The sequence below is a fragment of the Lycorma delicatula genome, chromosome 4, assembly GCF_047948215.1.
Source record: "Lycorma delicatula isolate Av1 chromosome 4, ASM4794821v1, whole genome shotgun sequence".
In the NCBI taxonomy this organism is placed as follows: domain Eukaryota; kingdom Metazoa; phylum Arthropoda; class Insecta; order Hemiptera; family Fulgoridae; genus Lycorma; species Lycorma delicatula.
The window spans coordinates 85,556,546-85,844,903 of record NC_134458.1 but is presented as its reverse complement, the minus strand read 5'-3'; the positions used below and the strand labels follow the sequence as shown (position 1 = coordinate 85,844,903).

The following is a 288,358-nucleotide window of genomic DNA, read 5'->3' as shown; positions in this document are numbered from 1 at the left end:
ATATACTTCCTATGGGACATGTATTAATCATGTCGTACCATTTTGACAACCTCTTTTTAAAGCTTCTTTATTCGAACTTCCAAAAATCTTTTCTGTCCTTGAAGAAGTGGCCAACCACCTTACATCTCTCCATCGTGAAAGGTCTGATCTTAGCCTGGGAAGAAAACATTTAAAATCTTTTATCAAGTGGTCTGAGACTCTGAGTATTTTGTTAGACTGTATTATGTTTACCATGTAGCCATCGATAAAAATACATCAAGTTCCAACCAATTCTTCTTTTCTCAAGCTTGATTAAATTGAATAATTTTGAAGATCTTCTCTTGTAACTCCCAGGGTGGGGATGGTCAAAATTTATGGTGAAACCAATTCAAGAACTTTTCTTAGATGCATTAAGTTAGATTAGATGTGTATTGCCTGTTGTGATTTCCAGATAACAGTGGAATATTCTAAGTGACCTCTAACTACAGATTTGTAAAGCAAGGTGCAAGTATTAATGCTTATGAAATCCCGAACGATTTACTTTAACTTAAATTTTGAAATATATTGAATGAAAGTTAAGTCATGACAAAAGATGAACCTTCTAATAATAGAAAATAAAGATAACATTAATAAACAATATAAGAAAACAATTCAACAATTGAAAAAATAATAATATTGATTGGTCACAGGAATCTCAAGAGCAAAGAAGGTAAATTAGAAGCATATGTTTATATATCTCTCTTAGAAAATAAATAAGAAATAAAACTAATATCATGTCTATACAACAATACTACACAAATTATCAGCCAAATTCAAATTGGAATCGTCAGCATTTTTATCTAAGTTAGAAATGTTATTAATAAAATTATTGTTATTGTGTTCAGAATTTACTGTTTGCATAATTTGCTTTTTCGTTTTGCCTTTAACTTTACTTTTTACATTAGGCGTGTTAATAGGATTTACAGCTATTTCCACATCTCTTATTGGAATTCAATGCCTGCTTTAATTCATGAAGAAGCTTGATTTTATCTTTGATACAAGACAGTTCATAACAAAGAGTACAAATAACTTGATGAAAACCTTCAGTAATAAGATGAAGCAGATCTTGTTATTGATTTGTATCTTAAGAAAAACACTCACTCTTCTTATCAGCCCTTGCATCAGCAGACTTGTTTACAGGTGCAGAATCCTCATCCTCACTGACAGTTCCAGTATTTCTCTCTTTATTAAAATTGAAGGTATTCTTTACTGGAGGGTTGTCATCAATCAGAAATCTTTTAGACAAGCAAGTGTTACATTTAAAGTCTTTACTAATCTTATAAATAGCAATTTCATTGTCATTCAGCATGAGTTCTTACCATACATTTCATGCACAAAAGGGATTTTTGCTTGCAAAACAAACTAGTTTTACAAATGGGACATTTATCATTGTTGCCTACCATTATGACCACCTATCAACAAGAGACTAAGGGAGAATTACTGTTAAAATTGAATAAGAAGTGTAGTAACTAGAATAGAAAGAGCTACCTCCTTGACTACGAAGGAAAGCAGTTGATCACCACTTGACCCTACCACAAGATCAAGGACAAAAGTCTTGTAACTTACCCAGATGGAAAAGCACAAGAACCAAAAATAGATGGAAAAGGTGGGGCTTCCATAGCTTTTAGCTGAATTCACGCCCTACTATATATACAACCATTAGGGGCTAGCTGACTCATAGCGTGTTTTCGTTTCAGTGCCTGATGCCAGTACATCACAAGGAACCCCTGCATTGCAGTGGGTGTGTAACCATACCGCACTCCGCCAAGACAAGCTCCTGTGGTTCAAGAAGTTAATGGCATAAACATTTACTGCTGAAAAAACTTGCAAAAAGAGCAGTAAGAGATCACAGGAAAGATGAAATAATGCTGTATGAGACTAAATTACAGTATCGAACAAGAGGCCGAGAAGCAATAATATATTTAATATTAAAAAAACTTGAGTATGATATAAACACATTTCTTTACTCCTTCAAAGAATAAATATTTTCCTACTATAACTAAATAGTTATAAAAATCTTTTCACAAAAACACTATTTGGATGAAAATTTGTATCTTTTGAACAAAATCAGTTTGATAATGAAATATTTACACGTGTGACTATTTATTTTAAGTATAGGTATATTTATTAATTATTGTTTTTTATTGTATTAATAAATATTGTTAATTTTTGTAGAATCCAATATGACTGACTGGTGTAAAGAAACCATTTACAGCTTTTTTTTTTGTCTTCAGTCATTTGACTGGTTTGATGCAGCTCTCCAAGATTCCCTACCTAGTGCTAGTCGTTTCATTTCAGTATATCCTCTACTTTCTACATCCCTAACAATTTGTTTTACATATTCCAAACGTGGTCTGCCTACACAATCTTTTCCTTCTACCTGTCCTTCCAATATTAAAGCGACTATTCCAGGATGCCTTAGTATGTGGCCTATAAGTCTATCTCTTCTTTTAACTATAATTTTCCAAATGCTTCTTTTATTCATCTATTTGCCGCAATACCTCTTCTTTTGTCACTTTATCCATCCATCTGATTTTTAACATTCTCCTATAGCACCGCATTTCAAAAGTTTCTAATCTTTTCTTCTCAGATAATCCGATTGTCCAAGTTTCACTTCCATATAAAGCGACACTCCAAACATATACTTTCAAAAATCTTTTCCTGACATTTAAATTAACTTTTGATGTAAACAAATTATATTTCTTACTGAAGGCTTGTTTCGCTTGTGCTATTCGGCATTTTATATCGCTCCTGCTTCGTCCATCTTTAGTAATTCTAATTCCCAAATAACAAAATTCTTCTACCTCCATAATCTTTTCTCCTCCTATTTTCACATTCAGTGGTCCATCTTTGTTATTTCTACTACATTTCATTACTTTTGTTTTGTTCTTGTTTATTTTCATGCGATAGTTCTTGCGTAGGACTTCATCTATGCCGTTCATTGTTTCTTCTAAATCCTTTTTACTCCCGGCTAGAATTACTATATCATCAGCAAATCGTAGCATCTTTATCTTTTCACCTTGTACTATTACTCCGAATCTAAATTGTTCTTTAACATCATTAACTGCTAGTTCCATGTAAAGATTAAAAAGTAACGGAGATAGGGAACATCCTTGTCGGACTCCCTTTCTTATTACGACTTCTTTCTTATGTTCTTCAATTGTTACTGTTGCTGTTTGGTTCCTATACATGTTAGCAATTGTTCTTCTATCTCTGTATTTGAACCCTAATTTTTTTAAAATGCTGAACATTTTATTCCAGTCTACGTTATCGAATGCCTTTTCTAGGTCTATAAACGCCAAGTATGTTGGTTTGTTTTTCTTTAATCTTCCTTCTACTATTAATCTGAGGCCTAAAATTGCTTCCCTTGTCCCTATACTTTTCCTGAAACCAAATTGGTCTTCTCCTAACACTTCTTCCACTGTCCTCTCAATTCTTCTGTGTAGAATTCTAGTTAAGATTTTTGATGTATGACTAGTTAAACTAATTGTTCTGTATTCTTCACATTTATCTGCCCCTGCTTTCTTTGGTATCATGACTATAACACTTTTTTTTGAAGTCTGACGGAAATTCCCCTTTTTCATAAATATTACACACCAGTTTGTATAATCTATCAATTGCTTCCTCACCTGCACTGTGCAGTAATTCTACAGGTATTCTGTCTATTCCAGGAGCCTTTCTGCCATTTAAATCTTTTAATGCTCTCTTAAATTCAGATCTCAGTATTGTTTCTCCCATTTCATCCTCCTCAACTTCCTCTTCTTCCTCTATAACACCATTTTCTAATTCATTTCCTCCGTATAACTCTTCAATATATTCCACCCATCTATCGACTTTACCTTTCGTATTATATATTGGTGTACCATCTTTGTTTAACACATTATTAGATTTTAATTTATGTATCCCAAAATTTTCCTTTACTTTCCCGTATACTCCGTCTATTTTACCAATGTTCATTTCTCTTTCCATTTCTGAACACTTTTCTTTAATCCACTCTTCTTTCGCCAGTTTCCACTTCCTGTTTATAGCATTTCTTAATTGCCGATAGTTCATTTTACTTTCTTCATCACTAGCATTCTTATATTTTCTACGTTCATCCATCAGCTACAATATATCGTCTGAAACCCAAGGTTTTCTACCAGTTCTCTTTGTTCCGCCTAAGTTTGCTTCTGCTGATTTAAGAATTTCCTTTTTAACATTCTCCCATTCTTCTTCTACATTTACTACCTTATCTTTTTTACTCAGACCTCTTGCGATGTCCTCCTCAAAAATCTTCTTTACCACCTCTTCCTCAAGCTTCTCTAAAATCCACCGATTCATCTGACACCTTTTCTTCAGGTTTTTAAACCCCAATCTACATTTCATTATCACCAAATTATGGTCACTATCAATGTCTGCTCCAGGGTAAGTTTTGCAGTCAACGAGTTGATTTCTAAATCTTTGCTTAACCATGATATAATCTATCTGATACCTTGCAGTATCGCCTGGCTTTTTCCAAGTTTATATTCTTCTATTATGATTTTTAAATTGGGTGTTGGCAATTACTAAATTATACTTCGTGCAAAACTCTTCCTTTTGCCCAGCCCGTATTCACCCACTATATTTCCTTCCTTGCCTTTTCCAATGCTTGCATTCCAATCTCCAACTATTATTAAATTTCCATCTCCTTTTACGTGTTTAATTGCTTCATCAATCTCGTCGTATACACACTCTACCTCATCATCATCATGGGCGCTTGCAGGCATATAGATGTTAACAATCGTTGTCGGTTTAGGTTTTGATTTTATCCTTATTACAATGATTCTATCTCTATGCGCCTTGAAATACTCCACTCTCCTCCCTATCTTCTTGTTCATCACGAAACCTACTCCTGCCTGCCCATTATTTGACGCTGAGTTAATTACACTAAAATTACCTGTCCAAAAGTCGCCTTCCTCTTCCCACCGAACCTCACTAATTCCTACTATATCCACCTTCATCCTACCCATTTCCCTTTTTAAATTTTTTAGCCTACCAACCTTTTTCAAGCTTCTAACATTCCACGCTCCGACTCGTAGAATGTTATTTTTTAGTTTTCTGGTAACCCCTTCCTTAGTAGTCCCCACCCGGAGATCCGAACGGGGGACTATTTTACCTCCGGAATATTTTACCAAGGAAGGCGCCTCCATTATTGTTGTGTGAAAATGCAGAGACCCACATTTTCTTGGAAAAAAAAAACAGCTGTAGTTTTCCATTGCTTTCAGCTGCGCAGTACTCAGAGGACTGAGTGATGTTGATATGGCCGTTTAAGTCATTGTGACTCACGCCCCTAACAACTACTGAAAGAGCTGCTGCCCTCTTTCAGGAATCATTCCTTAGTCTGGCTCTCAACAGATACCTCTCCGATATGGTTGCACCTTCGGTCCAGCTACTCTGTATCCCTGAGCAATTAAGCCCCCTCACCAACGGCAAGGTCTCATGATTCATAGAGGGGGCCATTTACATCACGGATAAATTTTTTTAAATGTTACATTTCTGATAGATTTTCATTGAAGAGGTTTTAATTTTAAATACAAAACAGATCTGTATGATTGGTGATTAAATAGTAAATAGTATAAGCAGTTTTCCATATAAATTTTTAAAAGTATTAATTTTTAATATACTTTTTTTATTATAATAATTTATTGTTAAAATTAATTTATATTTTCAGAAACATTTTGAGTATATGATTTAAGATGACACTTTATAAAAATATTTTATTGTTTATCATTAAAATTATTTAGAACTTAAAAACATGAAGTTTAATAGCTTAACAATTAAAGATTTACTCATTAAAATTATATTGAAATTAATAAAAAGTTATGTAAAGTTACTGACATACATAGTGAATACTAAAAAATAAAAATAAATAATCGTGTAGAGTACAATACTATGACTAAAGAATTGAAACATTAAAAATTGCATGAAAAAACATTGAAATATTTTAAAAATATCTCTTATTATATAGCTATTGTGTATAATTTAAACCGTTAATTGATATCTAGTGGATCAACATCAAAATTTAGTGGATTAATTATGAAGTTTAATATTGATGTACTATCTTTTAATAATAGTTCCCTCGTGATGATAATATTTATGTTGAAAAAAATACATAAGTTAATATTAGGTAAATAAACCATCTGTTCTTTTTCTCTTGGTGGTTTCACTATTCTCAACATTGAATAGTTCAGTGAAGGAAGTATGATCAATAACATTTTATGAAAAGAATGGAAAAACCCCATAAACAGGTTTCTTTAACAAAATACATTAAGGCTTAAAAAAAAATTTCAACTTCTGACACAACAAATTGTAAAAAGCTTTAATAGAACACAATAGTTGAGACCAAGTAAAAAAAACAAGCACATTAATATAGGACTAGAGCTTTACAGCTATAGCCTCATCTCTTAATAACAGTTCTACAAAATTTGGCTACATAAAAAATAGTAACTTGTTTAAATTAAACGCATTTGTTTTCAAAAAAAAAACTGTTAGTTTCTTTCTGTCATATGCAGATTTTACATGATTCTATACTTTACACACTTGATAATACATTTTTGCAGCAAAAATACTCTATATTGCATTGGACTATTACATTTTATTTATGTAAGTTAATGTCTTAAATCAGGGTTGACCATTAGAATATTCTAATGCAGCTTTTATTTTATGTTTGGTACTTTTATTGTTATATTGCTGAGGGTAGAGTTTAATTTCTTGAGCTGTTCGTTGTTCTGTTCACATTCTATTTCAGTCCACTTGCCACACAAAGGCAGTAAGTGTTAGAAACCAAATTTTCTCTCTTAGAATAACAGATACCTACCCTAATTGCTAACTTATCAAGTTGACAGTCATTTACAACGTTTTACTATACCCCTTGTACAAATCACTGGTCTCAGTATGCGTTCCTCAAGGATCAGATATTCCTATCCTTATACCATCAGCTAAATAAATCAAACGATAAAACCTCATAAATTTTAATATAAATCATGGTAATATACAATAATGAAGTTATGTGACAGGATTTTGGATCCCTTGCTACAGTATCTCATTCAGAGATTTCCATTATTCTTCAAGATGGAAACAGATTTAACAACTTATTAAGAATGCTGGAATTAGAAACCTTATGAACAACTTGTACTCTAGAATTGGATTTCTTCCAAGGATTACATAAAAAGTTTCTGAGTTATGTTCAAGATGATCAGTCAGTATGTTCTGTATTGTAAAGACTGAGCTCATAAAGTTGCAGGAGCTGGGATATAACCGTTCACATAACACTCCAGAAAACATAGGTATGTTGAGTGAAGAACTGGAAGACAAATTACATCAGGTTGGAAAAGAGGCACTAAGATTAGCGAAACATCTATATGAAGGCTGACTGATGCTGGTGTTTAAAAAGAAATAAGTCTTCAAGAAAAAATTGGTATACAAAGAAAGAAGAAAGCCATTTCCCAAAGTTATATTTAATAAAAACTGGAAGGCTATATAATCTGTTTTAATGCTCAGGTTTTATATGTTATGATTTTTCCTATATTTCACTCATTTTGTTGTTTGCATGATACTGAAGGTTAATTAGAAATCATTAAATATATTTATTTCCATTTTGTAGAAGATTTTTTACATATTATGAGAGATTGGTAAACGGAATTAAATTCAGCATACAAAAATTTGGTTTAAATACTTAATTGAATTGAACCTGCAGAAAAAAATGCTATTTTGTAGGGTTGTGTAATAATCTCTTTAAATTACCTTTTTGCATTTCATGTTTTGTGTGATTAACTAGTCTTTTTTCTTTTAATGGATTTCTTGTCAGATTGTTTTATTTTCCTATTGTTAATTCAAAGTTCAAGCCCAATCCAGTCTATCTCTTTCTCTACATCTGTTTCAACTTCCAGACCCAGTACCTCTCTTATTCAGATTACACCGCTTTCTGCGTAAGTAAAATATTAAATTCTCTTTACTAAAACACGTTAATGTTACAAGTATATTTAATTAAAGTATAATTGCATTGCATTTTCCTAGCTGCACTCAACTTATAGATTTTTAATATTATGTTGCAGAATTAAATACAAGAATTTAGAAATCAACCATTTCCTATCAAATTGCCACAAGTCTAGTATGAGATAAGTAAATTGCAAAGAAATAATTTGTAAAATAATTTCTGTATATTCACAATACACAGCGAATTTGGATGTTGAAGTACAAAGAAAGAAGTAAAATGCAAAAGTCTGTGATTGAGAAAGTTAGAAGAAGAAATGGTCATTAAGTGAAGAAAGTCATGTAAATAAAAAGTATTTTTGAATTAGGTTATATATAGTGAATGACTTAACTCGATAAAGCTTGGTAAACTGGAGTGGATGAAGTAAGTAAACATATAATGCAAAATTCTTCTAGTCAGTCGATGTAAAATTAAGTTAAATTTTACATATTTAAAAACATTCTGTTTTAGTATATTGCATAAATAATATTTTAATAATTTTTATTCAAATATCTTGTTAGTTGATCTAAGCTCTACCTTCCCGTCCCAGCTCGCCGTGATTCAAGCTCCCTGGTCGGCGGGCCCAGCGTGGGAACGCTCGTAGAGAACCGTCTCGGCCGCGCCGGCAGAAGACGATCGACGCTGACCCGACACTGGGGACGCTTGGGTCCCCACCACTACAACGCTGTAGTGGGGACCCAACTGCCGCAGAGGCGAAGCTCGATCCGATTCCAATGGACGAGCCGCAACTCCCCGACTACAGCCGAGTCTACAGTTTCTGGACCCAACAGACCTTCTCAGAGCTACTTCAAGAAACGCCCTTTGCAGGATCATCACTCCAAAAACCTTGTTACAGCTCTTTTCAGGACTACCATAAGGTTTAAAAGTGCCACGTGCCGTAGAAGCCACTCAACGACAATATATAGATTTTTATGTATAATCTGTTTATTCTTGGTAGGAGATATTAAATAAATTGTGAGTGTGGTAGTGCGTGTATGTACAACACACTATTGTACGCGCCGAGCTGTTGTAACTACCGGAGTTTATTAACCAAACATCATTGTTTATCACTGACTTCAGAATAACAGCAGTATAAATTCTTTTATTCCATACTGTATATTTTAAATTATCTTTTAATTCTGTTATCTTTTAATTATCTTTTAATTAGTTCTGTGTTTCAATACTATTTTTGGTACGCGTGACTACGTGTGTATATTCGGTTATTGTGTGATTATTGTGAGATTTATTTACTGTGTGATTATTACTAATTATTATGAGATTTGATAGTGTGATTAGCTTGTATGTGTGTGTATTTGAATAGTTTATCGACATGGCTGATAATTCAGGAACGTCTTTTAATAAGCACAGAAAAAGAAAACATTTGCGAAGTGGTAAAAAAATAGTTTTAAACGCATTCAATTAACTACTGGAGAAAAGTCCTACGTTGGTTAAAAAGGAAGTAGTGAAACTTACTTCTGAATTAACTGGTGTGTCGGTTAGTAGTATTAATAGATTACGGACTGAAATAAATAGGAAAGGAAAGGTAGAAACTACTGTTAAAAATAGAAAACGTGGAAAACCTGTGCTAGGAAAATGGAATGACGGGGGTCATACATCTAAATCGGTTCGGCCGTTTAGCTACTGCGGTGAAAAAAACGTTCATACATACGTACACCCTAAAAACATTACACTCCTTTTTGGGAGTTGTGTAAAAATAATAATAGAATTACATTTACGTTAAATAAATTAAAAAAATTTCTGTTTAATAATAATGAGTTTCTCGTGGGGATTGCATGTGAGGCTAGAGTGGTGAGGTGATGCGAGCACCTCGTGGGAGGCTAGACCAATCATCACCATCAACCGGTAACAAACGGGGTACTCTTGGGGCGCTGTTTTGGGAGGTGCAGTGGGGTGCTCTTATAATATCTTCGCAACCAATCGTCCGATTTTCAAAATTGTAAATTTTGTATTATACAAATTTTTTGTATTATACAAATAATACAAAATCACGATGGAACCAAATCGCAACAAAAATTAACTGATATACTCTGAAAAATCAAGTGGCCTACGCTACGCTGAGACCAGTATGAACCCGACGAGCTCCCACAAACGGTCTTTGTAGAGTTTGATGATAGTACGATTAGAGGTAATGCTGTCGGCATAGGATTGAGGAACGACCCCACTATTGTCGAAATTGATGCTTTAGGGGGACAGGTGAAAGTGGAACGGCGTATGCTGCCACTAATATTGTGCTGGGCTGCGATGGTGTATAAACTACAGGGGACTATCCAAGATAGAGCTGGTCATAGATCTGAGCAACCGCATCTCTGCCAAGGGCCAGGCCTACGTAACACTGAGTCTCGTGAGACAATTGGAGAATTTAACTATTAGTTTTTTGGATCCCAGAAAATTGTTGTATGATCTGCACGATAAAAAGTCTCTCGAGGACTCAATCGCTTGGGAAATCTGTAAGTTTAGATTGATATACGCCAATTAAATAAATAAATTGGAGGTTTACAGTTTCTTCATTTGGCTCAGTACGTTAAATACGTTATATCCGTAAGGTTTCTAATCGTGAATGTTTCTCGATAACTTTCACACAGTAAATACATTTTTCATGTAGAAATAGCAGGCATTTAAAGTTGTCTAATGATTAAATTCTTACCACGTCTTACATTGATAAGAAAATTTTGTCCTTCAACGAAAATATTTAAATGTTGTCGGGGGCTCTGAATGTAATTTTCTATATTAAAGAAATCTGAATAGTCATTATTCTATATTAAAGAGCAAATTGAAATGTATGAAAATTGATTGGTCACCCGTTACTATATTTAATTCATTTCTGCATAACGATGTTTAGTCCTTTGTTTCCATACTTTACTTTGCTTCTTTTTTTTTTGTTTTTTTAGTTCGTTGTACTGTCGTTTTTAGTTCAATTTATTTTTTTCATTTTTTGGCAGTCGTGTTTTTTAATTTTTGTAATTGTTTTTATTATTTCACCCGTGATTTTAATAATCTTGATAAAATTTCATCCTATTATGCTGAGTTTTTATTTTTATGGACCGTTTGTTTTTAATTACTTCATTTTCGTTTGACCTGAAAGAAAATGAAGCGAAATTATCAGGAAGCAGCTATTTAAACGAAATAAATTATAATTTAATTTAAGTAAAAACAGGATTGTTGTATTGGAACCGATAAAAAATTAATTAAACTTTATAAGTTACTGCTTTCTTTTAATTAATATGAGTAATCGATCCCTTTCAGTTTTACTTTCTCGGCGTCATAGCTCTAGAGCTATAATGCAAGAAGGAAAGTATGATAATCAGTCAAAGAATTGGGTATGGGTTGTTTTGCATTCTTCGACCTTTTATGACCCAGGGACCCCCCCCCCCCTAAATAAAGGTCGAGATTAATATTTGTACATTACTTGTGTTGTCATGTTTGAAGCTTAATAATTTTTGACTGGATAAACCGACTTTGATGAAACTTTGTACAGAGATTCGTGTATGCGGGGCAATTTATTGGTAAACTTTTTGAGTCAATATCTCCCTCAAGAGATATTGACCCTAAATTGATGGGGAAATTTTTTGTGGGGATCCATCTTTTCATACTTTCGCAAACATAACCACACTTCATATTAAGCTCAGTACATGCGTGCGTGCCTATCTTACCGTTTGAAAAAAAATATTTTCCCCCAAAAATTCCCCCTTCCCCAAAATCTAAAAAAAAGATATCTTTTATTTATTGAATGATTTTTAATCAAAATTTTTTTGCAATGTCTTTCTAGGAATAGTAGTAGTGCAAGCGACCCCAGAAACAATATACTTTGGAGGCAATTTTGAGAGTGGGGGAGCCGATCAAAGTAAAAAAAATCTATCTTTTTTTAATATTTCAAAACTTTTTTGGTTTATTTAAACCTTTAAAAACAATATTACAATAAAATCTAATCGTAATTCACCCCATCCACAAAAAAGAGATTTTAGGTAATTTTTTATTGGTTCTACATTTTTTAGTGGACGTTTTTTTAATTTCTTAAATTTAACATAGTAAACGTAGAAAAATCAAACAGTTTTTTTGGAAGGTGATTTTGGAAATGGAGAAGCAGAAAAAATATCGATTTTTTTTTTTTTTAATAATTAAAAATCGTTTTGACTGAAACATATGAAAATTTTTCGAAACGTTTATTCATAAATTACCCCCCCCCAAAAAAAAAAAAATCTTAGGTAACTCTTTTCATCTATCATAATTTGTCCACTATTTAAGAATAAATAACCAGTGCCAGGAAAATATTACAACTTTTGTTGTCAGCTTTTGTTTGTGAAACGTTTTACATTTGACTTTTACCGTTACTTAACTATATTCAATGTTACTTTATTTTCATTCGCTATGATGTTATTAACTTAATATTATAGATGTGGTAGGTCTCCATATATGATTTATAACAATTTAAATGAAATGAATCGTTACTTTCGCGAACGTATGCAGCAAATAGAATAAGTTTAAGAAATCCTAATTCCAGCCGTTATCCATGACTTATTATTTCTATCTTCAATTTTATGGACGACTTTATGGAATTATAATTTGTTAATACAACATATAAAAAAGTTGTATGTATTAATAATTCATAAATAAACTAATAACACTTTTAATAAATTACGAAATTATTAGTCTCGTACATAATTTAATCGTTTGGCTCCTGGAAAAAACCTTAATTAGTAGATCGTCTCGTCAATCGTACCTCAATACATTTGCAAACTAATTTTAATGAACAATTGACCTAGATTTCGAAATTAGTTTTGTTACAGAATTAGTTATAAATAAAAAACTTAACGAATTTAATAATATTTGTGGAACGATGGGGAAAAAACAATGAGAATTTACGCATCTAGGGAAACACAATTGAAGTCGTTAAGAATTAGGATATTCATCCTCAAGCTTACACGTAATAATGAAACGTAGACATTGAATAAGACACAATCAAGGCGAATTGCAATTTTCTTCCGCTATGAAGGGCTGTTCATGTCTAGATAGAATAAATTTTTTTTTTGTCTTCAGTCATTTGACTGGTTTGATGCAGCTCTCCAAGATTCCCTATCTAGTGCTAGTCGTTTCATTTCAGTATACCCTCTACATCCTACATCCCCAACAATTTGTTTTACATACTCCAAACGTGGCCTGCCTACACAATTTTTCCCTTCTACCTGTCCTTCCAATATTAAAGCGACTATTCCAGGATGCCTTAGTATGTGGCCTATAAGTCTGTCTCTTCTTTTAGCTATATTTTTCCAAATGCTACTTACTTCACCTATTTGCCGCAGTACCTCTTCATTTGTCACTTTATCCACCCATCTGATTTTTAACATTCTCCTATAGCACCACATTTCAAAAGCTTCTAATCTTTTTTTCTCAGATACTCCGATTGTCCAAGTTTCACTTCCATATAAAGCGACACTCCAAACATACACTTTCAAAAATCTTTTCCTGACACTTAAATTCATTTTTGATGTAAACAAATTATATTTCTTACTGAAGGCTCGTTTAGCTTGTGCTATTCGGCATTTTATATCGCTCCTGCTTCGTCCATCTTTAGTAATTTTACTTCCCAAATAACAAAATTCTTCTACCTCCATAATCTTTTCTCCTCCTATTTTCACATTCAGTGGTCCATCTTTGTTATTTCTACTACATTTCATTACTTTTGTTTTGTTCTTGTTTATTTTCATGCGATAGTTTTTGCGTAGGACTTCATCTATACCGTTCATTGTTTCTTCTAAATCCTTTTTACTCTCGGCTAGAATTACTATATCATCAGCAAATCGTAGCATCTTTATCTTTTCACCTTGTACTGTTACTCCGAATCTAAATTGTTCTTTAACCTCATTAACTGCTAGTTCCATGTAAAGATTAAAAAGTAACGGCGATAGGGAACATCCTTGTCGGACTCCCTTTCTTATTAGGGCTTCTTTCTTATGTTCTTCAATTGTTATTGTTGCTATTTGGTTCCTGTACATGTTAGCAATTGTTCTTCTATCTCTGTATTTGAACCCTAATTTTTTTAAAATGCTGAACATTTTATTCCAGTCTACGTTATCGAAAGCCTTTTCTAGGTCTATAAACGCCAAGTATGTTGGTTTGTTTTTCTTTAATCTTCCTTCTACTATTAATCTGAGGCCTAAAATTGCTTCCCTTGTCCCTATACTTTTCCTGAAACCAAATTGGTCTTCTCCTAACACTTCTTCCACTCTCCCCTCAATTCTTCTGTATAAAATTCTAGTTAAGATTTTTGATGCATGACTAGTTAAACTAATTGTTCTGTATTCTTCACATTTATCTGCCCCTGCTTTCTTTGGTATCATAACTATAACACTTTTTTTGAAGTCTGATGGAAATTCCCCATTTTCATAAATATTACACACCAGTTTGTATAATCTATCAATCGCTTCCTCACCTGCACTGCGCAGTAATTCTACAGGTATTCCGTCTATTCCAGGAGCTTTTCTGCCATTTAAATCTTTTAATGCTCTCTTAAATTCAGATCTCAGTATTGTTTCTCCCATTTCATCCTCCTCAACTTCCTCTTCTTCCTCTATAACACCATTTTCTAATTCATTTCCTCCGTATAACTCTTCAATATATTCCACCCATCTATCGACTTTACCTTTCGTATTATATATTGGTGTACCATCTTTGTTTAACACATTATTAGATTTTAATTTATGTCCCCCAAAATTTTCCTTAACTTTCCTGTATGCTCCGTCTATTTTACCAATGTTCATTTCTCTTTCCACTTCTGAACACTTTTCTTTAATCCACTCTTCTTTCGCCAGTTTGCACTTCCTGTTTATAGCATTTCTTAATTGCCGATAGTTCCTTTTACTTTCTTCATCACTAGCATTCTTATATTTTCTACGTTCATCCATCAGCTGCAATATATCGTCTGAAACCCAAGGTTTTCTACCAGTTCTCTTTATTCTGCCTAAGTTTGCTTCTGCTGATTTAAGAATTTCCTTTTTAACATTCTCCCATTCTTCTTCTACATTTTCTACCTTATCTTTTTTACTCAGACCTCTTGCGATGTCCTCCTCAAAAATCTTCTTTACCTCCTCTTCCTCAAGCTTCTCTAAATTCCACCGATTCATCTGACATCTTTTCTTCAGGTTTTTAAACCCCAATCTACATTTCATTATCACCAAATTATGGTCGCTATCAATGTCTGCTCCAGGGTAAGTTTTGCAGTCAACGAGTTGATTTCTAAATCTTTGCTTAACCATGATATAATCTATCTGATACCTTGCAGTATCGCCTGGCTTTTTCCAAGTGTATATTCTTCTATTATGATTTTTAAATTGGGTGTTGGCAATTACTAAATTATACTTCGTGCAAAACTCTATAAGTCGGTCCCCTCTTTCATTCCTTTTGCCCAGCCCGTATTCACCCACTATATTTCCTTCCTTGCCTTCTCCAATGCTTGCATTCCAATCTCCAACTATTATTAAATTTTCATCTCCTTTTACGTGTTTAATTGCTTCATCAATCTCTTCGTATACACACTCTACCTCATCATCATCATGGGCGCTTGTAGGCATATAGACGTTAACAAACGTTGTCGGTTTAGGTTTTGATTTTATCCTTATTACAATGATTCTATCGCTATGCGTTTTGAAATACTCCACTCTCCTCCCTATCTTCTTGTTCATCACGAAACCTACTCCTGCCTGCCCATTATTTGACGCTGAGTTAATTACTCTAAAATCACCTGACCAAAAGTCGCCTTCCTCTTCCCACCGAACCTCACTAATTCCTACTATATCCACATTTGTCCTACCCATTTCCTTTTTTAAATTTTCTAGCCTACCAACCTTTTTTAAGCTTCTAACATTCCACGCTCCGACTCGTAGAATGTTATTTTTTAATTTTCTGGTGACCCCTTCCTTAGTAGTCCCCACCCGGAGATCCGAACGGGGGACTATTTTACCTCCGGAATATTTTACCAAGGAAGGCGCCTCCATTATTGGTATGTGAAAATGCAGAGAGCCACATTTTCTTGGAAAAAAAGCAGCTGTAGTTTTCCATTGCTTTCAGCTGCGCAGTACTCAGAGGACTGAGTGATGTTGATACGGCCATTTAAGTCGTTCTGACTCACGCCCCTAACAACTACTGAAAGAGCTGCTGCCCTCTTTCAGGAATCATTCCTTAGTCTGGCTCTCAACAGATACCTCTCCGATATGGTTGCACCTTCGGTCCAGCTACTCTGTATCCCTGAGCACTCAAGCTCCCTCACCAACGGCAAGGTCTCATGATTCATAGAGGAGGATAGAATAAATAGGAACTTAAAATGAACATTTAATATATATTAGAACATGCGTAAAGAGTTACGTTATAAATAGTGAAAATCGTTGATGTCGAAGAGAATTTTCGTAGGAACTCAGTCGAGAATTGGAGAAACGCACGTTTCAAAATTAATAAAGTAATACCAACCGTAGGGGGAGGGGTCAAGTTGAAATTAAAGTTAGATGGAATCTGTTTTAATGTCGTAATAAGACACTAAAATGATCTATTCCGTAAAGTAAAGAAAACAGAATTTTATGATAAATAATTTATAAGATAGGTGTGAAGTTATTTGTTTTCTGACTCTAAAGCTAATAACTTAATTATAATACTCTAAAAGTTGTTTCCTTTTGATTTCTACAAAGAACAATAAAAATATTTTACAATTAGGATGCTTTATGAACGCAATAGTACGGTTTGAAAAAAAGGTACGACGCATCATCACCTGAAACCAATATACTGAGCTATCAGTTACAGTGGTAGATGTTGCTTGTTTTAGTAACTTAGTCGTATCCTCTTAATGGCACTGAAGGGATTTTTAATAACAAAAGAAAATTAAGGTAACCACAATATCTTAACGAAACAAAGAACGCTTTACCGGCCATTAAAATTAATGATTCCGCTATTAGATGAACAAGTAAGTTAAAAAATAATAATTAATTTTTAATTTAAAAATTTTAATTTAATAGATTTTTTAAAAAATTAATAACTAATGCATTAATGATCCGTATATTTAACAATTTTAAACGCGTATTAATCTGCTTTTATGACGAATTTAAAGTCGTGTTTGTGTTTTATGTAGAATATAGTTTATGATAATATAGTTAAATAACAGTCTCTTGTGATCTCAAAACCGATCACCTTGTGAAAATATATATTTTAGGACTATTCTAAATTCACTTTTGGGATCCTTAGTTTTTAATTATACAGGAATAAGTTTTGAAATACAAGAGTTAATAAGATACTTCAGCCTGAAGATTGGTATACTTTATCAAGATTACCATAGGTGAAAAGATGTACTAGGCCTAGAGTACTTGACTAGAATAACAGATTCCTTTCTCTTCTTTTTAGAAATTTATATTATCAAACAAATATATTTGTTACCGCTGAAGACCGGTATCTGGCAAATGTCGATATTCTCCAGTGAATGTCGACATGTACCGAATACGTCGGTGAAAGACTGAAATATTTGCTTATTCGGACCTTCGCCGGTATATGTCGACAAACCCAGATAAGCTCCTGTGGGGGTCGAAACGATAACTAGAAATTAAAAAAAATCACCCGATACCAATATCTAAGGTAAATAGATTACGAAAAAATCTTGTAAAAAAAGGAAATTTAAAATCAAACATAACCTTCGCTCGCTAACCTCGTCTGATTAACGTTAAATATATAAATTATATAAGTTATTCTCAAATAATGGAGGCGATTAATCAAATTCGCCCCATATATAACAAAAAATTAATCAAACTTTCAGTGTTTTATAAATTGAAAGGGCCAATCAAGATGTAAGAGTATGCTAATGATACAAATAAATGGTCAGCTGTTTGCTCTTCTTAAAATTTTTATAAAAATATTTTTATTTAATTTTTACTGTCAGTGCAAGCTGAATTTGATTAATCGCCTCCAACGTTGGAGAATAATATATACAGGGCGTTTCATAATCTTAGGAGTTACAAAAATTCAGTACAAAAAAAGTATTGTACTTATCTAAATGAAAGTTGTACTAGGTGATGCAGGAACTCAAACAGTTTTTATTAAAATCTATAAATGTTCAATATGTGCTCCTCTGGTGACACGGCACACATCAACACGAAAGTCTAGCTCTTGCCAAACTCGTTCTAACATGTCATTTTCGATAGAATTGATTGCATTGATTATGCGATCCTTTAGCTCAGCGATATCGTGCGGCATTGGTGGGATAAACACCTTATCTTACACGTAACCCCAGAGAAAGAAATCACATGGCGTAAGGTCTGGTGATTTTGGTGGCCACAGCATAATGTGTTAGTCTTCTTCAGACACACGTCCTATCCAGTGCCGAGGTAATGCTGTGTTAAGGTACTGTCGAACCTCGTTATGAAAATGGGTAGGACAACCATCTTGCTGGAAAATGAAGTCGTTGAGTAGTTGAGGCATAAGCCATAATTGTAACATATCCAGGTATATCATGCCGGTTACTGTCGTTTCCATAAAAACGAACGAAGGCCCATACACTGCCTCACGAGAGATCGCACAAAAAACGTTTACTTTCGGAGAATCCCGAATATGTTCCACATAAGCGTGTGGGTTTTCAGTTCCCCAAACTCGCACGTTATGACGGTTTACTTTGCCGCTAATGTGCAAAGTAGCTTCATCGCTGAAAATTATCTTGTATAGAAAATCTTCATCTAACAACATCTTTTCCTGTAACTGTAAACAAAAATCGAGCCTACGTGTTTTATCTCCATCAGATAGACGCTTAATTGAAGATGGTACGGTTTGCATAATAAACGTTTACGGAGAACTCTCCACACTGTTGTTTTCGGAATTCCTAATTCTCTGCCAGCAGCCGCAGTCGATTTTGACGGGCTGCAAATGAAACTTGCGCGCACACGTTCGACATTGACTTCTGAGGTTGATGGACGAGCAGTTGATTTTCGCTTGGACAAGCAACCAGTTTTACTGAATTGTTTATACCATGCACGAATTGAATTGTCACTTGGTGGCTCCTTATGAAATTTCAACCGAAACGCACGTTGCACAGAAATTACTGACTTTGACAAGTGAAATTCTAACACACAGAACTTCTCGCTTCCCGTGGCAGCCATTTTCTCTACTGTCGACGCCTAGCGAGAAAATGGTTTACTAACTGCCTAGTATATGTGGAATAAAACTATTTGAAGTACTCTTTCGTACAGTACTTGTTTTATTCTTATGAAGGAAATAATTTTTTGTTAATGAATTTTCGAAACTCCGAAAAACATTATGAAACGCTCTGTATATAATTTGTATATTTAACGTTAATTAGCTGAGATTAGCGAGCGAAGGTTATGTTTGGCTTAAATTTAAATTTCTTTTTTTTAGGAGGGTTCTCGTAATCTATTTATCTTAGAGATTGGTATCGGGTGATTTTTTTTAAATTTTTAGTTATCGTTTCGACCCCTCCACCAGAGCTTATCTGTGTTTGTTGACATATACTGGCGAAGGTTGGAATAAGCAAATATTTCGGGAGGACGTATTTGGTATTTGTCGACATTCACTGGAGAATATCGACATTTGCCAGATATCGATCTTTTACGGTAACATATTTATTGCAAAACTCATGTAAAATGTATACGACAAAAAATAAGGTACATTTAAATAGTGCTTTTAATGATAAACATTTTATTTTGGCGAGAGATTTTGAAAATTAATAACTAAAAAAACATTGTTTTTGCAGCCTTAAAATTTATGAATCTCATTCTATAAAAAAAGAATTGAAAGAGCAATAAATATAAGAATTGTGCATTTTTTTCATTTTTAACGTTGTATTTTAGAAAGTATCAAAATAATAAACATAAGTAATTCTCTTTCCACTTTCTTTGTTTCAAATTAAAAAAAATAATGACAGCAGATTTTTCTCAGAAAAATAGTTATGGAAAAAAGAGGTTCAAATTTTACAGGAATGAAAATACTTCTTTAAATATTCCTCATTAAATAAATTATATCTTCCTGCATTAGGACGGGAATTATGATTTCTTGAAACGTTTATACACTTTTCAAACGGTTTAAGACGATTAAAGATCGTCTTATATCAACAGCGGAATGGGCGCACTGTTCCCTTCATAAACATGCTCTTGCCACAAAAAATATATACCGAAAAATATCAAGCAAATTATTTATACAGCTATAAAAATGGTTAATTTTATTAAATTTAACCGTTACGGAATAGGCTGTTTGCTAAACTATGTGATTAAATAGGCGAAAAGAAAAAAAATCGTTTTTTCCCCAGAGAAGTCAGATGGTTATCGCAGGGGAAAGTATTAACCCGGTTATTTCCAGAAAAATTAATAATATTTTTCCAGGATAAACAAACGCCATTTTCAATGTTTTTACACAATAATGAGCGTATGTTGCTGTTGACTTAGCTGATATATTTTCGCATTTAAAAGACTTGAATATTAATTTACGTGGACGTGATAAAAAACATTTTATTAATGACAAAGTTAATGCTATCATTAAGAAACTGGATGTCTGAATTAATCGCCTTCAAAGCAAAAATTTTCCACTCACTCCGATTATATTGAGAAAAATTTGTATGAAGAAGACATTATTCACCACAGTTTGGATGGCACAAAAATGCATTTGCGTGAGCTAAAAATTCAGTCGGCGGAGTATTTACCGGAAGATAAAAATTATTTCTCGAATAGATGGGTATTGAAGTCATTTAGTGAAAACGTTGTTGCAGCTGCTAAGTTACCGGTTGAGATTTACAACCGGTTCGTCGAAATGTCTGTCGATAAAACGTTACAACCGTAATTCACATCTGAAGCTTTAGGTACGTTTTAGCATGCTCGTTGAATTAAATATGGAAATTTAATCACAGAAGAATTGGAAATATTAATCCCTTTCGCCACGTCTTACCTCTGTGAAAAGGATTTTCGTCTGTGATTGCATTCAGAACTAAATGTAGGAATCGTCTTTTGTCACTTAAAAACAATTTGCTTTTGTGAGTTTCTAATATAGATCCACGTATGGAGAAGTTTTTAAATTAATAACAAACTCAACCATCTTATTAATTTATTTTCTTTACATGTATTTATAAATGCAAATAAAATGTTTATAATAATTTATTAATTTTTTTAATCGTAAAATGGTTTCATTATTGTTAATGTGTAATGTTGTAGGCTAAACCCCACCCCCCACCCAACCCTTTAATATCACCGTTACCCATATGGCGGTCGCGACCCCCTGGTGGAGAAACGCTGGTCTAACCTTATCGAAAAATATATATTTTTTTGTATATTATTCACTCAAGATGTATTTTAACAAAAGTTGAAAAAAAGAAAAAACAAGAACGATAACATTTTCTAAAATTTTGGTAGAAAGTACGAGAATTTAAAAAACATTTTTTGCTTTTCGAATATTAATTTTTTTTTCTGTTTTTTTTTCACAGTATGAAAAAAATCCCTTTCGGCAAGTCGAAAGGTGGAGGTAGATTTCACCGGTGCTAAGGATAAGAAAGATTTCCGCCTTAAAGTTAAGAAAAACTTAAAATTTACTCAATACGATAATGGTAGCATGTGAAAAAAGTTTCACGTTTTGCATTCGACAAGTCCCATCTTACAATTCCAGCAACATTTTGGTCATCCCTTGCCGTAAGGGTTGGTCATATCAAAAATTGTTTCAGACAAACGTTTTAGGTAATGTTTAGAGGACTAACGACCACTTTAAACCTATTCGATACTGTGTCTATTGAGGGAGGTATGATTTTTTTAATCTTCAAAACTCCACTTTTTCCCTCACCTGGACCAATGGTTGGTTATATAAAAAAAACTTTACTAAAATAAGTTTTAGGCCCTTATCCAAAGAATAGTAGGAACTTTAAACAGATTCGATATTTTACTTAATAAGAAAGCTATAGCGATATTTTGTTTTTTTTCGAAAAAGCCACCCCTATGATCCGATTTTGGCCGTTAACGAACTCGATCGAAATTTTTGGACGAGTTATTTTTAAGGAACAATTTGAAAGTGATTGGCGCAAAATTATGGTAGTTATCGTGATATATAAATGTATATATAAACTTTTGAGCTGACGGTGGTTTTGGAGTTGGGGATGTGAAACGTGATATGTCGAAATTTTCCCTAAGTCGAATCATGGTACCCATTACAATAGGTAGTTTTCTTACGAAATCTACCTAAAATCAATAAAACGATGCTATATAATATTAATCTAAAGCGATTCTTATGATTATATCATAAAATCTTACATTTATTATTTCTCTCGATCAAGACAATAAGTGTACTTATACTGAAATAACTGTACTTTATACTTATACTTTCAATAAGTGTACTTTAATGAATTCGTGTACCTTTCACTAGGACTTAGTAAAATTATAGATATTATTTTTAAGACATGTACTAATTTAATCTACTTTTAACTTATCAGTCTACTGTTTTGTGGGGTTTTCAGGGAGATGGCATATACCTAAATGAACTATGAAAAAATATATTAATTTAAACGTCTTTTACAATTTATTCGATAAAATATAATATAATATAATTCGAAATATGTAATTTTATTTATTTTTTTAGCTACATATACTCGTCAGTATACCTTTTTAAGTTTAATTAAGCAATAAACAAAAATAATTCAAAACTTTTTTAACCCTTAAAAGTAAAAAAATATAGTAAACAAGAAAATGTATTTAATGGTATTATGAGAGGTAATAAAACTGTAAACTGTCATAACTTCTAGTGCAATTAGTGTAACGGTTGATTATAACCGATCTTGGAATGAACATTTCATGTAGATTATATTTGCAATAAAATAAGCTGAGACATCTTTAAAATTATCACCCTGGTTTAATGATGATTAAAGAGAAAGCAACAAAATGGACGGATATGCTGTCATATTTAATATCTTGTTTAAGAAAATGATGTAAAAATATTTAAAAAATTAGGTAATGCTATCGATAAATGATAATTACATATATGGATTTATGATAGTTACATGATAGCAATTAGAAATGTGAAGCTTTAGCTGATATAGAGATGTTTAATTAATAACTGTTTCATAATTGTTTATTTATGAAATAGTAATTAACTCTCGAATAATACATTTCAAAGCGCATTTAAATAACCACAATACACTAAAATTGAATGAAAGTAGATTTGTGCAAGTTCATTGAACAATTTATCTGTGATAGTATCTAATAATTTTTTTAATTGAAAAACACGTTTACTTAAAAAAGTTCCTATTCCTTTCCATAAATAATTTAAGCGGTGTTGAATTTAGAAATACTACCTCGCTCGAAAATTCAAATTCATCAAGAGATAATTGCATCAGAAAAATTATACAACACTATCTTACTCCATTAAAAAAAACTTCAGCGAACCATTAATTCGAACAGGATCAATAAACACGACAAAAGAACCTACTATTTATACTAATCTTAGCGACTGCTTCTAATCTTTGATCATGGAAATGTTCTTTGTTGATTCAATTCGCCTTCCTTCTATCCGACCCCTTACGTCATTCTAACATCGCAGCATTACGTCACATAATAAAGCTGTGAAAGTACTATCGCTGTATTAAGCTGAGAAAGCTGTAAAAGTCTTCTATCCGAACGTATACTTTTTCAGAAATGGGTTAATATTAAACGAAAATGATTCAATCATTGCGTGATTTATAGAATTATATTAATCAGAGTGTCCCACGGAGAAACTTTCAGGACATGTTCTACTGGTTAAAATAATGAAAAAAGTACATAATAAACATAAGTCTGGAAACGGCTTGTTTCGAGTTACGGCTAACGAAAAATTTCGTCCGGATTTCAGCTTTTCTAGTATAGAAAAGCCCTGCTGTAATTTTCTGACCAAAATTAAGAAGTAAAGTTGGTGGTTTCTTATGTAATCTAAGCTGGGAAATAGGATAAAGCAGGTCTCAGAACTTTAATATCAGTAGCTTTTAAGATATCCGACGTAAAACACAAAATTCGGTGTCAAAAAACAAGATTTTTTCGTCTGTAATACAATAATTTTGTTAAATGGCTAATAAATGCGATAGATTTAGTAACAAAACTTGTAGAGAATTTAATTATGAGAAAATTAATGTAAATATAGCCAATAAAAAGAAAATAAAAACTTTTAAAATCGGTTTTTTATTGAAGCAAATCATACGAAAGGTAAATAGAAAATTGTATAATTCTTTCTTTAATAAACATTCTTTTTAAAGTATTCTTTTCAAATTCTTCTATCAGCATTTACGTTCACATGAACGAACAAATTCAAATGACGTCGTCATTCGAACGTTTTCGTTTTCTGTTCAACGCCATCGTGTTAATGATGAACATCGTGTAATTCAGCATATTCAACATAGACCAGGCACTAGTACAAGGTGAATTTCATAACGCATTGGTTTGTTAAAAACAAAGTGTGGCGCATCTTACGGAAAGAAAATATTTATCCTTTCTGTTTGCAGGAGGTTCAAAATTTGCGGCCTACAGTTTACTCCCCGGCGGTTAAACTTGTGTCATTGGCTTATAGACAACGCTGATAAAGTAAATTCAATTTTATTTACTAATGAAGCCAGTTTTACCAAAAAAAGAGTCTTCAATTCTAAAAATAGCCATTTATGGAGTGAAGACAGTCCACATGATACTGTGGAAACTAGTTTCCGATATAGATTTCACATAAATGTTTGGTTGGCATTGTTTATGACAAAATTTTAGGGACGTTGTTTTCAATGAAAACCTTACGGGAGATGCATACGTTCATTTCTTGAAAAATAATTTGCCGACTTTTTTGGAGGATGTAGCTTTACAAACTAGATTGAGAATGATTTTCCAGCACAATGGTGCAACACCACATTTTTCTTTTGTAGCTAGAAATAACTTGAATGCTAATTTATTATACTGGACTGGACGCGGTGGACCGATCAGTTGGCCACCACGATCGCCTGACTTAATGCGCCACTAGATTATTTCATTTGGGGCCATATGAAAACCATAGTATACCGACAAAAAGTTAATACTAAAGAAGTGTTACTCATTAAAATATGAAATGCTATTCAACTATACGAAACGATCCCCTGTGATGATACGGAAAGCCACCGGAAATAATTTACGTCGGGTCGAAGGCTGTGTACATTGTGAAGGAGGGAATTTCGAACGATTACTATACCTGAGATTTGTTAATCTGATACAGTTTATCATTTGATGTATTTTATTTCTTTGTTTTGCTATATTAAGAAAAATCTTTATTATGTAAGAAAAAAATATATGATTTTCTTTCTATTTTTCGTCTGTTTTACTGCAATAAAAACCCGATTTTTTAGTTTTTACTTACTTTTTATTGGATGTATATAAATACAGGGTGTCCCATATAAAACGCAACCCAAACTTATATTGGTAGGTATTGAAATAATATAAAGGCATGTGTAAATGTAAATGTAATTTTTATTATTACCATCCATTACTTTACATTTAGAGTAAATGTTGGAAGTAGCCGCCATCTTCTTGAATACAAGCTTCAATTCTTTTTACAGCGTTTCTTGCAACTTTTTTCAAAGTTTGTGGCTGGATATTTAATACAGTTTGTTCAATATTGACTTTCAATCGTTCAAGTGTTCGTGGTTTGTTGCTGTAGGCTTTTTCTTTGAGGTTACCCCATAGAAAAAAATCCGCCGCAGTCAGATCTGGAGATCTTGGTGGCCACAAGCCTCGATTGATAACACGATTACCAAAGAATTCCTCAACGAAATCAGAAGTTGAACCTGCGTAGTGCGATGTCGCACCGTCATGTTGTAGCCAGCAGTGTCTGTCTTCTCTTCCAAGAGTGCGATGAACAAATAAAATATCCTGATATCGTTCTGCATTAATGGTGTACTCTAAAAAAATAGGACCGATTATTTTCTTCCGCGATATCGCGCACCACACCCCAACTTCTGCCGGTGTAATTGTTTTTCGTGATAAACGTGGGGATTTTCAGCACTCCAAATTCTACTGTTTTGGCTGTTTACGTAGCCGTCCAAATGAAACCGTGCTTCATCTGTGAAAAATAACGAATTCATAACATTAATTCCCTCGCGCAGAAATCGACGGAACCGTCGACAATATTGTAGCCGTTTTTCTTTGTCGGGCTCAAGAAGTCGATGAACCGTTTGAATGCGATAAGGTCGTAATCGTAATTGTTTGGTCGCCCGATGAACAGTCGATTTAGACAAATTAATTTCAGCAGACAAACGTCTGATCGATTTATTTGGCGAGGCGAGGAATCGATCTTTGATTTCAGTGACTGTATCTGTATTCAACACTGACGCAGATCTTTTGTGTTCCTTGTTATTAACAGAACCGGTCTCTCTAAATTTTGCGACTAACCTTAATACTGATGTTTTGTTAGGAGCTGGTTTATCTGGGTACTTATTGCGAAACAAATCTTGCACTGCAACCACTGATTTCGTACTGAAGTACGACTCGACAATGAAAACACGTTCATCTAGCGAAAACACCATCTTGTCTCTAGCAATACACTGAACGTTATGATTGCATTGTTGTTACTATCGGTAGTGTTCTACTGCGTCGCCGCGATGTTCGGGTGTTGGACGAGTCCATTTCAGTAACGAGTAGGGGAGTAAGCTTGACTTTTGAAATTTCATGGATGAGTGATTGATGTGTTGCGTTTTATGTGGGACACCCTGTAGTTTTATCAAAATTAAATTCACTACAAGTTTTGTAACTAAATCTTCCGCATTTATTAGTCGTTTAACAAAACTATTGTACTACAATCCTAAAAAGCTTGTTTTTCGACATGGAATTTTGTATTTTAAGTCTGATATCTTAAAAAACTACTTGAGTTACAGTTCTGAAACCTGTTTCATCCTATTTCCCAGCTTAGATTACATAAGAAACTAACAAATTTACTTCTTAATTTGAGTCCCAGGAATTACAGTAGTGCTTCTCTACATTAGAAGAGCTGAAATCCGGGCGAAATCTTTCGCTAGCCGTAACTCAAAAACAATGTGTTTCCAGACCTATGGTTATATGTAATTTTTTCATTATTTTCACCAGTAAAACATGTCCTGAAAGTTTCTTCGTGGGAAGCCCTATGAAATATTTCATTTAAATTTCAATTGTAGTTATCTTTTTTTTTTATTAAAGTGAAATTCGGTAATAAAGTTTTTTGTACCATTTAATAAACCTTTTCTATGATATGTATCACAATTAGGAAACTTTAATGTGAATTTTTCTTTGGTATTCCTTAATTTTTTTTTTGGAAAAATTTCAGTGACGAATAATGTAATGAATTTTGGTATACAAGAGAAAACTGATTGAGGAATAAATTCAGAATTACATTTACTATGAAGCGAGTGTCTATGTTCTTCAAATTCGTCGTCAATTATGTAACGCGGCTATTGTAATAAGGGGTTCTTATATAAAATGTTAAGCTGAAACGTTTGGACCAAGATTACGAGGAAATGATAACTTTAGTAGTATAATTGTACTACTAAAAAAAAAAAAAAAAAAAAAAACAAAAAAACGCGGTGTTTGTGGTAGTTTATCTGCACAAATACCGCCAAATAAATTAACGAAAGTTTCTCCCAAAATATTGCGTACGTCTTCTTTAACAACAGACACTAGTATAAAAAAATGATCTGCATCGCATCGCACATTAAATTCATTTTTATTTTTTATTTAATTAATAAATTTAAAAAATAACAACCGTTTAACCGTTCCATTAGGTGGTTTGTACTGAGGAATCGCTTAGAATCACATTTCTTGTGATTCTAATCAAAACTTCATCTTTTGTTGCGATAACACGTGCTAGTGCGATGCCTACCCCCGTCTTGTTTAACTAACTCTGTTTAATATACATTAACAGAAATCCATCAGTATTTGCATAACGAAAGCCGAAGCTAATTACGTTATCAAAATAAGACAATTTATCTCGGAAAAAAGCTCGGAAAATATTGTACGTAGTTGAATATGTTATCCGTTATTTTCTTTAGTTATCTCGACAACACCCAACATTTTCCTGTCGTTTTTTTTGGTTTGATTGATGGAAAATTCTTCATGTAAATGATATAACATTAAAAGCACGCCAGGAACTAAACAGAAACGATGTTACAGTTATTTTTGTCTCGCATTAAATCGATTGTAAAATATTGGAAGAATTTGGAAATTTTTTTGTTTATGCTGTTAGACCTATGTTGACGCAAATTCATTGAATGTTGTGCTATTTGAGAAAAGGAACACATGGCTCTCTTTATAACTGAAATAATGCTTCTTATTTTTCCATTCTAATTTGTGAAAAACATTTGGAACCTTTTAAGTTATCAGTTATTGTAATTATTGATTATTAATCCGTTTGCATATTTTTTCTCGCGCATAAAGTTATTTTTGTCGCTCGTAAATCTTAGCTTTATTGAAGGGCCTTTCTCATAAATATAAGGAAAATTAAGCCAACTTCTTTGTTTTGTTATGTAATTAAGTTTATTTCATATGTCTCCCTACTTTTTTAAAAGGATAGCAAAAACTTGAAAAGAACTAGTTATGCATAATATAACTGTACAATTAGCTTTAATTAAATTCCTTTTAAAACATTCTTTGATGTTAATTGATAGTCCATCTGTAATTACAAACATTCATATATTAAATTACTAATGCATTTGTCATGGAATAATAAGTTAAGGAAAGTGACCTATTAATACACCTGTTATTATTAAACGAAACTAGAGAGTTTGAGTACCGGTTTAAATTAATAATAACGTTAGAAAGTTAATTATATTACTTTTGTTTGTATTTATTTAACTGTTATCAAGTATCAGTATACGTGATAATATTAAAATATTGCATAATTTCGCTCGTAAACAAAAACAAAGTTCGCTATTATATTTAAAGCCATGTATTTAACTTTTTTAAATCGGAAAACAACATTTATCATGAGGATTTTAAATGAAAATCTAATATAAAAAGTTGCGAAGAAACAGCTGCGCTTGCAAATTAATTTAAACTACATCGAATATAATTAAATGAAGTAAAAGTATCTCATCTCTGTTTACAGTATGAATCCAGAGAGCTTGGGATTGATAACTATTGATGTGAATCGGTTAAAAACAGTTTGACGACTTTATTATTAAAAATGGCTCTCTTGTCTTAATAAATCGGTTATTTTATTAAACTTAAATTTACTGTGTATTTTTTTTAGTCTTAAGTATAGGAACAGGAAAGGGAAACCGGCGTATCCAAACAATATCTGACCTAAAAATACGTCGACTTAATTAAAGTTTTATTTCATAGAAATAAAATAATGAAATATATTTAGTTATCTGCGTTAGGTTAAAATGTCCTTGAAATTTCTAGCAGTTATTTGAGGAAAAGAATTTTTTAATACAAAATATAATACTAATTTCTGGTTACATCTTTTAAAGGCATCCCCCTCTCTTATCATGTCATAAATTGATTCTGTGAAGTCATCGCGTAAGATAATTTTAACTCGTGTAAATAGGAAAGTGAAGACAAATAAATTAAATATGTTAAAACAACTATTATCACAATTAACACATTTCTCCTAATACCTTGGAATCGACATAGTTTCGCTGTTTATAATAGCACCTTTCAAAGGTCGATCGATAAATCGATCATTTCCAGCTTTCTTGAAGAGGCAATCAAGACTTAGTCTTGCGGCAATATTTTACATATGATTGTAGCATTCCTTTTTTAATAAAATCAAGTGTCTCTTGCTATTTTATCGATTCTTTCCGTGTAATCAACATTATTCTCTCTAACCTTAAATCGACGCAAGATTAAAGAAGTTTAAAAATTCAGGCGTTGTTGAAAGGATTTTTTTTTAATGATGGTGGGTGTTCCATAAAATATAAAAATGTATAGAATCCATTCATTTTTATCAAATTTTTCCTAAATAAATATTATTTAACACGATAATTTTACACGTTGCGTAAAGGTAAATAATTTATATATATATATATATATATATATATATATATATATATATATATAAATATATATGTAAATATAAATAAAAAATAGTATTCATAAATGGACTGTCAAATACAATAACTGATTGAATTCACCGAATGAAATGCATTTTCCATGAATTAGTTATCTTCAGTGTTGGTTTTTATTAATTCCTTATTACTATTAAAAGTAATAATATTTAAAGTAAAAGAAGGAAAAATGGAAAAACAAAATTGCAACTATTACAGAAACACATAGTATTAACAGTTGAGTATTTTATTTATTTCTTATTCTGTTACATTAAATACTATTATTGCTGCGTTAACAATAGTAAAACAAATTTAAAATCAAGATATTTAGTAAATAAAAATAACTAAAGTAAGAAGGCCTGTCAACAAAGTTAATTTAATTTACAACGTAGTGCTCTTCAGGCGTAAATACAATAAGAAAATCTCTTTAAATGTTTGTATTGTGACCAGAGTTGGCAATATTTACATTTTCATTAGCCAAATTGACAAATTCGCATACAATTGTAATTCAAAATTATGATCATTTATAACTAATGAATTACAAAGAAATACCTGAGAAAGAAAAAGCGGTTGATACACACACCACATGGACGCAACTGAATTTAATAAAGGAATCTGACCGAAACTAAAAATTGAGTGGGATCCAAAAAAATTACATGGTTGAGGTCCAATTTTGATTAAATAATTTCGCGGGAGCAGCCAAAAAAAATTACGAGTAATAAAGCAAATCAAGAAAATCGTGATTTAATTTGAAGTCTACAAAGTTAAAATATGACCTAAGGATCGAAAGGCATCAATTTGTTGGTAAATTCTATTGAATTGCGGAACTTGATGGCTTATTTTATTCAGTGGATAGTATATTTATATTAAAAAAAGATATTTATATATAATAGTACGAACTTTTATCCCATAACGGAAATAAATGAATAAACGAATATATTTTAAATTAATTCATATAACAATGTATAAAATACTAATGTTACACAGTCTCCTACGAAGAAACGGAAAAACTTTCAGGAAGTTCTACTGATGAAAATAATGAAAAACGTTCGTATACATAAAAAGTAAATAAAAACTTTTAAAAATAGATTTTTTATTGAAGAAAAACAGACGAAAAATAGACAGAAAATCGTATTATTCTTTCTGTACCTAATAAACATTGTTACTATAGCAAAGAAAAAAAAATGAAATGATAAATGGTAACAGAATAACAAACCTCAGTTACAGTAATCGTTTGAAATTCCCTCCTTCACAATGGACACAGCACTCTGCCTGACGTAAATTATTTCCGGCAGCTTTCCGTATCAACTCAGTATCGTTTCATATAAATGCAATAGCATTTTGCAATTTAATGAGTAACTCTTCTTTAGCATTAACTTTCTGTCAGTTACTCCTTATAAGTATGAGTATCGTTTTCATATGGCCCAGAATGAAGTAATCTAGTGGCGTTAAGTGAGGTGATCGTGGTGGCCAATCGATTAGTCTACCTCATCCAATCCAGTTTAAGAAATCAGCATTCAAGCGATTTCTATCTGCTAAAGAATAATGTGGCGTTGCGCCATCATACTGGAAAATCATTTGCAGTCTAGTTTGTAAAGGTACATCCTTCAAAAAACCCGAGAAATTATTTTTCAAGAAATGAACATATGTATCTCCCGTAATGTTTTCATTGAAAAACAAATGGTGCCAGAATTTTTTCATAAATAATGCCACACCAAACATTAATGTGAAATCACACGGTTACAGTTAAATGATGTTCGAGGTCTCACGCGCGCGTATAGCTGTAACAGACTGGCTAGTGCACATGCGCCGTTTCAAATTTCAGCGCGGTGATTGGCCGGCAGGGCGTGGCATTTTTTGCGCGTACGACTGTAACGGCGGTTAAAAATCGACGCTCAACGTTAGGCCTTGTTCATTAGCTGTTCTTCAGTCGCGCGCCAAACCTCGCACCGTAAACATCTTACTGCTCCGCTGATGCACGCATGCACAGGTTCACGCAAGCTTCGCACTAAAACGATGATATACTTACACACGCGCACGTTTGCACAAGCACAATCTCCGGATGTGGGAGTCTCTACGCGAGAGGACCTCGTCGCCCTCGACGACCACGACGACAAGGTCCATCCTCGAGGTACCCTATACTTTATTTACATATTCTTTAAGATATTTTTCTTAAGAAGTGAGTAGGAAGGTGGCTAGAAGGTGACAACGTCGGTGGATGGTGGTGGTGGTGGTGGCGGTGGGTGATCGGTAGGGATGGTAGGGGGTTGTGACGTTAAAAGATGGAAATAGGTACTAAAAGTAATTTCGCAAGACTTACGTAGAACCAATTTAACTCAGTATGTTGGGGAGCCGCTGTAGCCGATCGTTTAAGGCGTCAGTAAGTTGCGTATCCCGTAGTAAATCTGTGGTCATGAGTTTTAAACCTAGCCAGACGAGTTACTGTTTTTGCTTCAAATATTATTTATTTATTTAATTCTCCCGCTCACTGTGACGTCACACGTCATAGAAGACGTCTACAACATCTGTACGTCCAACCTTTGAAATATATAAATAAAATAAAATAAATAATTAATATTTATACTGTACAAAATAATTAGGTTGGCAATCCTGTGGAATTTCAAATCTTCCCGTCCAACAGGACGAGGGAAAAGGAAATTTCCCACAGGAGAAAACGGAAATTTCAAGATGGCGACTGGTTTCAAACTTCATGCCCAAGGTGGCGGATGCTTCACGTGACCAAAATCCTGCAACGGGATTGGCTGGTGATGGCGTCAAAAGATGGCGACTGCGACACTAGTGATTCCCTAGCGGTGACAGGGGGTACTAGTGGTGCAGTATGCGTATTTCCGAATTTCTTCTGTTGGTCGCAAATTCTGAATTCTGGATTTCTTTCCGTAGGATGTGCCACACTTTGTTTTTCTTATTGATATTAATTTTCTCAGAATTAAATTTTCTACAAGTTCTGTTACTAAATATTCTGAATTCATTAGTCATTTAACAAAGTTATTGTATTAGAAACCTAAAAAAACTTGTTTTTTGACACCGAATTTCGTGTTTTACGTCAAATATTATAAAAACTGCTGCAGCTACAGTTCTGGGACCTGTTTTACCCTATTTCCCGGCTCAACCTACATAAGAAACCATCAACTTTACTAATTTGAGGGGAAAAAATTGGAATTTTTTCCGTGAAACGTAGAACGAATTCCCAAAACTGATAGTAAACTGAACCCAAGAGTTGCTGTCCCATAATTTTTGTTTTGAAAATAAACCTGTCTAAAATACGTAAAAAAATTAACCGATAGGAACGCTTAGGATCTGAAATGTCGATAAGGAACTTTTCTGCAACATTTAAAACCCACGCTAACACCTACGGATTCCGGGTTTAACCCTCCCTTAGCCTCGTTACTCCGGAAATTTTTATGCCCGAAGGAGACTTAAGAACGAAAATTTCGTGAAAGTTTTTTTAAAATGTCTTATCTTTTGATTATGCTTCTTTTGACCGTAGCCCAAACAAGTTTTTCTGTTAAGGTCTTATGATTTCATTGAAGCATGTTAAACTAAATATATTTGATGCGGTTTGCAAATTATCATAATTTTAGTCGCGTTTTAAAGTGATAGGAGTATTTTCTGCAATCCTAACACTTGGTTAAAAATAAAAGCCGTCTAACTAGAGAATCGCACGAGATTACGTCAAATAATGTAGGATGAGCTTTAAGAGAAAATCATCAAGGCCAGAGGCTAATAAGAACTACATATTCTATAGTATACGGTACTTTCGTTGGGGTCGGTTGGCAGTAGTTTTTTACAACGTCCACACTGTGAGTGAAAGACAATTGTGCTGAAATGGTTGATACGAGTAGTTGCAGTGTCGAGGAGCAGTTAGTGACAAGAATTTGTGTTGATAACGACAACATACAAATCAAACAATGAACCTAATTGGTGATATGTTTCGGCAGTGCTTTAATAATCCGCCAGCACGAAAAGCAATAATGTTGGCTTGGGAAAAACGTGCGTTTGAATTATGTAGTGTTAAAGATAGAGCGCGGAGTGGACGAAAGTTAACGCAGTTAGAAACAAGTGCTGCTGTTGCAGTTTACATTAAACAATCCCCGATAAAATCAACTCGTAAACCGTCAGCTAAACTACGTATTCCGCAGACGACAATGCAAGACCATATGAAAAAGGACTTGGACATTAGGCCATTTCGTCCGGTGTTCATCAAACAACTGTCAGATGCAGACATCGAACGTCACGCTGCATCCTGCCGGGCTTAGAAAAATTCCCCGCTGCAGTGCACCGAGGAAAGGTGCTTTTTACTGACGAACGTATAATCTATCGCAGTTCGTGTTTCAGAAATGTGTTATTTTGGACGAAAGAAAATCCTTATTACGCGACAGAGTTGGAAAAAATCCACCGCACGTCATAGTATGGGCTGAAATGGCAGCTCGTCATTTGTTTGGTTCTTATTTTTTTCAGGGGTCAGTGAATTCACACACTTATTTAGAGACGTTGGAGGCACGGTTAATACCACAGCTTCAAGAGAAGGATCTCATGGAACGAGTATGGTTGCAGCAGGATGGAGCACCTGCACATTTGTCTTTATTAGTCCGCGCCTTTCTGAATGAAAAGTTTCCAGGACGTTGAATTGGCGCCGGTAATGCAGCGTCACCAGCTCCGATATCATGGCCAACACGAAGTCACCACATCAGACAATTTATTATTGGGAATTATCAAGGCATACGTATCTGGACATCGCTACACTACACATTAAGAACTGCGTGACGCTGTGAGGGACGCCTTCCGTAACGTAACACCAGCTCCGTCGCATGTCACAGAGGACGTGGCGACGTATAAAATTGTGCGTGCAACATGAGGACGAACACACAGATCCACCGGATCATTAAAATAATTCCTATGTATCAAGCGAGTAAATAAAATAATTCATTATTACATCGCACTTTTCATTTATAACTCACTAGCCGGTCTGGGTTCGCTTCGCTCGCCCGACCGTCTAGCCAGGGGGCTTTGCCGCCTCCTGGACCCTCGACATGTTCGTATCCTCATTTTTGAGAGAATATTAATTATTTTAATGAAATATTTTAAGAAAATAAATATTAGAGTCTCGCCGCGATGAAATTATTGCAGTTTTTTTTAGCTGCAGCTCCATTTATCGATCCGCAACTTATGGAATCAAAAGTGCATCTCAATAGACATTTTCAAGAATATTCTTCAATTTTAAAAAAAAAATCTGTACTCAATAGCGCTTGCGCAGTAAATTATCGCGGTTTACGGCCTTAGTAAAAACTTTAAAATTCCTAAAAATCGAGATTTATAATTTTCCTGAATTTCATTTTTATATGATGTTTCATTTAAAAGTTATTTTAAAAAAACAGACATTTTATAATATTTAACCGATAACTTTAAACGATTGACAACTTCTGTTTTTATTTGACATATCGATAAATAATAAAAAATTAATCTAGACTATTTCAGAAAAAAATTTTGTGTAGCCGGATTTGTGCAATTGAAATGTGCAGTTTACTGCCGCATGAACAGTCTCATCGAAACAAGAAAAATATAAAAACCACCCTTTCAATAAATAGAAACTTTTTGCCGAATTAGATTTTTTTATATACCTATGGGGTATACGTCTTGCATTTCAAAGAAATCAACTTCTTTTTTACTTCCTTGCACGAAGTAAAGGAAGTAATCTTGCAAAATTTCGGATTTCAACGGAAATATACATTTTGACCATCCCTGAATTTATTTTGACTAGTTTCGGCGTGACGTCTGTAAGTACGTATGTATTTCGCATAATTCAAAAACAATTAGCCATAGGATGTTGAAATTTCGGATTTAGGACTGTTGTAACATCTAGTTGTGCACCTCCCCGTTTGATTGCAATCGACTGGACCGAAAGTGTCCAAAATCCAAAAAATGTGAATTTTGGAGTTTTTCTTAACTGCAGTAATATGACCTCGTTCAGAGCTTTTCAACGATATATGATAAGTGGTACGTATATTCATTGGTTCCCGAGTTATAGCCAAATAAAATCTTAATTAATGAAATATTTGGATCTTACAAAGAGAAGGTATATCGATTCGAATCATACTTCATCTCCTTTCTTTTTTTAACATTTTTTTAAAAATTTAAATATATTGATTTATTAATTATTATTAACGTCTGATTGTAAAAGAAAACGTTTACAATAAATAATAATTCAATAATAACAGTAAAATAAGATATGAAAAAGTATCTGAAGTTATTAATGAAATAAAATTTTATGATACTTTTCATTTAAAAAAAAATGTGTATATGTAATTTAATAGGCGTATAGGGGGTCATGTGGTGTCCATATCAGATTTTTATACATATAAATTACAAATTTTTAGTTCTAACTTTAGGGGGTACGGTGACTTCCTGGCCACGCTATACTTGTATCTATATTCATTATAGACAGGTATGGCTACCCAGTTCACGTTCCATGGAACTTTTCGCTGGCCTTTCTTCCTGTAGTTGTAAATTAAACGAATAACTCTATCATTTTTTCTTCCATATTTCATTAATTTTACAACTGCAGAGTATTTAAAATGCATTATTTTTGTTAAAAGTAATTCAAATCGATTTTACCATTTACCTGTACATTCATAAATTTGTACGCAATGAATCCGGCAGAATAACGCTTTTCACTCTGAATACCATGCAGGTGCACTACTAGTGTATTATATATTTTTATCTTACGGATGCATCAATCATTTATTTACGTACACTTTTCTGGGATAAATTAATCGGCCGATACCCTGTAATTCTTGAGATCTGAGGAATTCTCTCTCCTTTTGTGCTGCACCTTAGGCTTTGATGCTAACAGCTGCTATAAAGTGCTAAACCAGCCTGAAGGTTGATGACTTTGTAAATAATAAAAATGTATGAAAGGTATAATATTTCTATTTTAACTATAAAAATGGTTACGACATTGAAGTACGTAATTGTGACTTCTGAAAAATTAAAAATGTTTCAGAACAAGTGTAATAATGATAATAATAATAACAAAAATTTTATCTCTATTATTATTATTATTACCGTCAGTAAAGCAGGAAGGACATCTAATAGTACAGTCGGATATAATTCTAATCTGTACTTACGTCTACGAAAAGAATAACATTTTTCTTCTTTTTTTTAATTAGCACGCTTATTTTAATCACAATTTAAAATTTTTGAACTTTATTTAAAAGAACATTAGTTCTTTGTGAGAGATGCTTGAAGAGAATTTTATACAGAAATCTTTACAATTTGTGCACTGGCGTATTAATTCGCAGTGCTGTTTTAAAACATTACTTTAGAATATCTATTATCATTACCTATTCTGAATTTCGAAATATTGCGATTAAAATTCTCTGGAAATTACAGCATGTATTGTTAATATAGCGATATAAAATAAGATGCATTCATTAAAGTTAAAATACTTTAGTAAAGTAAACGCATTTAATGCACAGTTTACCTTAACAAAAAAGAAAAGGAAAATTATACCTGCAACACGTCACATAACCTACCTCCAAAAAATTGTTGAGTAAACATATTAAGATATCCAATTATTATTTCATTACCATTTTCCTCTCAATAATTTCATTATTTAAATGACTAGGTACTCGCTTTGAAATAAACAGGTTAGTAAAGGTATAATAGGAATAAATTATTTGGATGATATGTAGGGCCAAATTTAACTCAAAACTTATTTTTCTACTTAATTATCTGTTAAAACAGAATAAAATAATTTTTGAAATCAAAGTGTTTATAAATCATAAAAAATCATTTCTCTCTAAATAAGAATAAATTCAGATTTATAAATATTAATAATTATAATATTCAATATATAATAATAATAATTATTATTATATTCAGATTTATAATTATTTATTATAATTCAATTTCTAATTCACCTCAAATCCAGTAAAATGTAAGCGGTGCATTTTTACCAGTAAGATGATTAACAAATTGAAACTAAAAAGATTGAAATCCAAATCTCCTGTAGAGGGTATTGAAAAATATCTTTTTTGAAATTAATATATTAAAAATTTAACTTAAAAGGTTTCGGATATGAAAAATATTGTTTACTTTACTACTGAAACCCCCAGGAACGTTTACTAACTGAGGGTACAAACTCCTATCGCTTTAGGGCAGGTTTAGAGTTAAAAATTTGTAAAATTCTTTTTGGAATACTATTGCAACTTTCAACAGCGTTGGCTATCGGATACATTGCCAAGAGAGTTAAGCCCCAAAACACTTCCGGTTAAATAAGGAATTTAACAAAAAATTTATATTATAACTACTGTCAGATAAAACTTCCCGTTAAAGCCCATCAGGGCTACGAACGGGGGGGGGGGCGACCGGAAGCGTTACAAGGCGGGTGTATTCCCCCTACGTGGTTGGGATGTCAGATAAAACTCATCTCGACGATGGTAGAATGAAAGTAAATGACACGCGGGACTCTGCGATGGAGCTGAGGGGGAGTAAGAGGTCTGTCCGCCTCTCCCTTGTAGACGAGACCGGAATCCGTAAATTAACCTAAATCTGGGGTATGAACTTAGTTCACTAAGGAAACTAGGACTAAATTTCGTTGTTGCGAACCCAACATATTTGGTGTATGTTGTTTAATTTGCCTCGAATTTACTAGACATTTACTAGAAATTGGCTCAGTAAAAAGTAGAACTAGGCGAGGGGTTCGCGCTTCCGCGAACTTTGTTAGCTAGTTCAGAGGACAACGATGTAGGACATTCAAGATGTCCGGACGAGGCCTACAGCGAAGGCAAAAGCTGAACTTAAAAATCACCGATGTAAATTTCTACCGAGGCATTTACATCGGGGCATCCCAAAGAGGGATGCCCCAGCCTCGTTTCCTGGGGATTTATTTATCTAATATACAGAATGTCCCAGGAAGAAACGGAGAAACTTTCAGGACATGTTCTACTGGTTCGTATAAACATAGGTCTGGAAACTCTTTGTTTTCGAGTTACAGTTAGCGAAAGATTTCGTCCGGATTTCAGCTCTTCTAATAAGAAGAAGCCGTACTGTAATTTTTGGGTCCCAAATTAATAAGTAATGTAATGCTCAAATTAATTTGAGCAGAGAAAAAGGATAAAACAGATCCCGGAACTGTAACTCCAGTAGTTTTTAAGATATCCGAAGTAGAGCACAAAATTCGGTGTCGAAAAACAAGTTTTTTTTTTAGGTATGTAGTACAGTAGGTTTGTTAAATGACTAATAATTGCGGAAGATTGATTTAAAAAACTTGTAGAGAATTTAATTCTGAAAAATACTAATGTAAATACAGCCAATATAAAGTAAATAAAAACTTTAAAAAGTCTGTCTTTTATGGAGCAAAACAGACGAAAAATAACAGAAAATCGTATTATTCTTTCTATACCTAATAAACATTCTTTTTAAAAACATAAATTCTAATCACTGAAAATAATTTTAAAATAAATATAAAATTTATAAAACAATATTTTAGCTGTGTATATTCGATAATTTACACAGGTAAAATGAAACAATTACTTAAAAAATTAAATTGAAATATATGTTACTTTAGAAATAATTTAAAAAATTTTACGGTATTGGTTGGCAATATTAACATCTGGTCAACAATGAAAATTGTGTACTTCGTTTGAATTTGTTGTCATAAATTATCATACAGATAAAGGAAGTGAAATGCGCTATTAGCGCTTTCCAGGAGGGGTGGAGGTTTAGTCGGTAGTGCGCAGGAATACATCCGCAATTAATAACATCTTGCGGAACCTGTTAGCGAGCCCGACACTACTTCGGCGCCCGTATTTGGGGGTTCTCCACCTCTTTAAAAAAATTAAAAAAGATAAAGGAAATATAATGTTATCGTATCGTAGTGTAAAAATGCCGTTTCAATTTTCTAACGAGAAATATGCGGGTATAATTTTTATTTGTGGATTATGTAATTATGAGAAATTCTGAAGCTGCTCGACGAGAATATCAGGAGAGATTTCCTGGAAGGCGGATTCCAAATACGAAAAGGTTTTCTTCGGTATATCGACATTTATGAACGAAAGGGTAATTTCCAACGTGTTCATTTTCTGTTGACAAGTAAATATCGTGTTAATGATGAACATCGGGCGATTTGGCATCCCAGGCACTAGTAGAAGGCAAATTTTATGTCGCACTGGTTTGTCAAAAATCAATGGGTGGGGCATTCTACGGAAAGAAAACCTTTATCCTTTCCGACTGCAGAATGTTCAAAATTTGCGGCCAACAGATTACCCCCAGCGGTTAAACTTGTGTCATTGGAATCTTGACAACGCTGATAATGAAAATCCAATTTTATTTGCTGATGAAGACACTTTTACGAGAAAGAGTTTTCGATTCTAAAAGTAATCATTTATGGAGCAAAGACAATTCACATGGTACTATGGAAACTAGTTTCCGACATAGATTTCACATTAATGTTTCGTGTCGCATTACTTATGACAAAATTCTGGGACCGTTTCTTTTCAATCAAAACCTTACGATGCATATGTAAATTTTTTGAAAAATAATATGCCAACTTTTTTGAGAATTTACCTTTACAAACTAGATTGTAAATGATTTTCCAGCATTTTTCTTTAGTAGCTAGAAATCGCTTAAATGCTAATTTCTTAAACTGGATTGGATGTGATGAAAAGATAGATTGGTAACCATGATCACCTGACGAACACCCCTAGATTACTTCATTTGTGGCCATGTGAAAACGATAGTATATGGAAAAAACTTTTTACTGAAGAAGAATTACTCGTTAAAATACGAAATGCTATTGAATTTACACGAAACGATTCTGAGATGATGCGGAAAGCCGCCGGATATATTTTACGTCTGGCAGAGTGCTGTGTACATTGTGAATAAGGGTGTTTCCAACAATTACTGTAACTGACGTTTGTTATTCTCTTACGGTTAATCATTTGATGTACTTTATTTTTCTGTTCTGGTATATTCAGAAAAACGTTTATTAGGTACAAAAAGAATAATACGATTTTCTGTTTATTTTTCGTCTGTTTTGTTTTAATAAGAAACCGAATTTTAAAAGTTTTTTATTTACCTTTGCTGTATTTACATTAGTGTTCTCAGAATTAAATTCTCTACAAGTTTTCTTAGCGAATCTTCCGCATGTATTAGTCATTTAACAAAGCTATTGTACTATAAACATAAAAAAAACTTGTTTTCGAAACCGAATTTGATGTTTTACGTCGAATATCATAAAAACTACTGGAGTTACAGTTTTCAAACCTGTTCTATCCTATTTCCCAGCTCAAATTACAAAAGAAACACCAACTTTATTCCTTAATTTGGTTCCCAAAAATTACAGTAGAGCTTCTTCTTATAAGGAAAGCTGAAATCCGGGCGAAATCTTTCGCTAGCCGTAACTCGAAAACAAAGCGTTTCCAGATCCACGTTTATATGAATGTTTTTCATTATTTTCACCAGTAGAACATATCCTGAAAATTTCTTTGTGGGACACTATGTATAATAGTTTTATAGAAAAAAAGGAATAAACAAGGAAAATATAAAAAATGAAAAGAAATATACATATGTATTTTTTTTTTTTTTTGTCTTCAGTCATTTGACTGGTTTGATGCAGCTCTCCAAGATTCCCTATCTAGTGCTAGTCGTTTCATTTCAGTATACCCTCTACATCCTACATCCCCAACAATTTGTTTTACATACTCCAAACGTGGCCTGCCTACACAATTTTTCCCTTCTACCTGTCCTTCCAATATTAAAGCGACTATTCCAGGATGCCTTAGTATGTGGCCTATAAGTCTGTCTCTTCTTTTAACTATATTCTTCCAAATGCTTCTTTCTTCATCTATTTGCCGCAATACCTCTTTATTTGTCACTTTATCCACCCATCTGATTTTTAACATTCTCCTATAGCACCACATTTCAAAAGCTTCTAATCTTTTCTTCTCAGATACTCCGATTGTCCAAGTTTCACTTCCATATAAAGCGACACTCCAAACATACACTTTCAAAAATCTTTTCCTGACATTTAAATTCATTTTTGATGTAAACAAATTATATTTCTTACTGAAGGCTCGTTTAGCTTGTGCTATTCGGCATTTTATATCGCTCCTGCTTCGTCCATCTTTAGTAATTTTACTTCCCAAATAACAAAATTCTTCTACCTCCATAATCTTTTCTCCTCCTATTTTCACATTCAGGGGTCCATCTTTGTTATTTCTACTACATTTCATTACTTTTGTTTTGTTCTTGTTTATTTTCATGCGATAGTTCTTGCGTAGGACTTCATCTATGCCATTCATTGTTTCTTCTAAATCCTTTTTACTCTCAGCTAGAATTACTATATCATCAGCAAATCGTAGCATCTTTATCTTTTCACCTTGTACTGTTACTCCGAATCTAAATTGTTCTTTAATATCATTAACTGCTAGTTCCATGTAAAGATTAAAAAGTAACGGAGATAGGGAACATCCTTGTCGGACTCCCTTTCTTATTAGGGCTTCTTTCTTATGTTCTTCAATTGTTATTGTTGCTGTTTGGTTCCTGTACATGTTAGCAATTGTTCTTCTATCTCTGTATTTGAACCCTAATTTTTTTAAAATGCTGAACATTTTATTCCAATCTACGTTATCGAAAGCCTTTTCTAGGTCTATAAACGCCAAGTATGTTGGTTTGTTTTTCTTTAATCTTCCTTCTACTATTAATCTGAGGCCTAAAATTGCTTCCCTTGTCCCTATACTTTTCCTGAAACCAAATTGGTCTTCTCCTAACACTTCTTCCACTCTCCTCTCAATTCTTATATGTATATATATGTATATACATATGTATATATATGTATATTTTTTCGACAATAAAGTAATGAGACTGATGTGAAAAAAAATGTTACTTACCGTTTTAGTCATGTTTAGTGTTGTCTCCTTCAAAGTAGTTCCCCTCTGATTGCACACACTTATTCCAGCGCTTCTGCCATTGATGGTAACAATTCTGGAACTCATCTTCTGTAATATCCTCCAAGACCCTCGTCACAGCTTTTTGGACATCTTATGTTGTTTGAAAATGATGTCATTTGACCGCCATTTTGACTCTTGGAAATAGAAAAAAGTCGCACGGAGCGATATCTGGTGAATAAGGTGGCTGTGATAGTACTGAAATTTGTTTTGAGGTTAAAAATTGCTGTAATGCGAGCTTTTTTTGGTCTGGGTGATCCCTTTGAGCACCATTGCAAACTTTGGCGTTTTGTCTCTGGATCGTATTGAAAAAACCAACCTTCATCACCAGTGATAACACGGCTCAACAAATCTGGATTGATTTCCGTTTGCTCTAACAGATCGGCTGCCACATTTTTCCGTGTTTCTTGCTGTTGTTGTGTGAGATTTTTGGGGACCATTTTTGCACATACCAAGATCACATACCAATTTGCACATACCAATTTTTTCTCATACCAAGATCTTCAGTTAATATTAGACGAACCGTTTCTCGATTGATGTTGAGTTCTTCTGCAATCATTTTCACGGATAATCTTCGATCAGATCGTACGATTTCACGCACCCTGGTCAAGTTGACATCTGTCCGTGAGGTTGATGGTCGTCCACTGCGGTCTTTATCTTAAACATTCGTTCTGCCTTCACTAAAAATTTTATGCCACCGAAAAACTTGAGCTCTTGACATAACCTCCTCTCCAAAAGCCTTCTGAAGCTTACCATAAGTTGTCGTCGCGTTTTCACACGATTTAACGCAAAAAAATGGCATACCGTTGCGCAATATTTTGCGGTTTCATTTCTGTCACGAGAGACACAAACACGTGTTCACTTATTACAGCACAACTCACGACTGAGCAGTTGCATCAATGTGCCGCTTGGACTAGAAGTAGCTTATAGACCAAGATCAAAGATAGTGTGCCTACGCAAGCTGCAGGGTTGCCACATCTTGCAAAGAAAGATCAGTCTCATTACTTTATTGTCGCACCTCGTATATATATATATATATATATATATATATGTATCGTATATATATATGTACATATATATATATATATATATATATATATATATCCATAAAGACAATTTTTTTTATGTAGGTTTTGATTTTGCTATTAGTTGTTTGTACAATAAACATTTATCTATTTTTTATATATATACATCAACAAATGATTTTAGATTAAATAGTTAATGTTTTGCCTTTTGAGGGCGATGAGAAACATAAACTAAGGAACCAACAGGAAACCAGATTTGTTTAGTAGTAAGGGCAGAGACAGAATATAGTTGTAGAGAAATAACGGTTGTAGTGGTAATTGGTAATTGTAGTGGTACTACGTTTTGTTAAAAATAAACTAATACAGTAATTTTCAAATACGGTTATAGCAACTTCATTATATGCTGTTTTACTTACATATAAGTTGATTTATTAATACCAAGCGCTGAAGTTTAATCTCTGACGACTTTTAGAACCCTTTGCTACATCCGATTGAGTCGATAAAGGCTAAAATTAAAATCTGTTTAAGCTTTGTCCCGATTGAAAATTAGAATTGATTAGTCAACTTAACTTTTTTATTTTATCTACCCGATATCCTTTTTCTATCCGTCGTAAATTATTTTACCTTTTTTGTTATACAAAAATTTATTGCATCCGTAAAATCCGTTTATAGGTACTACAGATTATTTATCTGATGAGACTATTAATTGAAAAAATTAATAGTTTTATTTTGGGTAAATTTATTATTTTTTTGAAAAAAATTGTTATAGTCTCTTCTTGTTTTCTGAGTAGCAACAGAAGCAAGAAATTCCATCTTAAAAAAAGAAGTAAATGGAGAATAAATAGTTCCATAATGTGTAACATTTTTTTTTTGTAGTAGACGAATTTTGTATTCTGGTCGTTGGAAAACGTTTACATATTTTAAGCCTTACTTTTTATTATTTCTTCCGCATAATTTTCGCTCTAATCTCGCCTTTTTTTTCATCTGCGTAACGTCGTTTCGTTTTTGCTATATTTAAATAATGAATGAAAACTAGTTGTCTTTTGTAGCTTCGTTTCCGAACAGAATTCTTTGTCGATCTAAAGTAACCGCTGCAAATATTCCCGGTCTGAATTTCAAAATAATTCCTCATTTCATGTGTAGGATATATGTTTATTTTTATAATGAAAATACTCTAATAATGGAAAGCGAGTTTAAAGGCTATTTTCACTTCTGAAGTATGGATTTGTATAGGTAGTTTTTAATTTGGTGTGTGTGTGAAAACGAAATACTTGTCCTAATTACGAGTATACGCATTCTGATTCTGATCATCAAGATGAACTTAAAAAGTCCTATTAAAAACTGTGATTAGGGAATTTTCGCATACTTTTTCTTCCTTTTACACTACTGCCTAAAAGGAGTAAAATGTATTTAGGGTGTATGTATGTTCCATCGTAGCAGCTCAACGACCGAACCGATTTAGATGTATGACCCCGCGTTGGAATCCCTACGTTACGGGGAGTGTCATAGGCTATATACTCGTATGTATGTGTATATATATATATATATATATATATATATACACATCCATGTATATATATATATATATATATACATGGATCCGAACAAAACTGGAGATATTCCCCACAGTTTTAAACATCGGTTTGGGATTGAGAGTGATGTTACAGAAGAACATAAACGTAAATCACGACCTGATAAACGGGGCAATGGGTGTCGTTAAAAAAATCGAGTGGCTTACGCTACGCCGAGAACAGCTTGAGCCCAGCGAGTTCCCACAAACTGTAGAGTTTGATGACAGTAAGATTAGAGGTACTGCTGTCGGCATCGGATTGAGCTCATTATCGTCGAATTTAATGCTTTAGAAGGACAGGGGAAAATGGAACGGCGTATACTGCCACTAATATTGTACTGGGCTGTGACGGTGCATAACTACAAGGGGCTACCCTAGATAGAGCTGTCGTAGATCTGAGCATTAAAAACCTTTGCCAAGGGCCAGGCCTGCATTGCACTGAATCGCGTGAGCCAGTTGGAGAGCTTAGCCATTAGTTGTGTGGATCCCAGAAAATTGCTGCATGATCCGCTCCATAAAAAGTCTCTTGAGGAACTCCATCGCTTGAGAAATCTATATGTTTAGATTGGTATATGCCAATTAAATAATAAATTGAAATTTTTGCAGTTTCCTCATTTGGCTCAGTACGTTAAATACGTAGCATCCGTAAGTCTTCGAATAGTAAATTTTTCTCGATGATCACTAAAAAATATAAAATAATAAAAACAATTATAAAAATTAAAAAATCCCTTTCGGCATGTCGGAAGGCGGAGGTAGATATCACCGGTGCGAAGTAGGGGATAAAAACGATTTCCACCGTAAAGTTAAGAAAAACTTCAAATCTACTCACTACGACAATGGTTGCATGTGAAAAGTTTCGCATGTTTAGCATCAAGTCTCATCCTCTTACAATTCCAGCAAACGTTTGATCATTCCTTGCCGTAAGGGTTGGTCATATCAAAAATTGTTTCAACAAAAGGTTTAGGTAACGTTTAGAGGACTAACGACAACTTTAAACCGATTCGATACTGCGACTATTAAGGGAGGTGATTTATTTTGTTTTCGAAACCCCATCATTTCCAACCCGCTGGGTCAATGGTTGGTGATATAAAAAATGGTTGGTGTAGTTAAATTTTAGGTCATTATCCAAAGAATAGTAGGAACTTTAAACGAAATCGATATTTTACTTAATAAGAAACTTATAGCGATATTTTGTTTTGTCGAGAAAGCCCCCCTCCATTTCCACCCCCATGGTCCGATTTTGCCCATTAACGAACTCAACCAAGATTTTGAGTCTTTATATTTTATGTATCAATTTGAAAGTGATTGACGCAAAATAACGGCAGTTATGGTGATATATATATAAACCTTTGAACTGACGGTGGTTTTGACGTCTGGGAGATGTGAAACGTGAAGATTTGTCTAAATTTTCCGGAAGTCGAATCATGGTACCCCATTACAATAGGTAGCTTTCTTGTGAAATCTACCTAAAACATTACTGCCAAAAGAAAAAAAAAGAAATAAAAGAAAAAAACGACAATAAATCGAACTAAAAGAAAGAAAACAAGTTATGGAAATAAAGGACTAAACATCGTTGTGCAGTATTTAGTTAAATAGAATAATGGGTGACCAGTCAACTTTCAGACAATTTTAATTTGTTTAAATATATTTTTCATGTTGTAGAAATAGCAGGTATTTAAATTTGTCTAATGATTAAGTTCTCACCAGATCTTACATCGATAAGAAAATTTTGTCCTTCAACAAAAAAATTTTAATGATGTAGAGGGGGGTGTTTCTGAATAGTAATCGTTCTATATTAGAGCCCTGAATAGTAATTATTCTATATTAACATGAAAAATATATTTAAACAAATTAAAACTGTCTGAAAGTTGGTCAAAAAAATAATGGTCACTCATTATTTTATTTAATTAAATGCTGCATAATGATGTTTGGTCCTTTATTTCCATATCTTATTTTCTCTTTTTTAGTTCGATTTGCTTTGGTTTGTTAGTTCAATTTATTTATTTTTTGGCAGTCGTGTTTTTTTTTTAATTTTTATAATTGTTTTTATTATGAAATAAAAATGTATTTATCCAAAAAAAGAAGATATGTTTGTAGCATTTAGTGAAGCCTTCATATTTATATCAGAATGTTTTAATAACTAATATGTAGCTATACTTTCAAGTAAGAAATATATCAATAAATTATTTTATTTCTTTCTGTGAACCGAGGAAAAGAAATTTGAGTTAACTGAAGAAATAAAATTAAATTAAAGTAACAAAAAAAAAATTAGTACAGCTACTCTCAACAACGAAAAACAGTTTGTATTATCGTCTTTACACATACGCTTGATGTATAAACATCGCGCTCATTTATTATATAAATAATTATATAATTCCCGACAATACAGTGATTATAATTTTTCCATGATTTCTCTTGATCTGTCCAGACGAATTCCGAAATAATTCCTTTTTCAATCAGTAACGTAGCACACCTATACATTTCTGATATGTATATATATATATATATATATATATATATAAGACAAGAGTATAATCGCATATTCATTAATGTATATATATATATAAGGTGAATAAAACAATATGTGCATAAAAATTAAATATCTCGATTTATAAATATGCATCTATGTTTATAGAAATGTAATTCTAACGGTTAAGTTTTAATCAATAAAGAAATTATTACTCGTATAACGAATAAATAAACTGTCAAGAACAAAAATCTGATTATACACAACGGAGCTGTCCAGTTTTGAAAATGAAAGAGCGTGTAAAAAGGGGGTTTTATCTGAATGGGATGTGTTAACAACGCGGATGTTGTTCTGAACAATATCAGACCACTCGTGGATCACAGCTAAGCATGAGGACTATCTAAAAAGAATGACTCGAGTGCCTATCATCGAATGAAAAAAAACAACATATCCGACAGTCGACTGGTCTTTGTTTTAATTTGATATTACTTGCATATACGGAATTTGTATATGTATATAATTTAAAACATGTGCAATCTTGAAGTGATTTATAACAATTTAAAAGTGTATCATTATTTTTATGATTAAAATACCCGCTCAGAGAAACTGTCCTTGACCGAGGTAAATTAGATTTCTGTAACAAAATCTATTTCTCAGTATTCTAATTTTATTTGGTATTCCTACGTAAATAACTTTCCGATTGCCGCTAGAACGTCAATAAAATTATGTAAGGTTGCTACTTCAATCCGCAGAGGAAATAACTTAGTACAGTAAGAAAAGCGACAAACAGTAATCGGTTTGGCTTCTACATTGGAAAATGTTAGATCATATCTTTTACAAATTTCATTATAGCTAAAATAACATAAAAAGGCCGGTCGTGGGCGTTACAACCTGCAGACAAACTCCAAGCCAAATGAAAAGCAAATCGATAATATATTTGAGCTAGTGAAACGATATCAATTTAAACTTGTCATTCGACCGTTTGATCTCACTCGTACCGTATTCGTCAGCCGATGTTTTCAGTATTAACTTAACACCTTGATGCAAAAGTAGAACGCTTCCAAAAGTTTGGAGTTTAATTTTAACGTGTTACATCCACCGTACTCCACCAGTAAACTAAATAAGTATTAGTACTTTTTATATTATAATGCGTTATAAAAAAACTGAAGGTTTGTCTTTAAAAATCTTGTGGAGGACGTTTTTAAAAGGACATTTATTCATCATCAAACGATTATATTCTTTTTAGTAGTAAGAATGTGCTACAACTATCGGCACGGAAGTTGGAACAAAAAACTATTAGAATTCAGCAAACATTTGGCACGGTACTAGGCCGACTGAAAACATTGTCAGTTTAATATAGAAGATATTTGTAGCTAAAAATACATACGATGCTATTTCATTAAAACAAGTATAGTATCCCAATTAATATTATTATTTTAAATACTGGCACTTTAAATAGTTATTTTTTCTACTTACTTTAGCTGTAGTTCACAAATTCCGAAGTCGCTTTTGCCGGTAGATTCTAAAGAGCTCGTGACCGATTCTGAATTCGTGTTTATCACAAAATTGTCGATGTGCACATCATATAAATGTTCATTTTCAATGTATTTTGTTTCAACGTTGACAACATGCTCGCAGACACCCCTCCACTAAGCTTCAGACACTTATGAAATTCCTCTTCAGTTGACTTAAGAACGTCCGACATATTAAAAGTTGTATTTCTTTTAGCTGTTACCCTTTCACTTGACTCCAAATCACTTCAATGGAATTTAAGTTAGGATGATAAGGTGGAAACCGTAGAACTGTGTAACCATAATTTTCGAAAACGTCATGTATTAAAAATTTCATTTGATTTTCTTTGTATAATTTTATAATATCATATAATTCAGTCTTCGTCATAGCAGCAGAACAGTTAACTCAATGTTCAGCTAACCATATTATCATATCGCTTTTTAAAGAGTTAGAATTTGGCTGCTTTTGTAGCAGAATGTCGTGATACGATACACTATCTAGTACAATGACTGACCGAGGTGGCAAGTTGGGTACACACTTCTCCCATAACCATTTAGTAGTCGCATGACTACTGTGAATGTAGGTTTCATCTGTGTATACAATTTGTCTTCCTTCTTCACGAAACAGCGAAATTTGAGGTAGAAATTTCATTTTTTGCATTTCAATGTCCTGCCGTTCTATTAGTATTTTCTGGTTTTCTTCTGTTTTTTCCCACCTAAATCTCGTTTTACGTAATATTCTTCATAAAAATCTTTCACTTCTTTTGAAATTAATTTCACTTTCACGGGCTTTTTGCATAATTCTCTTCACAGTAGGTAGATGCAAGAACCATAGAATCTCATCTAATTTACTTTGCTCTAAATCAAAATTAATCCCCTTAAAACAAATAACAGTACCAAGACTTGAACTCTGTGGTTGTCTACTTCTTAGTCGTTTAATATTAAAGGTAATTAATGTCTTAAACGTACATTTTGATGAGACAATAGCACTACATTGGATTCATGGACAACCATCTAACTAGAAAGTATTCATATGTAATAGAATTTCTGAAATTCAACAAAATACTTCAAGTACTAGTTGGCACCACGTCAAATCTTCTGAAAATCCAGATGACTTATTGTCTAGAGGTTGTCTGATACCAACTTCCATAAGACTTTCTTTTAAGTTTGCAACTTCCGTTGCGCCAAAAATATCCTTTATAATTTATTTCAACTTTTAAATTCATAAAAACTTAAGTCAGACATTTAAGCATTCTCATCTATACAAGGTATAACCTGGTCATTTATTCCTCCTTCTCCCTATTTTGGTGGTTTCTGGGAGAGCGAAATTAAGAGCTTCAAATATCACAAGTGTCGTGTAATAGGACAAACATTCCTTAATTTTGAGGAAATATATACAAATTGAAGCCTGTCTCAATTTCCATCCTATCTTTGCTATTTCAACAGTCATAGAAATCCAGAACTTTTATCCCCGAGACACTTTCTCATTGGATGTCCATTTACCTCTTTGCCTGAACCCATTACCAAAAACTTGAAATTAATCGCTTAGGCTGATGGTAACTACTCCAAAAATTTGTGCAATCTATTAGGAAACGATGGTCTAAAAGCTATCTACATTATCTTCAACAACGCAATTAGTGGCGTTTTCTTTTGTGTCAGAGATTTTGTATTAATTTTATTTTCACGAATGAAAATTTTTCACCCTTGCATTGGAAACATGGAATTGTCTCCCAGGTATATCCAGGTTCTGACAACTTAGTAAGGTTGTTGATTTAAATACTGCTAATGGTAAACTAAGAAGACCTGTGCTTAAATTATGTTTGTTACCAATCTCTAATGATTGATTTAAATAATATCTTTATTGATTTAATTATTTTTATACTATTGTTCTTGTAATTTCATTTGATTTCTATTTTCATAATATGGCTATTAATATGTTCATAAATATTGTATTACTAGTTATAACTAATTGCATATTTATATTCATTTTAAGTATGATTTCATTATATATTGTTCTTACATTCCTAAACAGTCTACAGACTAATTATTACACATTCATTCATGGATGCAACATATGCATGTGCATTATATGATTTAGTTATTATTTTATCTATTTTTTAAGATTGTATTGTTATTTATTTAACAATATGCATAATTGTTGTTATTTGAGATACTAGTTACAGGTTATCTTTATTATGAGTTTTTTAATTATGAGTACTATTAATATTATATCACAAATAAATGTAAACACCATTTCAACTAATTATAAATATTAACAATATAATTATATTATTTACTCAATGTACACAGTTAATTTTTTTTTTTTTTTTTGCTATTCTGTTAAGATACAACATTATGGATTATATTATATATTTACTCACAATTGTATGACTTTTTTGTTTAAGTCATGTATGCAATTTACTGTAATGGCAAATTAATGTTTGTTCATGTTATTGTTTGTAATAGTTCTTTTACAATATTGTAAAAGGAAAAAATCATCTGAGTTTTTGATGAGGAGTTATGTTAAGATTCATGTTTCTTTCCTATTTCTTATTTGTAAAAATAAATAAAATTATAATTGTATAGTTCTTCTTACTCATTATAAATGAAATAAAGTTGTCTATATTTGGCTGGCCTTGTTAACAGTTGATATTTTATATTACTAATGTAACCATGTGTCTAGTTCTGTATTTTTCAGTCTGATTCCACTCTTCAGAGACTCAACGTGTTCATATCATTAATGCATAACTAATTAACCTACACCAATGTCGCATACATGAAGTACAAGTTCAAAGATTACAATAAAAATAATTTGGAATATAAACTAAATAAGGACTTTTATTTATTTCAATGAACCAGCGAATAACAAAATATTTAGAATAATTAATCCAAACCAAGGTACTAAACCAAGGCGGACATTATTCGAACATAGTTTTGGGCCTCCGACTGTGGATATATGATCTGAAATTTCAAGAATCTTCATATTCAACAAACTTCACACGACCAGGTATCGCAACAATTATATCTATAACATTGTTATTGTAATATCTTTTTAATTTATTTTACATATAATTTACATTGTTTCATCATTATTGTAATATCATTTAATTTACATTAATTTAAGTTATTAATATTGTTATGGAAAATGAGCAGTTAATTAGATAAAGAGAATCATTAAAGGCTTCTATAATTAGGATTGGCACATGACTATGGTCCTACTATGTTCCTTCACAACGTAATATTCTCACCTTGCAAATTAAAATAAGGATTCTTCTTGAGTTGCGAAGCAAATATGATATCATACAATCAAAAATTGAAATGGAATTTGATGATGATGTTTTATCATCGGATTGTATACAAGTCGAGGAAGACTTGTGTATCATCGAGTCCAAATTGCAACATTTAATAAATAATAATAAAAAATCATCTACTCAAGAATTTAGTTCAAATGCAACAATTAAAAAAACACAACTACAACCCATTAATATAACTTTATTTAGAGTTAATACATTAGAGTGGCAGCACAATTTTAATATATTTATTGATTTAGTACATAGAGATGATTTAACTAATATTCAAAAATTAACATTCTTCTTTGAAGGATGAAGCCTTAGCTGTCATTAAAAATGTACTATTGACAAATGAAAATTATATTATTGCACTAGAATGGTTAAAAACACAATTTGACAACAAATATATGTTTGCATTTCAAATGCTGATCGCATTTTAAGCTTAGATTCTACAAAAAGAGAATCAGTAGACACTTTATCTAAATTCATTAATGAAATTTCATCTTATGTGAATTGACTTGATGCAATGAAACGTCCTGTTAACATATGAATCTATTGTCATCCAATTTTTAACATCAAAACTGGACTATAACACCTCAAGATTATGGAAGGAGAAATTGTCAAATCAAAGGTTTCCCACCTTTAAAGATTTCATCGAATTTCTTAATTCGAGACAACCTCTCAAAAATATTAATTCATTCACTTCAAACATGCAGGTGAAAACAGAAAACAATGCTAAAGGGCAGCATTATAACAATTCTGCCAAATTTTTTACTTAACGTTTTACCTTAAATTCTAATAAACAATATAAAGGAACTAATGTTAGTTATTATTCAAAATTTAATTCTAATAAATGTTTGTTTTGTAATTCAAACCATCATTTACCATACTGTAAGGAAATTTTTAATGTGTCCATTGAGGATCGTAAAGCCTTTTTGGGGGATAATAATTATTCTAATTGTTTATGCAAAAGTCATTCTATTAATTAATGTGATTCAAAATGTCGATGTCAGATTTGCAATAAAAAATGTAATACTCTCCTTCATATGGACAAAATTAATGATTCTAAATTAGAAGGCAATAAGTGTGAAATTAATGCCTATTGTTCATCTAAGAATCAGTCAAACGAAAATATAATTTTGTCAACAGCTATATGGAACACCAGAGATATATATTGTAATACTCATTCATGTAGAATCTTATTAGAGTCTGGTAGTCAGGAAAATTCTTACATATATAGTTTTGCCTGAAAATTAGGGCTTAAACATATTAAAAACGATTTCCCATTTTAGGCATAAAAAACTCATCACAATCTGAATAGTATTAAACTTGCATTACACTCTCGATATAAGAACTTTTCATTCAAATTGCAATGTGCTGTTTTACCAGACATAACTGATAGCCTTCCTTCATACACATTTGATATTTCACATTTCAATCTACCTTATAACATATTTCTTGCAAATCCTAATTTCAACATAGCAAATAGCGTTGACATCCTGATTGAAGCTCATTCTATTTGAATCTTATCTCATCTGGAAAATTCATTCAAAATTTCAGATATCCTATTAGCGAGAAAACTTAGTTAGGGTATATACTTACTGGTTGCCTTCCTAATAATGTCAAGGGCAATAATACTGTTGCATCATTTCTTGCTCGCAACAATCTTAAAATCTCAACTTAACAAATCTTTACTGTAATCGAAAAATTTTGGGAAGTTGAAGAAATTAAAAGTGATATGTCAGTTAATGAAAATTCAACATGTGAAAAAAATTTTCCTTCTAATACTACTTGAAATAATCAAGGCAGATTTAACGTTTGTTACCACACACAGCTAATATTATTCAACTATTTAATTCCTTTGTTAATGCTAAAAATAGATTCTAATCTTTGGAAAGAAAACTAAGCAACAATTCCAACCTTAAAAAAGATTATTCCGCTTTCATACAGGAATATTTAAATTTAGGTCAACTCAACTCCGATAATTTGTTAATTAACATATTAAATATGTGCTATTTACCTCACCATCCAGTACTTAAGTTTTATAGTCTGGCAAATAAACTACGAGTTGTTTTTAACAGCTCAGCTAAAACCACTAATGGCCTATCCCTCAGTCATACTTTGTTAGTTGGACCTGTAGTTCAACAAGATTTATTTTCCATAATGCTTAGATTCAGTATCCATAATTATGTCAATACTTTGCATATAACAAAGTTGTTTCGCCAGGTATTAGTTAAACCTAACGACTCCAATTTACAATGCATTCTTTGGGGTGATTCTCCAGATAAAGAGATAAAACACTACACATTACGAACTGTAACGTTTGGAACCGCTTGTGCACCATACTTAGCCACTAGATGTCTAATTCAAATAATAAATGAAAATGATTTTCCATTAACTTGGAAGGCCATTCAAAATGATTTTTATGTTGATGACCACATAACAGGTTCAGATAACTTAAATGAAGTTATTCAATTAAAAATTGATATTTCTAAATTATTACAATAATATGTTTTTCACTCCACACATGGTATTAAAATAATTGCATCATTTCTTCTCCTGATCACAATTCTTCTTTCAAATCAACAACAGAATATAAGTACTTTAGGAGTTCTATGGAATAATTACTCAGACACACTACTTTTCCAAATTACTCATTCTAATGATCCTAAAAAACACACTAAAAGAAATATTCTGTCCATCATAGCAGGTGTGTTTGATCCTGTAGAACTTATTGGTCCTATTGTTTTTTCACATAAACCTTTTATGCAATTGTTGTGGTAACCCAAAATTAATTGGGACGAAATATTACTCAACACATTACAAACATAATGGCCCAATTTATACAATCAATTGCATTTTTTGAGTCTGTTAAAATAAACCAGTTCGTAAAACCTAACATTGACAGGAATCAATGGAACACAATTTCATAGATAGGATTGGTAAAAACTTATCTTTCAGTTAAATAAAATTTATTTATTAAACGCCTCAAAGCATCCGTGTCAAACGAATCTAAATTGCACACAGTACTGGAGCGATTTACACGTTTTCTCGCAAAACGAACACGGATGACTTCTCAGTTTCATTTGATTTCCTTTTGCTATAATTCTTTGGATACCTTCGTTCGTTTTGATACTTTTGTCGCTTGAACAATCATATTCAGCACTTTTCCTCACCATTCTGGTTCCGGCATTGTTTTGTAAAAAGAAATTGTAAACAATGAATACAATTTCACTTTCCTGATTATGAACTACTGTACCTTTTCCTCCTAACTTGGACATATTAAAAACAGTAACTGTATTGAAATATTGAAAATTTACACGACTGAATTTATGACAAAGCCTTAAATGAAAACCACACAAGTAGTAAAAATTAATCACTAACAGCTATTCACTTCATTAAGTAGAATATACACCGCAATAAGTGTTCTATAATAATCACTACGTGATGTTATGTTATGTTCTAACACAATTACAAGCGATGTGTGACATGATATGATTCTTCACAGCGCAATTATTAGAGTAGACTAAAAATAAGTGAATGAAATTCTTAGAATGGCGTATAGTGTTTACAACAACTCATAAATAGCACATTAGTCATGTATGATTCATGAATGATTCTACTATTATTAGTTGCTATACAACAGCAAGTAGGTCTAGATCACACGTAAATATATAATTTTGAATAAAATTCAACAATTACATACGGTACAGCAAGTTTATGAAACCTGTTTTTTTATATATTACCACACCACAAAGACATACATAAAAAGACAATGTTTTTAGTTTGCTTGTAACAAAGGCCAATACATGCAGAATACTAGTATATAGGCTTTCAGTCCCTGCGCCAACATATGTGCCGGCGAGTCTAGCAATCTTTTGTGCTTTCATAGCGAATACAGGCGCAGGACTGTTAGACATGAGAAAGAGAATATCCTCATTCTCATGTCTGTGTATGGGATTTCATTTTCTCATAAACTGTGTATGAAATATAGTGAGCGGCTCATAGATCATCCAATGGTACAAAGACGGCTCTGTTTAGCGATTCTTTACATCCCGCTTACAATCCCGTCTGTAATTAACTAAAGATAGACAACGGTTTTGATCTATTCTCTGAAATATTTTATACAAACGGAAGGAAAATAGTAAAGTAAATTTTACCTCGTAACGGTAGAGGGCATTGAGAGATAATTATTTAACACTTTAAATTATCTAAAAGAGACGAGCGGTTCAGAAATTATTGAATAGAGATAATTTTTTATTATAAAAGGGGACTATAAAACAATTTCTCATATCTCAACAATCATTAGACTAATATATAGGCTTCAAACTTTAATGTAATCAGTAGGGCTAAACGGACAAGTTTTATTTAAGGATATTTTGTTAGGTCTGTAGTTTTTCAGATATCCATTAAAGGTCATTTTTATCAAAAATTTCCTTCTATTTTCCATTTATTTCGTGGTAACAAATCGAATTTTTTGAACATTTTTACTATTCAACATGTCAAACCGAACATTTTTTGATCTCTGCGCGTTCAAAAATTCGAATTTGACTGTTGATAACACTAACTAGCCTCATTCTTCAAAATCATATTAAAAAGTGAATATTTTTGTATTGGTTACGTAGATTTACCTTTCTGATCTTGCGAAAAAATACATTCCAAAAATCTAAATTTGTATAATTAAATCAGGCTGCTAGAGGCCTTGAGAGGCAAAAGGTGACAAGTTTTTTTATGACAAATTTGGGTTGGTAATTTGGATTGGCCAGATTAAAAATCTTCAAATATGGCATAAAAACTTGCATATTATTAAGACAGTGATTCTCTTATATTTTGGTGTCAGAATTTCAAAACAATGGGGAGATACTATCAAAATTCATAACTTATTACTTATTATTATTCGTAGGATTTTTTAACTATTTTAAAAGGTTAAAATTTTCTCTCGTATTTTTTTTAAATGCTTCCAAATTAAAAAAAAGAACGGTTTCAGACGAAATTTTCAAATTCTTACAGATTTGGTGGTTTTTGTTCGAATTTAGTAAACATACTTAAACGTACTGTTATAATATAATAAATAATACCTTTAAGTGTCTAATTATTATCATAATTATCTATAATTACTATCTTTTAATTTTTTAATTTGGGTCTCAATAAGATAAGTAGTTTTAGCGGTTTAAATTTTCACTATGAATATTTTTATATTTCAAACGAAGTAGTCTTGTTTCTATTTTCCTTTTTAACCTCTGGGAATTACCGTTCAGGTATTACTTCAGAGAATGAATGAGGATGATGTGTATGTGCGTAAATGAAGTGTTGTGTTGTAGCCTGAGTTCGACCGTTCCTGAGATGTGTGGTTAACTTGAATACTAGATCGTGGATACCGGTGTTCTTTGGTGGTTGGGTTTCAATTAACCACACATCTCAGGAACGGTCGAACTGAGACTGTACAAGACTACACTTCATTTACACTCGTACATATCCTCATTCATCCTCTGAAGTATTATCTGAACAGTAATTACCGGAGGCTAAACAGGAAAAAGAAAGAAAAGACAGACTGTGAAGATGGTAGAGATAAATTAATGCTAATGGTGTTACTAGTCCTACGCAAGCGTACTGTCTGCTGTGTTCACAGACCTGTTTCAGCATGTACGAAACGTTAGGTTAGTACGATCTACTTTGTAGGTATATTGTAACTTTACAGATCTAAATTGTTGCAATAAGTTTTATGATTATTTTATTTGTATTGTTTGTTTTAATGTCTGTAAAAATGAAAATTAATTTTGAAATAGTTTGTGATCAGGTAAGACATTTCAATTTTTAATTAATGTATCTTTTTTAAATATAAACGGTGTATGCGTATTCCATTCGTTTCCCCCCTATACCGATCAAAAGGTTTCAATTTCTACTATAGTCTTCAGTAATAACAGGTTCGTAAGGTGAGGTGAAAATTTAAACCCATGTAAAAAATATTTGATTATGAAAAATTTAACCCGTTGCCTGGTAGGACAGAATTAGTTTGTTAATTTTGCATTATAAAAACTTTTTTTAAATTTTTTATTTAACCTCCGGATCCACCGTTAGGCATTCTTCAGAGGATGAAGAATGCCATGATTTGTAGCGTGTGTGAAAATGCCATGCCTGATCGGGATTCGAACCCGGGACCTCCGGATGAAAGGCCGAGACGCTACCACTCGCGCCACGGAGGCCGGGTGTATTATGAAAACTTAAAATGGTACTTACGTATTAACGCCACCGAAGCTACAGCTTTATTTAAAAACAAAGTAGTCAATCGGATTTCGGTGGATTAACATTAATTGGATTTCGGTGCTATAACATTAAGGTTATATTATTAATAAGTTGTATATATTATGCGTATTTAATGTTAATTATAAGAGGTTAGCGAGCGTAGGTTATATTTAGTTAGGTTATTTTGATATACGTACGATTTGTCAGTGCACGAAGTCAACATAACCTAAACAGCAGCTGTAGCTGCGGTGGCGTTAATACGTAAGTACCCTTAAAATTTACAACTAAAACTCTGCAATTAAGACTGTGCGTAAAATGAAAAATGTATTTATTTATATTTGAAGTAATATCCAATTAATGATTATTTTTTAATTGTAATTTAATTGCAGTAGATAGGTACTATAAAAGTTTAATCGATTAATTTAGTTTCGATTATTAACATTTATGCGATCTACAACTTAAATTTTTCCCCTAAATGAGTTATTATCAGAATGGTAATATTCTCTGTGCTTATTGGTTAAAATTTAATAACTCCGCTGCTAAAGATAAGACCCTAGGAATTTTTAAAACTTTCATTTGACTGTTTTCAGTCTACAGAAGCTTACACACAGTGTATCACGAAGTTCTCCCGGGACTTTCATAACGTATTTTACTCGGGAAATGAAAATTATTCATTGTTTATAAATTGTTTTTTCTAATTATTCGCTGAATTTGGAACCTACTACCATCCGAACACAATATTATCACTTTTCCAATCGGACACTGCGAGTTCACAGTAAAACTTTCTGAACAACTTCTGTTTCATGCAGTCGTATCACCCATAACAGTGTTATTCAACAACAGTTTTATAGCGCACTGTTTATACCGCGACTATCGAAACATCACCTTAACTTCACAGAGAAACATACAATTATAGAAAATTAACAAAATGCAATCTTTCCCTTATCGTTTTCTAATTAGGTCATCCAAAAAGCAGACTTGCCGTACGAAGAAAAGTAACCCATAAACTACCTTTAAAAATTATGCTACACAGGTAACTCATACATTAACGTATTCTATACATTTAACTAATTAAAAGTAATTTAAAAATACTTCAAATAACGGAACATTATTATGCAGGTACATTAATTTTTGCGCACAGAACAATGATATACTAGCGTCGCATAGATAATATTTGTAGACGGCACGCGGATAGCGGTCTATCGGTGCACGACCTGTACGGCTTAACACGGCTGTGTTAAACCGTATTTAGCAGACACAGGTAACAATTTAAAAAAAAGAAGTTTATCTACGACATTATTTAATATGATGTTTTAAACGATGTTACATCATAAGTTTTGATAAATCGGCGGGAAATAAAAAAAAAAACTGGCTGCGGGGCGCATAACAGAAAATACCCTAGGAATTTTTAAATATTGTAACGTCTGACTGTTCTCAGTCTACAAGACCTTATACAGAGTGTATCACAAAGTTCTCCTGGAAATTTCATAACGTATTCTACTCGTGAAAATAATGTTAAAAGTTCATATATGTCCTAACATTTTTCGTTTGAGAGTTACGGCTAGTGAATAATTTCGCTCGGATTTCAGCTATCCCGGAGAATGAGGTCGTACTGAAATTGTTAGAACATTAATTAAGGGACAGAATTAGTGGTTTCTTATGGCTATTGACCTGAAAAATTGAATAAAATAGGTCCCAGAACCGTATCTGCAGTAGAGTTTGAGAAATCTGGGGTGAAAACCAATAATTTGAGGTAAAAACCCTATTTTTATGTTTGATTACAATAAATTTGTTAAATGGGCAATAAACGCATAAAACCTTTAAACAAAACTCGTATAGAATTTAATTCTGAACAAGATGGCTTAAGATAAGTTGATTTAGAAAAATATTAATTTTTTTTAGAAACAGCACATTACTACGTTTGTCAGAAAAGTACTTATGTAATGTAAACAAAAACCAAATTATTTTTTGGCGATGTGAAAAATTTGTAAAAACAATGTACTGTTAAAAATTTAAAAAAGGTGGAAATTTCACAACAGTTGTAAAATAAACATAAATAAATAAAAATTACTTGGGTAATAATTTTTTTATTAGTGACAGAAATACAATAAATTATTTGAAAAATTATTTTTTCAAAGTTGGCAATATTATAACAACAGCTGATCAACAACGCTCAATACTGTATTAGTGTTTAAATTATTCTGTAAGGTACATAAAGTATATTGGGTACTGTGAACTGTACTGTCGTTAGCGAAATTTTTCTGTCAATTTTAGTTTGAACTTGATCGGTTTGCCGTTGAAGTAATGCCGTATTTATTTATAACAGAGGAATACGCTGATATGGTATTAATTTTCTGGGTGTATAATGGTAATGCTACTGCTGCTGCAGTAAAATATGAAATGCATTTTCCGAATCACAGGATTCCAGATACCAAAATAATTAGCGCGACGTGTCTCAGTCATGGGAAAAAAGGTTCATTACCTGCTACGATCTGTCCAACACGATGTTGTTGATGAAATTATTATCGATGCAGTTCAGCGCAGTCCAGCCGTCAGTACACAACATCTTTCTAAGTGGATCAGAGTTTCGCATTCGATGGTTTGGAAAACACTTTTTTAAACAAAACAAGTCTTATCCTTATCATAAACAGCCAATTCAACATCTTTACCCAGGAGACGTTCCGCTTCGCTTGGAGTTCTGCAACTGGTTGAATAGAAATCGATAACTCTACAAGTATGTTTTGTTTACCGACGAGGCAATTTCATATTTTTTTATTGTATACAAAACAAAAATACATTCTCGTGTGGATCCATAATTATAAACTGGTACGTATATGCACTTTGATCAAGTGTACTGTTTCTACATAAAATTCGAATTTTTCTAACTTTTCTTTGTTTATTCATCTTATTTTATACCATTTTGTTCAGAATTAAATTCTCTACCAGCTTTGTTTAAATGTTTTACGTGTTTTTTACCCATTTAACATTATTGTACGCCAAATATAGAAAACAGAGTTTTAATCACAATTTAATGGTTTTCATCCCTGATTTCAAAAAAACCTACTGCAGATACGGCTCTGGGGCCTATTTTACTCGATTTTTCTGGTCAAACAATCAGAAGAAATCACTAATTTTGTCCCTAAAAATATAAGTACGACCTCATTTCACCGGCTTAGCTGAAATCCGAGCGAAATCATTCACTAGCCGTAACTCGCAAACGAAGCATTTTAGGGCATATGATTATGTCCTTTCCATTATTTTTACGATTAGAATACGTTATGAAAGTCCCAGGAGAACTTCGTGATACACTCTGTATATAGAGCAAGTAGAGGGCGAAAATATTGTCGGTAAGAAGTGGCCGTCAGTTGGCTTATCGGGAAGTTTGCAATATATATGGATAGTTGTGGCTGCCAGTTGACTGTTCAATCGAAATAACTCACGAAGGAGTTAACGTGGTTATTCTTTTAGAGTAGATTTTTTATTTTATTTTATAAATTCCTGGCGAATATTCGGAATAGTTCATAGTTTTGAAAAACTTCTAAAAGAATGTATAATCTTGTTTTTCTTCCACTTGGAAGCCTCTTTACTTCCCGCCACTTATTACGTTTCTTTTCACAGAAAATCACTTTTATACCCAAGTTATGTTAAAGAAAAGTTTCCAGCGATTACTTACAGTCGATACTTCGCTTTCTACTTTCTTTGTGTAGAAGAGACTCTGGAATGTACCAATTACACATGAAAAATTCCGATTACCGCCAGAAAAAGTTTGTCAGCTACGCATTAATTTAAATAATTAGATGCATAACAAATAACTCTTTAACAATTACTTTACTGACCTTATTACTTTACTTTAGCTTTATCAGTTTCTTTAAATTCTTGAACAACGTTGATTTTGTAAAGTTTTAATTTGAAGTGTCGTGTTGCTCTTAAAACTGTTAACTTAGAAATTCCGAGCTGAGAATATTATTTGTACGATGACCTTCGAAGACGCTGGACATTCGTTTTTTAATACCGTCAACAATTTCGACCGTTAGCACTGAAGAACGATCAGTTCTATCTTTTACTCAATTTATTCGCCCATATTAGATGTTTTTAGACAGAGGGTTTTCACTTATCGAAGGTTTTTTTCAAATAATAGCTATTCAACTCGGGTATGATCAATTTTTGAATGGCATCGTACATGCTTTATGAGAATAAGAGTTGATTGAGAAACAGGTCGTGCCATTATCAATCTTTATTTTGTTTTTTGAAGGTATTCAAGCGATTTGAATCAAGAATTATATTAAACCAGATTATAGAGTGTATAAAAATGTTCTACTACATTAAAATATATGGTGCACAAAAATCTTTAAAGGTTTCTGTCATATCAACAACTCACGTCAATCACGTTTAATTTTCTTGTTAAGTTTATTTTTAATTTAAATAAATTAATCGATTTGTTTCAAATTTTTTATTTCATATCTACTAATTTCAAAATAATAAATTAGCAGCGACTAGCCATTAATTAACATTTATATTATGATTATTTTATACTTTATACCGTTATATAAGAATGCAGTACAGAAAGAAGAAAGTACGGGTATGTTAATCGTGTCAGAAATCATCGTTCCACCTTTTTGAGTCTTTTTACACTAAGAGGTTCATGAAACAACGAGAAATGAAAAACGATAAGGTAGATTGTTTTTGTTTGTATTCATGTGTGTGTTGGCGCCTATTTGAGCTAACATATTGAATCCCAATATATTAGCTCAACCTTCGAAGATTACTAAAACTTTTTAAATTTCGTACGGTTAATATATTGGGTATCGATTCTATTGAAGTTTGGAGTCGGATCGTCGAATAAATTGGAACGTATAGTGTCGAGGTTCATGTCTCGGCCGAATGAAAATTTTACTCGTACAAGTTTTGAGTTAAAAAGATGAACATTTTGTCTTACAAAGTTTTTTGCAAAAACGACTCCAAAATTAAAAACAATGGTTTTAGGTGAGCATTTCAATTCCTTCGGATTTGTTGATAAAATATTATTATTCTGTAGTTTGTATTTATGCGTGTTTTGGCGCCTAATAAATTTAATAACTAAATATTAGCTGAACTCAAGGAGTAAAAGCGATAAGTAAAAATGTAGGTACTCTTTTGGAATTTCTCCTCTTTTGGAATTTTCTATTTTTTTTTTTGTAACAATATATTACCCATCGTACATTTATCAGCATAACCTAACCAAATATAACTTACAGTCGCTAACCTGCTCTAATTAACGTTAAATGTACAAATTATATACAACAATAATAATGCAATCTTTAATGATGGCTAATAGACTTTGCTCGATTCTTATTTATGTGAATTTCTATTGCGAAACTGACGTAAGAATGAGGAAGTTTTGTTCAATTTGATACTTCAGTATATTAGTGAGTTTCATCCCGTAGTATAATTACCGTTTAGTAAAATAAGTATTGTATTGCGATTATATTTGAAGTAATTCTTTAATTAGTATTTTATGGTGCACTTTGGTTTATATTTATTTTTATTAAATCTATTTGCAGTGTTAATTAGTGTTTATAAATAATGCTATTTTGATTTCCGGAGTTATGTTAGCGGTATGGTTGAGGATGAAAGTGTTTGCGTCGCTCTTCTATATTCTGTGTTAGATAGTAAGAAATGTTAACGTTTTTTATGCTTTTGTTTTATATTAATGAGAAGAATTTATTGTGTATTATATATCTGTGTAAAGAAAAGGTTAGTATAACAATCGTAACTTAATAATCGGTGGAAAAAGGGGAAAATTGTTTTTGTATATTAAGAAGGATTTAATTTCATTGCGAGAAATAAACCGATTTATATTTGTTATTGGCTTTTAACCTCAGTTATTAGAGAAAACGTTATATTATGACTCACTTTTTTGCAGTATTCAATACATTCTTCACATATTATCGGATAAGTTTTAACGTTTATACTAACAGCCGAGTAAGCATACGGAAAATTTATTTATCGCTTTAAATTTGTATTTTGTTTATAAATGTACGTTTAACTAGCATCTCCATCGCGGCTTCACCCGCTCTATATGGTTACTTGGGTTTCCCGTCTTGAACAATTTTTTTTATTTTATGTTTTTAGTCGAGTAACAGGAGGCAGTTGCAGCCAGTCACGTCGCACAGATAGTAACAGTGGCAACGACTGTGTTGGTTGAGCGCTCGTTATTTTCCTCAGAAAATGGAAATTCGAAAAAAAAAACCGAATTGTTTTTAGATATTTATCTGAAGAGTATTTACAAGCCCAGATCTACTTAATATCTTGTTTAGTTTAGTAGGAAATGGGGAAAATTTGCAAACATTGTTCAAAAGATTTTTACCTTTCTTTATCCCTTTCAAGGTCGAATTTCAAGAAATCTAGAAATTGGTTTTTAGATTTTTTTTTTGTCTTCAGTCATTTGACTGGTTTGATGCAGCTCTCCAAGATTCCCTATCTAGTGCTAGTCGTTTCATTTCAGTATACCCTCTACATCCTACATCCCCAACAATTTGTTTTACATACTCCAAACGTGGCCTGCCTACACAATTTTTCCCTTCTACCTGTCCTTCCAATATTAAAGCGACTATTCCAGGATGCCTTAGTATGTGGCCTATAAGTCTGTCTCTTCTTTTAACTATATTTTTCCAAATGCTTCTTTCTTCATCTATTTGCCGCAATACCTCTTCATTTGTCACTTTATCCACCCATCTGATTTTTAACATTCTCCTATAGCACCACATTTCAAAAGCTTCTAATCTTTTCTTCTCAGATACTCCGATTGTCCAAGTTTCACTTCCATATAAAGCGACACACTCCAAACATAAAATCCTTTTTATGTTTCCTTTTTAATCCTCCAAAAATCTTTTCCTGAGATTTAAATTAATTTTTGATGTAAACAAATTATATTTCTTACTGAAGGCTCGTTTAGCTTGTGCTATTCGGCATTTTATATCGCTCCTGCTTCGTCCATCTTTAGTAATTTTACTTCCTAAATAACAAAATTCTTCTACCTCCATAATCTTTTCTCCTCCTATTTTCACATTCAGTGGTCCATCTTTGTTATTTCTACTACATTTCATTACTTTTGTTTTGTTCTTGTTTATTTTCATGCGATAGTTCTTGCGTAGGACTTCATCTATGCCGTTCATTGTTTCTTCTAAATCCTTTTTACTTTCAGCTAGAATTACTATATCATCAGCAAATCGTAACATCTTTATCTTTTCACCTTGTACTATTACTCCGAATCTAAATTGTTCTTTAACATCATTAACTGCTAGTTCCATGTAAAGATTAAAAAGTAACGGAGATAGGGAACATCCTTGTCGGACTCCCTTTCTTATTCTTCTTTCTTATGTTCTTCAATTGTTATTGTTGCTGTTTGGTTCCTGTACATGTTAGCAATTGTTCTTCTATCTCTGTATTTGAACCCTAATTTTTTTAAAATGCTGAACATTTTATTCCAATCTACGTTATCGAAATCCTTTTCTAGGTCTATAAACGCCAAGTATGTTGGTTTGTTTTTCTTTAATAGGTTTTTAGATATCAACACAAAAATTACACACACAAAAAATCAAGTTGATATCTTCATATTTTACCGAGATATTAAAAAAATTATTCGGGTTTCAAAAAAAAAATTCGAAAAACAATTTCAATCTTTTAATCTCGGAATTTCAAAAAATTTAGAAATTTAATAAAATTTTATTATCCTAATTATGTAACCGTATGCAAATTTGTTAAACACTTTCTATTTTTTTTTATTTTTTACACTTTATTCACTAATGCACTTTTTCACAGTCCTTTTTCTGATCACTTAATATAAAGTGTCAGAGCTTAGATACTTTTGCTTGCGAGATCTTCAGATTTTTTCTTTTTCCTTAGGTACTTTTTTGCTTGCGGGATCTTCCGGCCGAATTTAAAAAAATGTAAAATCTTGCAATTTATCTTGCTCATACGGATCTTCTATACATATAAAGAAGAAAGTCTGTTTGTATATTTGTTTGTTTGTTTCGTAAATATCTCTACACCAGCACCACCTAGCGGGTCCATTCTTCGCAAAAATATTTCTTTTCACTCAACTAACATATATTAGCCAGATCGAATCGTAAATACAATTTTTCCAAATATCTTGACCCCAGCGCCACCTAACGGGTGGCACTTTCTTCAAAATTATCTGGGCTTACCACCTTACGGTTAACTGAATTTCCTCCAAAATGAGTTAACTGCAAGAAAGTTGTTGTCAATCGAAGAGTGGAAAGGCTGTATGATATATCTTTGACAAGTTTCATGATCTTATTTATCCCGCATTTTCATTTATCTGTTTTGTATGTTTCAATATTTTACAGTTTTTACTTTCTACGCATCCCTTTGTTACTAAATTAACTAAATCTCGATGTCGTAATATGTGGCTCACAAACGTCTTCATCTCTACTCGATAAGATTTTCCTTAATTTTTTCCTCTCTTCTCCGTCTTAAGACCTCTTCATTTTGAATTCTATCACCATCTAATTTTCAACAATCTTCTGTAACATCAACTTTCAAATGTCACGCTGTTGTTTTTTTCACTTTTGTTAAAGTGAAACGGTCCACACAAATATATTCAAGAATTTATTTCTAAATCGTGGATGTAAATTTGATGTTAGCAGACGTATTTTTTGCATGAAATCTCTTTGCACTAGTCTATCTTTTATCGTTCATCGTTTGGAATTTTTAAGCGTAGTTAGGAAAATCTTGCAACTTGTAATACAGTATATTCCAAGCAGAAGTTGCATTATTTTACTATGTTAATTCTTTTTTTCGCTTTGACTTGTATTTTGTCACATTTCATTGTGTCTTTTATACACATTTATTTTCATATTGAATTTTTTTTAAGAATGAAATCCGTGTCATTCAATTTTTTTTCTTCAATTTTATAGTTTACTTTTTGCCAAAAGAAAATATCATAACCTAATCTTAACATCTTATTTGCTCTCCATGGAACATTCACTTTATGTTACAATTGTTATCAGTTTTGGGTAGGATTGAATGATTTTAGTTTTTAAGATTTTACCAATCTTCCTCTGCCCTTTAAATTGACAAGATCTATTAAAAAAAAATAATTATATATATTCATACTACTACCAGTCGTAGTATCTCTAAGAACAGAATTTAGCATAGGCCTGCTGAACAAAATTAAATACAGGAAAACATTGTTTCTGCGCGGTCTTATCACAGTATTTCTAAGGGAATATTTATTTTTCGATATTTATCACTACAAGATAACAAATAGTTTAATTTTTTTTATGTTTGCAAAAGATGTTGAAAACCTATTATCCGACATCAGCTGACGACTAGTCAGATCCAACTAGTTTTCGGGTTAATCGTTATAAGAATACAGTAGGACAACTGTTTTGCACACTAAGTTTATCTTAGCTAAACTTCAGCGTTAGATACACTACTACATTACTGTATGCAAAAAGCTAACAGTATCTAACAAAAGAATATAAAAGAAATCTAACAGTCTTGATGAGTTTGGAAGAATCTATGTTATATGGAAGCCAGTTCACTGGATCAACGAAAGGGAAGGAAATTCGGGTAAACTAGACTATTGTTTAAGTCGTGAAAGTATAGAAAGCTCAGTAGACGCGCAGGTAGATACTGGACTGGCTTCTTGCTGTCTACAACGTCCTGTCGCGGTACGCTACCCTTCATTGTACTATCAGTATTTTCAGCACTACTTCAGAGACCTCTGGTAGAACTTCTTTGCATCTATGTGTTTACCCTTTCTTAACTTTGACAATTAATACTTTTTGTTATACTCCGTTTCACTTATTTACATTATCATCCATCCTCTAGTTATTGTGCTGTTTATTTTCGTGTTTTTTTTCATTGCCTACGTGAAGTAAAAGTTAAACCTAAAATCGATAAAATGGGACACATTTTTCGTAGTCAAAGTAGGGAACTTAATAATCTTTTTCGTTTTTTTGAAAATAAAACTAAGAACGGAATAACAACTCCATTCCACTAAATATTTAGTTGAATGGAATCTTTAACTTTACAGTTAAACATTAGGGTATATAAGTAAAAGACATTTGTAAGTATAGCTGACACAAAATTAAAAAGTAGGAATGCGTATAAATTAAGGAAGATAAATGTATCTTTCGAAACAACTCGCATAAAAAGATCAAGATAAAAAAACTAAATTTTCTGTAGACAGTTAATTTTCTTATTAATTCCAACAGTTATAAAAGTTAATGGAAACATGAAAGCATAATGAAAACTTTCTATTTCTGGTTAATAAAAGAATGAAATATCTTTTATTTTGTATCGATAACGCATTAATGCGTTATTGAGTTGAAGTAGTGTATTTAACATATTATTTCATAACAGAAAGTACCCCCTTCGTAACATTGTACCCCTGAGGTACAAAAGACACTTATCAGAATCGCTTTCTTTGGAAGTAATGATATTCAATAAACAGCAATTTCCTTTGGCGAATTGAATAAAATTGTCTCTTGTAGGGCAAAATCAGTTAAATTTTGTTGGGCTAGAATTACAAAGTTCGACTAAGTGAAGCGACAAGAAACCACTTCACTCATCACTTTCTGAAGCAAATCTCGTACGGGACGTTTGTTATTCTTGGACTTTTTCATTTTCTGGAATGACTGATGTTAAGTTACCAAAAACATTAGGGTTTTGGCACTTAATATAAATGTAATGTATTATTTATGTAATTACATTTGAATTTACATATTTAAACTTTCTGAAGAAAATAATCAGTATACTTAACCATAAATTTTTTCCATTATATATCATCATTAAAATGCATACGTTGATCGACAGTACCGAACGCAAACTCGGGACCTTAATTTTAATCCTAACTTCATTTATAAATTACAGTTTTTGATTCTGAACTGTTGGAAAATAATATATAAAAATCGTAGTACGTGAACGCAAAATTCATGGGAATAAATTTAAAAAATTTGATCACATATAAAAGAAATTAGAACATTAACTTAGATAAAATGACCTTACCTATTTAAAATACTCAACTCGGAAAGGTATTTATACAAACAAGGTCGCTGATCTAGAGAAAAAGTAGTACAGTTCACCCAATGACTTTACTTTCATTCCTTTTATATTATTTGTGAAAACACTCTATAACTTTTGACTCATTGTTTCAACCTTCGCTCCGATTCTAGTTTGGAATATTAACCGGAGGTCTTTCGAAAGCCAGGGAGTTTCACCAAAATGTGCTATCACTATCGTAATAAACTGTGCAATTTTTAAGAATATTTCTCATTAATCTGTGAAAAAGTTTTCAAAATTAGATCAATTGTTCTGATCATACGAACAACTTTCTTTGTAAATAATATTAAAATTAGCCCCTTTAATTAACACTAGTCAACCAAAATTTGTATCTAACATGTTATACAACTTTTCTCACTGTAATTTGAGTGCTGATTTCAAATACGCTACTGAAATTGAGTTATCACGTAAAGGTTTTACGTAAATCGTAAATTTGTAAAAGGTTTTTATAAAAACTCATTTTGATCAATTACTGGTTATTTTGATTGTGCACTCCGGAATCAAGATATAATCTTGGCGTCTCATGTTATTTGCATATCGAACTCAGTAACTCTGTCTAAATGGTTGAAGAGTAAACGACGAGCCATGACATTTGCTGTACCGATGGTTTGGTGTAAACTTAAAGACCGCTTCTCCGATATAACAAATATATTTGGATTTTCATTCAAAAATAGAAAGTTCATAAAATATGCAGATGTATCCTCAGCTCTAAAGCCGGTACCACACGGGGAGGAGTTACCTGTACCTGTGCCACCTTCTAATCCGACATTGATAGAAGAACAATCTGAAAATGAAGCAGATAATGTAGAGGATGTTGAAGAATTTCTACCTGTATCTGATGAGAAATCTCTTCATTTAATTCAACAAAATGAACTTAATGATTTAGTTCGTGATTTAAGGTTATCAAAGCAGCAAGCTGAATGTCTGGGGTCTAGACTGCAACAGTGGAATCCTTCAGCGGAAAAAAACAAAAATTACTACGTTTAGAACACGAAATAAAACTTTTTTAAATTATTTTACTATGAAAAGTTTATTCTGCATTTGTACTGATGACGACGGCCTAATGAAAGAGTTTGCAATTCAGCATATTCCTGAAGAATGGAGGCTCTTTATTGATTCTTCTAAAGTTAGCACGAAAGCAATTTTATTACATAACGGTAACAAACAGCCATCCATTCAATTAGCTCATGCAGGCGACATGAAAGAAACGTTTGAGACTACGGCATCAGTATTAGAAGCAATGAAATATAAAGAGAATATCTGGCAAGTCTGCAGTTATCTGAAAATTGTTGCGTTACTTCTTGGTTTATATTGTGGGTTTACGAAATATTGTTGTTTTCTTTATCTTTCGTATAGTCGTGATAAAAAAGTCATTATCAAGTAAAGAACTGGCCACTGCGGCAGAACTGTGTGGCCGATGAAAAAAATGTAAAGCAGTTATCGTTAATTGAGAGTGATAAAATCATACTGCCGCCACTTTACATAAAACTCAGACTCAAGAAAATTTTTTTAAAGGCACCAGATAAAGATGGACCAGAACTTAATCATTTAATAATAAGTTTTCCAAAATTAAGTGATGCTAAGCTGAAGGATGGCATATTTATCGGTTCGCAAATCAAGAAACTGTATAAGGACTCAACTTTTGACGATAAACTCAGTAAATATGAACTAGCTGCATGGAAGTCCTTCAAAGGCGTTGTTGGTGTTTTTTTAGGTAACAGAAAATATGAAAACTATGTTTTTTGTTAGAAAACTACAAACGTTCAGAATGTAGGATGCCATTAAAAATTTATTTCCTACACTTTTTTCCCGGAAGTTTGTGCTCTGTCGGCGATGAGCAAGGAGAGCGTTTCTATCAGGATATTCTGACCATGGAGCATCGGTACCAAGGAAGATGGGATCCTGGAATGGTGGGTGACTACTGTTGGTTTTATTTAGAGAAACTGAACTATCGTGCAAGTAAAAAGGTTTGTCATCGTATTTTAAAAATTGAAGGTAATACAATTCCAACGATTTAAAAACTGTTATTTTAAAGAAATTTCCAATGATTTAGACTTTTATAAACTGTTATTTTAAAATTATATTATCGTATTTCAATTTATTTGTGTTAATTTAATTGATTTAAACAAATTTTAAATGAATACAAATAATTTATAATTTTTTGTTTAAATATTAATTTCACATGATTATGCATTTATTGGAAAATAAATAGTATGTCTAAATCACATGTATCTAAAAAAACGTGATGTATTACAAAAATTCTGATAACTGTTTTGAATTCAGCACCACAAAATTAGTTAAAATCACCATGTTCTACTCCAGAGACACGAACAATTTTTTTTTTTTGACTTGTGTTATTTAATAGAAGTATACTAAAATTAAATATATACAGTTTTATATTCAATAAACATCATAACTTTATTTAAATTTGTTTATTTTTAATCCTTATATACAATATATAAATGTTGAAAAAGAAAATCAATTACAGGAAACGTTTCAAATAAATTAAAACATTTACGTAAAGATGAAAAATGGAACAGATGAACATTTAAGAGGAAGAACAAACAGTTAATGCGCAGTAAAATTAAATAAAAGGTAAAAAAAAATCTTTTGATAACTATACATGTTTGGATAGGAATGAATTACTTTACATAAAAAAAAGATGAAAGAATAAAAAAAAATAATAGTGAAACAAGATATGTGGGAAGAAGAATAGGGAAGATGCATTGAATTAGAAAAAAAAGAAAAGATAATGAAATGACATTAATAACGGGGAATGAAAAGAAAGGCATAATTACATAAAATTAAAAATAGAAAAAAATGAAAAAGTTAGGATGGATTACATCCCATCATGCCATGAGAGGACAGAGTCGTAGTTATTATAATTTGAACGCAGGGGTCAGTTGGGGGGAAAAGAAAAGGAGTGGGTCAGTAAAAATTATATTTAAAAAGAATTGTATAAATTATTGGGAAAATAAAGAAACTGCAAGTAAAAGGAAGAAAATAATTTTGCTGATACGAGACCTGCCAAAGGGAACAATATTTTTTTTTCTTATCATAATGTAAATATTCAAATTAAATAGGATAGAATAACATAGACTATGTTTGTTTCGAAATTTCTTATTAAAAATAATTATACAGCTATAGTAGAGATATGTTTTATTTATGCTAATTACATTTGGAAAAATTATAAGATTTACATAATTCAAAATATATTTGCGTATCTTAAAAAGTAATTAATTAAAATTTTTTTCTTTCTTTTAATAACGTCATAAAGCATTTTTTTAAACATTAATTACAGAATTAACAAACATATTTTAATTAAAAAATTCTTTAAATATCGATATTTTTAATAATAAAATTAATTAAACAATTGAATAGATATACTTGGTAAGTTAACTATATGAAAACGTTATTAATTTTAAATTCTTATAGTTTTATGTATCACGAATAATAATTACTTAAAAATGGACAATTTTCCACCGTGGTATTTTGTGGTTACATAAGACGCAAGTAGATTCTAATGAGATTTTACTACTATTTTTCTCACTTTGTGTGTTATAATATTTATTATTCGATAACATAAATTTATATTTGAGATTATATCCTTGAGAAAAATATTAACTTTTGTATCTGAAAGAAAAAATAAAATCGTATTTTCGTACAATATTAGGTAATGCTTTATTAAGATTTTTAGCTCATTTCTGAATATTTTGATGTCGCGTCTGCTTTTTTAATAGAATACTAATTAAAAAATAAGTAAGCTCAAATCACTGTTTAGAAATCAAATATAAATTATATTTTTGGCTGTAATTAAACAAGATAAATTAAAATTTTTAAATTGTGCTTATCTAAAATACGAACATTTATTTGGTAACAGGCATGTTTACATAAATTTAACGTAACATAACTTAACGTTTTATAAAAAGAGAAAAATTTTCATTATGACAGTTTTTTAATAGTACTTAAAGAAGTAACAATATTGAAACTTTTAGGTATTATCGAGATAAAGGTAATTAATTGTTAAGCTTATATTGGAACATATACATTACATTCATGCGAGTAATTATTAGACGTAATTCCTCGTAATAAATAAGTTAAGCAACAACAGTATATTTATATATTACTGAATATTTAGGATTAATAACTTGAATAACAAAAATACCAGAAGAGATTTATATAAATTAAGTTCTGCTGATAACTATCTGTACAGATTTTTTAATACATATATATTCTTGCACTCAGTTATTGGCAGATTCTTGTACCGCACCTTCTGCCTCTGGAGGTCTTTCTTTGCTGAAAAATAAAAAGAAATCGATAATTAATTTTCAAAAAATAAATAAATAAAAAAATGTATATTTATTTCTAATAAAAAGTCATTCGGTATAAAAGTAAACTTCGATGTATAATAGGAAAGCTAGACCTAGAGGAGAACATTTATCGTGTATTTTTTTATAATTTGTTACCGCTAGAGTTAGCGTAACGGTAACGTGTGTAACTATGCAAATATCAGATATTGTAACGGGCGGACTGAAAACATTTCACACTAATGCGTGCCAAACGGCGATCAAATTTATGCGGAAGGTTAGAAGCGATTTGTCCTAAAAACCGAACTGTCTTTTTCCGTAACGAAATGCTAAACGTTATATCAGGTTAATAATAAAGTTTAACATATTTATTTTTGATGGTGTTTGAATCGCATAATTTTCATTACTTGCATCGCTACAAAAATTTCAGCCGTCATATTGATATCAGTATAGATTTCCGATATGAAAAAATTGTAAAAATCAAACGAAAAAATCGATTTTGAAAATAATTTTTATAAATAACACCACTAAGATATTTTCCCAGATGTCCCGATGTAAAATATAATTCCAAAAATTCTAAACGTTGTTAAAAAATCCAGGTTTTTTTTTTTTTAATGTTCCCATAGTTCGTATTTCTAATTTTTATCTTATCATTCCTAGGATGGTAGTTCTGCGATTGCGGTATTATTCAAACAGATTTTCTTCTGTTATCGGGATTATTAAAATGTTATCCTTCATATAAAATGTAATTTTTTTTTACAGTAGCTAATACCTAATTTCCCTCTTTTCGCTTTTAGTTGTTTTAGAGGTGCGGTAGAAATACAATGTCCTCATTTGAATTTACCGAGAAAGATAACTCGAAAAAGAATGCGGTACGATATTTTCAGCTATGCGGAATTCTACATCGGGAAAAGGAAGTGATGTCACAAGCATTCCACTGTCCACACTGGAATGCTTGTGACATCACTTCACACGTTGTAAGAACTGCAGTACTACACGCATAATCTCGCTTCATACTCGCTTTTAAAAAATGATCTTAACTCGTCTATCCTGGAGGATTTATAATCCCTCTTGACCTGCAGAACCAGATCCTAGTTGAAGCGTGAGAATGATCGTCAACGATCTTACATTTTCCCATAAATTACTACTCTGGTCCGGAAATTCTTCTGATTGAACTACATCTGTTGAGATGTTTCAGGGGCAATATTACAAAAAAACGATTGTTAAATCGTTTTTAAATCCTAAGGCTGACATGTCTTTTTCTAAGACATGTCAGCCTTAGAAAAAGGATCCCCTTCTGAATTCCATCCATTAGTGTATTTTCTACTACTTTCTTCTTAATTGGCAGGGATCCGTTACTCAGATCCGTTATACTGGTCCTGCTATAATATATTATCTTTAGTTACCCATGTTATTGTAGCCTCACTGCTTACAAGAAAGTTTTGGTAACATTGTTAAAATTAATTTTTGCCCCGATTTCCTTAGTTTTTTAACAAAATTTAGTACTTTCTAGAGAATTCTGCTTCTTCAGAACGTATTTTTATAAGGTTTGATTTAAAACCTAGTTTAAAATATCGAAATTATTGAGTCGTACCGTCTCGGTCACAGAGTCACTGATATATAATTTTTATGTAATTTTATTCTATGTCTGTAATTAAAGAATAAAATACGTTCTTATGAAGCTATGAGCTCTCCGAAAGTAGTAAAAGTGGAAGAAAAAAAAGCTGCGGGTTCTAGAGATTAGTTTTATAACTAATTATGTTCTGCTACTAAGATGGAATTTCTCTAAAAAAAACATCTGTTAACGATAGTATAAAATAATTTTATAATTTTTATTACCTGTTGATGCAACGGTATAAGTTGATTACTCCTGTGTACTGGCAGGATAATTGTTCATTCAAGTCATTTTCTACTCCTGGAAAAAATATTTCAATTATTATAATTTAAATTAACTTTTTGTATCGGTTATTATTTATTAATTACACAAAAATTTAATCGGCCGATCGGTATGACTATTAATGTTGTGATGTACGCGATTCATTTTGATGATCCCAAATGAACAAAATCCCATTATGGACAAATGATTAAATCGTAGTTACCTTGTATAACGTGGGGAATTTTAACAGCATATATTAACATGGGATTATTAATATATTATTCATTCGGTTAAAAATAAAGAATTTTATTCTTAAAATGTTTTTACCTACCAAATATATTAATTTGTTAGAACTTCTTTCGTTTTTTTAAAAATAATTTATTGTTTTATATAAATTTCAAATTTATAATATTTTGTTTTTGCTAAACAAATTATTAATAACCGGTCGGTTATTAGAAAAGCATGTAATGAATAATCTTAATTAATTTTTTGGAAAATAATTTTTATTATCATTATTTTATAAGAGTTCACGTTTCAATATCCGTTTTTTTCGAACTGTAATAAACTTTTTCTTTGAAAAAGGGACACCATTTTTACACTTTCTGAATCGTGGTCTACCATCTGTATACTTTTGTATATATATATTTTTTTTCTACATATCCTGGAGTCCCTGTTTCAAGCAAATGTTTAATTATGACGTGATTAGGAATACTGGAAAGCTTCGCTCACAACATTGCCTGGTTCTACTGACGGGATCGTTGCCAGAACTTTTTTGGTACCGCCTTATTTTTTTCTTTTTCTGTTTAGCCTCTGGAAGCACCGTCAGGTATTCAGAGGATGAATGAGGATGATGTGTATGAATGTAAATGTAGTGTAGTCTTGTACAGTCTCAGGTCGACCGTTTCTGAGATGTGTGGTTAATTGAAACCCAACCACCAAAGAACACCGGTATCCACGATCTAGTATTCAAATCCGTATAAAAGTAACTGCCTTTACTAGAATTTGAACCTTAGAACTCTCGACTTCCAAATCAGCTGATTTGCGGAGACGCGTTCACCACTGGCTCAACCCGGTACGTTATTTGGTATTGCCTGCCAGAACTTATTTGACAGCGTTATACATAGTGCCCCAGATTTGGTGTCCGGTGGAAAACATCATTATCGCAATAAGGATGATTTTAAGAAAAGAAAATTGTAAACTTGAAAAAACATGAATGATTTAATAAAATATGAACTTAAGTTATTTTGAATTAATCTTAAAAGAAGAATATTCTTTGATCACCTTCATGACTTGATGAGTTATCACCATACGACTGATAAAGGAGCTGTAAAGAAGCTCCGAAAAGATCTTCTTGAAAAAATTTCACGTATTACGAAAGTAAATTATTTTTAATGGAATAATTGCAATCATTATTTTAATTATCACCTTTTTTTAATATCACAACAAATTTGTACCTAAGTTTACATAATTTATTTTAAGCAAATAAAAATAATTCAAGATTTATTTAGATATATATATTGTAAAAATTACAAACAAGTTTTTTTTAATTTAAATCAAAAGAGTCAGGTTTGGTTATTTCGGGCGTGTAATGGAAAGCTATTTCAACCGTATGCATTGTAATAATGCGCCTTTTAAATGTCAATATGAATTACACTGGGCTCTACTAGGCAGTAATTCCCGATGTCAAAAATAAATGGAAATTTCTTTTTTCTTTGCTGTTGACCAAAGCTACATTTTCGTTCCTTAAATTTAAATTACATTTGTCGCATTATATTTTTGCCTATTAGTTTGAAGCTGGACTAATAATCAGTTTGCTTTATAATCAAGGTAGATCATTTCAAGAGCGATATTATTTTATTATAAAATCATATTTATGCTAATCTATACGATTGCATTTCATTATTTTCTTGAAAATACTAAAGAAAAGCTAAGGAAAATTACTCTTTTTTTTACAAAATCTAACACTCCAGTAACTATATTTTCTCATTTGAGAAAAGGTTATCTAGTCTTCACCCAATTTAAGTGTTCTTGAAGAGTAGTTTTCCAATTTTAGGTCATTTTTCATGTAATAGTTATTGCAGTCAGAAATAATAATAATTTTTTTTTTTAATAAAAAAAAGTTTATGAAAGTTTTAATACGTTGAATAAAAAGATGTGTGAAACATTTACAATAATAATCATCATTAGGTCGTTACAAACCGAATTATTAAGCTTCAGAGTTATCGGAACTGATGTAACATGACTAATATTATAACTATGTGAAATTTTTGTTCATTTTGTAATTCAAACTGCTTGTCATAAATGAGCCTATGTGTTATGTAAATTATATTTCATATTTTGTATTAGTTACAACAACATTTATTTCAGCTAAATAAATTAAGTAAATTTCTAATTTACGTTTGAAGCGCAATTCGTACAAGTACTTCAATTTTAACGAAAAATTATTTTAAATAATCCTGTAAAATAAAAAAATAATAGTTCTAGAGTATTTTTGATATTTGACCATTGAGGTCACGGCTATGAGCTGTTACGTTATCAGTAACGTTGACCTATCTATATTAGTTACTTAAGAGTTAATAATGCTCCCAATCACATTCTGACCCCCAATTGTAAATCCCGTTATTTATTTATTTATAGGAGATGAATTTTGAAAAAATTCAAGTCTGACCTGGCGTCAAACAAGAGCATCTTGGATGAAAAGCAGAGACACTACCAACGGTGACCTCCATTTACTTTACCAGAACTATAAGTTTCATTAGAGGGTATCGTAAATTGTTGTTAAATCGAGAAATATTGAGTTGTGCGTTTAACTGTATCTTTAATTACCCTATATTGGATTTTCAACCGATCGCGATGCAGTATTTTCTCCCACCACGTGTTTCCTACAATAAATCAGAATATAACGTTTTCGCGGTTTTTATTCGAACGTGTCATTTTATGCTGGATGATCATTGTAACGGTCGTTTCAAATGTATAGTATTATGTGAACGGTCATGGCTTGATTTTTTTGCTATTCAGCATTACCAACCGTCAGATTTGAAATTATCAAACCGTTGACAAAATAAAAAATGTTTATAACAAAATTCGTTCGGTTTGAATCTAAAATAAAATAACATCGAAATCAGTTCGATTATTCTTGAGGTGGCAAGCTTAAAAACAGGATAATTTTTTTAATTATATTTTTTTTTATCTCTACAGTCGCTGAAATGACTGAAAAAAAAACTTCAACACGAATTCGTTAACGTACAACCGCGGAGCCGTTTAAATAATTGAAATTAGTAAATCAGTTCTCGAGATAAATAGAAGAAAAAGGTAAGAAAGAAGGAAAATTATTTCTAAGAAAAAGTGAAAAAGAAAGTACTATATCGATTAGATCACGTGATAAAAAGAAAGGAATTATGTAGAGTCGTAAAGGAAGGATTAATGGATAAGGAAAGGAAAATATCAGAAGAAAATTACAGGTTCGAGGAAACAAACGAGAAGCAAAAAATAAAAGGGAACTGAGATGGGCTTTTTTTTAAATCCACTTTCAAACTGAACATATCTTTCGATGAAGTGACTAAGTTACTTTAAATTAAGAGTAAAATTTATCATAAATGTTTGTAGCTAAGATGAGTTTGTGTCAAAATAAAAATAAAAAAAACGCGAGCGTTTGACATACGGAATAGTTTAGAAGATAGAATCTACTCTAAAAATGTTTTTACCACTAAAGCCACAATTTTAGGACTTGCACCTAACCTAAAAAACGAGAAGTTGCTTTCTGTAGATCCCCGTTTCTACAGATCAGGAAACAGATTGCGATGAGTTAGGTTTATTTTGAGTTTTAACTTGTGTAAAATTCCGTTTAATGTTGCCGGTGCAGAAAATGCTCTTCTGAAATACCATCGCGGCGAATATAAATTCAGTTTTAAATATGTATAATATTTAAAACGCCTATATTTAAAAATATAGGTATATTTAAATAAGTTTTAATTTTAATATGAATGTTTCTACAATTTTTTTGTTAAGTAAGACATGTCATTTTATTTTTTTTTTAAATAACGCTTGACAGATGGCCATCAAAACGATCTGCGCACTCTTGTAATCTTAATCGAAAATTTTCCTTAACTTTTCGTAACGTGGCAGATGTAATGAATGCAACTTCTTGAATTTTTTATTTTAGTTCTGCTAACCTTTGCGATTGAACAGCTTGCTCTTGAGTAAACCCCAAAAAAAACTTCGCATACGGACAAATCAAAAAATCTAACAGGCCAAACAATGATCTCATTTCTAGATATGATATAGTTCGGAAGGAGTTTTCTTGAAGCAGAAATAGACACTCAAACAGTATAACTTACAGCACCTTATGCTAGAATCAGGTAATTTGTTGATATCGAACAAATTCTCGCATTAAAAATGTTGTGACCATGTTTGTGTTAACGAGCTGCAGTAACAATTGTATCGTTAATGATGTCACATGACGAAAGCGCACACACACTGTGACCTTCAGACTACGCAACGGTTTCTCATGTAACCGAATGGGTTTTCAGCTCTCTAATATCGACTATTCTGTTACGCAGCCATTCAAGTGAAAATGAGCTTTAGTTGATGTAAATATATGGTGGGTTAAATCTTCATCACCATCCAAACGCTGCTACATTTCTTGATAAAAATTCATGCCGCAAATAAATCAGCATTTTTTGATTACTGAACAATTTGAATCTTTTAGGGAGTCCTTATGTAAGATTCGTCGAATCGATATTTCATTGATATTCAGTGCTATTACATGTTTAACGACAGAACCTTTGGACTACATGTTACGGCAGTTCCACCTCTATCAATGTTTTCTGGTGTTCTAACACTTTTTGCTGAACCTTTATGTTTTAAATTTAATATAGACCCGGTTTTCTCAAACTTTTTAACTCGTAAGTTAATCGCAAGACTCGACGGTACCCGCCCGTGACGCGGAATATTAAACCTATTGCGAAATAATCTTCGTACAGTTGTCATGGAATCATAATTCTTATAAAACGATTTAATACAAAAAGATCGACGCGCATCTGACCGTTCTTCCATGTTTACTAATTGGTATTAAATGATTGACAATATATCATCATGTTCAGCCCTTCATCCAAAGATCAAAAGAATTACATAGCTTTTAATTCTTCTCACTTCACTCAGTAGCGAGAAGAATATTGAGCGACAACTATATCGGCGCTCAAAATTTAGCGGCCAAAACATCTATTTATTTGTATCTGTATGGTCTGCTAGCCATACTTATGACCATTTCGGAGATGATGTTTCTTGATCGGCTGCTTAAAATTCTTTAACTGCTAGTCGAATTACTCTCGATCATTGCCGCGATTAATAATTCTTCCCGGTTTGCAAATAATCCCAAACAATAGACTATAAAATCGTGAACGATGAAAATTTCTTTTTGCGCAAAGTTGGAATTAATTTGTTTGCAAGTGCGTAATTCAATGAGTGCAATGTATTTTTTTTTTTTTAATTCAAAGAATTCACATTTATCAATCAATACTACTTTATTATACTGTAATGAAAATTTAGTTTCGTCAAAAGGAAATTTATTAGATCAAAATCAAAAGATAATTAAGTCCTATTAGAAAGATAAGATGGTTTACTTTAAGTAAATTTGTAAGTACTTTCAGATTATAAAATATATTACAGGAAACAGTTCTTGAATTTATGGCAGTCGTATATTGTTTTTATTGTTACACATAATTATAAATACGTCTGTAAATACTTGAGTAAAATCATGTAGGCCGAATCTATAATTTTTCTTGAGGGAAACATTATTATGTTTCCTTCTATATTTTTATTTCTTAAACATAACTAATAACTGTGCATCAGTTACTTATAATGTTGGCAACGTTCCCGCATTTTGGTAGAATTATCTCGTATTTCAAACCAATGTCTCTCTTCTTTCTAGCCAGGAAGGCTGAACACTAAATGTCCCATATTTCTTAAAAGTGTTCAGAAAATGCAGTACGTTTTCCATAAGATATACATGTGTACAACTGCAAAAAAAAATGAATGTCAGATATGATTTAGTAACAAGTAAATAATGCCAGACGAAAAATTCACGGTGACGTTATAAAAATGAAAATAAACACATTCATCAAAGAAAGGAGATGAGCGTAATAAAATATTAATACTATAGAAAAATTAAATTTTCATAATATTTTATTATTAGTACGAATACCAGCACCGAAATTTTACTGTTGTTATGTACTAAGAGCTTTTTTTTGTTCATTCTTAAAACGAATTTATTTTGGCCGTATTGTGCCACACCGGAATAATTGAAATACAATCTTTGTGGCTACAAACTAGTTGTAACTTACAGCGTTATTTTGCCGACTACGCATCAGATGTTTAGCTAAAGAAACGTTTAAAATACATAACTTATAGCGACTAAAACTGGTTCTATATATGATTTTATTCTACGTAAAAGGATGTAAAACAATATTAATATTACTATTCTAAATTGGCAGTTATAATACGGAACGAGTTACAGTAAAATCCATATAAATAAAAATGCAAATGTTCGTTTGTTCAAAATCTTAAATCTCCGAAAGTTCTTCACCGATTGCTTTGAAATTTTGTTACAAGTTGCATTCGAATACGAGCGTGTTTTTATATACCTACTATTTATATATCTAAGATCTCACATCTGTGATAGGTAAAAACATGTTTTTTTTTTTTAAAAACAGCCTTATTTGTTGTACGTAAAAGCAATACACTCTATACTAAATATTTTACGGTTCCATTTCAAATGTTTCCGATATGTATGTCCGATATAAACTAAAAAACTACTGGCCGATTTACGCGCGGGAAAAAGGGAGAAAGGGAAAAATCGAAAAGGAAAGAACGGGAAATTGAAAAAAGAGAAAAGGTGAAAACGGGAAAAGGAGAAAAAAGAAAAGGGAAAGGGAAATAAGGGGAAAATAAATTGATGAATGAAAGGGAAAGGGAAGGAACTGGGGAAAAGGGAATATCGTAACAATGAAAGTGGGAAAATGGGGAAAGGGTAAAAGAGAAAGGTAAATTTTGTGAAGTTTCGTAATGTTCATTTTGTTATCCTTTTATCAAACTTTCAATTGTGTTCATTTAATCTACATATACTCTTAAATCTAGCAATAGCGAAGCATTGCCTGGTCTGCTAATAACATAATATTTATTCACTTTTTTCGATAGCAAACTATTATAAAAACATCAGTATAAAACCCGTTTTAATATTAGAGACGGGTAAAGTAATTCGTACGTTCACTTAAAGTTTTTGATAGTTAATTCTGTATTTAAACAAAGTTCGGCGTCGCAAAAGCATAATACGTACATGATGACCGATAAAATATTAAAACAATAATTTATGGAGTATTTTTACATGATATAGGAGTTCAAAGGCCTATGTCATATAGTCCTTTACATGATATAGGGGTTTATGTTAAGAAGTTTTTTAACAATACTTTTTGGAAAAGTTCTAGGATGCCAAAAGATACAATTAATCCTGCAGTGTATCTGGAAACGAAAAGCAGCTGTTGTATTTTCCGAACATTTATACAAACTATATTTTAAGTGTTAAATTTTCTGACAATCAATTGCCAAAATATATAGAAAAATTGGTTTTAACTAGGAAATTCAGTTTACAAAACTAAAATTTTTATGTTGTTCCGATTTTGCTTCATTTACAAGGAAAATGTTCGTAAGTATCTGTTTGCGATTTAGTTCTATTAAAACGTTAAGAATTCTTACATCCTTCGAGCAAGTCGGTCCCTTTTTTTGAGTGTGGATGGTATTTGCTGTTTTTAGTGACTTCGTGTTATTCTTTCAAGCTCATCCGTGTCCGCTTCATAACTCCAAATGAGAATATAATCGACGGTTACGAAGAATGTATGTCTCTAGTGAGTGTACGTAAGTTTTGAATATCGTTTTAATTTTTTGTTTAGAAATTGCGAACTTAATTTGTTTATGCTCATTGAGATTTTCTCTACGTGTAAGGTTTTGTGTATATCCGTATATCCATTTATTCAGATCAAACTGTATGCATACGTCATACGATAATACCGATCAACCATCTTCGTTGAGAGTACTATATGTTTAATATATTTACTAAGTATATATGTATAAAGATAAGTGTGAAGAATACAGAACAATTAGTTTAACTAGTCATGCATCAAAAATCTTAACTAGAATTTTATACAGAAGAATTGAGAGGAGAGTGGAAGAAGTGTTAGGAGAAGACCAATTTGGTTTCAGGAAAAGTATAGGGACAAGGGAAGCAATTTTAGGCCTCAGATTAATAGTAGAAGGAAGATTAAAGAAAAACAAACCAACATACTTGGCGTTTATAGACCTAGAAAAGGCTTTCGATAACGTAGACTGGAATAAAATGTTCAGCATTTTAAAAAAATTAGGGTTCAAATACAGAGATAGAAGAACAATTGCTAACATGTACAGGAACCAAACAGCAACAATAACAATTGAAGAACATAAGAAAGAAGCCCTAATAAGAAAGGGAGTCCGACAAGGATGTTCCCTATCGCCGTTACTTTTTAATCTTTACATGGAACTAGCAGTTAATGATGTTAAAGAACAATTTAGATTCGGAGTAACAGTACAAGGTGAAAAGATAAAGATGCTACGATTTGCTGATGATATAGTAATTCTAGCCGAGAGTAAAAAGGATTTAGAAGAAACAATGAACGGCATAGATGAAGTCCTACGCAAGAACTATCGCATGAAAATAAACAAGAACAAAACAGAAGTAATGAAATGTAGTAGAAATAACAAAGATGGACCACTTAATGTGAAAATAGGAGGAGAAAAGATTATGGAGGTAGAAGAATTTTGTTATTTGGGAAGTAAAATTACTAAAGATGGACGAAGCAGGAGCGATATAAAATGCCGAATAGCACAAGCTAAACGAGCCTTCAGTAAGAAATATAATTTGTTTACATCAAAAATGAATTTAAATGTCAGGAAAAGATTTTTGAAAGTGTATGTTTGGAGTGTCGCTTTATATGGAAGTGAAACTTGGACAATCGGAGTATCTGAGAAGAAAAGATTAGAAGCTTTTGAAATGTGGTGCTATAGGAGAATGTTAAAAATCAGATGGGTGGATAAAGTGACAAATGAAGAGGTATTGCGGCAAATAGATGAAGAAAGTAGCATTTGGAAAAATATAGTTAAAAGAAGAGACAGACTTATAGGCCACATACTAAGGCATCCTGGAATAGTCGCTTTAATATTGGAAGGACAGGTAGAATGGAAAAATTGTGTAGGCAGGCCACGTTTGGTGTATGTAAAACAAATTGTTGGGGATGTAGGATGTAGAGGGTATACTGAAATGAAACGACTAGCACTAGATAGGGAATCTTGGAGAGCTGCATCAAACCAGTCAAATGACTGAAGACAAAACAAAATATGTATAAAAAAGGAGTCCGTTTCCAAAAGCGAGTTTGCATTTTAAATCAAAAATGTGTTCCCTCCGATCTACGTGAAAAGATTAGAATAGAGAGTAAAAGTCTATAAAACAAATTATAATCTTTTTAAAAGATATTTTATTAGAAAAGACCCGTCGTTCGTATAATTTTTCAATTTAAACTTTATATATATATATATATATATATATATATATATATATATATATATATAGACAACAAATATTTTATTTTATAAATTTTCAAGTAACACAAACATTTTATAATATTACAATATTATCATATAAAAAACAAAATACCGAAACGTCGTGCTATTATTTTTTGAGTTTATTTTTTTCTTTTATATAATAATATTGTAATATTAAAAAAATGGTCGTGTTACCTGAAGATTTATAAAGTAAAATATTTGTGGACTATTACAACAAACCAAGAAGTTTTCATTTATGATTATGATATATAAATGTATAGGGTGGAGCAGAGGAAACGCATGTTTTTCACTACTGAATAAATTCGGTTGTTTTAATTACTCAAAAAAAAAAGTTGTACATGAAATAATAATATCTATATTGCATGTTTGAAATCAACATACCTTGATTAGGTTCGGAAAATAATGTCAGTAAGATGACGTCCTTCTTGTCGGACGCAAATTAGGTGCCACTCCTCAAAGCTCTGCACGGCTTTCTCCAACATTTCATTCGACACAGCTTCAATTTCTTGACGAATGGAAATTTTCAGGTCTTCGATCGTGTGTCGCTTGTTCACGTACACTCTTGATTTCAGATAACCCCACAAAAAGAAGTCACAAATCGATAGATCGGGACAAAATGGGGGCCATGAAACATCGCCGAATCATGAAATGACATGTCCAGGAAACTTTGTCGAACCGCTTCAATCGATGCTATGAGCTGTGGCAGTATCCTGTTGGAACTACATTTTTCTCGTGTTCACCCGATGCCTTTCCAGTTCTGGACGCAGGAAGTTGTTTAATATGTCGATGTAGCGCGCTGATGTCACTGTAACTGTGGTTCCCACACCTCTTCAAAAAAGTAAGGACCAACAATCCGTTTTTTTTTTTTTTTTTTACCTCCGGGTCCGCACTCAAGCATTTCATTCCGCAGAGGATGATATGAATGATCAATGAACAATCCGTATCTTGGAGACACCGCACCACACTGTTAATTTTGAGTTGTGGAGAGGTTTTTGATATAGTTCACACGGGTTCTCCGACGTCCAATACCGACAGTTCTGTACATTAACATAGTTATCCAGATGGAAATGGGCTTCGTCACTCATCTTTATTAGGGCGTTTGTATCTTCCGTAAGAATAGCGTTCATTATGCCACAAAATTCTTTGAATTGCACAAATACCCTTTTAGTTAGTTGCAGGACGATCGTTATTTTGGATGGGTGAAATTTGAGATCACCGTGTAAGATGCGATGAAGCGAACGACCCAGCGCTACAGTCTGTCGCTTAGCAGATCGTTTCGGACTAGCTAAAACTACCCTTCTCATTCTGTTTACGTTTTCCGGAGTTCGGACGGAACGGAGTCGTTTATGGAAGGAAGACCATCTACATGGTACTGTGGAGACTAGTTTCCAACATAGATTTCATATTAATTTTTGGTGTGACATTATTTATGAATGAAGTCTGGACAATTTGTTTTCAATGAAAACCTTACGATGCATATGTTTTATTTCTTGAAAAATAATTTTCTGGCTCTTTTGAAGGATGTGGTTTCACAGACTAGAATGCAAATGATTTTCCAGCACGATTGTGCAACGCCACATTTTTCTTTAGTAGCTAGACATCACTTGAATGCTAATTTCTTAAACCGAATTGGACGTGATGGACCAATCGATCGACCACCGCGATTACCTTGACATAACGCCACTAGATTACATCATTTGGGGCCATATGAAAACGATAGTATACGAACAAAAAGTTAATAATAAAGATGTGTTACTCATTAAAATACGAAATTCTACTGAATTTTTACGAAACAATCCTGAGATGATACGGAAAGCTTACGGAAATATTTTACGTCGGGTAAAGTGCTCTGTACATTGTGACGGAAGGAATTTCGAACGATTACTGTAACTGAGTTTGCTATTCTGTTACCATTTATCGTTTGATGCATTTTATTTATTTGTTTTGATATAGCAACAGTGTTTATTAGATACAGAAAGAATAATACGATTTTCTGTCCATTTTTCGTCTGTTTCGCTTCAATAAAAGACCGATTTTTAAGTTTTTATTTCGTTTTTTTGGCTGTATTTACATTTGTTTTCTCAGAATTAAATTCTCTACAAGTTTTTTTAACTAAATCTTCTGCATTTATTAGTCCTTTGACAAAGCCAAAGCTATTGTATTACAAACCTTAAAAAAAATACTTGTTTTACGACACTGAATTTTGTGTTTTACGTCATATATCTTAAAAGCTACTGGAGTTACAGTCCTGAGACCTGTTTTATTGTATTTTCCTGCTCAAATTACATATGAACCCACCAACTTTGCTGCTAATTTGGGGCCCAAAAATTACAGTAGGGCTTCTTTTTATTAGAAGAGCTGAAATCGGGGTGAAAGTTTTCGCTAGCCGTAACTCGAAAACAAGGCGTTTCTAGACCTACGTTTAAATGCGTATTTTTCATCATTTTCACTAGCAGAACATGTCCTGAGAGTTTATCCGTTTCTTCGTGGGATACTTTGTGTATAAATTCAATAGCCTTCATTCAACACTGACTCTTCATTCCTGAATACTAGGGAAGGTAAAGTTATGTGCATAGTCATTTATTACAACCTTAACAGAAAAATTAATCATAAATTACCCTGATTATTAAGCTTTAAGTATTTGGTAAGGAGTGAAAACCCGAATAACGACAGTATTTATTTTTTTTTATTTTTGAAGACTTGGCCGTTTGAAATTTTTCGTTTTATCTCTTTAGAGATGAAAAAATAATTATTGAATAAATTATTGATTATTAACGAACTTCAAGGAGCTGGAGAGGAATTTAAAAATAATTATTTAATTATTTATTGATAGAAAAAATACCGGAACAGTTTTCAGAATTTTGTTAAATAACAGTTGATGGTTTATCATACTGTCAGTTTCGTGTTAGTATTTCACATATTATGTATTTATTAATAATTTTATATTAATAAGTTTTGGCTGTAATACTATTACGTTTCAACCAATAAATATTATTTCTGAATTTGAGATATTAAATTTAAAAAAAAGCAATATTAAATATCCTATATTTAAAATCTTTACCAAAGTATGAGCATTTTACAGTTTTTATTTATTTTTTTTATAAGAGATTACTAATCTACTTTTGAAATAAAATTTAAAAAATACGCGATTCGATGAAAATATCTTTCTATAAAAACAAGTTTTTTTTAAAAAAAACGAAACTTAAATTAATATATCGATGATCGCTAAATTATATAATATTTTTAATAGCATTTTTGTCATATATGAAATTTGAGTGAATTTGTAGTCGAGACGTTATTATTTGTCTAACTTGGTTCTGCTACTTATATCTTGCGGTTGAAAATACTATCGACAGTTCTCTTCCTGTCACATCTTATATTATTTGCTCTCTGGACGAGGAATTGTTTTAGAAGAATAAAATAACATTTTAAACCTTCCCCCTTCCCATCGATTTACTCCAACAGAAAATACCGTTTATTTCAATTTTCTTTATAAGCCGACTATAATATTTTCTTTATAAAAAAATATATAAAATATAAGTGCAATTATATTTATACTAATATTACGATTATAATTAATCGGATTATAACAATTTTAATTTCATATAATCCAATTTTATAGCGTAGGGCAGATAAAAAAATTAATTTTCTGATCTTAAAATTAAATCATCACCTGATAAGTGATAGTGCTTAAGTTTAAATGTTATTAGTTTTCATTGATGTAATAAATAATTATTATGATTTAAGAAAATATGTCATCTTTCTTTTTTATTAGCTTATGTTTAATTCATATAACTCGGCTTCAACCAGAACATGTCTCGTTATGCCTAAAAGAGATAAGTACATTTCCGTTAAATATTTCTTATTAAATGCATTCAATTGAAAGACCGGTCTGTATTAATCGCATTTAACTTCTTTTTTTCGAATATTTTTTCGAGTTACTAAGACTTCAATTCAGTAGTAAAATTCAGAAAAACATTCGTTAGGATAGAAAATAGCCATGTTCTATTATTAATCTACATCCTTAATGGTAAATCAATATTGTAATAACCAAGTTATAATTTATAACAAAAGTGTTAGGAGAAAATTTTTGAATAATGGAATTTAAATACATGTCTAAATTAATAAATAGTTCCATCGAACAGCACGTAATCTTACTGATTATTTTATGGGACAATGGAAAACGATGATACATTTTCAAAGATGTAATTTTAAATAACACTTTTCCTGATTTTTCTTTTCCTATTTTACAAAGTATCTTGTTTTAAAGTAAATAAAAAAACTAATAATTGTTGTGTCAATTCATAATTAATACATTAATGACAGGAATCCGGCCAAACATTTAAAATTACGCTTTTTATAATTTATTAATTTAATTTTCGGGAGAATGTACTATGTAAAAGATCTCAGATTCGAATCTGTTTCCATTTACTTTAAATTATAATTACTTCCCTTTTCTCCTTAGTCACATTTAATATTTTTAATTAAAGCTTTCCATACAAAGCTTTTATTTTAAAAATATATTCTAAGATTTCATGTGATACGTTCAGCAGTAAATTAAACTACCGCAGTTTAAAGATATGATTTATTTTTTACGATAATTATTTTATTGATATCAATGTCAATGTCTGAACAACTTGTGTAGTTGGGTTGGATACATGACACTAATTCCGAAAATGGATTAACGTTTTCACGAGTCGATATCGATTGATCAGTTAATGTGTTGCTTACATCCCGGTACAAACCCTCCGTTCTCTCAAAGAATCTAGCGAGATACGCGCCAATTACCTGTTAGATCCTGGAAGCTATTCTCTATAAGGGGTTTTCTTCTGTCTAACGCTGCTGTCCTTTTATAGGTAGATCGTCCTTTCTGATCGACTACTAATTTCCTTATTTTTGATTCCTTCTTCCCGCATTTTCAATAAATATAAGATAGATCTTGCTAGGTGTGTCCTGAGCATGAAGGATTTGAACAACCATTCAAATGAATTGTGTGTTGGTTAAACTGCTTGTGGATTCGTCTCCAATCTCTTGATCTGAGACTACACAATAAGCCTAACGGCTAAAGTACTTTTCGGTTATTGTCAGACTTTCTAATTCTTTTGAAAAGGGCCGACTGATTGTTGCAGCAATTAGTAATTAGAGTGCTGGTAGCTAGATCGAAACGTTTGTTTCTAACATTCGATATCATTTCCATTACTCACAAGTTATAGCTTAACCGTAATTTTGAGTACAAGATTCTGATGTTTTTAACGTGCAGTTACATTCACATTATTTTCATATATAGTATAGATGTATAAAAAAATATATTGATATAACAGACTGCAGGCTACAACGAATCTGTTTAGATTTAGCATATCACCTAAAATTTGGTTTGGTGGAATAGAAGTTCATACATTTTAGGCTTATGAATCTGGTTGGAAGCACATTTTATTTCGTTGAAAATGCTGTGCTATCGTAAAATTTATGTACTTATTTATATTGCGACTAAAAAACTGATTCTACATTATTAGTCTGTGATCTTGTTCTTTATTCCTTGTTAAGCGAGTTTTTATGGTACTTAGTTGTTCCCAGTTTACGTGTCCACCAACATTTATTATAATATTTATGTCCTGCTTCTGAAGTGTTGTCTGCATTTATCTGTGTTTTGTTGTGAGTTACTGAATTAATCATAACTACGGTATGAGATATAACAATTCTTGTCGTTCCAGAAAACCGTATAATTATTAAAAATAACAATCGTCATACCCCAGCCGTATTAAAAAAAAGTAAAAAGTTGCTTCTTTCAATGAACAGAATATAATATCGTATATCAGCACGACTATTACTGAAACACTGGGTATATTCAGCTCGAATAGTTATTAGTCCGTTCACTACCAAGAGGAGGACAAGGAGAGGTCGGTTGAGGGCGGCGATGGTCACCAGACTTCCGGGGGGGGGGGTGTGGGCTGGCGGGGTCGCCTCGGCATTGTCGTCACCAATGGCTCCTGCGGGACGCGTTCCTGTTGTCTGAGGCCGACATAGTTATAGTGTATATATTCCGAGCTGTATGATATTAATTCTGAGCTGTATATATTATTAATTGTAAATATTGAGTGTAAATAGTGTCTGAATGTGTTATGTAAATATTGATGTGAATGAGAAGTGTGCCTGTGACGCGGGGTGGTGCTGATGTTATGCCTTTACGTCAATTTCTTCACCACCTTACGTGAGGGAGTGGGTTTTTAGTGGGTCCCACCGCATAGGCGGTGAACCCCTTACACCCAGTATGTGCGGCCTGCTGGGCGTTTGGTTCAGCCAAATTTTCCCACTTCCTACGGAAAACAAAAAAAAGTCCGTTCACTACATGAACTGTTGAATAGTAATTATCATCATCATTACTTTCAGAAAAGCAATATCAACTGGTATTTATTGTACTTCCTATTACTTATATGCTTCACACACATTATGGGTCTAGAATGTTTGTGTAAATATTGCGTTTTTTATCCAAAAATTTAGTTTCTGCAATTTTTCTAGCAATTACGAACCATATTTAAGCGTAAACGTTATTTCAGTAATACGTGAACATTTTATTTAATTGAAGCATGTATATTTAATAGCGTTTTGTTATCCGGTGACATTTTACCAGTTACATATGCAAAATAATAATTATTATTATGATAGTGTGAAAAAGAATTACAAAGTAATTCCATACTCCAAGTGATTTTGATGATTGGCACGACAGGAGTGTGGAAAAAATCAATTACTTTTTTATCGTCGTAACAGCTAGTAAAAATTGAAAAATGATGAATTAGTTTAAAATACCTTTTTTTTTAATCGATCGTAATCTATTGATCTATATTAATCGTGTACATAATAGTCTGTGAACTTTATACTTCTTACTTATTATTCGTAGATATCGATTTATGCACTATAAATTCAAACGCTCAACTCAAACTTTTCGCTTACAAGCAAGTAGGTATTTTTATTCAAAATACCATCATTATGTTTATTACTCGTTTGATCTAGGTAAATGAAAATGTTTGTCCTAGTATTTTAAGAATATTTTTTTTTTTTTTTTGTTGCAACTTTGGAAATGGTACACACGTATTTTCACAAAAAAAAAGTGAAATGATAGGTGAAAAAATTCTAGTCCCTTATAGGAAATCGAACCCGAGACCATCAGATACCGAAGCCAGTATGCTATCTGCTATACCGACTGGCCGGCATGTCTTAATTAAAATATAATATTAGATTAATATTATTAATAAGAATAAATAATATTCAATAATTAATTCACCATTAATTAATGAATGGTGAATTAATTAATGGTGAAAATAATTAATTCACATTAGAAAGAAGCCGTAATAAGAAAGGGAGTCCGACAAGGATGTTCCCTATCTCCGTTACTTTTTAATCTTTACATGGAACTAGCAGTTAATGATGTTAAAGAACAATTTAGATTCGGAGCAACAGTACAAGGTGAAAAGATAAAGATGCTACGATTTGCTGATGATATAGTAATTCTAGCCGAGAGTAAAAAGGATTTAGAAGAAACAATGAACGGCATAGATGAAGTCCTACGCAACAACTATCGCATGAAAATAAACAAGAACAAAACAAAAGTAATGAAATGTAGTAGAAATAACAAAGATGGACCCCTGAATGTGAAAATAGGAGGAGAAAAGATTATGGAGGTAGAAGAATTTTGTTATTTGGAAATTAGAATTACTAAAGATGGACGAAGCAGGAGCGATATAAAATGCCGAATAGCACAAGCGAAACGAGCCTTCAGTAGGAAATATAATTTGTTTACATCAAAAGTTAATTTAAATGTTAGGAAAAGATTTTTGAAAGTGTATGGAAGTGAAACTTGGACAATCGGATTATCTGAGAAGAAAATATTAGAAACTTTTGAAATGCGGTGCTATAGGAGAATGTTAAAAATCAGATGGATGGATAAAGTGACAAAAGAAGAGGTATTGCAGCAAACAGATGAAGAAAGAAGCATTTGGAAAAATATAGTTAAAAGAAGAGATAGACTTATAGGCCACATACTAAGGCATCCTGGAATAGTCGCTTTAATATTGGAAGGACAGGTAGAAGGAAAAGATTGTGTAGGCAGACCAAGTTTGGAATATGTAAAACAAATTGTTAGGGATGTAGAAAGTAGAGGGTATACTGAAATGAAACGACTAGCACTAGGTAGGGAATCTTGGAGAGCTGCATCAAACCAGTCAAATGACTGAAGACAAAAAAAAAAAAAAAAAATTCACCATTGATTATTTCATTTCCAGCACGTTTGCCGTATCGGCTTCCCATGAAGAATCTTTCTGCTCTTGGTGCAACTTGTTGAACATCTCCGGACCCTCTTCCACCCCACAAACGGCTCGATCTTCCTATAAAACAAATAAATAAAAAAAAATTATTTCGTTTTAATATAAATCAATTACTTATAAGTTAAAACAAAATATTATAATAAAATTCAGCGTTCTATTTAATCGATTTCAAAATAGGACGCGGGTTTATTTCTTTAAACGGCTACTCGCGTAATTATATTATACATTCATGCAAGAACCGTTGAAAAATATACTCACTTCAACAGATAAAAACTCGTAATTATTTTTTCTACTGCTGTATTATAACTTTGATTTACGCTGCTGGAACATGTATCATAACGAGGGTCATTATGTATCAGATTTTCATTATGATACAGGTGTTCAACCGATCAGAAGCGGGTATTGTTTAATGCATCAGCTGTTTTTTTTTTTACTTTGATTTTAATCCGATTTAGTAGTTAGCAAGCAGATTTTAATTTAAAAGTACACCGATAGGTAACTAAGTATCTGAATTACACTGTTTATCCTTTTGTTAATTATGTCGGATTCTGAGTAAGAAATGTCTTTAATACCGATCGATATTAAAAAAAGGTAGAACTTATGATTAATAACGTATCGCCGCAGAAATGTATTGTTTAATGTATATTTTGAAAACTGTAAAAAAAATGTCATTGATTTAAATCAGTAATCCCAACATTTCCTCAGCCGTAGAAAAAATACGGTGTGCAACTATCTACAATGGCCATTCATGCACGCTTTCAAAGTTTCACTCGCCAAGGCGCCTGTCGTAACTTACTTCGCACTCGTACTTTAAGGCTCCTTACATTGTGTATATTACTTATATCTCTTTAAATGCTTCAGGAAATGTTCATTTACACTCGTTCACCTTTTCCTTTCTTTTTCCTGTTTAGCCTCCGGTAACTACCGTTTAGATAATCTTCAGAGGATGAGTGAGGATGATATGTATGAGTGTGAATGAAGTGTAGTCTTGTACATTCTCAGTTCGACCAATCCTGAGATGTGTGGTTAATTGAAACCCAACCACCAAAGAACACCGGTATCCACGATCTAGTATTCAAGTCCGTGTAAAAATAGCTGGCTTTACTAGGATTTGAACGCTGGAACTCTCGACTTCCAAATCAGCTGATTTGGGAAGACGCGTTCACCACTAGACCAACCCGGTGGGTTACACTCGTTCAGCTGTCAACGCATAGTGTCACTATGATAAAATGTCACTTTCTATAAAATAATAGAAAGTGCAATCTACTCTGTTGAAAAAAGTTGTGCATCGAGAGTATTTGTAATACAAAAGAAATGATATGTAAAGTACATTAGCACTAAAGGTTGTATATGACCTACGATAAGCCACAAGTCACTCCCGAACACAGCAAAGACACTTTCAGGAATAAAAAGCATTCCTTAAAAGATCAACTATGAAAGGTGAGTAGTGAAGTCGCCATCTTCGCTGAATCAAATATAATGAGTATTATCACATCAATCTATAAAATATTCTGGATTATTTAGTTCTCTAAGTTTCATAACGCTGTTCTGCATACGAATTGTACTTCTCAGCGATAGAAACTCTGATTAGTTTCACTTTTAACTCAGGTCCTTTCATACATCAGAGCCATAAGAAAAATTGGGACAAATAGAATAAATCAATAATTTATATATTTTCCTCTTGTGGAAAAAACACAATGTGTACACTTTACACTATCTTCTCCCAGTACGAAAGCTAAAGTAAATAATTCAAATTATTTATAAATATATATGTAAATATCAAATATATATTTTTCTATGTACTTAAATATAAAATCGGATTTAGGGCGCTGTTAAAAATCATTAAATCGTACATATACAGATTTAAAACAAATATTTAAAAAAAGGAATATAATCATTTTCTGAACATAATCAGTTTATTGTGTATATATATATATGTTAGTTTTATTATTGTGTATTCTTTTATACAGAGTGTCCCATGAAGAAACAGAGAAACTTTCAGGACATGTTCTGCTGGTGAAAATAATGAAAAAAGTACACATACACGTAGGTCTGGAAACGCTTTGTTTTCAAGTTACGGCTAGCGAAAGATTTCGCCCCGATTATGATTATGATTATATTTTTCGTTTGTTTTGCTTCAATAAAAAACCGATTTTTAAAAGTTTTTATATACTTTTTTATTGGCTGTATTTACATAAATTTTCTCAGAATTAAATTCTGTACAAGGGTTTTATTAAATCTTCCTCATTTATTAGTCGTTTAACAAAGCTATTGTGCTACAAACAAAAAAAAAAAAAAAACGTATTTCTCAACATAGAATTTTGTGTTTTATGTCGGATATCTTAAAAATTAGTGGAGTTACGGTTCTGGAATTTATTTTATCCCATTTCCTAGCTCAAATTACATAAGCAACTACCAACTTTACTCCTTAATTTTGGTCCCAAAAATTACAGTAGAGTTTCTTTTTATATGAAGAGCTGAAATCCGGACGAAATCTTTCGCTTTCCGTAACTCGAAACCAAAGCGTTTCCAGACCTTCGTTTATATGTACTTTTTTCATTATTTTCACCAGTAGAACAAGTCCTGAATTTTTATCCGTTTCTTCGTGGGACACTGTATAAATAACACTGAGAGACAAAAAATATTTTTTTTTTATATATTCTCTGTGATACCATTTCTTGAATTGTTTTTTTTTTTTTTTTATTTATCCCTAGCTCGGCTGTCCCATTCACAAAGAAAACACATGTATTTAGTGTAGCCTAACTTCATGCCTAACAAAGTAGCTGTAACTTTCAAATCACCACATTATGTTCCAGTTATGTTCTTATAATTTATTTTTTCAAGAACGTCTTTCACCACATCGTATCTCTCTTTCAAATTAATACCATAAGCGATTGATATCGAAGGATGTTTGCTACCGTTGTGTAGTAGAACCACTTTTTAACTATACCTGGACGAATCTATGAAAAGGCGCCAGTCCTCAGGTTTATGAACTTCTTCTAAGTGCAACATAAGCTCATTATTTGTGCAATAAACCAAATTTCTTTCATCAATAAAGTACTGAGAAAGTTCTTTTTGTCGGTTTCGAAAGCCCGAAATTTTTGTATTGTTTGAAGTTCCAACTTTGCAGTCTTGATTCTAACATTTCAGCTTGATTTTTTGATAAATTTAAATCCCTAACCTAGTCATTTAATTCACCTTGAGATATAAGAGGTGGCTTATTGGAAGATAATTCAAAATTAAAATCATTCTTGTCTTCTTCAGTACAGCCTGATTCTTCATCGCTGCTTTCGAAATGTACATTCATAAGTGGCTCAGGAACTGGAATAATTTCACTGTGAGGTACAGGCCTGATTGCAGATTGCAATAAGAATATTTTACAGTATGTTTAGATTATTTAGAAATTCCAGACATACTTGTTAAACGAAAGTAACAATCGGTTACATGATTCTTTGGTTCACGCCAAACCATAGGTACACCAAATGGCAAACAAAGCCTTCCGTGTACCTTTCAGCCATCCTCTTAAATGTACAAAACTATTAGTGCATACTATATGAGGAGCACACGTCTTATCATGATCACCAATTTTGCACTGAAAGTACAAATGATATGCTTTTTTAATTAAAGGTAATGTTTTTTCTGTTTGATTTAACGGTAAACTCCACCACATACATAACAAAAGGCATTTACGCATTTTTGAGGCATTATGACGCTGCATTGTTAACAAACTTACAGCAATAAGATTGAACAAAATTAATTCATTCCTAAATCGAGTGCTTAATACAAACAACACAACTATGTTTTCAGCTACATGTTTTGACCTGCACAGACATGATTAATCTTGTCCATGAAGGCTCACTCTTCAGTATTAGATATGATGTCATAATATGTGACAATTATATGATTTAACTGTTTATCTGTTATTTATTTTTATAGCTTACAAGTTAATAAAGTTAAACAATAAAAAATGAGCTAACAAAATGCTATATAGGAGCTTATAATTCTACCTTAAAAATGAAAAAAAATCCTTTAATTAAAATTAACAATTTTTTCAAAAATGATGAAAGATAGAAAGATTTTGAGTTCATATTCTTTCTCAGCATCAAAAACAGATTAAAATCATGTATCGCATGTTAGGAAACAAAAATTATGTTTATCAGTGTAATCTTTATTTGCTGTAGCCAACTTGATTTCTGGGTCACCACTAATTGTTGTTTCAAATGGGAGTTCCTGAGGGGCTAGTGTATGCTATAATTATGTTCAAACAAAACAAGGTAAATGAACTTTATCTTACGTGCAATGTGATCTTCCTGGAATAACTGGTTGTTTTCAGAAGTTCTCTTTCCGTATCTTCCGCCAGTCGGATAAAAACCTTGCGCTGATACAGTGTAAATTACAGTTACCAGCACGAAAAGGCTGCACAAGCAAATACCTTGCTGCTTCATTCTGATCTGAAACATAATAATTTCTTGTATTATAAATATATGTCTTATACAAAATAACTATTGATATATCAAAATATTTATGCCGGAATTCGCCACTTCAAATGTAGTCCATAATCATTTTATACATAAATATCCTGTACAAAAATGTTTTTATATGACCTCTACTGGTAATTTGTTGATTGTATTTCCATTATCCGGGAGAACACAATTTTAATAACCAAAGTGAAATTTAAAAATTCTAGAATAAAAAATAAAACAGATTAAGACCCCCACTTTTGAAAATTAACGGAAATAGATATTCTTAAAAAAGAAGAAATAGATCTATACTTTTAAACTTGTAGTGAAATTACATTCCGATTGGACTTTACATCTTCAGTAATCTGCAGTTTCATTAAACTTATTTTATCTAACACATATAAGATTTACTATATTATTTTATTTATCTGTTTTTTTTTTTTTTTTTACTGTCGAGTATAGCTGGAATAACTATATTAAAGGGGAAAGTATGGTGATGATAACGAAATTGGGGTATCAAGTGTTTTACAAATCTTTACGTTTTAGGGTCCAACTAGTTCATCTAGACAAAAAAATGATAAAGATTTCGTTAAGTCATTTAATAGACTGAAATATAAATCTAATCTACTGGGTAGTAGATTATAATTTCCTTAATGAGTGTAATATGTTTATAAAATTGTTAAGGATTGTGTCCGTTTTTCGAAAAGGCTCCAAATTCAGACCATAACAACCAAAAGACACTGGTTTTCTCTCGTAGAAGAGATTCCAAAATATAAAAAAACGTTTTTACCGGGAATTTTTTTATAGTAAAGTTTTTAAGTCTTATAAAGATGTAAAATTTGGGTCGAAGGATCGTAGAAATGTATAAAAACCCTTTTACTTTTAGGCCGAGGAAATTTTGAGGGTAAAAACACATCTATAAATAATTCTGTCTAAAAATGATATTTTTTGTTGATTGCAGTGTCCATTCATAACTAAATCTGTCTGTAAGCTATAATCTGTCTTACTATACTTTTTTCTTGCCTTTTTATAATTTTACAAGAAATCTGGCAAGCCTATTTGTTACTAAGCTTATTTAAAGTTAAATTAATCTGGCTGTAAACAAACTTTATAAATTGATAGCCCAACAATACCAGAGTTATTTAGGCAATAAAATTATTTATAAAATTTGTACCGATAATTCGAAGCAGCCTTTTTCTTACAATCTTATTCGTGTTATAAAGTATTTAGTACTAATACCAATATCGACCGTTTTATTAAAGCTGAAAGCTTTAGTATTTTATGTTAAAATAATCTAAGTAACTGAGTTTTATTAAAATAACACCAAAATCATTTTGTAATAGCTATTTCGTAGGAAATTACATCTTTATATATAAAACAAATATAATCGTAAACAGGAATCTGACAGGAATTCTACGATGACAAACATTACCTTCTTTTTCTTGCGTAAGTATAGCCAGATTTGTGTATCAGTACATCTAAATTTGTGTACGTGTAAATCTGTATGCTCGTAGGTGGTGGGATGGGGGTGGATGTATTGTTTATGTTTTGACGTATGTTTTGTGTGTATGCTTTGGCATTACACATATCCATTCGCGTTCACTTTGTAATATATTTTGAACACGACGCCAGCTTTCTCATGAAAATGTGTTTATCCACAGCCTACCTTTCTGCACAGCGTAGACGTTCGTGAACAAATAAGATGTTCGTTTTAAAGCAAAATCTAAAGTAAATACAAATAAATATAGAAAGAGAGATCTAAACAAATGGAGAATGAAAGATAAAATCACGTCTGTGATGTAACAAAAGTACTAAACACGATTCTTTTTGTTTTATGATGAAATAAATTGTTTATCAGCACCTGTTGTTACCACAGGAGTTTATTATACTTAAAATAGTGAATTATTATTAAACATATACTTTTTTTGAAAAAATATCGATATCCTGTTGACAATTACATTTAACCTGACTGTCGGATCCTCGATACTTTTCCAGGACATTAATTTTTCGTAATACATCCAGGCCTGTTGATTCGTGGTAGTAACAATTTATAGGCACCCACTACACGAGTAAGCGATGAAGCTGCCTATTTACTTTGATTCACAAAACGTTTTTACATAACAAACGTTTTACGTAAAACAAATTCTAAGACTTCAAAGAAGCATAACAATAGTAAAATTTAACAGTTAACATGCAAAATCACTCCTAAAACATAATTATTTGGTTTACGTAATCAAATAATTGCGCTATGTTAAAAAACAAAGTGTGAGAGTATTTATCAATTAATTGAATTATAGCTTAAACACTCAAATGATTTCTTCAATAATGTCAGTTTTACAATCTTTTCGTCTGTTTGGAGGTTTTCATAATTTACACTCAATGTATTAGGGAGTATTTTGAAATAACTATATGTTGTTCAGTGTGATATGTTACATTATTTTTAACGTTAAAGATCTTTCAAAAATTTATATTTTATTCCGATTCAGTATATAATAGTGTTATCGGGAAAGTATAGTTATGCTACTCCACGATTATAAAAAACGAACTGTCCCCAGTATTTAGCTGGACGGATCAAGAGAATTTATGAAAATAACCTGATCAAACAGCGTCACAAAAATATTAAATTATTTAAAAAAAAAAAATCCCTTTCGCACGTCGGAAGGCGGAGGTAAATTTCACCGGTGCTAAGTAGTGGATAAAAAGGATTTCCACCTTAAAGTTAAGAAAAACTTCAAATCTACTCAATAAGACAATGGTTGTATGTGAAAACAGTTTCACATGTTTAACATACGACAAGCCAATACGACAATTCCAGCGATATTTTGGTCATCTCTTGCCGTAAGGGTTGGTCATATCAAAATTTGTTTCAGACAAAAGTTTTAGATGATGTTTAGAGAACCATTTTTAAATCGATTCGATATTGTGCTTATTAAGGGAGGTATGATTTTTTGTCTTCAAAACTCCATTTTTTCCGCCCCCTGGGCCAGTGGTTGGTGATATCAAAATACTTTACTTGGATAGGTTTTAGGTCTTTATTCAAAGAATAGTAGGAACTTTAAACGAATTCGATATTTTACTTAATAAGAAAGTTATAGCGATATATTGTTTTTTTTTAAAGCCCTCATTTCCACCCTATGGTCCGATTCTGCCCATTAACGTACTCGACCCAGATTTTGCGTATATTTTATGTATCAATTTGAAAGTGATTGGTGCAAAATTATGGTAGTTATCGTGATAAATAAATAGTTATATATATATATATAAATGTATATATAAACTTTTATAAACTGACGATGGTTTTAGGGTCTACGGGATGTGAAACGCGAAGATATGTCGAAATTTTCCGCAAGTCGAATCATGGTATCCATTACAATAAGTAGCTTTCTTATTAAATCTACCTAATATAAATAGTTAAGTTCCATTTAAATACATATAAATTATAATCTTATATGAAATAATTGTAAAGAAAATATGGGAAAATACTATTTAAATAGAATCAATATAAAAAAATTAAGAATTTAGAAAGTGTTAATAGAAGGAAGGGTTTTTTTTGTTAATTACCATTATTCAAAAAAATCATGGAAAATATAGTTTCTTTAAAATAAAATATTTTTATTTTATTTTAAACAATTTAAATTGGTGGGTTTTATGTTTGGAAATAGTGAAAGAAACATAGTCAAACTTTCTGATACATCTATGTTTATTTTGTATGGTCGGAAACAAATATTGCTTTTTTTTAGAAATACAGTAATACATTTTTAAAGTTGAAATTAGAATATTCGTAAAAATAAACTCTGGATAAATTCGAAATATCGGTTCCAAATACATGGGCGCCTATTTAAAAAAATTTTTGACACCCGTTTTTATATCTTGATATTAATATGTGTATATTTCAAATTGAAATACAAGTAAACAAAACACGTTTTATTAAGAAGATTCACTGCGAAATAGTATTATTGCCCGCCGGGCTGGTCTAGCGGTTAACTCGTCCTTACAGATCAGTTTTAACAGCTGATTTTCGAAGTCGAAAGTTTTGAGGGTACAAATTCTGAGAAAAGTTAGTTGCTTTTATACGCGTTTGAATACTTGTTAATGGATACCTGTGTATTTTGGTGGTTGGGGGTTCAATTAACCACACCTCAGGAATGGTCGGTCTGAGTCTATACAAGACTACACCTCATTCACATGTCATTCTCATCTCATTGGGCCATGGGGAGGTTGCTTATTGATCAGTAAATTGAACAGATTGCAACTTACATATTCAGAAAATAAAATTAAAAAAATAAATAGTATGACAAATACTATTTATTTTTCCGGTTTTATCATCCCACAAAAATCGATAGTAAAAAAAAAAATCACTGTGGCCGACGGAACTACAGCTAGAACTATTATTAATGGGATATTATTGACGAAATTTATGTTACGTCTATCTTAAAATCATGTTTTTTCCAATATTGATGTACTGGAATAAGATAGCAAATAGATAGTTTGAGATTTAGAGTAAGATAAAGAAAATCTGTGGCACGTTGCGTTCTGCGCCTTCAAGTGACTACCTAAATTTTATATCGGTGTTGTTTTGGAAAATGAAATTGTAATTTCCTATTTATGTTCAGTACATTTATGTACGAATATACTTGTAGTAGAACAGTCATTTAGCGTACTGATACAAAATCCTTAAAACATGATTAATTGTTTCATATTTAGGATTTAAGTTTCTGAATTAAAGAAAAAAAAAAAACAGTTAGAACTGTGTGAGACACCTCCCAAAACATTTCCATTTCAAATGGCATAATAAGACGTCGATAAACTGTTGCATATAATGCTCTATTGTTAGTATTTAATATTAATCTAATTCTAGTACGATATTCATGAATTTAGGTTAAATCTATTTGGTAGTTTGTAGTGAAAGAATGTAAAATTTTATCAGAACAAATAATTGATGTATAATCTATGTACATAACGCAACTCTGTACCGAAATATTTCTTAAATGGAATGTAAGATTGAATGTATCGACGCCTAGTTCCAATTTGTGGAACTTTCTTTTCGATAAAATATACCAATGCTGCCTATTAGATTTCCCATTTATATAAACACGCAATTCATTTACTTAGATATTATGTCGTTTTTTATTTTTTTTTCGATGACAGTCTATCGAACATAATCTTAAAAAAAAAAAACAATTAGAAAATAATGATAGAATACGGATTTGTCTTTAATAACTCATTTCGGGTTTATCATTTAATGTCTGGATACACGAAAAACTAATCTAAATTAAACTACATCCTAATTCACTGATGAGATTCAGAAATAAAATAAGATTTAAGATTGAATTGTGCGAAACGAATAATTCCATTCAAAAACTCTGAAATCTTTGTCCTAATCTCACCTTTAACATCAACATATCGTTCCATTTTATTAAAGTAAGATTCAAACTGCTCTAGGTAATTTCTGAATTATTACAGGAATTTAACAGAAATTTTCAAAACATCTATCAGTATATATCATTCTAGGATTTTTACTTTAAAGATAACGTTTTTTTCTATTTACTTCCTTAATTATATGTGTTATTTTACGTAAGAATATTAGATTTAAGTTTTTTTAAAAATTATTCCCGTATCATTGAGAAACAATTAGCTGAGCCGGGATTCACTGAACCGTAGTTGACAGACTGTGCCGTGATAACGCATCTTAAATGATAATCGGGTAGTTGTATATCAGAGAAGATTTTCTTTTGACAGGCTTCCGATACGCAGAAAAGTTCTAAAAATGCACACGGGTGACTCGGTACAGAATTAACTTAGGCTCTTAGACAACAATATTAGATTAGGGTTTAGAACCTGAACAAAAATACGTAAATCTCAGATCATTAAATGTTAGACACATGCTAATTTACAAGGGTTTGCTTCTCTAAAATATTTTTGTTTAAGTAACCTACACATGTATTTCGACATAACAGATTACCAATTTTACATATGGAAATATATGGACTGGTTATTTGGTATCTCATTATGTAATATGTTTTGTTGTTTCGTTCTTATTTACTAACAGTACGTTGTAAATTAGCCTCACCTAAAATATAAGTAGGCCTAATATTTGTTAAAGAGTGAAGTACTGGATTTTTTAATACCTAAAAGGATTGTAATTACGGCAATATTGTTATGGATCGGAGTACATTATGTTATTGGAAATAACGTAAAAAATTTAATTATAGGCCTATAACATCTGAAATGGTCATACGTTTGTCACATTGGATGGAGATTTTCAATTTAAAAAAAAATTACGACTCCATAAATGAGTTTACGAGTTTCATGGGAGTTTCCCATAAAATATCTTTCCATCATTATTTACCGTTAGTTTTTTCTGTCTTGTTTCATTTTTTTTTTTAGTGATTCTCATTTATTTAATGTACGTCTTTCTCCAATTTTTATTTATCTATTTATTTTTTTATTTTTTGGGGTCGTCACTGATCACTATAGGACGACGTTTAATAGTTAATTTCGGGTCGGTCTCTTATTATTTTTTCAACCCTCCTTCATTTTCAAGCTGTGTTTCTTTTTCTCTTCTGATAAAAATTAGACCAATGAACAAGACTTGTCCTCTTCCGTATCTCAGATTAAGTTATCATTTATATATGATCAGAATAGAAATTGTTCATCTAATTACTACACTCTTTGATTCCTTTCTAGACCCTTTCGTAGTGTTGTACCATCTTTCTGAATATGTTTCTTTTTTTCATATCTGCATATTTTATACCTAAAATTCTGAAGTTTTTTTTTAATTTTTTTAAACTATTTGACGTTATCTTTGTCTCCATTAAATTCATCAAAATTCCTCTCGGTTAGTTTGTTACGGCTCTTTCTTGTTAAATTTTACTGAAAGACTACTCTTCGTTTTCTTATAGCCTCTGTCTGTTTTGAGGTAGAGTTCATTGTTCTTCGGCATTTTCCAACCCTCATCAGTTTTCCTTGGTCAATGTATTTTTTTTTTTTTTTTTAGTGTCCTTCTTTCGCTAATTTCTATTTTGTCTATTAATCCCTGATTTAGTGATGTGTATTCTATACCGTAAAGACATCAAGCTCTTAATATTTTTTGTATCGGTTACTATTAATTAATGAGGTTCCCCTTACATGCTTATTCGTACATCGCATAAAATGATCGAGCACAAGCCGTATCTGAAGAATAAGAAAAATGATTCTTAAATTTTTGCCGACATAAGCACCGCACTCGAACGCGTTTTCACGATTTATCCTTTAATTTGTTGTTGTTATTGCTGCCAATTACAAGTATGTACTTTTGTTTAGAACGAGTCGGTTTAGATTTAGCCGGATAATTACCTAGCTTATGCAAGTAAAGATGAAATTTAGCCCAATATTCCAACTTCATCTGCTAGTTTTTATATTAAAACAAGATATAAATATTAAATAAACACGACTGCCGAAAAAAAACATTGCTGACAAACACTGCTCTTTTTTTTGTGGTTTAGTTCCATCTTCCTGGTCTGGTCTTCCCAAATCAGCTGATTTGGAAAGTCGAGAGTTACAGCGTTCAAGTCTTAGTAAAGCCAGTTATTTTTACACGGATTTGAATATTAGATCGTGGATACCGGTGTTCTTTGGTGGTTGGGTTTCGATTAACCACACATCTCAGGAATGGTCGAACTGAAAATGTACAAGACTACACTTCATTTACACTCATACATATCATCCTCTGAAGAATTATCTAAACGGTAGTTACCGGAGGCTAAACAGGAAAAAGAAAGAAAGAAAGAAAGTAGAATCATGCGCGATCAGTATCAGTAATTAGTGGATATCTCTTTCACACCATGTACTGGTAGCATCAGCTGGTAGGTCGGTGATAGGAGGGCATTTAGCCGTTAAATCTTGACAAACCTATAAAAATGTGTTGAAATATAAAGATGCAGTGTATAGAAATGAATGAGAAAGTGAAATCAGTTATTCAATTCATCGAATACGAATATTCATTAAAGCATTTACAGAGAAATTTAACTGTTACAATTTCCGTAAATGATTACCAGAATTTTATTCTTACATATAAATTTGTATTTTTTATGCATTAACATCTATAATCGATATAATTTCTTAATTATCTTTATCGTCACTTATAAAATTACATTTACGGACCCGTAAAAAGTCTTTTCATAATACCCGTATATCTGCATACTTATTTTATTAAAATTATCCGTACGTACTAGTGCAATTACATTTTAAACAGAATTTTTTATATGCTTAAATGCAGGGAATATATCAGTGAAGAAACGTTCAACAGAATGCTGATGACAATTTACGTTTTAAACATTACCTTTTGTGCTTTTATAACAAAAGAACATCACGACTTTTCAGCGGGAGTAGTTTTGATCCACACTCATATCGGTATTCTTTTTGTGTTTCCTTTTATATGAATATTCTTGCACGCTTTTCATTTTACGGTATTATATTTTAAAATTAATTTTTTAATTTCTTTTTCTTTATATCATAAGTAAATTTTTTTGATGTATAATCTCAATAATTATTTAAATAAATAATTTTAATATATGTATTGAAATTTATTTAACAAAACGCTTGTTTACAAAAAAAAAAAAAAACCAACCGTTAAACTGGTACGCAACGTTTACTATTTTTTACAGAGATACATTTCACATTATGTACATCTTATAATTATATCTATAACTTAGGCTCATTAGTAATAAGATTTCGTATCGAATTAACAAACCGCTTATTTAATTAAAAACCGAAACAACATAATCTAACAAAGATTTTTTTGTAGTATTACCAGAACCGATGACTATTTTTCCACTTATCTTGTAGAATAATGTAGCTTTTCAAAAGTTTTTTTTTAATGTGCATATCTACACATAAAAATAACATGTAACGAGTGATTCATAATCAACTAGATAAATAGATAAAAATTTGTACACGTTCTTCTTACGGTTTAAAGGCACTCATAGAAATGATTTTTTGAAATTACGAGTATAAAGGGTTAAAATGGAGTAACGATTGAATTTGTTATTTTTTTTAATTCTTCGGTAACAAATATATTCGTCATGTAAATATCTAAAAACCGATTTCTAGATTTTTTGAAATTCCCAGTTTAAAAGGTTAAATAGACTTAATAGTTTTTTTTTTGAAACCAGACTTTTTTTCTAATTTCTCGGTAACGAATGAAGATATCAACTTGACGTTTGGTGTTTTTAATCTCCATGTGACTAACTAAAAAGAAATCTCTTGATTTTTGAAATTCTGAGTTTAAAGGGTTAAAATAGATTTTTGATTTTTTGTATACCGACTATTTATTGAATTTCTCGGTAACAAATGGAGATATCGACTTCATTTTTGATGTGTGTGATCTTCATGTGAATATCTAAAATTAAAATTTATAGATTTTTCGAAATTCGACCTTCAAAGGGGTAAAAAAATGTGGTAAAAAGTTTGAACAATGATCACAGATTTTATTCATTTCCGACAATACTAAAGGAGATATTCGTAAATTTGGGCTTGCAAATACTCTTCAGATAAATATCTGAAAACCATTTTCGGATTTTTTGAATTTAGATTTTTTTTTTTGAGGGGTATAACGATCTACGGCGCGGTGGCTCAACTAACACAGCTACTGCCACCGTTACTGTATGTGCGACACAACTGGCTGCACCTGCCTCCGGTTACTTAACAAAAAATTAAAAAAGTGATCGCGAAGGGAAATATAAGTAACCTTGTAGCGTGGGCGAAGCCGCGAAAGGAATTCTGCTCTCTCTCTCTATATATATATATATATTGAATTTTTTTGATATCTATACTGATTACAATCAAAGTAGATCGGTCTATCTGTCTATTATCGTCTACATAATAGACTGTTATATCGTTCCTCGTCTGATGGTCTACATATTGTCAAGATTTAACTGATTAACTTATTTTTTTGCTGGTATTTCTGCGTATTACGTATTTGAAACAACTGCCTTTATATAGATGTAATAAATATGCTTTGGTCATCATTTTGAGGAAAAACAAAAGAAAGTAAGGCGGAACACACAGGAAAAATCTAGCAGGTGCTTTTTATTTAAATTTAGTAATTTTTAATCTTATTAAATACACAATACTGTTAATAACCTACCCTAACTCCTCTATATTAGCATTAAAGATTATATTTATGTTTTATATTATTAAAAAGGGAAAATCAATTAACATTTTTTGATTCATATTGTACTTTTTTCTGTATTTCATTTTTTAAATTTATTTGTAAGTAGTTCATCTTTTTATCGAGAATTTAAATAAATGACCTCATATAGACAGAACCTACATCCGATACAATACAGTCTAGGCTATCCGCGGGTTAATTATGTATTGTATGAGCCACCAATTTACGAGCTTTGACTGATGTCCGTAAAAACATTTACTCCGCGTTGGATAACCGCTGTTCCCAAATAAATCTCTTAAATACAGCAAATTAAAGTAACAACATTAAAATGTAATTAATTATAATAAAGAATGATCAAATATTATTTATTAAAACGTTTTTTTAAATGTTAAACGTAAATAAGTGGCTTATTCCAATCAAATATTATTTTATATTGTTTATTTTGAATAATATTATATTACACTATTGTTGAATAAGTTAGTTTGTAAACATTAGTTTACTATGTTTATATCAACAATAGTATGACGTAAATATAATTTTAACGACCTTCACCAAACGTTAATTATTAACAAAAAAACAAATAAACACGACGATAAAAGAATTAAAAGCAGAAAAAAACAAAAAACTTTGTAAGTTCTGCTAACCTAATACCAGGAAATCATAAACTGAGCTATGTATAAAAATTTTAAATGTAAATACATTAAAAATAAATTGAATGAATAAACATCGAGTATTTATAAACCTATATTTTTTTAACAAAGAAATGGAATCAAGTTACGTTAATAATTTAGATTTGATAAGTTATTAGTAATTAAACATTATTTATAAATTATTGAATTAAATGTTTAAAAACGATAATTATTATTTAATAAAAATCTTATGAATAATTAAGTAATAGAGCGATTTTGATAATTAATTCAAATAATAATAACACTGATCCAACGATTATTTTGTTAAATGAGGGTGAATAACTGTTTCTTGTAGTATTTTTCATGCTGATTTCAAATGTGAAATCAGAATTCTTCCATCAGGCTTAGTTTTTTTGCAACTACCCTTCTTATTTTCAGGTAGTGTCATGCATGAACTCCACAAGCACAGCATTTTGCGAACGTATTTTATTATATTATTTATCAATTAAATAGCTTTTGTTTATTTATAACAGTCCCTTGATTGTTGTCACATTGATTTGTTAGATATTAGTCATCATGTTTATTATTTACACACTAATTAAAATGAACAAGAATATAAATCATTCTTCCTATTTTCATCTTACTAAAGGGTCATTCACGGGAACCGGATGTTTTTGAAGTGGGTTGTACTCGGGCGTTCGTGGTGGGAGGGGCACGTGGCTGGTGTCTGACGTTTCCTTTGTTTATAGCATTTACATTTTAGTCGTTGAGATGGAGCCGTGGACGCTAGACCAACGCCTGTACGCGTATGACAGTTTTGTGCGAAATGACGAATCCGTAACTGCTGTTCAGCGAGATTTCCGCCGTCAGTTTAATATCCATCGTAATGCAAGTGTCCCTTCTCGTAACACAATATTACGATGGGTAAACACCTTCGAACAAGCGGTTCAATATTGAAGAAAAACCCACCGGGTCCCCGACGAACTGCTAGACCTCGAACGAGTAAGGGAAGCCATTATCAGAAGCCCACGCCGCTCTATTCAGAGGCATTCAGCAGCGCTTCAAATGAGCACAAGTACGGTAAGATGAATTCTGCATACAGACCTGCATTTCCATCCTTACAAGATAGCCGTCGTGTAGCAGTTAAACGAGCAAGATTTCACGCAGCGATTACAATTTTGTCGACAAATGCTTAGCATTTTCGAAGAAAATGAAAATTTGTTGTTGTTAATGAGTGACGAAGCCCATTTTCATCTGAATGGCTTCGTCAACAAACAGAATTGCCGGTATTGGGCAGAAATAAACCCACATCAGCTTCACGAGAGACCACTTCATAGCCCAAAGGTGACTGTCTAGTGTGCAATAGGAAAGGTCGGTGTTATTGAACCATATTTTTTTGAAGAAAATTACGCTGCCGTAACTGTAACAGCTGATCGTTACATTGCGATGTTGAATACGTTTTTCATCCCTGAGTTACGAAACCGGGGAATCGATTTTCAAAATGTGTTATTCCAGCAGGATGGAGCTACAGCGCACACAGCGAGGGCAACTATGGCTGTTCTCCGTAACTTGTTTCCGGGACGGATCGTTTCCAGATTCGGCGACATTCCTTGGCCCCATCGGTCCCCGACTTGAGTAGTTGTGATTTTTTTCTGTGGGGTTTCTGAAATCGCGTGTGTACGGCAATAAACCGCGTACATTGGAGGACCTAAAGATCGCAATTCGTCATCACGTCACCCAGATTGACGTAGACATGCTGCAAATAATTGAGGCCAGTTACCGTGAAAGGCTACAACAATGTATTGCCCAAAATGGACATCACTTGCCGGATGTAATTTTTCGTTCATGAGTATGCTTTGATTTAACAAGTGTTTCAGTACCAATAAAACTTTTTTAAAGTAAATATTCAATTTTTTATGATTATTTTAAAAACATCTGGTTCCCGTGAATGACTCTGTATAAGCGATGCTAAAATAAAGGAAGGTATATTTGTTGGACCACAAATAAGAAAACTAATGAGTAATCCGGCGTTTGAAAAATGTTTGAATGACTTAGAGGATGCTGCATGGAAATCATTTCAAAATGTGGAAAACAACTTATTTCCTCGGAAACCATAAGGCCAGTAACTACAGAGAACTTGTGAGTGAACTCCTTCAAAACCACAAAGAACTTAGGTGTAACATGTCAATCAAAATCTATTTCTTGCGTTCACATTTGGATTTTTCCCTAACCATCTCAGCACTGTCAGTGATGAACATGGAGAACGCTTTCACCAAGATATGTACAATGAAAACACGATACCAGGTAAAATGGAACCCAAAAATGTTAGATGACAATTGTTAGAATATAAAGAGGAATTACTGTAGCAAATTACAGCAGAAAATCCAAAAGAAATAGATTTTAGGTGAGTAAAAAGTGCATGTTTTGTATTTTCATATTACGTTCATCATACATTTTTGTGTCAAAAGAAATTTCAATTACAAAAAACTGAGTCTGGTAGCAAAAATCTATTAACATATATGAAATCAGCATAAAGAATTCTATAAAAATCAGTCATTCACTCTCATTTAACAAACAAAAAATTAAATTTTGTTGACTACTGTAATTAGCAAAAGTAACACTATTTCGCGCACGAAATTTGCACTGCATGTTTCCAGGAATATATATATATATTTTTTTTTTAAGCCGTCTGGACTACCGTTATGTATTGTTTCAGAGGATGAGATGAAATAGAAATTTTGTAGCTTATGAAAATGCCACACCGAGATACTACATACTGTCGACGTTTGAGGATAAATAACCCGAAATTATACAGAAAAATTTTTATAAATCTTGAAATTTTAAATTTCCGAGATATATATCCGCAGAAGTTATTTCAGTAAAAACGATTTTGTTTTTTGAATTGTGATTCCGAAGGTATCACTTTTTTCTTTTTTTTTTGTCTTCAGTCATTTGACTGGTTTGATGCAGCTCTCCAAGATTCCCTATCTAGTGCTAGTCGTTTCATTTCAGTATACTCTCTACATCCTACATCCCTAACAATTTGTTTTACATATTCCAAACGTGGCCTGCCTATACAATTTTTCCCATCTACCTGTCCTTCCAATATTAAGGCGACTATTCCAGGATGCCTTAGTATGTGGCCTATAAGTCTGTCTCTTCTTTTAACTATATTTTTCCAAATGCTTCTTTCTTCATCTATTTGCCGCAATACCTCTTCATTTGTCACTTTATCTAAAATCACCTGACCAAAAGTCGCCTTCCTCTTCCCACCGAACCTCACTAATTCCTACTACATCCACATTTATCCTATCCATTTCCCTTTTTAAATTTTCTAGCCTACCAACCTTTTTTAAAGTATCACTTTAGTCGTTTATAATTCACCAAACCTACTCGTATAACCAGATCAATTAAAATTTGTTAGGTTTTATTTATCAGAATGTTTTAAATGGATTTACCGAATTAAAAATCACTAGCTTCAATACTATTTTGGTTTTATTTTTATTTATTTATTTGTTTTTTTGAAGATGAAGATCTTAACTCAATTTCCTAGAAATACAGGACACAATCTGCTGGATTTGTTATCAATACACTGTTATAAATACAAAAAAAAGTAAATAGATTCTTTACAAGTATAATAATCGGCTACCCGAAAAGTATATCAATAAAAAAATCAATAAAATAAATTAATTCCTAAACAATAAATAAATGTTGTATATTCTAATATCAACGTATCAACGAATCATTTTAGATTTAAGTAAAAATTATCATTACAGATATAAGCTTCACTCATTTTGATACAAATAAAATATCTCTTAAAATTTCTAACATATTTATTGTATTAAGATAAATATAATGATAAAATTATGATGTATAATAGATGAATTTTTATAATTAATAATCATTTTTCTTTAAAAATTCACATATACACGGTTAAATTATCGCAGCTTCATTCATGTAATCATAATAAAATTCTCCAATAATTAAAGGAAAATTAATCTTAATAATATTACAAAAAGTTTTAAAAACTTGCTTTATGTTTTTTAGTCATATTTTAATCAAATTATTATCATAGATTGTATGAGTTTAATTAGTAGGATAATTTGAATTTCAAAAGATAACATCATATATTGAAATATCTAATATATTTATAAAATATCAAACAAATTTTCAATCAGACATTTACTGTACAAAGTAACGAAATAGTGAAGTTTTTGATTTTTAAATACAATTGTAAATTAACAAAACTTTTTTTGTCGCTATCGGATTTGTCATCTGCGACTCCAAAAACCACGCATAGCCATTTTGGAGGTTTAGCAATTTTTTACACCCGCACCCTTAATTTACCCCCTTCCGGCGGGATGTTTGCCGCCGTAAAGTAATGGTGGAATATTGTATTGTCACCCGACCTTAGTAATTGTGCAAAGTTTCATCAGTCGGCAATCTCAGGAATGATGTTAAATTAAGGATGCAAGATTTGAGGACAAACATGAAAAAAAATTGAAAAAACATTGTGAGTTAAAACAAAGCAAGTAAAAATAAACGAATTAATAACGGTTTAAACGTTATACTGTTTCTTACACAAATATTTATAACGTAACCATCTAAAAATTTTAATCGCTATCATTTTGAATTATGAGTAATATTTTAATATTAACGTTTATTATATAACCCAAGATTTCTAATCTTTAATTAAATACAGAGTCAAAAAGTGAATAACAAATTTTATCAAAGTCTGTTGAAGTTAAATAGTCTGATAATTCATTGCAGATCCTCCCTACGCGCGAACTGTATTTCAAAGACTCTTTCGAAGTGACGCTTGAAAAATAAGCTTTTATCTTTTCAATAAGAAATTACCCTCATATTGTTATTTTTTAAATCAAAATCTGAAATCTTCTGAGAATAAAATTTAATAGCAGTTTATTTAATTTTTTTTTTATTTTGCAGACATTTAACTTTTTAAACGTTATCAAAATTTTTTTTTATCGAATTGTTTTATTAAAAATTTGATTGATTTTCATTTCGAAATTTCAGTATGATCTAAATTAGATTGACCGAGTGCGACTCCACCCATTAGCATAGAAGCCCTAAAAGAGATTTTTCTTTAATCCTTATTTCATTTACACCTCGTTATTTGATTATGCGTAAATTTTATCTAGATAGATTAATATTATAATAATTAAAAGAGTTTTAAACCGGTTGAATAAGTTATAATGTTTTTCTAATAATAGGTTTTTTTTTATTAAGAATGTATAATAAAACAACTAAACGGCTAAACGACTATGATTCAGTAAGTACCTTATGCTCACATGTAAAACCGTTGTTATACTAAGTCGGTGTTGTAGGATTATGTGTTGTTCAAGTAAGATGCGGCTAAGATAAAATAGTGTAAATTTTAAATTTTTAAAATTGGGAGGATAAATTACTACAGGAAATACTAATAGAATTCCCTCTTTTAACTACAATCCGTTTTATAAATGCATTAAGAATTGCGTAATGGTAGAGGAATATAAAATACCGGGTTAAAAAAGAAAAAAAATTATATGTTAGTTACTTATTAATAACCCGAGCTCATTATTTAACCTCATGAGATTTAATCTCATTAATTAACGCATAAGTTGAGTCCTGAACAGAGTTTTCAGTTATGTAACATTGATCTGAATAATTTTCCGATTAACTGTCCAGCTGTACAGGTCACGAGACTGCTGTTGTTCGACTGATGAATATTGGAATATCATAAATTTATTAAAGATTAATAATTATTTAAATTTTTGAATGGAGCAATGAAATGAAGGGCATTAAGAATGTTATTTTGTTTGGATTTGTACGGATTGTATTCCACATAATATAATTATTTAATCAAGAAATTTAATTATAAATTGAATTTGGATAATTTAATTTAAGATAATAATTTTGGAAAACAATTTTTAATCTCTTTTCTTTAATTTTATTCTATTCTGTAATTAATTTTGTTTAATTTACTGTTATAAGCTCAAATGTATAGCCTATTTATATTTTTATTTGATGGAAATAGTTTTTCCTTTATTTTGTTTAAACTTTTTAAGTATAGTGCGTTCGGAAAGTTGCTGTGCACTAAAATTATGGAAGTGTAATGACGAAACTTTTTTAATTATTACTTTGTATTTTTATTTCACTGTTTTACAAAGACGGATATTACAATAATTGAAATAGTTTATAAAAGGTATTGAAAATGACCTCCTCCAATATCAATACAACAGAGCACACGTTTCAATTTCTATTCAAATATTTTAACCAACTGAAGAACTGAGATTCTCGTGCGTATGCCGTTATTGTGATTTTTAGTTCGTCAGTTGTGCGTAGTATGTTGCGATACACTGCTTGTTTCGCTTCCCTCATAGAAAGTAATTTGGGGAAGTCACATCGGGTGATCGTGCAGGCCACAAACTCCTCGAAAAGATTCGTTCACCAAAGACATATCGAAAAATGTCACTGACCTGTTAGATGTGTGCGTTGTGGCGCCGTTTTGTTGGAACCAACCGTGATTGATTTCCACTTCAGTTAACTGAATAATGAAATTTATTTAAACAGCAGAATAACGATCACTATTAATTGTATTTTAAAAAAAAAATTGGACCAACAATGCGCGTTCTACTCACACCGACTTAGACTCAAATCTTCGCTTCGTGTAAAGATTGTTTGTGTAATTCATGGGGGTTAGTTGTCGATCACAGTCGTGTATTTTGTGAATTAATATACCCTCCGCGGTGAAACCACGCTTCATCTTTAAAAAACGTATTGTCATGGATACCTAAGGAATTTTGGTCATTAAACGTTTAAACCGTTGACAATAACTTAGTATTTTGGCATTATCTGCAGGTTTCCGTTCTTGAACGCACATTATTTTGTAGGGGAAAAGTTTCACTTCTTTCTTACAGTTTTACGTGCGATAGCAAGTCCGATATCTTGCTGCTGTGTTTACTTACGGATTGACTTTGATAGACTTTCGGCCATAGCATTCGAAATATCAAGCAGCTTCTATTCGGCCACTTAGATTAGCGTCTTCAACAGAACCTGTTGCCTGAGAATTTTCTGTAAGAGTTCGAACTGTATTGCAGTGAGGAACAGGAGTATTTGGAAACTGTTTAGAAAAATTGTCACCTTCATGAAAGACTTATTCAATGAGAAAAATGCGTTCCTCCACCAAACGAACCGTTACATTTCTCGCAAGTATTGATTCCGATAAACGAAACAATATGAAACGAAGAACGTTCAACAAATCAACAGAAGTCCTGGTTTATTACTCTTTTTCTCTCTCATTTTTACTGTTTAGCCTTCTGGTTTATTACTGAGCGACGCCCAACGAACCCACAGGGTAACCAACCTAACCGAAAGAACAGAATGCACCACATAATTCTAAAACATACTGCAGAACGACTTTCCGAACGCTCTGTATCGTAATTTATCTTCGGTCTACTTTTATAAACAAAAAGCTATTAGTTTAATTTAGATTTTTATTTGATGATAATCGTGTATTTTTTAGTTTATCAAATTCCATCGCATAATTTTATACTTGTAGGCAGTTAATAAATAATCTCGACCTTTTTTATAACCACGATCCTTGTAGATTAACTTTATCTCATCGGCATGCTGAAGAACAGTATATATATTTTTTTTGTCAAAAATTTTATACCAGTTAACATACAAAATAAATAACAATAAATCTAAAATCGATTGCGAGTTACCCCAAAATTTAAATCAATTGTATATGATTTTAATATTTCATCAAAACTATTTGAAAAAAAAAACTTTTTTTTGTTAGACATTTACAATTTGAGGTGATGGAAAACACCTCAAATTTGAAACTTGATCCAACAGTGCATTCATTTCCATACAATTGAAAACTTTTACCACATTAAAAAAAGACTCCTACCATGTATTCATTATTATAAATCCCTTTAATATTTTTTTCAAAGAATTGAGCTGTGGATAACAGTCGATCTATTTTTCCTTAATTTATACTGATTTTTTAATAATATATTGTTTTTATTTATAAATATTAGCTTTCCCATCTGCTGGTTTATTTTGTTTTCTTTTCCTCTATATTTAGCACTTTCTCAGAGACCTCTGCTTCATCAGAACGTATAGATGAAAATGTAGATTAAAAAGCGTGATTTAAAAAATGTTAAATATATAAATATATGTTTACCGCCTCAGTCATATAACATTTTTATATCAGTGTCCGAGATGGTAAATATATCAATCTATATTTTAATTTTTTAAAATACCTTTCTTATTTAATATATATAGATAATTTCATATGTTCTGACGAAGAAAAAAATGTCTGTAAAAACGCTAAACGTAAAGTAAAATAAAAAATAATATATAATAAAATAGTAAATTAATTTTTTATAAATAATTGCTTGTAAGATGGAGTTTAAAAAAATATAATTCTGGAATTCTATTCCAGAATTTATAATTTACAGATTTCATAAATCGGTTAGTAATCATGGCAAAATGTAGTTTAAACAATTATTAAAAATAAAGATATTGCGTATGGTCAGGAAGATCATCGGCGGAGAAGTTAAATTATAATTCTAGAATCTTATTAACAGTGTGTCGTATTAAATACAGCACTACATATCTATATTTATTATTGTCTTTGTAATTCCTAATTCTGCGTTTGGAACAATTTAAATTCTATTTAAAAGCTTTCTTGGATCGTGTTGCTCAATTTTCGATACTTTCCTACGCATTTCATCTTATTTAATAATGTATATACATTTATATTAGAGTCATAGATCTTGTTATCTAAATTGTTGTTAAATACGTTAAAGAAGTCTTCTACTTTTGATTGTTCTATATTAATATTTTGCTGTTTTATTTCGTTTAATATTTTATTAATCTCTTTTATTCGTATTACTTAAAAATTTAATTTCGCTACAAAATCTAAGTCCATTCCGTTTAGTTATCTCAATTAAGTAGTTGTGACCTATTTTTGATTTATGCTAAAATAACTACATCAGTGAATCTTAACATTTTTTTTCTTCAATTGTTAATTCACTTTTTCATATTTACTTTTCCTACCTAATACTCGATACAAATAACATAAGTTAAAGGTATATTAAGGTAACAGTCGTTAATAGTTGATAATATTAACGATATAAATTAATTCGGTTAACTCTTCATAAATAAATAATTCACATTTGTAACCGATAATATTTTAATTCTATTTGTTAATTTAGTAGAAAAAAAAGAAAAATAAATATTAAAGGGGTATTCAACATTATAAATTTAAGATCCAACCTGATTTCGTATATATATGTTTTATAAATGTTTAAGAAATAAAAAAATAAGTAAATAGAAAAGGACTGTATTAAGTCGAACGTAAAGGTTCTCTCAACGATCGTAAACAGCAATAAGGGATGTTTGTTTTGACACAAACACTCTTAAGCTAATACTTTCCATCGGTCTGCTCGGTATCCTATAGTGAACTAACCGCAGATTTTTCAAATCAAGTAAGCCTGCGCAAAATTCTCATTTCCTGCGGTGAAAATCAGTTAAAAAAGTGTTAGAAATATGATATTGCCTGAATATAATACAACCAGTTTAGAAGTTTATATTTATATATATATTAACATGTAATAATTTTAAATTGCTATGTTTTTAATTATGACGTAATACTGTATAAATTAAATTATTAAAATAAAATTAAACCCGTAATTGTACATATATATATATTTAGTACACCTGTATAAATATATTTCTTATAAATATATTATTAATTTTTATGAACTTCATAATACCTCAAGAAGTTCAATATTGAAACCACAAAATTATGTTTTCTTGATGCAATAAGGCTGATTACCTTTAATATTAATGTAAACTCTCCATGTAATTTAGTCGATTGTAATTATTTCAATATCTTGATCGGTATGAAACAATAAAAAAAAACAATTTATTCCTAACAATTTTTGTCTAATATTCAGCACGAATATAATTTATGAAAGATTATTTTATGGAATTTATCGAAAATTCTCCTTCTAGTTTTCCTCTATTATGACCTTGTTAACAATTTTTATAATAGAAGCAGAGATAACTACTCAAATTTAGCGAGACTTTATAAATCGGCAGGCTTCATCTGAAAATGTATAATTGAAATCGGTGTTTATTGAGGAATTAGTTCTTGGGATGCGGTAAGGTACAGAAAGGAGCTCTGGACATAACTATAAATAATAGGATAAATGTACTTTTTTTATTTTGTTCCTTCACGCACGGATTGAAAATCCCGTTGAACCTCCTTAAAGATCAATTCCTTCTTTACCTGTCTTATTTTAATAAATTTCATTGCGCGTATTCGGTTACGAGCCGAGAAGTCTATTTTATTTATTTTTCTGTTTAGCCTTCGGAACCACCACAAAATATTACTTCAGAGGACGAATGAGGATGATATGTATGAATGTAAATGAAATGTAGTCTTGGGCAGTCTCAGGTTGACCGTTCCTGAGATGTGTGGTTAATCGAAACCCAACCGCAAAGAACACCGGTATCCACGATCTAATATTAAAATCCGGGTAAAAGTAACTGACTTTACTAAGAGTTGAATTTTAGAACTCTCAACTTCAAAATCAGCTGATTTGCCATGACGAGTTCACTATAAAACCAGCCCGGTAGGTTTTTGAGGAGTCTATCTACACAAGCCTATGAGGCTTAACATTAGCTTGTTAACTTAACAAATTTTAGCTTGTTTATTTTTACCTTTTTCAATTCAATTTAATATTTATAAACTATTTTATTGGATGAGTACGAAAAATGTGCCTTTTTAGCACATTTCTAACAACATTGGCGTATAGCGGTATTTTTATTGTTTATTATTAAAAAACTATCAACCAGAATTTATTGAAATTTTCACTTACTGCAGGTTAATCTGTTTATTTTACTGTCTCGAAATTTCAAATCACTATTTTCATTATTTTCTCAGCTATCATTAACTTTTTGAAAAAATGAATTGAAAATCTTTAATTTTCTGAATAAGAGAAAAGGTTTTCTTTCCTTCTGAGCGATTTACGAGCTTGCATTCTAAACAATGACGGTTAAGGGTTTATTTTGTTAACTTCATCACAAAATAAAAAAAAATTCCTGATTTTAATATTTAATTTTTGCAAAGACACAAGAGATTACGCACGGCAGGGGTGGTTTTAATATGGCTACATACCGTTATCTTTTCCTCCTTCTGGGTTATAAACAGTTTTTTTGATGAAACTAGTTATCAGTAATGATTAAAATTAATTCATTACCAAGAAAAAATTCTGATTGGAAATAAATTAAAATCAAATAATTTTTAATGAAGGTCATAGAAAGAAGAATAATGAGTCAAACATATAACTATTGTATTTTTGCTTGTACGCATGTACTACAAGGGATAAATAGGTTCAGATTAAGCTCATCGGCAGACATAGATGGATTCTGGGTGACGTGGGCTATCTTCTTTCTAAATTCTATAGTAATTGAATATTTTTTTATAAGAATTCAATGAAAATCTAGGCTTTTGTTCTGGAAAAAAAATTGTTAAACGATCTATATGACTCGGGTTGTTTGACATTGATAAATTCCGACCCAACTCAATCCTCTCCCTCACATCAGGTTCTCCTCTCACGTAAGAAGAAGTTCATTAGATAAACGACATTATATTAGCAAACATGTTGTATGCAACATGTTGTATGTCCATAACATGTTGTATGCAATAACATAAAATTGCAGTTTTCTTTGAGATCATAATTGTAAAAGTTTTTTATTGTAAAATTATACTCAATTCATCTACTAAAAAATAAACGGTATTTCAAACCGAAATCCAGGAGATGTATTCTTTTAAATAATTTTATATTTAAATTATTAAATTTATTATATTTAATTTCAAACTATTTATTATTATATTAAGATTACAATTGAGAACTTCATACTGACATGACGGACAACGTCGACATTATTTTTACATTTTGACGATCATTTGTTGAATTTATAGTTTTTGTTTTAAAAAAAAATCAAAATCCATCTAATATATTAATTTGTGAAAGAAATAATTATAATCCGTAACACATAAAGGTTCCTGATGATGGATTAATGTCGGAAAGCACTCGGACATAATAATAAAAACAGTTGGAAAGTGGAAATTATTATATAATTAATTTATATCAGCATCTACGGGCCATGAATAATAATAAAAATATTTATTATCTTCTAAAAGAATAGTTTATTTACACGAAAAAGGATATTTATTACAATTATATTTTCTCTGTTGAGATTAATGAATTACATTTTTTAAACTAGTAAAAAGTATATGAAATAGACCGACTCCATATGTCTACCGAATGTGGCCTGTGAAACGTGGCTATTGTTTCGGTAGTGTGCTATCATCCTTATCTTTCGCTCACGGTTCGAGTCTGTAGAATATGTCCGATATATTTTTTACCGATGAACAGTTCTTTTATTTTTCATTGAACATGTAAAGTTATTTTTAATTTCATTTTTTTATATTCACTTTTATGTGTATAATTCTGATGTAGCTGTATTTTGTTGCACGACTGCACAAAAAGGAGTGTAATGTATTTAGGGTGTACGTATCAATTTATGTTTGTTCCACTGTAGCAGCTCAACCGATTTAGATGTATGACCCCGCGTTGGAATTCTTACATTACCGGGAGTGTCAGAGAATATATAATATATATATATATATTTGTTTTAAAATATATTTAAACAACTTAAAACTGTTTAAAAGTTGATTGGTCACCCATTATTTTATTTAATTAAATACCGCATAACGATGTTTAATCCTTTATTTCCATACCTAGTTTTTTTTTAAGTTCGATTTATTGTCGTTTTTTTATTCGTTTTTTTTTTGGCTGTGGTGTTTTTTAATTTTTATAATTGTTTTTATTTTTAATTAATTTATAATCATATTATTTTGCGTAACACAGAGGTTAGTTTAAAGTTATTCTCGGCTATTGATTCCTTTCCTTGAATTTTTGAGATTTTTTTTTGAAATTTTTTAATAAATTTTATTAGTTATTAAAAAAAAAATCACAATTATTCGCCCACCATTGTCATTATTAATGAAAATATCAAAAGCTGTATGCTTTTGATAAAACAATTTAAAAAGTATATATACGGTTAAAATTAATTAACATATTAAGTTTCATCTTTATCCTCATCAAATCTGAAGTTTTTTCATCCATTTTTTTAGAGTGATGGTAAGCATCTTACTATTTCCCGTACTTAAAACTGGTGGGTGATGAAAAACAATTTTATTCTAAATAATAAACAAAACAAAAATTTAGTTTATCATGTTGGATATCAATAAAAGAGTTATCAATAAAACAGATTTAAACGAGATTAAATAATTCTGTGCAAAATAATTTTATATATTTCTAAAATTTTAAATAATATAATTAAATTAACGTAAATAATTCAATAGATCTCGAATACATATAGGATTTCCTGCGGTAGGATATTTTATTAATTTTGAAGTCAATTTGTTTATAATATTAATTATTTTTAAAATTATGTCCGTTGACATTTTTGCTTAAGTCTATCTTCAACGTGTGAATCTCAAATCAAGTTTCACCAAGAAGGTAGCGGAATACCTATTAAAATACTTATATTATAAATAATTCTATTGAAGGATATTTCAAAATATCAGTGTTATAATATTTTGCAAAGTTTTTATGTAGATTTAAAGATATTTTTATTAGATTGATAGTAATCAACTATACTTAAAAATGTATACAAAAGAATTGTTCTGTAACCATAGACTATTTTTCTTAAAAAATTAATAAGTTATTAAAAAAAAAACCAAGCTCTAAACTTCCCACAGAAATACCTCAAACACCCTAAAAATTTTTATCGTAGGAAAGCATCCGCTAAAATTATAAACCGTTCGGTTTGACCATCTTCTGAAGGAAAATAGATCAAAGAACATAATATATTTCAACTTGTAGAGTTCTATTATTTTAACTGTAAAATTACTAAGGATGAATGAGTAAAAAAGGAAATTAAAGAACTTGGAAAACCAACTTTTCATCCGAAAAATATGTCTACTATTATCAAATAAAAATTCAATAATTAAAAACACTCTTAAAAGTATATTTAATTAACTAATTGGTAATTATTTAACATCTTAATTTATTCCTCGTTATGACTTGCGTGAAAGATAAAACACAGATGTTACAGAAGTCGCAGTAGATATTTCTAGTGTTGTGTTTACTAATATCTTACTTAGAATGTCAAAATGTAATGTACTAAACAAATGTCTAGACTGTATGGGATTTCCTACTCTAGCAAGAGTATGTTAATTATAACAGAAGTACTAGTTTCGAGTAGGCTACAGTAAAAGTTAAAACTAGTTGAATAATTGTATCCCTGGTTTCATCAGTGAAATACACTTATCTAATGTAATAAATTGATTGCATTTACTAATTAAGATTTGCCATTTACTAATTTTTTATATTATTTTTAGCTATTGGTAACCTTTGGATGCGGCTTGGAATAAAATTAAAAAAAGAGCGATTTTAGTGTGATTTTTTTCTTTTTAAGAGAAAAAAGGAGTTTTCACAATATTATATAATGTGAAGATGAAATTTAAATTTTAAGTAGGAATTTGAAATTATAATGTCAGTAAATATATGCAGTTGTTTACAGAATTTGCATAAAAAATATTATTACTATTAAATAAGTAATATTTTATCAAGATAAATATTTTATTCAAATGATAATTTAAATTTATAGTGCCACAGTTAAAAAATAATATTGCAGACATGAGATTTCATTAAATAACTACCATTAGTAAAATATACAAATTGTTTTTATCAGCCACCCATTTCTTCTTCACATTCTTTTTATGGGCTGAAATGACTGTCTTTTGTGTCCTAATAGTACTGTACTTCAAGAAGTTCGTTCGAACTTCGCCGGTAAGAGGCCGCAGAACTGTACGGCACGGCGAAGTAAACGAAGTATGTTTACAGTTCTAAACGTGACCTAACCTAAAAGTGAAATTAAAACGGGGAAAAAATAAAAAAATAAGCATGAAAACATTATATTTCAGTTCAATTGATTTGTAATAAAGAATACTTTCAAAAAATACCTCGAATTTTGTTAGACAACGTTTTTTTCTTCCAACTGATGAACCGCGAGAGTCAAATGTGTCACTTTTTTCTCAAAAAGGCGGGTTTACGAATCGCGCCGCTAGGTAGCAGTACTTGATAGTACTAGGTAGCGTACAAAAACTTGATAATGCACTTGAAGTAAAAAATTTAAAAGAAAATATTCTACAGCTTGTTTTAATAGTAAATGCTCTTATGTAAATGAAAGTAATGAAGATGAAACAATTTTTTTAATTCCCATCACTTCATTAAGAAAAATAAAAGTATTAGTTTAAAAAAGATTATAGCTGCTAAACACAAAAAACACGAACAGTAGGAAAGTGTTGCAAATGTGGCAACAAAGATGTTACATAAAATAGAAATAAATTCGAAGAGTTCATTTAATAATATAAAAAGTGGGTCCACGGATACGATAAAAATCGAGGGTAGACTTACGAGGGTTAGACGGATTTTCGATTCGTGAAGGTAATTCACGGATTACTAGTTTTATTAAAAATGAAAAATATAGTATTAAGTGATTGATATGACTACCAACAAAAAAATTGGCCGAGAAATTCAAAAAATTATATTTGTTCAGAAAGTCAATAAATTTTAATAATAAATCCATAAGATAATAACAAGTAATTCATAAAAAAAAAAAAAAAAATCTAAAAATACGCAGTGATATCCAAAAAAAAATTACAATGAAATTGTAAACCGTACGGTAAGAATCTCGTAGATATCATTTCTTCCGCTCAAAAAACAAGAATTTCTGTAATATAAATTAAACTGTTTTTAACAAAATGGATAAGTTCGATATCAAAGAACATAACACATAAGACGCTACATTTCTATTAAAATCTGTTATTAGTTTAGAATTTTGTTTAAAAAAATACATGTTAAATAAAATTCTTACCTGCTCGATTTCATTTATTAAACAACGAATAATCGTAAGAATTGTATTATTTATGTAAATGTGATATTTATTACATATAAATGAAAGGTAAGAGTTTTATTTAATATGTATTTTTTTTTTCAACAAAATTCTAAATTAATAACAGATTTTGATAATAGAAATGTAGTCTTACTTTTTTTGATATCAGTATCATTTTGTTAGACAGTTTTATTTATATTACAAAAATTTTTGTTTTTTGAGTGGAAGAAATTATATCTGCGAGTCGCTTACCACACGGATTACAATTCCATTGTAATTTTTCTGGATATTACAAACAACGACACATAATCAAAATACCCAGTTTTAGGAACCGTGTGCTTCGTAAGGAAAATTTCATAAAAATTACAATATTTCCTACTTGCTTAATTTTTCGTCTGTCATCTTCTTCTTCTTTTTCCTGTTTAGCCTCCGGTAACTACCGTTCAGATAATACTTCAGAGGATGAATGAGGATGATATGTATGAGTGTAAATGAAGAGTAGTCTTGTACAGTTCGACCATTCCTGAGATGTGTGGATAATTGAAACCCAACCACCAAAGAACACCGGTATCCACGAGTATTTAAATCCGTGTAAAAATAACTGTCTTTACTAGGACTTGAACGCTTGAACTCTCGACTTCCAAATCAGCTGATTTGGGAAGACGCGTTCACCACTAAACCAACCCGGTGGGTTAACGTCTGTCATCTTCTAGACCAGCGTTTCTCAACCTTTTTTATGGCGGACCAGTAAAATTATAGAAAATTATGTTTTGGTTTTAATAAGTGTCGTAGCTGAGAATTCAGCTTCACACTGATAGCTGCAAAGGGAAGTAGCATTTTATTGAACTTTTTTTGTGGGCCAGTTTGTTCAGGGACCGGTAACATTATCTTGCGTACCGGTGGCTGAGAAACACTGTACTAGACTATCTCCACGTGTAAAGTTTTCAACATAAAATTTTTCTTGTGGGACTATTCTCACGTAATTTATATTATATCAGCAAAGCTTCAGCCATATAGTGAAACCAATTCAAGAGTTACAAAAGTGAAAATAATCTTCTGCTACCGAGACATTACGAGGTACTAAGAGAAATAGTTCGATTGACATTCATTTATTAATAATAAATAAATTATTATTATGTGTAAATTAGGAGATTAAAGATATTTTATTAACCTCATAAAATTTTACCAAGTAAAATTATTTGAGATAAAATTACTACTCTTCTCAATAGATAAATGTAATAAATGGAGTTCCATAGAGAACGGCAACGGGTGAATTTAGTTTTTTATAGTGAAAATATCCTCAGGTGATTTCAAGTAAGCGAATGCCATATGCCAAAAATGTCGGTTTGATAGTTTTTAATACATTTTTAAATGTATGTTCTAACGATGTTAATTTGACAGTGTAAGCTACTTCCAAATATTTCAGTAAAAAAAAGAGACTGTATGAAGAATAAGACTAAAATAATTAGTTTAAGTTCAAAATCAATACCCAATAATTTATTTCGGTGATTTCACTAGGAATTAATTTACACCAGTGACTAACTCGGTGGACTTGTACTGATACGTAGGCTATACGATTATCGTGAGATGTTTATTTAAAAAAAAGAAGATTTTTCGTATGAAACTTAAAATTAAATGGCATTCAATTACGGAGTTATTGTAGTGCTATCACAGATGCGTTTGTCCTTGAAGATAAGGTTGTTTCAAGTTATTTACATTTTTTTCGTTAGGGAGCATTGTAAACTTCTTTTTAAAGAAAGCTGAATATATTAATCTTATTGGGGGTTTATATATTAGATAAAGAAAAAAAGAATATCGGGGTTTTAATTTGTTATAATATCTCTTGGATGAGATTTAAGGCTAGAATCGAAGAGCAAAATGGACAGGATAAGTTGCGCCAATGGTCGTAGATTGATTTCCCATTTTTACGCTTGACAATTCCTTTGCGAAGATGGCTTCTAAACAGAAAGGCTTATAATAATCGATGGATGAAACCTTTACGTGATGAAAATCCATCATAATAAAAAGAAAATGCAAAGAGAATATATTTTTTGATTTTCACAAAATCTATTTAAAAATTGGCAGTTGTTTCAGTACACAGTCAGAACGAAAGGAATTGTGAATAGGGAAGGCGCTATGAATGGAAGGTACCTTCAATTCAGTAAAATGGTAAAATTATTCATTTCAATGTAAAAATCCACCTGTCATTTTTTAAATAAACTTTGTGAAAATCAAAAAACGTATTTTATTTTCGATTTCTTTTTATTAGAAAGCCTTTTGTGTTTTGCAGTTTGCTAAATGCACCTGTAGTTACAGTTCATCATGCATGCCGTAGAAAATTTAATTGTGATCCTGCTCCAAAAGATAATAACATTCGTCGATGTTGGCATAGTTTTTTTTTTTCCTGTTTAGCCTCCGGTAACTACCGTTTAGATAATTCTTCAGAGGATGAATGAGGATGATATGTATGAATGTAAATGAAGTGTAGTCTTGTACATTCTCAGTTAGACCATTTCTGAGATGTGTGGTTAATTGAAACCCAACCACCAAAGAACACCGGTATCCACGATCTAGTATTCAAATCCGTGTAAAAATAACTGGCTTTACTAGGACTTGAACGCTGTAACTCTCGACTTCCAAATCAGCTGATTTGGGAAGACGCGTTAACCACTAGACCAACCCGGTGGGTTGTTGGCATAGTCTACGACGAGATAACATAACATCTTGAATGTTATCATAAAATGATAACATAATCGGTTTGAAACGGCCGGGTGTCTATATAAAAGGAAGAGTACGTGACGTCCGAGGATTGTTTAAAAAAATATGTTAAACGTGTCAGGGAGTCTTTCCTGTGTAGTCCTAAAAAAATTTGTTAGGAAGGCCAGCCACGAATTAGCAAGCCGGTGTGGAGTATTTAAAAGAAACGCTTACATATGCGTCCACAGTTTATGGCTGTTACTGTTCTTTGAAACCTATCGAGTACGCTGTGCCTGCCGACTTCGCGATCGAAATGTTGCAGCATGAAAATGACGACTTTCTCGATCGTATTGAGTAGACTAACGAGTCAACATCTCATCTAAGTGGAAAAGTTAACGAACATAATGTCCATATCTCACTCGGTTTCTTTTTAGCCTCCAGAACGGTCGTAAGGTATTACTTCAGAGGATGAATGAAGATGATATGTCTGAATGTAAATGAAGTATAATCTTGTACAGTCTCAGTTCGACCGTTCCTGAAAAGTGTGGTTAATTGAATCCCAACCACCAAAGAAGACCGGTATTCACGATCTAGTACTCAAATCCGGATAAAACTAACTGCCTTTTTTAGGATTTGAACCTTAGAACTCTCGACTGCGAAATTAGCTGATTTGCGATGACGAGTTTACCCGTTAGACCAACCTGGCGGGTTATAATGTCCGTATCTGGAGATCAGAAAACCTCCGAAAAACTCTTATAATGTACTCCCCAAAACGAATATTTTCTGTGCTTCTCCCGACAACAAGTTTACGGGCAACTGTAGCAAGCGTAACAGGAGTTGCATATTTGGATATGCTGTGTACACAATTTTTTCCTCGATTGCATGATGGATCAGAGAATTTTATTTGGAAACAAGATGGTGTGACTCCTCACTGGAATAATTCTGTACTGGATCGGTCGATTGACGTTTTCCCAGACAGCTGGATCGGTCTGCATAGATCCGATGACAGAACTTGTTTGTGGTGGCCTCCAGGGTCAGACCTAATGTGGTTTTTCCCTTGGGGTTGTAACCCCAGAAGGAGGTATTCTCCGCTACCTAATGATTTCCCTGACTTTTTGAGGAACAGAATTGAAGCGGTTGTCGCTTCCAGTATTCAATACAGGTTGATTAATATATGGAATGAACTCTCCAGTAGATTAATGTGTGCCGCGTGATGAAGGTTCCCACATTGACCACTTGTAGGGAAAAATTGTAATAATTACTCTTTCATTTGATTTGTGATTCGTTACTGTAAGTCAAAGTTAAGAGATATTAAATAATTAAAACCCGGTATTCTTTTTTATACACCCGATATAATTATTGTAATTTGATACTCTACTAGAAATTTATTAGACATTACAATTCGGACAGATATCCAAAATTATTAAAAGTTTAATAGAAAGAAAATTTATTATTTATTTTTTAATATTATCTTACAAAAAGTAATCTTAAGATAATTTTAAATAGTAGACGTATTTAAAAATTATCTTTTACAGTGAAAAAATGTCTCAGGAAAAATTCAAAACTATTTTACACAAACCAGGTATCCTTGAAAGATTGGCCTCCTCTTTCGGTAATTTTTAAGAGCGTTGATTATAAAAGGTGTCCCAAACTGAGTTGATATTTTAATTTTTTAATAAAACGAATTTTATATTTGATAATACTTTTGGTTTATTATAAAGTAGTTACATGAAGGTTATGTGCAATATAAACATCTAACAAATGAGCGGCCCAGTTATGGCTCCATATTTTCACTCTTTTGACAAAATTTTCCAAAACATATTGACATAATTGCTATCCCAAAGAAAACAAATCCCTTTCGGCACGCCGGAAGGCGGAGGTAGATTTCACCGGTGCTAAGTAGGGAATTAAAAAGATTTTCACTTTAAAGTTAAGAAAAACTTCAAATTTACTCAGTACGACAACGGTCGCATATGAAAAAAAGTTCCACATGTTTAGCATACGACAAGCCCCATCTTCTTATAATCCCAGAAACATTTTGGTCATCCCTTGTTGTAAGGATTGGTCGTATCAAAAATCGCTTCAGACCAAATTTTAGTTAATTCTTAGAGGATTAACGGCCACTTTAAACCGATTCGATACTGTGCCTATTAAGGGGGGTATGATTTTTGTTTGTTTCCGAAACAACATTTTTTCCACCCCCTGGGCCAATGGTTGGTGATATCAAAAGACTTTACTTATATAAGTTTTAGGCCCTTATCCAAAGAATAGTAGTAACCGATTTAATAGTAGGAGTTCGATATTTTACTTGGTAAGAAAGTTACAGCGATAATTCTTTTTCGAAAAAGTCCTCCCATTTCCACCCCCACGGTCCGATTTTGCCCATTAACGAACTCGATCGAGATTTTCGGTCGTTATATTTTATTTATCAATATGAAAGTGATTTGCGTAAAATTACGGCAGTTATCATTTCCGCAAGAAAGTGAAATATATATATGTATATGTAAACTTCTGAATTGACGGTGGTTTTGGGATCTGGGGGATGTGAAAGGCGAAAATATGTCAAAATTTTCCGGAAGTCGAATCATGGTACCCATTAAAATAGGTAGATTTCATAAGAAATCTACCTAAAAGTCCAACGGTGTCAAGTCACATGATCTTGGCTGCCAATTCACATCTCCTCGCTGCAAGATAACACAACCGGCAAATATTTCTTGCAATAACTAGTTTCATCGGCAGTGTAGCGTGTTGTACCGTATTGTCGAAACCGCATTCTTTCACATCCATATCATTAATTTTAGGCCATAAAATGTTTGAAATCATCTCACTATTTCAAATTCCATTGAAGGTAACAGCACCTCCATTTTCATTTTCAAAGAAGTAAGGTCCATTCAACCTTCCAGTCTAAAATCCTCAACCGCAAACCGTCGAGAACGCATAGGAAGTTCTTCAATTTTTTTTGGATTTTCTCATCCTTAAATTCGAAAATTTTATTTATTGACAAAGCCGGTAAGAAGAAAATGTGCCTCATCGCTAAAGACGACTTTTTTTTTAATCAACTCGTTATATTGTTATTTTTACAATTTCTACGCGTTTTTCAACTGTGTTTTTTTCCATAATTTAACCTCATTGTTTACTGATAACAATGCAAATAAAAATAAAAATTTCTACTCTGGTTTTACCGCGAAAAAAATGCCGGCAAATTTAAAATATCAGTTTATTTTAAGACACCCTTTAAAATCAAATTATTATCTTGCATGTATTTATGTTAATACGTAAATAACGTTATCTGTATTAAAGTTACTTGAAATTATAATAAATTAATATTCTGTATAATTTATGTCAAATGTAATCGAATATTACTGTAAAGTAAATGAATTATAATTGTCGTTACAATTAATATTATTTTTAAATTATTATGCCGCAGTATTCACAATATGCCGCAATATTCTGAATTACAAAAACCTATGAACCCAAATTACAGAAAAAATGTATAAAAAATATTTGGCGGTAATAATCGTGCAGGTAGTTTTCTCCGTAGTTTTTAATATAATATTTAATGCGTTTACAGATTTTTTTAGTTTATTAAAGGCTGGATTTTTTTTAAATATTAACTTTCATTTATTACTAATAATGAATGACTTTTTTCTATTTTTATATACAAGTAGCATGTACATTTTATAGTACGTCAATTAGCCAATGCCGTCCAGTTATCCTAAACCAGATGTGATTACTGTTAACTGTACCGTTATCCAGTACAGTTTTGGAATTTATTTTACTTTACTGAATCCTCACTGAATACAGAGAATTAAAATACGGTTTGAATATAAAATACAAGAATTGATTCATGCATTGTATTATTAAACAAACTGGATTATCATAAGTATTGTTTTGTCGCATGATATGCACATACGACCCGTGGATGAAAGAATTATTAGATTTCTAACATGTGAATAGAAAAGCAGTTTTTTTTTAATGACTTCTGTGATAGATTATTTGTTTATATTTAGCGAACTCTGTTGGATATAAAATACGATTTACATTTCTTTCTTAAGTCTTCTTTTAAAAGCACTTAACAGTTTTAGTTCTGCTATTTCATATTTTAAAAGGGAAAAATTTTTTAACATGATTTTCTATACACTTTAATTTTTTCCAGTGATTTCGGATTAAAGCAAACAGGGAGTAAATTTTTATAAAATAAGCCAGACACCCAATAATGTGCTTAGGTTCTGAAAAATCACATGAAAAGCTTACGGTGAAAAAGGTGGTCAAAGTATCTATGTATCGGATTTTCGTTGTCGTTTAAAACCCCACGGGATGATATGTCGATATATCAGCTTTCTCCTTTTTTTTATTATTTTAGTTTCTTATTACTCCACATAACGTATTTTGAGACTTCTATATATATTTCAATATTATTATTAGTTAAAAGGTGTTATTTCGTGTTCAATTTTTTTCGTAACAGTTCAGTTAGCTGCTATTTAATCTAAATTGATACATATGAATATCTTATGCGACTAATGCAGTAAATACCGGCCAATTCTTATTAAATTTCTTTATATTGAGTAGTTCTGTAACTTGTGAAGGCAAAATGTGTCAAAATAACCTTTTTGGTATCCAACTTAAAAATACGACACAGCGTGATCTATAGAAAAAAAGTGTTTTATAATAATTATTAAATTATTTAATACTTGTGCAAATACGGAATAATGGTACCAATCGCTAATAAGTGACCGTATTACATATTAAAGTGATAATGTACGCATAGATATCTTTGCGTAGAAGTAGTGGTAGCATCTTTGTCTTTCATCCATAAAGTTTGGAAACCCGGGATTGAAAGCTTGGTCATACTTGATATATTTCCATCCCTAAGAATGTTCTATACTATATTCCCATCTAGAAACTTTACAACTCTGTGCAATTATGTAAATATCGATATAATTTCTTTAACGTGAATGTTCGATACACCGATAATAAACTCATAATATATACTCATTTACTCCTAGATACTTCAATAAAAAAAAGATTTGGTATCAGTAAAAAAAGCTGACAACACTCAATTTCAAAGATTTATTTATTAATGTTATTATAAATGGATAAATAACTATTTACATTTGCAAAGCTTTCCAGAGTTGGTCGCCTTCTTCTTCACTTTCAAGTCCATTTTCAGAGTTTTCGTCCTCTTCGTTTATCGGAGGATATCATCTTCCTACCCATTCATATTATTTGAAATTCAACGCTTTTTAAAGCTTTTAATCGCTACCTCTGAAGATATATTTTCCCATGCAATCAGTATCCATTCACAGACCAAGGAAAAAGATGGTCTTTTAATTCGTCCAGCGTGTGTAAATGAATGATCATTGTTTGCCATCCATGAAGAATAAAATAATTTCAATCTGTCTTTAAAAGGCTTATTAATGCATATATCTAACGATTGAAGGAGAAAAGTTAATCCTCCTGGAATAATTACTAATTCAGATTTATTTTTCACCTTTTCATTTAAATGTCTCTGAAAGCTATCAAAGACGAGCACAGATTTTACCTTTCGCAAGCTTTTTATTATACAAAACCACATCGGTTTCAACTATTCATCCGTTAAATGAGTATCCATTCATCTGTTTTTATTACATCGAACAATTATCTCCTTTGGGAAATTTTCTTCGGGCAAAGTCTTTCGCTCGAAAATAGCAAATGGCGGAAGATTTGTTTCATCTGCTAAAACGGCAACCATAATTTTTTCACAACCACAAGTTCGAATAGGAACATTTTTTTTACCGATCAAACTTACGATTGCATTTTCAAAGTATTCAGCCGTTTGGTCAGGGTTACCTGTGATAGTTTGAATTTAATTTTTTTGCGCAAGTCAATAACATACCGATGAAATTGTATAAGTTTTTCTTCGTATGCATCTAGTAATCTTTGATGAACAGCGGTCCGTCTTCGTGTAGTGAAACCAGATCTACACATAAATTTTTTAAACCAACCTCTACTAGCTATAAAAATTATAAATTTTATCTGATAAAGCTATTTTTTTTTCGCCTTTATAATGCACATCTCTGTAAAACTGCAAATTTTTGTTTTTTTTTTGTTTTAATAAACAAATATAATTCTTGCTCTAATTCTGGTAATTTTCCGGATTTCGATCCACGAAACGATCGTCTTGTTTTAGCGATAAATCCTTTTTTTTCGTCCATCTCGAATACACGATTCATTGATGTCATATTTTATACCAGCTATTCGGTTACCGATAATCTCAGCTTGATACAACTTTTAATTTTTCGGTAACGGTAAATGAACGAAGCTTTTTTTTGTTTGAAAATGTAACTTTTAATCAAAAGATAATTCTTAAAAAGAAGAAGAGTAATGTGTCAGAAATGTGAAACGTTCACAATTTTGAAATCAACTGAGCGCTAAAAGTAAATGAAAAGCGTGAAAGAAGTTCATTTGAAAAGAATAAAACTAAGAACTGGAATGTACCCGTTTCGTTCTACATATTTTGTTACAAAATAAAGGAACTAATAATAGAAACAAGACAGTCTTCTAGTGACAGAGCCGGTATTGTAATAAAAATCATCTTTTTTTTATGTGTCGTACCTGTTTTTGTATAACCATTCACGGTCACAGTCGTATAAAATGGCTTGTAAAATAATAATCGAATATAACAACGTTCATGTAGTAAAAAATCATTCAATCGTAACGATTCATATTTTTTAACCTATGACGGACCTCACCCCCGTAATGATTTAAATAAGACCTGCATCCAAAATTTTAAATATGAAATCATGAAAAATGCTGCGGGACATGCGAATAAATATGATACTATATCTATTTTAGGTATTTTAAATACCTAAGGTATAATACCTACTATACCATAGTAGGTATTTTCCCTGAAGTAATAGTAACGATGTTAAGTGACCAGACACGAGACGCCGTCGCTTCTGAAGATGGGACGAACATCCTTAAGAACAACAGGCTTACTAGGAAAAGGTACGGAGGTGAAGTGGTTTCCCGTTGACGTTATCACTGAGCCATATATATATATATATATATATATTACTTTATTCATTATTACGAGTCCATCGAAACGCGAATGATAATCAGCTCTACAAATAACTCCTTTAACTCCTTTACTGTTAACCGTAGATACGTAATAATTATATACCACGGCCGTATTGTGAGAATAACTATTTTTAGGATAAATAAATATCACCGTCGTTATCGCAGTGGAGTTCTAGTTCACATAAAAACAGAAGCGTAGTGATTAAGAAGACGTTAGGAGATGCCGAGAAGGTGGGTGATCCTCTCCGTCACCTTCGCTGTCATTACCGTTGTTTATTGCGATGTCGATGATAAAAGAAACCAGTTTATTATTAGCAACGCTGAAAATACACAGACGGTCTGCTTGGCTGTGATTAATCGTGCTGAATAAAATATATCCCGGAAACGGTGTCCTCGACATGCGTACACCGACAATCAAAACACAATATCCTTTAACAGCGAGACGTATTTTGTTCTTCGTAATATTTTATTAAATTTGATTATATATTATGAAATGTCTTTACTCTCAATTATATTTAGTTATATTTTATTTAATAATGAAGAAAATAAATTTTTTAAAGCCTTATTTCATTTCCTGCTTTCTGGGATGAATCATCATTTTGTGACTTCTATTATCATTACTATCTAGTTACTAAAAAAAAAAAAAAAAAAAAAAAAAAAAAAAAAAAAAAAAAAATAACATGATTAAATAAAATAATACAGAACATTAGACCTCTGATTACAGCAATATCCTAACTACCTACAGAAGTCTAAAAACAAGGTGATCATTTCTAGTAACAATGGTTAAGCAGTGGTCGGTCGATATCGACCGCAATTTCGATTTTCAATACCAATCGACTGATTTTCGACCCTAGGCCAACTGAAATAAATAAACAATTAATCCGATAAATAAATCTTTAAACGCCAAAAAACAAGGGGGTTGAATTGGACCCGTACTTAAAATATAATTTTTTTAATCTTAATGTTCCTAGATTGGAAATCCAACTACATCTAGTATTAATGTGGACAACACGGAAAGATTTTAAAAAGGCGTCCATTGGGACCCTACTTAAGAAGTTAAAAAATCTTTTTTTATCTTTTTATAATTTCTGCTGCTTAATCTGTCTTTAAAGTTTTAGCTGTTATTAAAAATTTAACAGCTATCGCTGAAGAGGATCACATGAAATATAAATTTTTTTTTTTTAATTTTAATTTTTTAACACATATTCTAAATACAGAAATTTTCTAATACATTCAAATCGGTCAAATGGTCAAATCAGATTCAATTTTTTTTTTTTGTTAAACATTTTGATTTTTGTCGCAATTTTGGGTCAAATCTTCCTGTATCCGGTCAGCCAAAACAGTAAAAACACTATTAAAAATAATAATTATAATTTAATTTTATTTAGCAATAATATTTGCGTTTTTATTTTATTTTATAAAATGATAAACTTCATGACGTTAAATATTGTTTTATTTTGTATTATTAAAAGCAGAATAATCATTACAATTTATTATTTTTTTTTTAATTTTACTTAAAAACATAATTTTATTATTTTCATTTAAAAATTTCGTTCATTATGAAGGATAGAGCTCGAAAAGTTTTGCAATGCTTTGTCGGCTTTTTGTTGTAATTTAATCATTTCGTAATGTTTATGATTGAAAGCGATTCAAATAAATGTCCTCAATTTCAGGTTCCGGAAACATTTTACTGAAAAGATTTTCGGCATTGTGAATTAGTGCGATAGAGATTCTACCCAAACGTTATTTTCGGTTTACAAACACAATTGCCTTGCTGATAAACTAACAGAATTTTTAAATAAAATGGAACATTCATATATTGTTAGGTGGAGATTGTATTTCAGCTTTATAAATGGCGGTTGTCGGTCTGGTGGAAGGAGGCTGGAAGTTGTTTATCAGCCTAATCCCCTCTACTTCCTGAGAAGGTTTCCCCTTCTCTTAAGTTATAACTTGCTCACCATCTTGTAGTTCTAAAAAACAGTTAATTTATTATAACAATCTGCGGAAAGGAGATCGGTCGACATAACCGATTTACGAAGATAAAAGTATTGGTCGTGACAATAAAGTTTAAATTTTAATTACCGGATATAGTTTCGTTTAAGGCAATACATAACAAAAATAAGACAAAAAACCTTTTACAAATTAATTTTTTAAATCTGTTTGACAATGTTCTCTTTTTTGTTTTATTTGTTTTCCCCCCAGCCGGTCAGCCATTTCTAATTCACTTATATTATCCTGTTATTTTTATTCTAAATTTTTCTGTAATCCAGAATTTCCTATAAATTGTTGTTTCTTCCCTTCTACAAATAAAAGAGAACGAGAATAAATTCATTAACTCTGTGTTAATTCTTATTACGGATAACTTGTTCAGTATTAAAATGTATTATTTAATAAAATGTCCGACAACTTTTAATTGTTCACGGTTTAATGAAATAAAAGGGAAAATATTCTTTGGCTATTTTTATAACACTGAGTGAGTAATACTTAATAGGAACTAAAACTATAAAATTCATTTGTATAAAGCATTACACACATAAAAAAATGCTCTAGTAAAATTAAATTAAATGCATAATTAACATGTATTCGGACATAAAAAAAATATGAATTTATACTTTATTTGTTATAATTCTGTTTATTCTTGCATTTAAAAAAATTAAATTAAAAGTTGCATAGCGATTAAATATTTTTTACTGTTTAATATTCAGACACTTAAGAAATTTAAAAAAAAAATAAATATATATATATATATATATATATATATATGACAGTAATTCAGATGAATAATTATTAATAACCTTAGGCAGAGAAAACTTTACGTTGAAAGGTTTTCAATCCTTTTGACTGAATATTTATGTGAATTTACCCATATCCTTTACCCATGGCAAAACACAAAAAATCTCAGAATGTTACGAAATCTTTCATTCCGCTCGGTCATTGAGTTATATTTACCCATCCTTTTTTTTAATATGCGGTATTTAAAGGTTGCTGAACGGCAGAAACTCGCTTTCTTAAAAAAAAAAATTATAGAAAGCGGAAAAACTAAGAAATAGTCAGTACTACCGCCAATCATTTGCTTGATCGAACGTTCGATTTAGAAAGTACAGATTCGAATTATGAACCCACCGGGTTGGTCTAGTGGTGAACGCGTCTTCTCAAATCAGCTGAATTGGAAGTCGAGAGTTCTAGCGTTCAAGTCCTAGTAAAGGCAGTTGCTTTTATAGGAATTTGAATACTAGATCGTGGATACCGGTGTTCTTTGGTGGTAAGGTTTTAATTAACCACACATCTCAGGAATAGTCAAACTGAGACTGTATGAAACTACACTTCATTTATTCTCATACATATCATCCTCTGAAGTAATACCTGAACGGTAATTCCCAGAGGCTAAAAAGGAAAAAGAAAGATTCGGATTATGAAATAAAGTTCTGCGTTCCAAATATATGTTCTTATGAGAATTGAAATAACCCGATTTTAAAACTTTGAGAATAGAGCGTTTAAATTACAAATGATTTTTTACTGTCGTATTTAATCACCGTTAAATCTCATAAGTAGTTCAAAATAATTAAGCTAACTGATTATTAAAATAATAATTTTTCAGTGATAATCAAAACAATCTTCAACATTTGTAAAACGAAAACCATTGTGCGCTCCTTTGTCTAATCATTTTAATTTATGTTCACGTTTTTACCTTTATGGATTCTTACAGAACACCTATTCGAATTCTTCAGTAATATTTTATGAGCGCACAAAGGTTTTCTTTTTACAAAATGAAAATTATTTTCATTACCTTATAATCACTAAAAAATTATTTTCTACTTTTTAGAGCAATTTTGTTTTAAAAGAAAACCATTGTTTATAATTTTTTTAAATTTATTTATTTTTTACTTTTTAGTCTTCCGCCCGCACTTGCTCATTCAAATGCCATCAATTCATTCACATTGGTTTATAATTTTTCCTCATTCTAAGTCTACTAGCCCTGCGTTATAGCACGGTTTTTTCCCCAGTAAGCTTCGTGTTGTCAAGTTCTTCAATCTTTAAACCGTCAAGCGAGAGAACCCGACTTGGGAAGGTGTATTTTTAAAATTGATTTTTGGTCGATGTTTAGTTCCTTACAGATATTACAATTGGTAATTTGCCGGTTTTGCTCAATTTTTTGCATGATTATAATCGACATTTTCAGTCATTAGCCGATCAGAGCGAGGTGCATCATCATAGATGTTAAAATTTCCAGATTGAAAAAACTTGAACCAGTTGTGACAATGTTTCATTTATATAAACATCACAATTTTTTTTTTTAGCAGCCTTATTCGCATTCTTCCTTTTTTTGTAGCAAACTTTCAAAATTCATTGAATTTCTTCTTTACGAAAAATGATTTTGTTAAATTAACAAAAGACTGGATGAAAAATGATTTTGTCACAGTAACGAAATTGATTTACTTACGGTAACAAATCGGTTTGTTGTAAGGAAATAAGATAACTTACAGAAAAAAATAAGTAACGATAGGTTACTACAGATCCTTTTTTTTATAGTAACAAAATCGTTTCGCTGCCACAAGAAACCCTTAGTTACCTAAACATATGATTTGTTATCCGTATGTAAACAAAGAAGTATGTTTTTACAATGTCCGCTATATTGGATTTAGAACGATATTAAATATGCTATATTATATTGCCATCAAAACCAAAGCTGTGTGCAAAATTTCAGCTGGATTGGTTAACGGGAAGTGTGTCAAGTTTCAATTCCTAAATTTGACCTATACAGGATTTTGAACATAAGAAAACCATTGAAAAATATCGAAGGAAATTTGAAGAGCCGTTAACGTGAAATTATAGCTACTTACTCGTTTATAATATCAAACGATCATCAGTAAATATTAATTATTTCATTAAAAGTAAATAAAGGAAAAAGATAATACAGTTTTAGTGTATTTTAACTAAAAATTTAATTGGAGTCAGTCCAAGATAAAAAGAAAAATTTTAGCTCAAATAATAGTCTATACAACTAAAACTCTCCGCTAGCCTCCGTTTTTGTCCCGCTGCCCTCATATAAAGTGGTCAAAAGATAAGGTTTATCTGAAGAAAATCAATAACCACCGGAAAAACTTTTGCCTTAAGTAAAATTTAGTCGTATAGATAAACTTTTAAAGTTTTATCATTTAAAAAACATAATTTTTTAACAAAATTTAAAATTGTAAACAGTATTATGTACAGGTCGTGGATGATTTTTCTAGTCTTCTGTACTTCTATACAGAAATGTTCTTTTATTCTACTTTCAATCTTTCTTTTAGTTCGGTCTGCTTATCCTAAATTTCTATATATTTTTTTAATCGATTTAACGTACGGTAAATTAAACTTAGGATTATAAGCTTTTCGAGCTTGTAAACTTCAATTTTTTTTAAAAATATTACATTTTTTTATTTAATAATATTTAACCCATGTCGGTGACTTTCTCAAATAAAACTTTCGTCGTTTTATTTTTACCTGTTTGAAATATTCCACTCTTTCATCGATCTCAGTACGATAAATCTTAATATTTTTTCAGCGGTGGAAAAAATTAAAGTCCGTAGCTCATGGACACCTCCTGTTAATAGTTTCTTTTGCGGATATATTTGATATTAAGTTCAGAGATAGTTTTCTCAACCTTTTTAAGAATGGATAGATTAAATTTTTTAATTATAACATAAGAATGAAACAATTCAGTTGAAAGATTTAGATGATATCTTTTGAAACTGTTGAAAAACATGTTATTCTCTATATCGATTCTTTTTTTTTTAAGAAGTATTAACACAAAACCGATTTTTCATTTTTATTTGAATTTGTTTATTTACTAATTAGGCAAAATAATTTGTTATAATCTTTATCTAATCTTTATGATTTGCTTAATGGATACGTTAGACTCGGTAAAATAAATTTCTTTATCCGTTTTTTCCCCGAAAAGAGTACAGAGTAACGAGTATCCAAAACCATTGGAAATAGAATGAAATCTCGTAAAATATATAATATCTCGTAGAATATAATCTCGTTAAATAAACAATTTGAGTTTAAATGCTTCCTGATTATAAATTTTATATTATTCAGACCCGTTCTTTGTCCTGTCTAAAATAAGATAAATAAAATTATTTTTACTTAACGAAAAAAGTTCGAAAAAATGTTTAGAACTACATGATGTCAGCGCTACAGAAAGATTTATTACTTTTAAAATGATTTAAAAAAATAATGTAAAACCGCAATCAAAAGTAGAATTTGTCGTAATTGTAATGGTAAGTAAACAAACATTTTGTCACCTGTGATAATGAGGGGATCCATTCTACACACATCTGCATTCTGACAAATACTAACTAGGTTTGTGTTTTACTTTTTTTGTTTTTTTAACCGTTTGACAGGTAAAAAAGTTAAAAATAAAATTTGTTCAAGATAAATTAGCTATATATGTTACTATGTGCTTTTTTGTATTTGAAATATGTAGTCGATTATGGTTTTTTGAAATAGTTTTATTACATTTTTTAATAAATTATGTTTATAGGTTTCTAACCGAAACTGTATTCTACAATGTAGTAAGTCTCGTCATTTTTGTAAAAATTTGGTTCTTTTGGGCGTAGCGGCTTAAAATGTATTAAGCTGAGAAAACCTAAAGAGTTCAGTATTTATTTTCTTATTAGGTTACCACCGTCAAATTTTCTACTTATAAAAGTTTCCATACAGAAAAATAAAAAGTCGTCTAAGATTTTATTTTATAAACAAACCATTACCGAATAAATAAAGACATTATAATAAAATTTTGTAGTTAACTCTTTAGCTTTAGAGCTACGCTTCAAGAGGAAAGTATGGTAATCAGACAAAATATGTGGTGTGGTTTTTTTTGCGTTTCTCGACGTTTCATGACCCAGAGGCCCAAAAAAAAGAAAAAAGTGGAGGATAATATTTCTACTTACGTATCTACGTGCATTGGCCTCTTTGAAGCTTCATAACTTTTGACTGGATAAACCGATTTTAATGAAATTTTGTATAGATACTCGTATATATGAAGCAGTTTGTGTAGAAATTTTGTGGTCAATACCTCTAGTGGGTGGGAGGGGGTTTTGGGTCAATTTTCTCAAAGTTTGGAAACATAACCCTTCTTTATATTAAGTTCAGTGCATGCGTGCATGCTTATCTTAACCATTAAAAAAAATTTCCCCAAAATTCTTCCTTCCCCAAAAATCGAATAACGCGACCCCAAAAAATCCTTTGGGTGTAGGTGATTAAAGTTTAAAAATACCGGTTTTTTGAATTTATTTAAATTCTTTATATTATTAAAAGTTTAAATAATAAATTTTTAGTAATAATATTACCATAAAATTTAATCATAATTCACCCCCACCACAAAAAAAGAAATCTTAGGTAACTTTTTATTGGTCGTACATTTTTTGTGACTTTTTTTTTAGTTTCTTTATTTTAACATAATAAACGTAGAAAAAAATAAATTCGTAGAAGTTGATTTTGAAATTGGGAGAACAGGAATAAAAAATAACGATTTTTTGAATTTTTCAAAGAATTTTGGTTTATTTTAACTTATCCTGATAAGTTTATAATAAAATTTCTTCACAGATTACCTCCACCCCAAGAAATCTTAGGTAATTTGTTTCTTGTATAATTATTTTTCCACCATGTTTGAATAAATAACCGATGTCAGGTAAGTATTACAACTTGTGTTGTCAGATTTTTTTAAATTAAAAATTTAGTTATGTTTCTCTGGTTCTGAGTCGATGTAATTCCTAACATTAAATCAGTGGGAGATGATAAACTCCTATATTACTTTTATGTGATAATAAACACTAAAAGGTAACCGTTTTACTCGTATCATAAACAAAAAAAAAAAAAAAAAAATATGCATTGTTGTTTCGTAGGAATTAACTATTTAGTACCAAAGAAACATATTGGTATTTACGTTCCTATGATTCTAAATAGATTACATTTTATACAAAGACATATAAATGTATTATAAAATTACGTTGATTTGCATTGAAAAGCGAAAATCGCTTTTTTGGAGACGTTCGTCTGCTTCTGATCCGGCGATTAGTTACATACCAGATTACAGTAAACAATAACACACAATATTGAATAGACCAATATAAAAATTTGTGAAAATAATTAAAAACACACTGCCAAAATAATGAATAAATATAACTAAAAATACGACAATAAATTGAACTAAAAAAAAAGAAAAGAAAACAAGGTATGGAAATAAAGGACTAAACATCGTTATGCAGTATTTTGTTAAATAAAATAATAGCTGGCCAATCAACTTTCAGGCAGTTTTAATTTGTTTAAATATATTTTTAATGTAGAAATAGCAGGTATTTAATGTTTTCTAAAGATTAAATTCGCACCAGGTCTTGCATCGATGAGAAAATTTTGTTATTTATCGAAAATTTTTAAACGCAATCGGGGCTGTTTAATGTAGAATAAGTACTACTCAGAGCTCTTTAATACAGAGCAGTTACTATTCAGAACCCCCGACTGCATTTAAATATTTTCGTCGAAGGACAAACGTTTCTTATCGATATAAGACCTGGTGAGAACTTTATCATTAGACAACATTAAATGCCTACTATTTCTACATTAAAAATATATTTAATTTAAATAAATTAAAACTGTCTGAAAGTTGATTGGTCACCCATTATTTTATTTTATTAAATTCTGTATAACGATGTTTAGTTCTATTTTCATTTTCTTAGTTCGATTTATTGTCGTTTTTTTAATTATATTTATTAATTTTTTTTGGCAGTCGTGTTTTTTAACTTTTATAACTATTTTTATTATTTAATACTTTTTAGTGATCATCGATAAAAATTCACGAATCAAAAGCTTATGGATGTAACGTATTTAACGTACTGAGCCAAATAAGAAAACTTTAAACATTTCAATTTATTATTTAATTGACGTATACTAATCTAAACTTACCGATTTTTCAAGCGGTTGAGTTTCTCGAGAGAATTTTTATCGTGCGGATCATACAGTAATTTTCTGGGATCCAAAAAACTAATGGCTAAATTCTCCAATTGTCTCACGCGATTCAGTGTAATGTAGGCCTGGCTCTTGACAAAGGTATGAATGCTCAGATCTACGATAGCTCTACCTAGGGTAGTCCCTTGTGGTTTATGCAATGTCACTGTCCAGCACAATATTATTGACAGCATACGCCATTTTTCTTTCCCCTGTGCCCCTAAACCATCAAATTTGACAATAGTGAGCTCGATTCTCAATCCGATGCCGGCAGCATTACCTCTAATCGTATTTTCACCAAACTCTACAAATATTGTTGGTGGTAGTTCACCGGAATCACGCTGGTCTCGGCGTAGCGCAGGCCATTCAATTTTTCTGAGTATATCAGTTAATTATTGTTCTGGTTTGGTTCCATCGCGATTTTGTATTATACTAGCAAATATCCCGTTGGAATTTGAAAATCGGAAGATTGTTTGCAGAGATATTATGAGCACTCCATTGAACCTCCCAAAACAGCGCCCCAGAGGCACCCGGTTTGTTACCAGTTGATGGTGATGATTAGTCTAGCGTCGCACGAGGTGCTCGCATCACCTCGTCACTCTCGCCTTACACGCAGTCCCCACGGGAAGCCAATTATTATGAAACAGAGATTTTTTAAATTTATTTAATATTATTTTATTTTATTTAACGTAAATTTAATTCTATTAGTTTTGTAGTTTTATTCATTCGATTGATTTGAATCATTCACTTCAAACCCAGCTAACACAGTGATAAAGGCGCACAGTTCACAATTCATTAATTCAATTCATTTAATTTGGTGCTTCAACCGGCAGATTACCACTCCTACAAATATTTGTATATATATTTAGACATACATATATATATATATATAGCCTATGACACTCCTGGAAACGTAAGGATTCCAACGCGGGGTTATACATCTAAATCTATTTGGCCGTTGAGCTGCTACGGTGGAACAAACATACACACGTACATACACCCTAAAAGCATTACACTCCTTTTTCGGCAGTCGTGTAATAAAATTGTAACGTTAGTATTTGACTGAAAACTATTCTCTAGCATTAATTATGCTTATCGACTAAAATAATATATAACAGATTTTCAGAAGGCTCTAGTGACATCAAATCTTAACCCTAATTTAATCTTCAGTCATAAAACGTCTGTCGTTTATTTCCCTTAAAAAAATTATACATACACATCTCTGCATTAATCGGAGAATTTTGAGAATACTACGGAGTTAGATATAAAACAAACCTCTAGTTTAATTAAAATTATTGGTACTAAAACATTTATTCTGTTTAACATATGCCGGTCTTTAATTTCACCGGCAAATAAACGCTCTAGGTAAATAATCGCAGCATTGCTTCCTCTCGATTAAATTATTAAATATTATTTTAAAACGCATCAAAACCATACTTTATTCAACCTATGTTTATGTGTATATTTTTCATTATTTTCACCAGTACAACATGTCCTGAAAGTTTCTCCGTGGGACATCCATTTTATACATATATATATATATATAACTGATGGTTGTATATGTAACCATATATATAGCGCTTGCCTTGTCGTGTGTTAGGGAGTCGGTTCGAGGCTCGACCTTACGAGTAGGAGTTATATTTTAATGATAACGTCTCATTACTGTATTCCGGCTACCATTCTAATTTTAGCTTTTTATTACTATATAGCCTTGGCAATCTCCACAGATATAATAAGGAGCAGGTATATTCACTTCACGGACAAGGGTCGCAGCCTCCTTCACGCTGGAATCTAGAATTATTCACAAAATATCTGAAGATCTCTCGAGATATAACACGAATTATACCTGTGCATATATATTTGTATAATACCTTAAAATAATGCTAAAAAAATGTATATCGGTACAATCATCATTTTTTAAATTTAATTTAAGTGTTGCCTAAGATTCTCACTTAAGGATGATAGGTGTTTTTCAAAACCTTTCTCTAATTTTTTTAATTTAAATTAATAATTTGTAGAAGTTGAAGAATATTAAATTTTTCAAAATATTTGTAAAATAAAATTATATTATTTAGTGTTAATAAATAGAATCGATTAGTTAATTTACTACTAACAATATTACTAAATACTTATGGGTAAAGAATCGAAAGCCTGATCAGCCTTAACTGATTCGGGTGGTTTTAATATTTTTTTACAGCGGGAAAACCTTTTTTTAATAAATAACCTACCTCCCCAAATTTGACTGATGTGTTTGTGAAACTTTATATGTAATTCATAATTACGAGAAACAGTGACAGTGGGTGAGTGCGTTCGTCATCTAATACAAAAATGATATGACAAGCAGTCATTATCGACAGAATCGAGTGGGTATTTCAGTAATTTTCTCGGTCTGGAACGTGTTCAATGAAAGCTCGCAGATTGAAATGGAACGTATCGTACCGTTTTATGAGCGTATAAATCTGACGTTATATTTTAGTTCTTGTTAAGTTTCCGATTGAATGTCTCGTAAATTATAGAGATAGAATTGTTTTTTCTTTAGATTGATAAAAAATTGAACCCGATACTATCAAATTCGAATCGCTTTTTCCACTTCTAAATTAATTAGTTAACGGGTTATTTAACATTACATTTTAATCTAAAGTAAGAAGTTTAATAATTGATTAATATTTCTCGTTTGTTAAAATGAAAGCGTCGATTGTATTTTAATGTAGAATCTGCGAATTAAAATAAATCTAATATTGTAATTTAATATTAGATTTTATAAGCTATTTTCTGTTCGTTTTGGAGAATAGCTTACAAAATAAAACGAACAGAAGATACCCTAAAATGATTCAGAAAAGTGAAAACTTTCGAAGTTACTGTTGTCACACTGAAAGGTGAAAATTACTTTAAATAATTATATTTAATTCTGTAACATAAATACACGTATTTAAAATGTAACCATTTTTCTTATGTATGTCTAATTAACAACTGGTAAGAGGATCATGTTTTTACTTGTGATTATCAAAAAAGGAAACTTCTTGAAATTTTTTAATTTAAAAAAAAACCGGTACAATCTTGACCTCCCTTGATATTCCATAGAAATACGAGTATATCTATGTTGTATTATCCAAGACATGGTATTGTATGATTATGAAATTTCACCGATCAATATTTAAAAAATAGCAATTAATAATAATATAAACGGCATTTTGTAAAAATGACTAATTTAATGAAAAATTGTCTGTCTTTGCTAAAACTATACGCAAAGCTTTAGTATTGGACATAATAAATACATAAAATTCTTATAAAATGTTTTTTTATAAAGTTCATTTTGAAATTTGTCAGTTATGAGAAATACAATTAAATAATTACTTTTATTAAATATTACGAGAAGGCGCTAAGATGAATCAGAATAATAATGTTTTTTTTTACAAAACGATAAACAAATTACAATTAATTTTTACTTTCATGGTGTTATAACTGTAGAGCTATGCTTCAAGAAGGAAAGTATAGTAATCAGTCAAAGCAATGGGAGTATAGATTTGCATTTAAACAACCCTAAAAAAACAACAAAAAAAAGTGGGGGGTAATGTTCATACGTATGTACGTGTGTTGGCCTGTTTGAAGCTTAGTAACTTTTAACTCGATAAACCGATTTTGGTGAAATATTTTACAGAGACTCGTATTTATTGGAAAATGTATTGGTAAACTTTTGGGATCATTATCTTTTCTGGGGCGGTTGAGGGGTCAATTTTCGCAAAATTTTACAAATATAACCCCACTTTATATTAAGCTCAGCACATGCGTGCATGCATATATTACTATATTTTTTTTAATTTTACCAGAATCTTTTTAAGGTTTTTCTATATATTTTTTATATATATTTATATTTTGTATTTTATTTTTGGGTTTATTTAAACTTTTAATACTAATAAATGTTTAAACTTTTGTTAGTATTAAAAGTTTAAATAATAAATTTTTACTTATAATATTAAGATAAAATTTTATAATACTTCACTCCCGTCCCCAAAAAAAGGAATGTAAGTTAAGTTTTCTTGGTTGAACATTTTTTTAGTGGAATTTTTTTTAGTTTCTTCCATTTGGCATAGTAATCGTAGAAAAGTTGCAAAAATATTTTGGAAATGGGGAGCAGAAAAAAATAAAAAATAGCGATTTTTTGAAGTTTTAAGACTTTTTTTAGTTTATTTAAACGTATAATGATAATTTTACAATAAAACTTCACGATAAATTATCCCCACCCCAAAAATAAAATCTCAGGTAATTTTTTCGTGTAAAATTATTATTTTCCCACTATACTAATCAATAAATAACCAACGCCAGGATAGTATTACAACTTTGTTAGAATTTTTTTAAAAGTGCATCTTGTAAACTTAGTGAAGTAGTAGACGTATATTTAATGTAAAAGTAACAACTTTCGTATTCGGCTTATTCTAATTACTTAGGTTAGAATGTTTTCAATATTCAATCGCACCAGACTTCATCAAGTGAATGCTACTCTCATTGAAGCACTGAGATTACACTTGATGTAATTAGTGGAGATCTTAACGAGTTCACAATATCAATGAATTAACTGTCAGTGAATTTTGTTATCGGTATGTATTATTCTATAATTAAATAAAAGTGTAATACACTTTTATATCAATCCGAAAATAGAGATTTATTTAAGACTGTCTTTTTTGCGTTTAAAATTTTATAAAAGAGTTAAATAAATGGAAGATTTAACACGATTACTTACATTTATTTCAATTTTGATTGAAAATAATAACGTAACTTCAAAAAAAAAAGCATAGTGATAGGATAGATAGAAATAATTTTTGACTTTTTCAGAAGAATATGTCATTCATACTATGTCAAAAGGTATTTCACACATACCTAAATAATATTGAAAATTTTCCTAAATCATTCTAAATTATGAATATCTACTTAAAAATTTTTACTTTGCTATAAATGTTATAGGGATAGAATTTTAAGTTTTTCTTATAATTTTATGCATCCGTACAAAATACTTAATTTATTTAGAATTTATCAATCTATTAACGGTAAAAATAAATGCTTTTCTGATAAATGTAAAAGAAATAATCAAGGAAGAAGGTTTCACTGTTCGTAAGACAAATAAAAGATGAACAGATATAAAATTGTATCCGTTTTAAATTTAATTTTATTATAAATCGTGAATCATAAATATCAACTTTTTTCAATTTATAATGGTTGACTGCAATACAACTTTTTAATTCCTTTGAAGCATTTTTTCCAGCATATTTTAGACCGAATAGAAATGTATTAACCTTCATAAAAAAAATTAAAAAAACTCACTGATAGAAAGTAGGTATTTTTCAGATCGAAAAAATATATAGAAATGATTTTAATATTGAACAACAGTCTGAGCATTCATATATAATGAATACAAATAAATAACTGATAGACGAAAGAGAGACGATTTAGTTGTATTAAAAACAGTTAATGCTGGAAGGCGTTTTAGGCAGATGAATTATTTAGTATTTAGTTACCTGCTAAGTTTGATTGATGATAAAAGAGATAGGGTACTTCTCCACTATTTAACATAACATTCAGTGTACCTTCTCGCTAAAACGAATTTCTGGATCCGCGAACAAGGAATCCACGACAATTAAAAGACGGTCTTTTAATTGTCTATGAAGGTATATACTTATATTGGAAATTCATGACAATTTAGTTACACAGAGGGAGCCCAGTTTACATAGTTTATCTGGCAAATTATCAGCATTAAAGTGTTATGTTCAATAACTTTCTTTTTTTACGCTTTATTTTTCCAATATTTGGTACAATTTTAAGGCCTTGTCCTTGAACATCCAAAAATCATTGTTCTGGGGAATCCTCCTTCGGTCCTTGATTTTTTTGGTTAGAAAAATTCTTTCCGGATTTGGAGAATGATACAATTAATTCTTTGTTTTTTTATAAGTGTTCCTTATTTGAGGAAAGAAACAACGGCTTCATTTAGTCACTTATTCTGATTTATCACAGCTAGTGGCAAAGAAGAATTGAATTTCAGCTGTGGAAATATTTGTCCGGCTGTGCAATTTGGCGCCAAGTTTTAGTTTTATATTTCCTGTGACAATTCTACAGGTTTAATTTTGCAGCAACATGACCTCGGGTTTTTTTGCGGCGTGAGTTGTAGCTGTGTTGTGTGTATGTGGTCGGAGTGTTGGTCAGGGTTGCTTGTTGGTTGTCGCCTGTCCCCATTGTCCCCCCCCGTGTTCAGGCCTCGGGTTAAGTCCGCGCGGGGGGTGTTGCACGTTATGCGGCACGATGCCGAGTGCGATAACAAGGCGCAGGCATGCAATGCTCGTGGGGCGGGGCTGTGCGGCGGGTGTTCGGTGCACTCTCCGGGTGAGTTGATGTGTTAGTTGTTTGTTGGGAGTGTTATTTTGTTGAGTGAGTTTGTTCTGTCATGTGTGGGTGACTGAGTTGCCTGATGTTATGCCCAAAGGCAATTCCAGGGAGCGTTGACGAGGGGGGTGGTTTAGTCGGTAGGAATCCGACACGTCCGAAAACGGGTCTCCGGCTGTCTTATGCAAGATTCATTCTATCTCCTACGTAAATGCCTGTATCGCTCCGATCCGGCGGTGGAAAATGTTTGCACGTTTTGAACTGTATATCGTAATTCCTCTTGGTGAAGCAGTTTAGCGCGATTTACATCCCTAAGATAAATTTTAGGAAAATAAATTCTAGGTGTAAAATACATTAAAATATAAACTTGTAGAAAACCTTTTTTTATTTTAACCGGGAAAAGGGGTATCTCTCCTAATAACAAACAAGAACTGATGTCTTGAAGGGCATCGAATAATTCAGCTACTCTTTTCTTTTGGTAATTTTATATTTACCAGATGAGACACGCATATTTACCAGACTATAAATTTCCAGTACATTATCGAAGATTTACCTCTATGAATTTTTTTCTGTTGGTAATTTCTAAGTAAAAGAAAGGAATGTTAATAATCTAATTGAAATACAATATATTAATTGCTTGTAAACTATGAAAATAATAGAAATCAATTCGTCTTTTAGAAAATATTTAATTACTTAATTGGTAATTATATAACTTAATTACGTATTTTATAATGATATTATCAGTTAATCGTTGTAATTTGTATTGTAACCAAAAAGAATAAAAAACAGCAGATATATTGGTAATAAAACCAACACTAAATAATTGAATAATAAATACATGAGTTTTAAATCAATTTATAAAAGTTTTACTGCGTGATTTATACACAAGATAAGACAGACTGGAGTCTGAGTAACGAATTTTTTTTTCTAAGCAATTTGATCTGTCGGCGCCGTCAGTGATAATAAAATCACAAATTACTGAAGATGCATTCTCGCCATGAAGTACACATTTTATAGTGCATAAACAAACTAAAACAGCCGTTAAAATAAAATAAGCATCTGGAAAAATAAGTTTACCGTTAAAAACCGCGTATTTCGTATATATATATATATATATATATATATATATATATATATATATTTGTGTATGTGTGTGTACCCGCGCGTGCGCGCGTGTCAATTATATATGGTGAAAATTTACTATTCAGAATAAACAGTTCGCTAAAGGATTCGGTGAAAGTGAACGCATCTATATGAAAATAATTATTTAAAGAAAAAAATTGTTGTAATAAAATAAAAAAAACACTAAAAATTTTTATATTCACCATATAAAATTCAATATTAAAAAAGACATAAAATATTCAGTGCAAAATACTTTGCATCAACACTACGTAATAATGTATTATAAGGTTTTAATTACTTATACACAGCTGAAGCTATTTTTGTCATTATAGTCCAGTCAAAAGCGATTTTGTTTGCTAGAAAAGTAGTAGAGTTTAGGAAAGTTCATGGGATTGTAGATTACGGTAAGTAAAAATTGTTTATGTGCTACTGGACAAAATTTTCGCTAACCGGACAAAATGGCGGCCATTTAGAGGTGTTGAAAATCGGGTTTTCAATTTTGTAGTCCAAGGTAAACTTCTTAGGCGAAAACATTTTGAATAAAAATGTTGGGAATTTGCAGTACCTATAATTTAAACCCTTAAACGTTGAAGTTCGTTAATTAGTTACTGCAACAAAGCCGAAAAACTGATAAAAATCACAGTTTTATGCAAAGCCGTTATTTATTGCAAAAATAGTTTTTTTTACTATTTTTATTGTTTTGAAAGTTAGCGCTTGAAATTCCAAAATTAATGAATGGTTACACAAGAGAATTTGGTTTATTCGTCGGTGAGATATTGTAATTTGTTTATAAAACGACTCTTCAAGCAACTGTAATTATTTTTGCTTTTAAGACTTTTGCATGCCCTTTTTAAGTGCTATCTCTTCTTCAATACTTGAACTTTAAAATGGAGAAGAGTTTTAGACCAAAAATTAACGTAAAACTTGTTTAAACTTCTTCGAAACAAACAGAGCTTACTCGCGCGGTAATCGTGGAGATAGAAGCGGTTCGCGGCACTCGCACGCGAATAAAACTGAATTCGTTACTTCAAATCGGCAGAGTGCGGAAAAATCGCTCTCCGCAAATTTTAGACGGATCGAGGCCATTTTTTTTTTTAACTCGGGTAGCTCGATAAAATAATCATTATCTCGCTATCAATTTTTACATATTATTTCAGATATAGTCGGTTTTCATATACTTACCACACTCTTTGTTTTTGTAGATAAAAAAAGATTGATAAATTTAAATAATAATCATGTTGTAACTCATGTATATGAGTGCATTCTATAATTATAATTATGTGTAGACAAAGTACTATTTATAAACACTGTTTGTTTTGTTTATGTAATATCCGGTCCCATTAATATATGTTGATTGGTTCCAACTGATATTACTGTTATATACGTTCATAAATTTACATAAATAAACTATTACATACTTCCGTAAATTTTGCTTCAAAAAAGTACATAAAATTTAAGGTAATTTTTAAAAAAAAGTTTTTCATAAAATGGTTTCGATCCGTCTAAAATTCGCGGAGCTAAAATTCGTAACTTCAAATCGGCGGAGTGCGAAAAAATCGCTCTATCTCCGCGAATTTTAGACGGATCTATACAATTTTTTGAATTTTTTTTAAATTTAAAAGAAATTTTAAAAATATTACCTTAAATTTAATGTACTTTTATGAAGCAAAATTTATGAACGTATATAATAGTTTATGTATATAAATTTACGAATGTATATAACAGTAATATTAATTGGAACTAATCAACATATATTAACCCACCGGGTTGGTCTAATGGTTAACGCGTCTTCCCAAATCAGCTGATTTGGAAGTCGAGAGTTACAGCGTTCAAGTCCTAGTAAAAGCCAGTTATTTTTACATGGATTTGAATACTAGATCGTGGATACCGGTGTTCTTTGGTGGTTGGGTTTCAATTAACCACACATCTCAGGAATGGTCGAACTGAGAATGTACAAGACTACACTTCATTTGCACTCATACATATCATCCTCATTCATCCTCTGAAGAATTATCTAAACGGTAGTTACCGGAGGCTAAACAGGGAAAGAAAAAAACCAACATATATTAATTGGGCCGGATATTACATAAACAAAACAAACAGTATTTATAAATAGTATTCTGGTTGTGTTTACAGAGACAGACTCATATTCATGAATTACAACATATTACAAGGATTATTATTTAAATTTATCAGTTTTTGTCATCTACCAAAACAAAGAGTATGGCAAGTATATCAAAACCGACTGACATCGCAAAAATTATTTTTTTTTTCGAATTACTCCAGTTAAAAAAAAAAATGGTCTTAACCCGTCTAAAATTGACGGAGATAGAGCGATTTTTCCGCACTCTGCCAATTTGAAGTTACGAATTAAGCTTTATTCGCGTGTGACTGCCGCGAACCGCTTCTATCTCCACGATTACCGCGCGAGTAAGCTCTATTTTTTTCGAAGAAGTTTAAACAAGTTTTACATTAATTTTTGGTCTAAAAGCTGTTCTCCATTTAAAAGTACAAATCTTGAAGAATAGATTGCACTTAAAATGGACACGCAAAAGTACTTAAAAGCCAAAGCAATTAAAATTGCCTGAAGATCTTTTTATAAACAAATTATAATATCTCACCAACGAATAAACCAAATTTTCTTGTGTAATCGCTCGTTAAATTTGGAATTTCAAGCGCTAACTTTCAAAATAATAAAAATAGTAAAAACGTTAATTTTTTCGGCTTTTTTCAGTAACTAATTAACCAAATTAAACGTTTAAAAGCTTAAATTATAGGTAAAGCAAATGCTCAAACCTTTTATTAAGAATGTTTTCGCCAAGAAAGTTTACCTAGGCCTACAAAATTGAAAAACCGGGTTTCATCACATTTGAATGGCTGCCATTTTGTCTGGTTAGGGAAAATTTAAAGTATACAATTTTCATTTTATACTTTAGTCCAATTTTGATCTTCCTTTACGGTATTTACGTGTCATTCTACTACCAAATTCATTAACCCAGCCAGAGTGTCTTAATGAACGGCCTACCAAAGTTTTCTTATACTTATAAAAATTTTACAGGAAAATAAAAATTCTACCAGATTTTTTCAGTAGAATTCTTTTTTATAAACAGAATTAAAGATCTTTTTTTTATACCGGTAGATTTTTTCTCATTAAAGTTTTCTTGAATTCTTTTAATTCACTTATTACCCAAAAATACTTCGTCCATGTTTTGAAATTTCACTACCTATATAAGTAAGTTTATAATAAAGTTATTTGTCAGATATAAAATAAATGAAACTAATTCACTTTCAAGACGCTAATTTTTTTCATATTTTAAAATATATTTATACAAAATTGTATTATTTAGCGATTTAAAAATATTATAAATCTTAAATTAATTAATTCGTTTTATAATTTTAAGGATAAATATAATCTTTAATATTTAAATTTTTCCTTTATCACAACAGTTTTGTTTTATACGTTAAAAAAAAATTATTCCAGTTATAGAAAAAAAAGGAACATATACTGATATTCAGAGATTTGGTCACTGAATAATAAATAAAGAAAAGGAATTCATACAGAAGATAGATAAAATTAATATTTACTAGTGTGTACCCATGATTAACTGTTATTTTACCAATACCGGTACCGATCGCCCTCGCGCCCGTATGCGCCGTATGCAGGGTTGAGTATCATCTGCATTTCGCTTGTCATGTCGATACGCGAAAGTACCGGCTCAGAGAAGAAACAACGAGAAACCGATTCACTTCTTGTTAAATTTTGTACGGAGATGCTAGTTATTCCTGGGAATAGCCGTTTTATTTTTTCAATGACATATTGTAATATCAGGTGTACTACAAACGTGTTGTTTACGGCATCTAACATAAATCACCTGTATACTGTATTTATGTAAAGATGACATGTTACTGAACGCAAACGGAATTTTTATGATAAATAAATACAATTACCATCAAGTTGTTTGTTAGTCGAGCGATTAGCAAGGTCGCTGAACGGCTTTTCACTAATGTAATATTGATAGGACCCGGTTCAAATCTGACTTAAAGTTACTTTTGATCGGAGCCTCATTATCGTATCGTATGAACTTCAAAGATAAGTTCCCGTACGGTCTTCTGCTGGTAATGGCTAGGCGAAAAACGGGAAGCGATTTCTTCTCCCTATCACTACTCACTCCCTTTGTATTTGTGTAAAATTAATGTTTACTTGTAAGAGCCGTTGTAATCAGTTTAGAGAGACCTAATACAAGTGTATCCCTTATAACCAGTTATTTTATTTAGACCGATTTTGTTCGTTGCGGTCCAATAAACGGTATTGTGGCTGTAACTATTAAACTCTATTTGCGCGTACGGTCTGCTAGCAATATCTTGAAAATATCTATTTATAAGGTTTACTATTTTGTAAACCCTATTAACAGTAAAGGAGTTGTTGACGTCAGGGTGGCTTTTCTCATAAAGTCGATACAATCTGTTAAATAAATGTTAGTTTAACTTTATTAAAATTATTTAATTCCATTATAAGCAGAATTAATCTAAGTACTATTTCCTAACTAGGAAACTAGTTCTAGTTTCTACTATTCTTTTCTTCCAGTAACTAATTAACTATTTATAGATTTCTGTAAATTCATCGAGCTAAACGCTACCGTAATCGTGTTTGCTGCTGTTTGTCAGCAGTATTCATTTTTTCAATACTATAAAAAATTGTTATACATTTCAAACTAAAATCGCTTTATATTTTTGGTATGTAAAAGGGCTTATCATCTAGTTTACGATAAACTCGAATGAAAGCGTACAGCTTTTTACTGATCGCTCTAACTTTTTTACAAGGTCACAAATAAAGGTCCCTAAACAATCCATCATGTGAAATATTTCCTCCTTTACGGCGTTTATGAATCAGATGAAATGCTCTAAATATTGTTGGAAACTTAATATCTTTTTTACTTCGTTGTATAAATGAATGATTTTATAAATAATTTGATACCGGCTAGCCAAAAAAAAAAAAAAATAATAATAATAAAAATGCAGGTTTAAACTATGTTAATTTTTCACGAAAAAATTATTGTAATTACATTAAAAAATTAAAATTCATGAACTAATTCTTAAACTTATTTTAATTAAAAATATATTTCGTTTCAAAATAAGTAAGCCAGTACGTTTAGCCTTTTAAGGGTTTAAAGGATTTGGAAGCGGACGTGATGCGCTCTAACCAGTCGTATGAATAACAAGAGCTGTTATAAAAATTCTAAGGTGAATAGAATTATATTAAAATTCTAGGATTGACGACAATGTACATTTTGTATGTGTGGTGATACATTATGTATGGTGGTGACGCGTATTGCAAACGACCGATACAGTACAATATTTTTATTAATTCTTATATTTTTTTGTTTCACAAGTGGAGGAATATAAACCAAATACCCGACAGCTAAGGATTAGTTACCGAAATAGATGTCTCTGAGAATTTATATAACTGATGTCATTTTTCTATCATGTGAATTATAGAATTGTAAGTGAAGCAATCGTAGAATGGAAATTGTTATGCAATCATTTATAGTTATTTAGTACAATTCTGTTCTTGTACTGTCGATGTAATCTTAAAAATATATACGTATCAGGTTGCTGAATATAAAGTAAAAAATAATTACAAACAGAAAAATGCTTTTAATGATTTATAGTATATTAGAAAATTTACAACTACAATTTTAAATGTGTATTTTTTGTATTTTAAATACTTCACAGGCCAGATGTTACAAAAATTGATTGATTTCAGTCTGTTTAAAACAACAACAAAAAATGTATAAAGTAAATCGCTTTCATAATAAAAAACATCATTGATCGAACATGAGCAAATTAATGGGACTTTATCATCGAACACGAACAAACGTGAACAAATATAAACGATGTCGAATACGAATGATCATGAAACCTTCAAGTAATAGAATACTTTTCAGTAGATAAAGAAGAATATTAGTTGCTGTCTACTAGTATGAAGAGGATATAGTTTACTTCAGTTCCTTTTAAATGTAACTGGTACTTTTACATTGTTTCATAAAACATTCGTAATCGAAACTGATTAGTTGTAGATTTCATTCGATCCTTATTTCTTACTTTCAGTATGAGCTTTAAAAATATTTAAAATGTTAATCATACTAATTACCAGATTTAAAACTTTTATTATAAATTCGTTTACACTTTCTTGCAAATGATATTTTGAACTCCTATCAATGTATTAATTATTCCATAGAATAAGCTGTCTGCTGCTTATCAAAGTTAAAAAAGTAATCTATATTTTATGGTTTTTTATTAATAAAAACTGTTAGATTTGTTCTCTATTTATCGGCGATATAATATATGGTTACCAATACACTCATTGTAGTAATTTTATATACAGGTGACCCACAAAGAAACCGACATACTTCACAGGTGAATTCCTCTCATCAAAATAATGAAAAAAGTTCACGTAAACTAAGGTCCGGAAACGTTAGTAACTTATGGCTAGGAAAGGTTTCACCCGGAATTCAGCTACCCTGATGATATGAGGTCGTACTGAAATTTTTAGGACGTTAATTGAGAGGTAAAATTACTGATTTCTTAAGTTTTTGACATGAAAAATCGATTAAAATAGATTCCAGAAATGTATCTGGAATCTATTTTAATCGTTTTCATGATATCCGAAGTAAAACTGAAAGATTTGTTATCTGAATACTGTTTTTTTTTAAACCAGTTTATTGATTTGGTTTAACAAATCAATATATTTAAATTTAAAAAAAAATAAGTTAAAAAATAGAGATGAAGTCGGATTGAACCGATGTGCCTTCCCTGGTAAGATACAAATATTTCATTAATTAAAGTTTTATTTGGCTATAACTTTGAAACCACTGAAAATAAGTACCACTTATGATATATCGTTGAAAAGCTCTCAAAGAGGGCTTATTATTGCAGTTACGAAAAAGTCCAAAATCCATTTTTTTTGGATTTTGGGCTTTTTTGGACACTTTTGGTTCAGTCAATAAAAATTACATTGTCTAGAGATGTATCCGTCTGCAATTCTTCCGTCATTTCCATACAAAACCGCAGCCGAACAACTTTGTCATCGCCTGTAATGTGTTGAACCACGGTTAGTTTGTGTGGCTTCAATTTCAATCGTTTAAGTAATACGCGCGAAACAGTCGTTTGTGGAATGTCAAGTCTTACGTGACGGACGTCGAGTTGATTTCTTCGGATCACATGTAAAGCTTTCTCTTAGTTGTTCTACAGCAGCTTCAGGGATGCGCGGGCGTCCTGATGATTTTATATAACAAGACAACCTGTCTCAACGAAGGTTTGGTGCCAAGAGTAAACTGTATGTCTTGTAGGAGGCTTCCTACCGTACGCTCTACGAAATTTACGTTGAACTGCAATCGCTGACTACAAATCGTGAAACTAAAATACACATCGAGCACGTTCCGCACCTCAACTGAATCTGTAAGTTATCTAAATAAATTTTTATATTCTTTTATAGCTGTGAAGTCCTTCTTGAATCACCCGGTACTTAGATTTTTCATATGAAGTATATATACCGGTATATAAAAAAAACCTATATACATATTATAATACTATATTTTATGTATACATAAAACCTTTCATAAAAATGCAATATAGGCCATATTCGTTCTGAGTACCGGGCCACTAGAAAAACAAAATATCAGAAACACGAGGAGGCCCAAATTGCAACTTAGATCGAAGAATGTTGTTTTGTGTTAACTTATTTTTTTTTTCTCGAGTCTAATAGAAACAAAAATAAAAATTCTCGTTTTATTATAGAATAACTGATTTTTTTAATATTTAAATGATATAAACAAGATACTTCAAATTAAAAAAATATTGAGTGTACAGTAGAAATCTCCGTTTTAAACACTCCGTGATGAATAGATTAATCAAGCTTGTTTAATGTGCCGGCCTCCGTGGCACGAATGGTAGCGTCTCGGCCTTTCATCCGGAGGTCAAGGGTTCGAATCCCGGTCAGGCATAGTATTTTCACATGCTACTTGTCATTCATCTCATCCTCTGAAGCAATACCTAACAGTGGTCCCGGAGGTAAAAAAAAAGCTTGTTTAACGTAAATTTTGTTTTAATTGCGATGCCAAGTTCGGGTTTGACACATTTAGGTTTTATTTATTTATATTTTTAATAAATTTCTTTTTTATTAAATACTTTGTGAATGATATGTGAATAATTATAAATAACTCACATATTTAGAAAAACTACAATTAAATTTTGCTGTGAGATTTTGAGAGTGTTCCTGCTTGCAGTTCATTGTATCTGTGTCGTTTCCTTATCACATTCATGATCTACGGTACTGAAAAACTATTAAAATTCCTGTCCATCCTTTCTGTCTGTATCATAGCCGTACGAAGTTAGGTTTGATGTTTGTTGTACCCTAACGTTGACAATTTTACTGGTAAGGTTCGTGATACAAGCTTGATCGAATGAAGTCTGTATTTTTTCTTCGTCATATCAGCTGGTAGAGGCCAACCCTAGTATAATAGTATAAAATTATTCTCAATCTCCCTTATAATTCCGTCAACATTTAAAAGAACCCTTCCCTAATTCTTACATAATATTCAGTTTTAGAATACATTTTTTTTTTAAATAGAAACAAGACAACATTATTTTAAAAAGAACTTAATTATTTTAAGATTATTTGAACAGTTCGTTGTTTACTATAATGTAAAGTAATACGTAGATATAATTTTTCAGTTACTTAAACTATCAAAAAAAATTTAAATAAAGTTTGATGCCGCCGTCACATTGGTTAATGCTAGTTTACTGTTGTACATATCCGGTTGCCTAGATAGCGTTTTTTGTAGAATTCTTATCATTCGTTTTTATAACTAAGTGGCAGTTATCCGGTATCGTACAGATTAAAACGTGTCATTTTAGTTACTTTCTATACTAATATGTTCCGTCAGGAGGCTTATTGGGCCTTAAATTTTACCACAAATTTTACCTGTTTAACATAACTATAAAAATAAAGTTTCTGCGTACCTTAAATGATTAAATTATTTAGTAAGAAGCTATATTTCTTAGGAGGCCTTCTGAAACGAATTATTTAAAAAATAAGTGTTCATGGAATAACCTCTTTGTTATTTAATTTCATAATTAAATAATGATTATTTAATTATGATTATTTCTATTTTAATCGAGTTCAATTTAAATAACAAATCCATGTCCTTTTGTCACATTTTTTTTTAATTTTCTAAACGTGAATTTTTTTGTTAATGCGGAATTTATTGAAATTATTTAAAAATAAAACGTTCTACCAGTATAAACCATAGGTAAAGATGTTTTTTCCTTTATCTATATAAAATAGTTTTTGTTCGTTTACTTTCTAAATAAAACGATTCTGGTATATTATCATCCTTTATCCTAATATTTAGTTCCTTACTATTTTTCTTTCTCTCGCATTTTATTAAATTTAATTTTAGTTTTATTTATTTTCAAACAAAAACTTCTATTCTAGCAATATATATATGTATGTCATTCAGTATTTCTTTTATCTCATTTTTAATTTCGACTAACAGCAATATCTTAGGAATTTTTTCCTTACATTATTACTCTGCTCTCAACTATTCCGTCACTTCCTGCTTTGCTTCTTCGATATATAAGTTGAAATCAATGAAAAAAGAATATATCCCATTCTTATTTCTTTTCTGAATTACATCTTTCTTCTTTTTTCCTACTTTTGTTTTAAATTAACAAAGTAATATCGCAAATAGGATACATACAAGTAAAGTTTTCAATTCCGAAACTATTTGAAATTCATCAGTCTTTAAATAGTCATCGTATTTTAAATTTGCATTTGTTCCTTAAAAAATTGATCGGGATTTATACTTTGTAATCCGTTTATTACATATTTTTTTAACGGTAAAGTATTGAGATGAATTTATTTTATTTTCCCAATCAATTTTTTGATACGCTATGAAATTTTATCCCGTTATTGCTAAAAAACTGAATAACAACTAACTGAATCTTTTTATGACTATTTTTAACCTAATAGAAATTCACATCCCTGTGGAACACGTAAAATAAAACCGATATACGACCTTTAACTGCTAAACTATAACCTTTCCTTGTTTTTGCTAAATTTTGGCGTTTTCCGGTAAACGGTTTTATAATTATCGGTCTTTTCCAACCAAGCAATTGCTGTTTCAGCCAGGAACTAAGAAAATCAGGAAGGGAGTTAAGATAAATATTCATCGGAAAATTATATTCCATTAAGTATAAAATTAAATGTAGATCTAGGAATTAGTATATTAGGAAATAGTTTTTATATATATATATACATAAAATAAAAATGATTGTGAAGATGATTTCTTTGTCCGGCATAAGTTTTTTCCAGGTAGGTTTGAAAAACCATTACGTTGAAAGGAAATGTAATTACCATTTGTTAGAAAACTATGATTTTAAGAAAAATTAGAAATATTTTACGCGTATGGAATCAGGTGTGATGCTAAATGCAGTGGTGTTCCTTGATAAAAGATTAAGATTCGAACTAATAAAGACCGGTCTATTCTAAACTCTGCCCGTAGACCATGTAAGCGCCTATTAATCTACGTTTTATCCTACAGGTTTGTAACTATGTACAGAAGAGACCCCGATATATTTTCTGTAACCTTCCTCGGGAGTTGTCAGAAGCATTTCGTTTCATTATCTATTTCACTCATAAAATCACATATCTACACGCTTGTACACGAGTACTTAATCGTACTGTGAGAGGGGTTACTCTTTTTTTATGAGGTCCGCTTAAAGACTGTTCTCCCCTACACGTTTCTTTTTACACGGCTACCCAAAAAGGAGTGTAATGTTTTAGAGTGTATGCATGTATGTTTATATGCTTGTATGTATGCATATATGTATATTTGTTCCACCTTAGCAGCTCAATGGCCGAACCGATTTAGATGTATGACCCCGCGTTGGAATCCTTACGTTACCGGGAGTCTCATAGACTAAACAAATGTGTATATATGTTTAATTGTAACTAAAAGGTCACAAAACTCATGTATACAATTTTAAATGGGTAATCGATAGTATTTTCAGTATCGGTTTATTTGTGTCGAAAATAGTTCTGTTTTAAGATCTGCTACGATATTGAATGAATGAATGAATGAATTACTGAAGTAAAATTTATTAATTTATTTTAAGTAGATAAAAATATAAATAAAAAAATCTACGCTTAGAAATTAAATTAAATAATCTGTAAATTAATTGACAACGGACTGCTTCTTGCGGGAGACGCTCGTAGAGATAGACGTGTGCAGCTGCCCCGGCGAACCACCACTGGACCACTTTACGCTACAATTTTATTGCTAAGTATTAAATAATAATCCCTTTCTTTTATTTAATTTTTATAACTGGTTTTATTATTTGCACCACTACCCGAAAAGAAGTGTAATGTTTTTAGGGTGTATGCATGTTTTCTCCTCTGTAGCACCTCAACGACTGAACCGCTTCAAATCAATAACCTCGCGTTGGAATCCTTATATCTCCGTAAGTATCATAGGCTATATAAATATGTATGTATATATATACTTATAAAAAAAAGTAGAAATTTGCCGGTTGAAGCACAAACTTTAATGAATTGTGAACCATGTGTAAGCCTCTGTGTAAGCCGGGTATTATCTATCAATTGAATGACTACTATTACAAAAATAATGAAAGTAAATTTACGTTAAATAAAATAAAAAAATATTAAATAAATCTAAATAATTTCTGTTTAATAATAATGGGTTCTCATGGGAACCTCATGTTACGCTAGAGTGGTGAGGTGTTGCGAGCACCTCGTGCGAGGCTAGACCAATCATCTCTATCAACTGTTAACAAACGGGGTGCCCCTGAGGTGCTGTTATGGGAGATGCAGCAACAGGGTACTCTTATAATATCTCTGCAAACAATCGTCCGATTTTCAAAATTCAAACGGGGTATTTGTTAGTAGGTAGAAGGCTAACTTTTGCATGCATCAGATACACTCTTGATGTAACAGATCACGGTTATTTGGAAATGTTGTTATATCTTCGCAACCGATCTTCCGATTTTCAAAATTCAAACGAGGTATTTGCTAGTATGATACAAAATCACGATAGAACCTAACCAGAACAAAATTTTTGTCAGCAATGTTTTTTTCGGCAGTGCTGTTTTTAATTTTTAATAGTTATCTGTTGTTTCTTTTACAAAATACATATACGTACGTAATGCGCGAAACTGTACATAATAATATGTCCTATTTACTTGAATAACAATGATTGTAATATATCTCAAATTTCAACCAGACTAAGAAAATATTTTTTTTTCATAAATTTCATTTTTTTTAAATTAGTACTTCATTAAATTTCTATGTTTATCATCTCATTTTAAGAATATTTTTTTATTTTATAAAAAAAAAGTTATATTCAGTGTTCTAACGTAGAAGTATTGCTCCAAGAAATATTATACTATTAACAAACTGGAAATTATTTTTTAATCAGTTTTGTTCGTTTAACCGAGTAGATAAAGATAAAACAGTGATAAAGTTATCATGAGATTCATGATTTAAAAATATAAAATATAAAAAAAATAAATCTTAAATCAATTAAAAACTTTGTCGTTTTGAAAATTGTAAACTTCTGTGTATTTTGATAACAAAATGAATTTCATGGTATGAAATTTAAAACTTAGAAAATGTTACGTGGTTCCTTCCTTTTTATTTCCTTTTACTGTTGAAAAATAAATTTCACTTAGCGTAAAATTATTCAAGTTTTTATATACTTAGACGTTTATAATATTTAAAATTATTTGGGCCTTTAAAAATATTAAGATGTTAAAGTTTAATAAAATTCTTTTCAAAGAAAATTTTGTCATTTTTGTATGTTTTTCTTTTTAATTTTGATTATTTAAAAAATTTATTACAGGGTAGGTAAAAATAATAATATAACTGTGGGGTTTAATAAGCAGAATTTTTAAAATTTTTATATAATTTTTGTTATAGGTAGTTTTCATTCTCCTTTTAATTTTTAGCCAATGAAAAAATAATAATAATAGTTAAAAAAGTATAAGCTTCCAGTGGAATAACTTTGTATAATCAAAATTTTTAGGATATATATATATATATATATATATATATATATATACATCTTTTATTATTTTTGTATGCGTTTTTTATAAATAGTTTTTTTTTTTTTTTTAAATAAACGAAGTAGAAGGCATGTTGTGGATGTCTGCGTAGCTCTATATAAAGTTTAATAAATGAAATCGTGTGCGTGTATTTAGATCGTTAGTGATGAAATTGAAAATAGAAGTTTAAAATTTGTGAAATTTTTAAGTATAAAACATTTATTTATTTTATAAATATTTTATTTTTATTTTAATATTTGGAATGCTGGAAAAATGTTCTGGTTAGATAATAAATCAAGCTATTTGTCCTACTGTAAAATATTTAATATAAAAAATTGTTTGGAAATATTTATTTCATTTTAGCTGAGAGTTATATTTTAGAGTAAAATATTTCATGTGCAACTCTTTGTTTTTATTATTTTTTTATTTTTTTACATATTTTACCTTTTTTAATCTTTCCATTTTGCAAAAAAATATTCAGCACAAGTCAATGGGAAATTTTTTAGCCAGGCAGATTATTTTAAAGAAAGCTGTTGTGTAGGACTTCCTCGTCGCGTGGCTAAAGCAGCGTTCTAGGAAAGTACTTAAACTGTGGATTGTTACTGATGCACGGCTTACACACACTTACACAACCTAATTTAAAATATTTATGGTTTTACTTAAATTTAATATTTTTTCGTTTGCATAATTCAATGATTCTAACTAAAGCGTGCGGGCATACCGTATTTGATTTGCGCGGGTGTAGCGGTACTAGCGGTGACGGTTGGCACTAACTAAACTAATGTAATTTCACAACTTACATAGAAAAAATTTTGCTTCCACGGTCGGGAGACCGGTGTAACAGCGACGCTTAACGCAGCTGTCGAGTCGATCGAGCGATCAAGTTCGAGACCTGGCCAAAACGAGTTACTTTTTAACACTTTAAATACTATTCATTTATTTTTTAAAATCTACCGTTCACGTGTTTCGTCTTAACATTGCAGACGACTACAACAGCATTTTCTAGGGTGGGAGTGCGATTTTGAAAAACTATTTTTTTGCAGATATTGTTATTTTTTAATCGTTAACAACTGTCTAAGAAAAATATGACCTTAATTAGGCGAAATCTCGAGATACTGAGGATGACCTTACTCTACAGCCTCACCCCCTTAACCTTTTAAGTTGAAAATGTAATGGCATCAATGCTCCATATATAGCAGTCATCTGACAAAGTTTGGTCAAAATTGATCCAGTAGTTCTGGAGATATAAGGTGATTTAGAGGCTAACACCGAATACAAGCGCATACGAACATTAACATCCGGAAAATTTCCAACCGGTTTTTTTGGGTTCCTTAGGTGTCAAACGTCAAAGTCCAGTGAAAACCGCATATGCCCAAATTGGACCGATTAACAATACTTTCCCTTCTAGAGTTATAAAACTATTTAGACAGGAAAGTAAATAGTATATATATTTATATAAAATTTTTAATTTAGTTTGTTAATAAAGAGATATATCCCAGAAATAAAAATAAAAATTTACAAAATCTCGTAAGTCAAGTCCAAAAAATTCTATTTTGTTTAATTATTTATACTTTCGATTTTAATTTTTTGAATTGCTATAAAAAGAATTCAGTTTCGTGTGATGAACAGCGTTAAGCTATCGAATCTTTTTGGTTTTATCTTTAACAGCCTATAAAAATTTTTAATACTATTTTAAAACAGCGTAAACTAATATTAAACACTATCATAAATTGCAATATTATAAATTAGTAAAATAAAGAGTTTAAGATGTGTTTCACAGAATATATAGGTCATTTAAGATGCATAAGAAAAATGTCATCTTTCTTGCTTCAACACATTTCAAAATTTATCATATAAAGTAGGTCTAGAAAATCTTTCAATGTAGGAAAACTAGATGCGTTCCTCTTAAAAACTTTTTTATCTACGTAGAAAATATTGGTTTTTCTTATTTTGGATACTATTAATTTTTTTTTTGTTTTAACTATCTTTAGGATAAATAATCAAAGACAATTTACTTGGAGAATAAACAAACGCTAAGGTTGGTGGAAAAACTAGTTGTAATTTTGGCTTTGATGAAGGAAATGCGGGATAAGCAAAGTAATGTGAAACCTTGTTGCTTTTTACTGTTCAGAGTATTTTTAGGACGTAATAAGTACATATGTTTGAATAGATCCACTTGAAATTGTTCTAGGTCTCAAACAGTTAGAGTATGAGGGGGAGGGATTTTAGTAGGTCCCTGGAAACCCTACACACCCAGTAGTACGGGCTGCTGGGCGTCTGGTTGCAGATTTTCCCTCCTCCGACGTAAAAAAAAAGTCTCAAGTAGTTTTCCTTTCCTTACGAGTGAAAAAGTTAAAAATTTGTTTCAATATTTGCTCTATTGTTTGTAAACGTTTTCATTAATTTGATTGTAGTCGATGTGTTCTCTGAACAGTTTTTAGAATGATCTCCCCGGTTTAGCTGTTGTAAAACTCGGCAGAGTTATCAAATGTGATTTTATATACGCTTATTAAGCAACTGTTTGTTAATGGAACTTATTTTACGACGTAAAGTTTTACTAGGTATTATTTAGAAATAAATAATTTATAAAGTCCAAAGTGAACTTTTTAGATAGCTTTGTATTTATTTTGAAATATTCCGTATTATACAGAAATTTAATATTAATTATGATTTTCTCAAATATCTTTGTTGTAATGATAATGCTTTGTTAAAATAACTTAAAAGCTTTTACGTTAGCTGCCACTGCTAAAACAAAGAGGCAGTTATTAAGATAGATAGTGCAGTCAACAATTCTCTGAAATTACTTATTATTTTAATTTCCCAGTTACGACATTACGTTTTTTTATTTTTTTAATAATCCCTTTTGTTGTACGAAAAGTTACGTTCGAAATCTATACTTTTGTATATTTACCATATATTTTTCTTATTTTATCTTGATAATTCCAAAATTGAACTACAGTATTAAACATCCCAGAATTTTATCTTTTATTATTTTTTTAATGCAAATAATTTTTTATTTAGCACATTTGAAGTTTTATAATAGTCTGTAACTATTGATCAGAGAATCAGAAGAAATGGTTTGAATCTAAATAATCTTTGGATTGATACATTTATACAAAAATTGGTGAACATTGTGTTGTGAGCTACACAGCAACAATAGCTAGTGCGTAGTATCGGTTGATACTCCCGATTAACCGAGGTTTAATATATTAGATTTAATTTTTATTTTTTATTTTTATTAATAGAAACGAATTTCCGATTTGAGTACCACTTCTAATAATATTTTGTTTTTCTGGCGCCAAAGAATTGTAGTATAATATGAAAAAAAAAACGTATAAGCTGGTGAGTAAATTTAGAAGATTATCATAAGCTTTTTATTGTTTTATATATATATATATATATATATTAGCCAGGGGGCACCACCCCCTGGACGCCCACGGTGTTGGTTATCCTCATAGTTGTGAGAATAATACTGACAAATAACAATTAATAGTATTCAGATTTTATAGAAACCTGAGAAAGAAACCTATGTACAAAAGACAGAATAATAGTAACATTCTATTTCCTGTTTAGCCTCCGGCAATTACCTTTCAGATAATACTTCAGAGGATGATATGTATGTGAAGTGTAGTCTTGTACAGTCTCAGTTCGACCGTCCCTGAGATGGTAATTGAACTCAACTACCAAAGAACACCGGTATCCACGATCTAGTATTCAAATCCGTGTAAAAATAACTGACTTTACTAGGACTTGAACGCTGGAACTCTCGACTTCCAAATCAGCTGATTTGGGAAGAATAATAGTAACTACGCTTATTAAAGTACACACGCGTATGATGACGAAGAATTCATAACTTATTTCTGTTGCCATAGTGACAGAAATATAATAATGAAGTGAAAGGATTAATCTTATTTTTTTAATGAAATTTTTAATTCACAACTTCATCCTCAGGGGGGCTAGGACCGCGGTCTATGGCTTAAAACCATCCGAGATAACACGAATGTATCCTGAAGATTTAAAAGCAATCAGTCGGTTGGTTCTCGCATAATGCGAGAAAAATAAACATATATATATATATATATATATATGTGTATATAAGCTTGTTTGAAAAATGCTTATAAATATATCGATTAAAAATTTTAATTTTCTAAGTATTTATGGTGTTAGAAGTATACCCATATTTTCGGGTTTAGATATAAAGAATTAGGCAGATTTTGTACGATATGTTGCCTTACATGACGCCAAATTTCTAAATGTATAAGTGGTTTAAAATTATCTGGATTAAAAAAAAAGAAAAAAGTTAATCCAGTTATAATTATTACTAAGAGAAATAACTTTAAAATTGCAACAAAAAAAAACAGCGAAATTTTTCGTAGATAAGAATATCTGTTTATTTGATCCAGTACCTTGTAAACCTTTTTGTAATATTTAACACAATATAGTTTTTATAGGAATTAATAAATAACTTTTCTTTCTTTATTGTACGATATGTATTCAGATTTTTTAAGTTTATTATAAAAATCACAAAATTAATGTAAAAATTTTTATTTTATATACAAAATATTTACATACTGACTATAAATTTTTGTAGATTAGTTCCAGATCACGTAATAGAATCTGGACATGTGACTTTTATAATATTCTCTTGCATTTGCTGTGATTGCAGGTGCAAAACATTTGTTCATTTAGACACATATCTATACAAAAAAATTTAATTCGTCACTTTTCGTATACGCCGATTTCGATTGATTTTATAATCAAAAGGATCTTATTTGTTATTGATTTGATTAGGACAAAAAAAGGTAATATATAAACCGGATTTTATTGGCATAATTTCTTATTCACAAACAGTAATAATTGTTCTGCAACAACTGTTTAAGTTCTCGTTTTTTTTCACAATAATATTTTTATTTATTACATTAATTATATAACCTTAGTTTTTATTTTTATAAAATAATTAATATTCTTCATTATAAATTTATAAAGTTACTGAATTGTTAAATATCAGGATATAAAATTGACGATGCATCCTTTATATCAGTAGTAATTCTTGTTCATTTTAAATGTATTATTATGATAGAATCTTTGAATGATGTCAATTATAAATTAATTTTTATCATACTTTTTAAGATTGGAAAGTTGATGTTAATGGACAAAAAAACTTTAATGATAAGCTTTCATACTAAAACTATCTTTTTAATATTTTCATTTTATGATTTTTTATATGTTTTCTTATTTTCTAATAGCATAAATAATATATTCTATACTATTAATAAAATTTACATATTATTATGTGAAAATTATATTTATATATTATTATATCACAAATTTATTAATTTTTAATGTTTTTTTTAATGATATTGTTAATAAATCTGACGGCCCATCTACATTATGCCTTCACGTTTCTGTCTGAAAAATCACTTCTTTTCAAACAGTCTTTAAAGGTCACATATTTTATCCATTTCTTCCGTTGAACCTGTTAAATGTTCCCGAGGCTACCCTCTTACATTAATGGTATTTTCCTTCTCTACCCACACTTTTCCTGGTATTTTTTCCTGTCCATTCGATGTTATCCCGTTAAAACCCATCAGTGCTTGTAACGGTTTGGAGGGGGGGTGGCGACCGGAATCGTCACGAGGCGGGTATCTTCCCCTACGGGGGTTGGAATGTTCGTTCGATGTAGCTGTCCCAAGCTTAACTTTGTTTTAAATCTCTACCTAATTTCCCGCCGACGTCTCCTGTTCTAATTGTATTTCATCTAGTTTTCCGTATATACTGACTAATTTCCACACCCCAGATTCATACATAAAGATAGGTAAGTAGTACATATTACAGAAAACATGCTTGTACTTTATTGGCGGTTACCTATCCTAAAAAGAACCCTTTTACATAAAATGTTGACTGACTCCTCTTTTGATTTCTTGTCCCTATACGTTTTATCAGTTATTTCATCTTCTGATATCACTGTACTTAAGTATGTAAATTCCTTAATCCGGACTATCGATTTTCCATATAGCTCCACTCTCTAATTGTTTTCGTTATTCGGACTTTGAGTCTGTAACAGTGTTTTACTTTTTTACTTAACCGGCTAAAGTTCTATTGCTGCTGTCACAGTATAACTGTAAAGGGATCGATCAAAATTTCGGGTATTTTGCAAATGTCGATGTTTCAAGACTCCCTCAGTCCAAAAACACAAAAACTCTCATACCATTTTCCGTAATATCTATGTACTTACGTATGTGTGTTGTCCTTTATTTTTATTAATATTTTCGGGCTAGCTCAAAATAAATTCTTTAAAAACTGATGAAATAATTCTTTGAAAATACCATTAATTCCCCATATATATGGGGAATATGAATATTTATCTTAAATGTTCTTTTTTTAAGTTTATTTTCCTCTTGATAGAATTAAATATAATAACAGGACATATTTTACTTAAAAGTATTATCTTTATTAGAGAATTCTCTAAGTTTCCTCAGGTGACAATACACATTCATACACACTTCATACAGAATTCTCTTGCATTCTAAGAAACTACCCATCTACCCATTCTATATAACAATATTTTGTCCCCACCCTTATTGTAATAGATCCTGTTACTCACACGTGCTGATATGCTGATAAAAGTATAAAACAGTTATCATGAACAATAAAGATTATTCAACAAAAATGGAAAATATTTTAAATGATAAAACCACATACAGAGAAATAAAAAGGAATACAACCAATAAATTACAACTAGAAAATAATAAAATAGCCAAAATTTTGTCTACACATGGGTATACAACAAAAGAAGAAGCTAAACTAATCAGTATCAATAACGCGATACCGCCAAGAAATTACGGTCTAATAAAATTACATAAAAATGATTATCCTATAAGACCTGTAGTAAGCTGCATGCAATGTCCGATACACAGACTATCCAAATTTTTGGTTAATACATTACAACAAATAATCGGAAAAAATAAATACAACATCAAAGATTCATGGGAATTCCACACATTTATTAATAAGCAAATAATATCCACACACCACAAATTAATTTCGTTGGATGTAATTTCATTATATTACCAGCATTCCGAAGAATTTAGTAATTAAAGCGATAGAAAGCAAATAGAGTGAAATTGAAAAAACAACTAAAATTAAAAAAACAAAATTTTTTGAATGTATAAATATTTGCATAGATAATATGTATTTTAAATTTTAAAATATATTATATGAACAATGCCGTGGTTTAGCGATGGGGTCACCAATCTCAGCCTGCTTAGTAAACCTAACTATGGAATATTTAGAAAATAAACTATTAAAAAAATTAAATATTAAGGTTTCATTCTATAAAAGATACGTAGATGACATTCTAATATGTGCACGGGAACAGGATATTGATTTAATGTTAAAAGAATTTAACCTATTTAATGAACATATACAATTTACAAAGGAAGTTGAGATTAACAATAGTATAAACCTTTTGGATTTAACAATAACTCATTTCGAAATGAAAATATCACCAAAATAGGATATAAACTCAACATCTTCAGGCAGATACCTAAATTTCCTATAAACACAACCAATATCACAAAAAAAATCAGTAGTCAAGAATCTTGCAGAGTAATAAAATTTTCAAATCCCGAAGATAGACCAGCATATATAAAAAAAGCAAACGACCTATTAATAAATAATAATTATATGAAAAATATCATAAATAAAATATTTAAAAATACAATTTATAAACACTGTAATAGTATATCAGCCAACCATCCTAGAAAAAATAGTAAGAGAGAATTATGTTGCACTACCATATGCCGCAGATCTGTCTGAAAAGATTAAAAATTACTACAAAAGGATTTCACAGTAGCCCATCAAATTACAACAATAGTATGTTTTCTAAATTAAAATCGCCGATAGAAAATGAAGCCAACGTAGTATACGACATTCCGTCTAAAGATTGTAACGCTGTGTACATTGGAGAAACATCTCAGTACCTTAAAAAAATAGAAGCCCATAAATATAAAAAAGGAACTGACAGCGCTCAAAAAACATACAATAGAACATAAATACTCATTTGATTTCAACAGCATCCAAATATTAGAAAAAGCTCAAAACACACATAAAGGACCACTCTAGAAATGATATACATAAAAAAATACAAACGCTGTCAACAGTAGAACGGACATAGCCGGAGATAAGCAAAATATACGTTAATTTAATTTTTTTTAAATAATAATAATATATTTATATTATAAATTTAGTTTTAAGGAAAATAATGTTTAATTTTTGTAATTTCTTATAAAAATATGTGCATTGTAGAGGTTTCAATACATAGGAATAGCAATCAGGTTATATAAAGCAATACATATAGTTATCTAAAGATGAGGCATGTATGAGTATTCTGTACAATCTAATGATCTATTACAATAAGGGAGGGGACAAAATATTGTTATCTAGGATGGGTAAATCAGTTAATTTCTTAGTATGCAAGAGAATTCTGTATGAAGTGTATGAATGTGTATTGTCGCCTGAGAAAGCTTAGAGAATTCTAAGTGAAACGTAGTGATTTTAATTTATAAGTTTGTATAGTTGATTGGTTAACCCAAGAGATTAATAAAGACAATATTTTTAAGTAAAATATGTCTTGTTATATTTAATTCTACCCAATCAAGAGGAAAATAAACTTAAATAAATTAAATTTAAGTTAATATTCATATATATATTAATTTATATTTAATATATCAACCCTAAGTACAGAATAATTGAAATAGGATGACACCTTATTTCGTTACACAAACAGAAATATTTTGTTCATGATGCGAACTTTATTCGCATCATGAGCTGCATACATTTATGTATATATCACAAAAACATCATAAACTTGCAAACCATGATAACATACTTCTTATTCACTTATAATTTTATGTTAAAAATATTTTTAAAACAATTAATTTTTATTGAAAATTTTTAAATTAAATTTAACTTCTCATACTTTAAAATCTTATATAAAAAATTGTTCTGATTTGTTAAATCTATATTTTTAATAAATGTTGAAACTTGTAATCTATTGTTAACATTTTTTATATGTCTAGACAAGGTTTAACAAAATAAATTGGTAATAAGAATAGTATATTAAAACAGTGTGCAGTAGATTCTAAACAAATTAATCACTGTAAATTTTAATGCTGATACTAAAGAATTGTAATACACAAATCTATTAAAATATACTTTATTTTTAATCTATGCTGTTATTTTATTCTTTGTCTGCGTATTCTAACAGTCATTTTTCAAATTCAGACTTGTTGGACCATCTCTATATGAGAACCAGGACGTATCTTCGCTAGTGACCAAGTTTTGGTTTACGTTTCCTTAAAAGCTTTGTTCTTTATTGTTTATTTTTTTTGGCTACGCGCCCCAGATGCATAATTCAATGGAACTGTAATTGTGATATATTTTTAATGTAATATTAATTTGTTATGTCTGAATATTATTTTTGAATAATATGGCTTTCACTGTGGTCAATTAAAAAAAAAAATGAACCTCAAATCCATTATTTAAAAAAAAAGAAGTTTTATATGAAATTTGTTAAACATTACGCGTGCCTTATATTTTGTTATAAAATTGCTTTGATAGAACGAAAAATAATCAATAACATAGCTGAAAATCGTTTTTTCACTAAGAGAAAGATGAACTCTGTTAAAAGTCGTGAACCTTTGAATGTATTGGAAAATATTTGGAAAATCTGGAGAATTAATATAACCTATCAGTCATTCTGATCTATAAACTTTCAAATAATAAAATACTTCACTTAAATCAGATAGATCAGCGGTTCTTAAGTTTATTATATAATAATAAAACACACAAAAATTGTAAAAATAGTTTAGATCATTTTTTTTTTACTAAGAAAATGTTTAAATCTATCAAAAAAATCAAAGTTTTATTTATTAAATTTTTATATATATATATTTTATAAAATAGTTATTACTGTTTATTTTATCATTATTTTATTACACTTGATTTTAACTTAATTACTTATAACACTAATGAAATTTAATTTTCTGATATAACCTGTAAATTTTACTTAAATCTTTCTTTTAAAAAAAAAAAAAAAAAAAAAAAAAAAAAAAAAAAAAAAAAAAAAAAAAAAAAACAGAGCTACATGGAATATTTGACGTAGAACTTTATTCTGAAAACTTGTGGTTTAAAAGACAGAAACTTTTCAAACTTATTTACTAGTCTCATACTGAGTAGTTGAAGAAGTGTTGACACAAAGTAACACATATAACACCTTCTTGCTTAAAGCTTGAGGTATGCTTCGTTGATTCTGCCGTACATTTAGACTGTCTTTTATCATTTTCTTGTAAAAGCAATTTTGAAATGCAATAATGTTGCATTTACGTTGTATACTGTTACAGCTACGGTTGTAACTCGGAGCTTTTATCACACTTATCATTTTATCATACATACATAATAAATGCTTATATACATATTTTGATATATTTATACACCCGCGTATGAGCTATTGTCTGTATACAAACTTTGGTGAGAAATTATTTAGACAGTTGAATATTAATAAAACATTTTAGGATAACTATCATTAGCGTGCATTTAACCGACCGTATTCAGAGGTATATATTGAATGATATATACAAAAAGCGCTATATTGAAGTATAAATACAAAAAGCGCTGAAAAGATGTTGCTGAACTTTCCCGGAATTTGAATATTTCTCATTTGATTCTTCCCAGTGACAAAGTTTAAAATTGTTATTCCCTATAAAATCTTACATTATTTTTTTTTCATTTTGTACTTATCAAAAGAAAATAATTAAAAAATGTTTTACGTTTAACCAGTAAAAGTTTTTATGATTATTATAATTATTATTATGATCATCATAAATTCAATTCTGCGGAAGGTAATCTGTCTTAAGGTAACGTATATCGTATCTAAAATACCTTAAATTATAATATTTTAAACTATGTAAATAAAAACATATTTATTAAGATGTTTTTATTAATCTTACTCGATTCAAAACACACGATGTTTCATTTAGGGAAAATATTTTTATTTATTTAATTTTTTTTTTGTAAAAAAAAAATAAATATTTATGCTAAACTGTTATTGAAATAAAATCGGATCATAAGAATACTTTTACAAAGTTTAAAAAAAATTATATTGGAGCCTTAAATGGTTTAGATGTTTTAAAGTTAAAATACGTTTCAATTGGAAAAGAACACCACTTGACTTCCTTGTACGCCTATTAAATTATATACACATTTTTTGCTGTACTTCATTTTAACTTATTTCATTTGAAAGTGAGATACGATCCTCCAATTCTTTAATAAAGTGGACAGTTACACGATTGCTGAAATATTAGTTTTTATTAACATCAAATATTTATACAATTATTAATTCAACAATCTTATGTGAAATATTAGGACAGAGTATTAGTCCCTTTATTACTCCTATTAGTAGATAAATATTATTCGTATCTTCATGAGCTGATGATTAACAAAGATTTCTGGTGTGTCGTACAAATAAAAATTAATAATAATTGAACTATTCCTTTAAGTGAACTCCTGTACACTACAAATGTTAATCTCGACCTTACGGTGTAAAATTTTCAGTTTTTATTATTGGTTTATTTGGTGAATAATCAAAAATGAAAAAGAAACAATCATACAGGAAAATGGAAGGTAACTTGAAGAAATATATCTCAAAAAAACGACAAGAAGAGGAAGAAAATGTTAAGAACAAGGGAAGAATAAAAAGATTAAGAGATGATAAATATAAAGGGAGAAGACGTTAAGACCAAGGAAAGAATAAAAAATTAAGAGAGGATGATGAATATAAACACAGAGGAAATTTGAAAAATCGAGAACGTGTACACAAATTAAGATCAGAAGAATTATGTCATACCAAAGAACAATTAAATGATTGGCAACAAAAACAAATAAAACGAAATGACGATCAACTCCGACTTAGGGAGAATATTGTCCGACAATATCAGAGGAGTAATGAACTTAAAGATAAGAATTTTTTTAAATTTATTAAAGATTGGGCATGTATGCCTAGTGTATATGTTGTTCTTGTGAGAGTCTATTTTTCAGTCACTCTGTAGTTAACTTTAATGTAGATAAAATTAAACTAGAAAATCCAAAAATAATACGATTGTAAATTATAATTTTCAATTAATATTAAATAATCAGGTGTTTCACCAAATCTATTACATATACAGATATGTAATAATGCCTATTAAATTACATATACACATTTTTAAAAGTACATAAAATTTTATTTCACTAATAACTATTGATTCTTTTCATATTTTTTATATTTTTATTGCTATTATTGAATAATTATTTATTGTATTTTTTTTTACAATTACGGGTTAATAATTATTAATAAATCAATATATTTAAATTAAAAAAGATAAAAAAAATAAATTAAAAAAAAGTTATAAAAAAGGAGATGATCGAACCGATGTGCCTTCCCTTGTAAGATACAGATATTTCATTAATTAAAATTTTACTTGGCTATAACTTTGGAACCAATGAAAATAAGTACCACTTATGACATATCGTTGAAAAGCTTTCGATAAGGGCTTATTATTGTAGTTAAAAAAAATTCAAAATTCAAATTTTTTTGGATTTTGGGCTTTTTACACTTTTGGTTCAGTCGATTGCAATCAAAAGGGGAGGGCACAACTAGATGTTACAACAATCCTGAATCCAAAATTTTAAAATCCTATGGCTAATCATCTTTGAGTTATGTGAGATACACATACATATGTACGTACAGATATTACTCCGAAACTAATCAAAATGACTTCAGGGATGGTCAAAATGGATATTTCCGTTGAAATCTGAAAACCGATATTTTTCGCGATCACAATATTTCCATTACTTCGTACAAGGAAGTAAAATATAAAATAACAGTTGTTTATATAGTTTTTCTTATTTTAGTTTTATTTTTTTACTCTTATTCTAAAAACACCCTGGCTAATAATACTAGTTTTTATAGCGTTTTGTAAGTAGACTAATGTTTATTTGTCAGTTAGTATTTATTGTTCTGAGTGCAAATACGGATTCTTTTCACGTATGTCCCAGTATACATGACCCAACGCGTTCTTAGATTGCGGATACAAGAAAGGCCTCTAAACATGGAGGGTAACTGTGAAGGTATTGAATAAACAGTCGCGGATAGCTTACTGAGTCGGAAGTGGGAGTGATGATTCCCACCACAATAACAATCAAAAAATAGAACAAAGGTTCGCAATATAGTAACATTAGTACTAATGATACCTCGAGATACTCGAGATACCTCGCATGAGATGGAGTCTTAAGGGTTTGTAGTTTCCCTATGGCCGGCTCATACAGGGTACCAGAAAAACAGGTCGAGCACTACAGGCCACCATTAGGACCGATCCTTACACTAGACAGCAGAAACAGTTAACTAACAGTAGGTAAAAGTCTCACCGGTCCTAGAATCGCCAACTGGCGTTCGGATGTCAGCCGTACTGGGTTTCTGGGGAGATTTCCCGAGGGCAGTGTAAGTCACAATAACGAGTGATTTGAAAGTTCCTGAATCTACATTAGGTTTCCAAATTCGGTATCGCTGAACGTATCGATACTTGACTTACACCTGATCCGCACACAGCGTCAACATAAATTTATATACATACAGCGTCAATTTAAATTTATTAATATTGACAGCGTAATACAGAAAATAATTTGAATGTTCTCCGACTACAAACCTCTCATATCCAGTAAGGAACGATATGGGATTTTATTCAACCGATAGGATTCGTAGTGGTAGGGATCTAAAATTTTCAACGTGAAATGATAGAAGCTTGTTCATGCTAGCAGCGTATCAACGATTAGTCAGTAGAGCCGAACAATATAGGTTAGATTTCGTTACTCAACAAAAAATCAGATGAGTAGGCGAAGATATTGAGGACAGGGAATGTACTTTGTTTGATAGAAGGACTGCTAATCATAATTTAGGCACGGGATTTTTTAGTCATAAAAAGTTGAATTAATCAATGATATTTTGTCACTATTGAAATTGGAGAGTAGATGGTACTTCATCGACGTGCACGGCTCATCTTAAGAGAAGGCAGATACGGTTAAGGATGATTTTGATGAAAAATTAGATCGGAATTTGGATAACGTTCCAAGGTACCCTATGAAAATTCTGCTAGAAGATTGCAATACGAAGATAGAAAAAGAAATTCTATCCCCCTACATCAGGGAAATTCAATTTGCTTGAAGTAAGTAACTATAATGCAGTTAGACTTAAAAATTTTGCAGTGTCAAAAAGTATAGTAATCAAGAGTATATGTTTTAATATATATAATTGAACCAGGAGATTACCAGATCGTCTTACACATAATCAAATAGACCGTGTAATGATGGACAACAAACGTCATACAGACCTAATAAGGATTGTAATCCAGATTTGTTTTAGTAACAAGTAAACATAGAACTTGTCTTATTGTCAGGAATATGAGAGATCAGGTAGGAGTACTTAAAAGATCCAATACCAAAGTATTTAAGAACAATGGCGGTAGAATTAAGAATAAAGTAGAAATCAAGTATATGTATGCGTTGTTAATAGATTCAATTAAGAAGAAGAACAAGATTCTGAGAAAGTTTAGAATAATGCTATGTATAATGTAAAGAACGCGGATAAATTAACGATTGGTCTGCGTAAGACAAAAAAAAAATAATAAATCGTGGTTCGATGATGAATGTGTCAATCTTAGCGATTTTAGAAAATTAGCACGAGTCGAACGGCTACAAAATAGTAATCAGGAAAGAATACTTTGGTATCAGGAAAGTATCTAGTACTTTCAGATAAAAAAAAAACAACAGATATTTAAAAAATAAAATTAAAAAGATAAATTTATATAGCAAAGAGAAAAATATTCGCGAATTTTCGGAGATTAATGGGTTAGGAAAAGCTTTTAGGGCACGAGTAAAAGTTGTAAAGGACAGTAGTGGGGACAGTAGGAGAACTGAGAGTACAGGCTTTAAAATTAAAACTGCTGGACCATACATCGATTGAAGAGTTACAGCAATCGGTCATGAAAATGAATAATCATAGAGTTACGAGGATAGACTAGCCGTCAGAAATAATAAAATCAAGAGGGAAAGTACTGACACAGAAGATTCATGATGAACTGAATATAATTTGGAGCAAAGAATCAATTCCAGCAGAATGGAAACTATTTATTATTATTATTCTATTTGGTAAAAAAGGAATGAGACAAATTTTAAGATTACATAGGTGTATTTCTTTGTTGGCAATGTGTTATAAAATCTTATCTAATATTTTATTTTCAAGATTAACACCTTTTGTCGATGAAATTTTCGGGATCATCGGTGTGGATTTCAAATAAATAGGTCCACGATGGATCAAATCATGATTATCAGACGCATTTTGGAAAAGAGATGCGAGTAAAATTAAGAAATTCATCAGTTATTTATAGACTTACGATTCCATTAGAAGAGATAGGATATATTAGATATTAATGCAATTTGGTTATCAACCCAGGATGATTCAAGTTTGTAGGGATGGCTATAAGGATAGAATTCGTTTGAGAAATCACCTATTTTTCCTCTTGATAGCTAATGATTTTTTTATCTTTTGCTTAATTTTCAATTGGAATATGTCATCAGAAAAATAGAACCTACTTGTTAAGAAGTTATGCGGACGATTTGAACGTGTAGGCAATAATAGAAAAATAGTTGAAAATAACTATAAAATCATTATTGACAACGGTAAAAATATTTTGTGTAAGTGAAGAGGTAAGTGGAAGAGGTAAATGGTGACGGACAGGAGGTCAAATGATGGGATTAATCTTCGCGTAAATGGGAGGTCTTTCAAAAGAATTAATGAATTGAATGGTCTAGGGACGATTATAATGAGACTTAATAAAATTGGTAGGAAGTTCAGAAAAGATTAATTTTTTTTACATTCGGGAAACGCGTACTTATATTCTGTAATTAAGCTACTGAGATCTCAGTTACTATCAAAATAGGATAAAATTAGAATATATAAAACAGTTTTACCAACAGTCTTGTATTGTTGTGAGACGAGTCGTTGAATTCAGTGCGTGAATGGAAGTTTTAGATTTTTTTGAGAACAAAATTCTGAGAAAAATATTTGGTCCTGCATTTGACAAACATAATGGACAATAGAAAAGCGTCACAATTTTAAGTTGCACAGTTTATATTCGAGTCCCGATGCAGTTAGAGAACGATTAAAATTTGTAGACTCCGCTGGGTGGGACATGTCGCGTGAATATGAAACGAAATAGTAGCTGTAAGGATTTTTGTTAGTAGATCCAATGATACGAGACCTTTGGGTAAAGAAGACGATGTTGAGAATATATTATTAGGTTTCACTTGGGAGAAGTTTGATATAGGGAGAACGATTAGGTCAGGGTAGCTTAAGATAGGAAGAATTGGCGGGTCTTTGTTAGTGCAGCTATGTACTTTCGAATTCCTGAAGTCATTGAACAAATAATTAAATATTTATTACTATTGTTCAGTTTTTTAATTCATTTATTTATTTATAAGTAAATATTTCTACATATATAATACGCTAAGGAAAGACGATAGTTGAGAACCATTTTAAGACGCCATCAACACAAACACCCATAAATGTGGTATTGCTGGATAGAAAATTAAAATTACTCCCCGAGTGTACATCAAACAGATTTAAGACGCAAAAGAAAGTGAAAAAGTGTTAAAAGTTTAAAATATTAGTTAAAGTTCCAATCTGTTTCAAAGGCCAATTGATGCGTTTAGTCGCCACCGACGTGTCACCGTCCAGTCGCTGTGAACAAGCACTTTTTGCATAAGAAATGTAGTATCGTTAATAAAATCATCAAAAATCGAAGTATCGTGTCTTAAACCTTTCTGACCAAATTTACATTGCACGTGTTCAAAAAGTGCCGGAACCTTATGGAAGAATATTTCCTTGTTTTGTTCAGATTGAATTGAGTAAAATTGAGGAATAATGAATGGGTTACACAATGCAGCAGAAAATATCCATTGTCTCCCAGTACATTAGATGTGCCAGTTATACCCAGACCTAGAATGCCTGCACAGAAAAGTGTGGATGCACCAAAGAAGTCCTCCCCAAGTAAATTCACGACAATTTCTAAGAGACAGGGAATGTGGCAGTGCAACCAAAAGTGATCGACCGAAAGTGCTAACCCAGAAAAGTTGATCGACGTGAAAGCTGCATATTCTTTTAGTCCCAAGAAGTCTGTGCGACGCCTATATAGCCAGTCTGGTCTCTTCATCGGTAGTGCCCACACGGCACTGCGCAAGCGTTCGTGTTGTTCACGAGTTGTTACCTGCAGACATTGGAAAACGTGTAGCTTTCTGTCAGTGATTTATGTCATCTGTAACGCCAAATAGGAAAGAACTCGATGACTGGTTTTGGACCACGTATCCACCTTGTTAGATATGTGAATGCGCAGAATTCACGCATTTGGTGGAAAATAATCCACACCAGCTGCACGAGTCTCTTTTGCATGGACAAAAAATGGGTGTTTGGTTTACGATGTCACGTAGGCGAATCTTCATGACGTACTTTCACGGTACAATGAACAGTGAGCGCTACATACAGACGATGCAACAATTTGCAAACACTATCTGCAGACCGGCTAGAGTACACGTTGTTACATCAGGACAATGCTTCCGCTCATACAGCCAACACTATGACTTTCTTGGATTAGTGTTTCCATGGGCAAGCGATTTCAAAGAGACTGTCTTTCTTTCAAAAAGACCTTTTCTTTAAGTTAATAGATTGGAACAGTTAAACATTTTAGAAATAAATATTTTTTAATGAGATTAGTTTTTGAAAATAAAAATATAATTTTTGGGAAGAGATTGATGCTTATATAAAATTGTTTTAATGGTGTATCTGATGATGATATTTTAAATAGACCTAAAGATTATAGCATAAATAGAATTTTCATAAAATTCTTTTCTTTTTTCGTGGTATATTGTAATTTAATTTTAATCATTACTGATTATTTTTCCAAATCGCTTGACTTTTTATTAATTCGTTTAAATAAATATTAAATGAAGTAAGAAGACCTATAATAACGGGAATTCATTCACATTTGCGTACATACAAATTTATTTTTCATCTTTTTTTTTTTACTAAAAACCTCAAAATGAAGAAAAATACAAAAGTTTGTTGGATATGTTTTTTTTTACTCATCGACAGAATAACTTTACGTTATCACATCTTATAAAATTATTGGAAAATTACTGCAGTAAATTAGGTATGGGTATTTAATTTTTTAAACATTTTCTTTATCATAAATATGGAATGTTATAAGGAGGGACATAATAATTATAGCTGTTTTTTTCAGCGATTAACTAAAGGAAAATAAAACTCGAAAAGAATTTAGCGGAAATATAGATTAAGTACTGTGCGTTATAAAAAATGAATACAAATACTTTTAATATAAATAAAATAAATAACTACGACTATCATATTTAAATGGTTACCTAAAAGATGTCTCATGCGTCCGTTTTAGCTAAATGAATTAAGAGATTTTTTAAAAATATGTATTGTTTTCTACATCGGTTTAAACTGATCGGAATTAATATTTATCGAAATCTTCTTCCTATAAAATTTGCTCTACTAGTTAATTTCTTTGAATATAAATAATTATATTTAAAGTTATTATATATAAAATTATATTTTTACTATAATTTCAAATATTATAGTCATTTCCGCCTAAACAAACATTATCTTTTTTTGTTGCAAACATCAGGAGCAACAGCTAAAAAGTCTATTTAGAAAGGACTTTGTTACGCTTCTTTTGCTGGTTTGTATAAACTGTCAAAGTATGTATTACCTTAGGACCATCTTCTTTAAGATTTAACTTAATTATATTTATAGCATTTTTTTTTGCATTATTAGGTCCTTGGTCTTTTTATTTTATTTTCTCAATAATAATAATTTTTTTTTTGTATTTATTTCATTCAGTTTACGTTTTTATAGGATCCCCTAACCTGATACAGCAGTTTGTCATGGGTTTCCATATAAGTAATAAATATAAATTTAAAACAAAAAACAGAAATAATTCTATTGAAAAATAAAATATAAAACAGAACTTATAACTTACGATTAATTAACGTAAAACAAAAAATCTCCTTATACTCATACATTAATATTCTCTCCTTCACGTTACTTAAACAGTTAAACAAAAATTAAGAATGCTTCCTTTAATTTCTTTATAGAAATGAAATTTAACATTCCTGGTGACAAATCTTTGGAACAAGATATGACAACGTACGATAGCCATACTAATGAGACCGGTGTATAAAGTAAGGTGTGTTGCGAGCTTTATTTTTCATATTTTTTAAAAATTTGATGAGAAAAGGTTATCCGCAATAATATTTTCATACAGCAGACCTCTGGGTAATAGAAGTTTGGTGACTGTATGAAAATCTTGGATATTTGCTGGAATATGTTTATTGTTATAGACTTTTAAAATAGTTTTAATTACATTTTTTTGAATCGAACGGATTACATTTAAATAATAATCCGCAGCATGTATACCTTCTTCTTTGTATCCTTAGCAATAATACCAGTTGTTAAGATTGACTGAAATAATTTGTAATATACAATTTTTAAAACATAATTAGGGAAACAAAAAAACTGTAGCTGATACATTTTACATTGCATGCTACGCAATCGAGCAGAAATAACACTAAATTGTCTAGACCAAATAAAAAATTCATCAATAATAATGCTTAAATATTCATACTTATGCTCGAATTTATAAGCTACAACAAGGAAATTGCAGGAAGGTGAAGAACTTTGCAAACACATAGAACTATGTGTTTTTAAAAATAATTTTTTTTTAATTACTGACTTTGGGCAACGGATGTGCATTACAACCGTATTTTTTCATAATTAAGCCTTTCATGAGCCCAACGTAACAGTGTATCAAGATCTTTCTGCATATGAAATACAGCTTGCTCATAAGACGCATTTGTTATGACTAGAGTAACATCAGCGAACTGATATAACCTACAAAATTTTAAAAGTTTATCAATATAGATTGCATTAATTAAATATAACAAAGGTTTCAAGATGGACCCCTGAGGGACTCAGGAATCAACTTGAACTTTATAATTCAGTTTTTTACCGACTTTTACGCAGAATGAGAAAGGTCATCAAATGCTTTAGAAAAATCTATAAAAGAAATTAAAACATGGTTTCCCTTATCCGAATTCCCATTTATATAGTTAGATAAATCTGAAAAGAGTTTATTTATACCCAGGGCCTTCAGGAAGGCCTTGATTGTAAATAAATAATTATTATAATAATATAATATAATGAATATAGAAATTAAAATTAATATAATAATAGTAATATTTAAATCAATATTGTACTAATATATAAATACATGCCTCTAGTAACGTAATCATAAAGTATAAAATAAACGTATAATTTGAAACTTAAGCGTTACTGTATTATTGGTTATAAGTAATTTAATATTACACGATAAAACTATTTCATTTACACAAACATAATGCTTTATATACAAAAAAATAAAAATGGTAGAATAAAAATTTGAAAACACATTCTTATTAATGTAATTAAAAAAAAACTTAAAAAAAAAATAAAAATGCTTTCAGTTAAAATTATTTAACTGCTTTACACTTAGCTTCATTCTTGAAATTATCAAGAAGTCTGTTAAATATCTTCCAGATGGCAAGTGATCCAGGGTTGATTCATAAAATTAGTACACTGATATCAATTCTGATGGATGCACCATTTCGCTTATTGTAGTAAGCAAAACTATGGATTTTTTGTATATTCTTAAAGAGTGATTTGCAAGATCCATAGTATAAATATCTGAGAGTATACATATTTTTTTAAGTAAATAGCCCTAAAGATATTTTTTTGGATTCGGAATTCATACAGCGCAAGCAAGGAACCGAACCAAAACACTATCCTGTAACGGCAAGATCACAACACGTACTCATAATACGCCGATTTCAAACAAATCTTACTTAAAATTGTCCAAATTACTCTTTCAGGATAAAATCGGACTTTAATTAACATTAATTAATTTTAAAATATGGTAATGCTATAAGTCGATTGATACATCCAAAAATTATATAATATTCCGTAACCGAAAGGTTCCGAATAAATAATAAACATTGAAAACGGGAAGAATAAAATTAGATTTCATAATAAAATGTGTATAAACTTACTTTTAGATGAAAGGAATGAAGCCTTTCGGTTACGTTACATAAAATGCTATTTGAATTTCGTTTTGAGTCAGTTTTGATTCATTAAATTTTCTCAGAGAATTTATTTAAAATGTTTTTATTTCAGTTAATATAGATATTAATTAAACGTGTAATCTAAATATTATTTTTAAGTAGATATATTTCTTTAAATAAATAATATTCGTATTATCTAAAATCCTTAAACTTCTTTTATAATTCTACCTAATAATTTTTACTACGATGAAAGTTTTATTCAGATAATTAAATTATCGCACAACTAACCGTTTCCAGTAATTTCTTATAATAGAATAATTAATAATGTTTAGACTACCTGCAATATAATTATGCAAACAACTGTTAAATCATTAAGGTTCTCCTATTTGAATTTAATTAAATAAAATAATATAAATATACACAAATATTTATTTATAAAAATATATATATTTATCAAATTATATATTATTTATTTATCAAATATATATATTTTTATGAAGAATTCACCTAAGAAGCTTGAAGCAACGTGGTATATAGTTATATGAAATGGATAATTTGTTGCATGAAAAAAATTGCAGGTGAAGTTTTTTCAAACATCTGAATGAAAATCTGCCATCCACCACGAGGTTGGCTAAAAATCAATTCGACAATGCTGGATGCAGAGGTAAGTAAGGGAGGTATCCCAAGAAAAACGTTACTTAAAAGTTTTCAACAGCTTTTATTATTTTCTATTTATTTTATTTGTGTGTGTGTGTGTGTGTGCGTTCGCGTGTGTGTGAACCTAATACCACAACCAAATTATTGCATGTGACTTAATATTCCAATCTATGTAACACATAACTGTTTTTTGATAATGCTATTTTGAAATTACCGCTTTTTCATGATGAAGCACCTTCTGTAATGAAAACCTTGATTTGCTAATCGATTCTACAATTTTAAAACGAAAAGAAACATTTCGATTGCAATACAACACGTAAAGAAAGAATAATTCTCTCTTTAATACAAAATGAATCTTTTTCCTAAAGGTAACAAAAATACGCTAAGTTGTTTCAGTACGGTTTAACAAGAATATGATTTATAGTATGTTTATATTAAATTAATTATTAATTTAGACTAATTTGTATAATTGAGGCCCGACTTAAGTTCCTTGCTTATAAAGGAAACTGTCTGGTCATCAGACTACTTCATAAACTTCTCATGTCGTCGTGGTGTAGATAAATTTGTACGTCAGGGAAAATAAGTTAAATAAACTTTGTTTGACAATGTTCACATCTGTTTTAAAAGCTGTGGTAAGCCTCACCATAGTTTGTTTACGTCATCTATAGGGCAGTAAGTGTTTGCACGTAGTTTTATAACCAGAAGATTTTCTCTACAGATCTACCATTTATATTTATCTAGATTACAGTTTCTTACGCACTGAGGCAGTGAAGCTAATATATTGTAATATTTTGAAGTCGAACAACGAATCTTGTTATTCTTGAGAATAATTAGCCATTTTCGGGAGTGACTGACTTTTGCCTCATATTTTATCGCCTACAATCGTTTTTGTGTGACATGATTCACTTGCAAGTTGTATTAATTTAAAAATTAACTAGGTTAACTTTCAGTAAATTGTGTAAATAGTTAGATTTATTTTTTATGAATTTTCAGTTAAGAAATCTGTATTTCATACTTTTTTTATTATTTTAATTTTAATGGTAAGCAGAGTCGATAAAAGGATTTCAATTCTTTGCTAAATGTGTTGGTAGTGACAGAATAATGTTACCAAAATACTCAAAGGATTTTTTGAAAATACATTATAATTATAACTTCCCTTCATATTCTTGCAATAAGTATTTTTTAGAAATAAATTGAGATATTTAGCGCTTTTATTTAATTTCCACAGACTGTCTTTCCAGGTCAAATCTCCAAAGAAATTTTTCACCCTCATAAACCCTTCACATAAAATTTCCTAATAATTAATACTCTAGATTTTTTAAAACTCATTGATTTATATATCTTATGTTTTTTTTTTAATGATTAATATTTCCATTACAAATTAACAATCCAGTGCACCTCCCCAAGCACCAAATCATAACTTATTTTTCAGCTCAGAACACTTTTTAAATCTTAAACACTTAAAATTTTGTTCAGATTACAAAAGTTTAATTGTTAAATATTTGAAAACTATATACTTGGCGTTAGATCAATTGATTTACTATTTTTCATGCAAGTATATTCCCGGTTACAGTGTGATTGTCATTAATTACTGATATTATTTAATTTATAATTTGTGGAATTATAATGAAATAAATGTTTATGGCGTTCACAATAGAAAAAGAAGGAACATTTAATGCATCCTATTAATTATGTTTGTTATGATTTTATCTGCTAATATAATAAAAAAATATTTAGAGAATACGTTTATTTAAAATACAACAAAGAAAAAGAAGATTAAGCCGTTGAAATAATCTTGGTTTCATGCGACTAAAATTAGAAGCGTAGACGCATTCATCGTTACGATTGGCGCCAATGGTTAACAAATGACATCGCAAAAATATGAATTCCCATAAAATTTGGTAAAAGCATTAAGTTCCTTTTTACTGTTATTTTGTTCTCTAATATATATATTAACACAAATTTAGAATTATTAGAAATTAATAAAAATGAGATAAAATTAAATATATTAGAAAAATATTACATATATAAAACAAACAGAATTTCAATTTGATAAATCATCAGACAGCGTTTGAGGGAGACAGTCTCATAAAAACTACAACAGATAGCAGCACTCGTGTAAAATTAATACGCAACTATCATTATTTAGTATTTTTATTTTTATTATGCAATAACGGAATTATTTCAATCATGACTGTGGATGCGGGAATCCACGAAAATACTTTCATAAAAAATTAAGGTAAGATATGTCTTATCTCAATATCCTGTACTAGGTTTTCTTAACAAAATTTAAATACATTTAATATATATATATATATATAAATAAAAAGTACATTTTGCCGCGTTTTTTCGCCGTTTTTACAGCGAAATGGTTATACCAGACTTCCAGCAATCTGAACAAAGAGTAAAGAACTTTTAATCCATGAGAATCCTAAATTTTACCGGTTTTATCAGCAAATTTCTTCACAAATTTTTTTTTTATATAAAGAATAATGATAGTTGTTTTATTTTGATAAATTATACAAATTAAATACCTTTTGTTTCTTTTAAATAATTTTTATTAGTCTGTGTAACAAATTGTATAATATGAAGATATTTGACATTACATAACATGTTTAAACAAAAATTTATTTTTAAAAAAGACGTGTTTTCTTTTATTACCGCTTGGAATTCTGCCGATAACATTCTTATGTTTTTTAAAAAACATTTTATGATTAATTATGTAAAAATAAAGAAAATTAAAATTTTTATGAAATTATAGTTGAAAATGTTAATCCTGTATCGAGATAACTAACTGAATTTAAAAAAAACGAATTAAATTGCACAATGAAATCATTGCCAAATTGCGAAAAGAAATTGATGAAAATATTGAAGACGATAATAATGAAAATGATTTAACAGGACTTTCAAATCTTTGAATAAAATATAACGATACTCTTAAAACTTTTAACTTGTGTGTTCATCAAAAGCAGTACTCCGTCTCACCATTTTTAATCTTTAAGCTACAAAAAATTATTAACTTTAAGAAAATATATTTTTGCTAAAAAAAATCGTATTTGACTGAAGTATGAGTTAATTACACTTCCTTTGGTAGTGCGGTTTTATTCTTTTTAATTTTATTTATCACGTAATTAAAAGATTTCAATGGCAGAAAGGCTCCTGGAATAGACGGAATACCTGTAGAATTACTGCGCAGTGCAGGTGAGGAAGCGATTGATAGATTATACAAACTAGTGTGTAATATTTATAAAAAAGGGGAATTTCCGTCAGACTTCAAAAAAAGTGTTATAGTAATGATACCAAAGAAAGCAGGGGCAGATAAATGTGAAGAATACAGAACAATTAGTTTAACTAGTCATGCATCAAAAATCTTAACTAGAATTCTATACAGAAGAATTGAGAGGAGAGTGGAGGAAGTGTTAGGAGAAGACCAATTTGGTTTCAGGAAAAGTATAGAGACAAAGGAAGCAATTTTAGGCCTCAGATTAATAGTAGAAGGAAGATTAAAGAAAAACAAATCAACATACTTGGCGTTTATAGACCTAGCAAAGGCATTCGGTAACGTAGACTGGAATAAAATGTTCAGCATTTAAAAAAAAATTAGGGTTCAAATACAGAGATAGAAGAACAATTGCTAACATGTACAGGAACCAAACAGCAACAGTAACAATTGAAGAACATAAGAAAGAACCCGTAATAAGAAAGGGAGTCCGACAAGGATGTTCCCTATCTCCGTTACTTTTTAATCTTTACATGGAACTAGCAGTTAATGATGTTAAAGAACAATTTAGATTCGGAGTAACAGTACAAGGTGAAAAGATAAAGATGCTACGATTTGCTGATGATATAGTAATTCTTGTTGAGAGTAAAAAAGGTTTAGAAGGAACAATGAACAGCATGGATGAAGTCCTATGCAAGAACTACTGCATGAAAATAAACAAGAACAAAACAAAAGTAATGAAATGTAGTAGAAATAACAAAGATGGACCACTGAACGTGAAAATAGGAGGAGAAAAGATTATGGAGGTAGAAGAATTTTGTTATTTGGGAAGTAGAATTACTAAAGATGGACGAAGCAGGAGCGATATAAAATGCCGAATAGCACAAGCGAAACGAGCCTTCAGTAAGAAATATAATTTGTTTACATCAAAAATGAATTTAAATGTCAGGAAAAGATTTTTGAAAGTGTATGTTTGGAGTGTCGCTTTATATGGAAGTGAAACTTGGACAATCGGAGTATCTGAGAAGAAAAGATTAGAAGCTTTTGAAATGTGGTGCTATAGGAGAATGTTAAAAATCAGACGGCTGGATAAAGTGACAAATGAAGAGGTATTGCGGCAAATAGATGAAGAAAGAATCATTTGGAAAAATATAGTTAAAAGAAGAGACAGACTTATAGGCCACATACTAAGGCATCCTGGAATAGTCGCTTTAATATTGGAAGGACAGGTAGAAGGGAAAAATTGTGTAGGCAGGCCACGTTTGGAATATGTAAAACAAATTGTTAGGGGTGTAGGATGTAGAGGGTATACTGAAATGAATAGACTAGCACTAGATAGGGAATCTTGGAGAGCTGCATCAAACCGGTCAAATGACTGAAGACAAAAAAAATTATCACGTAAAATATTATTCTATTAAAATATTGAAATTTCTCATCTTCCCGTTATTCGAGTATATTATCTAAAAGCATTTTCATCAAGTGTTCTGAAATAATTTCTCTAGTTGATATGAAGCTGTATCTATAACAGATTATCTTACAACAAAAAACCGGATATAAGTTTGTTATTTAATCCTATAATGTTCAAAAAGTGACCCGACTTATGGAAGAATGTTTCCTTCTTTTGTTCAGGTTTAGTTGAGGAAAAATGGATTACACAGTTCTGCAGAGAATATTCATTTGCTCCCAATACATTAGATATGCCAGTTATGCCCGGACCCAGAATACCTTCACAGAAGATTATGGTGTGGATGCATCAAACAAGTCCTCCATCAAGTTGCTGTACGACAAGTTCCAAGAGACAGAGAATGTGGCAGATGCAGCCAAACGTTTTCGACCGAAATACTAACACCAAAAAACGTTGATCGACGTGCAAGCTCCATATTCCGCAACTTACACGTCGAGAAGTCCGTGCGGTGCCTACTAGCCAGTCTGATCTCTCCGTCGGTGGTAGTGCCCACACGACACTGCGCAAGTGTTTAAAGATGCATCGTACAGAATTCGTGTTGTTCACGAGTTGTTACCTGCAGACATTGGAAACCGCGTAGATTTCTGTCGGCGGTTCGTGTCATCCGTAACGACACATGGGGAAGAGCTCTATGACTTATGACTGGTTTTGGTCTGACGAGGTATGGTTCCACCTCGATGGATACGTACGTGCATAGAATTCACGCATTTGGTGTACAGAAAATCCACATCAGCTGCACGAGTCTTCTGTACACGGACAAAAAGTGGGTGTTTGGTTTACGATATCACGTAGGCGAATCTTCACGACATACTTTTACGGCACAATGAACAGTGAACGATACATAGAGATGGTGCAACAATTTGTAAATTCTATACCTGCAGACCGGCTAGAGTACACGTGGTTTCAGCAGGACAATTCTATGGCAGATACAGTCAAGAACACTGTGACTTTATCGGATCAGTGTTTTCTTGGACAAGTGATTTCGAAGGGGTTGTGGTCCCCTCGGTCTCCTTTTTTATGTCTTCCTCGCTTTTCCTTTTGGGGATACCTTAAGGATGACACTTACAAAACTCATCCTTACACCATCGCCGAATTGCAGAGAGAAATCGAAAGATGTGTCGCTGCAATTCCTCAACAAACGTTACAAATGTTTAAGAACATGCAACGTCGTATTCGGTTAAGTGAATCTCATAATGGAGGCCGCTTTCAATTACTGTTGTAATTTACTCATTTTCCCATAAGGTTGCGTCTTGCGTCATTTTTTGAACATTCTGTATTTGCCCCGTTCTTTCTCGAGGTTGGTAACAAGATACAGCTCATCAGGTACAACAAGCACCATACAGACTTCAGCCTATTCCTACCGTAAAAAGAGAGAAGGTGCCATCAATGTGGCTAAATATCATCTGCATTTCAATGGTCATATTGATATGAGACTGTTTATTTGACCGGGTGAAGAAAGCAACGGAAAACCACTTCACTCTTAATTTTCCTCAGTACATCTGGCATGGTATATTGTTATTCTTGAACCTTACTATGCTATTTTCGGGAATGGCCTTTGACTCATTAGGTCGCCTACATCCTTCAATGTCATGGCACATAGCATACATACATAAATTATGTTTATACTTATTGATCGCTTTGTCTCATGACAGTTGAGAATTTGGTACCTGTATATCTCGGAGCTTAGTAGAACAATACCGTTTTGATGTCATTCGGTTGAATATTATTCCTTTATACTTGATGTTACAATAATTAAGGATATCTGCATTTATTTTTTTAAAGACTAGAGATTTAACCGGTTAACATACACGGTAAATGTTATTGTAAGAAGCTAATTTAATTAAAACCGTTTGAGTCTCGTAGATGTAAATGGATTTAACTTCATTTTTTAAACCCTTTGTAAATTCTTCTCAGTGCCGATTAAGATTTGAATAATATAGCTCGTATTATAATTGATATTAAAAAAAAATTAGGGCATACACGTTCACAAACAAAAACGCCCGTGCACGAACTCAAGAAATACATCGATGTAATTCTTTATTAAACATATTTTAAGATCAGATTCTGATATTTTTTTCGATATTTTTTCCCCTGTAATGACCTGGCGTAAACATATAAAGTTGAATTAAATTTAGGTCTTTCATTAAAAGAAAATTCCCAACTTATCCACAATTTGGGAATAAATATAAGACTACGTATAGCCTGTATATTAGAATTTTTTTTTTTTGTAAAATATTTCTTAGATAATACAAATTTATCATCACCAAGTAAGTGAAATACAAAAAGCCTGATGTTAAAATGTCGACCTGTTACTTTAATCCTCTAGTAATGTCAAATGTCACCAGGAACATCCGCTTATATCCTTGCTATAAAAAAAAAAAAAAAAAAACCAGGAAGAGGGGGGATGTTAAAATAATAATAATAATAATAATACAGGATTTACGGGTTACATGATCATGTAATGTTTAGTTTTCACTTTTCTTTAAAGATAGAATACTGTCGGGAAATCACTTTTGTTTTTATTCAGAGAAATATTTAATAAAATATTAATCGAAATTATTTAATAATTTTACGGATATATAAATAGCAGTCGATGTAATATTTTTTTTTTTTCAGTGGTAGAAATTAACATATTCAACAATTTATCATACGAAAAAAAAAATGCTTTGAACCTATTTTTTCGTTTTCTTTTATCACTTTTTTAAGGTAGATATATTTATGTAAAATAAACACCACATAGGTTTATTCTCTTAGCCGGTTAATTTTGTAGACTATTAATAAATCTGTGTACATTTAATGTATACAAACATTCAGGGAACATATACATCACTAATTTTACTTTAGAAGGTGCATATTATTTTACAGTTATAATTAAAATTTCTTGAAAGACTGCGACTTTTTTTTCATTTACTCTTTTTTTATATCATAAAATATCTATTTTATCGAAAAATATTAATTATTTATCAAAAAATAAATATTTGTTATACGCATAATACATGAAGAAATGTACGGCATTAAAAATGACATATAATTAGTTAAACGCTGCAGAATTAAAAACCACTGCAGAAATTTTTAATATGATATTCCTTAAGTTGACAGCACTATAATAAGTATCTCATCAATCCTAATGGAAGAATTAGCGCTTGTTTGGCATAGCTTTTCATCGTTTACTTATGTACCGTTGCCTTAAAGTGAGTGAGCTCTACCGTCCTCTCTTTATGAACATCTAAATTTGTTATTTTCCTTGTAATACAACTTTTCAAACCGCTAATCCACAAACTGGTTCAGTTATAAATAAAAAACTAGACGCATGGAAATTTCTACGGAAAAAATTCCGTACAATTATGACATTAAAAATACCTAATAATGCAGTAGTACATTTATATGATTACATGTTTTTTTCTTAAATTTTTATATTCCTTTATAAAAACGAAAAATTAGCCCAGAGATAACTTTTTCTTTTTTTTAATAATCATGAGTTTTTTCAAACTACTCCTGTTTAGTCTATAGCGTATGTAAAGAGTACAAATAAATAGAATCCGAACTGTGAGGTTTGATTATTGCACTTTTTTACTTACAAAGTAGGTGTATACAAGTAAAACATAATGTGTATCTAAAAGAACAAAAAAAACTAAATGTATTATTGAAATGATACTGTATATTTAATGATAAAATTTTATAAAAAATAAATAAACGAATTATTCATAAATTAATGAATAAGCTGGTGAAAATGTTGGAGCTGATGATGACGGGTACCCGGTCGAAGGTGAAGTTCAGGGGGTAGATATCGGAACCTTTTGACATAAAGACTGGTCTCAGGCAAGGGGACTGATTGTCACCATTACTGTTTAATTGCGCATTAGAATACATCATGCGACATCGGTACGAACAAAATCCAGAGAAAGTAAAAATTGGAAGTAAATTTAACAACGTAAGCCTTAACTGCCTTGGCTTCGCAGACGATCTAGCGTTCCTTGTAGAAACAGAGGAAGAGGCTGAACACCAGATAGAATCATTGGCCTCTATCGCAGCGAAAATTAGACTTCAGATCTGGTACGAGAAGACAGAAGCAATGTTCACTAAAAAGACACAGCGGAAACATTTGGAAATCAATGGTCACAGAATTAAAATAGTATCAAAATTTAAATATTTGGGCGAATCCATCACATGGAATCTAAACGAGAAAATAGCCTGGCAAGAAAGAGCACACAGACTAGCAATGGCACAAGTGGTCAACGAAACACTTATAACAAGAAATGCATCTCCAAACAAGCCAAGATAAGACACTATAATACGGTGATCAAACCGGTAGTAATATATGGGAGTGAAACACTGGGAAAAATCAAGATAGCATCGAGAACTGAAAAATCAACCAAAATAGAAAGAAGGATCGTAAGGACCTGTATTGGCGGGGTAAACTTGGTGGAAGAAAAGTGGAGATTACTCCCAAACCATAAAATCGATGAGGTCGTTACACCAATTACAGAAGAAATAAGAAAGAAGAGAATAAAATTCTTTGGCCACCTCTTGCTTTTGGAGGAATCAAGGAAAAGTAAACAACTGTTGGAAAGATTGCTAAAGCTAAAAACGCAACCAGTGTGGCTCACTGAGGTGCTTCAAGACATCAAAGAAGCAGGCATTGCACTGCAAGATCTCACAACAGGATCTGGAAATTATAACAACTTGCCCGGTGTTAAATTTGCAGAAAAGTCTAAAAAGAAAACGGGGACGGTTTGGACAGAGGAACGGAAAAGGGATTTTCCAGGAAAATGAAAGAGTATTGGAAGATAAGAAAGACTAAACATAAACGACTAATTGGTTCTTCCGGACCGTAACAAAAAAAAAAAATTAATGTGTTAAAAGTTATTCTCTATCAGTTAGGTTGCACCCAAGTCATCCTGGTAGAGTGATTAGTCGATAACTAATTTACAGTTTTTGTTTGGAATATTTAAAACTAATAAAATATTTTTTGTTCATACGAGATTAAAAACAAAAAAATGTAAGATTTTTAATCGGTTCAATTACAAAATACGAAGTACTGTGTTTCCAGATGTAGTAGATGGAGTTTTACAAAAAGCAAGACCAAATATTTTTGTTCTAAAATGAATATTCAAGGTTCGTGATATGAAAAAGTACAAATAGATTACGTAGTGGTTAGGCACCTATTTAGGCTCTTCAGGTTTATTTTCGGAGCAAGCGAAAAAAGTGATTGTCAAAGCAAAAAAAGGTAAACTTTAAAATAGAGATTTTATAACATTTTCTAAACTTTTACCTGCTGATCATAACATAACAAAAACCGCATATGAAAACGATTTAGATTTATTTAAAATATTTTCAACGGAATTTTCAAAATTATACTTGGAAGATAAACGAATTTACTATATTTACTTTGAAATGGAATTTCATTTTCTTTGAACTCATGTTTTATTACACATTTGGGTAATTGGATTTAGCACGTTTATATTATCAGTACCTCGTGATAATTTTCCACTTTAATTTTTTTCATTTCAAGTTCTAAATTTCTACCTAAAAATATGATAATAAAGTTATATCTCCATAAAAAAATTCAACTTTCTTTTAAAATACATATTAATTGTTTACTTGTTGGAATTGATTTATTCCTGTACATTTCTTATATTACTCTACGAACAGCCGTCTCAAAAAACTGCTGTAATTGAACAAAAAATTTTTCAAGATTACTTTGCTTCATATTTGGAATTCTTCTTTTGAAACTTCGGAAATTTATTTCCTACTGATGCCCAGCTACTCTCTCTCTCTCTCTCTCTCTCTCTCTCTCTCTCTCTCTCTCTTTCTCTCTCAGTGTTATTTAACGAAGAGGTAGAAAAGGCCTGTTGTTTGCTTTTTCTTTCTCAAAATAATCCTGAGGCGTTTAATACAAATTGGTCTTTATGATTTGTAGGTAAATCCTTGATCGATTTTTGTTTTTTTAAAACAGCGATCAGCCAGATCTGATGTAAGATTTACTATTCAATAGATACAGTATATATAATAGAACCCTCAGATCCAACCCGCCAATTTCAGGAAACTGAACAAAAATCACACGCAGATCCTCAGCTGATAGCGGCTAGCGTGAAATAATAATACTGGTTGGGGTAGCAAGTGAGAGAAGGTGTTGTACACGAGGTACGGATTTACTACGAGTATATACTGTATTTAAAATGTGGTAATCAAAGTTATTATTGTAAAATGGATAAACTATTTTCTAGTGTAAGAACAACAGAACCGTTTAGTTAGTTTTTATAATTATTTTAAGTGAGAGATCAGGATAGAATGCATGTCGCAGTTTTTGTTTAGGCCTTAGAAGGAAGGGTTTAGCCGCACGTATCGGGAGTGCGATGAAAGGGAAGAAGAACGTACTAATGAATGACTACGCTTCTGCTAATAATTAGACAGCTAAAGCTGATCTAAAATTGGCTTGAATATTTTAGGTACTCTAGTTTCTCCTGTGATTAAATAGCAGTAGCGATTTTGTTAGTGGGTCGTATTAAACCTTGTGATAAATAAACTTATTAATTGTAATAACAAACGATTTGATATCTCCTCTACCAGTTTACACAATTAGTTTTTTTAATTTATTAAACGAAGGGTGTTTCGCATATATGCTCAACAATGAAATATATATTTTTATCATTAGAAAAAACTATTAATCTTTATTAAACTAAGAACTGGAAAGAAAAAAAAGATGTCTTTTTCAGTCAGATTTCAATTATTTGATTTGCCACTCTAATATAATTGACCTTTAAAACCAATTCGTCCAGTTCAAATTAGATTTTTCCTAACGAAAAACTTAATTAGGTGGTTTTTATTAAGCAATTAAAGACACGGGAAACAAGATTTGAGTAGAAAATAACCTCACTGTTTAGAACTCGAATAAAGTGGAATACCAGGTTTATTTTTTAAATAAGATAACGCAGGATCTTCTGTTGCAATTTTTTTATAAATTTGTTATCAAATTTTTATACAGTCTATAGTTTTACAATTACTTGCTTTTTATATAAAACTTGCGAAACGGTTTTTTTTTTATTGATTATTTACAGATAAATTATGATTCTCTGATTATTTTTTTAATTTGTCTGATGCTTAAAATGAGTTAAATAAATGTAATACCTATTGCTTGATGAAAAATATAATGAACAAATAATTAGTAATGAAACTTGATTAAAGTTAATGAAAATTACGAATAAAAATTATTTTAGGAGAATATAATACACTAGAAGTTTTAGAAAGTTATTTTCAGCCTACAAAATGACAACAATCGTGGGTATTAGGAAAGATATAAAAAATATGAAGAACTATTATATAGCGTAACGATATATGTTAGAATTTAACGTAAGGATATTTATTCTAAATAAATGCAGTTATAAATGTTTTCAGTTTTCCTTGTCATGAAATTTGTTTTTTAAAGGATTCTGATCATAAGAAACTATAACTCTGATGAAACAGTCTCGCCTTAAGGATCTCAAAAAATTAGAAGGAAATTGTTATACTTTTATGATTACTTTAAATATTATTTATTATTAACACAAAAGGTCAACAGCATGCGGTCAACCATCTAAAGGGAAATACAAACAACGTTGTTGAATTTTGTTGATCTACGGAAACTAGTTAATTTAAGGTGACGTCGTGTTCTTAATTTACAGCCTTCATTTTCTAGCAGGATATTTCATAAATTAAGAAAAAAAATTTTTTAATAGGTTTATGGGTAATTAATCCAACAGATTGTAACATAATTTTATTTTCTAGGACCTGGGAAAGGGGTAATTATAAATTATGCAGATTGAATTTTTATTCTTGTGAAATAAGTGAAATGAAATGTGCGAGTCATTTTTTTTAATTTATCGAGAAAGGTCTGAAAATCCTGAAAAATTTAAAGTAAGAAATAGCGTGTATTATACAGAAAAAAAAAATTAAAAAAATAATAATAATGGAATGCGTTGGTGAAAATTACCATCAGAATGATATCTAATGATTGTCTCTAGCACGACCAGATTTCAAGGGATCCTGCGAATTTAAAATTTAAAATTTTTTTTAGCAGTATCAGTCTGTTTTTACCCATTTTATTTGTAGAAGGAGAAATAAGGTAATAGTAAAATAAAGCTGATGAATTCACTGGGAATTTAGATAAACTTCAACATGTAAAAAAAAATTGAATTTTTTTTTCTAAATATTTTGAAAGTTGGGTATTTTTATATCACAAAATTTAAATAATTTAATTGTCTAAATTCTTAATTTTTGAATAATGTACCACAACAGACAACTTCACTGAAGTTCATACCCAAAGCAAATTTAAAAATTCAAGTAAATTCAAAATGAAAAATTGCAATTTAAAAAACAAAAAAAGATTTGAAGGAGATAAAGTAAAATATTATAAAATCGTTTTTTTAAAAACATATTTTTGCTGTTACGTATAACATAAAAATTTATAAACGAACAGTTTTTCTTCAATTCATTTTAAATCATATTGACTATTTTATTCACGTTCCTAAAACGAATTTAACCTGGCTTTTTCCCACACAGATATTAGCTGTGGGCTAACTCTTCCCACACAGCATCTTGTTCACCGGATTTATATTTTTCCAGAAATTTAAGAAACATTTCATTGATTATCCACCTAACTTTCCATAATTTTACATGCATTAAAAGGTAAATTGTTAGTGCAACAAATATATTTTTGCATGCATCAGCAGAAAAATATTTGATAGAATCCCCGTTTTCTCTATTAGAGCTTTTACCAAAACCAATATCAATTCGACCCGTACAATTTTTAATATTTATCCGAGCATAATGTTTGATCAGAAGCTCCGAATTTGATGATTTTTTTTTTTTTTGAAGTTTATATGATTTGCTAGCGGTGGTCTCGTTCCTCAGCTTAATTGTATTAGATGGAAAAAGTAATGGGTAAAAAATTCCTGTTTCTTTTCCCTGTTTCAAGAGAAAGTACTTTTCTCTTACTAGCAGTCTTTTTGTTGGCCTGCACAGATTCAGCTTTGACGAAGTTACGGGACTAGAAAGAGTAAATTAAAAACTTTCATTTTTTAAATTGAAACGTCTCCAAAAAAAACTATATTAAAAAAATTGCAGTGTAAAGAAAAACTAATTTTCCACTACGCTCTCAAAAACAATATTTGAAATTTAATTTTGAAGTCGGCGCTAAATTTTAAATGAAATTTGATTACCGAGATACTAATTACGATTTTTTTTTTTAATTTGGTACCGACTTCAAAAGATAAGTTCCAAATATTGTTTCGGGTTGTAGTGGAAAAATTACGTTTTCTTTTCAATGTATTTCTTTTTTTTAAATTTAATTAAATTTTTTTTTTTGGAGTCGGTTCAGTCTTTTTAAAACGTTTCTATTAAACCTCTAAATTTATTTTATTTAGCCTACCTAATTTTCATCATTCTGCTATTACATAGCGTTTCAAAAATTGTTTTTATTTTTTCTTGTTTTCCACGTTTCGTCGACTTAAAGGCCTCCACTTCACCCAAATATTTTTAAAATCTCATCCTAATTTCTGGATGTTTATTTGATACACACTCTGTGCAAGATAGTTTTCCTTGCTATTACCGATATGCTTTTCATGTCTAAATACATTTTTGTAATTGTGTAAATTAATAACAAAATTCAATAACTTCTGGTGTTGCTTTACATAATATTTCATTTTTAATAGCCCTTTTTTCTGTTATATCTCATTAATTTTTACTTTATTTTTTTGCCTGGATTTCTTTTGAGCACTGAATCCAACCCATTTACGAATTTATTAACTTCATCTTTTCTTCTCTAAAATAATAAATTTATCTGTGAATTTTAAGATCCCCTTATCCCTTTCTCAAGATTTTTTTAATTCTCTTTTTTTTTAATTAGAATAATGATTGGATTGGTTCAGTTTTCATTTAGTTTTAGAAAATAATACGCAATAGGATTTATTTAGTTTAGATCGTATACTTAAATGAAAATAATCACTCTACATTCTTAATTAAGAGAATTGTAGCGCTAATTTTACGCGTAAATATAAAAAACCAAATCACAATGGTTTTGTTTCGCATCGTTTTGCATCGATATAAACTACTAAATTTTCAAATAGATATACTTTCTAGGATAAAACATCAAACATATCATATTAGAAAGATCTGTCGAAGAAATTTGAAGTAGACGAATTAAATCTCAAATTAGAACTGTAAATAGTAAAACCTGTTGCAAAATTTTTTTTCAATAGTGAATCAAGTAAAATGTGTAATCGAAATATTTCATGTAAAAATGCAATACAAATTAAGCTTATGGGAAGAAGTCAAACAAAAATGTAAAAAACTTATTAATTAATCGGTTAAAAATTAACGAGGTAGGCTTACTCTTAAATAATATTGTTAAAGAATATTCTCGTCAGTTTCTAACCTAATTCATTTTTCTTTATATCACATATTAAATAAACTTTGTTTTATATTTATTTTAATATAAAATACGTTTAAATGTTGTGTCTTCTTAATGATTATATTTCTGTCTTCGTCTTCGTAATTCCTCTTTCTTTTTCATAATTAAGTTAGAATAATTTAAACACGAGACAGAGCGACTTCATCTGGAATTGTTTAAACTAAAGGATTCTTAAATGTTTTTATGTTTAAATATAGTAATATCCGTACGCAACGAACGAAGAGGTCCGATGTCTGAGACGAACGTAGCAGAGGTCGTAATGAAGAAAATAAGTTAAACAGAAAGAGGGCAGACTATATCCACCTGAAATTGAAATGTAAACTAAAATTGAAGTTATTCATACGGATAAAATTATTAATTACATTCTGATTAATTATAAAGGAATATATTAAGTAACAGTTACCTTATATTATCAATCTACGCTTAGTTTTTATATAATCTGGTAAAATAAGATGATTTTATGGAATAGAATGATAAAAAGATTGCGGATTACATGTATGGTTTTTGAATTCTTACCGTTGAACCGATTAAGATAGTAGAGATAATAATGTGTCGCACCGTTATATCTTGTATAAAAGTCTGGATACGATATGATAAACCGATTTAATATTTATTAAACGATAATTGTGTCGATATTTCTCATTCAAAAGCAGTACGTGTGTATGTTTACGATCACGAGATGGAGTTATTCGCAAGGGATACACCGTGTGTCCCACGAAGAAGTATACGCTTTTGATTTTGTATCACTCGCCCATTCCGCCGCCGATTCTATTGAATCTTTACAGACATTTTAAAGAAGGTTCTAAAAATTATCTGTAAAAAGTTCAACCTTATAAAATTTATAGAAAAAAATGGTAGCTTTCAAGTAAAAACATCAATTTCAGAAAAACCACATTTTTTATTCATTACAAAACAGCTAGTAAAAATGATTAAAAACAGATGATGTATTTTTAAATAGCTGTTTAAATTGAATTTCTATTAAAAAAATAACTTAATAATTAGTCATGACTAATTTATCCATGAACATGACCATGACTAATTATCTAACTTTCAATTATTTAAGTTCTAATTATCATCTGTTTTTAATCATTTTTACCAGCTGTTTTGTAATGAATAAAAAAAGTGGTTTATCTGAAATTGATGTTTTCATTTGGAAGCCGTCTCTGTGTTTCTATAAATCCTATAAGGTTAAAATTTTCACAGATCATTTTAGAACCTTCGTTAAAAGATCTGTAAAGATTCAATAGAATCGGTGGCGAAATAGGCGAGTAATGCTAAATCAAATTGTATACCTCTTTTTGGGATACGTACGTACACACACACACACACACACACACACACACACATATATATATATATATATATCACCCGTAAAACTGCCTTAAAAATTAATAAATAAATTTTTATTTTGATTTTCAAATTTAGCAGTCTTCGATTTTGATTGGGTATTCGATGACAGTCATATTTAGACACTCTTCTTTTTTTGTTGTTAATATATCGTAAAACTCTATAATTATTGCCAATCTGATCAAACAGATAAGCCAAAAAATAAAAATAAAAAATCGCTTTTCATAAAAATTGTTAACATTGATTATTTTTCTACTAGAATAATTATCATCGATTATCTTCTACTTGTTAGATCATTTGATAATTTTATAAAAGAAGAATCTTAAATAAGTTTATAATAAGCAATACTTAAATCGAACCAAAAATCAGTTTTATATTCTAACCGATTGCGTTATTAATAAATTTTTCAAAAGATTCATTCAACCCTTTCGATATCCTTATCATATCGTTTAAGAAAACTTCAGACATCGATATTTTAAAGTTAATGATTTGTTTTGTTCGTCATGTAATCCTAGTTTAACAATCTCATTTTCATTTCCAATCTGTTTTGATTCCATATATAATTTTACACTTCCAGTGAATCTGGTAGTTTCTTTCGAAATTACACCAAACACAATGCATTATTTATCCCATCAAAACCCATATATATATATATATTACGTAATAGAACTTAACAGTATTTAATAACCTAACTGTCTACCGTCTATATAACGTACAGTTTATTGATTATGTAAAACCTCTTTCTTTTAGATTTGTTTTTTGTTTTAATTCTGGTGACAAAATTATATTAACAAAAGGAAGGAACAAATGAAAAGTTTATAAAATTCAGAAAAAAATCGAAAAAAAAAGAATCGAGACTGGAACGTTTAGAAAAATCGCAAGTTATAACGTAAATATAATGTAGTTAGTTATACTGGAAATAGGTTACAATATAAATTGTAACTTTAAAAAGTTTTTAATTTGAAAAAAAAAGTATAATTCCAATAATGTGAATTCGTTAACACCGATTTAGTTTAATAATAGAATTTAAAGTTAAATTTTGCTAATTGTTTTGATCACGTGCTTGTATTACTTTTGTGATTAATAGATCCGAAGAAAAACAGTAGCTATGTATTTTGAACTAACGAAAATAGCCTCAAATTTGTCACGACCGCTTTACTCATTTTCTCGTACGTTTTTCATATAGATACTCTAAAAACTTATTTACGTTCAAAATGACCGTTTTCAGACTAAACATTAATAAATTTAATGGCTACATAATAAATTACAATTTTTTTAACGCTGAAATTCTTTCTTTTTTTACAAATTTTTGCTCCTTTTTTGATGACTTCACAAATTACAATTTTTTAAATCTGTACATGTTTATGTAGATAAATTTATTTTCTTAAAGTTCATGATTGTTCGTCATTAATTATTTTATTGGTTTCATGCATTTCTCAATTTATCTGTTCTACGTATACAAATTTTTCCTTAGAGTTTTTACCCTCTGCAGTCCCTTTTATCATTAAATTCATATATCATAATGTAGGAAACACACAATTACACAAATCGAGTTATATTTCTTCTAACGAGATTGATTTTCTCTTAGCACATCCATCTCCAGTCAATTTTATTTATTGCTGGAAAAGCAGAGGGTGATTAAACACAGAACCGCATTGCTGATCCTGCCAACTGTAAGATGCTTGGCGTGACATTTATTTTGTAAGAGGAAGAGGACTCAATGCCAAGATCCATCGAAGATTATATAGTATTTATTTTAATATTGTTATGAGTGACAATGCTGTGAGCGATTGAAACCGAAAATTTGAAGACGCCCGAATACCTGTACGTCCCTTTCTAAATATGACGATGTTTTTTTACGAATGTTTTTAGGAATGGGATGACGTCCCATTCCTGTTTTTTTTTTTTGCGAGGTCGCAAAAATGTTTTGTATGAATATCTATGCCGACCATTACTTCTACGTCCAGAATCGGCGATGTTGACTAACATATCTTCTATATGATGACTATCCAACCTTAAGTTGGAAGAAGGGGCCCTGACGGCTATATAAAATCCTAATTTTTCAACGGTTTTGAGAATAGCTAGATGTGACCGAAAAAAATTAATCTCTAAGACCTCCTTTTACCAACAAAAAAATTTATGCAAAGACTCTTCCGTTGAGTAGGTTGTATCCCGAATTTATTAAGTTTTCTTGACAGTTTAAGGTACTGAGGAACGAAAACTTTCCTTGTAATTTTTAGCACAAAGGCTTCCAATTTTTCCATGAGAGGTCATGAGTAGATCTCCTTAATGATGTATTAGAATTTGTGTCGTCGAATGAGTGAGAGAGAGAATTTTATATTAAAATTTTTTTATTTTTATTTATACATATATATTGATCGTGATTAGTATTTACAGCGTAGTTTTACGGTTCAGAAGCGAATTGCAATTTTATTACCTTCCATTAAATATTTAATACGTGTTTATTAATCACCAGGAAGGGTGCTTGAAGGTATTAAATTATTGGATATTTGTTAATATAAAATTATGACTGTATCATATAATTTAACTCTAATACGCTATTTTTTTAAGTTAAAAAAACTTTTTTGTAGCGTAAGCGGATTTTATAGGCCGGATGATCTTCGTGATACCAGCCTACTAGAGGATGCTAATTGTAATAACTGTGAACGAATGGTTACATCCATCTAACATTTTTAATGTTTCTGAACTCCAACACTGACATAAAAATATGATTACGGGAGTGTATCGTAATACGTGTTACATCGTTACACGTGTAACTGGTCAAAATAGTTATTTCTGTTACATCCATTCAATAATGTATGTCTTATAGTATTTTTGCGCGGATTTCAAATGTGCAAACCAAAATGAAATGCACTACAGATGTTTTTGTTAACATAAATTTAAAGAAAATCTCATTTCTTTAAGGGATTACATAACATATAGCATGACATTATCTTATCTAATATCTGTTTTTCTTTAGTTTTCTCTTGTATTCATCCTCTGGAATGTTCCTTTTCACTGTCCAGCAATAATCCGCAAGCATATTCGGGCTCCATTTCTTCAACTATCGTGTCTCCATCATTAATATATCCTGGTGAAAACATTCACCGCGTTTAACACTTGGTACAATAGAGCTGCAATACTAATAAAATGACTATCATCTCTAGGTCTTCACGTATAAGCCAAGAAAACTTTTCATACTGCATCATTGTTGCTAAAGATTTCATATTGGCATACGTCTTCTTCATTTCTGCCGCATAAGCATGAGGAATTGATGATTTCTCATTTCCATTATGAAGAAGGACGGCTTTCAAACTCGTCTTAGAGAAATTTATAAATAATCCCCATTCCTTAGGATTGTGATGCTGTCTTAGAAAATTGAATAAAAATTTACATAATTTTAGTGTATTATATTGCCTTATAAGGAGAACAGGTGCTGAAATTCTTGATGTTTAGCACGGAAAAATCTATTTTTAATGCCGCTTTCGAGGATGTTTCAGCCTTTTAACCTTGAAACCAGTAACGCTGATTGCGTTCTAGACAAATTAAGATCACGAACCAAATCATTAAGTTTTATTTGAGTAATTTTGTAAGGTTCGGTGGTCCAGCTTGAAAATCTGGGTACTCTTCTTCTTCATTTCTTTCTACATCATCATAGCCTTCTTCATCGTCAGAATCTTCTTTTAAATTTCATGTTTCTGGAGGAACTGGAGTAGTTAACTCTTCATTGTATGGAATAGGTTTTATGGCTGAAGGAAGATTTTAATACGCAACAAATTTCTTGCATCTACTTGTGATGCCTTTTGATTTTTGTTATAAAATAATAACATTCTATCAACTGGTCCGTGGCTCTTTCCATGCCATAGGAACAAAAAAAGGCTTCCCACTTATCGGGCCGCTTAATAAAATGTAAAGCTTATATGAGGGGCCTAAGACTTGTCCTGATCTCCTGTTTTAGACCCAAAAGAGTTCATATGATTTTTTAACCGAAGGAAAATATTTCTGCTTTGAAATTTAAAAATTAATTCCCTTCCCCCCACACATACACACACAGCAAAAATTGTTAGGATGATTATTAAAACTACCAGCAATTTTTTTGTAAATTATTAACAATACACAAAAAAGATATGTGTTAGCACAACAAAAACGACACACTTCTGTCAAAAAACGTAGGAATAAAACAAAAATCGAACCCGCGATTGGATTCGCATGAAAGCCAGAATGAAATTGATTCTCTGGTTATTCCACGGTAAAAATAGGGATTTAAATGACTTTATCAGTTTTGATGTCATTAGTAAAGGATATCGATTAAATCATATTACTGTAATAAATTTATTTTTGTTAGAAGGATTGAGTCATATTAGTCAGTATCGATGTCATTCTATTATGTAATACCATATTAGCCACGCCGGTTACTCCTACAAATTATTCCACTCTGAGCCATTTATAAATATCGTTCATTTATAAAAATACCTTCAGACATTCATATTTCATTACTAATATATGCACTGACTTGAAACAATTTTTTTACAAGTGCTTAGTCTTATTAGAGAAAATAAATCGTTTTAAAAATTTTCATTTTTTCAAGTGATTATAAATGAAGCCCTTAGAACAAATTTTGAGGTCATATTTATATTCAGCATCAAAAAATATATAAGAATAAACTATAATTAACGGTGTAAAAAAAACTCTTGTAGACCAGCGTAATCAAAAGGCCAATATCTAACTAAATTTTTGTTATACAATTTTTTACAGTTTTCACTCTAATAATAATGAAAAACATAATATTCTTCCAATTATTCGTTCAGTATCCTTTTTTTGTTAAGTGTGACCAGTATCAGTAGATAAGAGGAAGGAGTATATTGTCTTCCCTTTATTAGAATTTTTTAATATATTGCACAATCTCAGATACCACATCTATATCTTGAAGAGAAATTATTATTTGCTTAAGAAACAAGTTTTGCCTGTTAGGTATATTTTAATTAAAGTGTACCTTTTTTCCTAATTTTTCGCTGTTAATTTGATATATTGACAATCTTACTTTGTTCATTTATGTTTGTAACTGTTTTAATGGTGCTTATTTTCCTACTCGAACGGTTTGATCTTTTCGTTCCATTCTGTTCTTTATAGATCTTTTGATTTCAAGATATCTGTTACTTCCAAAATCTTTAATTATATTCTTTGTATACTAGGAGGAAGGAAAAAGTACTTAAGTCAAAAATTTTAATTTTTCGGGAAAACATTAATTTGCTTTTCAGTGATATTTAAGTTTGTAGATGTCTCTCACTTCTCCGTATCTTAAAAAAAATACATATTACAAAATATCCGACGTTTTATTAAAGTTAACAGTTTTAAGTAATGACATACGACCTCGTAATTACTATTTACAAGTCGACTGAGAATTTTTTCCCTACCAGAGTAATAAATTTCAGTTGGACGCTTTCAGTCAACTAAGCCGTGCAAGCTTTTTTCTGTTTCAAATAACAGATAAGAGTTCGAGGTGATCTCGTACAGGAAATTTGTATAGCAAAGAGCATTTACTGATATTCCCAAAGCGTCAACCTATCCATTTGATCGATCCAAGTCATATCCTTGCTTTGCTGACAATTAAGCTAAAGTGCTTTTTAAAAAGAAGTTTCGAATCAAAAAGAGCGCCGGGGTCCTTGATAACCTTTTTCCTGCGTAAGCACTAGGTGCGTTTAAAAACACTTCTTCTTTAAATACATGGTATCTACCTGACATAATGTATACAATACTTATTAATAATTTATAATACTTATTTAATATATTGCGGAAGAATGTTCCAACAACCGTTTTGACGAGATTTAATTTTATTCTTATCGGCCCTAGCGACCAATCACTCTATCAACACAGTCTTTGTTTTTAATTGCAGTGATCATCAAGGTTATTAATTTTAGAATAAATTTTGACATCGTCTGCAAAAAACTGGCAATCACAGGTGATCGTTTCCGCAATATCATTAATAAAAATTAAAAATGGTCCAAGATTGGAATCCTGTGGAACGCTTGAGCCAATTGCAATTTTTTTACGAAATGACTCCTCTGAAACGAACATTGAATGGATCTATCCTGCTAGTAAGACTGAACCCAACAAACAGCGCTATTGCTAAAAGCAATAAAAGCGATTCACATAACGGCAAATGATGACGAATTTTATCAAAAGCCTTTTGGAAATCGAAATAAACAAGATCGACCTGGCCTTGGCTCTCAACTGTAGGCCCGGTAACATAAAGAAAACTACAAAAATCGGAAGTAGAATAACGGCCCATCATATAACTATGCTGGTGAAGCGAAATGAAAATATGAGAATAGTTGTAAAATTGCTTAAAACAATCTTTTCCATGATTTTAGGTAAAATACCCAAAACAGCGATCGGTCTGAAATTAGATATGCTGATATCACCCGTCTTAGGGACGGGAGTAACAGCAACTCGCTTCTAGACTGAAGGGGAAACACCACTGCTTAAGCTCTGATCAAAGAATGGTGTTAAGATAGGCGCTAAAACGTTAAAAAACATATTTAATAACAAACGAGGAAATACAAACCAATCCCACAAGCTGGGCTCGTCTAAATCCCTTAATACAACGTTTCTCAACCTTTCAGTATTTGCGACCCAATTTTCAATCGTAATTTTCATAGCCCCCTTTCATACAATAATAATGTATTTTGAGTATTTTGATTCTGAAGCTATACTACGATCTAATTACAAACCTTACAAAGTTCCGGTTTGTCTCGAACATTCCGGAACGTCTGCGCAAACGTGCATAAATGCTGCACCTCGTTCAATTCCAGCCAGTTTCATTCGAGTCGACCCTTCTATCGCTATCGAATCTATCGTGAATTTTTATGTTGTAATTTGCGTACTAATTCCAATTCACGGTATTAAATATTCACGGCAGTAGATTTATACAGAATCATAGATAGATTTTTAAGTGGGCGTAAGCGAGCATCAGACGGTAGTGAAGCATCAACAAGTACACTGACGAGCTTGATTTCGAAAATAGAATCAAGAAAATATTCTCAAAAACACTTAAATTTTGGGTTTACCAGTACTGAAGTAAGTGAAGAAGAGAGGCCTCTGTGTGTCATTTGCTCAAATTTTGGCGGAAGACAGCATTAAACCTAATAAACTTAAACATGTGGAAACGCTTCATAGTGAGTTCGTTAACAAACCCCCGAGAATTTTTCGAATTAAAATTAAAATTATATGAAAAGCAAACATCATTTAAAAAAAAAAGAAAAGATTTGCTGTGAATGAAAAAGCTTTACTTGCGTCTTACAAAGTTTCATATAAAATAGGCAGATGTAAAAAGCCTCATACCATTATTGAAGAGCTTATTTTGCCAGCCAGCTGCAATTGAGATTGTAGAAACTAAATTTGGAAATAATTTTGCTAAATAATTTCAGTCCATATATTGATATACCTATATCAAATGATACTGTTGCTTGTCGAATTGGTGATATAGCTGAACATATACAGCATCAACTTTTCGGGAAGTTGTGTGACAAATTGTTTTCAATTCAGCTTGATGAGGCAACATGTAGCAATATAGATGATCCTTTCATCGCCTATGTTTAATTTTGTGATGGTTTGTCAGCAGAAGAAGCATCACTCTTCTGCAAACCAACAGAACTCAAAGCAACAGCGCTCTCATTATTTGCTATCTTAAATGATTATATAAATGAGGCAAACATAGAGTAGAAAAATCGCGTTCAATGCCTGGAAGAATCCAAAGTATACAAGCACTTGTGAGACAAAAATCTCCACAGTGTGTCTGGATACATTGCATGATCCACAGAGAAGCTCTGGCTTCCAAAGAAATGAATCCTGGTCAGAATATTGAGGTAACGACGATTGTAACCGTAGTAAATTATATAAAAATGAGATCCCTAAAATCAAGAATCTTTTCTGCTCTTTGTAAAGACATGGGTGCAGTACATTCAGTGTTACTATTTTATTGCGAGGCAAGATGGTTATCGCGTGGGAAAGTTTTGCAACGTATTTATGAATTAAGAGATGAAATCGCCATTTTTCCAGAAGAGAAAAAGCAACTGGAAGCTGAGAAGTTTCGAGACGGTTTATTTGTGATGGAATTGAGCTACTTGGTCGAAATATTCGACAAATTAAATACATTGAATCTTCAACTGCAAGGAGCAAATACACATATGTTGGGTACGAGTGACAAAGTTAATGCTTTTGTAGAAAATAGGAATTGTTGAGCAGAAATTTAAAGCACAAAAACCTAGAAATGTTTACAGATGTGGATGAATGTGTTAAAACTTACAAAGCTAAAGAATAACATTTTAAAGTTGTTTTTGTAACCATTGAAAATCAATTAGCTATGCCGGCAAAGAATTTTCAAAAGTATTTTCTTGCTGATGACTACTTGGTAGCAAGTTACGAGTGGGTTAGAGATCCATTTCAAAATACTCCCGAAGGGCTCTCAATTGCCGAAGAAGAAATCTACATAGACTTCACGGCAAGTGGCGAAATTAAAGGAAATTTAGTAAAAAACCACTTTTTGAATTGTGGGCAGGGGGTTTGAATTGTGGGGGGGATGATGAGTTTTCTGCACTGAAAACAAGACCATTTCGTATACTATTATCATTTTCAACATCCTACTTCGCGAAACCGGATTTTCTGTGGTGGCTGCTTTGATGACAAAATGTAGATATCAGCTGAGTACAGAAAAAGAACTAAGAGTGTCTATTTCTAATATTAAACCTTTCTTCGAAAAATATTGCTCTGCAAGACAGGCCCAAGGAAGTCGCTAATAATTATTAAACTTGTTTTTAATTTAGTATTGATAAGTTAATTATTAAATACATTGTGCAGTACTGATACAATCCTATTTATAAGTGTATTATAAATAGGATTATTTATAATCCTATTTATTAATAAATAAGTGTATTTATAATAAATAAATAAATCCTATGTTTATAAATAAGTGTATTTTATTATTTATTATTTCAGAATGTATTTTGTTTTGCTTTCTTTCAATAAATTAATAAATATTTTTAATAATATTTTATTTTCGATATGCTCGCGCCCCCCAATTAGGGTTATCACGCTCCCTATGGGGAGCGTACCCCACAACCCTCAACACCATAAGCTGAGAAACACTGCCTTATTAACCACACAAACCTCATCGACCTTAATATAACCTAAGTTAAATTTGTCACCTCTAAGATGTCCATAAGCTATATCTGGAACATACTTGTCAACAATATCAAATTTCTGATAAATTCGAGGTATCTTTCAAAGAGGACACTAGCGGGACCTGGAACTACGTCATTACCAATAGTTAGGGCAGCAGTGTTGTAAGAATCATAATTGTATATCAACATACTTCCAAAACCGAGGAAAATGTAAAGAAAAAATACTTCTAAAGAGGATTAAAAATGGATTAAAACGTTTAGAATGATGTATCTAACTTGTAGCCGCTGAGAGCTAATCCGGATACGATGTATGATATCTGCAGCAGGCCCCATCAAGAATGGAATGGAATATTGATGTATAGATATCATCCTTCACCTCCTCCCACATTTCTGCCTGTCTAACAGGTAGAACAGATTTATTATTTGATGGGCAACGAAGAAAGTAGCTGTAGGATAGTAGGAGAACGGTCTCAAACTCTAATTTTAAAGTTAAAAATGGATTAAAACTTTTTAAAAATGATAAATCTAACGCGTAGCCGAGATCTAGACCGGATATGGTGTACGGTATTTGAAGTAGGTCCCGTCAAGAATTGAGGGGAATGTTGATGACCTGTGTGTAAACACATCTCCACCATTTCTCACTTCTTCGCCTATCTAATTGGAATAATATTCGTCTTTTTTTGAAACGGAAAATTATATGAAAAATTTTTACTTATTCCTTGTGTTATATAATAGCAAGAAACCAACGGCAAATTTTTATAAAAATCGGAGAACGTGTTTTTTCCGTTTTAAAAGTCAAGTTAAAACATAATATTTGGTTAACACTTTCAATTAAATCACTAAAATTTCAATACTATGTAACTTATGAAAATTCTTTTGTTTGTGCCCGTAAGTGGAATTTGTGTGCATACATCGATTCGTGTAGTACTTGTAAATATAAAGTCAATCCGATCAATTTTTTAAGATAACAGCTAAAGTTATAAAGCGCTTTAAAATGAAAACAAAAGAATGATTTGATTTTTTCAATAATTTTATTTAAAATTTCTCCATTTATTAAAGACATTTGTCAAATTTTAATGTGTATATTTATGCATTTTAGATGAAATTACGGAAAAGATTGTGCAGGGTCTGACATGAAATCAAGTTACTCCTATTTTGAAACTGACAGAGTCATTCCCAATAAAACAAGAATTTCATTCCAGGCTTACTAAGAAAAGTGAGGATGAAGTTGTTTTCAGTGAACCAAATATAATAGGTGATATTCAGACTTACACATGACAATAGTTCAGGGTAGACACTGCTTATTCACTCTCAGAGAAAGCAACTTTAACTAGTGTCTTAAAGATTGGGATAGATAGTGTAAAAAGAGTTAAACAACAAATTATTTTTCGGTGAGAAATAATTGATTACGTCATTGCTATACTCAGTAGGATATATTCTACTCGATAATAAATATATTAATCATAATTATCGAAAAAAATTTCAGCTATCAAAATTTAGTTTGTTATTATAAGTAAAGCTTCCACATACGTCTTAGATAGATTGCATAATTTTATTAAAAATATGAACTAATTCTATGAATTTTAAGGATGTCTTGCGGTTTTTAGACAGGAAACTGAATTTTTCGTGAGGGTAACGGATGTATATTCTTTTATTGTAATAGCAAACTTCTCCTCTTTTCGTACTAAACTTCCCCTCAATCTACGCGTTTTTAAAGACAGGCAGTTTTGTTTTTCGTTGAATGGAGGGGGTAACGGATGTTATTTTTTTATTCTACAAGCAACTAGTGATCGTGTGTTCGATAACCAATCGATCGGCTCGAATCTGATTGGCTATTGCTTGACTCACCGGATCCCGCCATCTATACCGCCCTTAGAGTTGGTAGTTACTATCTGCCAAGAGTTGTTGAGTGCATGTCGATAATTAACAATTGATAGTACATCTAGTGCTGCTTTGTGGTCTTTTTTAAACGCAAATTTAATTTTAATTTGTCATCTTCTGTAAACAGGATGAATAATGTAAGTTTTATAAATATTAAATAGGTTTTTTTATTTCATGTTTTTTATACAGATACATGTTTTTTATACCTTACTTTTTTATGTTTTTTTAGAATACTCTTTTTAAATGTAATTTTTTTTCATGACTTATTAAGCTTATAAAACTATAAATTCACGTTTTTTTTTGTCTAGTTTTGAAATATACTCAATTTATAGTTGATTTTAATTTAGTTGATTTAGTTGAATTTAGAGTTGATTACGAATATTTCGCTGAAAGGAAAAAATTAGTAAAATGTTTATTTTTATAAGGACTGGAAACATTTGTGTCGATTCCTTCAATTAGAGGTATAAAATTTTATGACAATGGAATTTTATACAGTTAAAAAAAAATTAATAGGTCAATAATTATAAAACTTTGATATATTTGCCAGACTTTCTACCAAACCTAACCTAACCTTTTTGCCCGCCATTATTCGTTTGTTTACATTTATCACTGGAAGTATCAGAATTCAGAAATTATGTAAACATTTCATTACTTTTCTTTTAGAATATTTTTTTAATGTTTTTTATGTTGAGAATATTTTTTCATGACTAAATTTATTATTTCGAAAAAATATCGCAATTGAAATAACTTTGTGACTTTTACTGAAGAAAATTATTTAGTTCTATTTTAATATTTTTTAACAGTTTCCTGAATTATTTGGCCATTAGCTTATTTATGGATCATATAATGTTGTTTTTTTGTAGTTCAGATAATTTTAGTAACAATAAATGTAATTTCAATAACATTTTTGTGGTTCATTTGTGTTTATAAAATATTATGGATCGATGTATTATATTTCGGTTTTCTTTTATTTCTTTATGAATTCATTATCAATGTTTTTTTTTTATTTGTTTATAAATTCATTATCAGTGTTTTATATTACGATTATTTTAATGTGAAATAATATACAAAATGCCAGTCTTTTTATTTCTAATCAGGCAAACATTTTTAGAGTTTATTTTCAAACTAACTTCTCTTGTTGCATAGTGTTATTGAGGCATTGTTTGAATTGTTCAATAAAAATGGTATCATATCTACAGTGCACCTGTATATAATTTCTATACGTGAAGATCAAGTAACACTAGTTTTACTTTTAAATAAAAGGTAATTTAAGTTAGTTTTGATATGTCGTATCAATACCGTTAATCATATTTTTATTTCATTTACTATCGCTCAAAAGAGAATCTTTTAACTTATTTTAAATAAATCGGTGGGTAATTGTAACCGGCTCACAATTGTAACGTTCCACAAGATTCCAATCTTAGCCAGTTAGATTATTATTAATGCCAATCTTATTATATTATTATTATCTTATAGTCAATCTTATTTTTAATAATATTGCGGAAGCGATCAACTGTTTTTCCTTTCTCCTAAAGGTATAAAAAACAAAATGTTGAAAGTAACAGATACCTCAAAATCAGAAGATTATAAAGAACAGACGGGAAGGAAAAGCGCATCAAAACGGTCATGAAAATAAACACCATTAAAACCATAGCTACCATAAGTTATAAACACTAATGAACAAAGTAAGATTGTCATATTTTAATTTTATAACGTATTAGTCATTATTCACAACTTTTATTTCATATCAAAGTAAAATATTTCTTATCCTTTATTTTTAAATCGAAATTTCTTAGAAACAAATTGTGGAATATATATTTGGAGGCAATGCAATCTAATTATTAAATTTTAACTTATCAAGGCAAATGTTTTCCTAATGGCTACATTAATGCATAAGTGTAAGCTATAATCATTTCCATATGCAAAAAATATAAAATATTATTGAAACATTTAAGATAAGCGGTACACCAAACCCGTATCACTCTTATAAAATTGGTTTTGCATTTTTATATACGTATTTCTTTTTTCTTCTTCATTAACTCTAGTTAATAGTTTCTGTTATTCCGGTTTAAGCTATAGATGTTTTTAATTTTTTTTTTTTTGGAAATTCAATACTAGTAATAATCTGCCACTATTTCGTACTTCTAATAAATGATATACAATCCAATTTAGCGATCCCAAACGGTTTTACGAATGTATCCCTTTGATAGCACATTTGTAAAAATTGTACTAATCATAATATTAATTCTGATTATTTTCTTTTCTATTACATCAATGTATTTATCGTGTCATAAAAAACGAAAATTTTAAAAATAAGAAAATTCACCCGTAAATTAAACCTTTTATTTTGCTAATAATTATAAAACTTTGATATTACAGAGGCGTGAAGTTCAGCTACCCTAAATTGGTTACCTCCGGCCACCGTGGCACGAGTGGTAGCGTCTCGGCCTTTCATCCGTAGGTCCCGGGTTCGAATCCCGGTCAGGCATGGCATTTTCACACACGCTACAAATCATTCATCTCGTCCTCAAGCAATACCTAACGGTGGTCCCGGAGGTTAAACAAAAAAAAAAAAAAATTATTTACCAGACTTTTCTTGTTTTAATCGTTAGTTCTCGATAGTTCCAACAATATTTTCGTTAGTTACGAAATTTTACCTACTTGTATTAAGGAAAACCAATAGGTAGGCAACCTCATCTACCATAGCCTTTCACAACAATCGACAGTTCAAATTGAACAGTTATATAAAAAAAATGTATATGTTTTTTCCAACAAAATGAGGTTTGCACGGAAGTATAAAGGCATTAAAATGTTACATAAATAAAAATTACAAAACGTATGCAAAATAAGTGTTAATAATCACCTTAAACTATCTTAATAATATTCTACATATGAGATCAAACAAGGAAACTTGGAATTCAATGAAAAAAAACTCGTATAACAATGTTAGTTTACGTAAAATTATATGTTATGATTTGTTTATGACAAACTGCAATTTGAGATATGTTTATAGGTAGAGAAATAAACAGGTAGTAAAAATAGTATAAACATTATAGTTCAGAAAATATTTTCAATGTTAAAATTTTAAATATGCAACAAAAACAATAAACAACCGGTGAATAAAGACAAAAAAATGTAATTTACGGAAAATATTTATAATGATTTCGTCGCTGTGTAATACGATTAATAAAATCTTTATGATTATTTATAATATAAATATGATTGAAATTTTGCTGGAGACTATTTTGAAATAAAATTATAGCACACATAATGCTAGTAAATTATATAAATTCTATATAAAACTAAAATATATATAAAACTATTAAATTAATAAATATATATATATATACATAAAACTATTTATAAGCCTAATTGATTTTTAAACAAAACAATATAAGGAGTAACTACTACGGCTATATATCTACCTCGTTATTAACTTCAGTCGGGTCTTTCAGTTATTCTTTCACCAAGTCGTTAAACAAACCCTAAGTGTTGTTCAAATTTCTGGTGTAGACAACATAGTAGCCAGGCCTACTGGTAATAATTCCTGCCGGTACAAACCGGTGTTCAAACAACTTTAGGAAAGTAAGGAACTCGTTTAGGGAATGAAATCGGTTAAAACTCTTTCTGGAACTTGAATCCCAGAAATTGTTTCATGAGCTACAGCATGTACTCATAAACTTCCTAATTCACTAATTGCAATCCCTCTTAAGGTTGTACGTTGATAACTAAATCAAACTGATTATTCCAAGCAAAACTATCACTACCATTTTTTATGTTAGTGATAATCTAATGCAGTGGCGGCTCGTAGCTAAAATTAGTCGGGGTGCTGCTCCAGAAAAGTTTTTCTGGGCCTTTTCAAGGCCATGGTTAAAGTTTTCTGTAAAATAAATAGCTGGAAGCGGGATAATAATCTAATTTTACACTTTATCACATTCAAGAATATGATACACGGTTTTTAAGCACATTGTGCTTAAAAACCAAATTCGGTTTAGTCGAATAAATAATAAAATGTCAATACAGATAATATTTTTTAGTATTATTATATAACTTAATAAAATGTCCGCTTAAAAACACTGTAGTCCAATGGTGCTTAATTTAAATTTCTATGTACACAGAAACAAATACATAATTAGTTTTTACTAATTATCTTCTTTTTCGCCCTTCCAGCGTGTTTTTAAACAGATTTAGCAATTAAAGAGCCCTTGTTTTCCGCCATCTTCTGATCACTACTGAAAAAACAACTAAACCGCTTTTATATTCCGTTCCCCGATTAAACTAGAAAAGGAACGAACAAGGAACTTCTATACAAAGGCGGAGTAATAGAAAAACAACTTTCCACCAGTACGCCAGGGTCAGCACTGCAGGAGCGACAGTACTGTCTCCCTCGCAGCCTCGCGTGCAGCTTCCTATGTGCGCATGTGCTCAAGAGCCAAACACCACGCTGCTGGAACTGTGAAGCGCACAGTTCCATACAACGATTTTTGTATCGTTTTCATAAACTGGAGAATGGCTACTGATATTAAGCTTTAGGATTATATATTGTTCAAGTATAAAGAAAGAACTAAAGAAAAAAGGACTCATTAAATTAAATGTTATCGATAATATCAAGTGGAAATAGGGGTGTTGCAGTTCCGCAGTGCCTATACGCGAGGCGCCACTGAATGGAAAATGAGGCGGATGAAATTTCTATCGGTGCAACTTATACTTTCATAGTGATGTCTGTAATATCACACGCTAGCATTCATGATAATAAGGGAGGACTGACAGTACAGATATAATCTTGATTTTTGCATTTTTAAGATTTTTCTTTTACGTACTCTTTGTACGTAAAATAAAATTGGCACGTTCAGAGAGATTTTGCTTTGTTATTTGAACCGAGCCTCGAAAACTAAGTTTTTTTAACGACACCCAGCGTAAAAAACCTGTGCTAATGAATGAAATGTACAGGGGTTTCTAAGTATTATTCAAAATTCCGAATTCATAGTAATAATCATCCGGTTCCCAAAATCTAAGTTTTACGTGAATTCCAACATTATAACTTTATTTCATTTTTTTTTTTCACTTATTTGAATCACTATATTGAATTATTACTTTTAGCTATTTATAATTTTAAAACTGAAAATATTTTCTATGTGAAATCGGTTTAGCCACTACCTAAAATGTATAATTACCAAAGCTAAGGGACATCTTCCTGGACTAACGAAAATATTGTCGGAACTATTCAAAATAGCGTTTGGAACTAAATAAAAATACTTTTCATTTTCAGTAGGCTATCATGAAGTTGGTCTATCCACTACTCAAAATTTATATTTACCTAAAACTTTGGAAAATTTTACGGAACTAACGTGATTATTGTCGGAACTATCCAGAACTAACGATAAGTCCAAAAAACCTAAGGAGAACGGGCTATAAAGACCGAAGGAAAATATTAACTATTAATTTTATTGCATGTATTTTTTAATTTCTCTTTATTCTATTTATTTATAAATATTATTATTACTGCACTGAATTCTTTATTTTCAGATTGGAGCTTCTGGTTTTGGACAGCTCGGATGTCAAGCTAGAATTGACAGTCAGGAAGGGGCCGTTGGTTATTCTTTCGCTCCAACTAAAAATACCTCATTCCTGGATTGGTATGCTCAGAATGATAACGTTTTAACTTATAAATATAAAATTAGTCTGTAACAAGTTAGTTTTATATTTTTAATAAGTACGTAATTATACGTATATTTTTATTTGATGTTAAGTTAAACATTAATATTTTAAACTAAATATTTTTAAGCATCTTATTTAAATTAAATACTTTTAAAGTAAATCTACCTTTTGATTCCCGGTAAATTTCCATAATTTTTAGGTATAACTTTTGTTATTTTATCTTGCTTGGTAAAATACGTGTTTACATTTTTTTTTTTCTGAATTTTTATGGGCATCGACTGCTAAGGTCATTAGCCCACGTCACAATCTTTAAAAGAAACTACTATCACCATCTGGATCGTCGTATGTAAGGGTGTAAAGGGCCCTTACATTTTATTTAAAAAACCCAAACTACACAAAACATTTAAGACATAAAGACAAGGACAATCACAAAACACTTATGGGGTGTAAAGGGCCCCAATATTAAAATTTGAGATAGGTTCCCAAAAGACCATTAAATTAAAATTAAAATTAAAACTTATCCTACCATATCTTTCTTTCTTTCTTCTACGAGTCTCATTTATAGTTTGTTTAAGCACCCTCGGGGCGACCAGAACCGCCGTTGAACAGCATATCAGTCGCGCCAGGGTGCCGTGGCAGTTGAATCCTTCTTATAAACAGGCTATAGGCATGCACAGCGTACACCCACAGCCTCGCGCCCTCAATCCACCCTTGAGGGTCCCCCATGCCATCATCGGACACACCCCGACTCACTGCTCTTGAATGCAGGTGAGACAAAATGGCCTAGGCAAGAGGGCTACCTCCCGTCACTATACGTGCCACGTTTCAAGACTCCCTTATGTATATATGCATACATTTAAAATTAAAATTAAACTTATCAATACCATTTTTTTTTTCTTTATATACGTATAAACTACCGCTTAGAGTTTCTTTTGTCACAGCTTTAAACTTTCATTTTTATAGACTTTTAAGAAGTCCACTGGCGTGTAAAAATACAACTATATTCTCTTCATTTCCATTATCCAGATCAGCAGTAATTATTTCTAAAACGGAACCTCTTTCTGAGGTCCTCATATATGGTACACTCTTCTATAAGATGCTTGATTGTCAGTGTTTTATTACAAACACCGCACATTGGTCTCACTTCGCCGGTTAACAAATATAAATTTGTTAATCGCGTATGACCGATTCTAAGTCTGGTCACCGCTACTTGTTCACGGCGAGTCGACTTATAGTCGCTTTTCCATTTATAAGGAGAAGATTTTACTGTGTTTAATTTTGTATTTAATCTCCTCCATTCAGCATTCCACTTGTTTTTTACTATGTTTGTTAGACGGTTTTTAACATCTGCCACTCTTACAGGAAATGCATCCAAATCATCGCAGACTATTGCCTTTCTGGCAGCTTCGTCTGCGATTTCATTACCTGTAATACCAGCATGCCCCGGAGTCCATACAAATACGCATCGCTGTCCTCGTTGTTTTAGTACGTATAAAATGGACAGGATGTTTGCAATTAGGACATCCTGCATGTTCTTGTTCCGAATTGCGACGAGTGCACTTAATGAATCGGAACATATTAGCACTCTCTCTTCGCAATAGTGTTCAGTGTAGCGAAGAGCTTGCTGAATTGCAGTGAGTTCTGCCGTGTAGACACTGGCCACATCTGGCAGTCTCCAAAAGTGGGCTTCTTCATTTACATATATCGAGCATCCAACACCATGTTCGGTTTTAGAACCGTCAGTATAAATTCTAATATGTTCTTCGTAATTACTGACGGTTGCCAAAAATTCCTGCTGGATGATCACTGCTGGTTTCTTTTTTATTTCTCCTTGAGAGAGATCCAAACTTGTATTTACCGCTGGCAAGAGCCAAGGCGGTATTTCTCTAGTAGATATTGCTAGAGTCTTTGGTATAGCAATTTCATATTTTCTTCTTAATTCGTGGTACCTAATTCCGGCTGGTCTGGAATAGGTAGCACGACGTTCGTATAATGCAGCCATGGGATGATTCGTAAACAATTTATTATTTATATGAGCAGGGAAAGCCCATATATTTGCTGCATATCTTAACAAGACGATCTCTTTTCTATAATGTAGTGGCATTATTCCGGCTTCAGACATCAGACTAGCCGCCGGACTTGTGCGGAAAGCACCTGTGGCGTATCTTATTCCGCTATTATGAACTACGTCCTACTTTCTTAAGTGCGACTTTCTAGCGGATGAATATACGATACATCCGTAGTCTAGTTTAGATTGAACCAATGCTTTATACAATCTCAATAATGTATATTTTTCTGAGCCCCAATTTAAGTTCGATAAACATTTTATAATGTTTAGGGCTCTTTTGCATCTATCACTCAAGTCCTGTATATGTAATCCCCATGTAAGGGATTTATCCAATACTAGTCCTAAATACCTTACGCTGTCTTTATATTGTATTGGATTATCATCAATTGTCAACGCAGGACTTTGATGAGGAATTCTCTTCCTACAAAAGTGTAAACAGCACGTTTTTTCTGGTGAGAATTGGAATCCATTATTCCTTGCAACTTCATTTAGAGCATTGCTCGCTCGTTGCAATTTGTACCTCACCATAGCAGTCTTGTTGCTGGCATATACGATTGCCAGATCATCAACAGAGACGCTTTTGCTGATTTCTACTGGACTGGCTAATATCAATTTATTAATGGCAATGGTGAACAAGGTACCGCTCAACGGCGAACCTTGCGGTATGCCATTTTCCAAGATTCTTTCACATGAATATTCATTGTTGACGCGTATTTGGAAGGTACGGTCATTCATGTAGTTGCTGAGCAGTATAGGCAGATTGCCACGAATGCCCCATTCATGTATCTGGAGCATTATACCATGACGCCAGGTCATATCAAAAGCCTTCTGAAGATCAAAGAAGACTCCGACACAATGTTTCCTTTTAATAAAGCTGTTATATATAATGTCCTCTAAGCTGATCATTTGATCGGTGGTAGATGGTATTGCCGAAAACCTGCTTGATACGGTGATATCAGGTTTTCTTTTTCTAAAACCCAGACGAGTCGATTATTAATAATTTTTTCCAATATTTTCCCCATAGCACACGTCAGAGAAATAGGACGGTAGCTATTGGGGTCTGTTAAATTTTTATTTTTCTTTGGTACTGGAACAACATGAGCTTTTTTCCACTGCTGCGGGTACGTTCCATCCCGCCATATTTTATTATAAAGTTCTAATAATCTACGCTTTGCAGTGGTATTCAGCTGCCGATCATATTATAGTGGATTTCATCCGGACCAGCAGCTGTGTTACCTGATTTTTCCAACGCTTTCGCGAATTCTTCCATTTTAAATGGTACATTATATGAGTAATTATACTCAGTTCTAAAATTTAGTAGACCTTCGAGTTCTTCTTTTTTGGTTCGAAAACCTTCCTCGTAGTTGGCTGTTTTGCTGGCCTTTTCGAAGTGATTGGATAACAGCTCTGCAATTTCATATGGAGTATCTTTTATTTCATCTTCATCTTGAAGGCTAGTTTTTTTTTTTTTGTCTTCAGTCATTTGACTGGTTTGATGCAGCTCTCCAAGATTCCCTATCTAGTGCTAGTCGTTTCATTTCAGTATACCCTCTACGAAGGCTAGTTATGGGAGCAAAATCATTACGCCCACAAATCGCCTTCACTTTCCTCCAAACATCTGATGCAGTAGTAGTTTTGTCGATGGATGACACGTATTGCTGCCAGGATCGTTTTTTCGAATCTATCATAAGACGTTTTGCATACGCCCTGTATTTCATAAGGCAACAAGATTTTCTATACTAGGACGCTTCTTAAAGGCGTTATACGCCCTTTTCTTTCTTTTTATAGCTTTTCTTATTTCATCGTTCCACCATGGAACGGGTTTCTTTGTAAGTTTCCCAGATGTTTTGGGAATATATCTCGATGCCGACTGAATTATTGCATTTGTTATGGCGTCGACATCGTCTCCGATAACTCCAGTTGTTTCTGGGAGTATCGTTCTAGCTGTGAAGCTCGTCCAGTCTGCCTTATCAAATAACCATGTTTTAGAGACGGGATATGTTTTTCTTGTAACATCAGTTACAATTTGCACCGGGAAATGATCGCTTCCATGCAGATCGTCTATGACATGGAAGCTGTACCTCGGTGCTATCGATCCGCTTATAAGTGCAAGATCTATACAGGACGTCGATCCATCTCTGGCATTGAAAAAGGTTCCTGATCCGTCGTTTAAAATAATAAGTTCTGAATTCATCAGGAACCCTTCTAGTTCTCTCGAGTAGTTCCCCACGGGGATCTACTCGATCTGATCCCCAAAGAGAATTATGAGCATTAAAGTCACCCACCAGTAAAACAGGTGGGGGAAGCTAGGAAATTAGTCTTGCTATGTCATCCTTATTCCAATCAAAATACGGCAAGTATATGCTGCAGACAGTGACCTGGAGCGGACGCTTCATTCTAACGGCGACCGCTTGTAGGTTTGTGTTTAGAACAACCGCTTCGGTGGTAGCTCTAGTCGATGTTAATATAGCTACTCCACCTCTAACTCTTACATTTGGCGGTTGATCTCGCCGAAATATATCGAAACCTTTTAATTTAAAATTTTCATTTCGGCGGAAATGCGTTTCTTGCAGACATATACAAATCGGGTCTACATCATGCACCAAGCGTTGGAGCTCATGGATGTTTTTCAAACATCCATTGATGTTCCATTGTACAATCGACTCGCTAATTTTTAATTAAATTATGACCTTGGTTTTCCTTTCGGCCATCCTTTTTTTATCTTCTTCTTCATATTGCGAACGGCATCATGTTCGCGGAGAACATCGTCGTCGGTGTAGCTTCCGGTCTCCGAATCGGAGACCACCGTAGCCGCCGACGACGACGGGCATGGATCGGCGCCGGTTTCAGGCGCCGATTGAGAAGCGGCAACCTGGCCGCTCCCCGACACGGGGGGCGCATCGGTCACCGCCCGTGGAAGGAGGGACACTCGTCCCCCCTGTGAAATTTTTTGTGGCCTCTGAGGCTTAGAGGCCACTTCAGTTACAGGAGGCTTGGGAGCCTCCATAACAGGCTCTGTAGCTGTCACTTTCTTATCTTCAACTAAAATCTCGCTAAGACGGACTTGGATATCAGGTTTAGTGTCCGTTTTCTTCTGTGCTGAAGCGACTTTTTGTTTTGCAGATGTGTCTTATTAATTTGCAGATGTTTACATATTAATTGTTGTACTGTCTTATAAGCTTTATATTACTGCGTACCTTATCAGTGAAAAATTCTTTAAAAATTTGATGTACGAGTCGTTTCATGTTATATTTTTCCTCTGTGTAAATTTAATAGTTTAGAATACGTTGCAGTTCATTTATTTGAGCATTTTACAGCTGTTGATAATATAAGAAAATACTCAATTTTCAGTCCGGTACGATTTTTCGAGTAGTTTGTATTTCAAACCGCATAAGTTATTTTCAACAAAAAAAATGTTCGTTAGGATTGGATATTATGGCATATATATATATATATATATATATATATATATATATATATATCTTGCTCACTCCTTGTGCGAGGCGTTTAAGAGGTTTAGTTTCTAAAAACGAAATTATTATTTCCGTCCTTGAAATATAGTGAATTAGTCGAAATTCTTTCATCCTTATGTACTCCAAAATATGAGAGTAATGAAAACTTAGACAAAACTGAAACGCATGGGAAGATTATTTATTATTGTGTGCGTTATATTTTAAAATGAGATATAAATTCTGTATTAATTTTTTTTTAATAATTAACCAAGCGTAACATAAAGCTACAAAACTAAATGGCGTTTTAGCAAATTCTTTCCTAATCATATTTTTGTTCATAAATAAATATCAAGCATTTATATGAGGTATTTAAAAGCATATTATTCTGTTGTTCACTATTTCACAGGAAAATAGACAATTCAGTTATAATTATTCGTGTATGAAATAAATAAAAACAAATTTAATAAGCTATTAAAAATAATAATTAGTTCATAACACCTGCTGCATTAATTCATCGACGCCACTTACTAACCGTTAAAAACTGACTATATAAATGCAGGATGTTAAATCTAAATGTTTACACGTCCTTAATGTGCTTACCTTTTCTAATTTAAATACCTACAAATACTTAAATTAAATAAGGTTATCTGTAATTACTAAAAGTATCGGAAATGATATACGAACTCAGTGGATTCGTCAACACAATTAGCTTCGTTCCCTCCAATTATTTTTTGTTTTCCTTTATTAGTTTCCTGGATGTTATTGATCATTTCATCAGCTCTAGGTGAATGGATTGTTATTTTAAGAAGTTTCATAAAATAAAATCAAGACTAGTAAGATCAGCGAATTTTTGGAGCTACATATTACTATAGAATTGACATTTTCATAAAAAAATATTCATGCAGCTTCTCCATAGTAAAATGAGCTCAGTGTCAAGTTGAGGTGTCCTATGGGAAACACTAGTAACGCTCATCCTCTTGCAGCAAGGCAACAAATGTTTTAATAATTTTACGGTATATTTCAGAATTGAGGTCGGTTTGAATAAACAGGGGCTCTATTATTTTTTTTTAATTTTTGTAAAGAGTATAAAAAAATATAGATTTTTAGTATCATATATTCAGTAGTTCTGATTATAAAAGTATTTTTATATATTATCACTAGTTTTGTATCTGAACTTTGATACTATTACTGTTTGGTTTAATTTTCTCAAATTGTTGTATTATAATTTCGTTATCCCACATCTATATTTAATGTAATTATTTTCCTTTGTTCATCACATATACAGGAAAAGTTGCAGTGCACTGCAATAATTGAACTCTAATGACAAAACCTTCTTAATTATTACTTTGTATTATTATTTCATTATTTTATAGGAACGGATATTGCAATAACTGGAATAGTTTATAAAAGGTATTGAAAATGCCTCCTCCAACATCAGTACAACACTGCAAATGTTTCAATTTGTTTTCACACAATTTAACCTAATGATATACTGGAATATCTCGTACGTATGCCATTATTGCGGATTTTAGTTGGTCAGTCGTACGTGGTCTGCTGTGATACACTTCTTTTTTCGCTGCCCCCCATAGAAAGTAATCTGGGAGAGTCAGATCCGGTGAATCTATAGGCCACAAACCCCTGGAAATGATTCGTTCACCAAAGACATTTCGTAGAAAAGGCATTGACCTGTTAGCTGTGTATGCTGTGGCGCCATCTTGTTGGAAGCAACCGTGATTGATTTCCTCTTCTGTTAACTGACTGACGACGTTTGTTAAAATAGCACAATAACGATAAATGTATTTTCAAAAAAGATTGGACCAACGATGCGCGTTCTACTCACACTGTCCCAGACTTCAGTCTTCGCTTCTTGTAAAGGTAGTTCTTATAATTCCTGTGTATTTTATTAATTACTATACCCTCCCAGCTGAAACCGCGCTTCATCTGTAAAAGCCATAATTTCGAGGATAACTACGGAATTTATGTCAATAAACGTTTAAACAGTTGTCAATAATTTAGTCTTTTGGCATGATCTGTAAGTTTCAGTTCTTGAACACATTACTTTATAGGGGAAAAGTTTCAGTTCTTTTCTTATAGCTTTATGTAAGGTAGCATGTCCGATATCTTCTGCTGAGCTAACTTGCGGATTGACTTTGATAGACTTTCGGCCATAGCATCCAAAATATCAAGCACCTTCTGTTCGGCCACTTTTCAACAGAACCTGTTGCCCGAAATTTTTCGATAAGAATTCGAACTGCAAAAAGCCTTTTAGAAAACTAACTTTTAGGAAACCCTTTTTTTAGAAAACTTGTGCTTCACTAAATCAGTACACTTGTCACCTTCACGAAAGACGTATTCAACGAGAAAGATGCGTTCCTACACCGAAAGAACCGTTACGTTTCTGGCAACTATTGATACCGATAAACGAAACGAAGCACGGTCGATCACAACTCAACAACTGACGTCATGGTTTAATACTGAGCAACGCCCAACGAACCCACAGGGCAACCATCCTTAGGCCGAAAGAACAGAATGCACCACATAATTCTAAACGTACTGTACCTCCTTTTTTTATCTATCGATTTCATTCTTTATAGGTCAATACAACTTTCTTCTTTCATAATTTTTTATGTGTTTATATTACCTACGTTAATCTATCAATTCTAATACATCTAACATTATCCAACGCTTTGTCACCAACTTTTATTTTTCCATCTAAAGTCTTTAAAAGCTTTAACACATCGCATTCTTTTCATTCTTTTAGTTTTACATTTAATACTGTATTTCATCATGTTCAATGCCTGTTTCTGCATCTGTCTTGCGTATTTTTTTTTCGAAATCACTGCCTACATCTTGGCTAGTATTTCTAGTCTCGCTCCTGAGTAACTTCTTCTTTTATGATTTTTATAAAAGTTATTTTACAATCATTAATTTATACTTGATGCAATATTCCAAATTCCGGGTTCTCTTTGATTTCAAACTATAAACATATTCAGCAAAATAAAGCAGTACTATTTATTTCAAGAAAAGTTTTGCCTGATTAAAATTTGTTTATGTTGTATCAATTAAAAAATCTTAAGTACTATCCGATAACCTAACTTTTCGATTTCTTAAATTTATTTTTCATTATTATCTAAAATGCAATAAAATTTCAATCTCAGCACAAAATCCAGTTCTCATTAACGTACTAAGTTAAGTTACAAGACTAATTATTCTAAACTTGTCTATTTGTTATTACAGTTTTAGTAAAATATTTATCGAGTTAAATTCTTAATTACTTGTAATTTTGTGAAATTTTTTAAAAATAAATCTTGCAGTTTGAATTCTTATGAAAAGACAGGCAGAAGAAATTATGAAATAATTTTAAAATTTGTTTTTACTCTGGAATAAAACATCAAAACCTTTAAAAACATTTTAACGTTTCAAATTTCGGTAAATTTTCTCCTAAATTACCTTTTCCACATCTTTTTTTCCATCTTAAGACATCCCTATTCATATAGCTTTATTATTTAATTATTTAATTTTATTTTACCGTTGTCATCATTGCGTTTTTCGAATGGAAGGTTTCTGTACATCCTTTAATTTTTGCGTTTTAATACTTTACACTTTCTATGCGATCTGCTTTTCTTTTAATGGTTATTTATTTATTTTTTTGTTAAAGCTTGTTATCTCTCTACTCCAATAGACTAAAAACAAGAATTAATTTCTTTTTTTTTAACATGGAACATCAAGAAAAAGAAATTATATTAAGCCAAGTAAATATTTTTAAAAAAATACTCCACAAAAAAATTTAACGCAAACTTATAGATTAATAATTAATAAAGCCCTGGAAAAATATCAAATACCAATATTAGAAAACCGATTCATTCTTCATAATGTGGTGATCTACCTTAACACAGATCACTTTCACCATGTCCATCACCACTCTCCTTTGTTCCCACCTAAAGTTTTGAGTTTAGTAAAGCTCAGTTTTAATTTTGGAATTTCATTAATTTTTTTTCTGCCTCTACTTTTTTTCACCTTTCACTGATCGCTGTAGTACTGTTAGTTTTCCTATTCTGAATCGTTTTTATTCAGCTTCTGTTCTCGATAACTCTCCTCATTATTTCATCTCGCATATTTTAATCTCTACCATACTCGTATTACAAGTGTCCCAACCTTTTTTTTATTTTTCTTAGCGCTCATGTTTCATATCCTTACAAAATTACTCTACATTCTCCAAATATAACGCTCCACAAGACGCAACAATAAGTATGACTGCATGTTATTACATAATTGTGTTTCCTTCTGTTAAATAATTCCTTAACATTGCTATTCTTGATTTTGTTTCGGTGTTACTTTTGCAATCTTCTGTTGACGTGGTACCTAAGCATCTATACTGTTTTACACGTTTAATTTTTCTTTCTTTTAAGCAGAATCTTTTATTCTCTGATTTAATACCCAGTACCCTTATTAGTTTTGTTTTTCTTAAATTTATTGCACGACATATTCTGTCAAAGAATTTTCTAATTTTGAAGTCATATTTTGTGTCATTTTAATTAATTATATATTAATTCATGCTATATTATATAGATATATTAGATGAGAATAAAATATAAAAATGGATAATGTTTAATTCAGAATGACGGATAGAAATTAAAACGTTTGGTAAAATCCTATTTCTTAACTATACACATACGAATGTTTTTATCATGTAATCTGTTTTATCATATTTAGGTATGTGATATAAAACCCTCTCCAGTATAATTCTTTCTGTACATATTCTATAAGAGCCGAGAAAGTAAAGTAAATTAAATTTATTCATCGAGTAAAGTAGTTGTGGATTTTAAAACAGTTCTATAATTCTTTTTTCGAAACAGGCCAACGAGTACCACGCAAATATAATTTCAATTATTTCTGTTCTAATTTTCCCTCTTTCTCTTCTAGAAGTCTTTCACTATGCAGTGTTCTTACAATACTATCCAAAAAGAAGTGTAATGTATTTAGGGTGTATGTATGTATGTATGTTTGCTCCACCGTAGCAGCTCAACGGCCGAACAATTTAGATGTATGACCCCGCGTTGGAATCCTTCCGTTACGGGGAGAGTCGTAGGATGTATAAATACGCATATATTTTCATTTAATTGTAACTAAAAGACCACAAAAATTCATATATATATATATATACACATTAAATGAACACAATTGAAAGTATGATAAAACATTAAAAAAATGAACATTACGGAACTTCACAAAATTTAACCTTTCACTTTATCCCTTTTCCCCTATTTCCCTTATCTATTTTTCCCTTCTTCATTTTTCTCCTATTTACCTTTTCCCTTTTTACTTTTTTCCCCTTTTCCCCCCACACAATTTACATTCCCCATTTTTCCTTATTTCCCCTTTTATTTTTTTCCCTACTTCCCTTTTTCACCTTTTTTTCCCGCGCGTAAATCGGTCCAGTAGTTTTTTAATCTATAGCGGACACACACACAAATATTGCCTTTTATATATTTATATATATATATATATAGAAGAGGAAAGTCTGTATATTTGTTTGTTTGTTTCGTAAATATCTCGACACCGGCGCCACATAGCGGATATAGTTTTTGCAAAAAATTTTCTATTCACGTAAGTAATGTATATTCTGAATATGAGCCGAATCTGTCCATCGATACAATTTTTCCAAATATCTCGACCCCAGCGCCATCTAGCGAGTTCATTTTTTGCAGACATATTTATTTTTATGTAAGTAACACATATTCTGAATATGAGAAAGATCGGATCATAAATACAATTTTTCGAACTATCTCGATCCCAGCGCCACCTAGCGGGTCCAAACTAATTCATAAACCTTCTAGAGGGGGGGAGGGGGCACAACTCACCAACATTTCATCGCAGTCGGATGAATGGTATAGGAACGCATACGGGACAAACAAACAAACATTCATTTTTATACATATATTTATAAGATAAACATTTAAGAAAAAATCCTATGATATTTTGATGGGCAGTATGTTCAAACACGTAAGCATGTTCTTTTTACAGCTAAATTTTAACTAATAGTCCCTTTATTTTACTAATAAATAATAAATAGTTAAAATACAAATACAAAATATAAATAAAAATAATGTACGCTTAGAAATGAAATAAATTTAATAATCTGTAAATTAATTGACAACGGACTGATTTTAGCGTGAGAGACTCGTGAAGGGAGTCGTGTGCAGCCGTCTATCTTGACAATATTTTATTTGTATATTTGTTTTGTTTAGGTTTTACTTTTCTTGTTTTATGTATCGGGGCGTAGTTTTATATTTCCAAAATTTATCAAAAGGCTTTTTGCTCAATCTATCTGAATCCATTCGAATCATATGTTCCACAAAATTTAATCTTCTCTTTCGGATTGTGGCTGCTAAATCTTCAGAAGTTTTATATTTTTTAATTTAATTTTGTAAATTTCTTCTGCATCCGTCTTTCGTTTTTCTTGGGCCACGGATCCTTCTAAACATTTTCCTTGCAGTTTTTAGAAGCGATTCTAGATTTACTATGTTGGAGGTTTCTATCTCATAGAGGATTACTGGTTTCAATACTGTACTATAGTATCTCGATTTTCCATTTATAGATAAATCTTTCTTTTTACACGACTGCCCAAAAAGGAGTGTAATGTTTTTAGGGTGTATTTACGTATGTATGTTTGTTCCACCGTAGCAACTTAACGGCTCAACCGATTTAGATGTATGACCCCGCGTTGGAATCCGGAATCCTTACGTTTCCGGGATATCCTTACGTTAAAGGCTATATACTGTATATATATATATATATATATACAGTATATAGCTAATAATTTAATTCTATTATTTTTGTAATTTTATTCATTCCATTGATTTGAATCATTCAGTTCAAGCCCAGCTAACACAATGAGAGGCTCACAGTTCAGAGTTCATTAATTCAATTCATTAAAATTTTTGCTTCATATATATATATATATATATATATATATATATATAGTAGTGTAGATTTGCCGGTTGAAGCAAAAATTTTAATGAATTGAATTAATGAACTCTGAACTGTGAGCCTCTCATTGTGTTAGCTGGACTTGAACTGAATGATTCAAATCAATGGAATGAATAAAATTACAAAAATAATAGAATTAAATTTATGTTAATTAAAAAAATATTGAATAAATTAAAATACATTTCTGTTTAATAATAATGGGTTTAGCGTGGGGACTGCGTATGAGTCTAGAGTGGTGAGATGTGAGCAGGTCGTGCGAGGCTAGACCGATCATCACCATCAACCGGTAACAAACGGGGTGCCTCTGCGACGCTGTTTTGGAAGGTGCAATGGGGTGCTCTTATAATATCTCTGCAAACAATCGCCCGATTTTCAAAATTCAGAAGGGGTATTTGCTAGTATAATACAAAATCACGATGAAACCAACAAAAATAGACAAATCGAGTGACCTGCGCTACGCCGAAGCTTGAACCCGGGTAACTCCCACAAACAGTCTTTGTAGAGTGTGATGACAGTACGATTAAAGGTAATGTTTTGGCATTGGACTGAGGATCTAGCTCACTATTGTCGAATTTGATGCTTTAGGGCAGGCATGGCCAACAGGTTTTGCCTCCGGGCTGAATTGGAAAGAAAACTTTTTCACGGGCCGAACAAAATATAAAAATTAAAAATTGTTAAATATAAAAACGACTCGTTTAAATGAACAAAAATTTATTATGGAATTTTTTGTACTTTTATTTAGATTAATTAAAGAAACAGTTTGTTCACAAATATAAGTTGAGCTGAAGATTACTACATATTTCTTGCCAAGTTTTTTAAATTCCCGTATTTTCCATTATTCAATTGCTTATAAAAAAAGCTAATACTGAAAAATTTTTCGTGGGCCGTATGTTGGCCATGCCTACTTTAGGGGGACAGGGCAAAGGAGAACGGCATATGCTGCCACTAATATTGTGCTGAGCTGTGACAGTGCATAATTTCAAGGGAATACCCTGATAATGCTCAGATCGCGTAGATATGAGCACTCAAACCTTTGCCAAGCGCCAGGCCTACGTAGCAGCGAGTCGCCTGAGGCGATTAGAAAATTTAGCCATTAGTTATTTGGATCCCAGAAAATTGCTTTATGATCGGCACGATAAAAAGTCTCTCGAGGAACTCAACCGCTTGAGAAATCTGTAAGTTTAAATTGTTATACACGAATTAAATTAATAAATTAAAATGTTTACAGTTTCCTTATTTAGCTCAGCACGTTAAATATTTTACATCCATAAGTTTTCGAGCAAAGAATTTTTCTCGATGATCACTTAAAAGTATTAAATAAAAAAAAAAATCAATTATAAAAGTTAAAAAGCACGACTGCCAAAAAATAAAAAAAAAATCAATTAATTGAACTAAAAAACCACAATAAATCGAACAAAAAAAGAATAAAACAAGGTATGGGGATAAAGAATTAACCATCGCTCTGAATAGTAACTGTCCATATTAAAGAGCTCTGAATTGTAATTATCCTATATTACCCCTCCTCGGTTTTTAAATATTTTTAAGCCTGCTATTTCTACGGCGTGAAAAATATATTTAAACAATTTAAAATTGTCTTAAAGTTGATTGGTCATCCATTATTTTTTTTAATTAAATACTACATAACGATTTTTTTTTTGGTTCGATTTATTGCCGTTTTTTAGTTCAAATTATTTATTTTTTGGCAGTCGTGTTTTTTTAATTCTTATAATTGTTTTTATTGTTGTACATGTTTTTTGTTAAAAATTTCAATCTTTCCAAAACTATTATTCTGCTTTCAAACGCCTTCTTATTCGAACCATTTGAAATTATTATTTCGCTAGATATTTAAATTTATCTTTGTATTTCATTTTTCTACATTCGGTTTCTATAAATTTCTTTTTTTGTTTAGAATTTGCCATTATTTTTATTTTAGAAAAGAATATTTGTAAACCGGCTTTCTTGGAAATTATTTTCAAATCCTCAACTTGAGAAATCGCCCCTTTCTAAGTTCATCAGTAAAGACAAATCACCTACGAAAACTAAACAATTTACTCTTATTTTTCTTCCCGTTCCCCGATTCCAAAAGCAGTTTTATTAATATTCCGATTGTTTTCATTATCTTATCTAATACTAGTTTAAATGTATATGGGAAAGGCCATCTCCCTGTCTTAGACCTGTTTTAATTTCGAAAGGATCGCTGATTTCGTCTAAAATTGTTATTTTTGATAGTGTGTTTATCAGAGTTAGTTTTTATTCAATTTATAGTTTTCTGATCGATTTATATTATTTATTTATTAATTATTATTCTTTTTTTATAAATGAATATAATTTTAAATAATACTTTTTCTAAAGTTTGACGTATTATAGTTTTATATCTATCTCCTAAATAAAAATAAATTTCTAAATGTACGAGTGTTTCATTTTTTAATTATGGTACCATTAAAAAAAAAAGTAATATTTTTATTAGAATATGTTTATTTAACTATGAAAAGCTTTCTATTATATGAAAAAGACAGTATTTTTGTAATCTGTAGATGAATGTATATGTTTTAATATCTATGAATAGTTAGTAATTTTTTTCGGTGGTTAGTGAAGATGTGGGGCAAAATATTCAGCAATATAAAGTAATGCTGAATGAATGAATATTCTGTAAAAAAAAAAGAAAGTTTTATGAGTTATAAAGTCATAAATAATTAATTGCAAAAGTATAAAAATGAAAATTAGTTCATATGGAAAGAGACCTCTTTCAAACTTCGCTCTTGAAAAAAAGAAAATTAATTTTAAACTTATATATATTTTGTACACGTTCTACTGTGATTTATAATTATAGACTTATTTAAAAAAAAAAACTCTCTCTTTGATCTGAGGTATTGAATAGATTTTAAGTAACAAGTAGATACTAAAAATATATTCAAGTCACCTGCTGTGTTTATTAAAAAGTATCTATAATATTACCGTAATAAATAAAAGTAAAAAAAAAAAAAAAGTATTTATATACAGTCGTAAATTATACATAATAATTTGCGATGTTCTTATTCAGGACGTTCGGCGGTGTAAATTATACAAAAATAATAATTTTTTTTATAAAAATTTAACCAAATTTACTTCATAGTAACTTTAAAACGTCTTGATATAAGTTTTAAATAAACGTTATTGTAAAGTAGGTTTACTTCGGTTTGTCATTAAAAATTAATAACATTGTATAGTTTACAACATTCCTCTTAAAGGTTGTCAAACAAGAAAAAATTTTCTATATTTCTGGAAGTTTCCAACCAGGAAGTAAAACGTAACTCAGTTAAGGTTTCATATAATTTCAGTTGATCCATCTATCTAAGTAGTTCAACAATGTAATAAACGAATACGAGCAAATGATCATGACACCCCTTCGAAGCTTTTACATTCGCTTTGGTTATAGTCTTTTGTTGCTGGGTCTTCGGTTTGATTTTTTTTTATAGCGCATAAACATATAAGAAAAACATTCAGTAGTAAAACTTCTTATATTACGATGTAACTCAACAGGGTGTACGGTAAGTTATTTTTTAACCGCTGTTATTTCTTTACCTAACTAAAGTGTTTTGTATGTATTACACACACACACACACACACACATACATATATATATATATATATATATATATATATATATATATATATATATATATATGGGGAATTAAGAGGATCTTTTCTTCTTAAAAATCAATTAATATAAATATCATTTTTGGTTTGACTGTTTAAATCAACTGTTATGGCTTTTGGGTTGTTCCAATTTGAAACTGCGTGATTTGTCAATTTGGACTGGGTCAGCGTTAAACAGAATGTGCGACCCTGTAAAAACACTCGTCACGATTTTTTTTCTAACAATCCCTTTTAAATTTTGCGGTTGCTGTTTAATATTGTATAAGTGCGCTCTGAAATGTTAACATAATCGAATCTTTCATTTTCAGGTTCTCTTTCTGTCAAAGCAAACTGATGTAATAAACTCATCAATTTGTTATCATAGGATCAGGGGAAAAAATACGAAAAAAAAAGAAGGGGAATTGATTTAACTGAAATAAATCCGGGAAACTTTAAGAGAAAGTAAATCAAACTTTCAAGCGCATATCTTACCCAAAAGAAGTTAAAAATTTTAGCAATTTTGTTTATAGCTTTTTTAGTAACTTATTGCAAATTGATTACAAATTATAAAATATTTGCATAAAAAAAAATTATGTTTAATATTGTATAAAATCTACCAAAATGGTACAAAACTGTTATAAACTTTTTATATAGTGATCTTGCTAATTATAGAATAGTGAATTTTTAATTATGTTTAGATTCTATTTCATTTTTTTTTCTTTATGTTTTTGATTTCACTTAAATAGATTTGAATGAATATGTACCTGATGTTTGAAAGGATTATTTTCAAATTGCATACTTTCGGGCTAAAAACTCTTACACTACGATCACCTTTCTACGTTGATTATTATCTCTCTAAGTATCCACAACTGTATTCTTTAATGTTAATCGCTTCTTCTTGGGATAAATAAAGAGAGAATTTATCGACCTTGAGGACTTATATGGCTTCGTTTTAATTTCCCAAGATCGGACGATTAGCTTAAATTTAAACCCGAAATCAGACTCATTTTATATCTAATGTTATCAGTGGTAAAAGTAGATGCTATTATTTCGTTTTAAGTGACATTCGCTTTATACTGTAATATTACAGGCGTGCAAAGTTTTAAAATTATTTTTAAATTAAACAAACATTTTTAATTATCCTTCCAGAGGACTTTTTTTATCGTAACTCCAGTTTTAATAAAAAAATAAAAGTAGAATCTGATGAAAGCAAGAGTTATAACATTATTAAAATTAGAGTTTTATTTTTTTGTTATATTTATTTTTAGAAAAAATAAGGTGAAATCACATTAAAATTTAAGCGATATGAAAAAAAATTATTGAACCATTTTAAGATGATTGTTTTACGACGGCAAGTGTTATAAATCGCTCTGTGAGTACATTGTTTCAGTATTCTTATTTTAATGTCAGCCAATTTGAATATGCTTTTAGTATAATAAGGAATTTGAATAGGTTTTACTAAACGAATCTCCTTCGATATAAACACATTTTTCAATATTGAAACCCCCCTTTCTATCGGAACTTACACCCATCGTCTGAGAAAATCATTAAAAAGACTTTACTCGAGTGGATGATTATGCATTAAATCTGAAAATATTTTCTACTTACTCTTGTTTATACGGTTACGTCTTTACGTGTAATTTTTTTAATCCCATTTATTTACGTTAAAAAATCAGGTAAGTTAAATTTTACTGTAAAATCGTTTTTATAATTATATGGTTAGCTTTTAGATAATAATAATATAAATATAATATATAGTTGTCCTTTTTTTCTAACACCTCATCAGGGTTATTTGATGCTGCTATAAACTATTTTTTTTATTTGTCAAAAAAAAAAAATTTGTATTCTTTATATCTATAACTTTATACATCTCTGGACGGCCAGACCAAGGTGTATTATAAATTAGGACCAAATGTCATAATAGTCGTCGAAGGACAGTGTCGAAATTCATGCTGCGTAACTTCTAGAGCGTCTTACGACAAATATGTGCAATAAAAGTCTGTCCTGACTTCATGAAATGAAGTCGATCAAAATACAATCAAACCGGAACCGAAAAATTTTGACCGTTAGCTTTTGCGCAAAAAGAATTTTCTTATTTTTGGTTGGTTTTTTTTAACTGAAGCCACTGAAATTGCTTCTCGGACGTGGTAAGCCTATATTTCAATATCGGTAAATACATTGAATCGATAAATTAATATTATCTTCTAAAAATTAAATATTGTTAAAATAAATACGTAAAGTATTGTTACAGGTATTAAATTCGTAATTTTTTATTTCAATATCAATGCGCTTTCTCTGGTCATAGGTCAAAATTACCCGAAATTCTTTTCCTCTTGTACATTCGTTCTACTGTTTTGAAATACAGAATACTATGAATTTCAATATATATCACGTTCGGAAGTTCCTAAAACATATTCCTGACCGCATTCCAGACTTTGAGACAACACCTTCTTGCTCATTTTTATAGTTCACCCGTATCGGGTAGCACTATAAGAAAAGAAAAAGACTACAGCAAACAATATAAACTTACCTATCGACCTTGACTCCCGCAGATGTACCGACTATTAAAAGGTAAATCTAATTTAAGACGAGCAACTTTCCTTACAGGAATGCAATCTTAACTTCCTTTCCTGCTTACAGGAACGCTGATCCCCTGCTCTTCCCCGACACATAATCGAGGAATAGTTCAGGAATCCCGAGGATTTCTCAAGTATTCTTGAGGATCGCTATGCTATTTTCGGTACCGACAAGTGACTCATGTTAGATCGCCCAATAAAATTACGATTTTGACACTGACAGAAGATTCAGTGAAGATTTTAACCAGATATATTTTGTATCTAAGTCGTATCGTGTATCGCCTATATATGGGTAAAAGCGATTTATCTTGGAGTTGTGCTTTAATGTAAAGAAAATAATCTATTAAAAGGTTCAAGTAAAATTATATCTTAAAATTAAAGTTAATATACAAAAAACCCTTTCCAACAATTGAATTCAAAGCGTTCAATCGCTTTCGGAATTAAATTCCACCTTCAGGAACTCTCATATTCGTCCTATTTGTAATATTAATTAAAACTTCACAGGTAAAGTTATAAAAAAATCGTGATATTTCCTTAAAACATAACAATTGGTCGTCATATGTTTTAAAATTATGTTAACGTAAACTGTCAATTTGGTGGTCTCAACTGTTGTCAAATCAACTGCTGATAATTGCTGAGACCACCAAATTGACAGGAAGTTTACGTTAACATAATTTTAAAACATATAACGACCAACTGTTATGTTTTAAGCAAATGTCACAATTTTTATAATTTTACACGTGAAGTTTTAATTTATATTATAAATAGGACGAATATGAGAGTTCCTGAAGATGGAATTCAATTCCAAAAGCGCATGAACGCTTCAAATTCAATTGTTGGTAAGCGGTTTTTTTTGTATTAACTTTAATTATATACTTATACCAACGGGCCATGCTTAACAAAATTATTATATTGTAACATGACCGGTATAGCGGACCTAAGTAACGGACTCCTACCAATTATTATGAAAGTAATAATCAGTATAATATTTGGAGGAATCCAGAAAGGGACAAAAAGGAGAACCCTTTTTATAAAGAATAGGTCCGTTTTACAATCGTCTTTTGTTATACTGCCCACTGTCACACAATGAACACCTGTTGTACGGTGAGAAGAGACCAGGTTTGAAATTCATGGGAACAAAAACCTCGATCGACTGTTATCATGCTTCGACTTGGGTCCGGTCCGGCAGGTAGAGAGGCTATCAGTATAAATAGCCTAGTGAGACCATCTAAAAAAGAATTCTATTCTGTTCTGCGAGACCTTGTTTATACGGTTAAGCGAGGAGAGGCTGCGAGTTGTGTGGGGATCGGCGGAGTTCTGCGAACCAGTCCAGCGAGACGCTACTACATTGGTCCAGCGAGGAGAGTCACAAGTGTGAGTCTGTGAGACGTCAGACCTGCGAGAAGAGTCCTGAATCCAGTTCGATACGAGTAAGGTTACGCCACGATTAAATCCGAGTATACAAGAAATACAAGTGAGTTGCAATAAAACTATAAGTGTGTAAGTGAAAGAAATATTACAATAAACTTTTACTCATAAACTGTTAAGGTAGATAGCAAAGGTATTTGCAAGTGAACCCTATACGATTGTTTGTTAATATAAGACTGGCGGTTTCTTTTGGTAATGCCTAGTTTATTATTTATCTGTCAGGAATAAATTCCGAACGATTATTTATTTTGAACTCTGTGTTGTGTGTAATCTGTATTTATTATTTACTAATGACATTTATTACTATTTGATGTGTAATATTTTAATTGTTATTCTTTGTTGATTACGCTGTTTTTATAATCATGCTTACTGTTTTTATTATGTTATGTTTTATGTCGTGTACTATGTTATGTATTGATAGTTTGATTTGTTGTTATTGACATGTAATGTTATTATGGTTAACTACTATTATCCCGATTATTATTGTGGTTTTAATTAATATATTAATATTTGTGTATTTACTACTTTTTTTTATTAATTGTTTTATTATTGTGACTAATTTTATTGTATTTATCCCCATTGTTATTATTAATTGTCTGGTTGTAATTATGAACATTTTAAACCAATAAACCGTAATTATATAAACATTCTAAATTGTCAACCTCTCAATATCCTGATCGAGTCGCGAAACACGCGAAAATGTTTTAAAAGTTTGTCTCCTCCTAATATTGTTTCCAGTGTCGCTAATATAATTATGTTTACACTATTAACTAATTGAGCTTCACGGATAAAATTATTTTCCAGTACAGGAAAATTAAAAATAGGTTTTTTATATTAACATCATAATTTTAGAAATTAAAAAAAATTTAATCCCGTCATTCTCATCGGTTATCTTTCGGGATAAAATCACACTCCGCCCAAAATTCAGCTTTTACATAACTATTTCGTCGTTTCAAAAACTTCTAAATACACTTATTGTAATCGATAGGGAAGTGCAAGCAACAATAATAGAATACGCGTATTTCATCAGTCGGTGTAGCCTTTTTTTTTTTAACTTAATAAATATGTCGATTCTGAATTCCTATTTTTTTGTTTTTTATTCCAGTTTTGAAGAAAAGAGATCTGAAGAAAATGGAAAAGATTATGAAATCGATGTTACTGATAAATCTGACGGAAATGATTCCCTGACTAACGACGCAGAGGCGAGAACATTAGACAGTACAGTCGAATCTACCGAGTCAGGAGCACTTACCTCAAGACCGCGTACATATGCGGATGCTGTTGCCAATACGGTGCCAAAACCAAGAAAAAGAAAAGTCACGCGAAGAGGACGACGGGGACGAGGAGGACATGGACGACGGGAAAATTATCTCAATTTCAGTGACAGTTGGATGAATATTCATGCTCCCGGGAGACGTCCACTTTCTCTTAATTCGATACCGTTTCCGTCCGATCCGTTTCCGTTCAATAACTTATGGTGCATAAGTAAGTAGACTGTTTTCATGATTTTATTTAGTTATAATTATTTATAGTCGTTTAGAATATGATCGGCGAACTCATACTAGTTTTTAAATTAAAGTTTTTCTTCGAATTACCACTGTCGCTCATATTATTTAGTCCCAACTGAAATATTTGTTCTTTATACATGCAATTACTGAATTTTTCAACCTTTGCTCATTCAAGCGCGAGAAAAATTTATCTTTTTTTAAATTAGCAGGCAGTTTATATAATTAAGTAAATTTGAGACAGGCACAATACGTGAATATTACTCTACACAATGATGAGTCTTTTCCTTACAATTACACTTCTATTATAGATTTGTGACAACTCTGTTAAGTTTGAATTTCGGTCAAAGTTGTCATTTTTTCACTCGCTAAAAAATTAATTTCTTATTAAAAAAAAGAAGCATTAGAGATGGTAGTTATAAAGGTGTAAGCCAGTAGCACCAGAGGTGGAATAAATAAATGTTTCTAGTACTTTGGGACTATAAACTTGAAATACAAAACCACTTCTCCTAGTTTCATTGTGTTAAGATTAAGGCTGGTTTAAAGGGAAATCCCGAAGTACATTTCCATAGAGTGTTTCACATTTTGTTTCCATCTAGTGGCTTCAGTACACCTCTGCTATCTCTTATGTACTCGATTATTACGTATTCTTATCATTGTCTTCCTTTACCCTTTTTAACCTCTACACTTCCTTTTAAAAACAAATTCACTAAGCCTGGATGTTTTAATATCACTCCAGTTCGTCTTTGAAGTCTCTTCATTTCGCATTCAACCGGACTAAATTTTATAATTTTTTTACGATAATCCATAATAAATTTTCGTAAAGTTAAATTTTCATAAAAACTCTCCTTTCTTGTAATTTATTGTTTTTAGCGTATTTCTTATTTCTACCATATTTTTAATACTACTTCTAAATAACACTGAGTCTTCTACTTCCGATGTGTTACTTGTTTATCTATCTTCACGTATTTAACACACCATTATCTCTTTTTTTCATAATTTATTACTTTTTATTTACTCTTATTTATTTTCTCGTTAGATTTCTATCAAAGAATCCTTACCAGTTAGTACATCTTTGAAAGAAGTTTAAACTTGGTTAAAGAATTATACTCTGTTACGTTAACATCCTTTTTTCTTTAAATCGATAATTCTATGTCACGTTTTCCTTTTAAATCCTTTATTGTATTTATCTATAAATAAATTGAAAGGCATGTTAAACAGATCAGATAAAACTGCAGTTGGTTTTTTCTCTAATCGTAAAAATGTTTTAAATTATGATTTTATTTAATCTTGTTGGATGGTTCAAATCATCTGAAATAATAATAAATAATTCTAACTAAAAATGTACAGCCTTCTTAAGTAAACAGACTTTTGGTTATCTAAAGTTTAAGTGTAGAATATCATCATTGTAACTGTGTTAAAGAATCCAAACTGTAATACGCTACTATTCGTAATAAGGAGAATACAAAATTTCTTCCAAGCAAATTATTGTTGTAGCTGTTAAAACAAGAAAAACTGCAAAAAAAGATAATGATCAATGTACTTAGTTTATTTTCAGATTAATTTCTGTTTTAAATGTTCTTTGCTTTTCATTACACAGTGTATCTATCATATGTAATTCAATGCATGTATAATGTTTCATACTTTTTATGGGGTTTTTCCACTGCTTTATTATTTTACTGCATGTGTTTATATGTTAACCTTCTGTTGGTGTAAATATATATATATGGTGTCGGGATGATTGTTAACAATATTTTGTGTGTAATCATGTTCATCGTAATGAAACTTCTACATTCCTATATTCAATTTCTCATATACCACTCAACAAAGCAAAGTTCATATTCGTGGAGGAACGCAGTACTGTTGTTTTGTTTTGCTATTGATAAAAGATGGAGATATAACACAACAGTACACTCTGGGCTTAATCCTACTGTCAATCCGTTCTAAACAAGAAATGCTGTCTGTTTAAAATAAATTACTTATTTTATTAGTAATAACATGTCTACAAATACGTAATGCTTATAACTACACGCCTGTTTTAAACTTTTAACCCGTAATTCTTTGATTCATCGTTGAACAAACAGTCACTGTTTGTCGTAATATCCTTACTTAAACTAAAAAAATTGATGTAAGAAATTTATACTTTATTCACTTGTATATAGTTTTTTATTACGATATATTTTTATCATTTTGTGTTTTAAAGTATATTGACTAAGAAAACGACTGCCCTTATTACAAAATAACAGGGAAAATATAAAATTCATTATTTATACAAAAATATCCGTAATTTAACAGAAGAAAAACTGATGTTTTATGATTAAATATTGAAATTTAAATGACATCGATTAATAATTAATAATGACATCGATTAATTTCATTAATATGAAATCAATAAAAATAAAGCTTAATAAATAATAATAACAATTTTATGTAACACCGTCATGATGTGTGTCTGCGTCCATATACAGACCATAATGTTTAAAACAGAAATCTAATCTGACGGCAGAAATCGAAATTACTTTACTAGTACCACTCGAACGTGACTGTACGCAGTAGTTGTTCGTAAACTCTTCGAATATGCACTTCGCTTTGTCAACTAGTACTGTGTACCACTACTGTCAGTGAGATTCAATTAACACGCATGATGTTTAGACCATGAAACAACTGTTATGAAATGAAATATACTATCAGATTTTTAAGAAAGAAATCATACTGTCTGCAGCCGCCTTGATAAATAGAAGAATTTATGCCTTTGTGATTCACAGGTTTTTCTTTTTGTTTATTTTTTAATTCTTTAAAATCTTTCCTCTTTTTCAATATATGACCTCGATTTTATATTTTATTAAAAAAACAATTTCTATTCTTCTACCGGAAAGAGTGGTCTGTAAATTAATTGTTTATTTTAGGATTTTAGTGACAAAAACCGGGATAAAATACAAAGTCTATATTCTAATGTATTGATAATTAATAAATTTCTATATAACGGATATAGAAAAATTATAGTTTATTTTAACCCATGCTTTAACTTGAGCCCTTTTTATATAATACTTAATCCTTATTTTCACTTGAGAAATTTGTTATTGTTAAAATAATTTTTAAAAAAATTAATAAAATTGTATTTAATGCTTTTATTAGAAAATTTATGATAGTAATCTTTTTAATCATTTGTTTTTTACATTATTGAATACCGCAAATAGTTATTATTTTTAGGTCCACTTTGATATTTATTTTGTAAAACCAGCCTCCGTACCGCGAGTTGTAGAAGTCACGGCCTTTCATCCGTACGTCCCGGGTTCGAATCCCGGTCAGGCACGGCATTTTTCATACGCTACAAAAATTACATTTCATATTTCTACGCACAAGCTTCGAGTTTCTGTAGTGAATTTCTTCATCGAAAAAAACGCTACTCACATTTTATAATCACCTAGCAATGTTAAAAAATCTGTTATTTTTAAATCAATCATTATTGAAACATTTACGTATGTGTTCATATTTTCGCATTCATATGTGTGCTATTATTACACTTAAACTTAATACACCAATAATAATATAAGTTTCTACTTCTTATTTTACAAATATTTTGGAATTACAAGGGAATAAATATGCTAAACCGGACGTGTAGCAACATCCTTCGTTGTCATCTGATGTTTGGCGTTGTCAGTCGTGTAATTAATCAATTTTAAAAAGCAAAACGAAATATCTTAATAGCGTATTACGATTATGATACGGATAGTAAACCTTAAACAACGCGTTCTGATTCGGTATTTTATTCTGGTTAACAAAAGACTATATCCGAGTTTAAAACATAAAACCGTCGAAAATTATACTGTACACCAAATTAGAGCTTGCTTTTTCTGCATGACTTTATTATGAACTTACTTAAAATTAATTGTGTTTATATTTTTATAAAATACAAAAAAAAATAAGATTTTTATGCCATTTTTTATAATTGAAATTTCAGCTTTGATAAAAAAAATTAACATACATTAAAAAATTATTTTTTTATCCTCATTACGAATACTTTATTACATTTTAGTACGTTTCCGTTTTAAAAAGTTGCACCACTATCCTCAGTTATCGGTGTTTTTTCCACTTTAAAATCAGTTTTATAACTTAATTTAAACATTTTTCAGTTTATAAACTTAGACAGGCTACTATGAGAGAAATAAATAAATAAATTACGAATACTTATTACTGCGAATGATTATGGTTTTTATAAAGAATAATCATTGCCATATGATGAAAATATTAGGAATTGTTTATAATTTATTTTAGGAGGATTTTTTCGCCACATTTACGTTGTCACGTTGAGAAATTTATTCTGTAATGAACAAACTTAAGAATTTTACGATTACGGTCCCTGTCTCACTTTTTTAATAAACGTGATTTTAATTTTATATCCATAAATTTTGTTTGATGTTTCTTGTAAAATTGTTTATTACTGGGCATGTTTCTATATGATTCTTGGAGACAGAGATGCCAATTTTTTTTAAAGGCATATCACACCGAAATATTAAGAACATAACGATAAATTTCATAAGGGTAAAGATAAAAATTTATCTTTTAATGTATGTTTACTGAATATTTTTTTGTAATAATTGTTTTGTAAATTTTTTGGAGAATGAAAATTTCATTTGTCAAAGAAAAGCGTAAAATATTTCACTTTATATATTTTTATAAAAATATTAACGACCTGTTATATGAGAACATTTTTGAGGAATTCGGCTTTGAAATTTTGCAATGCAGGGGTTTTACTAATCATACAAAAGTTGCAGTTTAAGCATTTGGCGTAGGCTTACTTCATCTGTATGAAGAAAGTAACATAAAACTGAATAATGAAGTGGAAAAGATTTATACGAATCTGTTATTGTTTTTTTTTTTTTAATAATTTCTAGATACTGCTACTAAGTTATCTATAGGTATAAAGAAAGGCTTATAATTTTAAAATTATCAGAATTAAAACTTTACTTTTTATTTCATATATTAATATATCAAATATTTTTTACCACTCTACTAAAAACTTGTATGTTATATTAAGAATACTAAACACTACATAAAGTATAATAAGATAACGGCAAAGAAAATTCCATACCAAAGAATACTTTCAAAGAATATCGCTTTCCAGAATTTCTCTCACCGTGGTCGTAGAATTATTATGAAATACACACTTATAATTGAAACACATACACACACACGTATATATATTTTTTATTTATTTATTTATTTTTTTACAAAAAAAATGACAATTTTTTTCATAGCGAAAATTATGAATAAAAATAAAATGAAATAAAATGTAATTATGAATAAAATAAAATGTAGTTATGAATACAGTCTTTCCAATCAGTGAATCTAAAATTACAGGGGGTTCAACTTAAAAGAGGCCCCATCACTAAGTGGTTTACACCAAATATATATTTTTGTTAAAATTCATATATCGGTGTGAAATAATATGGAAGATGTTGGTACGACTGGTGGTGGAGTGGGGAGGACTGAATATTGCCTGCACTTTTGAGTACTGCCAGTCTGTGTAGAGAATTTATTTTTGAATAAGGTTGTGTAATCGCGTGTTGTTTTTGTTAAAACGCGGTTAACTGTTGAATAACATGTATTCGTGATGGAAACTTATTTAGAAACGAGATCTCTTGTTGTGTGTCGACGAAGGTTCAGGGAGAAATTTTAAAAGGAAGCAGCAGTGAAAAGAAAAGTGTTATTCAGAAATTAATTTAAAAATTTCGTGAAACATATTCGATGTTAGACTAGACACGTGCCCGACACAGGTCATTTTTTACGGAGCAGGTCGTACAAGACAACCCACCGGGTTGGTCTAGTGATAAACTTGTCATCGTAAATCAGCTGATTTCGAAGTCGAGAGTTCTACGGTTCAAATCCTAGTAAAGGCAGTTAATTTGATACGGTTTTGAAAACTAGATCGTGGATAGCGGTGTTCTTTGGTGGTTGTATTTCAATTAACCACACACCTCAGGAACGGTCGACCTGAGACTGTATAAGACTATACTTCGTTTACATTCGTACATATCACTCTCATTCTTCCTCTGAAGTAAAACCTTACGGTGGTACCGGTGGCTAAACAGAAAAACAAGTAAAGGTCGTAGAGGACATTAAAGCGGCAGTTACAAGATCTCATAAATCTTTGCGGGGAATAAGCCGGAGAAAGAACATTTCACTAGGTTCAGACCACGCCGTAGTGAGATGAAATGTTATCCGTATCGAATGCAGTTTTTCTATGAGCTAACTACACTGATTATACCGCAAGGGTTCACTACTGTCAATGGTTCAAGAAGTTCATTAGAGGCAACATTGGCATTTTATATCAAATTTTTTTCTCAGATGAACCATATTTTCACCCCGGTGGGTATATTAATAGTCAGAACAAGAAACAAGGGTCTTGTTTAAAAGAAACAAGGGTCCTATTAAGGACCCTTGTTTCTTTTAAACATTGTGGATGCTCTCGTCTGCCGAGAAATTATCCAACAGTTCATAGCCTAACTGCAAAAGGAAGAGCATGACTGCTGGTTGCAACAGGATAGCGCCGCTTGCCATACAGCTTGATCTATCTTGGAGATGCTGCAGGTTTTTTTCGGTCGAAGAATCATTTCTAAAGTATTGTGGCCACCAAGATCTGTTGATCTAACTAATTCAGACATTGTTATAGGAGCTTTTATAGTCTTTTATATGTAAAAGAAATTGTTATAGGAGCGGTTCACATACCCTACAAGAATCGAAGACAAACATTACCGATGCCATCCAGGAAATAGACAGGGTGCAGCTAACAAGAATAGCCAGGAACATGGTCAAACTTGTTGACAAGTGCACAGAAGTGGATGGATATCATTTTTATCACCTTCGTAAATTATTATTGGCAAAATAATGAAAAGTTTAATAATGAAATAATGAATAATTTATTGGCTATTATTGGCGATAATTGAAAATAAGCGATGGAGGCATCTTTCAAGTTTAACATTCTGTGCAATCAGTAGTTTCTCGATCCGAGCTGACGATAAAATGTGAAGCGCTTTAATCTGAAAGGATAATTCTTCTCTTTTTTTAATAAACAGTTTTATACAGACTGCCTGCAACGGCTAAGAATATGAGGAAAATATTATATATCTTTCTAGTCAGTAAATATTTTTAATTTTCTCTCAAAATTTAGTTTCGAAATAAAGAACTTTTTTCAATAAATTTGAAGAAATAATAATTTGTCAACTTTTTTCAGAATTCAAAAAATATTAGTAATAGAACAGTAAAGATTTTGAAATTTTATTAAACATATTGAATATTAAAGTTTAATCTCTAAATTCGTATGAGGTAAATCAAATTTTTATACATTTTATTGTTTTGTGGGGAATTAATTTAATAAGTTGTTGACATTCAGGCAATTTTCAGAAAAAAATTATTTTTAAAAACTCAATTTTTATTTTAAAGCATTTAATATCATTGGCTGATAGTTTACACAAGTTAGCCGGAAAGACCTAATAGTGATAAGAATTTAATTTTTTATTACGAGAAAAAAATTTAATTTATGTATATCGGTATGAAAGGATTGTTCTACGATTAACGGAAAATTTACTAACTCTATGTAGTTAAATACCCGATGATATTCTGGTAACTTGAAGTTATTTTTTTTAATTTTTTTTTTTCTAGATAGTTTCACTTTTGATAATTACAATGGTTCGACGGTACTACGGTTTACGCAACTTAAAAATTACTCGTATTACATTTTAGTATTAATAATTTTTTCCTTTATGTAAAAAAAAAAAAAAATAAATAGTATAAAACAGACAATTCTACTACTACTATTAACAATAACAATTATAGTAATAATACAGATCAAAAATGTTTTACTAAGTCACACGCTTCTTTTAAAGTTAGTTATTATATTTTCTAAATCGGTTCAAAACAAATTATTCTATTTTCTATAAGTTAAAATAGAAAAGTTTTTTATTCTCTTGTACTCTTTTAAACTTAAAGTGTAAAGTTTTGTTCTTTCTGTAAGTAAATTTTGCGCACCGACTTCAAAAGTATAAGAACGAAATATCGTAATGTTAAATGTAGCTTTTAGTTTCAGTGTTATTAATTGTACGTTTCGTTAACTTACACAATAGAAATTTAGTTATATTTTAGTAATATATATATATTTCTTGTTTTGAATGATATATGTGTATTTATGTTTTATAAAAAAATTAAAGGAATTCTAGATTATAATGTTAACATTTTTTTTTTTAGTCAAACTAGCTTATTACTTATATAACTCATATGTATGGTTACTTTTTTCCAAAAATACCGAGAACAAGGGATGGCGTAGATATTATCGGTTCAGTTTTCAAAATGTTGTAACGCAGTCTCTGCATCAGTTAAGGTGTGAAAAGAAAAAACAAAGTCGTATTTATTACCCCCATAATTTTTAAGGCGATTAAAAGAAATAAATAATATTTATTGATATAAAAATAAACAAATAAAGGAATAATCTTAAACTGAAAAGGTAAGATAAAAAAATAATCATCCTCAAATAACAAAAAAATAAAACAACCACCAAAAATACAAATATATATATATATATATATATATATATATATATATGTACTATAAGAAAAATTAATATAAGAAAAAATAAATAAATTCAACTAAATCTATTAATAAAAGTTAAACCAGTCAAAAAAAACAAAAAAACTAAAGTTGGCCCTTTTTGTATTTTAAATAATTAATTTGTATCTATAGTTACTTTTTCTTTTTTTTTTTGAAGGTTGTTTTTTAAATTATTTTTTGTTTTATTTTTTATTGTGATTCTTTTAATGTGATTGATTTATATTATTTTCATTTGGATGTTTGAATTTTTTTTTCCTTTCTTGTATTTTGGCTAAATACGAAAAAGTAGTTTCCTTTAATTGAAAAAGACGTAATAAAGACTTTTTTTATCGATAACTATAATATAATTTCCTGATTTCTAAATTCATTGCCAATACGATACTAGATTTTAAAATATTATTTAAAAAAAACTTCGTATATTTCACGTAAAATATTATTTCGCATGCATTAATCATCGAAAAAACTAACTTGGTATTTAGTTATCTGATACCAGAATCAGTGCTTACTAAATGATGAAATGATTTCTGTACATGTATTGCAATTGCCACCTGTTGGACGAATCCTGTTTCACAAATGAGGCTCGTAATGCATACATATCTGCGTGAAAATTATCTGATTAGCTGTACACAATTGCTTGAAGCACTATGAAGAAATCCTGTATTTATACATTTTTCTTATATTTTTTTTAAGCTACTGCATTCCATTAATTAAAATATTTTAATTTTTAATAAATTTTTCTGTTTTATTAGGAAATTGTGACAAATTTTTGTTTAAATTCTATTCTCATTTTCATTTGGATTTATTTGCATAAATTTCTGTACTTATTAAGAGCATAATTCAATAACCGTCCAGTAATCTGTTAATCGTAGGGGGAACATAGGGTTAGATAACATTCACATGTACGTAACAGACAGTATCAAATAAAACACTTTTTATCCTTCAGGGCATAAAAGTTTAGAAAATGATGTGCAATCAAACAGCATTACATCCACTGGATTCTATTTTATCAGTAACTAATTTTATAATGAACTGCTACATTTACATTACATTACATTATTTAACATTAAATAATTTTTTCTGGTGCGTAAAATAATAATTATTATATTCAGTATTGTTATAAAATATAATTTCAACACTTACCAGTTAAAAATGATTAAAATAGATAACTAAAAAATTATTAAAAAAAGATTAGGTCTCCAGCTCATTAACGCAGTTGTAATTGTAAAAAAATTATAAATCTTAAAAAAGATATATAATTGTGATCAGTAAATACGGGAACATAAATTATATAATTATTTTATATAATTTGGTTTTGAAACCAAATTATGTACTGTAAAATCCATCCAAGAGTAGATATTAACTAAAAAAAGAGGTTAGATATTAACTAAAAAAAAGAGGATATTAACTAAAAAAAGAGGTATTAACTAAAAAGTCGACCTGAAATTAAAAAAATGATAAAAAAAGAAATGGAATGATTGTTTAACAACCGAAATGCTCACCTAGGTTTAGATTAAAATAAAATTTTTGTAAATGGTTTATAAGCGTAGTCTTTTCTTTTTCATTAATTTTCATTTTCTTTTTTTTTTGACGTAAATCAATCTTTTAGTTTGATATGTAAAATTGCCTTTTTATCCTGATACAACGTGAAAGAACGGTAATACTGGTGTTTAATAAAACTTACGAAGAAATTATATCTGATTAAAATATTAGAAAACTTAAAATATTAACTGGATGTATTTCCTTCTCTTAATAAAGATGAGTTACGTTTTAATTTATTGATCAGAATTCATTAAAATCATGACATAAAGTAAAAATTATAAAATTTTGTAAAACAAATTTTATAAGAAAAACTTATTAAATTTTGGACTGGTGAATAATTAGGTGATAACATTTGTAAGAAAAGTTAAAAGAAAAAAAATTGTTTAGAAGTAAAAAAATTGTTTTCTTCTAAACAATTTTTTTTTAAATTTTAAACAGTTTATTTGCCGTTATTATGGTGAAGTGTATTTAAGTGATTTCCACGCTCACTATACATTTTAATTTAAAATTTTATCGAAAAAATTAAATGAAAATTCATTTTATTGAAGTTGTCTTTCCCATATTCTTTTTATTTTCCCGTCTAGATAGCGCTGCGCAGAGCTATAGCTCTAGAAGGGAAAGTATCGTAATCGATCCAATTTGGGCATACGCGATTTTCACCGGATCTTGACGTTTTGACATCTAAGGAACCCAAATAACCGCATGGAAATTTTTGGTATGTTAATGTTCGTATATACTTGTGTTCGGTGTTGGCCTCTAAATCGCCTTATATATTCAGAACTACTGAACCGAATTTGACCGAACTTGGTCAGATTACTTCTACATATAGGGTATTGATGCCATAAAAAATTCAACTTAAAAGGTCAATGAGGTGAGGCTGTAGAGCAAGATCACCCTCAGTATCTCGAGATTTCACCGAACTAATGTCATATTTTTCTTAGGCGCATTTGTTAGCGATTAAAATATAACAATATTTGCAAAAAAGTTTTGCAAAATCGCATCCCCACCCCAAAAAATTCTCTAAACTACTGCTATATCAGAGGTGAGCGATAGAATTAAATTAATGAATAATATTTAAAATGTAAAAAAGTAACTCGTTCTGGCCGGGTCTCGAACTCGATTGCCTTGTTGACTCGGAACCTCGTGCGTTAAGTCTAGCGGCTACACCAGTCTGCCAACCGTACAAGCGAAATTTGTTCTATGTATGTTGTGAAATTACATTACTTTAGTTAGTGCCGACCGTCTCCGGTAGTACCGCCATACCCGCGCGAATTAAATATGGTATTCGCGCGCGTGCTTTTCTTATAATCATTCAATTAAAGAAACGAAAAAATATTACATTTAAATAAAATTATAAATATTTAAAATTAAGATGTGTGTGTAAGCCGTGCAACAGAAACAACCCACAGTTGTAGGACTTCCCGGAACGCTGCTTTAGCCACGTGATAGAAAATTCTACAACTGTGTTGTCAGCTTTTTTTTTATTCCAATAACCACTTCTTTACCAATTTATTAATTTTATTTTTAATTGTGAAATAAGAATAATGCAAGTTAAACAATTTTGTATTACAAATTTTGTAGGTTTCTTTTTTTTTGGGGGGGGGGAGGGAGGTAACGGCCAAGATGTCTTTCTGAGTAATGGATAATTACCGATACCCAGAAAAATTATGGTCTGATCGGCTAGTTGAAATATTAGGAACGCTTATTTTCTTAACTTCTCTGTTAAATGTAAACTGTTATTTTCTGACTGTACGGTCCTACTGTAATATTATAATTTTTCTCTTCATTCTTATGAAAATGACAGATTTTTTTTTAATAAATTATAAATGCATATTAAATATTATAATTTGAGTCTATTTATTTTTTTACAATTAAATCTTTCCTTCAAATGATTAAATATAAATCTTCCATCTGTTTATTACACAATTAACCGGTTTTTTATTTGTAGACAAAACTCAATATTTAAAAACAGTTGTACTTAAAAAACAATTACTTTTAAACAATTGTATTTAAAAACAATTGCTAAATTACAAGAAAAAAATTTAAAAAAATCTTTTAGCGATCATTACTAATTAATATTTTTACATTAAAAAAGAAGTTTACTGGTAAATTAGTTTCAGTAAAGATGTAAGAGCGCACTCACACTCGCATCTTTATATATAATTTCTAGAAAACTTTAAATTAGCAATATATATACATATTGCAAAATATAGAAAATAGAATAAAACCATATTTTTTTATTAGGAGAAATGTCCGTGCATAAATAAATTCAGCTGAACACTATATCAAAAAACACTCGGAATTCGTGTCTTATCGTATTTTACAATTCAGGTAACGTCAAAGAACTTGTGAGTACTGTGACACATGTTTCACAGTAAAAATAAGCTACAAAAAACTTTTCTTTTTGATCTTAGATGAGAAAAAGTCATGAAAATAATTTGATTTTTCTTTCAAAGCATCATTTATTATCTTTTATCAGAATAATTGTTTTGCAATTAATAAAAAAGAGGAACATACCGGTTCAGAAAGCCGGATTTTTATCGGCAATATTTTATGCTTATATCTAATTATTATAACTTAATAAGCCGTAATAATAATAATAATTACAACAAAATTATTAACTACAAATAAAAAAAAATCATTATATTTTGGCCTAAGATTTTTTCCTGTCGTCCAGCGACATTTTGTCGTTGATTTCATTCGCAACAATAAATTATGTACTTAATAGCTACAGTTAATTTATCTCGATTACTGTCGCCTACATAAAACGGGTTTTAGAATCTTCATAGATCTGATGAGCATAGAAAATTTATAAACAAGTTAACGAGGTCTACGATATTATAATTTGAAATTACGGAGTGCTTATAGAATGATAATATTTAACATAAGAAAATAAATGTGATATCTGTTCGGCGACCTTATTATATAAAGATTTTTCATACCATCCCGAACTTAAGTGCCCTGCCATATTTTTCTGAATTATGATGAACATGTCCCGAATTTTATCTAAGAGAAAATGTTTTATTGAAATACTGAATCGTGTCAATAATTAGATAAATCAAATTCTTATTTGTTCGTAATTTAGTTAATGCGTTCTTAACGTTTTCTTTATCTCAATAAAAACTTTAGAATACAATGTGATTCTTCCTCCCCGTATACATTACTTCTGGGCCGTGTGTCTCCGATTCCGGTCGTGTGATATTGTTCACCGTATTTTTATATCAAATTACATAATGTACTCGTATGTAATGATAAAATAAATTTTTCATAATTCACATGTAACATAATGTGTTTTGAATTATGATTTATAGGTAAAATATATGATAAGTTATAATACGTAGATGTTATTAATCATTAAGTTCGTTAGAACTTCGCCGGTAAGAGTCCGAAGAACTGGACGGCACGGCGAAGTCAACGAACTATGTTTACAGTTCTAAACATGACCTAACCTAAAAGTGAAATGAGAATGGGAAGAATTTTTAAAAAAAGAATGAAAACATTATATTTCAGTTCAATTAGATTTGTAATAAAGAATACTTCCAAAAAATACCTCGAATTTTGTTAGACAACATTATTTTCTTCCATTTGATTAACTGCGGGACTCGAATATATCACTTTTTCCTCAAAAAGGTGGGTTTACGAATCGCACCGCTAGGTAGCAGTACTTGATAGTACTAGGTAGCGTACAAAACTTGATAATGTACTTGAAATAATAAAGTTTAAAAGAAAATATACTACAGCTTGTTTTAATAGTAAATGCTCTTACGTAAGTGAGAGTACTGAATATGAAATAATTTTTTTATTTCCCATCACTTCATTAAAAAAAAAATAAAAGTATTAGTTTACAAGAGATTATAGCTGCAAATAAAACACAAAAAACACGAACAGTAGGAAAGTGTTGCAAATGTGGCAACAAAAATTTGTTACATAAAACAGAAATAAATTCGATTGGTAAAATTTTTATTCTACAATTAGAACTATTTGAACTAATTGATGGAAAAAAAAGTTCATTTAATAATTATATAAAAAGTGTGTCCACGGATACGATAAAAATCGAGGGGTACACTTACAACGTAATGAATGAGTGGACTATTACATCACGGATCTTCGATTCGTGAAGGTCATTCATTAACTAGTTTTATTAAAAAAAGGAAAAATATGGTATGAAGTGACCGATATGATTATCAACAAAAAATTGGCCAAGAAATTCAAAAAAATGTATATTTGTTCTAGAAAGACAATAAATTTTAATAAATCCATAAGATAACAATCAGTAATTCATAAAAAAATAATCTAACAAAACGCAGTGATTTTCAAAAAAATTACAATGAAATTATAAATACAAATTAATATGTAATACAAATCACATTCACAGAAATAATACAATTCTTATGATTATTCGTTGTTTAATAAATGAAATGGGACTGGTAAGAGCTTTGTAACAAATTTTTCTATTTTTTGCTTATTATATGGATTGTTTAAACATTGTTTATTATCTATTATTGTATATCTATTGTCAATTACGTTATATTTAACATGTATTTTTTTAAACAAAATTCTAAATTAGTAACAGATTTTGATAATAGAATGTAGTGTCTTTCCGTTATTGATATCAATATCATTTTATTAAAAACAATTTTATTTATATTACAGAAATTTTTGTTTTTTGAGCGGAAGAAATGATATCTGCTAGACTCTTACCGTACGGTTTACAATTTCATTGTAATATTTTTTTATTTTTATTTTAAATTTCGAAATAAAGACCACATAACTGTAAGAAACAATAAAAATGTTGATAAGTTCAATTTACTAACTATATATCGAAGATGTAACCCAGTTAAGTTTTTTTTTTTTAAATTGTGTTAATAATGATAAATATAATAAATTTAATTTTATAAATTTGGAAAAATATCTTATACTGTTTGTATATAGAGCAGAGGTGCACAATGTAATCTACGTTTCATGATGTTACAGAGATTTTCCTCTCCACAGCTGAATTTTAAAATAAATTTTTTTTTCTAGACTACTTCATCTACTAGTAATAATAGTTCATTTTTATTACTGTTTATTTATTTATTTATTCAGCTAAACAAAAAGGAACGTAGGATTTCTTTTTTTTAAATATCATCCTAACTGAAATAGTTATTACTTTCAAAGCGATTGAAAACGGGAAAATAATTCGACCAAAAATACAAAGACTGAAATATAACAATGAAATAATTATTAATTATTTCGGAGTAAATAGAACATATTTTCATATTTTTGTTTTGTGAAGCGTTTCACGTGACAGTAGACGTGTTATGCTGAAAAGTTGTCAAATAAGATTGCTTTTATTTAGCCATATCTTTAACTTTTAGAAGAAAAATTTAAATAATAAAATAAAATTCACTAGATTAATAGAAAATTTATTAGGGAATAAAATAAGATTATTCGTTATTTTTATCATTATTATGATTCAAGTTAACTTGCTTCAAACTGATCGTTAAAAAAATGAGAAAAAACTGATATGATAATAATAACATTGTATACAATAATGTTAACGTCATTTGTGGTAATTTATTTGATAATTTTAACATTATAAATACGTATTATATACGTATTTGAAATTTCATGTTTTAGAAAACGACTTTTAATCTGTACGCATTTTTGAAAACTTTGTGTGTCCTGGCATAGAAGATTTATCTGTAGACTATTTAATTTTGTTTGTTTTTTATTTAACCATGGAAGACTTTTTTTCATTATATACAGATTGATTCAGGTGGAAGGGAAATAATTTGGGTACTGATCCTAGAGCTTAAAATAAGGAAAAACATTCACAGAAAATTATGTTGAAAGCGTTTTGTTATCGATTTACGGACGAAAAACAAGAAACCATCGAGTTTACCCCTTATATAACGGCTTAAAAATTTTAGTACGACCTCGTTTCATCGGAGGAACTGAAATCCGGATAAAATTTTTGTAACTCGATAACAGAGCGTTTTCGGACATATGTTTGTATGAACATTTTTCCTTAATCGGTTCCCAAATTATTCCCGATTACTCGTGAATCACTCTATATTTTACTTTTTTAATTTTTAAAAATTTCTTTTTGCCATTATTTTTTAAGGATTTAAAAATTTCTTTAAAAATTTAAATCGTTAACTGAAATTTCATAAATTATAGTTTGTATATAAAAATAATTTAATTGAGATAACGGAGATCGACTCGTTAAAATACAAAAATAATTAGTATTTCAGGATTGTAGACGTCATGAAATATCTACAATCTATGTTGAAAACCGGAGTATCCGTTATGCTTTTTAACTATAATGGAAACTCCTACAAAAACGACGTAACATAAAATTGTTTTATTTAGGATGTAAATTTGTATTATTATATAAGTTAATAACAACATTAATGCATATTAGATTTCGCCCACCAGCCACAATAAATTGTTCACAGCATAAAACCGTTCAGCGGTAGATAACAGAACTAAATTTAACTACAAAAGTGTTATTACGCTTAAAATAATGAACAAATTAATCGCTAATTGAACTGAAAGTAATTGCTATTGTAATTCTGATATTTTGGTTAATTATTTATAATATTATTCCTTATCGTTTCAAGTTAAAATGATGAACGATTAGTAATCATTTGGAATGTTTATTATCTAAGTTTACATTTTATTTTGTCTGCTGTACTACTCTGTTTTTATTGTTTAAAAAAGAGTTAAACAATTGAATAATCAGTTGTTTCGTGTCTCTTATTACTACATCGTTTAATTTAAAATGAAATTGTGCATTATATTACGGTACGAAAATATATAACATTTTTTTAATACGCAGTACGTAACCGTATACTCGTATGAGCTAGAACAATCCCTAAAATAATAAAAACTAAATGAAAATTCTATTTACAGTACATTCAGGTAAGTAACGAATGAAGCTTATTTTTTTAATTATTTTTAAACCGTAGTTCAACGGTTCTTTCGTAAATTTGTTATTGTACTGTAATTTGATCTAAACACTTAAGTTTTCTTTATTGAAGCGTAATTTCTTGTATTATATGCTAATTATTTGTAATTATAACTTACAATATAACTTTTTTTTGTTTTTATTTATCTATTTTTCTGGTTTTTCTTTTTTTGTTTAATTTAGACAGAACTTGCAACTCTGATGGTCGCAATTGCACACACATCTTAAGGAGTTGCGATGAACATTTACACTGTTCTAGTTTTTTATATAATCAACATTGATTTTGAGCTGTGTACCTCGTAACAAACTTTTTTGGAAGTCTTCAACTAATTTTATTTATCTACTTTTTATATTACAAATCAATTACTATTTGTCGTTAAACCTAACATATAATTTTATTTTTTTATTTTTTTATAATACTAATATTTAATCAGACATATTGGAACTTTGTCAGTAATAATTTTCCAATACATGTCTGAAAATTGATTTTGTATCTATTATATTACAACTATAAAATAATTTAAAGAAATTGAATTGTTTTGGCCAATACAGTCAGGATAAACTGTAATATCAGTTTAAATATGTAATACGAGTATGTATGTGTTATTTGTGTGCATTTACACACAAATATTCAAGAATGGGGTTCTGGATTCAGTAAGTGCTTTTATAATATCGTGACACTAAAAAAATACTGGAACTCTGATTTTAAATGTATTCCAATATTTTACTTTTCTATGAATATAAAGAGTAAACTATATGTAGAACATATATAAATAACTATACGTGTATATCTGTATTTATAAGAAAATCTCTTCCCATTCCTACATAAATAATTCATATTTATAAAATGTGTGTATGTTGTATGTACGCACGTGTGTACGTGATATATATATATATATATATATACTACAATTTATTTGTAGTATATATGTATATATATATATATACAAATAAATTATTGAGAGCTTTATTGTTTCATCCATTCATCAAGTTTCAGTTATTTAAATTTAAAAAAAAATTAAATTAAAAATTATATTGTACCTTTTATTTATTGTTTGAAATAAATAATAGTGTAAAATTTAACAATAATTTGAATATGATGATAGATCATAATAGCGGGGGTGTAAAAGTAATTTTTCTTATAAAATTAAATGAATGATAGAAAACTATTTTTATTATAAATAATTTTAACAGATAAAGTGAAGTGAGGGATGATGAAAATTTTCATTGTTTTTAAATTTCAATTTCAAATTGTGCAGATAATTATTTGAGCGTTTTATGAATATTTTTTTTAATAATGTTTAATTAAAAAAATTGGTTAAAGTAATACGGTGAGAGTTTTTTCCTCTATATAAGGGTCTTGAACTACCTTTTAATGTAATAACACAAACAGTACTCGGATATTCACAGAAATAGCCTTGAATAGATCTTTCAAAAATATTTTTTATTTAACTTATCAGAAATTGAAAGAATCAATTGGAACTAACTTGGTTGGAGAGTTTTCTAGAAACATTTTTACATTTTTTTTCATAATATTTTCAACATATCGACTATTCTACATAATTTATTTTCATTGTTTTTTTAATTTTTCAATGTCTCAAGTGAAATGTACATTAAAATATTAAATAAAATTAACGATAAACAGATCTAAATAATTAATATATTTAGTAAATAAAAATTCTCTTATTTGAATTTTAACTCTTTTTCCATAATTATAACTTATATTGTGACCACATTCAAAGACACGAATGCAAAAAAAAAAACAAAGCAAATTACTTAACATTTAGTATAACCTCCATCTGTGTTAGGGTAAAATGAAGGCAGCTTGCTTTTCATTTTACCCTAGGAGAGACTGTTGAATAGTCTTTGAGAAACAACTGCGACCAAATTTTATAGATTAGATAATATTTTCTGACAACGTTTTGGATTATATTTGTTGGTTTACACTTGTTAGATGTTAAATCTAAATCGTAAATATCAAAAAACTTTCCAAATGTCTATTTTGTTTATTTTAACTAAATTGAAATGTTAATTTTTTTAATAATTATAAATAAGTTCAGTTTTAAATGGAATAAATTCGATTAAAACTAAACGTAGACAGCCTTTTTTTCACTTTGCAATTAGCAAAGAAATTTTTACCCAAGAAATTTAAAAATGAATTCTGCTACTTCGTTAATTATTATTACTTTTTCACGATGATATTGGATTTTACTGAATGTTTTACATTAAGAGAAATTAAAACGCGTGAAATTTTTTAATCTTGTAGGTTTTTGAAGGTGTTTTCTTAAGATATTATGTATAAAAACATTATAAAGAGATTAAATTCAAAAAATTTACGATATTTACGGATTTCTATTTGTTTTTTAATTAGTTGAATTATTAATTACGTAATGCAAATGAACGCAAAGATAGAAAATGACTTGTGGCTCCAGTAGTCTTCAGTTTCATGTGAACTGTGAAGGTACGGCGAGATAAATCATTAATTTTATAGTATATGTATAGATTTATAGATTTCGATAATTACTCATTTTATATATATATATATATATATATATATATATATATATATATTTTAATTGAAAAGTATTTTAGATTTTCTTCAATTTAATGAAAAGGACCGATTAGACCCTGTTAAAGTTTTACTCGTTCCCCAGTTGCATAACATTTTTGAAAGAGCAGTTTGATATCAGAATATTTTAAGTTTCTTTTTTTTAATCTTTTTAATGGAAATCCTATTGTTATACGATAGATTGTTGAAACTTTTTTTGACATTATTAATTTTTTGTGCGTCCTAAAAATAAAGTAAGTTTTGGTAAAAAAAAATGGTTTTGAATATTCAATATTTAAATCTTTTCTTAAATTAATTAACATCTCGAGATGGTCACCGGAACCATTAAATGTGTAAAACTTAGTAATAATAATTCCTTTATCAAACTTGGTTACATATCCTGGATTTTATTCGTCTTTTCATAACCTGAATAGGCGCACGAACAAACAGAAATGAGATTTAAAAGCTTGATTAGTAATAAGATCGATATAATTTACACAAACCTTTGTTCATTATAACTGTAATATTCTGTATTTATTTATGTAATCCATTTTATTTTATTTAAGACAATTAAAGTAGAAAAACATCTGAAATAGTCGAATTGTATCGAGTTTCGTTTACCTTCTCTGTAAAAAGTGGCAATACGGTATATCAATTTATAAGGTAAGATAGATCTTACATATTGATAATCGTGTATATATTAAGGAGAATATACAACAATCGGTACATAATAGTAACTGAGCGAGCGAAGTTATTTCGTGTTTTAACTACTTTTTGATATTTCATTAGTTTATATTTGTGATGACATTTACGGCCAAAGGCATTTACCAGCTTTTATGAAATTTCCAGTAAGGTTCTCTGTAATTAGACAGAATATCGTATTTATAAATGACACTTTTCATAAAATCTGTTTCAAGATTGCAGCCGATAAAACTGTTGAAAACAGCATCGACTGTTAGCCCTGATCCAACGAGCAGTTGGTCTTTGTACACTACTTTGTGGTATGTTGATTTTATGTACTTTAGTTAACATTTTTTCTTCAAAACATAAAAGAAAAGAAAAACGTGAGGATGTACTGGAAATCCACAACAGTCGCCAGACGGTAATATCCGGTGTCCGTAGAAGCACTGCTTACGATTTTTTTAAATGTAGCAAGACTTTTTGCATTGGCTAAACCTTACATAGACGATTTTGGTAGAAAACTTTATTTTAATTTTCACTCTATTCATTCAGTTTCTTTGTAGAGTTCAATTTTTTTAATTCAGATAAAATTGAGCGAGTCTCCTTTTCTCGGAACTATGAGTATTAGACGCTGAATTAAAAATGCAATGAAACACGTTTAATACTCTCTTATCTGCAACCGTTCCAGTATTCAAACATTTTTCTGGTAGATTTTTTCTTTTGCTTTTACTCTCAGTTGTCTTTTTTTTTAAATTTTGTTTCCAAATTTCTTAAAAATTACTAATATTCCTGAAATTTATGGAAAATAAATACTTCGTAAAGACAAATAAAGTACATTTTGTTTTTTTGGTTTAAACGGAAAAAGTGAAATACGTAAATAAATAATTTATTGAACGGAATATTTTACTAATCGGCAAATCTTTTATTTAATAAGTTTGATTAATTTTTATGTTAGTGTTATATTTCATTTTAATAAATAACCAACGAATTATATAATTACTGTAATGCATATTTTTTACTAATAAAAAAATTTATTTTTTATTAATGATATATATAATTGTCCTTAAGCCGATTTATTTACCTTAAAAGAAGAAATACTTAATCTCAAGAAAACTAAATTATGAACAAACAGACATAATTATAAATAAATCAATAACAATTTAAAAATAAAAAAAAACTGGAAATAATACAGTTAAATTCAAAATGGTTTAATTGAAAATGCCTATATTTGCTGGTTACATTTAATATTCCGGTCGAGTGTGAAATTTGATCATTATTAACGTTTTAATTTCATTTAAATGTTTTATAATTTAAAAAAAAAATGCTGAAATAGATAGACGTAAACAAGAAGAAATCTCATTGGATATTTCCTCACGTAGTTTTAGTTTTCATTTTAACTGTTACAATTAGCTATTTCTAAAAACTTACCCATATTTTCAGGAGTCATCTTTATGGTTTAACGTAAGATAAAATAATATTAAAAACAACAATTCATATGGTTTAAGTTTAATTTTTCATGATGATAGTCAAATTTTATCATAAACCTTTTCGTTTAGGTAATGCGATGTTTTAGATTCGAACACTTAGCGATGTATTACACATTTTTATAAATATCTCTTTTTCTTGAATTTTACACAATTTTAATTTATTTTTAAAATATCTGTCCACTTCTATCTTTTGAAAAATAATAACATATTTTCTAAACGAAATATAATTTTAATTCTTATTTTTTCCAATAGTTATTAAAATTGTATATTCCGGTTACAAAAAATGAGCATTTAGAATTTTTTTAAATATGAATTCTATTTTACAGAATTTTTTAGCTTAATCTCACCTCAGTAATTTTGAGTATGGGCCAATCAAGAGTGTAACACCGTTCAGTGCTGAGTAATTTACGAAGTCATTTGAGCTGAAAAGTGTACTTTCAGATAAAAAAATCTCGGAATATGTATTATATCATAGTTATCATTATAAAGATTATTGATATTATGAAAAAATCTTATGATATGAAAACCTTTCTGTTGCATAAAAAAAAATCGTTACAAAAAAACGTAATTGAGAACGTTTACTAAATTGTCACGCTAGAATCTTGTGTGTAATTTTTAAAATTTTTTAAACTTTAAATTTTCACTTAAATTAAAAAAAAGAAAGGAAATTTTTAATTTGATCACATTTTCTACTAAACTTAGGTTTTTGAGTACGGCATCGACATGGTTTTGTAGTTTAACATCTTTTTGATGTTAATGTTTTGTTATACCGAAGATACAAAGAATAGTGTATTGAAAAATTTCTTGTGTGTATGATCTGGGTGTCGTAATTTTCTTAAATAATAAATTACTGCTCGGGATTTTTGGAAAATATATTTGTTTTTTAGCTTAAAAAATATTGTAAATTAAATTAAAGCAATAAAAAGAAAATTACTTCTGTACACAAAATACTGGAAAAACTGCTTTAAAATATTTTTCTATAGTTATAAATAATCTGATAAAAAAATATTATGCAGTACACCTATACACATAAAAAAAAAACACGTCGTATATCTGGAAACGTTGATATAATTTTTTTATTATTTAGTAAAACTTAGGCAAATTAAAAAAAAAATAAATAAATAAAAAGTTCTGAAGCAATTAAGCAAATTACGAAACGAGTACTTATTTTTGATTTTCATTTTTAAATAATATATCTAATTTTATTCTGATCGCCTAATTGCTTGTGATTTGAAACTTTTACATCATACGCAAAATTTATTTTTTGTTTTAATTTTTTAATGGACAATGCAAATCAAAGAAATTTTTAACAGATTAATTATTCTGCTTTTTTTAATGGTTTTAATAAAATTATACAATTAATTAGAATAATCGTATTTTTTATATTCGAAAGCTTACATTTTACAGCACCATACAGGAAGTAGTTACAGGAAGTAGTAACCGCACCTATAATATTTATTAAATTTATTCGAGAGAAAAAAATTTGTATTGACCGTACGAATAAAATTTGAAGTACTCTTTTGGAATATACATATATTGATTTATAGTAATTTATGTTAATTTTAGGTAATTCAAGTTAATGGCTTTTTCAAACTATCCTATGACTTTTTTTTAACCGTTTAGTTAAATTTAAATATATATATTCGAATTAGACAGTCGAAAACTACAATATAATAACGAAAATTTTATTTTTGGAAGAAAACAAAAAATATTTACTGTGTAATCTGTAACTTTATCATTTTACTGCCGATCATCATAAACTACATTAAGAAATAAAGATTTTCAACTATCCAACTAATTTATATGAATATTCCAATTATTTACAAATTACGAAATTACTTATAAATATGAATACTTTTATTTTTTGGTATTTTACACTATATTTAAAAATAATTGTTGATCCGGTTTCTTAATTTTACGGTTTATATAATTTTTTAAAGATTCCAATAATTATTAAAAGCTACAACTTTCACAGATTTCTTTCAGAAATATCTTGAAGATAAATAATTTAGAAACCCGTTAAATATTAGTCGTAGATTTCGCTCTTACAACTCAAATTCTCGGTTAATTCTATTTGTCAATCGATTTCGTTATTAATATTATAATCGTTCCGATATTTTATCATTACCTGTTTCAAATTACGGATATAAATCATTTAAACAGAAAAAATTAATAAAAGATATTCAAAAATACTCCTAAAATAGTTATTAGAGATGTGTTCTGCTGGGTATTTTGTCGTACCGGGAGCAATATGTTCCTACTTATATGTAATATGTTTTCGTATTACGTGTTACAGTATCAGGAGTAATTATGACTTTGTTAATACATCATATTTTATTCGAATGTTACATATTTTCGTGAATAATAACTTGAAATATGAAGTTAAATAAAAATGAAGATATTTAGTTAATATAATATTTAGCTCTCCGTGTATTGTGGTTTGTGCGACACATCACTACGTGGGCGAAATTAATATTATTTTAACATTAATTATTATTGATTTTACTAAATAGTGTTTCTTTTAGAGCAATTTTGACTTTTTTTAATGGATTTTTTTTAATAAAAACTCGAACATTGCGTAAAAAAGTACATTCGATACCAAAATGGCAGTCAATATAGTGAACATTTTTTTTTCAGTAATCTTCTGAAAATTCTTATATATACATTTTAATTTTGTTTTAAAATTAATAATTGGAATATATATATATATTCCAATAATATATTGGAATATATTTCAATTTATATTTTTTATATTTCAATATGTGAAAATTGGTCTCAAATGATAAAAAATGTAACTCCAGTATTTCATACAAAAAATATTAAAGTTTTATCAACAGCTTTTTTTAAAGAATTAATTTCGAAACGTGGCTTTTTTTTAAACTTTTCAACTGTTTTTAAAAAAAAACTTTCATGGAAAAGGGAAAATGTAACATACTGAATAACAACAAAAATTTACGGTAACATAAAAATCACAATTTTTATGGAATAAAAATGCTGATAAATAGTTGCATAAAAAGAATAATTACAGATCAGATTAAAAACTATAATATGTACAAAATAAAAGCATACTGAAATAAAAATAAATCTATTATTTCTTCAACTGTGGCATAAAAATGTTGTGTTATCTTAGATGTACTTTTATATTTATATAATTATTGTTATTTAAATATTATATTTTCTAATACCACCCACTTGGATTACTTTTATAATATCTTTAAATAAAATTTACTCTAGTATGAAATTAAAACCGATAAATTTTTTTACAATAAAATTTCACTGGCAATGTTCCTTTACGCCACGACAATAATATTTATAATACTTCTTTTTTTTTCTAAAATATGACATAAACTTTCTGGAAAACCTGTTTTATTATCTATTGTTTCATTTTTTTTTTCATATGTATCATCTTTAACCAACATTTTTTGTTAATAAAATACCTAATTTACTGTTAATTTTTTCTGAAGTCGTGCACGAATGTTAACATCATTAGCGCTACTTGATTTGTTAGTTTTTTTGTCTTAAAATAAAAGATATTCTCTGACCATAAATGTTCTGTGAAATTCAAAGAATACAGAAATAATGCTTTTTAATTATTCGTACTTTTATGAGTATTTTTTATTGGGAGAATCTAAGTAATAATAGAAAATACTTTAATTTTTAATCGGTAGCTATTTTACGGAAAATTCATCTAGTCTCTATATATCGTTTTATTAAAATATCAATTTATTACTAGTAATTAATAATCTGAAAGAGTTTTTTAAGTTTTCTTCATATGAAATTATTATTGTTTGTGTATAAAAATAGAAAAAATGTACAATTAATGTAAGTTACTAAATGAGTGTTTTACTAAAATGTGTAATATTTTATAGTTTGTCTTTTAAGAGCATACGTCGATTTCAAGCTGAAAGAAGTTAAAACAAACGTAGTAGCGAAAGGGTGCGAGTTTTTGCAGTACTCACGTTTTGAGAGATCCTTTGACGGTTGCCGACGAAATGAGCGGCGTTCCCTTCTCAGTTACGCCTATATATACTCTCTACGACACCTGCGTAAAACGTTGCATCTCCCTCAAAACTTTTAATCTACAACAGTCTACCCTTAGAGAATTTTATTAAATAACTATTAATAGAACGTAATTTTATGTTTAAAAATAATCAATATTTCACAAAAAAAAGTATTTTGCTTAAAAAATTACTGTTGAAAAAAATAGTAGTTTTAACTTAATTTTCAATAAATTTATAAGAAAAAAAATGTATCACTTTCAGAATACTTTTTCTCTTAAATATGTATTTTATTTATAGTGAGGTATAGCACAAATATTTATTAAAAATTTTACTTTATTTTTAAAAATGGCAAACTCATTTTAACAAAAAATTCAGATTAATTTTATGTTAGGCAAAATCAAACGCAAGACTATTTCTTGTAAATTTTACAATGAGGACTCAATCGCTCTCTAAGAGTAAAATATCATTATTTTTATAATCTTTTATCCAGACTTTATAAAGTCAGTTATAAATCATAACAAATAACAATACAAATCTAAAATTTGTAACTTTTTTCTTTTAATTTTAAGTTGGCTTTATGTATCTTGTTGAATTTTTTAGGATTTATTTTAGAAATATGCTATCTAAAAACAAAAATAAAAAATGCCTATTCTAATCATCAGTTAAGAATTGACCTTTAGTCTGTCTATTTCAGAAAAATACTTTCTAGGTCTTACACTCTTCAACCTGATGCCTTTTGATCTCTTTCTAAATTACCAGGTATTGATATACATGTTTATATATTGCACCCTTTAGAAAAAGACCCGTACGCAAAGAGTCGACCCCAATAAAGTACATATGTCAAGGACACAGAAACTCTAAATGTTCTCAAATCCTTCGCACAGATTCAGTTTTACGCTAAATCAAAACACGCAGAACGATATGGGAAAGAAGGGATTAAACATAAAGTAAAAAGCGAAAATTAGATAATGAGAAAGGGATGATCTTCAAAAAGGAACGTAAAACGTGACAAGAAACCCAGTCGCAGTGATTCAAATCCCTTCCAAGCAGCCGATTGCCTGTCCCGCACACAATTTCTTGAATGATCTAAATGTTCTCGCTAAGAATATAAACAACACATAACTGATTGACGATTTCCCTTTGACTAACTCAGATATTTATTTCAACGAATTGCTTTTCCTCTAGATATTTATGAGCTATCTGAGAATAAGCTCAGACCTCCACGAGGAACATCCTCATCAGACTCCAGAATTATGTAGATATTCCAACTGAACCTTAAATAATTCAGTTGTTATTAATGAAATCTAATGTAATATTTTTCTGCTGTTCATGGAGGGGGTCAATTAAATTTTTGGCATGAATGGACAACAGGGTAATATGGACAGGGAGATTAAAAACTTGTATTAATAGCATCACTATTTATAGACGGCTCCTCTAAACGAAATTCAGTTGTAATTGTATGAAAGTTGTTACATAAACACGCGATTAACATTTATTTGTCGGAATTTAAGCGTGCGTATTTGTTTTTTTAACCAGTTTATTTTGCGTTAAGTTATATATAACTGGAGATTATTTAGCCACAATACCGATCGATTACTTTATCTGACCGGAAAGTGGCGTCAAATTTCAATGGAATTCTCCCGCACTTGATCGGTCAGAAAATGTTCAATACAACTACTGTGCTCTGTTAAATTAACAAATTTAATTATTTTCTTCTTAGTTGTCTTATTCATTTTCTGCATGCACGTGCCGGTTAGTAATTTATTTGTAGTGTTATTTTTTTATTTTTTTTTGCGTAGGTTACAGCTTGGTACTTTATTTTATAACAGATTTGTACTTCTTGGACAGCTTTAAACGATTAAATTACAATAAATATTTCTAAGAAGGATGTTATTGTGAACAGTATTGGAAATGCATAAATAATTGTGGAGCGGGACGAAAGAATTTAGGACTGTTAAAAGAGAGGCGATATACGAGTATAGTAGTTATATACAAGAGTACATAATTAAGGTACAAGTACTCGTACGTTAATTAATCGTTTTTAAACATTTATAAAACAAACACATTAGTAAATATAACAATTTTTTTCACAGTGTTGTCTCATAAGTATCTCGCTCACGTTTGATGATTTGACGAATTCTTCTAAAAAATATTGGAGTTATATGTAACCGGCTAGCAGCATCCCAATTTTTGTAAGATTCTACCGAAATATATTCATTTGTAAAAATTTACGTACACTAAAGTTACCGACATAGAATAAAACATTATCAATTTATATCTACCGATTGATAGGCAATTTTATTCCCATAATGTAATGAGTTGTTTCTCGTCAGAGACGCTTATTAATCGTTTGCTATCTATCCCGGTCGGTTTGACTTCGTCGCATATAACGTACAAAAGGCTTCAGTCAAAGTCGCTTTTCCGGAGAGTTATGACGTTTACTATACAGTCAATCCTTTTGAAGAAAAACGTGAATGAGTAATGTTGAACTCAACACCGGTATTTCAGTGGACTTTACATGAAGATGTGAACGTTTTGTTAAGTGAAGAGTTTACGGGAAACCCCCTTTACTCCTCACTTTCCTAAGTAGCCTGTCAAGGGATGCTTATTATTTTTAAATCACTATGTCGGCTTCGGAGTGTAACTTATTTTTGGCTTCAGCTTACCAATAACTTGGGGGGGGGGGGGGAATCGCCACAAATATACAAACAGGCAATTTTATGGACTTTTAAATGATGCTAAATTCGAAACTGTGTATGTTATCCGTCGAAAGATTCCTTCGTTTTACACTTTTAAAAATCTATGAAACTCTACTAAATTTTGTATTGTGTTTGGGAGGTATGTTTGTTGATGTGTTATGTGATTGTTATGTTTTTCGTTGATGTGTAATAGCTTATTATTTCCTGAAATTGAATAAAAAATCGTAGTTATTTAATTTAAAGCAATTGCTTTATTAAGTTGTTATAGAAACATTTCTCTTTCAGCTCAAATAGGATTTTGATTGTTTTATTAAGGATTGAACTTTATTTACTTATCTTTTATAGTTATTAAACAATCTTGTAGTCCTCCTTGATGAGAATGATGAGAATTAAAATTTTGAATATAATATATTAACATAAAATATAATACACTAACATTTTATATATATATATATATATATATATATATATATATATATATATATATATATATATATATATATATATATATGAAATAATATATTCAAACCCACTATATATATATAGTGGGTTTTTTTTTAGCTCTCGAACCAAATAAATATGTATTAGTAAAAATAAAAAAAGTTGCAAAACCCCATATCTTTTTGTAACGAGATCCGTGATGTTTAAATAAACAGATAAACAGTGAATGTAATTTCTACTTCAGTTTATTTATTAAGGATGGGTGCTTTGACCACTATGAATAAATAGAGGGTTCCTGATGTTAATCTTGGAATCACCAGAAGGAAAAATCCTTAAAACGATCAATATTTAAAAGAAGTACTCCCCTGGAATACTCTACGGAAAGTGCGTATTTAAGAACACTCGTATAACAGCTACTTTTGATTGATTTTGTTTTTTTTTTTAAACTTAACATTCAAGTCTTTTCTATCGCTGTTTATAAAACGACAGCCAGTATTGTTGATACTTTAAACTATAGAAAAATTATAATTTTTAAAATGATTTTGTAAAGATTTTCTGCGGTTGTTAAAATATATGCTGCAAATGTAGTATTCCATATTAAATATTACAAATATTGTATGAAGTTCATTAGAAATTCTATTTTAAAAATGATAATTTCTTAGAAATATAAAAAAAATAATCGCTTTCAATAATTCGGAGAAATTTTATTCCCAAGAAAAAATATATGTAAATATTTAATGTTTTATAGCAAAAATCATATTTATTATTTTTTTTAATAAATTTAGATTTGAGAACTAAATTTGTGTCCATCATGTGTTTCAGACCGGTGTATAGCATATCGCTCACTATTATCCTAGGATAATTCTTATGCAGGTCGGTTGATTGTATGGGCCATTCGACGATGCGGTTGATAAATTATTTAGTTAGTTGTTAATTATCATAACTCATAAAAAAAAATTATATGGGGTGAAATTAAAAAGAATAGGCCTAAAATATAATGTAATAAAAGAATAAATGTTCATAAACATATAAGAGTTACCAGTGAAAAGGTTCTGTACGATTATGAGCTGCTAACCTATTGTAAACTTATACCAATTGGAACATAAATTGATATTTAAACGTACCATTAGACAGGGTATAAATTAAATTCTGAAAGGTGACAAAACGAATTTTTCCCTCATCTTAAAACTTTAAGCTATTCGAGGGTTCTCTAAATTGATATTACGGTAGAATAAAACAGCATCTGCGTCTGCTAAACCCATCTCTATCTTCCACACGCTCAGTAATTCATACAAAGCTTCTGAGTAATGTGTATGTATTTTCGTCCAGAAAAATGAATATAATTTAATCTCTATTGTTAACGCGACTTTTTAACAGAAAATATATTAATTTTTATTTACGATAGTAATAGTTAAATATTTTTCTTTAAAATATTAAATACAAATAACTTAACAGCTTACCCCTCTATAAAAATAGGTTAAAAACAATTATAGATTTATTTTCTAACTACAGGAACGCAAGCAGATTTCTCTTATAAAAATTTTAATTAATTAATTTTTATTAAATTGATTTAATAGTATTTTTTTTTTTTTTAATCCGGGAGCAATGTTACTCAATTTTCCCCATATTTTTAAATAGCTTAAATTTTTTTATTATTGAAATTAAATAACTCTTACCCGTAAGATTTTTAAGAAAAAATAGGGGAATAAAAAATTTAGATTTAGATTCATTTATAGCGGTGGAATGATAAAATAACTTGAACAATTTATAGATTTCTTTTAATCTGTTATAAAATTTACTTAAAAGCAACTTAAATATTTAGAGCCATTTAATAAAAAAAGAAGTAATTAATTCTTAAAAATATTAAAAAATGTATACTGTAATTGGTGATAAAGGTCTCTTTTTAAAAAATAATAAAACAATTTTGAAGCAAAAAGGTTGAAATAGCAAAAAGTTTAAAAATACCTTCAGAATTACAATTTTTAGTTAGTAGTTTGTAGTAGGTTAGAAACGACATCTGCCTTTATACGGGCTCATTCAGAGAAAAATAATTTTTAAATTTTCTTCTCGGTAGATTGAAATATCAAAATATTGAAAGAATTTATAAAATTTCAATTTTTTAAGGGGTGGAATAGTTTTTGATTTCTTTTTCAAGAAAGTTTTAATGGTAATATTTACTTTGTCGTACCCAGAGGTACTAGTTTTTATCGTAAAATAGAAAAGACACCTTAAAATAAAAATTTTTACAAGTCCCCTTTGAGTTTAGCACTTTGTCATCTAATTATTTTTTTTTAAATATTGATAACCCTGTCAGTATCAACCTCCCATATCATTTTTAGTTGTTGCATTTTTTTTTTAAATGGTTCCTCAGGTATGAAATGTAATGGAGGGTAGCTCATATATATACATACAGAATTTTATAACCAAGATTTTAGTATTTTCCAGGAGGGATCATCTTTTTATAGGTAACTTTCATTCAATTCATTAGTTCATTGTATTAGTTTATTTTACCTCTGTTTTATATTATGACAGCCAGAGAAGTAATAGTTTTAAGTAAGAATTATAATAGGCTATGATATTTCAGTTAAACTAGTAAACTTTATGATTGAAATTTTTATTATAAAACCCATGAACATATAATGTTTAATTTCTCTGGTAAGTTGAAAATAAAATTCACCATTTACCTTTACCAAATATAAGTTGTTTTTTTTTCTCTCGATAGTTAGAGAAAACAGCATGATTTTTTTTTCAGAAATGAGGCTTGATAATGTTACAAAGAGAGAGGGGAATACAATTTTCAGGCACAAGCATTAGGAGTACCTTATAATCATGAAATCATCAAAAATAGAATTTCATTGGAAACTATTCATTTTAATTAACAAAAAAATCCTATTTTTTGGATGAGCAAAAACTCTCTTAAGTATTTTAAGGAAAATTCAAAGGTGCATGAGAATCTTTGCGTGAGAATATTTATATTTTATATCATCTCGTGCAGAAATGTTCTTCTATTTCATTGTAGTAAAATGATAGTAATAAAAACCTCTGTGGCATAAAATTATACTGTTGTTTTTTTAATTATTATTATTTTTTAATTTAAAAAAAAAAAAGATTAAAATATTTAATGATTTTTAAAGTATTTCCACTTTTGAAGCGCTGTTCAACAAATTATATTTCTTATTTATATTAATATTATATTGGCCAGAAAAACCTAGATCTGAAATAAAAAATATAAATTAATTTAGTACTGTATTCATCGTAATTAATGCACTATTTTAAACTAGATATTATTTAACAGTATTTAAGCACACCTAAGTATGATCAAAATGTGACAGGTTGTCTTTTTCATAACGATAAGTATTATTTTTTACAAATAATTATATTAAAGTAAACATTAATTTTATATTATACTCGTATTAAAACATTACCACACCAGCTAAATGTTTATATTTTTGTTGTCATATGTAATGAAAGAGTTTAAATCTAAAGGTAATGTTTACTTCATACCGATATAATAGGAACAGTATCCCCCTGATTTTGGACTCAAACTACGATTTAAAAAAATAAAATTTTCATTGAATATTTTGAAACAGTTGATTTCAAATATATATATATTAACTAAGATCAATAATCAAATTAACTAATGAAATTTACGGCATCATAGTTAAAAATATTAGTTATCATTTCATGTGATGTTTTTCAAAATAATTTTCTTTTAAATAATTACAAAATATCCCTTATTCATTGGAAATTTCAGTGTCATTAGGAATGAAAATTTCATTCATTTTATTTGTGATAGAAGCATGAATAAAATTGGATATTTTTAACCAAATTTATTGTCAGAATTTTACATGCACATACAACATATTTTATTTATTTAAACTGTTTTATAGGAGATGTACCTAATTTTTCGGAAAAGAATTGTTTTGTTTATAAAAGTTTAACTCTTATTAAATAATTATGAATGCATTGAAATTTTTTTATAGAATCCTGTTAAAGATGTCTTATACATTTTTTTTGTGAGCAGGGGAATATGTGTTCTAAATGAGTTATTTTACAACATAAGTATTTCATAAGCATAAAGAAATTTTGAGAAATGTTGGCAAAATTTGTCACTTGGTATAAGAAGGGGAAACAAATTAAATCTAATAAACTATCAATTTAAAAAGCATTTGTTTTTATTTGATATTATAGTATAAAAAGATTTCATAGTTCTTGTTTACTACAAGGTTTTTTATCTGAATAAATAAGGAAGAGCATTAAAATTAGATTTTATGAAAGAGGTCAAAAAGGGTTATAACTTTAAAACAATGTACTCTAACAAATCTTTGTTATACCATGACAAAAAAACTAAATTAAATTAAATCTGAAAAGCTTTAAGCAATACATCAGCAGTTTTTAAAGGAAATTTTGATTTTAGGGTGTGTTTGGAAGGTAACACAATTACTATGGCACTAAAATGCGAATTTTCATCACTTCAAAAATATTTTATATTTATTATGGTCTGTTAGAGGTCTCTGTAAGAAAGTATAGAAATGATTCAATTCTCATTTTCAAATCTCTCTCATTTTTATGTATACCTCGGTTTTTAACTTCAAACTATATTAAAAAGAGCCATCCATGCCTGCGTGGTACAGAATTCTTTGACTCCTATATATTGTAAAAGTAAGACTTGAGAGAGGTGAAAATGCCTAGCATCTCCTTACAATCAACACCTAAGAGCTAATGAACTACAAAGAGGGTGATATCTAAGTGTAGGAAAAGACTCTAGAATAGTCATTCGTCTTCAGAAATTTACATTATAAGTAAATCAAATTGTGTCTGTAACCTAATCATGAGGACAAACTACTTTTCAAGCAAAATACAATGGGATACCATTACTAGAAAATTCCTCGGTTAGAGCTAATGTCAGAAAGGTATATTTATCTGAGCGCAGTAGTTTCTTAATCTATTAAGTTCTGAATCAGAGATAGAAAAATTCTCCCATTCATTTTCAAAGGTGGTTCTATATACTGTGCAACAATAATTACAAAGATATGAGAAAATCAAAATCTTAATTAAATAAATCAGGAAGGGAAACAAAAGTTGGAATATGACATCACCTGTTATTTCAGGAAAAAAAGTGAAGAAGTTTTGATCAACTTATTGAGAATAATGCTGGTAATTAAAGGGAATAAAATGATTTATATAAGAGAAGTATCGGAATGCCTTTTTTTATTGTACAATACTTGTCTAATAATAAGCATTCCTTATTATCATAATGAGAATAGATATTTTAGAACTTTTATTATAATTTAGCTTAGTATGAAGAAATGTGATCATAGTTTATTATAATGAAATTTTGTTTAATAGTTTCATGCTTGACCAAATAAAAAATAATAATTGAATCGATGCCAAATCGTGTATGTAAAGTGATAAGGATAAATTAATTACTAGATATTCACAAGATGTACAGTTATAACTTTACTTCTAAATAAAGTTACTTTATATTAAGTAAAATCTGTTTCTGGATTAATTTGAATGCTACTGTATATATATATATATATATATATTAAATAAAAATCATAAGTAAAAGTTCAAATGTGATCTTGCATAATTTTATAAACTTCTAAATTTTGATACTAATATCTATTAGATCTACATTAAATCTACTTAAAAAAAGGAAGTTAATGTTTCTAATGGTAATAATGTAAAAAAAGGTAATGTAATGATTGCAATTAAAATAAAAGAATCTAAAAACATAATTATAAAAGTAATAAAAGATAGAAAGAATTTTTAAGAAAATTATTCAGTTAACTTTAGAACCAAATATAGAAAAATTAGGTTACATATTATATTTCTTCCTGTTTTTTGTACATAAAAATATATGTTTTTTTTTTTTTTTTTAGTATAGCTAAATGACAATAATATTATTAAAAAATTTTATAGTCTGATTAAATTTAATATGTTATGTACAGCTTACTCTAAGAATTAAAATAAAATAATAAAACAATTTTATTACGTAGCTACTATTAGATAGCTTGATATTAAAACGCAATTTAAAAAAAGAATTTAAAAGAGGCGATTAAAATAAAATGTATTAACTCTGCACCTCATTAAAAAGAAAAAAAAAACTTTCAACATCAATGGCTTGGACATGAACCAGCATTTGGATAGATAACTCAAAACAAGAGTTACCGTGCATTATGAATCTAACTTTGATAAATACAATAATTATTGGTTTGTAAACAAATAAATTTTGGCATTTTTTTGTTACAGTTGTGAAATAATTTGTAAGATTTAGTTTAATTTCACATGTTTTAATATTTTCTGGAATATAAATGAAAAAAGTTAATGCCGATTATTTATAAAAACTGCAATGCAATAATCGGGAAATTTTGAAACATTCTTTATAAACATGACTTAAGAAAATATTGATGAAATATATTTTACACTATGACCACATCTTAAAGGAATTACCTAACTCCTTCTAGCAAGCTTTATTAACAGCAGTACCACCAGTCACTCGACTAATGAAGGAGCAGTACAATAGTTACAAAAAGATATTCTGAAAACACAATTTCCGTACAGTTTGAAATTGAGTCTTAAATTAGTTTTAAATATTTATTTTTAAATATCCATATCACTGCAAAAAAATTTCAGCAGTTTTTGTATTTCTTTCATCTACTCATAATATCAAGTAGATTAATTTCTGAATCATTTCATTCACAGTTCTAACATTTTTCATGCCTTCCTTATTTTCTTTGTTATCAGCTTTGGTACTTTTAATTCTTAACTTTGATTTTGAGAATACAGATGACAAAAATTAAAATTACAGAAAATACTATTATAGTAATATAATTATCATCATATGTCTACAGTACTGGCAGACAGTATTTATGAAGTCTGTTGTTAGTAAGTGTAAATACGTTAGCAGTAAACGGGTAATTTATTCAAGGCCACATGTGTTTCAATTTTTTACTCGTTCTTTTGCTCTCATATTTTATTCATTACATCAATCTAAATTTTTATTTCTGTTAAATGTGTATTGGACCGACCCAGTTACCTGTTTTGAAGTAAAAACAAAAATTCTTAAGAATTTATCACTAATCTAAAAATATATCAATTAGTAATACAGAAAATAATACTAACTGCTCAGAATCTTAAAATTCAAGGTTACAACAACAGCATGGATGGGATTATTTTATTATTTTGCAAGGAAATGGTAAGAATGGATGATGTCCGTAGAATTCATAGTGCTTTTTTTGTTGTGTACTTATTCCTTTAGTCATGAAAGTCATTAATGTATCACCAATAACTTTTCATTTGTGTATTATGCTTAATAATTAGATGTATATCAGATTTTTGCTTTTCGAAAGCCATAATAAGGTTATTAGTGTGGAAAATGTCTGTTTTGATAATTGTAGCAATAATTCAATAAAATATCAGTTTAGCAGCAATATTGTTTTAAGTTTTTAAAATATTATTGTATATTTTAACTGTGCCTTAAGTTTTATTTAGTGTATATTTAAACTGTGTAAATTTAAAATTAAATTCAATTTCTTGCCTCAAAAATGTTATATAATGGTGTGGTTTTGGTAAGCAGTATTTGGGAATTGGTTTTTTTTTGGTTGAACATAAGATTCAGCTGTCTGTTATATTTTTTTTGTATTACTACTAAATATTGTTTCTAGGTGGACAGGAAGATGATGAAAGATATGACAATTTTTTTAATACAAATGCAAATACACAAATTAACAGCATGATTGGAAATTCAGAAAGCTTTACTATTACCAAAGAAACATCAGATGATAGTTTAGCTGAAGCTGCATCCCCATATCCAAAACCTATTGGTTATGGAAGGCCTTATGCAACAAACAGAGAACAAAGACAAAATTATGCAGCAAACTGGTTGGCCTCAGAACAATTCAAAAGAAGAGATAGACCACTGGATGATTTTATTCCTACTGTAACACCAAGGGACAAAGATTTTACCTTCCTGAACAATCTCAATATTATTTCTGAAACAATCTCTACTGCCTCTGGACAAGCTGCAAAACATTTGGATAGAACTGGTAACTCTGGAGCAGTTGTAGCAGGTTTTGAGGAAAGAGGAAATTCACTGCAATCTGTAACCTCAGAAAGAACTTTCCCTCCCATGCAAGGACTTAATAGCTTTTCAAATATTGCTGGTGAAGATTCACCAACCCCATTTGAAATGGCGGGTAAATCTGCAAGAGTTAATTGTGGAGGAGGTAAGTACAGTAATAATACTAGTTCTAATACTAATAATAAAAATAATAATTTAGGGTTTTTTGTTGCACATACTATAATGTAATTTTGCAGAAAAATCAGTTTAGAAATTTAAGATTAAGAAGAATTTAAAAAGGGATGTAGAAGAAGGGTTTTGTTCTTGTTGAAGAAGGGAAGATTTGTTTAAATCTGACACTATGGTACATAGATTATACAGGAAAGCTTAACAGTAGATTTACCATTAATTAAAATACGTGTAAAATTCATTATTACTACGGTCATTATTTTTATTATCATATTGAGTGGTATGCATTTCTAACTACCACTCCAGTAACTGTTTCCAGCATTATTTAACTTCTGTCATTTATGGGAGCTGCTGAGAGTCATTTGAATGTTCCCACTCAACAGGTAATTGTTCACTGTTGAGTTAATGGAAGAGCTCCACTCTTTTGAATTTTTCTTACAGGATTGCTGCTTCTACTTTATCCTTTTCTATCTCATCCGATTATCTATAGGGAATTTCCTTAGTTTTCTGTTGGATAGTTCTTTCATAAATTATTACACCTTTTTAATATATCTTCCTCTTTATATAATATTTTGGCATAACTAATGGCAATTTCTTTAGTACCTATAAGAAAGAGTGTGATATCCATGATGGTATTACCTGGAGAATAACTGGATAGTGGTATTCCATTGCCTTGCACTTATACATCAGTCATCCCTAACATGGGAAATAGGTACTGTTATAGCTGCTCATAAAATTGAAACATGGAGACAGATAACTCCTTAGTCGAGGATCTAAAACCTCTGACCTGTCTGGTTTGGTGTAGTTCAGGATCAATGGTGCTCACAATCCCAACCACCAATAATAAGGTACTATTTTCTAGTACCTAGGTTCATTTTCTCTCACTGATCCTTGAAGTTATGTCTAGCAAACAAGTCTGTTTCCTAATACACGTATTTCTTTTTCTCTCCCTCATAGCTATTTTTAAAATATACCTTTCCATGGCTGTAATTGTTCTCAATTTTTTACTATTGTATGATCTAGGATTCATGTTTCGCAGGCATAAGTCATGGCAGATGGACCTAATTTTCCTCATAATTTCATTTTCAGTTTGATATCCTCATTTGACTTGAAAAATTATTTTTTCTGACCAATTTTCTTCAACCTAAAATACATCTCTTTGTAGGTTTTTGATGATTACCTGATGGCAATCAGAAGATTGCCTCTATCTTTTTACTTGGAAGTTATCCATCTTAAATTTCCTGTTCAGCAAAGCCGAATAGACCTTTGCCTGGGTCAGTAGTTAGTTAGTCCAAACTTTTCACACTCCTCTATCAGCTTCTTCAGTTCGTATAACTTTCCAGAAATCACTGTTATATTTTCTGCAAAGTCCAGATGCTTCAGCCACTGTCTATTCATTTTAATCCATTTTTTGTTCTGTTTCAGTCTGTTGAAAATTTCCTGTAGAATTTGTGAGTATGAGCCCATATCTCCTTGCTTCATTTCCTTTCTTATTTTTATTTCACATGAACTCACATCCAGTGTAAAAAAATAGGGTTTATTCATTCCTATATATTTTATTAATAATATCAATGATTCTCCCATCTATATTCATCTTTCTTAAAATGCAAATAATTTCAACTGCATGTTGATAAATTAATTTTTGTGAATGACTGAAAAACAATTAATAAATGATGATTTATTGTTAATAAAAAAAATTTAATTCATTAAAGTTTGTAACATGTTGTTTAAGCTTATGTTAATGTGAAATAATAACTTTAAATAAAGATATTAAATCTGTTATTAGATTATAATAAAACTAAGTTTAATTTTGATGATATAAGTTCATTCATATTAGATGAACATAAGATAGATTTATTCTTATTTACAACTGTAATACAGAAACAGAGTGATATAACAATAAATTTTTATCTTCATTGAATATGTTATAATTTATGTAAATTTGAAATTTTATTACTATGTATGAAGCATTCAGCGCTTTAATCTTGTTTTAAACATTTTAGACAGTCTCAATTTTTTCCTTCTTTGTTACAATATCAGTTATTGTTATAAATTTTTGCTCGTGAATAATGTTATTTTGTTAATGGTATTATTAAAATATGTTGTCATTACAAGAGGCAGACAAAGGAATTATTTTTTATTAGGAATTTTTTACATATCAATATAGTTCATGTTTAGAATGAGGATTAGCCTATTGTCTTCCAGCAAATTGCCTAATACTTTTTATTTACCTCTATAATTACATTTAACTTTCTGAATTATCTTCTTCCTATACATTTACTAACTCTTCGACTGTTAAATGATACAAGCAAAAATCTTGTAGGGAATAGCACTGAAGGTCACATCTATGAACTAACCCCCTATCATGTTCATGCATTATGTTGTAGTTTTTTGTAGGTTTTCAAGTTTCTTTTTATTGTACTGTCTACAAATGTGTAAGTTAAACTGGTTTATTTTCAAGTCAGATAAATACTACCAGTGGATATTACACAAAGTTTGGGCTGCAATGATGAGATATACAAGACCTGAAGTCAAGGGTAAACCACCAACTCCTTACCTCAAGAAGAAAATTTTAATGCATATTTATTTAAACAGTTACCAGGATAAATGTTTATAATATACGCTCATTATATGTGAAGTAATTTTGTATGCATTAATGAAAAAGTCTAAAGTGGTATAATTTATGTCTCTATCATGCACTAGAAAACAAATGAAGATTGAATAGATGGTCAGCAATGACACTTAGGTAATGGCTCACGTAAAACTGATGTTTTTAATTGACTGAACAAACTGATAACATACTTTAACTTGGTCTTTTGGTTTACAGACATCATTTGTTTGTCGTACAGTTATGGTTAAATGCATTTTCCAGGTCTTAAGAAATTTTACAATAAGGCAGGTTTTATGATACAAGGCAGAACAATATATGTGTAATGGTTTTTCATTTCAAACGGTGGCAAATGTAGTTGTTCAGAACACCAGTTATCATTCACTGTCATTCACCTCATTCAGTTATCAACATTTCATTAACTATCTCTGGCTGGTGGGTGCTCTTTGTAAATTTTATTTATAAATTTTTATAGAATATTGTAAGTGGTTAAAACTAAAACTGACAGTTTTCATCTCATTAACAAAAAGTTAATATTACACATCTTTATTTCTTAATTATCAAACCATATACAGAAGGAAATTACTCTTCTGAAAAGGCAAAGCCCATGATCTGAAGAGGAAGATCAAACTGGTAATTACAAAATGTATAATATATCAATTAGTTTCTATGTTTAGTACTGCTTACGTTTTTTAGCTTCATTCTTTTATCTTTTGTTGATGTATTTCGGAGCCTCTCCACGGTCAAAACTTATTGTACTCAAAGTTAGAGTTAAAGAGTATAATAACTTTTGACAATGGAGTGGTTCCGAATCGTGTCAGCAAGTGATTAAAGAATGAAGCTAAGAATGGTAAACAGTACTAAACATAGAAACTATAGTAATCTTAGCAGAGAAGGTAATAGTAACTATTATTTTAACAATAATTTTTTATATCACTTACATTAATAATTTTTTTTCTATTCAATTCCATTGCTACATCATGAAAGAGCGCCTCATTATATTTTGATTAATATTTAGGTTTTTCTGTTGTTAAAGAAATGTTACCATTTAACATCTATCAAGAAAATCATTGCTAAGATTTTCCTACACTTGAATGAAAACAAAGAAATCTTTTCATACTCAATTCTGTCTATTTAGAGGATAAATTAAAAAATGGAATTGGCAGAATTAATTTAGTCTATTACAATGAACTGATTCATAGTTATTTATTATTACGTTATTATAATCAGTAATAATTAGTTAATTCTGAACTAAGAAAAAGCTTAGCATAATAGTCCTTCAAATTATTTTTCTGATATATAATATAAAAATAAGTATATTCCATAAATTACTTATAAATATAGAAAATTTTGGAAGCTCATTGTACTACATGGAATAATAGTACAGTAATGAATGAAGTTTCTAATTAGTCTATATTGTCAATTGTTCTTTTTTATAGAACGTTTTGTTTGTTGGTTTGTGGTAATTTATTAAAAACATGCTGTGTAGTATTGACAATTTTTTAGATTATAATTTATATTTTACTGCTAATTTTTTATTGTACTAAATTCTGATTATGATTATAAAAGTATTATCCAGTCACTGAATTATTCTATTCTATTCTATGAGTAGACTTAATCTAGCCTGTAACTCGTGTTAAGCAAATTTTAGTCTGCAATTTGTATGTGGGTAAGAGTGTGCAAATGTTCTTGTATACAAGCTGTATACAAGTTCCTTTTCTGTTTATAGTGAATTTAAACATTTTTTTCCTGAAAAATTGGCTTCCCTAGCGATAAAGAAAGATTTGAGTGTTTTACCAGCTACAATAAAAGAGTTAATGGATAAAAACTGGATCTTAAAAGAGAAGATTTAACTGTTAAGGAAAGAAAACATAATGATTAGAAGTTGGCTGGTTTCTCTAGAAGATTGTTCATGGAGAAATAGTTAAATTTTAAAGGAGTTGAAGTACAATTGTTATAGTAATGCTTTCTGTATACAAGTGTTGCAATGTGTTAGGCCAGTAGCTATAATTTGTACGCATCCTTTAGATGAAAAAAGGAATAATGTACCTAAAATCACACATATTCCGATTGATGAGAATACTAAGTTTTAACAAAAATATTAAAAATTGAAGGGAACTGGATTTAAAATATTCAAATATTTTAGTTATGAAATCCAACAAAGAGAGCAACAATGCTAAAATTGAAAATGAACAGTTACTTGTGGTAAGTAAAGGATTTTGTGGACAATGAATGTGAAGCTGTGATTTGGAGAAAAAGACAGCATTTTGAAATTAAAAGAAATGTTTCAAATTATAATTTTACAGATATTATAAATAGAATTGTTAAAAGTGAGAAGTGTGTAGTTGTTTGCCAGAATCAAACTGCGCAAAGTAAAGTAAGTGTTTGTAAAGATGTGAATGTTTCTCGAGGCATCTGCATCGGTGGCATCTCACAAGGCCGGACTGATGACTGTCGAATGTGATCAGTTTGAGGACAAGAAGATGTCCTCCGATTAAGCCACGGAGAGGTGGTGTAGCGACCAGACATGCTACGAGGCGGGTGTTCTTCTCCCTTGAGGGAGGGAATTGAAATGGCGGAGAGTCCGCCCACCCTCTCCACACCACAGATATTCTGCGTTGGAGCATACGCTCCAACACTTTCTCAAGGGCATCTATCATGGGCAGCGGCCACGATAGATGACCTTGAGTTAGTGCCCGGACACGTTAGTCCCCGGTTTGAGGACTAACACTAGCCGCTGGCATCTCCACCTGTGTGGGGAATACCTCCTCTGCGATACAGGAATTATATACCTCAAGAAATACATCCGGAACGGTCCGGACCGCTACCCTTATCACCAAACTCGGCAAGCGGAGCGGTCCGGGCCCGACGCCTTCCTCGGAGGCATACGAAACGTTGCATCCAGTAACTCCTCTTGTGTAAAAGGGGGAATCTCTCCATCGTCCTCATCGTCAGTCATTACCTCTTGTCTGCCCGGAACAAAGGTCATTGATTATGCCCCATACTTCTTGGGCGTCCTGCATAGCAGGAACCCTGGGTCTCATCCTCCTTTTTACCAATATAGTGTATGGTATGCCCCAAGGTCCGCCTCTACCTCCGCAATTAACTCATTCCATGCTTTCCGTTTCGCTTCTCGAATGCATGATGTAAGGTCCTTCTTGGCCTTCTTGTATTGGACCATACATATATCCCTCAGGACAGGGAAACGAGTCCTAGTCATTTTCCTTCTGGCCGCTAGACACACCCTTCTCTTGTTGGCAATCTCCGACGACCACCAATAGACGGGAGGTCGCTCCTTTCTAACATGTCTTCTAGGGAGTCCGGCGCAGGCCATCTCTAACGAGGCCGCTAGTCTGGTGACCTTCTCTTCTGCTGAGCCAGGGGTACAAACTTCACTTAAGTCAAGCGCCTTTACGAAAGCAGCCGGATCTAGGTCCCGTGTACTCCACCCAATAAACATGGGAAGGCCTGCCCCACCATTTCCCTCCTCCGAGATCACAGTGATAATAGACTGGTGTTCACTTCAGACAGGCCTTCCCACACCCTCCACTCAAAGACACGTGGGGCCAGCTCAGCTTACAAACGTAAGATCAACCACAGATCCAGTCGTGCCCCTCCTGAAGAAATGGATACCGCCCGCATTCAGGCAAACCAAATCCACAGTAGCAGCTGCATCCGCAAGGATTCTTCCCCTGATGTCCGTCCTGGTGGAGCCCCACCCCGTAGACCAAGAGTTGAAGTCTCCAGCCAGAGGACGGTGTGTAAGAATGTTTCTGGCCAAAGCAGTCAGTGCCTCCTCAAATCTTTCGATTGTAATATTCGGCGACGTATAACACGAATATAAGAAGATGGAGCCGACTCTCGTCCGAACGAAACTTCTATCACGTACGGACACGCTACTACAAAGCCACAAAGCCGATCTCCCGTCCCCGGATAGCAGCCATCCGGGTCGAGGACGCATGTCATACGGCTCGGAGACGAGCACAACGTCCGCGCCCATCTACATCCCAACCCTGCAGGAGAAGACACCCGCCTAGTGACGTTCCGGTCGCCACACCACCCCCTCCCCCATTCATAGCCTTGTTGGGCTTCAACGGGAGTCGTCTATCGCCCTCTGACTTTTTATATCTCATAGTAATAAGCCTGGCCTCGTTGGGATGCCACCGATGTAAATGCCTCGCCACTTCCATCTACAATGAGTATTCGGCCAGCAGGTCATTTTCCAGCCTAGCCTGATTCAGATTAACCTGGATGACCTTCATTTTCGTGTGGCTGTGCAGCCGGTCCTCCCCCGACTTTCCTCAACTGTCTCTTTTTCGGGTCCTCTAGAGTATGAGGAAGCGCCCGTTCTGTGCCCCTCGGTACCGCAGGTCAAGCACCTTGCTGCCGCCTTACAATCTATGTGGCTATGACCCTCGGCTCCGCAATTGAAACAAAAACCCGACCTGTCTTCCCCTCGGCATCCTCTGGCCGTATGGCCCGCCTCAAAGCACTTGAAACACTGCAGGGGCTGCTTCACGGTGTCAACCCTTCATGATACCATGCCGATCCTTACGTGACTCTGTACTATGTGTGCAGCCAAGGAGGCCGGCAGTCTGCATTGAGTTATTCAAAAACAAAACAGTTTCTTTGTCTGATTTGGTAGAGGTGGTTATAGTTACTTTTTAAGAATAAGTGACTATTGTTTATATACTTCTTTCTTAGGGTCATTCCGTGTTATATTGACAAGGCTCATAACCAATGGACATAATTTAAGCATGCTTAAGTCTGTACATATAGTTTCATTCTGCACTTATCCCAAACCACAAGTTATTTGACAGAGAACTGAACTGAAAAGCCTATATATAAGCAAGGGTCAACTGTGTAATTTAGGTGGTGTTTCCTTTTACAATTCCCAGAATAATTTGTGCTACATACATGAATGGTAATATAGTTGTTTCTAGATCACACAATTTAAATCATCCATCCCTAAACTTGCAGCATCTCTTTAATACACATTTCCAATTTTGTCAGTAACTGTAAAAATCAAGTAAATCCTTCTAAATCTTTACAGATGACTTTTGTCCGTCAATAAGAAAATCACCTGTTAATATAGATTAGCAATGGATCTATTCCACAATCTTCCATGTTACATATTCAGATGTGATCCTTAGCAAAAAAATTACTTGGTTAAAACATACTAAATCAAAACACTAAATACTTTCTCAAAGAACAAATTGTCTCTACAGATGTATTGGACGGTAATCTTCACCATTTAAGAAAAAATTATACCTATAATTATTTTTACATTTAATGTTTCCTCCCATCCATAATTTATCTAAAAATTGTATAATTAAATGAAAAATTTATTCTTTATTATTTTATGAAGCAGATGGATAATGCACACTACTGCACTGGGGCTTTGCTGCATGGTGAAATGGATAGGAATGCTGTACTCAGTAAATAGAATGTTGAGTTATATTTGCATTTTTATTTTCATTATCATCTGACCAAAACCGTTATTTAGTTGTGTAATTATCTAAATTAATATAATCTATTTCATGTTATGTATCTTCATTCTAGGTATCTGTATATTTATTCGCGTGGGAGTTTTGGTTGCGTTAAGACATGTTCTTGTTGCTGTGAGTGGTTTTTGAATTTTAATTGGTGTTTACGGCTTTTGATTGGATTGTACGTTAACAAGTGTGGTGGATAATTTACAGGACATGTTTTTTTTATACATTGATGATTTTGGACAATGGATGACTATTTTACAGTGATTTTGAGTTTTTATTGCTTTATTGCCTGTTGGCAATAAGGGTTAAATTCGCTTGGTAGTACTATTTGTGTGTACTGAAGTAGGGAATAAGAATTATTTCTTATCTAGTTGGATAATAAGTTGTTATCAAAGTGATAACATCGAAACATTTTTGAGTTACATTAATTTTAATTATAAAAGGATTAGTTATAAAAGGTTAATTATTATAGATGGTTATCTTTCTGATAATAGAGACTGGTATTTCGCTTAGGTAGATAAGCTATTGTATAGCTTGTGCCTAAAGCTATTGTTGCTTAGTAAATCTTTCATTATGTTATATGCCGCGCCTGTTTGGAAGGATGCAGTTGGTATACAGAGGAACCGAGTCAGACTACAGAGAATTCATTGAAGAGTCTTGTTAGGTGTGGTGACTTCTTATGACGCGATATGTGTACTAGCCAGGACTCCTCCCATAGTTTTTACCTGACGCAAATGTTATCTGGTCACGGTAATTTTGAAGTGTATTTGTGTGGAATTGGGAGGAGAGAGTCGCCTGACTGTATGTATTGCGCTGAACGGGATTTGGTTGAGCACACCCTCTTAAAGTGTGAGGAATGGATTGAACAATATAGACGGGTTGGTATTGCAAATCTGGAGCTGGAGGATACACTCCTGTATGTGCTGATGTCACAGAGTAACTGGAGAAAACTGGAGGAATACTCGATGGAGGTGCTTCAATGCAAAGATACAGAAGGTAGAAGAAGAGGGTTTTAGTGTAGGATTGAGTGGATAGCCCCAATCAGGAAAGCCGCCATGCCGAGGCGTGCCGGTTCCAATGATCGAAGGCTATGTTAGGGGATACTAATGAAAAGACCCAATACCGGTGGGGAGAATCCAATAATGGAGTACCCCTATTAGAGTGGGTAATAAAGAATGAAAAGATCCAATCAGGGGCTGACCTGCCATGCCGGACTTACTGCCAGTAGCTGGGGAGGCCCCTTAGAATAAAGGACACTCCCGTGAGCTGAGTTTTACTTAACTTTATGTCCAGCCCGGGGGAGTAGGGAGTAGGGGAAAAAAGGGTATCTGTATATTTATGTAA

At 30.6% G+C, this 288,358-nt stretch overlaps 1 protein-coding gene across 1 annotated transcript; it reads right to left on the bottom strand.

Annotated features, from left to right (window-relative positions):
- Nucleotides 1–74,015: 74,015 nt before the first annotated feature.
- On the bottom strand, nucleotides 74,016–267,499 carry LOC142322894 (uncharacterized). The gene is made up of 5 exons (XM_075361986.1): nucleotides 267,476–267,499; nucleotides 98,608–98,764; nucleotides 94,251–94,373; nucleotides 76,314–76,389; nucleotides 74,016–74,463 (listed from the first exon to the last, which is right to left on the bottom strand). The coding sequence occupies exons 2-5, from the start codon at nucleotides 98,756–98,758 to the stop codon at nucleotides 74,409–74,411; spliced, it is 405 nt and encodes a 134-aa protein (XP_075218101.1). The 5' UTR covers nucleotides 98,759–98,764; nucleotides 267,476–267,499; the 3' UTR covers nucleotides 74,016–74,408.
- Nucleotides 267,500–288,358: the final 20,859 nt, after the last annotated feature.

What these genes read in the sequence shown, in the direction of transcription:
- LOC142322894 (XM_075361986.1), bottom strand. Translation starts at nt 98,758, where the DNA reads ATGAAGCAGCAAGGTATTTGCTTGTGCAGCCTTTTCGTGCTGGTAACT. An exon ending in CCAGGAAGATCACATTGCAC is followed by an intron (nt 94,374 to 98,607) that starts GTAAGATAAAGT and finishes TTTGTTTTATAG; the next exon opens with GAAGATCGAGCCGTTTGTGG. An exon ending in TTATACCGTTGCATCAACAG is followed by an intron (nt 74,464 to 76,313) that starts GTAATAAAAATT and finishes TTTATTTTTCAG; the next exon opens with CAAAGAAAGACCTCCAGAGG.